Source organism: Protopterus annectens, chromosome 5.part1 (genome assembly GCF_019279795.1).
Source record: "Protopterus annectens isolate FY-2018-M chromosome 5.part1, PAN1.0, whole genome shotgun sequence".
Taxonomy (NCBI): Eukaryota; Metazoa; Chordata; order Ceratodontiformes; family Protopteridae; genus Protopterus; species Protopterus annectens.
In genome coordinates, this window is record NC_056736.1 from 622,020,507 (window position 1) to 622,308,864 (window position 288,358).

The following is a 288,358-nucleotide window of genomic DNA, read 5'->3' on the forward strand; positions in this document are numbered from 1 at the left end:
TGCACTTTATAGACATACCTTGTTATGCACGGAAGCCAATTTCAAATTTTGGATTTTAGAAATGTTACCTAGGGATAGTAGAGGGGGAGACTGGGAAAACAAGTTGTGTTACAGGGAGTTAATCTGGCAATTGCGACTGGATTCCAACACACCCCCTGGAATGAATGATTATTATCACTTTTACCAGCATTAAGACTAAGGGCCAATAAGGTAAAAAATAACAACAAAAGAAAAAGAAAAACAATCAATGTATAAAATACATACTAGAAACTGAGAATATGAACAGTATTGTTAGTTAGCAATTTTTAGTCATATAAGATGAATTGAAATTATTAACTTTTTGTATTCATTTTGCACTTTAACATTTAGAAAGCTCTAGGTACAAATATAGCATCCTGGCATCATACATTTGTTGGTTTTAACATATACATTATTTATGTTTTAATATACACATTACTTTAATAAAATTAATTTAATAGATTTAATAATATATATTTTATAAGGATAGTGAACTTAGTGAAACAGTCCATATATACACATACACACACATATAAATATATATATATATATATATATATATATATATATATATATATATATATATATATATATACATATATATATATATATATATATACACACACACACACATATATATATATATATATATATATATATATATATATATATATATATATGCATTACACATACATACATTTTAGTATTTCATATTAATTTGATTTTAAAATATTTTAAAGTTCTTATGAACTTATACTGAGAGTTTTATATACATGGAAGTGTCCTTTATGGAATGTTTTTCATGATGTTATATGTTATATGTCTTTATACATATATTTTGATGGCACTTTAACATCTTGTACCTTTTTAAAAAAAATAACAGTGATTTTTGAATTGATTACTTGATTACTTAATTGAATTTGCAGTTAATTATTATATAAAAATGTCCACACACAAGTATGATGAATTCTGATAAATTTTCCAGAGTGGAAATGAAAGCGCTTAATGTATTTTGTTGTTTTTAAGCATTAATAAACTACTATACTATCATTTGGTCGTGAACTGAACAGTTTTTCATTGTTTCTGCCATTACGTATTGTACCAGTGGGACTGCCTTTATTGGAAATCCTGTATAGCGGAGGAACTTGGTGTTATCAGTTTTTGCTATTTCTCCGTTTTTCCATTTTTGTTTTGTGTTATTGAATTTATGAGCTCCCATCCAATTATCTAGGTTGCACTTGCAACGGGTCTTTAAGGAGCTCTGCTTACCATGAATTGGGAGTTTATTTCCTTAAGAGCAGAAATCTCTGGAAGATGTAAATGTCTCTCTGGCATGTTCTCTTAATGTCACAAACTAAGTTGAGATCCCTGGAGCAACTGACTCTTGCCCCATTTGATTTGCGGAATTACAGCATTTACATTAGGGCAGGGTCACATACTGCTCTGTAAGCCATGTAAAAGTTGCCTCAGCAGCATACAAGAAACTGAGTACATTGACATAGCTTTCAGTCTTTCCATGTAGGTCATGTTTTGGAGACCCTGAATTTTCTTGGTGAGAAACTTCTGTGGACTCTCCAACTGCTGCAGGTGTGTAGTGAGATACATGCCCAAGGGAGCACTGTACTCAGTTAGTGTCTGATGAAGGTCGAGTACAGAGGCATTATAACATCCTTAGTCTTGGATGTGATGTCCTTATTATGAGATGCACAATGTGGAAGGTTTTCCTTACCACCGTGGACACATGGTGATTGAAGTTTGCAATTGCTATCAACTTTTGCTCTCAAATCTCACACCATCGGATTGAGTTTAGGAGTGTGCTGTCAATACTGTAATTTGCAGGAAATTCCTCTTTGCTGAAGGGGATCACGTCAGTCGCCCTGCTAGACAGGGGTCCAGGAAAGTAAATAATGTGGGAAGAAATATTCAGGGAATTGTTATGGCTAGGCTTGTATAGGCCCTAGGGCTGATAGCCTAGTACTAACCTATGAACCTATGAACCTATAATAATAATGCACTTTTTTGAGTTTAGTTTTAGTCTGTGGCTTTGGCACCAATCATTTGTCTGTGTTAACCCCTTTTGTAATATGTTAACATCGTTGGGGGACTCAGTAATTGCACCCAGTTTGCAATCATTGGTGAACTTGGTACGCCACAGGCCATCTACTTTCACCTAGACTTCTAAGAAATAGATTCCAGACAGTAGAGGGCCCAGCACAGATCCTTGTGGTGTACCACTGGTAACAGGTCAATTAAAAAACCTAAGTGCAATTGTTTGCAAAACCTTTTGTTTTGTATTAGTTCATTGTTTTAGGATTCTTGGATTTACTGCACACAACATTTGGCTCCTTTGTGGTAACTGGTCTAGTGGTAGAGTAACTTTGACAGTATGCGTTCTATTGGTGAACCATATGGCTACCCATCTAGTGATGTACAGGCTCCCCAGCTGGGAGAGTGTTTCAATGATACCTGAGTAGAGGATTGTGTCAGAAGCCTTGACTAAGTGAAGATAGGTGGTATGCACTGTTTTTCCTTCATCCAGGGCTTTGGTAACACATTCTCAATGAAGTCCACCAGGTTTAATAAGCATGATCTACCCATAATGAAGGCAAATTGGGTCAGGTCAAGAATCTGAAGGCCACCTATGTCCTTGATGATAAGGTCCATGATGATTCTTTCCATGGACTTGCAGATTAGCTGGTTAGACTTATGGGTCTACAGTTCCCAGAGTTAGTTGATGGGCTCCCTTTGAGCAAGGGATTGCTATCGCTGTTTTCCACTCTGTGGGAACAAAGCCAATGTTCAGGCTATTACATTCTCATACATTGCTTTTGTGTACACCTCCATATAGGCTTCAATGTTTTCTGGGTTTGGAGGAGCTTAGAAACTAGCAATGGTGTCACTTAATAAGATGTAGTTTGGCTTACAACAGTGCTAAAAGGTTTTGGGGTAAGGTGGGTGTTCTAGATACAATAAATATTTTATAAAAAAATACCTAAGATACGCTAAACACTTCAACAATGGCCACATCTTCTTAGTTGAGCTAAAATCCGGCACAGCAAAGCAAAAAGAGCAAGATACCCCTCCTGGAAACCCAGACCCCCAACCAATAAGGGAAAAAATATCAAGTTATCAATGTGAATAATACCCCATCCACAAACCAAAACACACACACAATGAAATAACTGCACACACAGAGTGCAACATACTAGTAATAGGTGACTCTATAGTCAGGCACACTGACGTCCCGCTCACTAGGCTGAATAAGGAGAAGGTTACTGTTAGCTGCCTGTCGGGTGCCAGAATCCAGCACATAACACAAGCACTCAGGTCACTCCAGAACAAGTACAAATATGACTCTTTCATTGTCCATGTTGGTGTGAATTACCTGAACCGTACCTCTCTGGACTACATGAAAAGAGACATGGAAGAGCTCTCTGATCACATAGCCCAGGCCGGTATAACCCCGACCCTGAGTAGCATCCTGCCCTCACCAAGAATGATACCACTGTATAAAGAAAGAATTCTCGATTTCAACAATTGGCTAAGTTTCTGGTGTCATTCAAAGGGGATCCAGTGTCTGTCAGCCTGGGATGACATGTTCGACAAGCCACGCTGCTTCACTAGAGATGGCTTGCACCTGTCACCCTTAGGCTTTCAAATACTGGCCAAGGCTCTTGCCACCTCCACAGTGCCTTTTTTAGGCAAGGCTCAAAAGGCAAACCCACCGCCATAAATAGCACAAGTAACAAAAAACTGAGGGTAATGCTACTCAATGCCAGAAGTCTGAACCTCAAAATGCACGCACTCGAGGCACTCCTCAGTATGGAGAAAATCAATATATGTGCAGTAACAGAAACCTGGTTTAAGGCTCCAGAGAGCACCCCAGCACTACCAGGCTACAACTCATACCATACATTTCGGCCACAGAACCAAAACCGAAATGCAAAAGGTGGGGGCGTATCCATATTCATCAAGGATACCCACACCTCCAGGTTAGTGGCACAGCATGATGCTTCAGAGATCATCCACGTGCATCTAACAATGGGCAAAACTGCAATTCAAATTGTAGCTTGCTACAGATCACCCACCATGTCCCAGCATCCCCATTCCACGTTTCTGGAAACACTGGGAAACATAAAGGTCCTACCAAACACCCTAATATTGGGTGATTTCAATTACCCAAACATTAACTGGGAGAACTATTCAAGTACTAACTCCCTTGCCCAACATTTCCTAGAATTTATAAACTCAAACACCCTGGTTCAACTGGTCAACACTCCCACCAGAGGTGACAACATATTGAACCTGGTCATCACCAACATGGGTGACCAGTGTTCCACACGGGAGGTCAACCCTTTGCTGGTTAGATCTGACCATAAACAAATCACTTTGGATCTCCACATTCAGCCCCCACCCCCGGACAAGAAAACCACTGTGAAAAACTTTTCAAAAGCAAACTTCACATTACTTAAGACTGAGGTGGAAAGTTTCAAAGCCCCCATGCTGAAGGATAACGCTGTCCAAGCTGCAAAATCCTTTACTAATGCATTCTATGGGCAGCTACAAGAATGCATGGATCATGCCATCCCAAGCAAAACCAAGACTCACTCCTCCAAGAAAAGGAAACCAGTCTGGTGGACTCCTGCCATAAACAAGCTATACAATTGAAGGAGGAAACTAGTACAGAAAACAGTAAAATCCCAAGAAGGGAAGACATCCTTGATCAATACTGGCAAGAAACTACGATCCCTCATAAAATTATCCAAGGTGAGCTTTGAAAGAAAAATTGCCAAGGACTCCAAAGATAACCACAAGACATTTTTTAGCCATGTCAAGAACCTAAGTGGCAATGCTCAGATCTGCTTGGAGTTAGTGCAGAATGGCACAAAATGCACTGAACCGACTGATATCGCCAACATCCTGGCAGACAGGTTCAGCACAAACTTCACCCCCCTCTCTCTCCCAAAAGGGCCCATAACCATGCCAGAAGAATGTAGAGTCCCTGAAATCACAGACACTCATGTTAAAACAGCCCTCTCCAAAGCCAAAAACACAGCATCAATGGGACCGGACGGTGTCCCAGACGGCGTCCTACACAAGCTCAAAGATGAACTAACCCCTCACTTAAACACACTGTTCAAACTCAGCCTCTCTACAGGTTACGTACCCATAGAGTGGCGCACAGCAATGGTTATTCCACTCCACAAAGGTGGAGCCACAACAGACCCCGGGCACTATCACCCTATAAGCCTGAATAGCTTGGTCTGCAAGGCTATGGAGCGCATCATGGAACTCATTAACAGAGACATTGAGAACCTCCAAACACTGGACCCTACCCACTTTGGCTTTGTTAAGGGCAGATCATGCCTCCTAAACCTGGTGGACTTCTTTGAGACAGTTACCAAGGCTATAGATGAGGGAAAGGTGATATACACAGCCTACCTAGACCTTGCAAAGGCCTTCGACACCATTCCCCATTCTGGTATTATAGACAAGCTCACCAACCTGAACATAAACTCCTACATCACAAGATGGGTTGCCAACTGGCTCACGGACAAAACCCACATGGTGAGAGTTGCGGGAGCTAGGTCTGACTATAAACCGGTTACAAGTGGCATTCCCCAGGGCTCAGTCCTAGGACCCCTCCTGTTCAGCATATACTTCTCAGAGGTACAGGCAAGCACAGGCGGACTATGGCTGACCAAGTTCGCAGACGACTGCAAACTAGGGGCTATAATTGACTCTCCAGCTGACACAAACATCCTCCAAAAGGGTCTCACTGAGACGGAAACCTGGTGTCAAAATCATGGCCTCAAGCTAAATGCCAAAAAGTGCATAGTCATTCCCTTTGGAAAAAACAAAGTACCCACAAACTACCACATAGGTGGTAGTCCCCTAAATACAGAAGACGTAATAAGGGATCTGGGGACCCAAGTAGATAGTAATCTCAACTTTGATAATCACATTGCCAAAGTAGTTAGAAAATCCTTCTACATGGCCCACCTAATCACAAAAGGGTTCACATCCAGAACAAAAGAGGTCATTGTGCCCCTCTACTCATCACTTATCAGACCCATCATAGAGTACAACGCACCATTTGGGATGTACCTTACAAGACACCTGCAACAGCTGGAACGACCACAGAAGTACCTCACCAAGAGGATCACTGGCCTCAGACAGATGCCCTATGCAGCTCAACTGAAGAAATTACAGCTGTACTTGGTTGCATACCACCTACTCAGATGTAATCTGTGCCTGACATACAAGGCCATGTCCAACCCAGAATTGATGGACATGCTCCACCTAAAGAGAAACTCATCCCCGTGAGCCACACGCTCTCGGGATCTAAACCTCACCACAACAATAAATAGGAAGTGCTGGAGGGATAGATTCCTGTCCCAGAGATTTCCCATGTTTTGGAACAAGATCCCAATCTACATTAGGTAGAGCTCCTCACTAACACTCTTCAAAAGAAACCTTGATGAGTGGATGGGAAACAGAAAGTTTACCTCGGGGATCACGTCAGTGGCTCTGCTGGACAGAGGCACACGGAAGTAATCTAAGGGGGCGGTGAAAGCCAACACATTCTGGCTAGGCTTATAAATGCCTTTGGGCAGACAGCCTAGTAACTACCTATGAACCTATGAACCTAAGAAAACTAGCGACCTATAAAACAAACTTAAAATACAAAGCTTTGCACTATATAAACCATAAAAAACATGGAAACAGGAAGTACTTTGTATACATAATTTCTACTTAAAATTCTCTAGTGATTACTCCATACACAAAAGATGCCATTAATAATTCACAGTTTAAATAAAACAGTCTCCCAAACATAAAATGTTCACTTACTTGTACTGTCCAAGTGTGTAGTTTAAGCAAGTCCAATTAATTCTTCTAGCAGCTAGCTCTTACAAAGCAGAATGCTTCTACAAAGGACTTGCACAGACTCTACATAACAGCTTAAACAGCAGAATATAATAACCATTATCTGTAAAATTTACTAAAAATTCATTATGACAGTAATTTATAATCCCACTGTCACCAACCACAAAAAGTAAAACTCTTAAAGTAGAAATTTATAAAAAAAAGGCTGCACTAACTTCTCATCCAACCTTCCATTATGACTGTGAATTTCACAACTGAGCTGAATTCTGTAGAAAGTGACACACACATATAATTTCATAAAACAGCATACCCACCCCAAAACAATTAAGCCAAGCCTTGTCTCTCCACAGGATGTACCTAGACAATGCCTGAATTTTACTACTTTGTGATGAATACATGAATAGATTACACTGGTTAACATATTCAAATAAATGCATACACTAAAATAAGACATTTTAAACAGCTCATCATTTAAACCTCTCATCCAGTTAAATGAAAATCACTACCAAGTGGTGATGCGGTAGCGTTGCTGCCTCACAGTAAGACATTGTCCTGTTCGATTCTCAGCTACAGTGTCTTCTGTGTGGAGACATGTGTGAATGGGCATATCTTCGTTGAAGGTTGTGCGTCAGGGCCGGCAACAAAAATCTACTGCCAATCATTAGCGGACCGGAGTTCCGCTGTGGCGACCCCTAACCGGGAAAAGCCGAAAGACACAACAACAACTACCAAGTCAGAAACCAATTTAGTTCACACCTCATTAAGTTGAACATGGTCATTTTCACCTCTGCTGGCACTCATTGTTTAATTCAGTATGTCCCAAAGATGACTGTAGCAATTTTAGAATGATTAACATGCAAACCAACTGACTCAGGTTTCTCTTATCATAAACTGAGAATTATATAACTATTTCTTGTATATTTAGTCAACCTTTTAGTTAGTGTAGAAAACTAAGAAAATGTGAATTTTCAGTGGAGATCAATATCGGCAGAAATGATCCTCTTGGTGAGGTACATCTGTGGTCGTTCCAGCAGAAAATGATTATAAAGGTAAGTATACAGTTTTAAGTGCCCTATTTATGGACCTGTAACAGACTTGGAACAGCTATGAAAAAATGTCAGTGAAACTCTGTAGAACCACAAATATCAGCTGCCCAAGAGAAGAGTTAAAGAAACAGAGGTTGGCATGAGAGGAAACACACTCATTTTAATGATGCACTTTCCCTGCAAGAACCAAAACCTCTAAACGTATGAGGTGGATTAAGCTTATAGAAACTGGCATCTCAAGATGGTCTGAAACACAAAAGCAAAAAGTACATTAAAGTATTGTGACTGATATACTTGATATTTTTGAAGTGGGCATGTAAAAACGTTATGGTCTTGCAATTCACTCACCAATGCACGCATTGTCGCTAAAAATACCTTGCATATACCTTGTGCCACAGTCTTCTAGACACATTCAAAAAGATCTCAGCATCAGCATTCGACGCAGACAAGGCAGGACATAGCCCTTCTCCACTCACACATACTGCAAATCCATAGAGGTCACCCAAGAGTCACCAGGAAAGCAGGCCTAAGCATGCAAGGCCCACTAACTCTGCTTCCATACAGGGATGTGACTTAGTCATATGTCATAGGTTCATAGGAGTTATATTTCTGCTTTGCCAGTACCCACCATTAAGCTTTTCCTTCCTTTTCAAAGAGGGCCAGGCCAGTCATGCTAGGGGTGAATTTATGAATACCCAACCGGTTATCTTTTTTAAATGCAGACAGTGTGTCACACTGTTTAACCAGGAGAGTTAGTTTGTTCCAGAGAAGTGTGTATGCACTGTATTATAGATCTATCCCACCAACATTTTTTCTTTATTGGTTGGAGTGGATTTAGATCTATGGCCTATTTGATTAATGGTTGTATAAGAGCTTTTGGACTACTGCATCTATTATAGCCAGCAAAGCCTCCATGCTTCACTTTAATAATATGTGATAACCTTGGTCCTAACTCTAACCTACATCGTCATTTCAAAAAAAAAAAAAACAGCTGTTCCCATAACACCACCACCACTACAGAAGACAGTTGGGACACGTATCAGACATGCATACACAGACACACTGAATCTATCCCCTAACCTGACCCTAAACACTCACAATCACACACATAACCTGACCCTAAACACTCACAATCACACACACACTCTTAATCTATCTTCTTAACCTAATATATCCCCTAACCTTAAACATTCACAACCATTCACACTTAATCCATCCCATTACCTAACCCTTACTCTAACCCTAACCCTTACTCTAACCCTAACCCTAACCCTAACCTTAACCCTTACTCTAACCCTAACCCTAACCCTAACCCTTACTCTAACCCTAACCCTAACCCTAACCCTTACTCTAACCCTAACCCTAACCCTAACCCTAACCTTAAACATTCGCAACCATTCACACTTAATCCATCCCATTACCTAACCCTTACTCTAACCCTAACCCTAACCCTAACCCTAACCCTAACCTTAAACATTCACAACCATTCACACTTAATCCATCCCATTACCTAACCCTTACTCTAACCCTAACCCTTACTCTAAGCCTAACCCTAACCCTAACCCTAACCCTAACCCTAACCCTAACCCTTACTCTAACCCTAACCCTTACTCTAACACTAACCCTAACCCTAACCCTAACCCTTACTCTAACCCTAACCCTAACCTTAACCCTTACTCTAACCCTAACCCTAACCCTAACCCTTACTCTAACCCTAACCCACACACATTAGCAAAGAGGCAAACAGACACATACAAACACACATATATTACACATCCCTCTTACCTGTTTCAATGAGGCATACACCCAATAAAACATGTGTGTGATAAACTGAAAGGCTGACCAAACAATACTGTACTTCTGCCTGTCAACAAAAGCAATCCTCTACAAATCAGACCTCTATGAAATACAGAGTATAAGAAGATGAAATAACTTGGGTCCAATTGACTATGTGGTCATACACGACAGGTAAGAATAGATAAATTCCTAGCTCCACTATAACCAATTATCAGTGCAGCCCCATAAGATTCTGTTCTAGGACCAGTCCTTTTTTACATCTTTTTTGTAGATGTTAACACTATTGGTATCACGAACAAAAGATGCAGATGACTACAAAATTCAGAGCATTGTTCTAAATCGCTGACACTATTTCTTCTCAAACACCACTTCAAATCTTGAGAGTGGTACAGGAGAATAACTTGGTCTTCATTGTAAAAAAAAAATATGAAGAAGTATGGCATTTGGTAATTTCCTATCTGGGGATTGTCGATCTCACACATCATTTGACCAGTTGCATATAGTTACAAAATACGGTTGATTAAACAGATGCCAACAAACAAGCATTAAGATCAAAAGCAGGACACCCATATATATATATACATATACACAAACACACACACACATAAATATGGGTTTATTTCTTTCATCGAGGGAGGGTGGCCTAATGGTTAAGGTGTTTGCCTTACAAACACAAGGTGCAGGGTTTGAGTCTCACAAGGGATAATTAGCTAGGCTTAAAATGTCTCTCACAAGGACAGTTAGCTTAGTATGAATCTGTGTGTGTGTTTACACATATCTGAAAGTCGAGAACCCAAGACGATGTCACCCGAAAACTTAAGAAATCAAAGCAGCAAATCACTGATATTCTTTACAGGGAAACTAACCACTTGGCCACGAGTGTGAACTTTGCACTTTTTCCTTGTGTAGTGCAATCTCAGAGTTGGTATACTTAGTTAAGAGGGTGTGGGGGGGGGGTGCATGCTTCCGTTGTTTTTTTTTTTTTTTTTTGTGTGTGTCCAGGTGGCCAAATGTAAATAATGTCAGTGATTCACTGCTTTGGTTTATTATGTTTTTGGTGGAGTCGTCTTGGGTTTTGGGGGTGCATGCTTCCGTTGTTTTTTTTTTTTTTTTTGTGTGTGTCCAGGTGGCCAAATGTAAATAATGTCAGTGATTCACTGCTTTGGTTTATTATGTTTTTGGTGGAGTCGTCTTGGGTTTTTGACTTTCGAATAAGTGTAAATTTGATGAAAGAAAGTAGATCCATATATATCTATACAACACAAATGGATAAATACACACGTGTACACACACACACACACACACACACACGCGCGCGCGCGCACGAACTGCCATTAAGTATACATGTGCTGTGGTCGCAGTTTCCTTCTACAAAGAGTATGCCTTTCAAATAATCCATGCAAAAGCATGCACAGTACTCATGGAACAGAACATGGCAAGTATCCATGGCACATAGCACAACAGGATCACTGGGCCTTTCAGAAAACCCACTCAGCCCAGTCTTTAAATACTGAGAAAATATATACAAATTACACTAAACTTTCATCCAAGTTTTCACTTTGGTTGTGGGTTCTCAACTGAGGAAAGATCCTATAGGAATTTTAAAACATGACTTCCCTCCTACAAAGCCATACCCTACCAGTAATGGCTTTTGTAGCTTCTGCTACACTTCTCCTACATTGAAATCTGTTTACTGTCAAATATTGATAGTATGATAACCTGTCAGATATGGAAAATTAACCTCTGGCTCCATTGCCCCAGCAAGTCAAATGAGGAACATTTTCACCTCTATTAACCACCTCATTAAGCTAAATAGGGATCCTTTCATCTCATTTCATGCCTACTGAGCAATTCTTGTTACCACGGAAAAAGACTGTTTTCAGCCCTTTCTGTAAACTGTTAACATCATTGGGGGACTCTATGATTAGGCCTAGTATACACTCTGCTGGAATAAAGCCAGGGCTCATGCTATGGTTAAAGAGAGAGTGCCAAGTGGTTCCACTAGGTCTTGTTTTAGATTGTTTTAGATTGTTTAGTAAACAGTCTGGGATGTTTTTGGCCTTGGAGAGCCCTTGCATGACCTTTTCTTAGGAGATACTTGGTAATGGACTAGTGTCAGAAATGTTTTGGGGTATGGCTGGTAGGGATAGGGGGTGAAGTTATTGCCACATCTGTCAGTTAGCGGGTCCACAATTTCCTCAGGTTCAGTATGAGTGGTACCATCCACTATAAGTTCATAACACAGCTGAGCATATCCTTTTAGGTTTTGGACATAGCTAAAGAATGTCTTATGGTTGTCTTTAGCTAGGGGTGTTTATTTAGCCTCATAACTAGCCGTTAGAGGACTTTACAAGATATCTGATTTGCTTGTTTAAGCTAGGGAGGATATTCTCCCTCTGTTGAGTAAGTTCCCTCTTATTCATGGATATTAGTTTCTTTCTTTTGTTATGTAACGTATTCATCCTTACAGTCCACCAGGGTGGCTTGGTTTTTCAAGAGGGCCTGGTTTAGGTCCTGTCAGGCACAGCAGAGTCAATACATTTGTTTCAGGGGCTATATAGGGCATTGTGTACTTCTCTGCACAGGACTCATTGTTGGCTGTGTTAGCAGGGGTTTGAAACTTTTTATACCATTGCTTAATAGGCTATAGTTTGCTTTGAATACAGTTTTCAGTTTTTTGCTCCTGTGGGGGTGTCACATCTGATCTTTACTTGAAAAGAGACAGGTTTATAGTCTGACATTACCAGATATGCCAACAGACAGTGGGTAGTGCAGTGATCCCCCCATGTTAGTGAGTACTAAGTTTAGAACATTTAAGGCCCTTGTAGGGGTGTGGACCAACTGTTCTAAGGCATTTGAATTAGCAAAGTCCACTTCAGAGTGATTGCATCTATGCTAGTATAAGTCACCTAACTGATAGAAGGATAGTTGAAATCTCCCATGACCAAGGTGTTTGGCTGTATAATGAGTGACTCCAGCATTTCCAGGTATTCAGTGTGCTTTTCCTGGTTCATGGTGAGAGACCTGTAGCTAGCAATGATATGGTAAGTTATTTTACATGTAGTTATTTGGACCTGGAGTAGCTCAAGAGAGTCATATTGTTTTACCAGTTTCAAGGTGTTTTTGGATTTAATGAAGATGGATACACCTCCACCTTTGGTTCTTTCATGCTCACTTTGGGGTGTAAACATATGAAAAGCATCGTAACCTTGTATGGCCAGGGTGATCTTTGCACCCTTAAACCAAGTCTCAGTGACTGCACAGATGTCAGCATCTTCCAAGGTGAGGAGTGCTTCCAGGGAGTGCAGTTTACAGTTTAGGATCCTAGCATTAAGCAGCATGACCTTGAGTTTGTATCTAGTGGATTTCTTTACATCAGATGTTTTGTTCGTTAGACACTGCGTAAAAAAAGGCACTATGGGGGAGGCAAGCATCTTTGCCAGTATCCAAAAGCCTTGAGGAGACAGGTGAAGGCCATCTCTGGCAAAGCAGAGTGATTTGTCGACCATGTCTTCCCAGGCTGAAAGATACTTGATCCCCCTGGGAGTGACACCAGAAGCTAAGCCAGTTGTTGAAATCAATCATTTTTGTCTGTATTGTGGCATCATCCTAGGTGAAGGTAGAATGCTGCTTAGGGCTAGGGACATACATGCCTGGGACACATAATCTAAGGGTTCTGTCATGTCTCTCTTCATATTGCCCTGAAAAGTACATCTCAAGTCATTCACTCCACCATGTACTATGACAGTCATAATGATAATTGCTGCTGAGTGACTTGACTGCATGTGTAGTCTGACAGATCCTGCACCTGACAGGCAGCTGACCATGACCTTCTTGTCCAGTCTGGTGAGGGGGACATCTGTGTGTTTCACTACTGAGTCATATATGACCAAGACATTAGGTTTTGAGGTGTTTTGCCTTAGGGGATTAATCATTGAAACAGTGAGAAAACTGCCATTCAGGAAGAAGATTGAGTTTTTAATAGGCTACTATTCCCAATAGTGTAGGGGATGGATTCCTTCCTTCTTTATAGTACTGTATGTTCTGCGGCTTTAGGATGTTACATTAATCTAATCTGTGACGGGATGGATTCCTTCCTTCTTTATAGTACTGTATGTTCTGCGGCTTTAGGATATTACATTAACCTAATCTGTGATGGGATGGATTCCTTCCTTCTTTATAGTACTGTATGTTCTGCGGCTTTAGGATATTACATTAACCTAATCTGTGACGGGATGGATTCCTTCCTTCTTTATAGTACTGTATGTTCTACGGCTTTAGGATATTACATTAACCTAATCTGTGACGGGATGGATTCCTTCCTTCTTTATAGTACTGTATGTTCTACGGCTTTAGGATGTTACATTAATCTAATCTGTGACAAGACTGCATTGCTCTTGATAATGAGTACGAAGCATACACAGTTACATATGTTATGGACATTCTTAATGTGTGTTATTGAAGACGACTGAGGGGACAGTCTGTGAAATGAGGAAGTTGCTACTAGAAAAATCGCTTTAATATTTTGTTGTGGGTATTTTAAGTGGGAAGAAGCATGATCCCAAAAAACAATGAGCTCAGCTATAATAGACTTATAGGTTCATAGGTTAGTCCTAGGATTTTGTCCCTAGAGCCTATACAAGCCCAGCCAAAAAGGTACCCTGGCTTTCGCCACTCAAGAAAATTATTTTCCTGTGCCCCTGTCAAGCAGAACCACAGAAGTGATCCCCAGGGTGAATTTCCTATTACCCATCCAATCATCAAGATTTTTCTTGAAGAGTGCTAATGAAGTGCTTTGTTTGACATAGATAGGTAATCTGTTCCAGAGTATGGGAAGTCTCTGGGACAGGAATCTATCCCTTCAGCATGTTCTGTTTATTGTGGTTATAAGGTTTAGGTCCCTAGAGCATGTAGCTCGGAGGGATTGGGATTTCTTTAAGTGGAGCATGTCCAACAGCTCTGGGTTTGACATAGCTTTGTATGTTAGGCAGAGATCAACTCTGAGTAGGCGATATGCGACGGAGTAAAGCTGGAGTTTTTTGAGTCGGTCTGCGTAAGGCATCTGTTTGAGGCCAGTAATCCTCATTGTGAGGTATTTTTGCAGCCCTTCCAGTTGTTGTACATGTCTTGTGAGGTGCATACCAAAAGGGGCGTTGTACTCTATAATGGGTCTAATGAGTGATGAGTAGAGGGGAACAATGACCTCTTTTTTCTGGATGAGAAAACTTTTGTGATGAGGTGTGCCACGTAGAAGGATTTCCTGACCACTGTGGCGATGTGATTATCAAATGAGAGACTACTGTCCACCTGTGTCCCAAGGTCTCTTATCACACTTTTGGTATTAAGTAGAGTACCGCCTATGTGGTAGTTCATGGGTACAGAGTTTTTACCAAAGGGGATGACAATGCACTTTTTGGCATTGAACTTGAGACCATGGCTTTGACACCATGCATCTATCTCAGTGAGGCCCTTTTGTAGGATGTCCACATCATTAGGAGTTTCAATTATGGCTCCTAGTTTGCAGTCATCTGCGAATTTAGTTAGCCAAAAACCTTCTGTGTTAGCCTGTACTTCAGAGAAGTAGATTCCAAACAGGGGAGGACCCAGGACTGAACCCTGTGGTATTCCACTTGTCACTGGTCTGAAGTCTGATTTGGAGTCTGCTACTTTCACAGTGTGGGTTCTGTCAGTAAGCCAGTTGGCAACCCATCTTGTGACATAGGGATTTATACCTAGTTTAGTGAGTTTATCTATAATTCCAGAGTGGGGGATGGTGTTGAATGCCTTGGCGAGATCTAGATAGGCTATGTGAACCACCTTACTCTCTTCTATGGCTTTGGTGACTTCCTCAAAGAAGTCTATCAGGTTTAGGTGACATAATCTGCCTTTTACAGACCCGAACTGTGTGGGGTCCAGAGTTTGGAGATCTCCAGTGTTTTTCTTTATGACTTCCATGATGATACGTTCCATGGCCTTGCAGACCAGGCTTGTCAGGCTAATGGGGCGGTAGTTCCCAGAGTCTGTTGTGCCCCCCCCCCTTTGTGGAGTGGGATAACCGTCGCGGTCTGCAATTCAATGAGCACAAAGCCTGAGGTGAGGCTATGATTGAACATGGTACTTAGGTGGGGTGCCAGTTCATTCTGTAGTTCGTGTAGATGGCAGCCTGGGATGTTGTCAGGTCCCATGGATGCTGTGTTCTTGGCTTTGGAGAGTAAGGTTTTTACCTGTGCAGCCATGATTGCAGGAACTTTGCATTCTTCCAGTATAAAGATGGGCCCTTTAGGGGGCGAGGGGGGGGGGGTAAAGTTAGCTCTGGGCCTATCTGCCAGGATGTTGGCAATATCAGTTGGTTCTGTATATTTAGTGTCATTGTGCTGTAACTCAGAGCAGATCTGAGTGTTGTCATTGAGATTCTTGACATAGCTATCACTTATCTAATTAGTAAGAAATACTTAAAAATAAACAGACCACTGCTACATTTAAATCCAATGGCACCAGTGGACTGAGCTGGCAAAAAAAGAGAAAAAAAAAACAACAAGACTCTAAATCCAGTGGCAGTACAGTGATGATGTAATCTGGAAAAACTTAGATGCTCATGAGAGACAGAGATTTAGACATGACCTAGCAGCTAAATACAAACCAGTATGAATACTTATTGTCGGAAAATAAAAGTTAGATATCACCATAACTGCAAATGGCAGGGAAATGTACAGTACACGTAACAAAATAAGGAAAACAATGCAATTCCAAGCTTGATTTTTTTTATAGTGTTGGAGGTATCATCCAAAGAGATGGACTAAGGAGCTTGTGCTAGTTCACACATTCTACGGGGAGGGATAGCAACTCGATCTGATTTAAATTCTTTGACATCCAATGAAGGATGAATATGGCAGAAAGTGGGAAGATGACTGTGATGCATGTCTGACAAGCAGTGTTCTCACTGTATACAGAGTCTATGTCTGTGTTAAAAAGTGTACACGGCACTAACTCTGGTATTGGGGATAAAATTTGAGATCCCTCATCAGATCCTCTAATGCTAGCTATGAAAACAGAATTTCAGCAGATAGTAAAGACAAGTACAAGGCCTTCTATAGCTATGTAAAGAATCTCCACATCAATACCCAGATTTGCTCTGAGCTACTACACAATGGTACTACCTATACTGAGCCAACAGATATAGCCAATATACTGGCTGACAGATTCACTGCTAACTTTACCCTTCCCCCCAAAAGGACCAATCACAATACCAGTAGATTGCCAGGCACCCAGTATTACTGTTGCACAGGTTAAAACAGCACTGTCCAAGGCCAAAAATACAGCTTCTATGGGACCTGACAGTATCCCTGGCTGTGTTCTACATGAACTACAGAGTGAACTGGCACCTCACCTGTGTGTCCTGTTCAATCACAGCCTCACCTCAGGCTTTGTCCCTACCAAATGGCGCACTGCTACAGTCATCCCTCTCCACAAAGGAGGAGCGTCTACAGACCCTGGGAACTATCACCCTGGAAACTATCACCCTATTAGCCTGACAAGTCTGATATGCAAAGCTATGGAACACATCATCATAAACAAGGATATAGGGAATCTCCAAACTCTGGATCCCACACAGTTTGGATTTGTGAAGGGTAGATCATGCCTGCTCAACTTGTTCGATTTCTTTGAGTCAGTCACCAGAGTTGTGGATGAAAGCAAGGTGGTTCATATAGCCTACCTTGATCTGGCCAAGGCCTTTGATACCATTCCCCACTCAGGAATCATAGAAAAACTCACTAAGCTAGGCATCAACCCCTATATCAGTAGGTGGGTTGCAAACTGGCTCACAGATAGAATGGACAGTATAAAAGTAGCTGACTCCAAGTCAGACTGCCGACTATTCATGAATGGAGTCCTACAGGGATCGGTCCTAGGTCCTCTCCTATTTGGTAGCTACTTCTCAGAAGTCCAGGCCAACAAAAAGGGACTCTGGCTGACAAAGTTCGCAGATGATTGTAAGTTGGGAGTCATTAACTCCCCAAGTGATTTTGACATCCTACAGAAAGGCCTCATTGAGACCAACAATGGCCTTAAGCTCAATGCCAAAAAATGTCATCATCCCCTCTGAGGAAAACCCAGTTCCCATGAATTGCCACATCAATAGTAGTCCAATGAACACAGAAGGTGTTATAAGAGATCTAGGAATGCAGGTTGACAGCAACCTCTCCTTTGACCACCACATTGCCACTGTGGTCAGAAAATCCTTCTATGTGGCACATCTCATTATCAAGGGTTTTTCATCCAGGAAGAAAAAGGTCATTGTCTCCCTGTACTCTTCCTTCATTAGGCCAATCATTGAGTGCAATGCCCCATTTGGCATGTACCTCATTAGACACATACAACAACTGGAGAGGCCACAAAAGTACCTCACAAAGAGGATCCTAGGCCTTAAACACTTGTCCTGTATGGACAAACTAAAAAAAACTCCAACTATTCTCTGTCTAATATCGCCTATTTAGAGGTGATCTCTGCTTGACTTACAAAGCCATGTCTGACCCAGCTCTTTCAGAAATGCTACATCAAAAGAAATTCCAATCCTTCCATACCACATGCTCCAGAGACCTCAACCTCATTACCACAATCAACATGTGCTGGAGGGACAGGTTCATAACCCAGAGACTGTCCATGCTATGGAATAGACTTCCCATACATGTCAAACAGAGCACCTCACTGGTCCTCTTCAAGAGAAATATTGATGAGTGGATGGGAAATAGAAAATTCACCCTGGGGATCACTCCAGTGGCTCTACTTGACAGAGGCACTGGGAACTAAGGTTGGGTGGCACGATGCCAGGGTAATCCTATAGGCTAAGCTTGTAAAGGCCCCAGGGCCATTAGCCTAGTACACACCTAAGAACCTATGCAGGCAAACAGAATCCAAATTGCTAAGACTAGTGAAGAGAAGTCCTCGCACCTCCTTCAGTAAAGAATCGTGGATTTATGTGCTTTTGGATAAACTATGCATTTTCTGTGACCTGCAGACAATTAGGGTCTACTGTTAGATGCGAGTGAGTCCAGTATGTGGGTTGGTCTAGACACTCTGGCCAATGTCACAAAAATGACAACAAGCATCAGTATAGTGCATATAGAAAACAGTAATGGGGATGTTGGAGAATGAACTATTTTTAAAGATCCCTGATGGCAGCCCCTCCTCTCCCCAAATGGACAGGTCCAGGACAATAGAAGAGGCAGGCATAAGGGGGGAAATATGTATAAAAAAACTGTAGTAATATGACATATGTGTAACTACAGGAACAAAGGCCATATCCAGGCAACTTTTAAATCTCTGCAAGCCTCTGGCAGCTTATCTGATGTTTATGAGACCCAATTTCAGTACTCCTAAAAAGCTTTGTGATTTATGGTGCAGCCTTTAAGGGACTATACTTCTATTTCATTTGAATGTATTTCTTTTATAAGGATGGCTGATGGTCAAAAAGAAACTTCAAGAATAAATTCCTACCTGGTTGTCATACAGACATCTAGCCAATGTCTTCCAATACTAAATACATGCCCATCTTCTCCAAACATAAAGACCAGGCTACTAATGTCCAAGGACACTGATTTAGAGTTCATAAAAAAGGCAGAATTCTACACAAATGGTTAAGTGTAGTTTTTGGACATTAATGTCATCACATTAATTTCTTGTGCATTAAAATATATGCAGAATTAAAACCAATTCTAAGTACAGAATACTGAATAAAGCAAAATGACTGTATAATAAGTAGGACATTTCAAAAGGAAACACGTTACAGTAAGTTAAAGCTCTGGCATAAAATGCCAAATTCTACGAGTAAACATATGTTTTTCTAGTACTCAGTCCAAATTCTGAATTTTTTTGGCATTTTTCTCATATTTTATTTTGGCATACCTATTAGCTGTCCATGTAGTCATTGTGTTAAACATTTTTCTATTCTTTGCAGTATTCATATTTTTAAAATATAACAGAATGGATTAAAGCATAACCAAATGTTTAAAACTACTGGCAACCTTTCTGGAAAAAAATCTCACTAGATCCTGGCAAAACACATCTTAAACTCTCATGACCTGGGATACCTGATCACTGTATTTTAAGGCCTTTCCTGGAATACTAAATCAAGATGTGGTGGTGAATCAAGCAGTAATTGCCAAAATCAAACTTAGTTGACTAGTATGTTTGTTTCAAATCAAATAAACATTAACCTAAGTTCAACAACTGATGGAAAAACAGCTCCCATTTGTGACAATAGGTGAAGGCTAGTGAAGATAGGTGAAGGCTGCCAGCTTAGCCAGATGGAATTGTTATAGATAATTCTGTTATTTGTAAATATTAATGTAAGTCACAGGCTTGTTGTCTTAAATGAAAAAAAATACTGTTCCATGTGGAACTGCAAAAATGTAACAGTGCCCTCTGCTAACCAAGTAAAAGCATGTTGTGATGCTTTGATCTAAACATGGTGCCAAAAAGTGTAGATGAAGGAATTATTGGTATTGTTTTAAGGCCAGAGTTAATTTCCAGAATTTGCATGCACAAATGTCCTTTCTGGCTTTGCTTCCTGAGCAGGTGTGAGCTTACTAAAGAATGTAGTCTGTTAACCTGGGAACCCCATGAAAGTGTGAAGAATTATGTAATGTGAATCAGGACTGGAATATCAATTTAAACAGACAAAATCAGAGAGCATTAAGCATTTTGTCTTGAGACCATCCAACTCCACTCTGCCTGTTTCTGTAAGTAAGTTTATTTTAGAACTGTATTTTCTCTTAGAACTAGATAGGAATTAGGAAGATTAGACTAAGTGTTTTTCTGTGATGTCAGAACTTTACTACTGTATTGTTTTAAATATTTCTCAGTGATCTCTAAACTCTTGACTAGCACTGTGTAGTAAGAAGTATTGTCTTGTGTTTTTATTATTTATTATTAAATATATTTAATCCCTTTCAACTGTGGCTGTTTTGTGTAGAGATAATTTAAGCTCTAGAGTACATTGCATGTATATAGTGATCCTGTACCAAGTCACTCTAATAAGCCTTGACTGTTTAGCCACACTTACCATTTGGATAATAATATTGCACAGTAATAACTGGACACCCTTTTAAGGGCTTTGAGTAGCTGATAAATATTAGTGGGTGATGGCAGCTGGTACTACCTTTTAGACTGGGCAGAAAAGGGGCACAGCTGGAGAACCTGTGCCAGCCTTCCCCAGGGGTGTCTGTCTGGTTGTATAAACTCTTATCTCAAAGTGTGTGTGTATGTGTCAGCTACTTGGGCAGAGACACAAATTACTGGTTGGACAGAGAGGGTGCTGGAGGTTTTAGCTTGCCCACTAGGCTGAGATCTGGACCCTATAGCTGTGCCAGTGGGGAGTCTGATTGGGGGGGGGGGCTGGAGTGAAAGGGAGAGACCAGCCCCAGACTGACTGTGATCTCTGTGTGCTCTTAAGGGAAATTGTACTTTACTGTGTGTGTATTTATTATCCTTTCCTCTATATGGGTGCCCCTCACTGGTGTTAGTGGTGAGGAGTTAGGCTGCTTGATTGCTGGGCCAGTGCGCAGTCGTCACATATTAATTGTATGGCAGTGGTGGGATATCAACACCACATATTAATTGGCTGGCGAATACTAATTGTAGTGTTGTGGGTAGAGTGAATTCCTGCAGCTTGTGTACAGTGATCACTGAAGGTGTTCTTGTACTCTAAATCAGCCATGCAGTGAATACTCAGAGTTCAGATCACAATTGTTTTATTTCTTTTGTTAGCTTAGTTAGTCAGGGTGAGCAGGCAGCATGTTAGCAGAGGAGTACGGAAAGTTGACAATGAGCCAGCTGGCTGAGATGTACCAGGCTAGGGGACTGTTGCATGGAAATCTGACTAAGGCAAACCTGATTGCAGCCTTGGTCACAACTGCATCAGGAAACAGCAACCACAAGGACAATCAGACTGGCAGTGGAGATGTACCACCCTCAGAGAATGGGCAGCTCAACCTTTCTGCAGAGGACTTAAAAATCCATCTGGAGCTAAAGAGACTTGAGCTGGAGGCCAGGCATTTGGAAATAGAAGCAGCTGAGAGACTGAGACATCTGCAGGCTGAGGAGAATGAGAAACTCCTATGCCTGGAAGTTGAGGACAAGGAGAGGCAGAGACAGCATGAGAAGGAGATACTGACTCTTCGCCAGAGTCATGGAGGTAATGGGGAAGGGAGTAACTGGACCCCAGAAGCACAACAGGTCAGTAATTTTCTTCCGCAGTTTAAAGAGGGGGATAATTTTGATAGTGTCATTCATATGTTTGCAAGGGTATGTAAAAAGTATGATGTTGACCAAAGGCTCTGGGTGCGGCTCCTGACCCCCTTACTCCATGGTAAAGCTGTAACTGTTTTGTCAAAAATATCTAACATTGAATATTTTGATTATACTGTAGTTAAGTCACATGTTAGAGTGTCTTAAGCTAACACGTGAAACATATAGGAAAAGGTTTCATGAGCATAGATGCAAGGCAGATGAAAGTGTGTGTGAATATGTTGCTGAACTGAGCACTTATTTTCATAGCTGTGCGAGTGGATGTCAGGTCACCACTTTTGAAGGGCTGGCAGACCTTTTGGTGGGGGAACAAGCCCTTAGCACTTTGCCTGAGGACATGAGGATGTGGTAAGCTGATAGACAATGTGCTACTTCAGATGAGTTGGGGAAGAAGGGAGACCTATACCTAGGAAGCAGGGTAGCCCTGCACAGGAACGGGACCCCCAGTACTACTCATGGGTCTAAAGGAACCCATGGTGGGCAGCACAGACTGCCCCAACAGAATCTGCCAGTAGCAGGGGAAGCCACTAGTCCAGGTACATGTCCAGGACCTAGGGTTAAATGTTTTGAATGCAACCAGTGGGGCCATGTGGCATACAGATGTCCATGGAGGCAAGGTGGGGAACAAAAGGGTGAGGTAGCCAGTAAGTGGGAAGACAAAATGCCAACAGTAGGTTGTCTTTGGACAACAAGTGTACCAAACTACCACCACAGGTTATATCATAGATATAGAGAATGGCAAAGAGGCCATTGCTAAGAGAGGCACAGCCTCTGATATAACCAGTGTGAATCCTGCAATGATTACAGAGGAGCACTACCTGCCTGGGCAGTCTACTCCAGTCAGAGCTTTAGGAGGGATCCCATTCCAAATACCTTTGGCTAGGGTTCACCTTGACTGGGAGTGTGGAAAAGGAAGCCAGCAAGTAGGTGTGTTTGAGGATATCCCTACAGATGTCCTGATTGGGAATGATTTTGGCAGTGCAGTACCATGTGCTTGTGCAGTTACATGATGTCAGGCTTGGAGACAAGCATGTAAGTCTGGTAGCCTGGGGAAGACCCAGACAGACTGCATACTTGCAGCCAGGACTGGTGAGATCGTTACTTCAAGGAGGGAGCTACTCCGTAGCAGTGAGAGACTGAAGGTGAGCCACAGCTGCTTGTGGGTACTGATGTTCCCTTGAACAGAGTGACTGCAAAGGTAGAGGTGAGTAGTAGTACCCAGGCTGACAGCGAGGCACCACTGTCAGAGGATTCCAGACTTCCTGTGGAAAGGGAGCTGGGAAGGGTTACAAAGAGAGAGTTGAGACAGGCTCAGCTCTCAGACCCTACATTGCAAGGCCTGAGGCAGGTAGCTAGGGAGACACCTAATTCTCAAGGGAAGTGGGAGTCTGTATACTGAGACAAAGGGTTACTGTATAGAGAGTGGACCCCTAAGGGAGGGCTATTTGGTGAGAGAGTACAGCAGTTGGTAGTGCCTAGAGCCTACCGTCTGATGCTTCTAGCCATAGCCATTGATATTCCCTTTGCAGGTCATATGGGCATAAAACATACAAAGAGACAGATTATGCAGAACTTCTATTGGCCTGGAATTTCCAGAGATGTAACAGGGTACTGCAGGACCTGTAAACAGTGCCAAAAGGCACACAAGACAGGAGACAAGGTGAGAGCTCCTTTGATGCCTTTGCCTGTGACTGAGGAGCAATTTCAGAGGGTAGCTATGGATATTGTGGGGCCTCTGAGTACCCCAAGTTCAACAGGGAAAAAGTATATCCTAGTGGTAATGGATTATGCTACACAATACCCTGAGGCAGTGGCTCTGTCCTCCATTGAGGCAGAAAAGGTGGCAAATGCTTTGTTAGAGATTTTCAGCAGGGAAGGTTTCCCAAAAGAAATACTGACTGACAGAGGAGTCAATTTCATATCAGACCTGCTGGCTTGTCTGTGGAAGTACTGTGGGGTGAAGTACCTAAAGACCAGCCCCTACCATCCCCAGAAAAATGGTCTTGTTGAGATATTAAACTCTACAATCAAGTCCATGCTACAGCATTTGCAGGCCAGTTTAAGAGGGAGTGGAACAATTTTGCTCCATCTGTTGTTTACGTTCAGAGAAATTCCCCAGGAATCCATAGGTTTTTCATCCTTTGAGTTGCTGTATGGGCATAGGGTGAGGGGACATCTTGATTTAATTCGAGATGAGTGGGAAGGTGAGTGCAAGTCTCAGAAGGAGTCTGTTGTGGCATATGTCCTAGACATCAGGACAAGGTTTGGGGAATGCATGGGCTTGGCCCAGGAGAACCTGGCAGAGGCCCAACAACAGATAAAGGTGTGGTATGACAGGAATGCTCGAGCTAGAGAGTATGCTGTAGGGCAGCAGGTAACGGTTCTCATTCCTGTCAGACACAACAAGCTACAAGCAGCTTGGGAGGGACCCTACAAGGTGGTAAGAAAGGTAAGTGATGTTAACTACATGGTGGAACTGCTAGGCAGAAGGCAGGGGCACAACTTGTACCATGTTAGCATGATGAAAGCTTACCATGACAGGGAGGCTATTGTGCTGAGTATTTGCAGTGGGTTGCAGGAGGAGTCTGAGGGAGATCTGGTGGCTGATCTCCTCAGTGAAGCTTGGACTGACACCTCAGTGGAAGGGGTGGCAATGTCCCAGCAGCTACCTCCTACACAGGTTCGATAAATCTGAGCAGTGTTGCAGGAGTTTGGGGACATGTTCACTGGGAAACCAGGATGTGCCCACCTGGTGCAGCACCAGGTGGATACAGGACCCCAAAGGCTTATTAGGCAGGCCCCTTATAGGGTGCCTGAGAGAGTCAAATAGACTCTGAGGGAGGCAATACAGGAGATGTTGGAACTAGAGGTGATTCAAGAGTCCATCAGTACCTGGGCCTCCCCAGTGGTGCTGGTGCCAAGGAAGGATGGCGGCACCAGGTTCTGTGTAGACTACAGGAAATTAAGTAGTCACACAGAGTCAGATGCTTACCCCATGCCTAGGACAGATGAGGCCCTAGAGCAGCTGGGTGGGGCTAAGTATCTTACAACCATTGATCTTACCAAGGGTTACTGGAAGGTGCCCTTAATTCCCAGTGCTAAACAGAAGTCAGTCTTTGTGACTCCTTTTGGCTTGTATGACTTCACAAAGATGCCCTTTGGGATGAAGAATGCCCCGGCAACTTTCCAGGGGCTGGTAGATCATATTCTAGCAGGAGCAGGAGGGTTTTCCCTTGCTTACCTAGATGATATTGCCATCTACAGCCATTCCTGGCAAGAGTACCTTCAACATGTTAGGGAGGTACTGGGCAGACTGCAGAAGGCAGGGTTGGCCATTAAGCTTGAGCACATTTTAGGTGGGTATGGCATTGGTCTCCTACCTGGGACATAGAGTGGGGAGTGGTAAGATCAGGTCAGAACCTGCCAAAATAGAAGCCATTCAGGCATGGCCTGCACCTGTTACCAAAAAGTAAGTGAGGGCATTCTTAGGGACAGCAGGGTACTACAGAAAGTCTGTACCCATTTATAGTACTTTAGCTGCTCCCCTCACAGAACTGACAAGGAAGAACAGGCCAGATAAAGTAGTGTGGACCACAGCATGTGATCAGGCATTCCAGAAGCTTAAGGAAGCTTTGGGAGGACCCCATGTGTTAGCCAGTCCAGATTACAGCAAAAAATTTGTTGTGCAGTTGGAGGCTTCAAACCATGGGGTGGGGGCTGTACTTGGCCAGATTTCTTCAGAGGGAGAAGAGAACCTAGTGGTTTATCTCAGTTGTAGGCTCCAACCCAGGGAGGAATGCTATGCAGCTGTAGAAAAGGAATGCCTAGCCATAGTGTGGGCACTGCAGAAACTTCAACCTTATCTGTATGGAAGAAAATTCACTGTAGTGACAGATCACAACCCCCTAACATGGTTAAACAGAGTCAGCCAGCACAATGCCAAGTTGCTAAGATGGAGCCTGGGGTTGCAAGCATAGGATATGTCAGTGCAGCACCGTAGTGGGATTAGCAATGCCAATGCAGATGGGCTCTCAAGACAGGGAATGGGTTAAGGTATACTCAGATAGACCTAACCCTCTCAAGCAGCATTTCTCATAGGTCACTTGAAAAACTAGCTTGAGTTCTCCAAGGGAGGAGATGTGTGACAATAGGTGAAGGCTAGTGAAGACTGGTGAAGGCTGCCTGCCTAGCCAGATAGAATTGTTATAGATAATTCTGTCATTTATAAATATTAATGTAAGCCACAGGCTTGTTGTCTTAAATGGAAAAAAATACTGTTACATGTGGAACTGCAAAAATGTAGCAGTGCACTGTTCTGACCAAGAAAAGCATATTGTGACACTTTCATCTAAACCTGATGCCAAAACGTCTAGATGAAGGAATTCTTGCTATTGTTTTAAGGCCAGAGTTAATGGCCAGAATTTGCATGCATAAATGTCCTTTATGGCTTTGCTTCCTGAGCAGGTGTGAGCTTACAAAAGAATACAGTCTGTTAGCCTGGGAACCCCAGGAAAGTGTGAAGAATGATGTAATATGAATCAGGACTGGAATATTAGTTTAAACAGATGGAATCAGAGAGCATTAAGCATTTTGTCTTGAGACCATCCAACTCACCACTATGCCTATTGCTATAAGTAAGTTTACTTTAGAACTGCATTTTCTCTTAGAACTAGCTGGGTTCATAGGTAGGTACTAGGCTATTGGCCCTAGGGCCTATATAAGACTATCCAAATAGTTACCCTGGCTTTCACCACCCAAAAAAAATTATTTTCCTGTGCCCTTGTCGAGCAGAGCCACAGAAGTGATCCCCGGGGTGAATTTCCTATTTCCCATCCAATCATCAAGATTATTTTTGAAGCGTGCTAATGAGGAGCTCTGCTTGACATTGATAGGTAGTCTGTTCCAGAGTATGGGAAGTGTCTGGGACAGGAATCTATCCCTCCAGCATGTTCTGTTTATTGTGGAGACAAGGTTTAGGTCCCTAGAGCATGTAGCTCGGAGGGATTGGGATTTCTTTAAGTGGAGCATGTCCAACAGCTCTGGGTTTAACATAGCATTGTATGTTAGGCAGAGATCGCCTCTGAGTAGGCGATATGCGACTGAGTAAAACTGGAGATTTTTGAGATGGTCTGCATATGGCATCTGCTTGAGGCCAATAATTCTCTTTGTGAGGTATTTCTGCAGTCTTTCCAGTTGATATAGATGTCTGGTGAGGTAAATACCAAAAGGGGCATTGTACTCTATAATGGGTCTAATGAGTGATGAGTAGAGGGGAACAATGACCTCTTTTTTCTTGGATGAGAAACCTTTTGTGATGAGGTGTGCCATGTAGAAGGATTTCATGACTACAGTGGAGATGTGAGTATCAAAGGAGAGACTACTGTCCACCTGTGTCCCAAGATCTCTTATCACACTTTCGGTGTTAAGTACACTACCATCTATGTGGTAGTTCATGGGTACAGAGTTTTTACCAGAATGCACTTTTTGGCATTGAGCTTGAGGCCATGGCTTTGACACCAGGCATCTGTCTCAGTGAGGCCCTTTTGTAGGATGTCCACATAGTTAGGAGTTTTGATTATGGCTCCTACTTTGCAGTCATCTGTAAACTTTGTTAGCCAAAGACCTTCTGTGTTAGCATGTACTTCAGAGAAGTAGATACCAAACAGGAGAGGACCCAGGACTGAACCCTGTGGTACTCCACTTGTCACTGGTCTGAAGTCAGATTTGGAGTCTGCCCCTTTCACAGTGTGGGTTCTGTCAGTGAGCCAGTTGTTAACCCATATTGTGACATAGGGACTTATACCTAGTTTAGTGAGTTTGTCTATAATTCCAGAGTGAGGGATAGTGTCAAATTCCTTGGTGAGATCTAGATATGCTGTGTGAACCACCTTATCCTCATCTACGGCTTTGGTGACTGCTTCAAAGAAGTCTATCAGGTTTAGGAGACATGCTCTGCCTTTTACAAACCTGAACTGGGTGGGGTCCAGAGATTGGAGATTACCATTGTCTTGGTTTATAAGTTCCATGATGATACATTCCATGGCTTTGCAGACCAGGCTTGTCAGGCTAATGGGGCAGTAGTTCCCAGGGTCCGTGATTGCTCCCCCTTTGTGGAGTGGGATAACCGTCACTGTGTGCCATTCAGTGGGCACAAAGCCTGAGGTGAGGCTATGATTGAACATGGTAATTAGGTAGGGTGCCAGTTCATTCTGTAGTTCATGTAGGACGCAGCCTGGGATGATGTCAGGTCCCATGGATGCAGTGTTCTTGGCTTTGGAGAGAGTGATTTTTACCTGTGCAGCTGTGATTACAGGAACTTTGTATTCTTTTGGTATAGAGATGGGCCTTTTAGGGGTTGAGAGGGGGTAAAGTTAGCACTGAACCTATCTGCCAGGATGTTGGCAATATCAGTTGGTTCTGTATATTTAGTGCCATTGTGCTGGAACTCAGAGCAGATCTGAGTGTTGCCAGTGAGATTCTTGACATAGCTATAGAATGCTTTGTGGTTGCATTTAGAGTCTGTGGCAATTCTGTTTTCATAACTAGCTTTGGAGGATTTTTTGAGGGATCTCAGCTTCTTACCGAGGCTGACCAGGGAGTTCCTCCAGTCATGGGATTTTAATCTTTTTTGCAGCAGTTTCTTTCTTCTGTTGTAGAGTTTATTTATGGCAGGTGACCACCAGATTGGCTTCCTTTTTTTAGAGGATAGCATCTTGGTTCTGTTAGGGACAGCACGGTCCATTCACTCGTGTAAGTGCTTATAAAGTGCATTTGTGTAGGATTCAGTAGTTGTACCTCTATTGTCCATCTGCATGGGTGTAGTGAAGTTTTCCACTTCTGTCTTAAGAAGTGTGAAGTTGGCTTTGGAGAAATGTTTTATGGTTGTTTCCCTAATGGGGGGTTTGGGCGGGATGTGAATGTCTAGGGTGATTAGCTTGTGGTCAGATTTGACCAATTAGGAATTAACCTCTGGTGTGGAACCCTGGTCACCCATGTTGATAATGACCAGGACTAGGATATTGCTGCCCCTGGTGGGGGCGTGGATAAGTTGATCCAAGGCATTGGAATTTATGAATTCCAGAAAACATTGATCAAAAGAGTTGGTACATGAGTAGTTTTTCAAGTTAATGGTGGGGTAGCTGAAATCACCCACTATTAGGGTGTTGGGTTGTACCCTAATATTTTTCAGTGTATCAAAAAATGAGGAGTGGGAATCCTGGGGCATGGTGGGGGATCTGTAACAAGCTACAATTCGGATTGCAGTCTTGCCCAGAGTTAGTTGCACTTGGATAATCTCGGATGCATTATGCTGAGCAACTAGCCTGGAGGTTCATAGATTCATAGGTTCATAGGCTGGTACTAGGCTATCAGCCCTAGGGCCTATACAAGCCTAGCCATAACAATTCCCTGGCTATTTCTTCCCACACTATTTACTTCCATGAACATCTGTCTAGCAGGGTGACTGACGTGATGCCCGGGGTGAATTTCCTTTCTCCCATCCAATCGTCAAGGTTCCTTTTGAAGAGGACCAAAGAGGCACTCTGCTTGACGTGTATGGGCAATCTATTCCAGAGTCTGGGGAGTTTCTGGGTCAGGAACCTATCCCTCCAGTATGTTTTGTTAATTGTGATGACAAGGTTTAGATTCCTGGAGCATGTGGCTCTGAGGGATTGGGATTTCTTTAAGTGTAGCATGTCCAACAGCTCTGGGTTTGACATGGCCTTGTATATTAAGCAGAGATCGCCTCTGAGTAGACGATATGCAACAGAGTATAGCTGGAGTTTTTTAAGGCGGTCAGTGTAGGGCATCTGCTTTAGGCCTGTGATTCTTTTAGTGAGGTATTTCTGCAGCCTTTCCAGTTGTTGTAGATGTCTTGAGAGGTACATACCAAACAGGGCATTGTATTCTATAATGGGTCTAATGAGGGATGAGTACAGTGGATCAATGACCTCCTTTTTTCTGGATGAAAAGCCCTTAGTGATGAGGTGTGCCACATAGAAGGATTTCCTGACTGTTGTGGCGGTGTGGTTATCGAAGGCGAGACCACTGTCCACCTGTGTCCCTAAGTCTCTTATCACACTTTCAGTGTTTAGTGTACTGCCACCTATATGGTAATTCACGGATACATGTTTTTTCCCAAAGGGGATAACTATACATTTCTTGGCATTGAGCTTGAGCCCATGGCTCTGGCACCAAGCATCTGTTTCTGTAAGGCCATTTTGTAGAGCATCCACATCATTTGGGGATTCAATAATGGCTCCCAGTTTGCAGTCATCTGCGAACTTTGTTATCCAGAGTCCCTTAGTGTTGGCCTGTACTTCAGAGAAGTAGATGCCAAACAAGAGCGGTCCCAGGACTGAACCCTGAGGTACTCCACTTGTCACTTGTCTGGAGCTGGATTTGGTGTCGGCTACTTTTACAGTGTGGTTTCTATCAGTAAGCCAGTTAGCAACCCATTGGGTGACATAGGGATTAATGCCCAGCTTAGTAAGCTTATCTATGATTCCAGAGTGGGGGATGGTGTCAAAGGCCTTGGCAAGGTCTAGATAGGTGGTGTGGACCACCTTACCCTTGTCCATGGCTCTGGAGACTGATTTGAAGTAGTCAATCAGGTTCAGGAGACAAGATCGGCCCTTCATGAGCCCAAACTGGGTGGGGTCCAGTGTTTGAAGGTTGCCAATGTCTTTGTTTATGTTCCATGATAATACGCTCCATGGCCTTGCAGATAAGGCTTGTCAGACTGATGGGACGGTAGTTTCCGGGATCCAAGGTGGATCTCCCCTTGTGGAGTGGGATAACTGTAGCTCTGCGCCACTCAGTGGGCACAAAACCTGAGGTGAGGCTATGATTAAACATGACACTTAGGTGAGGTGCCAGTTCATATTGTAGTTCATGTAGTACACAGCCAGGGATGTCATCTGGTCCCATGGATGCTGTATTCTTAGCTTTGGAGAGTGCGTTTTTTACCTGTGTGGCCGTTATTACCGGAATTTGGCAATCTTCTGATATTGAGATGGGTCATTTAGGGGGTGAGAGGGGGGTGAAGTTGGCACTGAATCGATCTGCCAGGATATTGGCAATATCCTTGGGATCAGTATATTTAATGCCATTCTGTTTTAGCTCAGAGCAGATCTGAACATTGCCATTTAGATTCTTGACATAGTTATACAATGCCTTGTGGTTGTCTTTGGAATCTTTGGCAATTTTATTTTCATAACTAGCTTTGGAGGATTTTATGAGGGATCTCAGTTTCTTACTGAGGCTGGTAAGGAAGTTTTTTGCATCTTGGGATTTTCCTCTTTTCTGCAACAGTTTCTTCCTTTTGTTGTAAAGTTTGTTTATGGCAGGGGACCACCAGATTGGCTTCCTTTTTTGGATGAGAGCATCTTGGTTCTATTTGGGATGGCACGATTCATGCATGAGTGTATGTGCTCGTACAGTGCCTTAGTGTAGGATTCAGCAGTTGAACTTTCAGTTCCAGTCTGCATGGGTGTCATGAAGTTTGTCACTTCTGACTTGAGTAGCATGAAGTTGGCTTTGGAGAAGTTATTTATGGAGGTTTCCTTACTGGGGGGGTGGGGATGGGATGTGGATCTTAAGGGTGATTAGCTTATGGTCAGACCTGACTAACGAGGGGGTGACCATAGGTGTGGAGCATCGATTTCCCATGTTGGTAATGACCAGGTCTAGGATACTGGAACCCCTGGTGGGACTATGGATTAGTTGATCTAGGGCGTTGGAATTTATGAATTCCAAGAACCGTTGGGCAAAGGTCTTTGTACATGAGTAGTTTTCCCAGTTAATGGCAAGGTAGTTAAAATCACCCTGTATTAGGGTGTTTGGTTCTATCTTAATATTTTCCAGTATGTTTAGAAAGGTGTAGTGAGAATCTTGGGGTATGGTGGGGGATCTGTAGCAAGCTACAATTTGGATTGCAGTCTTACCTAGTGTTAGTTGCACCTGGAGAATTTCAGATGCATTGTGTTGAGCAACTAGCCTGGTGGTGTGAATATCCTTGGTGAATATTGACACTCCTCCACCTTTAGTGTTTCGGTCCTGCTTTGCTGGCTGAAAAGTGTGGCAAGTGTTGCAGCCTGGTATTGCAGGGGTACTCTCTGGAGCCTTGAACCAGGTCTCAGTTACTGCACAGATAATGATGTTCTCCATTTTTAGGAGTGCCTCAAGAGAGTGCATTTTGAGGTTTAGACTTCTAGCATTGAGTAGCATAGCCTTCAGATTTTGCATGCTTGTACCTGTTACGATGGTGGTTTTGTCCTTTGAACTTTGCCTAAAAAAGGCACTATAGGGGTGGCAAGAGCCTTAGCCAGTAACCTGAATCCCAGGGGCAACAGGTGCAGACCATCTCTGGCAAAGCATCGTGGTCTGTCAGTCATGCTGTCCCAAGCAGACAGATACTGGATCCCCTTTGAATGACACCAGAAGCTTAGCCAATTGTTGAAGTCAATCATTTTGTCCTTATATTGTGGTATCATTCTGGGCGAAGGCAGGATGCTACTCAGGGCTAGGGTCATACCTGCCTGGGCCACATGATCCAAGAGCTCTTCCATGTAGTCCAGGGAGGTACATCTCAAGTCATTCACTCCAACATGGACAATGACAGAGTCATATTTGTACTTGTGGAGTGAATTGAGTGCATGCGTTATGTGGCAGATCCTGGCACCCGACAGACAGCTAACTGTAATTGTCTCCTTGTTCCACCTGGTGAGAGGGACATCAGTGTGCCAGACTATAGAGTCGCCTATGACTAAAGTGTTAGGTACATTGTCTTGCCTTAGGGGCTGTTGCTGGGTGGCGCACTGGTGTTGTGAACTATGTGACACTTTGGTTGTGATTGGTGTTTGTGTGCATTTCAACTTCAGAGGTCCTTGTTGCTTGGGCAGGTTACAGTTAAGGGCCTCTGCATATGTGGATTTAGTGTTGCTATATGTGGGTGTTGGTGGTGTGGGTTTAGAAGGGCTATGTGTTGCTTGAGGTGTAGTGTGGGTGTTAACCTTCTCCTCTTGACTGTCTAGCACAATCTTGGGTGGAGAGAGCTTTGCTTCCATTTTGGCTATGTAACTGCATCTCTCACAAGTTGTAGTGTTGGGTGGTAGGAGGAGAGGATTGTCTGTGTACATGAGGCAATTGCTGCATTGCCCCAGTATGCCCAGATTCAGCAGGTGGACAGGAGAAATCACCGGAAGCTGACCCTTGGACATGCCTGGTTTGGTGCTTTTTTTTTTTTTTAAAGTACAGGAGCTGTTTTCCCTTACCTTAACAAGGTACTTTGCAGTTATAGGCTGTTTAGTGCCTACTGTTAATTTCTCCTTATTAACAAGGAGAGTTGAGTGCTTGTATCATTTTAAGGCTTCCTAGTACTTTCCAGCAGGTATTAGAGAAAGTGCTAGTCAAAGGGTTGCTTAAAGGTAAGATGAAAAAAATGCACACTGCAGTATGCACTAGAGAAGTTAGACGTGAAAGTAGGTAACAAGTTTTAACTGTTTAAAAAGTTAAGGTTTAGTGGAGAGTTACTATTTTTAAAACAGCAAGATGGGTTGAAAGGGGTGGTCACTTTTGTATTCTGGTACTATGGAATACAGTAGGATGGCCAATAAATTTAAATAGTTGGGGGGGGTTGATTTAGTGATTACTCACACAAGCCAGTGAAAGTAGAGAGGAAATGAGATATATGGTCAGATTAACATAAGAGGCAGGCAACTAGAAAGACAGTGGTATTTAACAAGACAAATGTGACTGAGTGGGAGGGCGGGAAAAAAATTCTGCCTGACTGAGAAGAAAGAGAGAGCTGTGGTCTCTTTTGAAGTTTTAATATGCTGTTAAAGCAGAATGCAAGTAAAACACAAGGTTAAGAAAACAAACTACAGTATTTAAAATATACAAAATACAAAAAATAAAAGCAAACTAACTTTTCCTTCACAGCAAAGTGTAGCAGAGTCTGGTGTAGATATACTTGATGAATATACTTGATGAATATGGATACGTCTCTACCTTTAGTGTTTTGGTACAGGTTAGGTGGCCGAAAGGTATGGTATAACTTATAGCCTGGTAATGCAGGGGTGCTCTCTGGAGCCTTGAACCAGGTATCTGTCATTGCACAGATGTTGATGTTCTCCATTTTAGGGAGTGCTTCGAGTAAGTGCATTTTGAGGTTTAGACTTCTAGCATAACCCTCAGATTTTGCTTGCTTGCACCTATTACGGTGGTGAATTTGTCATTTAAACCTTGCCTAAAAAGGCACTATAGGGGTGGCAAGAGCCTTAGCCAGTATCCAGAATCCCAAAGGCAACAGGTGCAGACCATCTCTGGCAAAGCATCGTGGTCTGTCAATCATGTCATCCCAGGCAGACAGATACTGGATCCCCTTTGAATGACATCAGAAGCTTAGCCAATTTTTGAAGTCAATCATTTTGTCTTTGTACTGTGGTATCATTCTGGGTGATGGCAGGATGCTACCCAGGGCTAAGGTCATACCTGCCTGGGCTACAAGATCATAGAGCTCCACCATGTCTCTTTTCATGTAGTCCAGGGAGGTACGTCTCAGGTCATTCACACCAACATGGACAATGATAGAGTTATATTTGTATTTGTCGTGGAGTGACCTGAGTGCATGAGCTATGTGGCGGATCCTGGCACCTGACAGGCAGCTGACAGTAACTTTCTCCTTGTTTAGCCTGGTGAGTGAAACATCAGTGTGCCTGACTATAGTCAGCTATGACTAGAGTGTTGGGTACGTTGTTATGCCTTATGGGCTGTGGTTAAGTGGCACACTGAGTTTGTGGGCTATGTGTCATTTGGGTTGTGTTGGGGGGTTGGAGGTTTCTCGTGTTTCTGCTTTGGATGTCTCTGTTGTTTGGTCAGATTTTTATTGATAGCCTCCATGAATGTAGGTGTGTGTTTTGTGTTTCCATGTCTGTGTTTTGGTGGTGTAGATTTTGAGGGATTACGTGATGAGTGTGGCTTGGTGCAAGTGTTTACCTTCTCCTCTTGACTGTCTAGTCCAAACTTGGGTGAAAAGAGCTTTGCTTCCAGTTTGGCTGTATAAGTGCATCTCTCACAGGTTGTAGTGTTGGGTGGTAGGAGGAGAGGGTTGTCTGTGTACATGAGGCAACTGCTGCATTGCCCCAAGATGCCCAGATTCATCAGGTAGACAGGAAGAAAACACAGTGAGCTGACCCTTAGACATGCCTGGATAGGTGCTTATTTATTAAGTACTAAAAGCTGTCTTCCTCTAGACAAGTGAGGAAAGTTGAGTGCTGTAGTAATTTGTAGCTTATTTAGTGTTTACAACGAGTTCTGAACAAGTGCTGAGCTCAAGGAAACATATTTGCTAAAACTAAAAAACTGGCTAGTTTTAAGGGAAAATTTGAAGAGCAGACTTTATGACGCCAGGAATACTTTAACCCAAGCTAAGCAGCGATGCATAAAGTGCTTTTTTTTTTAATTCAACAGTAGCAAATGAGCACATTGATTTAAACAAATTAACCAATTAACCAACAAAAAAGCTAAAACCTGAACCCCGTTTCAGCAGCCTTCGATCAGACAATTCCAACTGCACACTCCTGCCACCAGGGTGCAGGGGAACTCTCTCCAAAAAAAGATGCCCTGAATTAGTGCTCATGTTATACAAACAAAGCCAGATCCAGCAGGCCTGAATCCAGTCTACAGCAAACAAGGCACATCAATTTCAGAAAAAAAAACTGTTCAATTTAATCAGGCTATTACCAAGCAGTAATAAATGCATCAAAAAAAATTCAATTGAGTACTTTTAAGAAGAAGCAAAAGCAAAATAAGGTAATAAAGTAGGAAGAAACACAATTTCAGTAAAAGCAGATGAATAAAGTGCAATTTTTTATATAACAGTAGAAAACAAGCAAACTGATCTATAAACAAATTACCCAATTAACCAGTAAAAAAGATCAAAACTGAGCCCTGTTAAAGCAGTCTTCAATCAGACAAGTTCTAATTGCACATACCTGCCGCTAGGTTGCAGGGGAACCTTCTCCAAAAAGATGGCCTGGATTAGTGCTCAAGTTATACAAACAAGGCTATATTCAGCAGGCCTGAATCTAGTCTATACTACAGCAAACAAGGTGCACCAATTTCAGAAAGAAACAGTTCAAATAAGCAGGCACAGTAAGCCTTTAACCCGAAATTCCCAGCTCAGATGGGCAGAATTAAGCATCACCTCCCACAAGAGAGCAGACCACAAACCTTCTTAATGTAAAATAACTGGCCTGAAGCCCAAGTGCTTAAACCAGAACTAATACACTTTCATAATAGACATTGAGCCTTCAGTCAGCAATTCCCAACTTAGAAGGATGTAAGCTACCTGTCCTGCCACAACAGTGCAGACCACAAACCTTCTTAATGTAAATCAACTGGCCTGAATCCAAAGTGCTTAAACCAGAACTAATGCACTTTTAGAATAACAGACACTAAGCCTTCAATCAGCAATTCCCAATTTAGAAGGATGTAAGCTACCTGTCTATGCCACAACAGTGCAGACCACAAACTTTCTTAATATAAAACAACTGGTCTGAAGCCCAAGTGTTAAACCAAAAGGTTTAGAATAACAGTTACAATTTAATCAAGCTACTACCAAGCAGTAATAAATGCAGCATAATAAATGCAATTGAGTACTTTTAAGAAGAGGCAAAAGCAAACTAAGGTAATAAAGTAGGAAGAAGCACAAATACAGTAAAAGCAGATGAATACAGTGCATTTTTTATAAGAACAGAAAACGAGCAAACTGATTTAAACATATTACCCAAGTAACCAGTAAAAAAACCCTCAAAACTGAACCTTGTTCCAGCAGTCTTCAATCAGACAAGTTCTAACTGCACACTCCTGCCACTAGGGTGCAGGAGAACTTTCTCCAAAAAAGATAGCCTGGCTTAGTGCTCAAGTTATACAAACAAAGCTAGATTCAGTAGGCCTGAATCTAGTCTATGCTGCAGCAGACAAGGTGCACAAATATCAGAAAAACAGTATAAATAATCTGGCACAATAAGCCTTTAACCAGGAATTCCCAGCTCAGAAAGACAGAATCTAGCCTCTCCTCCCACAAGAGTGCAGACCACACACATTCTTAATGTAAAATAACTGGCCTGAAGCCCAAGTGCTTAAACCAGAACTAATACACTTTTAGAATAACAGACACTGAGCCTTCAATCAGAAATTCCAAACTTAGAAGGATGTAAACTACCTGTCCTGCCACAACAGTGCAGACCACAAACCTTCTTAATGTAAAACAACTGGGCCCAAGTGCTTAAAGCAAAAGACTTAGAATAACTGTTACAATTTAATCAGGCTACTACCAAGCAGAATAAACACAACTGAGTACTTTTTAGAAAAGGCAAAAGCAAAATAAGGAAATAAAGTAGGAAGAAACAAAAATACAGTAAAAGTAGATAAATAAAGTGCAATTTTTATATAGCAATAGAAAATAAGCAAACTAATGTAAACAAATTACCCAATTAACCAGTAAAAAACCTCAGAACTGAGCCCTGTTCCAACAGTCTTCAGTCAGACAAGTTCAGGGCCTAAGTGGGTATACCTACTCAAATGTTCTCTCTGTATTAGGCAGGATGAAGCTAATGAGACTAAACTAGGATAGAGCTGGAATAGAGCTGAACAGATTGGAATGGTAGGAGTGTCCGAAATCAAAATATGATCTCACTGTACTCGGTTGAGTGAGAAAATGAGATGGCCCTAGGAGGAGTGTTCAAACACAAATTTACAGGAGGGTCGGGCAGTTCCAAAGCCACCAAGATTAATACCACATCAAGAACAGGGAGGATGGGTGGGGAATCTAACTGCAGACAGAAAGCTCACAATATTCAGTGAAACGAATAAATAAGCAGATAAATGCAGCACTATTTTAATACAATATTCAATGAAACAATAAAACATAAAAAATAAAATGCAGTACTATCTTATAGCACTGCAAGTTTGTACTTATCTCAGCTTATAACAAAGTTGATGTAGGTATCTAACAGGTAACCAAACAGCTCAAGTATGCAGCTATTCAGCAGAAATACTTTCAGAGATAAGTGACCAAGAATTAGGAAGATAAGACTGTGTTTTTCTGTGATGTCATAACTTTACTACTGTATTGTTTTAAGTATTTCTTCATGATCTCTGAACTCTTGACTAGCACTGTGTAGTAAAAAGTATTGTCTTGTGTTTTTATTATTTATTATTAAATATATTTAATCCCTTTCAACTGTGGCTGTTTTGTGTAGAGATAATTTAAGCTCTAGAGTACATTGCATGTATATAGTGATCCTGAACCAAGTCACTCTAATAAGCCTTGACTGTTTTGCTGCACTTACCATTTGGATAATAATATTGCCACAGTAATAATTGGACACCCTTTTAAGGGCCTTTGAGCAGCTGATAAATATCAGTGGGTGGCAGCAGCTGAAACTACATTTTAGACTGGGCAGAAAAGGAGCACAGCTGGAGAACCTGTGTCAGCCTTCCCCAGGGGTGTCTGTGTGGTTGTACAAACTCTTTGTGTGTGTGTGTGTGTGTGTGTGTGTGTGTGTGTGTGTGTGTGTGTGTGTGTGTGTGTGTGTGTGTGTGTGTGTGTGTGTGTGTCAGCTACTTGGGCAGGGACACGAAGCACTGGTTGAACAGAGAGGGTGCTGGAGGTTTTAGTTGCCCACTAGGCTGAGATTGGGACCCTACAGCTGTGCCACTGGGGAGTCTGATTGTGGACCTGGAGAGAAAGGAAGAGACCAGCCCCACACTGATTGTGATCTCTGTGTGCTCTTAAGGGAAATTGTACTTTACTGTGTGTGTATTTATTATCCTTTCCTCTGCATGGACGCCCCTCACTGGTGTTAGTGGTGAGAATTGAGGCTCCTTGATTGCTGGTCCAGTGCACAGGAGTCACACCATTCATATAAAGACAAACTTGTCTCTGGTGTGCACCATGCAGAAAGACTGCACTGTTTGTACTGTTATTTGAAGATTTACGCACACAATTTCAACCTGACAGTAAATCCTTGCTGTTTTGAAAAAAAAAACAGGTTTCTCCACCCTTAAAACTTCAAAATCTCCAACTGAAGACAAGGCATGAACTCAGAATAACTGTCATGCCATACTTTCTGTGAAAAGTATCCAATCAAGACATACTGCAAAGCTTAAGAAATGGACATTTGCAGTGAATCACAAACTTTCTGCCACTGAATGTCTTATACAAAAGTTCTGAAATAAGCCATTTTATACATCTAATATTAAAACACACGTCAAGCACTTCACATCTTATAAAACTACACATATATGTACATATAGATCCCCTTCTGATGCTCAAAAACCCATATAATCAAAACTCATTTTAGTGAGATGAAAATCCCAAAACCTTGAATACCCCAATGGCGAATTTTCCCAGGGTAAGTAAATATGTGCCCAACATGTCCTTTTTTCCACTGTACTATTATCCCAGAGTTGAGATATATCTATCTATATATATATATATATGTATATATATGGGTCTACTTCATTTGCCCTAAAGCTCATTTGCCCGACACTCATTTGCCTGACACCATTTGACTGAAAGCTCATTTGCCCGACAGCTCATTTGCCCGACAAGCAGTATTAGCAAGAAAATGGAATATGCCTCCCTCCCCACTGTAGTGCGACCCTGGAGTTAGAATATATAGGTAAGGGGTGTGTGGGGGGCACAGCCCCCCACAACGGGGAGTGTGTGGGGCGAAGCCCCGACTTACTTATCTATTACTAAGCAATATTACATCAAAAGGTAACAATATCATATGAAATGAAGTGGGGGGCTGTGCCCCCCACACCCCCCCACCTATATATTCTAACTCCAGGGTCGCACTACAGTGGGGAGGGGGGAATATTCCATTTTCTTGCTAAAACTGATTGTGGGCAAATGAGCTGTCGGGCAAATGAGCTGTCGGGCAAATGAGCTTTCAGTGATTTGGTCTGGGAAAAATGTTTGTCGGGCAAATGAGCTTTAGGGCAAATGAAGTAGACCCATATATATATATATATATATATATATATATATATATATATATATATATATATATATATATAGATATATATATATATATACATATATATATATATATATATATATATATATATATATATATATATATATAAATATATATATATATATATAGTTGGGGGAGTAGGGGGTGCAGCCCCCCACCTAAGTAAGTTTTATTTACTACAGTGTGTGTTTTGTTTAAGTCTGGGCAAGTGTTAACTTACCCTGAGAAAAATTCGCTGTTCAGGTGTTCAAGGTGTTGTGATTTTCATCTCATGAAAATAAGTTTCAATTATATGGGATTTTGAGGTTTAGAATTAGAGTTATAATCCATACATCTTCAGTGTACGTCATTATGAGGAATGGTCAACATTTTAAGTTTTGAAGTCCATGTTCCTTATAGTTGCACACTAAAAGGATCTGTCAGACATTCAATGTCAAGATTTTGAAAACAGATATCCATATTAAATAACACTAAATCAGTAAATCATCAAAAAGTAAGAAGTAACACATTTTAACTATAATATGAGATTATTAGTCAAGGTTGTTAGCAAGACTTTAGCATGAGTTCCACATGTTGCCCATAAGTTCCACATTTTTGAGATGTAAGGTTGAGAGCAATGTTATTATCTGCTTACAAATATAATAAGCACTCACTAGAGCAGAGAACCTCTTTTTCTGCTTCTAAGTTGAGAGGAGGTACCAGATTGGGGAACAGCTTCAAATGTTAGAATAGCTATATCTACACACATACCCATATATGTGTGCATATGTGTATGTATATATATGTGTGTGTGTGTGTGTATATATAAATATATATATATATATATATATATATATATATATATATATATATATATATATATATATATACATATATATATATATATGGTTTCCTATGAAACCATCGAAGTTACACTACATCGAAATTGAGAAGATCGGGACTTCTATATTGAAATTGCAAACCATCGAAAACGGAAATCGTCGACTTCCAAAGCGTCGAAATGGAATGTCACAGCACTGGTGTATGTTTAACGCGACCCGGTAAGTGTGCGACAGCGCGCGTGGTAGGAGTGGTCCGGCAGGTGAGTTCGGGTTAGGGTGCAGGTAGGTGAAGTGTGCGAGAGTGTCGAGGCTTGGGCTAGGGGTGGGTAAGTGAGTTAGGGTTAGGGTGCAGGTAGGTGAAGTGTGCGATAGTGTCGGAGCTTGGGCTAGGGGTGGGTAAGTGAGTTAGGGTTAGGGTGCAGGTAGGTGAAGTGTGCGATAGTGTCGGAGCTTGGGCTAGGGCGGCGTAAGTGAGTTAGGGTTAGGGTGCAGGTAGGTGAAGTGTGCGATAGTGTCGGACCTTAGGGTTAGGGTTTGGGTCAGGGCTAGTGTGTATTCTATGTAGTGTAGTGTGTTGTTTACGTTCCGTGTGTCGGTGTTATGGTGTTCGGTGTTTTAAATGTCGACGATTTCTGTTTTCGCTGTTATGTACTTTCGATGGTCTAGTCTCGATGTAGTCATTCTCGATCTAGTGTAACTGATGGTTTCATAGGGAACCATATATATATATATATATATATATATATATATATATATACATATATATATATATATATATATATATATATATATATACACACATATATACATACAAGCACACACACACACACACACACACACACACACACATACACACACACACACACACACACACACACACACACACACACACACACAGACACACACAGACACACACACACACACACACACACACACACACACACACACACACACACACACACACACACACACACATACAAAAACCCATATGTCTAGACATGCTAGACACATGATCCAACCCAAATGACCATAACATTTCCTCAAAAAGAAGACTAAGTGCCTGAGCTCACCTTCTAAGGCCTAGTTCTGTTCTTTGCCTCATACAGACTCCTCAACAGTGACCTCTGCCTAGCACACAGGACTTCAAATTACTGTTTCCAAAGTAATATCTATCATGATTTCAAAACCAGCAACATGAGGAGCACCTGCAAAAAATAGCTTAGCCTTCATTGAAACATGAATAAAACCTGCTGCCAAGCTTGATAGCTACCTCTAAGAATGCCTGTTATCTGGAATATTAACAGCTGTCTCACCCTCTTCAAATGTAACTTCAATAAATGGGTAACAGCAAATACACTGCTGGTCTTGCACCAGAATTCCTAGGTTCTGTCAGAAACTAGTTAGCTATCCATTGTACAATATAAGGATATTTATTGTATAATATAAGGAGAAGTCTATCAGTAATGCTTGCATTGGAAATAGTGTTAAAGGCTTAGCCAGGTTTAGATAAGTTGCATGCACTGCATAACCACTATCCATTGCTTCAGTTACTTTTTTTTTAGAAATTAATGAGGTTAAAGAGGCAATACCTTCCTTTAATAAAGTCAAATTATTGAGGGTCCAGGGTTGAGAGATTTTCAGTGTCCAGAATAATAAAGTCCGAGATGTGCGGATGGCACAGTTGTGCAGCGGTAGCATTGTTGCCTCACAGCAAGAGGTTCTCTGGTTCAATTCTTGGCTAGACTGCCTTCTGTGTGGAGCCTGTATGTCTTCCCTACATTTGTGTGGGTTTTTTCTGGGTACTCCAGTTTCCTCCCACATTACAAAGACATGCATCTGGAGCATTTCTCCCTGGCCTCTGCTGAAAATTGGCTTTGTTCTAAGTCGAACTTTCCCAGTAAATAAATGTTAAATAAATAAGATATTATGCTCCATAGCTTTACATATGAGGCTATGAGGCTAGTGAGACTAATGGATCTATAATTACCAGGGACCGTGATGGGGCCACCCTTGTGTAATGGCATTACAATATCTATTTTCTAAGTTTCAGGAATGTAACCATTGGAGAGGCTTAGATTAAAGAGTTTAAGTAGGGGTTCAGAAATGGTATATCAGAGCCAAATATGGCCTAAGAACAGATTCTTTGATATTCTGTAGGCTAAGCAGAGGTTCTTTTCTCAAAAGTCAATAAGACAAAGAAAAGAGCGAGAGTGTTTTAAGGCATTCAGTTTAGCTCAAGATGGAGATGTTCTTCATTGTCTTAGTAAGGAAATGCTGCCATTGCTGTGGCCTGTCAAGCTGGGTCATGTGCTTAGATAAGTACATAACAAAGTGGGGTATTATACTCTATAAAGGAACATTGAGAAGGCAAGAGTATTGGGGGATGATGGTCCAGAGCATCTTCCTGTGCCACATTCTCTTCGGTTTCATCCACTGTCATCCATTGCTCTTTCATATGGGAACTCATTGGCCTATCACTCCCGAACATTGACTGTGCCAGAGTTGCCACAGTTTCCTGTTCCTCCTCTTGCAACTCCAACTGAACTTTTGCACTGGTTTCCTATGAAAAGCTCCAAAATATCTTCATATGGAAACTGGCCATATGTTTCTTGATCCACTGGTTTCTCCTTAATTTGGGGATCCATTGCTGTAGCCTGCTGTGATATCTGACTTTCTGTACTAAATCCTACACTTTGCAGGGAATCATAACCTCCCTTTATATGTCTTTAACTTCTCCATTACTAATCCCCTTTTCTGCTTTTCTTCTTTGTATTAATATTTTTATATTGCAAATTTTTCCATATCTGGATACCTTTGCCTGTATCTCTTTTCAAATATCTTTGGTGCTTTTCTTTTTTGTATTGATTATTTTTGCTTTCTGCTTTGCATAAATATTGCACCATATTAAATCTCTTTCTCTCTCCCATGTCCATATTTCTCCTTCAGATGTCTCCTGCTCCTCTTGTTTCTCCATACTGGAGGAACTTGTTCCACCATGCTGTGTTATAACCTGTGTTAGACTTTCTACACTAAATGCTTCACTTTGCAGGTATTCCATAACTTCAGCTTCTATTTTTTTAACTTTACTTTATTAATCACTGTTCCACATTTCCTCTTCATGATCTTATTTTTTTGTTTTGTAAAATTGTCCTTATCCAATGACTTTGCACCTGTATTTCTCTTTCTCCTTTGTATGAATATTGCACCATATAAGATCTCTCTTTCTTTCCCACGTCCATATTTCTTTTTTATACCCTTCAAAAGTCTCTAGATTTTGTTCTTTATATTTTCACACTTCCTCAGTCGCTTCTTTTTCCAAATCACACAAGGTTTCTTAGTCATTAGTTATTCATAAATCTGTTGTATTAATGAACACATACCTTGTATTTGAAGCTTCTGACAGTTTTTCTGTCAAAAACATTGGGTGAGCAATGGTCATAATTAAGGAAATTATTCTTTTGTACTGGGACACCAGATTATTGTTTAAATGTAGTAAGCCTTTACTAAGTTTGATACAGTCAGATGACTGTTGCATGGATGTGAATATTCAGAACAATAAAAGCTGTAAAACTATAATGACTGGCATTAGTGATTTGACAGTAATCCTCAGTAATTTACCACAAAAAATAAAATTAGTTAAAGGACAGAGCTTAAATATGAGGCAAAATCAATGATGATCTGCAAAATCAGAGACAGATAAGAGGCAGACTATTGTAATTCACACTTAAGAAGTTAACGGAACAACATGTTTTGCACCAAAATGCATTTTCTGAACATCCAAACAACAAAAAAACATGAAACTAATAACTGGCATTAGTAACAGACTGTAAACCTAAGTGATTTTTAGGTTTGTCAGAAAATGAAAATAAGTAAAGGTCTGGCAGTTAATGCGAAAGAATGATTAAGGCTCTAAACTCTTAGTGAGCTGCTGCTTGTAGTCAAAGCAGAGGGATTGACTTCTTTCTACCTCCATTTTTCCAGACTGTGACTTTGAGTAAGTTGCTTAACCAAATATTGCATCTGGGTTACTCCTTTACCTGGTTTAAAATATAGAGAAAAAAATGGGCATATATATGTGGCTAAATACTCATGTGCGGTTTTAGAACAATAAAAGCAGTGCCAGATCATGGTCAAATTGGACCACAGGCAGAGTAATGGAGCAAACCCATCCCCCACAGCCATACTGACATTCCATTACCTGGCGTTCTCTTCACAGTCACCATGACACACTGTTGAAATTTGTTAGCATGCATACTATTTCCTGTTATACTTTTACAATGTTCACAGACATTTAGATTTAATTTAAAACTTTTATTAAAAATTTTACAGCAAAAATACTTTCAGCCATTTAAAGAACAAAACACCCTCTCTGTGAAAACCGAGAGAATGAGAAATAGTAAATTTGTCTTCCTTTGACACTCAAAGTTAGTGAAAATGCATCCGACAGAACATTAAGCTACAAGACACATGCAGGAATTCACAGTCAAATGGGCTCCTATTATGCAAGCGAACACTTAAAGTTGCGAACGCTGTTTAATCAAACGTGTTTACCCAAAATGGCAAAATTCCAAAAGCATGAAACAGCAATTTTTTTTCCTAGGGAAAAAAATCACTGTGCCGTTTTCGGGACTTTGCCATTTCCTCCACTCTGGTGTGATCTCAGAGTTGGTATATTGAAGTAGGGGGTGTGTTAGGACTTTTTTTTTTTTTTTTTTTTTTTTTTTTTTTAGGGATCAGCATTGTGGATTTTCACAGTGTTTGGGTCGATTATACAATGTTTGCAATTTCAAGCATTCACTGATATAATATAGACCCAGTCAAATAGCATATAATGATGCTTTAATGCAAATCTTGACAATGAGACTGGTACTCCTAAAGCTATCCCCATTATGACTGTTTTTCCCTGTTAGAGGCAGAAGGCACCCTATGAGGGTGGCTGTAAACAGCTTTGTATACACTCTGAGTATGCAAATGTATGCAATGGCCAACAATTTTGTTTTATTTATTATTTACTTGCTTGTTTAACATTTGTTTACTGGGAAAGTCCGACTTGGAATGAGCCAACTTTCAGCGGAGGCCTGGGGAGAAACGCTCCAGATACATGTCTTTGTAATGTGGGAAGAAACCGGAGTACCCAGAGGAAACCCACAAGAATGCAGGAGCGGCATGCAGACTCCACACAGAAGGCACCCCAGCAGAGAATCAAACTGGAGAACCTCTTGCAGTAAGGCGACAACGCTAACCACTGCGCCATGTTATCATCATAATCATAGGATATGGGCAGCCAACTCATGGCCTATTACTATGCATTCCCCTTAGCAAATGATCTCAGTTCTGAGTCAGTAGTCTCTAGTTACGTGTTACTATGACTTAGAAATGGAATCAGTTGACTATGAGACTGCTGTGAATTGTATGGCTGTGGATATTCAGAGACCGTTTTCTCTTTGCAAGTATCTTTTTTTTTAATTATGATAGGAAGCCAAATAAAACTATGGACAGTGGTAATAGCAGATGCTGATCACAGCAGAGCATACATTATTTTTAAAATGTACCACAATCAATATGGGGAATCCTATATACCGCTCAACTTGTATGCTCAAGAATTATGGACTTTGCCACAAATAATAGAGGAAGATATCTGGAGCAATTTTAAATACTACTCTAATTCACTTAAAGGGTTTATCAGAACAATAGGTTTTGCATCAGTGTGTGTTTCCAAAAAAATAAATAAATAAAAATAAAACTCTAATGTCTGCAAGTATTGACTTGTCTGTAATCCTCAGTGATCTACCAGGAAATAAGGGATAGGGGAGGAAAATACGAGCCAAAGTACAATACATCATGCAAAATCCAGGTCAAATGAGAGGTATGGCTCCTTGCATATTTCTTAACTTCATTGCTTAAGAATCATAGACATAGCCAGAACTAACAGGGATAAAATCTGGTATACTTCTAATATTACTCTATTTCAGTTAAAAAGATAATAGAACAACAAGCTTTGCACCAACATTTATTTTCTGAGCAATAAGGAAATATGAAACACTAATGGCTGACATTATTGCAGTACCTGTAATACTCCGTGATTTAGCAGAAAACTGGGTACAGGGAAAAATGTGAAGTAAATCTTACAAGAGCATCTCAAAACCGGGTACAGTTGAGCAGTATAGTTGCCTGCATACCTCTGGACTTCTTTGCTCAAGATTTCTTGAGATAGCAAAAAATAATGGGGGAGGGGCAAAATCAAGGATTTTTTTTTTAATATTACTCTGTTACTTAAAAATAATTACAGTTAATGTAACAACAGATTTTGCATAATCATGCAGTTTCTGAACAATAAGAGGTAGAAAACTCTAACGTCTTGCTCTACTGACCTTTCTGAATTCCTCAGGAATTTTATCAGAAAATCAAAAATTGTATAAGGGACAGGACAAAAATATTAGAACAAATCTGGGATGTACTGCAATATCAGAAACATCTGGGAAATGTGCTTCTGCATAACTACTGAGTTATGCAGAAATGCATGCACAAAGGTGCCCACCCATAGAGGTAGACAGACAGAAATGCACACATTTGTGTGCAGTCATATACACACTCATGCACTTGCATGGATGTACTGCTGTGCACTCATATGTACACACTTATGTGAATTGCATTAAGAATGTTGGCAAAATGTACAAAGTTGAAGCTGCACTTTGCTACAGTAAAATACATTTGCTGTTAGTAAATATTTTTGGTGTGTTTTTAAATCAAGTTAAAAATGCTAGGAAAGTAGCTTGATCAGCACAGTGTTCTTAGTTTTCCTGTCATAAGAACAGTCAACAAATAAAATACCCTAGGGAAGCCAAGAACAAATGGATGACCAGTTAGGCTGCCTTAATAAAGGTACGGTGGGATGTCGGTGATAAAGGTACGGTGGGATGTCGGTGATAAAGGTACAGTGGGATGTCGGTGTTGCCTGCATACCTCTGGACTTCTTTGCTCAAGATTTCTTGAGATAGCAAAAAATAATGGGGGAGGAAAATAGCTTGATCAGCACAGTGTTCTTAGTTTTCCTGTCATAAGAACAGTCCATGAATAAAATACCCTAGGGAAGCCAAGAACAAATGGATGACCAGGTAGGCTGCCTTAATAAAGGTACGGTGGGATGTCGGTGATAAAGGTACGGTGGGATGTCGGTGACGGGACCACCATACCTTTATTAAGGCAGCCTACCTGGTCATCCATTTGTTCTTGGCTTCCCTAGGGTATTTTATTCGTGGACATTTTTCCTCCTCTGCATAGGAGCTTAAATACCCAGGTCCCACAGACAATCATTTTCCTGCTGTCATAAGAACAGTAGTAAACTATATCTGCTCTGGGTAGAGTTAATCTGTATTCCGTTATTAGAAGAAACAGTTTGCTTCTGTGCATCCTAGGTACTTATAATCAGCTTAATACACAGTTCTGCATGCTTGTAATAACAAACAAACAAAAAAAAAGTGTTACCACAATTGCGATATCGCATTACCGGCAGTGGACTATAATGAAGTGAGAGCACAGTGACAAACATCTTACAGTTTTTTAGGGGGAATGAAAATAAGAAATAACAAGTTTTGAAGTCCGATTTATGTGCAAGTCTTACTGAAAATTATGAATACAAAGCTAAAGCTTAGCGCTTACAGGGACCTAAAAAAGACTGTAATCTCTAAATATGCAGTGTAGGTGGGAATGTTCATGACATAAGGAAAGGGGGTGTTATTTTGGCCAGTTTTAATTCATTCAGTCACTAGTTTTTAATACTGGGATTGACCCTTTAAGTTTGAAATGTCAGTCTTACTTAAACAATAGGAACGCAAATACAAAAAGCAGTTGACACTGGAAGTTAAAACAAGGCTGGAATTGAAGAGGCAGAGGATATTTAAAAGAAAAATGGCACTATGGGTGTGAATTTGAGTGACGTGCCAAGTGGGCATTTCTTTGGTTATCTGTAAACTGGACCCGAATATTAAACACTGGGATTGTCCCTTTAAAGGTAGTTCCAAGAGCCGACACATTCCCTCGGATTCTGCATGCCTTGCACGGCGTGCAGGATTAATGCAGCAGCTCTAGCAGGCAATATGTCTGCCGTGTGATCCAGGAACAGCCTGCAGGGGCGTGCACGAGTGGTCCTGCACTAGTCCTGCACAGACTAAGTCCCTGTATGCAAATCACCCCATTTGCAGGAGAAATCCATGCAAATGAGGTGAATGTGCAATCCAGGAAGCTTGAAACCGGCCGTGCAGGACTTGCGCAATCTGCAAAAATGTACTCGGTTACTAAACTGAGTACATTTCTACAAAATCCAAAACGGGGCTGTGACAGCTCCAAATAAAGGCTGCATATCAGTCTGGAAGCATCCCAATTGCCAAGAATAAGGCCATTGGCATTGCAAACAGCCTAAAAAATTAAAAAATCAACTTTTATTTTTTTTTAGCCGATCTCAGCTGTTTAAACGTAGAGCAGCAGCGCGCAAATGGGATGGGGGGGAATAATAAAATAAACCTAAAATAAGCATTCTGACTAAAATCACTATTCTGCCATGAAAGTCAATGGCAGGCAGAAGACAACATGGCCAGTGAGTAGTGGTTGCTAAGGGCGGAGGCTCAGTGTGAGACATGTAACTATGCATTAGCAGGCAATCCTATGCAAATGAGGGGAATGATAGTGAATCCCAGTTTACTCCAGCATGCTAGTCAGGTCCCCACAGTGTAAGATTAGGAATAGCTTGGTGCAAGCCTAGGAGTTAGCTGACATCTTGGGGGGGGTGTGTCAGGCATAGTGTAAGTGGATTGGAGCCCTGTGGCTTAGGTTTGCTCCTAGCTAAGCACAGCTAAGCAATGCGGTGTGTCTGACTCTGCCTAGCACTCTTTACATTGCCTAAACAGGTGTGTGCACCGCACACCGGGTTTTAAATGTTTAAAAAAAAAGTTAAACCAGGAAATAGCAGCTCTGTGCACATTAGAGCACTGTGTTTGCACAGCGCGCCCCTGGGCTTAAACAAGAAAGCAATGGGAAGGGAAAACAGCAGTAGGAAGGTAATCTAGGAGAACTAGCATAGCTGGCAGGTGAAATGTATCAAAATCAGACAATTACACAGGCAGCAGACCAGCCCAGCCCAGAACACTACTATAAACTATGCAAACACCTTCCCCTCTGGTTTTTCCCACACTGTACACCACTGGTGTAAACAAGTGGGGAACTTTTAACAATCAAAACAACAAAATGATAGGGGCTGCAATAACTATCATACAACAACTTGTGGAAGAGGCTGAGGGTGGTAAGGATGTGAATGCTGTCGACCAACCCACAGTGAGGAGACGGAGAAGAGTGTACAGACCCAGGGTAATCAACCAGGGGCTACATGAGCTGGAGATAATGGAGTACTATAGAGTGGACAGGGACCTCCTACAGCAAATTGTTGAGCTGTGCCAGCCACGCCTGACACACAGAACTAACAGAGGGGAACCCATCCCAGTGAATAACAAGGTATGTGTAGGCCTAAGAATACCAGCTACATGTGCCTTCCAAAGGCCAATTGGGGATATGATGGGGTTTTCACAGGCATCAGCACAGCATCCAGGGAACTCCACCAGTTCCTGGATGCCATCTCAGCACATGTCGGTGAGCACATATATTTCCCCAACACCCGTGAGGCGTTGGCCAGCAATATGTAACTGTTCCACCAAATAGCAGAATACCCTGAGGTAGTGGGTGTTATAGACTGCATGCACATATGCATCAAAGCACCACCCAGTGAGCGGGGTAGGGTCTACATCAACCGCAAGGGCTTCCCCTCCATCAACTGTCTGGTCATGTGCAATGCCCAGGGCATAATAATGAATGTGTGTGCTGGCTTCCCTGGAAGCTATCACGATTCCCACATCTGGCATCTGATGCAGCTGTACCAGAGATTTGCCTGATGGGGACATCCCTCACAGTCACTTAGTGGGGGATATACGCACTGGTGCCGTGGCTGATGACATCCATCAGAAATGCACACACACCCAAACAAGAACTCCATAATGAGGCACTCGCACATACCAGAATTATAGTAGAGCATGTGTTTGGGATGTTCAAGTCATGGTTCTGGTGCCTGGACACATCCAGTGGAGCCTTGCAGTACTCACCAGCTACATGTACCCAAATTGTCATTGTATGTGCCATGCTACACAATATGATCCTGCGGAAACAGCTGCAGCAGGAACAGCACGGGGCAGTGCCACACAACGCCCCACCATTGTCAAGGCCTGCACAGACACAGAGTGACTCAGAGGAGGAACAACCTGAGCCTGCCCCAGTAGGCAGAAAAAGGCATGCCCAGTATGCCCTGGCCTTGGCAAAGAGACAATGCATAGCACATACACTGACACAGGAGGGACCCAGGGAATAACACCTCTCTCTGACTCTCACATACAGTAAAAGAGATGCTAAACATGACACTACCTGTGCTCAACCATGTGTAGGGAGTGTACTATGTGCATCTGACATAGGCAGCCCTGCAGCTCCACCCCCATACTGGGACACCCACAAGGTAAGTGACTCACACATGTCAGTCAGGGGGGTTCACATACCCAACAACAGTCACAGCCAGCAGGACATGTGTAGACAAACACAAACAAAGGCTGTGCTATGGGCTCTGAATGATGCCTATGAGTAACCCCCCCCCAGGCTTACACATACAGACCACAGCAGGTCAGGCAGTGGGATGTTAGTTCTGAAGGGTAGGAAGTCAGAAACTAATATGTAGGTAAATCAAAGCTAAGATCTGTAGTACACTGGTATACCTCTAGTCAGCATGATAGCTTAGAATACAGAATGAAATGGAGTACCTGACATACCAGTACAGTCATAGCAAATGTGTACAAGTATCAAGTGTGCCCTCCCCATTCTACATAGTAATGTAATAACAGTCAGGTGTGCCCCCAATCCTGTGTAGACATGTAGACATAGTCAGGTGTGCCCCCCCCATCCTACATGGAAATTTAGCAACAGTCAGGTGTACCCCCTAATCCTGTGTAGAAATGTAGAAATAGTCAGGTGTGCCCCCCCGTCCTACGCAGAAATGTAGTAACAGTCAGGTGTGCCCCCCCGATCCTGTGTAGAAATGTAGAAATAGTCAGTTGTGCCCCCTCATCCTACGTAGAAATGTAGTAACACTTAGGTGTGCTCCCCCCCAATCCTGTGTAGAAATGTAGAAATAGTCAGGTGTTCCCCAGCCGATCCTATGTAGAAATGTAGTAACAGTCAATGCCAAATGATCAACGGATACCCTGCAGAAACAGTATGCTATCTGTAGGTGTACAACACAAAGGTCTCCACTGCAGTACAAACTACCTGGACTTGGGCCACACATTGAATACAGATGGGCATACTGGGCATGCTCACACACTTGGAGAAATAGAGAAATGAAGGCAATGTCAGTCAACAACATACTGAAAAGTCATACTGGGCATGCTCACCCAAACAAATGAAGGCCATGTCTGCAAACACCAGTGGACCAGACATATCTGGCAGTCGCAGAAATTAGTGCAGACACTCCTAAGTATGCACCACTCATGCTTTGCACACACACTGGATAGGAATACAGACATATATCTAAGGACAACACACTATAATAAGCCAAAGGTAGACATACATAGATGTGTGGAAGTGGGTGACTGCGACTAGGAGCCATCCAGGCCTGTCCCACCCAGCACACAGCCAAAGGGCTACAATCACATGAGGTTCAGATGTCACTCACTGTAGATACTAGCCACCGGTATCTGTCAGCATTACAGACTATGTGGTACAAGTGCTAGCTGTGCAACATGCCAGTACAAGGAAGTAGTCATCTAGCAGCTGTATACAAGTACCTGTGAAATATGACCCTGTGTGTGCCCACATGTGGTGTGTCAGCCTCTAGATGAATGAGTTATGGCCCATGCACACACACTGCCCTCCCCATAGCCCTACTATGACAAGCCTGCTGAGGTCATCCAATGTGAAATATACCTTTGGGAGAGTTGTAGTCCAGAAATCTCCATGGTGCGTCCTATAACTGTGTACTGCTGTAATGTGGTAAACTAGTTTGGTAGGAGTTCCAATCCCAGACATGGCAGCTGTGTGTGTGTGTGTGTGTGTGTGTGTGTGTGTGTGTGTGTGTGTGTGTGTGTGTGTGTGTGTGTGTGTGTGTGTGTGTGTGTCTGTGTAGCGAGCAATGCTTTTTAGGGTACTCACACTCCCTACAATTCAAATGCTCTACTTTGGTAAGGCTGCTGATGTCATCCACCTAGAAATACATCTCTGGGAAGACTGTCGCCCAATAATCGCAGTAGTGCGTCCCATAACTGCATACCACTGTAGTGTGATAAAATAGTTAAGCAGGAGTTCTAATCCCCGACTTGGCAAGTGTGTGTGTGTGTGTGTGTGTGTGTGTGTGTGTGTGTGTGTGTGTGTGTGTGTGTGTGTGTGTCTGTCTGTCCATGTAGAGAGCAATGCTTTTTAGGGAAGTCACACTCCCTACAATTCAAAATGCTCTAGTTTGGTAAGGCTGCTGATGTCATCCACCTAGAAATACATCTCTGGGAAGTTTGTAGCCCAGTAATCTCAGTAGCATGTCCCATAACTGTGTACTGCTATAGTGTGATAAAATAGTTAGGTAGGAGTTTTAATCCTTAACTTGGCAAGTGTGTGTCTGTCTGTCTTAGCTGTGTAGAGAGCAATGCTTTTTAGGGTAGTCACATTCCCTACAATTCAAATGCTCTACTTTGGTAAAGCGGCTGATGTCATCCACCTAGAAATACATCTCTGGGAAGGTTGTAGCCCAATATTTTCAGTAGTGTGTCCCATAACTGTGTACCGCTGTAGTGTGATAAAATAGGTAGGTGTTCTAATCCTAGACTTGGCAAGTGTGTGTGTGTGTGTGTGTGTGTGTGTGTGTGTGTGTGTGTGTGTGTGTGTGTGTATGTGTATGTATGTCTGTGTAGAGAGCAATGCTTTTTAGGGTAGTCACACTGCCTACAATTCAAATGCTCTACTTTGGTAAGGATGCTGATGTCATCCACCTAGAAATGCACTTCTGGGAAGGCTGTAACCCAGTAATCTCCATAGTGCATTCCATAACTGCATACAGCTATAGTGTAATAAAATAGTTAGATAGACGTTCTAATCCCAGACTTGGCAACTGTGTGTGTGTGTGTGTGTGTGTGTGTGTGTGTGTGTGTGTGTGTGTGTGTGTGTGTGTGTAGAAAGCAATGCATTTTAGGCCTACTTTGGCAATCCTGCTGATGTCATTCACTGTGAAATACACCTTTGGGGAAGGGGCACTCCCAGTGATCTCAGTGGTGTGTCCTATAACAGCCCCATGCTGTAGTGTGATATAGAACCGCTGGTAGGGGTTCTATTCCCACACATGGCAGTTGTGGATGTTTTGTGTGTGTTTCTATGACTGTGTAGGGAGCAATGCATGTTAGGCTAGTCACACTCAGTACAATTCAAATGCCCTACTTTGCCAATCCTGCTGATGTCATTCACTGAGGTCATCCACTGTGAAATATACCTTTGGGAGAGTTGTAGTCCAGAAATCTCCATGGTGCGTCCTATAACTGTGTACTGCTGTAATGTGATAAACTAGTTTGGTAGGAGTTCCAATCCCAGACATGGCAGGTGTGTGTGTGTGTGTGTGTGTGTGTGTGTGTGTCCAATAACAGCATCATGCTGTAGTGTGATATAGAACCCCTGATATGGGGTTCTATTTCCACACATGGCAGTTGTGGATGTTTTGTGTGTGTGTGTGTGTTTCTATGTCTGTGTAGGGAGCAATGCATTTTAGGCTAGTCACACTCAGTACAATACAGATGTCCTACTTTGGAAATCCTATTGATATAATTCACTGTGAAATACACCTTTGAGGAACGGGCACTCCAGCAATTCCTGTGGTGTGTCCTATAACAGCATCATGCTGTAGTGTGATATGGAACTCTGGTAGGGGTTATATTCCCACACATGGCAGTTGTGAATGTTTTGTGTGTGTTTCTATGTCTGTGTAGGGAGCAATGTATTTTAGGCTAATCACACTCAGTACAATTCAAATGCCCTACTTTAGCAATCCTGCTGATGTCATTCACTGTGAAATATACCTTTGGGTAAGGGGTACTCTAGCAGTCCCCATGGTGTGTCCTATAACAGCATCATGCTGTAGTGTGATATAGAACTCTGGTAGGGGTTCTATTCCCACGCATGGCAGTTGTGGATGTTTTGGGTGTGTTTCTATGTCTGTGTAGGGAGCAATGCATTTTAGGCTAGTCAGACTCAGTACAATTCAAATGCCCTACTTTGGCAATCCTGCTGATGTCATTCACTGTGAAATACACCTTTGGGGAAGGAATACTCCCATAATCTCTGTGGCGCATCCTACAATAGTGTAGTGTAATATACTAGTTAAGTAGGATTTCTAATCCCAGACATGACAGGTGTGTGTGTGTGTGTGTCATTTGTATCCTGTGTGGAGGTGGTTGTGAGTGTGTCACAACTGGACTCAATGTGGAGCGGTTTTTGCAAATTTCTTATATGGTGGGCCAAGTATATATCACAATGTCCACCATACAGGGATAACAGATATGAAATAGCCGAGAAGCTGGGGTGCAAATCCGTACCCCTAAATGTGACATCAATGCCAGCTGAACAACAATAGCAACCCTTGTATTACCCAGGGAACACTCTCAACCTATGTCTCATACACACACACACACTTGCCTAGGCAACAGCCGCTATGTTAGTAGTACCCTGCATATTGCCCACTGATAGTAACCATGGTGTGATTGCAGTGGGCTACAGAGGACATGGCATCCTGTCCATCAGTCCAATAGGCATGTACATGCCGACAGTGCACCACCCCCATGTTCCCCACTGGACACCTAAAACACCTGTGGTGCCATCAAATGTGATCCACAAAGGACATGCCATGCCTGAAACACAAGCCGTATATGGACAGATGCCACTGACACCAGGGAATACCAGTATCATGCTATCAATGTAGGTGCAGGGTCAACCTGCTAGCCATTAACAGATCCCGCCACATGAGGCCAGGACTGGCACATCTGATGATAACACTCTGTGTTCACAACATGGACCAGACACCCCAGGTACAGTTCCACATGTCACGGTACATGCAAATGGGAGGTGTGCACACCCCAGACACTGTCCATATCATGGACTAAGGAACACATACATGGCAAGCAATGCACAGCACTATCCACACAGAATAGTCACCCAGGTGACTGGATGGCGAATACAATACCCACCTGTGTGGGAAACTCCAGACAACTACACCCCTGAGCTACGTTGCAGACCATTGTCATATGGCCTGATGCCAAGGTATACCAATCACCTAGCCTTGTATAACCATCTGGCACCATCGACCACAACACACCCGTGAAGCAGTGCACCCATGCATGTCAGTACTGGCACCCATGTCTGTGAGTGTGGTGTATGATGAGTATGACCACATTCACAATCACTACAACCCCCATTGGCATACTGAAGCATGCTGTCTGTCAGACACCTCCACATACCCTTTGCACATATAACCTCCATATGACCCCTGTGGTGCATGTGATACCTGCACAGTACTGTGTTGTGGCAATCCCACTAGTGATGAGTTGTATTCCTGGCCCTGCCAAGTGTGTCAATGTGTGTGCGTCCCTGTGAGAGTGTGGCTGTGTTGATGCTGACACTTTTTCATGTGGACAGGCACGTGTACTACACCTACCACATAGCTACCATATCCCTGCTGCAGATGTCACTCACCATCACATATATGTTTTGAGGGTTCCCCGACATGTAACCTATGTGGTGCATCCACTAACTGCACAGACATGTGATAGCACTACATAGTCATCAGGGGTTTGATACCCTGCCCCAATAGGGGTGTGACACAAACATGCTTAAGTTTTACTCTCCCATCCCTCCCTGGCTTTTCTGTGCCTCTGTCTGCCTCTCTCACTCCCTGTGGTGGATGTGGAGACTTACACCTGCATTGCTTAGGCAGCAGCATGTGTCTTTTAAGTAATGCTCAGGATTAGCTGATGGCCTCTGCATGAATTGCAGCCCTCCTCTAGCTGATTGCATGTGGAATAGCTGTGGTGACATTCCCATAGCCAGTTGCATGGAAACACACACCAATATCTAGGAACATCATGTTGGTGTTGGGCCTTTCTTTCACTGTGAGCAGGAACTCGATCTCTTTTTTGGCAAACAGCATATCAGATGGATTGGAGATTTACATGCACTGTGGAAAAAGGCCAACACACAGGAGGGGGATGTGCCTCACCTTACTACAGACTGTAAGTGCTGCTATACTGCATTTGGAGTAATGTTGGTTTAACAGGGTGTGTGTGGATATGGCTGTCCTACATGTTTTCATACCTGCCATGTCAATGCTATGTTTATGAGGGAACACCCATCTGTAGGGTCATCTGCAGACTGGCCATTGTGTGGTGCCTTTTGTTTCAGGTGTTACCCACAGATCACCTATCTGTGAACTGCAGAAGGTAGTGTGAGGATTGCAGTCTGTAGATGGTGACAGCCGTGAGAGTTACTGACTTCATATCCCTCATAGGACATATGTTGCAACGAGCCCAGTTATCACAGCAACATGTCAATATTGGCCCTGTGTATGTGCCTCCAGCCACAACCCTGTCAACCTTTGTACATATGTCATGCCGTAAGGGGTGCATATGTACTGTACACCATAATTAGTGACATCATATCTGATAACAAGCCAGTGAGATATCAGACTGCTACACATTTTATGTATAGTAGGAGTTATATTTGATTACATAGCCCATACATTCTGTGGTTGAGTGTACAGTACTGAGGTCTGTGTACTTATGGTGAGTGTCGGCAGTGTGTGTATTGTTAATATGTACCTTCGCCTGTGTACAGACTGTGGTAGATGTCATTGTTCTTGGTCCAGTTCTATCTGATGTTACACACTGCTCCACTGTATGCTACCCTATCGACTGACATATTTGTAGGGCCATACACGCACATGTCCCATACCACAGACAGCCCAGTATATGTAGAGTTAGTGTGTGAGTGGCACATATGAGGTTGGTGTTGAACCGAAAGTTGATATACTGTAATAATAAGCTAGCATACCATATGTGGCTGTGGCTGTGTTCACATTGGCTGTGGTTATGCACTTTCACACAGGTGTACGTTACTCTGTGCTGTGGCATGCCTGTAGTGCCTGCTATATATGCAGGTACATGTGCATTCGCCCATAGGAAATGTAGGCCAGTGTTGAGCCAGTCTGCCTGTAGCCTGCACAGTGCTTTGTTACATGCCTAGCATCTTATTGTACTTACCCAGTGAGATGTAATGTCCAGATACTTGCCAGACGTACTGCCGCTGGGCCACCATAACAGTCATGTATGTCAGACAAAGCAGTGGGATACTGTACAGATGTATGTCAATATCTAGTGGGTAGTATGTGGCCATGGCATCTCTGTACCAGCGGTTAGTATGTGGCAGGACAGGCAGGGATGTGTGAATGCATAACCTATGGGGGCACATGTATACTAGTAGTTATGTGTTATACCCATCTACATGGCTGTTAACATCCACATTGTCAGGACTGGTCCACATGTCTTGTGCTAAGGGGTTATGTGTATACCTCTGGACTGTCCAGAGTGTGTCAGACTGTCTACAAATATTGGCCATTATCCCTGCTGTAGTTCACAGGAGCATTACGTGTTAGCAGTGGTACTGTACTATGATGTCCTTCGGATGTCTGTCAGCAGCCAATGGCATACATGTTAAAGGCAGATGTGACCTCTCACACACTCCATGTCTGTGAAGACACTCCCTGTTACAGTAGCAATAGTCTACAAATATACCTGCTATACATACCTGACATGCCCTTGCACTACAAAGTTGGAACTATAGGATCTGAGGTAGGGCTACACTCCATGTTCAGGACATATGGTGAAGATATATGTACATATGATTATCCAGATATCTATATAGAAATACACAGATACATATTGACATACATAGATGGATATGTATATGTACATAGCTATACAAATAAACACCCAGATATATACATATACTGAGCAATACATGTCTACACATATACAGATAGAGATACATATGCACATACACGTATGGATATCTACATATATATTGACAGTAGTAAGTATATCAGAATAGATATGTATGCACATATAGTTATTGATATCTGCATATATACCAACATAACTAGGCATATCTGTACACATAGGATGTGCATACATATATAGCTATATATACATATGTCTATATATACATATATCTATATGGGAGTGCTACAGAATCCTGAAAGGCCAAAGTCCTGAAGACCATCAGGGGTGAACTGCCTTAAGGTACATGGATGTACATTACCAATCAATCCACCTTGGTTAAATGCAGGCCTACTGCCACCTGCCATACAGACTGTTCTGCTTGTCAGTGTGCTTGTGATGGTGTCAGTTGTGCCTTGTTATGTAACAGTTACATCCCATTGGGTCAACTGAGGTCTTTAGCCCCTAGGGATTGTCTACAGGGTGCAGATAGAGGCTGCTGAACTATACATCTGCATTACTTACTGTTGATTGTTTGGTATCCTGTGACTCAGTCTGTCTTTACTATTGTACTACTTGATGGCCTTGGCCTGGACAGCAACATTTGTCAACTTTTCCAGATTACTGTATTAGTATAATTGTTTCACAGTTGCATTACTCAGTTATGTGGCTGTCCTTGACTACACAGCTATACCACATGGCATACACAACTATAATAGTACACAAATAAAGCTTTCCCATTTATGCAAACCTGTGTGTGGTGTTATATCATTTGATTTCTCTGTGGGTATATGTTGCAGGCAATGATTGTCATTTGTATGGGAGGTTCATACAGTCTCCAGTTGGTAAGGTGGTAACTGTAGGAATAGTGGCTGTTCCATATTGTGTGCGCCTACTACAAATGTATCTTACTATACATATCTTTGCGTATGTGTAGTTTTATATATATATATATATATATATATATATATATATATATATAGATAGATAGATAGATAGATATAAAACTGTATACCTGTATCTGCATATATGTGTCTGTGTATATGTATCCTAGGTATGCCCATGTCATGTCAGGTCCTGGTTATGGGATCTGCAACACTTAGTAGTGTATTGCAGGGTGGACATGTTTGGCTGGGGGTATACCTATTTATACAAGACATATATTGTTTGGGGCCTTTCAATCCCATTAACGGTGCATGTGAACATATATGTTTTTGTTATTTACCCATTGTTATCTACAGATGTATGTTCATATATACCTATATATATATATATATATATATATCTGCTTACTTAAATATAACTATGTCCGTATATACCTACATAGATATATATATCTGCTTATATATATATATAACTTGCTTTATATATTTAGATATATAGATGTAGACATATATATTTATAGATCTAGGCATTTGTATGTATATATGTTTATATATATATATATATATATATATATATATATATATATATATATATATATATATATATATATATATATATATTAATATATATATATATATATATACACACACACACACACACACACACACACACACACACACACACACACACACATACATCTACACGTTGAAATACATTTCCTGTACTGTTGAATGACTGGGCTGTATGATATGTTTGTGAAAACATCAGGGTTATGTGTATTTGACATGGCTTAGTTGTAAATCACTGTGGCTTTAGTGTGCAGGGTCCTGAGTTCGAGCCTTGCAAAGGCTGTTTATTTTGTTGCTGGGCAGGATAAGGGCCATTGGATACAGAGTGATTAAGGCACTTTTGAGCAGTTGTAAGCAGGTTTGCGTGGAGGTAAGCACTGCTAACTTCTGGTTACACTTTCTTATACTCAGCTTCTAAATTGCTTAACCAGTGTAGGCATTGCTTACATCCATGCAAACAGGCTGAAACCCGCTTACTACTGCTTAAAAGTGCTTATTCCCTCTTACCCCCATGCTAATTTCTTTAAAAGAATAGAAAAAAAGGTTGATATGAAAGTGGTGAAAAAGGGGCATAAAGAGGGTAAGACAGTAGGGGAAATAGCTAGGGATGTGCTGGAAGGGTCAGGGAAAGGTCCATAGCTGCCCATTTCTACTACAGCAACTGCTGTGCATATACACTGAATTTGGAGGTAGATTTGGACACTGAAACCCCCTGAGAGAGGGGTGAGGACAACAATGATAAGTTGTGATGCCAATTAGGCCAGATTACATGTGTCCAGTGGACATGTGTGTGAAATAGACAGCTATGCATGGGGTGAGATTTTTTGGGGGGAACAGATTGCCCTTTTTTCAGGTGAGACTGGGATGTTAGGGTGGGATAGTAGGTATATTTGGGGAGGTAGGTTGGGTAGGTTTACAGACAAGACAAACAAGATGCATACAGGGGCAGTATATGACACATGTGGGGGTAAACACCTTGATGGGGAGGGGAGTTGGGAAATCGGAAGCCCATGAGCCCCCTAGTGGAAACAGTGGGACTGAAGTCCCCACCCATGGGCAGTCACCACTGCACCTTCACAGGCCCAATGGTGGCTGTGCTGGGGGCTGAGTCGCAGAGCCAGACTGACACTCTAGTTGTGATACACTGCCCTTGAGCTGGTGTAGAAAATCACCAAGCTGCTAGTTGAGCTCTCTACACACCATGACCCCGACCTATCGACAGGTGACAGGTTCCTGCCAGCACCCAATCCTGGAAGGGGGTGAGCCCCATCCCCTAAGGTGGTTCCACCCGAAGGTGGTGCAGGACCAATGGACAGGGAGGTACCAGGTTGGGCCCCAGACATGCTGGTGCCTGGTGCCGCGGCCAGGTGATGTGGGACAGGTGGGTCCGCTGGGACTGGCCTTCCCAAATGTGCTATAGTGTTTAGATTTTATCATCATATGTGGGTTAGCAATAGTCAAGATATTCCAGGGTTAGGTATAACAGCATGCATAGATATTCCCATTAACCCAGGCACCAGATACGGAACAGTTACATAGCAAACAGAACACATACATATATGTGACCACAGTGGTAATAAGAACAGCATGCAAGTACATTGATGGCACCATGCCACCAGTGTTGAAATATTTCATTATAGCACATACATGGGAGCAATTAATATATTTATCAAACAATTGGACATTATCAGAACATAGGTGTCATCACATACCAGTTGAGGTGAGTATGTTGATTATTGTTGGAGATATGGAGGGGGGAGAAAAATATGTCAATTAACAACTAGTATATTCCTGTAGTCCACATTACTCTCCTAGTCAGTGCTGTCATCTGTCCCTTACAAGTCTTACTACACTACCCTATAGCCTTAGTTTGGACAGTGATATGGCTGTCATCATCATTATACATTAACTGGTTTTACCTGCAGTATACACCTATCACCTGGTATACCTGTGGAGGGAATGTTTGTTAATGCTAATTAACTGTTTTGACACATGCTCCCAGGTTCCAGGTTGATGTTGTGTACATAGCTATCCAACTCTTTCTGCACAGACTCTGGCCATGTGTTGACTACACGCAGGTGTGCTGGGACATATCTAGAATATTGCCCTCTTCAACCTTTAGTGACCTGACACACACATATACATGCTTTCCTACACAGTTATATTATGTAGCACAGTGTGGGTGACAGTGATCAGTGATACTTTATTATTCAGAGAAACTGCAACACTCACAATTCCCTATAATACCAGAGTGAACAGTACCATTACAGGTTATTATGGTCTTTATTTCTCAGCACAGTGTTTGTATCTGACGTACCCGTGGGAGCAATGTTTGTTAGCACTACCTGACTGTTGCCACACAAACTTCTAGATTACTCATTAGTATTATGCACATATATCTCACTCTGTTACTGTACACACTCTGGACACAGCTTGACAACATGGGGGTGTAGATAGGACATACTTGGCTTATTACTCTCATAACAGTTTCAGGGGTTGCTACAGTGACATGTTTGTTCTTATAGATGTTTGACAATTACTTGTATTCCCTGTTTGCTGGCTAAACATCTGGGATTATCCCACAGACTTACCAGGGGGACAGGCAGCAGACATGGGCCCATATACTGGACATTCTGGCCTCATCTGTACAGTTGTGGGGTATGATTCTGTATGAAGCCTACTTCCACTCCCAGGATTCAGACCATGGCTGTGTCTGCTACAACTTAAACACTGTCCATCAGAGTTGTGTGTGCTATATAGATATTGCTGTATATCTCCTATCTGCTTTCTGTCTTATTAATCCCCTGTGCTTTTGCATTCTGACTTTGTATTACAACACTCTTATACAGATTTCCTAGACAGTTATATGTTGTAGGACAGTGTGGGAAACAGTAATGTGTAACACCTCATTATTCAGAGCAACTGCATCAGTCGCACTGCCATACAGTACCAATGTAAACACTACCAGTACTGGGTATCATTCTTGTATTTCTGGGCACAGTGTTGATATCTGACAGACCTGTGGGAGAAATGTTTATTAGCACTACCTGAATGTTCCCACACACAGTACCAGAGTCCACATTACTATTATGCACATACATCTCACTCTGTTACTGTACGCACTCTGACCACAGCTTGATAAGTTGGGGTGTAGCTGGGACATACATGGTTTCTTAGTCTCATAAGGTATTGGGGAGTTGCTAGTGTGCCAGCTTTGTTCTCATGAATGTGTGTCTATCAGTTGTATTTCCTGTTTGCTGCCTATACGTCTGGGATCATCCCACTGATTCCCCAGGGGGACAGGTTGATAGGCAACAGATATAGGCAACTTTACTGGACATATCTGTACAGTTGTGGGGTATGATTCTGTATGCAGAGTACTACCACTGGCAGGATTCGAACCATGGCTGTGCGTGCTAAAAAAACAACAATTCACATCTCAGTTGCATGTGCTATTTGGGTTTCGTTGTTTGCATTTTCCCTGTTTACTGTCTATGTGTCTCTCAGTTGTACCAAATGGCCTCTGGGATTACACCTGTCATATACAGGGATTCCTACACATTCAATTTATGGTGCACAGTGTGGGTAACAGTGCTTAATACAACAGTACTATTACATGATTGTGAATCTACATTACCATATGATACCACAATATACACATCCAACAGTTAGACCTTTATTGTCAGGCTATTACACTTTTATTGAAATACAAATGATATGAGACTCTTCCTGCCATATTCTCTAGTGTAGGCAGTACTTGCCTTGAACAATACAGGTTTTATACAGGTAATTAATTTACTACTACTTTTAGTTTTATTTCCTATGACTGTAAATGCATGAGTATTACTGACCTGCCTCACATTGCAACCTCGCCAGGTGACTGACATGGTCCTCCTGGTTTGCGGCCCACTCCATTGCAGCTGTGGGGGACATAAGAGGAATATTTAGCCATACCTATCCACGATATACCTGAGCTGGCAATTATTACACACATAGTATAGTGATACTTACACACAACTGGAACATCCCCTGCCGCTCTAGCCTCTTGGATCCACACTTCCAAGAGGTTCCCCCTTATGCTGGTTCAGGTCAGCGTAGTGATGCCTGACCTGCTCACCAGTTCGGGGTATGCCAGTGGCACTGGTGAGGTCACGGGCAAGATGGTCCCAGGCCTCCGCATTATATTGGGAGCCCTGGTACTGGCCCTGCAGCAGTCCCTGATCATGGTCTTTGACAAGGAGTCCTGCCATGACTTTGAACTCCTGGATGCACCAGCGCTGTGCTCAAAAGTGCACACCTTCTTCCCTTACTGCCATTGTGTCTGCAAGGGGAGGCTACAACCAGTTATGAGATGTATTCCCACCTCTTGGGTTTAAGTAGGGCCAATTTCCAGCACTTTTCCATGATTGGCCAGTTTTGAAAAGGCTAGGCTATGGGCAAACCTGCTTACCTAGGGTTGGCATTGTTTAAAGGGGTATAACACTGGGCACATTGAGTTAGCGGGCCTACACATTGCTTACACCTCCTAAGCTGGCCTGTGCAATGCTTAGCGTTGCTTACATTAGACTTTGCATTATAATTCCTTTTTGGCATTGAGTTATTATTCATTACACCTTATATGTATGCCTGGTATCCATGATTCATGTGTACATACACTATATGGGGTCCTTGTGTTTTATTGGGCACTTCAACACTCTATTACAATTGCACCTGACTTCTGGCCTTACTGCTGTACTCCGGTTCACGTATTTATGTTATGTAGTTGGTTAAGGCATATATGTCTGTATACTGATTCCTTTCACAGGTTCAGTTTGGTTTTACTATGGTGAAGACTTGTTCGCTGATACCTCATTTTTCTGTACTTCTGTGTTGGCTTGGTGGTTAACTACTGTGACTATGGTGTATAGGGTCCTGGGTTCAAGACCTGTATGGCTGTTTATTTTGTTGATGGGCAGAACAAGGGCCATTGGATACAGAGTGATTAAGGCACTTTTGAGCAGCTGTAACCGGGTTTGCATGAGGGTAAGCAATGCTAACCTCTGGTTACATATGCTTACAGATAGTTAGCTTGAAAATTGGTTAACCTGTGTGCGCCTTGCTTACTCCCATGCAAACGGGGTTAAACTTGCTTACTAGTGCTTAAATATGCTTACTACTGCTTATTGGTGTTTAAACCTGCTTACTAGTGCTTTATTCATTATGACACTGACACCTCACATGTGCATTTACTGCAGTACTCCAGTTCATAAATATATGCTATTTAGTGGGTTATGGAACATAAATATTAGTCATAATATGCTTTGCCATGGAAAATGGAATGTGCTGCAGTGGGACTTGAACCAGGAATGCCTACTTGCAAGGCGAATGCTCTGCCCACTACACTATTGCTATGCTGCTTCATTTGCCTATATCTTCCTTGTTATCCTCTTCAGCCATTTAAGCTGCTTTAACCGTTACTAAGCAATGGGCACACCCGCACACCTACGGTTAGCTTTAATCAGATTTTAAAATAATAAAATTAAGGGTTTATTCATTTTATTGGTGATTACTTGCTGTTGTACACGAGGGGGAATGTTGGTGGGGATATATGGACAACTATGAGTGGTCTTGCTCATTTCTTACCCCTTTCTGCTGTTCTTCATTGTGGGGGGCGTGTATATTCTAACAGCTCTGCTCTCAGACACTCCCCCTGCACTCTTACATGCTCCATGTAAGATTAGTAGTTCAGGCAGTGCGCCTCATTACTATGCATGGCGCACTGCCGTCCTGCTCCTAAATGGCCGCCTCCGTGCAGGACTACGCTAGTCCTGCACAGAGGAATAGTAAATCCGGGGGATGGTTGTCATTTTTATTTCTGAGATGATTTATTTTCATCTAATAGAAGGTGTAATCTGTATTACACCCCCCCACCCACCCACTAGTACCATTCATTTTTTTCTGGATAGTCATATACTTGATTTAATAAATCCTTAGCTAATAACCATTGGCTCCTTTGTCTGCAGTTATTATTCTTTCTTTATTATATTTATTTTATTTTTCTTAAAAATATTACAGAAATGCAAAACAAACTGCAAGAATCTGAACATGCTGAACTGACCTGACTCATAAAGAGCAACGATTTTTATGATTCTCATCAGAGGGTGTTCCAGTGTATCTTCTACCTCAGGAGACAATCATTACCAAGTATTTTCTTCAGAAACTAAAGACTGCATTCTTCCGCGTCTGGCAGCCATTTATAGAAGTAATTCCCTGATGATTATGAAGACCTGAACATACTTTTTAGTCTTGTCTTGTGTCTGAAAACTGACTCATGAAAAAGCTAATGGCTTTGAAAGTTTTGTATTTTTGTCAGAAATTACATAGTTTAGTTGAGTTTTGTTGGTGCATGTGCAGTGTTAGTCTTTTTGCCATGATGCTTAAGAAGACAGATACAGAAATCAATTTATCTAAGCTGAAAATCAGTTCACAGGACAGCTACTTGCAGCATATGAAGTAGTCAAAACATTCTTTGCTACTTTTGCAAAATGTAACATTCTATATAGCAAGTGATCTTACAGTCAGTGAATCCCACACTACTCATAGCTCACCAGTTGCCAACTACCGTATCTCTATGTGTATTATTCAGGTAGATGAAAATGTTTACACTTAAGAAGCCACTGAAGTGCAATGCCCATTACCATATGAGTAATGTAAATCATTCACTGAATAGCCATGCCACAACTGACACTAATCTCAGTCCCTTTTGTGTCTGTGGTGAAAAAATAATTCTGTTGCTGGACTATGGATCTGTTAAAACCTTTTCTTCTATAATGGTTAAAATAATAACAGTCTTTTTTCCTTGTGATTTCTTATCTATCCACTATGTTTACAACAGGTTTTCAGCATCCCAGACAGATTTCACATTCACCAAGGTACAGCATTACAAACCAATAAAATCTTCCATCTCACATTCAAAAGGTTTTACATGGTCCACTTTATTTTACTTATTAAATTGTTGTGAGATTTATTTTTTGCAATTCTCCCCTCATCACCCCCTATTAAATCTTCAATGCTTAAATATATTAAAAGTGACACTTGGTACTCAGTAATCTAGTGACAACTTGTCTACTTTGAAATATTGGAATAAATCAATAATGCAGTTCCAAAACCTGTAAATAGGACTGTGTCCCTTATTTTAATGAGATATTATTTTCCTAATAAACATAAAATCTCTATCATAGACATTCTGGTGGCATAGAGGGATAAAACCCATTACATATATGTCCAAACCAACCCGAGTTCAATTAACAGCTTGACTGATGGAGTTTATAGGTTCATAGGTTCATAATTTAGTACTAGGCTAACTGCCCCTGTGAACCATTTTAAGCCTAGCCAGTTATCCCTTGTGAGACTCAAACCCTGCACCTTGTTTTTGTAAGGCAAACACCTTAGCCATTAAGCCACCGTCCCAACCATAGGTTAGGTTAGTACTAGGCTGACTGCTCTTGCGAGCCATTTTAGGCCTAGCCAATTATCCCTTGTGAGACTCAAACCCTGCACCTCATGTTTGTAAGGCAAACACCTTAACCATTAGGCCACCCTCCCAACAGGGCAGGGAGAGACGGGCATGTCCATCTTGGGAAGGCATGGTCTAAAGATGGAAGCTGCCCTTGGATGTAACCCACAAGCATGGAGGGTGGGGAAAGGGAAATGTGGGTAGTGCATATAAAATAAGCCTCTCTCACCAAACAGAAGCACTGATGGCCGAGCCCCCAAGACACTTTTAAGGTCCTCAACAAGCCCCAGCAACAATGGTGCAAGTTCACGGTGGGGTAGAAGGCTGTTGGTCTAAAGAGGGAAGTTGCTTTTGGACACAACCATTGAGCATGGGGGGGGGGGGCAAAAGTGGGTAGCACATATAAAATAAACTCTTGGCAAAAACAGAAACAGTGATGGTTGAGCTTGCAAGACACCTTTAAGGTCCTCAACCAGCCCCAGCAATACTGGAGCAAGTTTAAGGTGGGTTACAAGGATGCTGGTGGGCCCAGTATGGATGTGGGGCACTGGAGACCTGGCCAGTATAAAAGAGGTCTGAGAGGACTTAAAAAATCGACTTTATAATCTCTCCCACTCCTTCAGTGTCATTGAGAATGTGTTATCCAGTAGCGTCATGTATTTCCTAGTACTACAAATTGGCATATTCCCAAACTGTCAGTGTCAGTTCCTGGAGGAAGCCAATACTTGTTTACTTTTCTTACGTATTCCATAGTAAATCATCTGCTGTCATCTTCATTACCCTCTGCCAGATATAATTTTGGCATAACACCAAACTGACCAACGTGGAGGACACCAGTCATTGTTTCCACACCCCATTCCCAACAGGCTGGAACATAAATAAATTCAATACAGATGAATTAAAAGCATTTTTGCAACTCAGGTTTGCTTCTATAACCCCACAATGAAGAGGCTCTAATTCTGCACCCTGATCTAAATATATTACTTCTACAATTGCACCAACAGAGACAAAAGGGAATCAGTGCAACCTCAGACACTGTATATTTAGAGACTGGTGTTCTGGATGTAGTACAGGAAGTGCAGCTCTCCTACAAAAGTATATCTTGTAGCAGACTAATATATATATATATATATATATAGGTCTACCTGACAACACCGACACAATGAAATCACCGACACCACATAACCGACAGTTCACAAACACGAAACCTCACATGCCCGACACACCATAATCCCGACAATCAACAAACAAAACAAATCCCCTGTCCAAAAAGCACACACACAACACAAGCACACCAAAATCCTTACAAACCCACACTAAACCTAACATACACAACTATCTACAACCTTAACCCAAACCCTAACCCTAAGGTCCGTCACTATCGCACACTCACCTAACCCGCGCCCTAACCCTAACTCACTTAAACCGCCTCTAACCCAAAGACTATCACTATCGCACACTTACCTAACCCGCGCCCTAACCCTAACTCACTTAACCCACCCCTATCCCTACAGACCGTCAATATCGCACACTTACCTTTTCGCACCTAATGTCCGTCACTACCGCATACTTACACAGCCTTTTCCCATGTCGGTGTTCTCAGCGTCGGGGTTTTCATCCATCGGTCTTCTCAGTTGTCGATCTTCTGGCATCGGTGTTCTCATTGTCGGCGTTCTAAGCTGTCGACGTTGTCAGGTAGACCCATATATATATATATATATATATATATATATATATATATATATATATATATATATATGATGACAGTGAGCTGGTCTGTAGTCTGTTTTGTTCTGCATGCTGGGTGTTAGAAAATCAGACTAAACCCTAATTTTAAGTGATATTTAATTCCATAGTGTCAGTGTGCCCAGCACAGGTTACCAACATGTATTTGACACATCATTGCCAGATCCTGAAATTAAACAAACATCCTTCTATTGCTTTATAACACCTTATAAAAGTAAAAATAGACCTGCATAACCTTCCACATTGTTCAGTGTTCTCACAGCAGAGCCAACAAACAGGCCCCCATCACTGACAACAAGATGATGACAGCACCACTTCATACTCACCAATACAGAGCTCGGGGGTATTTGTTTCCTGAATTGAAGCAAGCAGGAAATGAGGTGAGCAATGCTAACAAAATTAATCAGGGCATACTGGTGCATCATTTTTTGATGGTCATTACTACAAAATATAAACCCAACTATCTGTACAATCCTGAGTGAGATTCAGAAACAACATGAAAATTATGCAGTAATAAAATACTTATTTGTGTGTTGTGTGGCCAAGGAAAATAGCAAATATGGGTCTATATTAAATCAGCGAACGCTTAAAAAAGCGAATGCTGATTTATCAACCCTATGTAAGCGAAAGCTCGCAATCCCAAATACTTAGAACAGCGATTTTTTTTCCCAGGGAAAAAAAAATCGCTGTTCCAAAAAAGAAAAAAGAAAAAAACTTTAAAAACATTGCATAAAGTGGGGGGATTTTCCCCCACACACACCCCGACATGGTGGGCTGTGCCCCCCACACACCCCCTACTTAAATATACCAACTCTGAGATCGTACTACAGTGATGAAAACAGCAAAATAATGAAGGCGGCCAAACGATTTCTTTCCCAGGGAAAGAATTCGCTTATATGCCATTTCGGAATTTTGCCATTTTGTGCTTTCAAGTTCGATCGAGGCGCATTCGAAAGAATGCGTCTTCGATCATATAATAGGGAACCGCAAATACATACTGGCATAGCATATAGTAAATATCATTGTACATAGAAGAACCTTTAGAAATCACATAAAAGCTATTCCACTTAAGCAGTGAGCAATCCTATCTAGAACTATGTAACAACAGCTACAAAACATACCTCTCAACTGTCGAGAATTTTTGCAGAATGTTCAGATTTTTACCTTATACTTTTAGTCTGCCCCCCCCATAACATTTGTGATTGCTGTCACCAAATAATGACTGACATATGGGTTTCAGACTTCTTGTCATTCAGAGAATGCTCACTAATGAAAATCCCTTATTCTATCACTGATATTGGGCCTTTGTCCCTCCATTTTCTGGACTTTATCCAGAATTCTGTTAAGGGACTGAGAAGTATGCTACAGCATCATCTATGACTTACTAACCATGTCCTAACTAACCAGCAGATTACGTCCAGGTGAATTATGAGACCATTTGGAACAAGTGCTAGCCATATAAGGCACCTCAAAGAATGATTGGCTTACTTAAACCCTTAGACAGCAAGCATTAATTTAGCTACACTGGCCATAGGGACTTCCCAGCATCTAAAAAGAATACATTTTTGGGGTATCCTAGTCATGCATCTCATGGATGCTGGGCAGGTTACTTGATGAGCTGATTCAATATCTGGAAGATTGCATTCTATTCCCAGAATTCCAGTTGAGACAGGCATTATCATAAATTGTTTCTGTGGCACCATCATCCTTGCTTCAATACTGGATGTCACTGGTTACATCTATGTTGCAGTTAAGGAGATATCTGGTTCACATACGAATATGTACCACATTGAATTTCTCATTTAGACAACTTTGCAGCTCAACTTTTCCCCAGTAGCCTATACCCATGTTAGTCATTATGTTATGCAAATGGGAATAACTTGCTTGGCTCTTGTGATATCAGTTAATAACCCCTCAGTTTTGTTCTGTGCACCTAACAGCACAGTTTATCCAGAATCAGAAAAGGGGTTAGTTAGACTCAAACTTGATATTGTCCCTCTCTTAACCTATATAATACCATTATAAGCCTTTAGACTTATACTTTATAGTCACAGTTATTGCCTAATGACTAGTTGCAAGTGTAGGGTCTGTTGTTGGATGCATAAATGAACAAATGTCAAGCATTACTGATATTGTTGCAGAGACAAATGCGCCACAAGCACACAACTTTAACCAGTCTGATTGGTGGTTCCATAGAAAGTGTGTGACGATCTTATCGAGTTCATTGTCTATACGTTTCTATACGTCTATACGTGTCTATATGTTCATTGTCATTTTTCAGATAGAACTTTTATTGATTTTCAATATAACATCTTAACAAAACACTTGCAGAATATGAGTGTCATTCAATTACAAGATAGTAGACAAATACAATATATATATATATATATATATATATATATATATATATATATATATAATCTATATAAATTTAAAGTTGTAAGCTTTCTTGTGCAACTATTATCTCACCATTATTTGTGATACAGTATGTTGTTGGTGACCCTGATACTTTGCAAATGGGTTCATAGGTTTGTACTAAGCTAACTGCCCTTGCGAGCCATTTTAAGCCTAGCCAATTATTTCTTGTGAGACTCGAACCCTGCACCGTGTGTTTGTAAGGCAAACAGCTTAACCATTAGGCCACCCTCCCAACAAGTACTTAGATTTCTTTAACTATGTTTGACATTAAGTTCATGTAGTCTTCTGTAATTTACTTTTAATGACACACATCAAGTACCACCTATTCTGTACAGGTAGTAAATGTGGCAAAATGTCCATTGGTATTGTAAACCTAGATTTTTAGATAATGTCCTCATTTATTTAAATGAAAAATGCAAAGATATAACTTGAACAACAAATATATGGTAACATAAGGAGGTAGAATCAAGCACTTTTTATGATAAATCACAGCACAAATATAAGTAGCTAGTTTTATACAATTTCCATCATAACCAATAAGGCGTTTGCACACACTTATAATTTTTAAGTATATGGCATCGCACCATAATGATATTCTTTATTAAGTAATTTGCTGATAAAGTGTATACATAACATATGTAAATACAGACTATGGATTGCATCTACAAACCCTTCAAGAACGCTACCTAAAACTGCAGCTACATCTCCTTTAGTTCTGTTTTATAATTTCCTCCTGTAGTTTCCATCAAAGAACACGTACTCTCTGGAGCTCTCTTTAGTCAAATCTTGCCATGTTAAAATCCTAGTCGTAAGTTAATGCAGCTTTTGTTTTGCAATGTATGAACACCAGAGGGTCAGTTAATCAGTACTTTTAAGGTGACTTTGCTTTGGGGTTGACATAATGGATAAAGTGTTTACTTCACAGAGACAATGTGCAGGATTCAATTCTTAACATTGAAAGAAAAATTGGCTAAGCTTAAAATGATCCACAGAGGTAGATAGCTTAGTCCTTACCTATGAATAAACTTTATGTCATCCATAATGCCTATGGCATTCTGTTAGTCCTTCTGTGTGACTGGGTTTTGTTTTCCTTCTCATAGAAAAATGCTTTGTTTGTCTTAGTTATTATGGCACTCAACAACTGCACTTCATCTCTGCTCAGAACTGTATGTGGGAAGTCAGGAAAGCTCTGAGCTGAGACAGACCTTCCAAAAACCTCTAAGAGCGAATCAGATGATTCCACTAGGAATATATGTAACTGAGAAACACACTAGCTAAACTATAGATAGTAAACAGACTCTCAACAGGATTTTGTATGAATAACAATTCCATTCTGATGGCACTTTGAATGTTTGCTGTCTGTTATATATTACTTATTGACTGATTGATTGATTGCATTTGTTTCCTGGGACAGTCCATCTGCACAAAAAACTACCCAATTTTAATGGAGGCCCAGGCAGAAAAACTCCACTAACAAGACAACAAAAGGTAAAAATAAGTTGGACAACATGCAGAAAGACACAATTGGCTTAAAAATTATTTATACATGTCATTTACAAACTATAAACAGTATACAGAAGTTACAGTTGTAAATGTTATCATAGTGGTAATATATTGTGGAGCGACAGGTCAAAAATTAGTTGTAGCTACAAGGAAGTGATGTCATAAACTATTAAATGGAGAAAGCAAGAGGAAGAGGGGAAGAGGAACAAAGAGCAGAGGAAGAGGAGCAAAAGTGCTCCTAGATAACAGAGTTATGTATGGAGGTTTGAAGAGTGGACAAGGTAGTACTGGCTAATTAGGATATTTATAGAGGTTCAGTGGGAAAAGGTGGAGAGGAAGGCAGGTTTATTTAAATGACTTGAGATAACATTTTAATTATTTTTTTCTTGTGAATTTTTTATTTGCAATGGTTGCTGCCATTGCACAAAAAACCTATAGTTTATTTCTTGCATTGTGTCACAAACTTGGAATTTGATATATAACTTACAAGGGGGTGTGTAGGTGCTGCAGCTAAGGATGAAACCTTAAAAACTGTAAATTCAGTTATGAGCATACAGAATTAGCTGTTCAGCTTTACTGATTTCAGAAAAATGACATATTTCTGTAAGAAAATACCAATTTTTAATCAGGTAGGCCCAGCGGACACACAGTTCCTTTTCATGGGTGACCCAGGAACAATGTCTGGTTAAATGACTTACTCAAGGTCACACAGTAGCAAATGAAGGTTAAGGGACTCAAACCCTGTACCACAGCTCACAGCCTTAATCCTCTGCACCAACTACCAGAACATAGGACACTGAAAGTAAATCTTGTAGGTCTTGTTTTTGGAAGAAAAGGGCCCATTTAGTCAGCCTGCTTAGAATCAATCTTTTAAAGGCTAGGTCTAAAATTCTCAGAAAAAAAATAATTTTACTAACAATCTGAGTTATGAAAGAACTCATTCCTTGCCATCTTTAATGTATAGTATATAGTGCTACTAGATGAATGCCAGTAGTTATCCTTACCCTGGTATGGATTAATTTATTCTAACTACTAACATATTTCCCTGAAATACACCCACTAAACCAGAACACCTGCATTTATTGAGCAACCCTATATGACAGATTTATTTTGTATAACAAATCTTCCACCTTAGTATCAGACAGCAGTCAGAGAGGTTTGCAAGCTTCCAGATCTTCTCTAATTTATGAGTATCTTTGCTCTTCATGGCTTTGCCTCTCCATGGGTCTATTTATTGATAGCGTTATCCAGGTCACTAATGTCTCACTGAGGAGATATTGAGAGCACATCTTGTGCTATTTATAAAACCTCAGGCAACTCCACAATTCGAGGTACTTTTTGGTAGAAGAAATTCTGAATCAGATTTCATGACTTTGGTTCTCATTTCACTTTTCTCTTTAAAGCTGAATAGTTTACTAATTTTACTTGTAAGGTAGAAAACTGTAAGAATTATGCATTTTTAAAAATTAATTTTCCAATCCAAATCTTCTACAGTAAAGGTGAATATTTTTGTTATTGTTTAATTAATTGGACAACTTTAAAAAAAGAAATATGACAGCTGAACAGTAAGTGCAACAAAATGCTTCACTTCATAGTTGTAAAGCTGTTTCTCAAGTGAATCTGTAGTATCATTTGAAAGATAAAGGAAAACATTTTGGCTTGGCTCAAAAGACTATCAGCAATCCAACTCTTTCAACGGAGAACCAGTCAACTGAGAAGAAATTATAGCACAGTAAGACTTTTTTTTTCTTATTTGCCTCCCGAGCAATCTATCCTTAGAACAAGAAGCAAATGTTAGAACCAAACACAGAACAACCGACTGGCTTAAGACTATGAAAGGAGTACAATATGGCTCCATGTTGTCCCCTGCTTATTTGGTTTATATGACGAATTGATTATTCAAAGTGCTGGATTGGATGAGTCAGACAAAACTACTACAACCTCAGATATTCAGAACATTTTACTGTATTTTATTTGTGTTTGGTTTCCAGGGTAGAGCACTGATCTACAGGGACCTTTTTCAGACATCCAGGGAGCAGTGTCTGGTTAAGTGACTCGCTCAGAGTCATACAGTTAGGCAGTGGAAGCCAACGGAATCAAACCTTGCACCACTGGACTATAGATGATACCTCAGTTATGGTAATGGAAGTGAAAAAGAACCTGTTGATGGAGATGAAAGTAGAAAGTGCAAAAACTGGATTGCTGCTCAACCTCAAAAAAATAAATAAATAAATAAATACAATTATGCCATCTAGCCCTATCAGTTTTATTTTCCTGGAGTCAAAAATATTTGAAGATGATTAATGTAGGTATGAAAATAAAAGATGCTAGCTTTTTGGAAAGAAAACTATGGCAAATCTAGATAATATTTAAAAAAATGAATACATCACATTGACAACAAAGGTCCATATAGCTAAAGCTCTGATATTCCCAGCAGTAACATATGTATGCGAGAGTTGAACTATAAGTAAGGCTGTGAGCCATAAAACTGATGCTTTTGGACTGTAGTATTGAAGAAACCTTTTATGAATTCCATGAAATGCAAGAAGTTTAAATTAGTCAATAGCTAAGGAAATAAATCCAGAGTGTTTACCAGAATACCTAGTAATAAAACTAAAACTCATATACTTTTAACTATATAATGAAAAGACAGGATTCAGAAAACAATGACGCTGGGAAAAAGGCTAAAGAAGAAGGGGAGGGCAGAAGCTAATAGACAAACAGCATTAATGACCTATGGAATATGAATCTGCAAGAGATTAAAGAAGTCAGGCCTGTTATGTTAAGTCCTTGAGGTCAGAAAGACTCGGAGTAAAAAAATGGCTAAACAACAAAGATTTGGGTGAAAAAATGGAAAACTGCCAAAGATACAACCATGTATTTTCATATTATGTGTTCATTATAACTGTAGTGGTTTGCAGTACTTCTTAAGCAGGTACTTAGATCCTTAATAAAACTATTCAGGCAAAACATGAGATGCTGCCTTTGTCATGAACATGTGGGAGGCTATGCCTTCCTTAACTGGAATATATGCATTTTTTTCCCATTCAGTTTGTGGAAATGCTTTACTTCATGTAAACAAGTCATGTCCAGAAAACGTAATTTCAAATAATTGCATTCCAGCTGTTTTAATTGGGGTAGTTTCTTGAAAAAGGGATGTTGAATACTGTTCTAAAAACATCAGGAATCACCAACAGCAAGAGTTTGGATTTAATTTATAGCCACAACAAACATTTTAATCCAAAACTTCCAATTTTCTCTTATTTATGCCTCTTAAAAGCATTGATTTTAGGGCTTACCCTACCTGCAATGGCCATCTTCTGAAAGCATTGAACACCTCCCAGGCACTCCTGCTGCCCAGTGCACATGTTGTATTGTTTTTGTTTCTGCTGTAAAACTTTCACATTTTTATCTATTTCTTTATTGTATTTATTTTCAGCATCTTATTTTGATTTCTATTTTCAGTATTTTTAAATTATTATTAATCTTCCTTCTGTAAACTATAATTCTTGTGGTACAAGCCTGAGTATCGAAATTTCGTGCAGTGACACACACTATTTCCTCTGTGTTGATCTGTATGACAATAAAGTTTACTTTGATTTTGACATGGAGCCGTCTTATAAAAGGCAGCAGGAGCAACACAGCTTTTTTTGCTGCAATAGCAAGCTCTTTTCAGCAGTCCACCTGTCAGTCAGCTGTGATCTACAAACTGGACAGATAAAGCCCTGTTAGGGAAAGTCTGATTTTCTAAACTGAAATGTATGTGGAATTTTGTGTTTACTGGCAGGAAGTATACGAGTGCGTGCTTAGGAAATAAAGAGAAAGTGATGAGCATATTTATTTTATGTGTTGTGTATTCCTAGTGCTTTTGTGAGGAAAAGTTTTACTTCTGTCTAAAAACTATGCTTGTTTAGTAGAGTGTTGGGTAAGGATATTGTGCTTGTGAGGTACTGTCAGTTTAATATTTACCTCAGGACTGCTACTTCCTTCTCCCACAATCCCACATACTTACCAGTGTTTCAGGGTTACACTACCCACTTGTAGTTTTTTTGTTACTGCTCACTTACGGAGCACCAGATGGTCTCCTCAGTATTGTTTTCCCCAACACACAAAAAGAGAGGTATTTAAGAGCCTTGTAGTATGTTCCTGGGTCCTTTGTTGCCTAACCTGCTAGAAAGAGACTCTACAGTGGCCAATTGCTGTACCTCAGACTACCCATCTTCTTCCCCCGGTCTTCTTGGTGTGCAATTAACAGCCAGCAGCCACCAAAGACAAGAGGATAGCAGACCAGACAGAGTCTCTTTTGTCATTGACTGTGAAAGAGGCCAGTAAAGGGCTTTCACTTGGCTGGGAGGAGAGTGTGTAAGCTGGAACCAGTGTGCCTAAGGGGCCTATCAGACTGGGGCCACTGTATATGGTCAGAACAACTGTTAGCCTGTCTTAATTACTATGGATGTTTTTATTTTAACACAGTCATGGGGATTTTGTTGGGGTTTTTTTGTTTTTGTTTTAACTTTCCTAGGCTCACTGAATGTGGATAGATACTTATGTAAACAAAGTGTAAATACGTTGATCTGAGGATTCATTAACAGGCCAAGCATGAGCTGTACATGCTAAAAAGTCTGCACTCCCACAATGCGTTATTTTGTGATTCAGAGACATGTTAGCTGTGATGAGGAAAAACCTCAAACTTGTTTATCTCTGAATCACAGTTAACTAAAGAAAAGTGCAGGAAACACTGTCCATGGTAGTTAACTGTAGTGGCTATATCATGAAGGTAAAGGCATCCCTCTCTCAGTCAGTCTCCTACACACACAAGCGCACATTCAAACACACACACACACACCACAATCCCCATACCTGCCCCCAAGTTAACTGCACATCCCTAATATCTTCTTTTCCAGACCGAGGCCATCACAGAATATTTCACTCCTACATTGCATGTCATATCCCTTGTGTTTAGTGGTTCCACCACCCTGATCTTCATGGTGGTTTAAGTGCCTTTAAGGCACATGTCTTATTATGTACAATTATCCCTAGTAGCTAGTGGTAACCCTACCAAGTGTAGTAGATTCTTCTCATTAGTCTAGAGGGTGTGTAGAGGTGTGAAGGTCACCCCAATTCACACTCACACACACACACACACACATCAAAGTGTGTACACGTGCACACACACACACACACACACACACACACACACACACACACACACACACACACACACACACACACACACCCCTGCTTCATTACCACACTATCACTCTTATGCTATCTCCCAGGCACTCACACACACACACACACACACACACACACACACACACACACACACACACACACACACACTCTAACATACACTCATCACATGCACATGCAGTCTATCATCTCCTGACCCTACCTTACTACTAAAAATTCACAGCATTTACCTCTTCTGTGATGGCTGAACATGGCCGTTTGGATGTGTTCACTACCACTACATGGTAGGGTTGACTGTACTAATCCACACAGTCATGTGAGTGTATGAATCACTCAGTATGTAGATGCCTTTCTGTAGGTGGTTATGGGGGATGCGCACATGGGTAATTAGCATATGCCTCTCCCCTGGACTGGCTCATTTGCATGTAGCCTGACCTCAGAATTCCAGTCATGGCAACCTTTATGAATTCTCTCCTTAGTTTAGATGCATATCTAGCCATTCTGAGAAACTTTGAACATTTAAAACAAAACCCAATGAAATTATGTAGCACATCACATAGCACTACTCATTTTTTTTTCATAATAAAAATTTATTGTTATATTATTTTCAAACACAAGTAAGATCAAAATAACATATATTCACAAATCAAACATTAACTAATATCACTAATAACCACACTCTATATACAATATTTACAAGAATGCTTCCATGTAATACATTTAAATATAAAAAAGCATAAGAGTAAATGCAAGTAATAGACAGTTGATTACTAAATTCTCTCCACACACGTAAATAATTATTAATATTTCCAAGTTGAAAATACTATGCTTGTATAATATTAAAAATCTGTTCCCAAATTTTTGGATTATTAACATTTTTATTTTGTGGGTTTAATAGTAATTTATGAGCCAATATATGTTTTATTGCTAGAACTCTAAAGTTCTGCCATGAAGTTTTAGATGGGTCTAACCAATTTGAAGCTATATAAAGCTTCATTAATAGAAAAATATTAATATATATAATAATTTGTGATTTAGGGATCTCTTTCGGGGGAATATACAGAATCATAAATTTCCATGATAACGTTGTACTTTGGTAACCCACCTTCTGAAGCTGACTCTTAAGGGAATTCCAAACTTTGAAAATACATTTACAACTCCAGAACATATGAAGAAGATCAGCTGGTTGATTCTTACAATATGGACAAGTTGGTGAATTTTTGGGATTAAAAACACTACTCATTTTTGAATGCCTCCCAGCTTACACATTTATCATCAGGTCCAGTTTGCCAGCAATGCACTTTGATAACTAGCTATTTGCCACCTGAGTTTCATTTAATTTGATTTTAGTTCATTTTTTATTGTTTAATATTCTCTTTAATACTATAAAATTTGGTTTCTGTGGTTTGATCTGACATTTCATTTTTTGAGGGTATACACATGTATTTTCTGTGTTCATTAAGTAAAATTTCTATTTTTTTTTTTTTTTTTTGTGAATTTTCATTTTTCTTCTTATTGCTATGAATGGTGCTGAATTTATTTAATTGATAAGGCAGGCACACTTACTCGATATTTCATTTTGTTGACTATGTGCCAAATATTCATTTTATTGAGCAACTGGTTTTCGGAATGTGTGTGCTTCCAAAACATAGAAGTAGATGTGCATGTGCATGTTTGCTGGTTAGCATTGGGTAAGGGAGTGCATTTGTATTATATGAGTGTTTGGTGGCCAGTGTGTGTTTGTGCAAGTGTTTGCTTTCAGGGTTAGGGTGAAGTGAATGGCTAGTTTTAGTGCAAGTTTGTGTGTGAGTGTAGGTGTAGGTTTGTGTGTGTTGTGGGGGGCTCTATGCCCGAGTCTCTAGATTAGTGGCATTGTTAGGGAAATGGCTTTCTTAAGGTAATGTACAGGGCTAGAGTTGGGAAATGGACAGGTTAGGGTTACAGCTAGAGTTAGGGTTAGAGTCTGTACATGAATAAGGTGATGCTGGGCATGCTGGGCAAAGCAGCCATTGCACCAGAGCCATCCTTACATCCAATAGCACATCATCACTGTGCCAGGAGGCACTCTCAGCTGTGGCTCCTGTACACTGATTTTACTACAGTAGAACAGTTGGATGGTTTCTGCATGGCAAACCAAACACTGTACAAGCTATGCCATTTGTGTGAGGCAATGGAGGTGACAGGTACAAAAGGTAACCAAAGCCTTTGAAAATTAGGGATGTGACTACAATGAACATCCTGGCCACAGGCACCTTCCAAAGACCAACAGGGGTTACTATAGGCATGTCTCAGGTATCAGACAGTCATACACTGCAGTAGTTTCCAGACTGCTTGCTGGTACATGCATTCTAGTACATGAGGATCTCAATCACACAAGAAGAAGAAATCACTTACATTATTTATTTATTTATTTATTTATTTGCATTTGTTAACCGTGTGGTGTCCAACTGGGTTGGAAACCCATTCTCAACAGAGACCCAGGGAGACAAGCTCCAGTACAGTACAAATTAATTAAAGTACAAGTAGTTAAAAACAAATATAACAAAAAATGCATTTTACAAGTTCACACAAGGAATATAAGGTCATAACAAACTTTTACATAGTATGCCAGATAAGTGAGGTACATAAATTATGACGTTATACAAAGGTATACAACATCCAAAAGAAAAATTAGAGAGATAATATGCAAGTCATGCAAGAGATGAGCAGTAATAGGGGCACAACTAGCCAGGAGCAATACAGGGACAAAGCCAGTTAATATTTAGATAATCTTTCAGGGTAGTTTTAAATGAAGACAGGTTGAGATTTCTTAGGATGTGCTGAGGAAGATTGTTCCAGTCCTTGGCTATTTTATAGGAGTAGAGGGAGTTGCCATGATAGTTGTGACACTGGGTCACTTTTAGCATTAGTTTGTTGGATGACCTAAGGGGCCTACAGTTAGAGTTAGGTTGGATCAGGTTTGAAAGAGCTGGGCAGTCAGTGGGGTTGTATATGATTTTATGGGCAAGTGAAAGTTGCTTTAGCACTAACAGGTAGGGAAGTTCCAGCCAGTTGAGTTGTCAGAGAACTGTGCAGTGGCGTGTTTTATGGGGTTGATTAGTGGCAAACTCAGCTATTTTGTTATGGCAGGATTCTAGCTCATTAAGTTCAGCTTTGGATAGGTTGGTAAAGATCTGAGAGCAGTAGAGGAGGGTTGATAGCAAGTGAGATCTTGCAGTGGCAAGTGCAGCTTGTTCTGTAAGGTAAGGTTTAACCCTGTAGAGAGCTCCAAGTTTGGAGTGGACTTTTTGATTGTAAGACAGATGTGTTTATCAAATTTTAGTGTATCATCTATGCTAACTCCAAGCAGCTTGGTCTGATTGGTGGGTTTCATTATTGTACCATTGGAAGAGTGTATGGAGAGGGGTGGTGTGCTGAGTTTGGATGATTTGTTAGAGAAGATTATGAGCTTGGTCTTATTTGGGTTGAGGATGAGTTAATGGCTGGTGAGAAAATTTACAATGTTCTGGAATGATATTTGCATTTTGTGTTGAAGTTCTTGAGGGGAGTGGGCTGAGCAGATAAGAGAGGAATCGTCAGCATGTTGGATGATGGTGGCATGTTGGGTGGCAGTATTAAGGCTACTTGTAAATATGACAAAGAGGAGGGGCCCAAGTATGGAGCCTTGGGGGTAACCCCGTGGTGGCTGGTAATAGTGGGGAGAGGTTGTTTTCCCATTATTAGCCTGTTGACAGTTAGATAGATAACTGTGGAACCATGTTAGAGGTGAGGTAGTGAGATTATAATTGGTAAGTTTGTTGAGTAGTAGCTTGGGGGATACTGTGTCAAAAGCTTTTGACATGTCATGAAAATAGCTGAGACTAGCTGTCCTTCATTTTTGAGGTGGCAAATGGTATCTGTAAAGGATAAGAGGGCTGTGTTTGTATTATGTTTAGGTCTGAAACTGTGCTGAGAGCTGGACAGCAGGTTGTTAGTAGTGAGGTGATTCATGAGTTGTTGGTGAATATATCTCTGTAGGATTTTGGCTATGGGAGAGAGGATGACAATGGGCTTTTAGTTTGTAATATCTCTAGATGGGCCGCCCTTATCTAGTGGTATGAGATGAGAAATTTTCCATAGGTTGGGAATGTACTATTCTGAGATAGAGCGATTTCTTAGTATGGACCTGGGGTAGACGTTAGATGGAGCAGCTATTTTTAGATACTCATTAAGAAGCTGGTTGGTTGCCAGACAGCAGGGTTTTAGTTTATATAGAAGCTTTTTTATGTAGGTAGTTTAAATGGGTTTAAAGGAGAAAGGGTTACTGTCATCAGAGGTTGGGGAGGGGACAGTGAATGGTAGGTTTAATTTGCTGTCTGAGAGAGAAATGATAGAGTTGATGAAGTGAGAGTTGAACTGTAAGGCTATGGGCTCAGTGGTATTACTAGTGAGGGGAGCAGGGGTGGAGGTTTTACCAGGATTAAGTAGGTGGTTGATGTTATGACAGAACATTTGCAGGTTGTGCTGGTATTTTTGTTGGCAGGTAAGAAAGTAGTTTTTTAATCGCTGATGACTGTTTTCTTAGCTTGCTTTGTAAGTTGCTGATAAAGGGTGAGATCGTTTTTGTTTTTGGTTGTATGCTATAGTGTCCAGGCTCTATCCCTTTCTTTCATTAGTGGTTTAGTTTCATTAGATAGCCATGGGAGCTGTTTGGATTTTTGGCAAATTGTCCTGGCGGGAGCAAGGTTATTTAATATTTCAAATAATTTGTTACTGAAACATTCTACAGCAAGGTCTAGTTGTGAGGTGTTTGATGGGGATCAATCACATTGTTGTAGTAGTATATTGAAAGTGTCAGAGGAGAGGTTCTTTTTGCTACAGGTGTATTTGTAAGCGATACAGGTTTGGATATGAATTCTTTTCCTAACTAGAAATGTAATGGCATGGTCACTTAGTATGACTGATAGGCAGCCTGTCTGGTACCCCAGGTTTGACGTGTTGGTTAAGATCCAGTCACAAGTGATTTTTTGACTGTTTGTTGGTGTGGGTGGGATAGTTTATAGTTTGAGTGAAGTTGTATAAGTTTATGAAGTTGGTTGGGGAGTTGAAGGAGCAGGAGAACCAGTCAAGGTTGAAATCACCTAGGATGATGGTTTCTTGGGTTAGAGAAACAGATGACCAGGACAGGGGGGATTTTATGCTATGAAGGTTGTTACCTGGTGGTAGGTAGATGGTAGTTATATTAATGGCTTTGTGAGGATTAACATGTAGGCGAGTGATTAGAATTTCAGCTGTTGGGATGTCTGGAGTGGAACAATTTAGTTTTTCAAAATTAAGAGTCTTTAAACATGATTGCTATGCCCCCACCATGTTTATTTAGCCTATCTTGTCTTATAATATTGTAACCATTTGTTGTTATTTCAGAATCCTTGATGTAGGGCTTTAACCAGGTTTCAGTTATGACTGCAATGTCTGGAGAGTAGATGGTCAAAGTAGCATGGAATTCAGGGATTATATCTGCAAAGCTTCTGAGATTGAAGTTTGTTATAAGAAGATCAGAGTTACAGGTAATAGGTAATGAGGTATATGTATTAGTGTTAGTGGGGTTTTGGATTGATGTAGAAGAACAGGAGACTGAAGGTAATTGATCAGTTGGATGGGAGTTACAGTTGGAGCCTGGGTTGGGATGGATACCTGACTGGAGTTTTATCTGTGTTAAAGAGTACAATATTAGTTTTTTTAGTTTGGTTGTCAGTTGGTTATACCTGTAGTAGGACAACTGAGGGTTGGGATGTTGTAGATGTCTTAAAGGGAAGAGAATAGTATTGTAGCTTTGGTTAATATTGGTGATGATATATTGATAAGGTTTGCATGGGAGATGAGGAGAGGTGTATGTGAGTGTTGGGGAGAGATAGCTTTTGAGTTTATAACCATGGAGCTCAGTGAAATAGTAAGCTAGGAAGAGAAAGAATGATAGCAGAGTGTAGTAGTGTAAATACTGGCAAAATTTCATTCTGAGAGGAGATTTGTGTGGAACCATGAAAGTGAAATTGAGGGCATATAGAGTAAGAGTAGTAGTGGGAGGGGGTTGTGCCTAGGTGGTGCTAGTGGAGAAGGTGACTAAGATTATTCAGTGGGAGGGGTGCGGATTGTTGTAGTAGGAGGGATTGGCTGGAGAAAAGATCAGGGGTGTGTTTTACTTAGGTATAAAGGAAATTAAAGTGGGGAGGGTGGAATGGGGGTCGGGTAGAGGACCGGAGCAAGGGGGAGCAGATTGGAGCGGGCCAGCCTCAGGTAGGAGTGAGCAGAAAAAGCAATCAATCAATCCACTAATTGGCTAAAGATATGTCCTTTTAGATTGGTACCTTGTTTTACTCTGGAAGTGTGAAGGTCCTGAATTATAGCCTTATCTCCTATAATTTGCCAGTTGCCAATTCTGAGCTTACTTTGCATGGATTAGATGAGTTTTATGTAGTTTCCTAAATTATTTATAGTGATTAACTGGTTGAGATATGAACTAGCGAATGGGGATGGGGGAGCAGCTGCCGACCCTGGCCTGGACTTCACAAGGTACAAGTAGTTAGATTTACACTATGCACTTGCTACTGGGACAAGCTGAAATTGTAAGATTTCAAACACCTAAAATATTTCTGTTCTTTAATTTTCTTTGAGTTTCTTGTAGCTGTGTTCAGTCAGTAATTATTCTGGTGATGGCTGTGGAGCAGCAGGAAGGGAGGGGCAGAGTGAACCCATTCATTGGGGCTGAGATATCTAAATAAAAGATATCGAGAGCAAAATACAGTTGTAGTTAGTTAGGGTCACTGAAGGAACAAGAGGGAAAAAAACAACAATAAACATATTATAACACATATTATGTGAGGGTTCCATGCAGTTTGTCATGTACCATGCATTCTTAGTGTAGTGAATGGCACGCATGCAGCCTTACATGATTCACCTACAGATGCTGCACCTTCATGCCTCAGTAGACTCTTGTACTGTGAAGTACCAAGTGGTATTTGAATACATGAATCTCATGCACAGACTGTCCTGACTACTGATGCAACAATTCAACTGCTGCTGTGTGGTGTGATTGTCAATAATCTAAATAGATCATCATGCTGCACAGGCTATAAGAGGTAGGGAGCAGTCCCCAGCATGCAATGTGGTTGCAGAGTGGGACTGTGTCCACAGGCTGTATAACAATAGTTCATCACAGGGTTCTCGGGATGCAGCAAATGTGAGCACCTCTGTTCCAGCCCATTGCACTGTACAGCAGTACTGCTGCTGCTGTTGTAGTGCTCCTCAAAACAGGTCCATCCTTAGGGATATGTATGGCTGCTGGAATACGTACCATCTATCTACCAGCAAACTTGGGCACAAGTGCATAACTAGTGAGTAGTGGAGACCATTTTGCTGATGTGTCCCAATTATGACCTGCATGTGTTACATCTCTCCAGATTGGACATTATTGTCTGGTAAGTATAGCCCGTGGAACCCTCTTGGAATGTCCCCCACAAGCCCTACCACAATCTGTTTAATGCGGACAGTAAAAGTGCCTTCTTCTCTACTATATCTAGAGATGTGCATAGCAGCAGTACAAACAACAGGGTGGGGCACCCAATCCTGTGCCTGCTCCAGTGTGGCATCAGCAGTATTTGAGGCTGTTGTAGATACTGAATTCCCTGTCTGGTACCCTCAGCCTCCATATCATGGGAATTATGTGCAGATGCAGAGACAGAGCTAGGAGGTAGCTAGTAGGACCTTAAAGAGAGAACTACATGTTCAGTGTCGAATTAATAATACCCCCACACCCTAGGTTTGATATGTTAAATAATCACTTACTTGATTTGCTGGTCTGTTGGCCCACTGTGTGTGCATGGTGGTTATTGTCTGTGGATTGACAAAGGTTCACTAGTAATATATAATACCTATATGGTGACTTGTGGCAGTACGAAATATACAAATGAAACTGTTGCTTAATTCATTTCCTGTATGAGGCCTAAGCCTCAAGCCCATCTGAGATATCCATGATGGATACCTCTAGAATGGAAGCCAACAGCAGTTTCTCATCCTCTTTTAGCAGTACGTCACAGTGACTTGCTGCAGTGCTGCCTTCTACTTAGCTGGAAGCCATAGATCTGTGATTCTCCAGTGGCACTAAATCCTAACCCTGACATGGCTACCCACCACCACATTGTCATCTGATATCCACCCACCACCTTTGTCTCTACTCATGGTTCTATTCCCAATCCATGAAAAATGGAACATTTCTCCACACCAAATTTGGTGATACCTGCATTATCTGTGCATTTTTAAATCTAACTTGTGCTTCTTAACATCTATTCCAACAACAAAAAAAAAAGATGTCATGCAATAAAGGTATATATTGTGCAGGAATAACAGATAAGCAAACACAAGGGAAGGTACACCTTGATGGTGACACACAGCCATACAAATCAGACACCTATGTGATAAGATTCCAAGCAACCCTGACTACAATGCTACATTGTAGTAAGATGTGAATGTCCTACATGGAAGTAGAACAACATGCAAATGTTATTCCAATAGAATGTTGTATGCATGCAAAAGGATCAAAGCTTTCACTCCAAAAGCATTATGAATTGCTATATGTTTACATCATGGAAGTGTATGCTGTGTACTGTGGTAGGGTGCACAAGGAGATGGCTGCATGCAGATGCCAGCTCCACATATCATGCTGGCAATACTTGTGCATTACAGAGTGGCAAGTGGTTCACTACCAATGGAATGGTGCCCCACCAGGGCAAAAGGGTCATCCAATCAACACACATACATAGGTACATATGTACATAGCATGGCATGGTATGCCGGGAAGTAAGGTGGTAGAGAGGGCATCCAGAGCTGCAACATGGACAGACCAGGAGGTATGACCTTTTAAATGCTATGTCCTTACACTGCCTGATATGCTATTACAGGAAGATGACACTACCTGAAGATCAGTTCAAGTCAGATGTGTGGGTGTGCACCTGGCAGCAATTGTTGGCAATGGCTGTACTCCCACATAGCAGTGGGCAATGGAAACATTTCTGGAACAATATACAGTGAAGGGAGCAGAAGAGACTTAGGGTAGTCATGAAACATGAGCATAGGAACCCCAGTGCAGCACCAGGTCAGCATATTGCACATCCAGCCTGGGACATCTGCTACTACTATTATTATTATTACTGCCACTATTACTACTACTACTACTACTAGTAGCGCTAGTATTACTAATGCTAATGCTACTATTACTGCTACTACTATTACTACTACTGCTATTACTACTTATACTACTACTACTGCCACTACAATTACTATTATTGCTACCACTACTGTTACTACCAATACTATTGATATTACTACTGCTATTACTACTACTGCTGCCACTACATGTTCTGTTCTCTACCATGCATGCTGGCATATGAATGTGGTCGTATAGTATGAGTAAGTGCAGTGACTTGTAAATACAGTGCAAATAACTAGTGTATGGTTGTGTCTAACGGCCTCAAACAGTTCTGCCTACACTGCATGACTGTTTTATGTGGCTATGTCTTTGGTGTTGCATGTGCACCACATTGCATGACATGCCTGTGCAATATTGCAGTGGGTCTTTTCGGGGGTTGGTACTACTATGGCGTTTTACCATCACCATTTTGTGCAGCTGTGCCTCCATCTTTGTGATGCTTACTGTCTATTTTTATACTTCCCCCTACTGCTTCATATTCTGTGCCACATTACTCAATCCTGGCTGTTAGCATACAGCTGTAGTATGTGGCCAGGTAGTTTAGTCTCTGTAGTCTAACTGGTAATGACAGGTACCATTGTACTGTGATTGTTGTACACCATTATATTTTTTCTTTGATGTTTTCTGCTTTGTGTACTGGGGTGTGTTTTCACAGTAACCCTAGCAATTCCAGGATTCAATCACATGAGTGTGTGATAGGCAATCCAGACACTTCTCTAATGTGGAACCTTCTGTTTGGTACATGTGCAGGAGTGCTCAGAGTTCAACATCTGTCGTGGGCATGGCAAAAGGATGTCCATTAAGTAACTGATGTCATAGGAGTGTAATGCTGAAGGATGGCAGTGGGGCTCCCAAAACATCCATGTCAATGTAATATTGGACCTGTCTAATATCCATGGCTGGCCACCTCTTCTCATGGTGGCCAGTGGCAGTAGATGATCAGCACAAGCACAAACACCCTCCTCTCCATATAAGGTCTACATCTAGAAACACATCCCGGGTACATGGCCTTGCAGGATCACCTTTTCCACCATCACAGATAGCAACTGACTTTGTTGCAGAGGTCCTTACAGTCTGTTGTTCCACCAACACATTTCACTTATTGATTTATTGATTAATTAATTGATTGATTTCCATTTTGGAAAGTTTGGGTCATTAAAAAAAACACTTTTCAGTATAGACCCTGGGAGAAAAGCTCCATTGGTATTATATGTATTAATAACTGAAGAAGGTTTACATAATTTTTCACATTAGAGAAAAGCTCCAATAGCAATAGGCTGTGTGCTACACGAGCTAAATGAGGAATTAAACCCGCACATAAGGCAGCTGTTTAATCTCAGCCTTACCACAGGATACGTGCCCAAGGAGTGGCGTACGGCAACTGTGGTCCCACTCCACAAAGGCGGTGCCTCTACAGACCCTGGTAATTACCGCCCCATAAGCTTAACAAGTCTAGTCTGCAAAGCTATGGAGAGGATCATAATGGAGCTCATAAACAAAGATATAGGGGACTTGCAGACATTGGACCCGACCCAGTTTGGCTTTTACAAGGGAAGATCATGCCTTTTGAACTTGGTCAACTTCTTCGAAACAGTCACCAAGGCCATTGATGAGGAAAAAGCAGTCCATACAGCCTACCTTGACCTTGCAAAGGCTTTCGACACAATACCCCACTCGGGTATTGTAGAAAAACTTACCAGCTTAAATGTAAACCCATATGTCACAAGATGGGTTGCAAACTGGCTTAAGGACAGAACCCACAGGGTTAGAGTTGCTGGCGCTATGTCAGACTCCAAGCCGGTCACAAGTGGTGTCCCACAGGGCTCGGTCCTTGGCCCCCTATTGTTCGGCATCTACTTCTCAGAAGTACAAGCCAACATGGGAGGACTTTGGCTGACAAAGTTTGCAGATGACTGCAAACTGGGCCATAGTGGAAAGTGCATCGGACACGGATATCCTTCAGAAGGGACTCACGGAAACAGATAGCTGGTGCCAGAGCCATGGCCTGAAGTTAAACGCCAAAAATGTATAGTTATACCCTTCAGGAAAAACAAGGTAACCCCAAGCTACCATATAGGTGGCAATCCACTAAGCACAGAAGAGGTTATCAGGGACCTGGGGACCCAGGTTGACAGTGGCCTTTCTTTTGACACTCACGTTGCTAAAGTGGTTAGGAAGACCTTCTACATTGCCCACCTGATCATGAAGGATTTCACATCCAGATCTAGTGAGGTCATTGTTCCCCTGTACTCTTCACTTATCAGACCAATGATCGAGTACAATGCCCCATTCGGGATGTATCTCACCCGACATCTGCAGCAATTGGAGAGACCCCAAAAGTTCCTCACCAAAAGGATAAAGGGACTCCAAAATCTGTCATATGCTGCCAGATTGAAGAAACTCCAGCTCTATTCAGTCGCATACCGTCTGCTCAGAGGTGACATGTGCCTGACATACAAGGCCATGTCCAACCCGGAATTAATGGACATGCTCCACCTCAAAAAATCCAAATCCACCAAAACCACTAGAGCAAGCGACTTAAACCTTAGCATGGATATAAATAGGATGTGCTGGAGGGATAGATTTATCACTCAGAGACTCCCTATGCTGTGGAATAAAATCCTGGTCCATGTGAGGCAGAGCACCTCGCTGGCTCTGTTCAAGAGAAATCTTGACCTGTGGATGGGAGATCGTAGGTTTACCCCGGGAATCATCTCTGTGTCACTGCTGGACAGAGGAACAACAAACTAATGGGCACAGTATTTTTTCATATAAGGGGTGGCGTAAGCCACAAAAATTTGGGCTAGGCTTATAAATGCCTTAGGGCAGATAGCCTAGTATAAACCTATGAACCTATGAACCTATAATAGGTTAACAAGCATTAACAGTAAATAAGTAGATTTACAAAAGCTCCAGCAGTTATATGTCCATTAATACTCAACATTGTAGAGTTACATAAACTTTGCACTGAAAATGGAGAAAGACAATAACCAGTAATACTAATTCAATTGCAACAATGACAACAGAGAAAAGCATAACACTTATTCAGTTTCAAAGTAAACAATGACTTGTTCTGAGAACAGGCAAACATATTTACAAGCATTTAAAAAACATTGTTTTGGTAATAATACATAAATTATTCTTAAACAGATGTATTTAGAAAAGGAATGAACTATACACACCTTGTAATGAGAAGGAGGAGTGAAACAGAAGAAAATTCAAGTTGAGAATAGCAGGAGAATAAAGCAGAATTGTGTTTAGTATAAAGTTTCATAGCTAACAACATGATTATATAAGTAATAGTGATTAAGTAACATTTATAAATGACAGCAGTGAGGATGAGAGACTATGAGGAGTTATGATTAGTTGATATAAAGTATGTAATAATATAATGTAATCAACTTGGTGTGCTTGGCAGTGAGATACTAAATGCTGAATTGGTTAGAAAAGGAGTCAGAGACGGTAGAGACAGGTATTTTGGAGTTAAATGGAGTTTCTCCAGAAAGAGATGAGCAATGACACATTCATGTGGAAAAAGAGTATGATTTTAATTGAGATATATTAGTGTCTCCTAATATTTCGGGCTGGCAACTCGGCACCATAAAAAAAATCGACTGTCAATCATTAGCAGACTAGAGTTCCGCTGTGGCGACCCCTAACCGGGAAAAGCCAAAAAGACAAACAAGTGTCTCCTAATATTATAGTTTCATAGGGTAGATTGGAAGAAACCCAAAATAAGATATTTTTAATTATAGGAATATTAATTCTAAGGTTTGAGTTTATATACAGAGCGACTATACATATGTTTTTTGTCTGTTAACATGTAGAAGAGATATTATTACTTTTGCATTGGCAAATTTTTGTGCCTTTTTTTGAGCATGAGCATATAGGAAATTTATTAGAGAAAGAATGTCCACACCAGCTCCACACCTGGATTGTCAGTCTTGTTGATGGATGCCGTAACCAAGTGGCAAGATTTCATTGTTAGAGGTAGTTGGTTTTAGCCATATTTCTGTTAGTATGAGGATATCCGGTATATGCTGAGGCATCCAAACATGTAGGGGAGTGATTTTATTACATATACTTTGTACATTAAGGCTAAAAATCTTTAGATTTGAGGGTGACTGTGTATTTGGAGATGTTTAGGGTTAAGGGAGATGACCATGGTAATGTATTGACTGAGTTCTGGGTTTGGGTGGATATCGTCACTTATGTGAAGTGAAGTGTGGTTGATTGTGCATGATGAGGAATGAAAAAAGGTTGAGTTTTTTTTGAAGAGGCATTGTATTGCAAGGGGGTGAAAAAGCAAGAGTGTAGGTATTTAAGAGACGTTAAGCTTTCTTCACATTCTATTTGCATTGCCATAGCAACAGTAAACAATTACTGCAGTTTCTAAGGACACTGTGAATCTGCAAAGTGCATTTAGCCTCACAGATAACAAACAATAAGAAAATGTAATGTTATTTAGTTATTAAAATGAAAAACAACCTAAACAAGGTAAAATAAATACATAATAGGATTATTTGTAAATATTGTATGATTTAACCTCATAGGATTACATATTCCTGAAAACACAACTGAAATGTTCCCAAACTACATGTGCACTGAAATGTAGCTGCTTAATTAATAAGTATTACTCACTTTAACATGCTGATTTCACAAGATGTCTGCACTGTAAAAGTTACATTCTATATGTTACTTGAAATTGTCAGTCTCTAGAGCATATGAAAAGATACATATTACTTTTTGCAACATGTTATCTTTGCAGTTAACTCACACTCTGTACAAACTCACTTGGTAACTGATAGCTATTCATTTAAAATATCAGTTTAAATATTAAATGTGCCCTTGAAATGCTATTGACATTTTGACAAAATATAATCTGAACTGTAAAATGAATGACTTGAAATAAGTGAAGTAATGCATAGATTTCAAAGACAGTTATTTACACTACAGTAAAAGTAAAAATATATATTCACAAGGAAGTATTGAAATGTTTTAGTCTTCCAGTTAAAATAGCTTACTGTCAGCATTTTGCGATATCAGAAAGTTTGAAGAGCTAGGAAATTACTATTCTTTATCTTTATAATGATTATTAGACAGTTGAAAAAATAGAAGCAAAAAGTTTCTTCCAACAATAACTTGAAATGGATTTAACATTCTTATCATTAAATACTAATGGTTTAAATAATGCAAATAAAATATCAAACTTACTAAAATATTTAAATTTAAATAAGGTACAAGTAATATTTCTCCAGGAAACGCATTTTAAGACTAATGATAGCTTTATTTGGAACCCTAAGGACTATACAGTCTTAGCTCAATCCTCCTATAGAACAAAGACAAAAGGAGTACCAATTCTCTAGAAGAAAAACATAATCACTCCAAAAGTTATTTATAAATATAAAGACAAAGAAGGTCTACTAGCATTTGTTATAATTAAATTTAATAACAGAATATGGACCTTAGCTAATCTATATTGGTTCCCAGGAATTGGAGCAGGCACGGTTAAAAAACACCTAGATTTTATTTCCAACAATTATAAAGGAAATCTTATACTGGGAGGAGACTTTAATTGTACCTTAGAAGCTTCTGAAACCACAAAGAAGTCTTTTCACATAGCAACTATTTCAAAATCCTTAAAAAAATAGATTGATTAATTTCATTTACTAGACACTTTTAAAGTAAAAGATGATAAATCCTTATTATTTTCCCATAAAGACCATAGATTTGGAACACAAACCAGAATAGACAAATTATTCGTAGTTCAAGATTTACAAATACAAATCCTCAACTTCTCAGTGGTTCCATGCCCCTTCTCAGATCATGACTCTCTGATAATGAAGCTCCAAATAGAGTTTAAACCTTTAATCCTCTCAACTAGAATTCCATCATATATCACAAAAATTAAAGAATTCAGACCCTGGATGTTGTCAGAACTATAATTATTTCTTGAAATTAATAATATAACAGAAATCAGTAGAGTCATGATGTGGGACTCATTAAAGGATTTGTTTGGTAAGACCCTTAGCTGGTACAAAAACAAAGTTAGACAGTGGGAATCTGAATTGTTAGATTTGCAAACCAGACTCTTGACAGCAAAATCTGAAAAAAATCAGAATTGTCAAGAAGTCAAAAAAGAAATAGAGGAATTAAATAAAAAAGATAATGAAATTCTAACACACAAAACTTGTCTAGCCTTGGAAAACTTAAAAATAAACTCATTAGCCACCTCCCCCAGATATAACTTATCTACAATAATTAAAATACAATCTAAAGCAAATAACATTAGTAGTATATATCATGAAAAGAAAGGGAAAAAAGTATCAGATATAGGAGACATCCTTGAAGCATTCCGGTTCCATTATATGGAACACCTCAAAAAAGAAGATTTAGATACCAACCAAATAAACTTAGATACAAACCTTATCAATATAAAAAAAAATTCCCGAAAACTTAAAACTAGACCTACAAAAAACCTATATCCCACAAAGAAATTGTTAGGATAAAAGAAAGTAAATCTAACAAAGCTGCAGGGATAGATGGTATAATTACGGAAATTTGCAAACTCTTCCCTTCAACAGTAATCTCCCTTTTTCATAAAACTTTGCTAGAAGTCCAGTCAGAAGCAAAAATACCACCCTCATGGAAATATTCTCTCATAACAGCAATTCTAAAAGATAATAAACCATCAGACCTTTGCACCTAATACAGACCTATATCATTACTGAATAATGATTATAAAATATTCATGTCAATCCTAGCTAACAAAATGAAAATCCCACTTTCAAAGATAATTAATAATGATCAAACTGGATTTTTATATAACAAGCACACACATGATAATATTAAAAGGATACATACTCTTACAGATTATGTGAATAAAGAAGATAAACACTTGTAATCGGATTAGACACAGAAAAAGCCTTTGATTCCTTCAACTGGGAACATCTATTTAAAACTTTAGCATTATTTGAATTTCCTCCTCCCTTCATCTTATTACTAAAAGACATATATATTAATAACTTAGCCTACATTAAATTAGGTCATTTCACCTCAGAATCTATCCATATAACGAAAGGTATTAAACAAGGATGTTCCCTTTCTCCTATTTTATTTGCTTTGGCTATAGAAATACTTGCAGAAATAATACACAATAATCCAAGAATAAAAGGAATAGAAGTCTATGACCAGTACATATCTAAAATAATGCTTTTTGCTGATGATACTTTATTAACCCTATCAAACTCCAGAGAGTCATTAGGAGAGCTAGAAGAAGGAATGGAGAAATTTTATAAGATTTCAGGTCTACACTTTAATAGATCAAAATCAAAATTTCTATTTTTAAATAAGAAAAAAGAACTACAAGTTACAGATAAATCCATCATAGGAAAACAAGAACTTACGCTAAATTATTTAGGAATAGTATTATGCAAAAATATAAACAAAACAATATTAATAAATTATAAAAACATTATTGAAACAATAAAAATATATATAGAAAAGTGAAACATTATATTAACTTTTGAAGACAGATTGCAATTAATAAAAATGGTCTTATTGCCAAAAATACTATATGTAGCATTAGCAATACAGTTAATTCCTGAAAGATGCATTCTTAAAGAAATAAACTCATGTTTAATAAAATTTTTATGGTATCCCAAAAAGAATAGAGTAGCTCTAACTCATCACATTAGACCCTGGAAACAAGGAGGACTGAACTTCCCAGAAATAGAAACATATATAAAAGCATCTGTGCTTAAAACTACAATAGACTGGATAAACCAAAATTATTTTGCCAACTGGAAAGAGTTAACAATAGCTATATTAACAAATGAATTTAATCTGTTAAAAAAAATTTAATAGTAGACAAATCAAACAAACCCTGGTACATACTATGCATAAGTACACAATATAATATAATAAAACCTTCTAAAACAACACTGATTAATCATTACATCAATTCCTTTAGGAAACTTATCAATGCAAACATAGATCTAAAACGTTGGTTTGACCTTTTAACCCCATTTACCATCACTAAGAACTTTCCTCTCAAAATATATAGGGAAACAATAACCTCCTGGGAAGAAAATGGATTCTTATGCTGGTTTCAATGTGCAAATAAATTAAATGTTTTAGATGTACATATGATAAAAACTGCTTACAATATTCCAACACAGGACTGGTTAACCAAAGCATTCTAATGTACACTCAAGATTTATGCAGCTTAATTAATAATTCCTCATTTAAAGATATTCAAAATCTAATAAGTTTTCTGTATGAATGTATATACAATAGTTGTGAAAATAAAAATTCCATTTCAAATCTATATAAAGAGTTAATAACATATAAAACAATTCCCAAACCATCATACTGGCAGTTCTTAACAAAAGGTCAGTCATTGCAGTTAACAGAAGAAATTAAAAGTAACATCTTACTATCAGTTAATTACACCTCTAACACACAGTACTGGAAAATATTTAACTGGAAATACTTACATAGAGCATTTTAACACCAGATAGAATTAAAAAGATCAGTACTACTACAAATGGTTTTTGCTGGAGGTGTGAAAAGTCAAATAAAGCAGACTGGATTCATATTTTTTATGAATGTAATAAAATTAAATCATATTGGAATGGAATCAATCATTTTTACAAGCTTTATTTAATGAATCCTTTACCTTAACTAAAGTATTGATAATGCCAAATGTAAATGAAGGTCCCTACCTGAATAAGACAAATATGTATTTGTTATGGACAATACTTGCTATATCTAGGAAATGTGTAACCAGAAGGTGGAATTCAAATACACCCCCGACCTTGGAAGAATTCTACACTTTACTGAAGACAACTGCATTGATGGAAATAAAAATCAAAGAACTACGAATCTATCCCAGGCCATTGGTAAATAATCCTTGGAAGAAAGTTGTATCTTTGTTGGACACTCTGCAATAATCAATATTGTATCTCTGATAACTGATCTGTTAATTCTATATTTAATAACATACAGTGTATATAATTGAAAGTCAGGCTATTGTAAATATTGTATATAGTTGTTTAAAATGATATTTAAAAATATTATGTAAATGTTATTTTCATTGAAAATAAAAAAAATATTTCAGGAAAAAGGTTAAGTTTTTTTGAAGAGGCATTGTATTGCAAGGGAGGTGAAAAAGCAGGACTGTATGTGTCATGGTGAGATCATATGATGAAAAGTGATATTGTGGACATTAGTTGAACTGCATGAGAAGTGAAGAAGAGTAGGGTAGGTATGAGATGATTTAGAGTAATGATAAACAGGAACTGATGTATGGTAAGAGGATTGATGGGATAATTGTAGCAGGAATATGGTAAGAAGGATGCGATGTGTAATTAGAAGTTGGGAGCTGAATGTTAAGTTACTGGAGCTCGATATGCTAAGAGTGGTATGATCTAAATCTGTGATACTTTTAAAACTGAAGATAAAAGGAGAGGAACAGGGAGAACAGAGTATATTTTGTTTGTGTAGCTTTATAAAATGACTTGGATATAATATATAATACATGATAGTAGTGCTTTGTCTTTTTAATAGGGAGGAGCTTGTGGGTGGAGACTGGATAGAGATGGGTAGGTATAAAAGTGCTGATACATGGAGTTGCTGGGAAATTGGGTGCTGGATTGAAGCAGGTAAAGACTTGTGTCATTAAGAGTTAATGTCCCTGCACATGCACAGAGTAAAGACATGGCAGAGTGTGCATTATATTAGATAACAGTGCAGGTGGACACCTGGTTGCAGACCATATCAGCCGGAGTTTCAATATTCTTGCACATATGTATATATTTATGCAAATAGTGTACATAGCTGATGAGCTTTTACTGTTTGACTCAAATGTTTTTTAATATATAAGATATACACCCTTTATATGGCAGACACTGTACCCTATATGTTCAACATTCACAAATATACAGTTGTGTAGAGGTATGATTACTTATGGTGTGTGTGTTTTGACTGTATCATGCAAAATGTATGGCACCATTCCATACTGGATATTTTCTGGCTTTTCACCAAGTCAGTTAACAATGAGCAAAGCTTAAATCTTTGACTCCAAAGTTTCCAGTCTTCTAACAGTTTTCCATGCATTTTTTCTATGAGGCTTCAAAGTTGATGGTGGTTTTAATGAAGACGTTGTAATCAAATATCAAACATATACAGATGAAGGGTTGGAAGTTCAGTGAGAACTGAAAAAAAATGTTTGTATTCATTCTAAATGGGTAAATAAAATGGTCCTCATGGACTCTTTTCAGCCATGACCCAGATCACAAAAGGAAAGATAAATTCAAGAGAAATGGACAATTTAGAATAGGCAGTTAATTGGCATGTTTTATATCTGAAAAACCTCATGCAGACATGGAGAGAACATGAAAATGACAAACAGACAATGAGCAGTCAGGACTGAACCCTGACCCCTACAACTGGGAGGCAGTGATCTTTAATTACCAAGCCACCAAACCAGAATTATACTCAGCTGATCTGATAGGTTTGTGGACAGACGGAAGTTTTTGGTCATTGAATCATAATGAACAACTGGGAACATTGTTATGTAGAATGTTATTTAGTGCTGGAAAAGTAGATGGATTATGGATAATTTTATAGGTGGCAAGACGCTGTGTATATGTTTGTTAATGGGGTAGTTCTAACCAATTTACGATTTTAGTGCTATACAGTGGCAGATTCTGAAAGGGGTATTTGCTGCAAATTTAGTGAGTTTGTTAATGCATTGTTCAAGTACTGATTTTTGTGAAGCCTGAAGGTTAGTAAGGATGGGAGTGCCATAATAAGTGTAGGGAGGAGATAAGTAGTGGCAAGTGTAGTTTTAGTTATGTCAATGAGAATGTTTTTGGCTCTAAAAAGCATTCCTAGTTTTTGATGAGTTTTTCTTACTTGATTTTATTTATGCAGGTTGAATTTAAAATTATCATCCACTGTCATCCTTAATAATTTTCTATGAGAAGTGACTTCAGTGGTTGTATTATTGAGAGATGACTTTAAATTTTGTTTTTTTCATGGGAGAGGGTTTTGGGTCAATTGCTGTTAAAGCTTTCTGAGTATTCTTTTTTGGAGGTGTGCCATGTTGTCAGATGTGCAAATGAGTGTGGAGTCATCTCTGTACTGCATTAGGGAGGCATGCTGTGCGGATGTGTGTAGGGTATTAGTGAAAATGTTAAAGAGGAGGGGACCAAGGATAGAGCCTTGTGGTACACAAGTGGTGACTGAGAGGTATAGAGAGAGGTGGAGTGCCATTTTACTGATTGTTACCTATTGGGCAGGTAACTTTTGAACCATAGAAGGGTGGGCAGAGAAAGATCTAATGAGGACATTTTACTGATTGTTACCTATTGGGCAGGTAACTTTTGAACCATAGAAGGGTGGGCAGAGAAAGATCTAATGACATTTAAAGTAGAAGTTTGCTGTGATAATCTAGGCTGAATGCTTTGGACAAAGACAGTTATAAAGACATGCATCTCTTGCATTTCTCCCTGGCCTCCACTGAAAATTGGCTTCATTCCAAGTCGGACTTTCCAGGTTAACAAATGTTAAATAAAATAAATAAATAAAAAGTCTAGAAATAAGAAGGAAACTAGTTTGCCGTTATCTCTAGCTTTATTGTCAGTATCTATATAGGTTGGAAGTGCAGTGTTAGTACTAACGGAAGGATGGAAGCCATGTTGTGTGTGGGATAAGAGTTCTTCCTGCAGGAGATAGTTTAGCAATTGTGTTTGAATACATTATTCAAGTATTTTGGAGAGGGGAGAAAGATTGCTATAGGTCTAAAGTTAGTAATGTCTGTGAATTTCTTCCTTTGTGCAGAGGGATAATGTGTGGCTTTTTCCAGAGAGAGGGAACATGGGATTCCTGGACTGACCTACTTATAAGGGTTGAGGCAATCCTATCTACTGCTATTTTTAGGTATTTGCTTGGAAGATCATCAGCTGAAGTAGAGCACGGTTTAAATTTGTTTAATAATAGTTTTATATAGGATATGCTCACAGATTTGAAGTTGAAAATGGATGTGGTGCTACATGGCTAATTGGCAGGGTTAGGATTAAATGTTGGGAAATCCTTGGTTAGAGATGCTATACTATCTATGAAATAAGAGTTGAATTGTATTGTGATTTCAATGGATGAATTATTGGGAGAGGTGTTAGGGTTGAAGTTATATCCAGGATGCAAGATTTCTTTAATGGCTGTTCAGATTTTTTAGGGTGGTGATTACTAAAATTCTGAAAGTTGTTATAGCTTTTTTTTGTCTTTATTAATTTGCTTTTTAGTATAATTGCAAAGCATTTTAAAGTTTTCAAGACATTGTAGTGTTTTATATTTCTGCCATTCTTTCCATGCTTTTTCTCTATCCTGCATTGGATCCATAGAGTCATAGACTGTTACTAGGAATGAATAATGATGTTCTGTATCAGAACAGGACATTGAGGTCCAGGCATTTATTAGCTAATTCTGTCCACAAGGGACATGGATGCCAAGACCCATGTAAACTTCCAGAATTAGAATTAGCATTCTACTCTTTTTGGATAAAATTGCATAATTTGTTTTTAGTCTCTTCCTTCTAAGAGGTGCAAGAATATTTAGGATATTCAATAAAGTTATACTGAATTCATTTACAGCATCATCTAGGGGGGATTTGTAGGAAGTTCCAGTTACTAGATGGTAGGTTAGTAATAAACATTTTGGGGTTAAACTTGGAAAGGTTGCCTTTTGCTTTATAAACATGTTGTTTAAGTGGATGTGTGAGATGTCTGGTTGTATAGATTGGGAGATGATCACTGAGACAATTAGACATTGGACCTGAGATGGTATATTTGCTAGGATCTGACACTATGATCCAGTCTAATAGGGAATTTAATGTCCTGCTATAATGTGTGAGGCTATTAATTAGTTGCGAGAAACCAAATAAGTTCACGCTAGATGTAGGGGATTTAAGAGTTTATCTCCAACCAATTGACATTCACATCACCTAGAAGTATTATTTCTTCTGGTACCGTTATGGATATCCAGTGTAGGATATATTCCACTATAGCTGTATTGTCAAAAAGTGGGATGTAAAGAACAGTTATACATATTTGTTTATAATTGTTTAATTTCAAGAAAGTAATAAGAAGTTCTACTGAAATTAATTCTGGTATCGGTTTGTTGTAAGGGGAAATGTGGTAGTTGATGGGAAATATTAAAGCAATGCCATCGCCTTTCCTCTTTATACTGTCAATACAGATGATATTATAACTGGGAGGTGTCATTTCAGATTAATTTATGCTGGGTTTAAGCCAAGTTTCAGTTACAGCAAGAATATCAGGCATATGTTGGGTAATTCAGGCATGTAGTTTGGCAATTTTAACATTTATGGCAGCAAACGTTAGACTACTTGGGTTGGGGGTTGACTCTTGGATGGTTAGAGTGATGTGTGGAAGAGAGCTGTCTTCATGTTCATTGTGAAAGGTGTGGCTAGGATTAAGGTAAATGTCCCCTCCTAGAAGGATTTCAGTATTTTGGGGAATTATTGATACTTGTGTTTTGGAGAGTATTTTTCCATTTAATTTTGTTTGGCGTTGAGTTGAAATGGAGTTAATCCATATATATTTAGAGTAAAGATGAGGGGAATCTTTAAATAGGTTTGGTGCAATGTGTGGAGAGTGTAGGGAGGAAGTATGGATCTGTGGTTGGGACAGTGTTAGAGAGATGTTGAGACCTATTATAGTGTCACGGTAGGATGAGAGATGATTCAGTAGCAGGAGAAAAATAGAGGATAAGCTAAGGACTAGCATGGTTAAGTAAAGGGATCTGTATGTTATAGTTCTCAGGTAGCAGGGAAGTAGGGATCAAGAAGGAAAAAATAAGTTACAAGACAGAAAGATATTTAGTGGTGGTGGAGTTTCAAAGCTGATAGAGGGTAGATAGGAAAGAAGTATTTTCTATGAAGGAAGAGAGTTAGGTTGTCCTAGTATCTTCTCTTGAATGTAAGGAAATGAGGGGTTTAAAATGGTAAACCACAAACAAGAGCAAAACCATGAAAAAACAGCTAAATAGCTCAAGCAGGATACAAGCCGGAACCACGTTTATTAATCCAACCAGTGTAAGTGCTTTCGTTCCAAATTACGTTTAACCAGGAACTTCATCAGACTATACAAAAAACTAACTACCTGAATAAATACTCGAATAGCATGACATCACTTCCTAGTACAAAGTTAAAGGAAAAGTACTTCTTAAATCATTAATGACATTCATGACTTAAGTAATACATTTTAAAACTACATTGTTAAAAAGAGAATGTGCAGGAAAGACAGAAAAACACATAGATTTTACATTAACACCTAACCATTAAAAAACATGTTAACACCAATCTTCCACCAGATATAAAAGTCTATAAAAATCTAATAAAATAACAATACACTGAGTAAGAGTTATACTCGAAAGCTTTGTACTACCATTAAAACATTGTGGTGAACATCTTTGGGTTTTGTTCTTTTGTTTTCTAAAGAAAGTATTAATTATTTGGATATTTTAATTAGTAAAGGTTATGAACAGCATGTAATTATTTCAAATATATATATATATATATATATATATATATGAATGAAACAAACATTTTCTAATAATTAATTGCATTTAGAGAGTAAATACCCTTATAAGCAGGAAAAAAAGCTTGGTGAAAGGACAAATGGCCCATCTAGCTGGGTTTATTGCAGAGAATGAGGACCGTAAAACTGAATTTGAGGTATTAATTAAAATTCTGATTGAGCTGGGGGTTGTTACCCTGAGATGTTGTGCAGTGAAGTGGAGATAAAATTCTTAGGGTTAGAAAAGATAGATTTACCTTTTTATTGGATAAGGGTTAGTTACTGCAGATTGTAACAAAAATAAATCTGATGAAGAGAATTTTGTACAAACTATAGTTTTATAATTTGGGTTTGAAAGCCATTCAGTCAAATCCCTTATTATACACAATTGGAAAATGCTGAATGTTCTAAAAGATTTGAGAAAGGTATCAGATGAGCAAATTGCAATTTGTACACAAAAGGCATCCGTATATTAAATAATATATGGAAACAGATAACAACAATTTAACAAGCTATGCTGATAAAAAAAAAAATTAGGTTCCAGGAAGTACAGTTCTTGCACACATTGTAAATACATATGTGAATGGGGAAACCTTAAGTCTGAAATCCTGTTCTTATGATTTTAAGTTTTCCCATAGTAATGATTGTCATTCTAAGGGACTGGTTTATTTTGTCTTTTGTGATCATTGTTGTTGTTATTATATAGGAAAAACTGAGCATACATTGAAAAAGAGAATTTATGAACACTAATCTGATATTAGTGTTTCAGACTTAATATACTTTTTAAACATAAAAAGGAACTTAATAATAATAAAATATTTTATTTTTTGGTGTTGAAACTAGTACCATTTAATCCAAGAGGGGATTTCATGGGCCCACAAATTAGAACACTGTGAGCTTCTATGGCAGGTTAGGTTAAATGCCTGAGAGGTTCCTGGGTCGACTGACACTATGTTGTTAAGTAGCTTGTTCAAGTACAAGCAGCAGAATTGCAATTTTTTATGATGGTTTCATTTTTAGGGTTTTTAACATTTTACACGATTCATTTAAAACTATTATTAATATCTTTCAAGATATCTGGAGTTGTGCTTAAATTGCCAAATAAAGAAATATAAGTAACTATTTTTAATGATTTTAATATTGTGTTTTAATGATTTAATATGGTGGAGTTAGGTCATGTGACAGTCGACCTTTATAAAATGAAGTCCATAGTAGTTTTGTTAGTTCTAATGAAGTCCTAATGTATAACACATGAAAGTGCTTAACTTTTCTATTAAAACTTTTTATCAACATTCAGCAGTGACCCCATCTATCATTCCTGTGGACTTGGTGATCCAATCGTATTTTATTGTATGCTGTCTAAGCTAGATGGAGATCACCTCTCAAGAGTTTTTGGGAATCAGAAAAGACAGAAAGCACTATAAGGCAGTCTGAGAAGCTCAGGAAAGACATGCCTTCTAGAGTATGAATGGCTGACAGCTAATATCATTTGCAATGTAATAAATGGTTGAGTTAAGCAGGCAGAGTGTTGTGCATGGAGAATTCTTCCATCTGTCTTTCTCTCTCAAGCTGGGTCATATGCTTAGGCAGGTATATATCAAACAAGTCATTATATTCTTATACTGGTCTGATGAGAGAGCAGGATGATAACTTCCTTAGATCTGAAAGAGACCCTCCCGGGGATTAATCTGACAACGTAAAATGATTTCCTAAAAGTAGTGGACACATGGTAATTAAAGGATAGTTCATTGTTGAAAGTGCTTGGGTCCATAACAGCTGAGTCAATTTAGTGTCATTTATATGGTAATTGCATGGGTACCTAGTTTTGCCTAAGGATACAACACTGCATTTCTTGGTATTTAGCTTCTGGCTGTGGTCCAAATAATACTTATCGGTGTTAGTCCCTCCTAACAACACATGGCAACACTCAGATCTGCTCTGAGTTACAGCACAATGGCACTAAATATACAGACCCAACTGATTTTGTTAACATCCTGTCAGATAGGTTCAGTGCTAACTTTACCCCCCTCTCACCCCCTAAATAGCCCATCTCTATACTGGAAGAATGCAAAGTTCCTGTAATCACGGCTGCACAGGTAAAAACCACACTCTTCATAGCCAAGAACGCAGCATCCATGGGACCTGACAACATCCCAGGCTGCGTTCTACACGAACTACAGAACAAACTGGCACCCTACCTAAGTATCATGTTCAATCATAGCCTCACCTCAGGCTTTGTGCCTGCTGAATGGCGCACAGCGATGGTTATCCCACTCCACAAGGGGGGAGCCACCACAGACCCCGGGAACTACCGCCCCATTAGCCTGATGAGCCTGGTCTGCAAGGCCATAGAACGTATCATCATGGAACTTATAAACAAAGACATTGGTAATCTCCAAACTCTGGACCCCTCCCAGTTCGGGTTTGCAAAAGGCAGATCATGTCTCCCAAACCTGATAGACTTCTTTGAAGCAGTCACCAAAGCAGTAGACAAGGGTAAGGTGGTTCACACAGCCTATCTAGATCTTGCCAAGGCTTTTGACACCATCCCCCACTCTGGAATTATAGATATACTCACTAAACTAGGTATAAATCCCTATGTCACAAGATGGGTTGCCAACTGGCTCACTGGCAGAACCCACACTGTGAAAGTAGCAGACTCCAAATCCAACTTCATTCCAGTGACAAGTGGAGTACCACAGGGTTGAGTCCTGGGTCCTCTCCTGTTTGGTATCTACTTCTCTAAAGTACAGGGTAACACAGAAGGTCTTTGGCTAATGAAGTTCGCAGATGACTGCAAACTAGGAGCCATAATTGAAACTCCTAATGATGTGGACATCCTACAAAAGGGCCTCACTGAGACAGATGCCTGGTTTCAAAGCCATGGCCTCAAGCACAGTGCCAAAAAGTGCATTGTCATCCCCTTTGGTAAAAACTATGTACCCATGAACTACAACATAGGCAGTAGTATACTTAACACCGAAAGTGTGATAAGAGACCTTGGGACACAGGTGGACAGTAGTCTCTCCTTTGATAATCATATTGCCACAGTAGTCAGGAAATCCTTCTACATGGCACACCTCATCACAAAAGGTTTCTCATCCAGAAAAAAAGAGGTCATTGTTCCCCTCTACTCATCACTCATTGTCTAATTGCCATTATAGAGTACAATGCCCCTTTTGGTATGTACCTCACAAGTCATCTACAACAACTGGAAAGGCTGCAGAAATACCTCACAAAGAGGACTACTGGCCTCAAACAGATGCCCTATGCAGACCATCTCAAAAAAATTCCAGTTTTACTCCGTCACATATCGCCTACTCAGAGGTGATCTCTGCCTAACATACAAAGCTATGTCAAACCCAGAGCTGTTGGACATGCTCCACTTAAAGAAATCCCAATCCCTCTGAGCTACACACTGTAGGGACCTAAACCTTGTCACCACAATAAACAGAACATGCCGGAGGGATAGATTCCTGTCCCAGAGACTTCCCATACTCTGGAATAAACTACCTATCTATATCAAACAAAGCTCCTCATTAGCACTCTTCAAGAAAAATCTTGATGATTGGATGGGAAATAGGAAATTCACCCCGGGGATCACCTCTGTGGCTCTGCTCAACAGTGGCACAGGAAAATAATTTTCTTGGGTGGCAAAAGCCAGGGTACCTTTTTGGCTCGGCTTGTATAGGCACCAGGGCCAATAGCCTAGTACCTACCTATGAACCTATGAACCTAACGAATTTGGAAGTCAAATGGGAAGTTAATGACAGCTCCAAGTTTGTAGTCATCTGCAAACTTTGTCTGCCATAGTTCCTTGATGTTAGCCTCAACATCAGAGAAGTAAGTATCAAACAGTAGTGATGCTAGGACTGATCCCTGGGGGGCATGGCTAGTAACTATGCTTTTCAAACAAAGTGTGTCCCATACTAACAGATTGATTCTGTGAGTTAGCCAGTTTACTATCCAGTGGGTAACAACATCAGAGCCATGTTCAAAGAAGCTCACCATGTTCAGGAGGTAGGATCTGCCTTTAACAAACTCAAGCTGGTTGGGTCCGGAGTGTCCTTATTAATAAATTCATTAATGATGCATTACACTGATTTACAGAGAATTAAAGCTTATAGGTATATAGTTTCCTGGATCAGTAGTGGATCCTCCACTGTGGAGCAGGATAGCTGCCACATTTCTCCATTCATCTCTCATGAATCCACTAGAGAGGCTGAGTTTGAATACACTTAGTAGTGAGTGTACTAAACACTGTCCTGGTACATTATCAGGAGAGAGCATTCAGGACCTGCTCAGAGGTGATCAGAGAGGGTGATGTGTGGGGAAGGCTAGGAGAAGATAGGAGACTAAAGTTAGCCATCCATACTCATTTCATTTACAGTGAAGTCACTGTGATGGATAAGAATGAGAGATCATTTCCTGTCAGCTTGCTCTTTGCTGTTTGTAGATCTGGCTGCCAGACTGGATATGGGCTATTTGAGGCTGTAGTATGAATGGCTGACAGCTAATATAATGTGCAATGTGATTATTATTATTATAATTATTATTGTTATTAAACCTGCAAATAGCAAACCTGCATGACATCCTGGCCATCTGCTGCTGTCCCATCCCTTAGCTAAACAGTGGAACTCTCTCCCCACACACCTACACAACCTACCTAACCATACAAATTTCAAATCTCAGCTACTCTCTCATCTTTCTTCCAAATTGGAATGCCCTTGCCACGCTCCAACTTAACCACTCCCTCATTCCACCTTGCAGACTCATCCAACTACCTCTACTATTACTTCATCCCACCCAAAACAATCCCTCCCCTACCAAAAATAATTTTCTCTCTAATATCTATTGTACTATACTCTCCGATCTCAAATATACTATTACCCTCTCCATGCATAATATTTTCCTAACCTACTAATGACTAGTAGATATATATTTTGAAATGTTAAACCTACAATTGAGTTTATAATAAAAATATTTATTTTATGTAACTGTTGAAATTTCTCTATTGAATTATGTCTTTTATTTTTGTAACATTGTGACAACCCAATTGCAAATATCATGGAGCTTATCTGTGAATGTTTAATTAGCTGTATGAACTATGTCCTTTTCTAACATGTGAAATGTAACTTGCAATTATTGTGGAGCTTTTCTCCCCAGGCCTCCTCTGAAAATGGGCTCTTCTTGGTCCAGTGGACTTCCCTGGTCATCAAACATAAATAATAATAATAATAATAATAATAATAATAATAATAATAATAATGTTGCACAGTCAATGTCATATATGCTAGTATGTATCTTGTATAATAAGAAACAGCACTAGGCATATGTAACTGGGTTAAACATATTATATTTTCATGGTAATTGGATATATTATCACCCTGTAAGTGACATATATGTATATACATGTATGTGTGTGTGTGTGTGTGTGTGTGTGTGTGTGTGTGTGTGTATATATATATATATATATATATATATATATATATATATGTGGGTCCACTTTGTAATTTCGAAATACTGAAATCTTGATATTCAGTATTTCGAAACCACAAAGCCAAAAACCCAACCACAACTCACAACTTCGAAAACACACAACCGCGAAATTCAAAATCCCGTAATTACGCTACACATACAGTACACACATAAACATACTCACAAACCCCCCCCCACAACCAAACAAACTCATCTAAACTACATATAAGCAAGGAGGCAAGCCCCCCTGCACCCCCCACACCCCCCCTACTTATATATTCTAACTCCAAGATCGCACAAACAGAAACACAAACGGAACTCACACACACATATCTTACAGTCCCTCAAACACACACATAACAGTCACAACACACACTTATACACACTAAACCCCTAACCAACATACTTACACACACAAACTTACCAAAATTAAACCCAAACATCCATACACCATACTGCCAGAAGCAGAAATTCAAAATATCCGTGCTTCAGTATTTTGAATTTCGTGCTTCTGCCGGTTTCGAAAATGTGAGTCTCCGGCTTTGTAGGTACGAAATACTGAATTTCAAGGATTTCAGTATTTCGAAATTACAAAGTGGATCCATATATATATATATATATATATATATATATATATATATATATATATATATATATATTTATAGGTCTACTTCTAATTTGAAGTTTCAAAACTTTGAATTTCATATGTTCGAGACCATAAGATTGAAGTTTTGAAACTTCAAACCATTTAAATGCAGCTTGTCATACAGTGTGGAATGGTATATTTACCATTTTCCTTGCTATAGTAGGATCTCAGAGTTGGTATATTTAATTAGCACGGGGTGGGCAGGGTGCAATGGGGCTTGCTTCCCTGCAAAAATGTAAAAAAATGTTTTTTTTAATTTTTTAAAAAAATTTTTTTAATTATTTTGAATTTCGTGCTTCTGCCGGTTTCGAAAATGTGAGTCTGCGGCTTTGTAGGTACGAAATACTGAATTTCAAGGATTTCAGTATTTCAAAATTTCAAAGTGGACCCATATATATATATATATATATATATATATATATATATATATATATATATATATATATATATATTTATAGGTCTACTTCTAATTTGAAGTTTCAAAACTTTGAATTTCTTATGTTCGAGACTATAAGATTGAAGTTTTGAAGCTTCAAACCATTTAAATGGAGCTTGCCATACAGTGTGGAATGGTATATTTACCATTTTCCTTGCTATAGTAGGATCTCAGAGTTGGTATATTTAATTAGCACGGTGTGGGCAGGGTGCAGTGGGGCTTGCTTCCCTGCAAAAATGTAAAAAAAATATTTTTTTTAATTTTTTTTTTATTTACATTTCAAAGTTTCAAAACTTCAATCTTATGGTCTCGTCCATAAGAAATTCAAAGTCTTTAAACTTTGAAATTTAGAATTAGACCTCTTTCTCTCTCTCTCTCTCTCTCTCTATATATATATATATATATATATATATATACATATGGGTCTACTTCATATGATCGACAGCTCATTTGATCGACAAACTTTTCACAGAGACCAAACACCAAAAGCTCAAAACACCAAAAACTCATTTGATCAAAACTCATAAAACTGACACATGAAATTCAAAGCATTATGCCCTTTTCCCAACTGTAGTGCGATCTAACTGGAGTTAGAATATATAGTTAGGGGGGTGTGAGGGCGTATACACATGGATAATAATAACTGCAATGACTAACTGTTTGCAGACAACAATATTTATCTACACAATGTGGGGGGCTCTGCCCCCACACCCCCTAATGTGTGGGACTGTGCCCCCCACACACACCCTAACTATATATTCTAACTCGATCAAATGAGTTTTCGGTGTTTTGAGCTTTCACTGTTTTGGTGTTGGTGAAATGAGTGTCGATCATATGAGCTTTAGGTCATATGAAGTAGACCCATATATATATATATATATATATATATATATATATATATGTATAAAACAAGCTTTCATTAAGAAATGAAGGCCAGCACCAGAGGTATATATGTTGAGTGCTTTTGTTCCTTTTAATAATTAACCAAGAACTTCATCAGAACTTCTAATACAGAGAAGACATATCCTTTATATACAACCTATAAGTCATGTGACAAAACAGCTGACATAAACTCTCCAAAAAGTCACTTATTTGTTGGATACAATTTACAGTGCAAAACTCTCATGGAAAAATAAAATCAATTTTTTTGCAGGGGGCAAGCGCTGAACACCCCCTGCAAATTTTATATACTTCAAGATCATACTACAGTGGGAAAAAGGGTTAATTACCCAGTCACCACTGTACCATGATCTACATAGAAATGATTCCATGGAGAATTTATCCTTTTGTCCACTGGGTTGCAATTATATAATTTCAGGCTCCACATCATGGGTAACTACCCCTGTAAAAATTTAGATTTTTGCATTTGACTTTTCGGAAACTCGAATATATGGTCTGACCATATGAATTTTGAATTTCACAGACTTGATACTATGACATAAACCACCTTTTTCCGCGAATCAAACCTACTTAGTTTACATGCGAGACAAATTTGAAAAGTAGAAGGAAATAATGAAGGATTTAATAAAAGTCTAAATGATATAGAAATGTACATTTGTAGGAGTGGTATGCATCATTATGAATTAGAGGTAATTTAGAAAAACACATCTGATTTCCTAATGAGGGTTCTATAGACTGATATCCATTTATGTGACAGCTACAAACACAAAGTATTTCATTAATTGCTTTCTAATGGTTGCCTCATGCATAATTGTTAAGAAACAGAGTAATCTGATTCTCCTCTCTATGTCTGTTTTGTATCTCACTTATTTACTCCAAAGTAATTGTACTGAGTATAAGTACAACTGAATTTGATAATTTTGATAAAAATAGACTAGTTGATTTATATTTATTTAGCATTAGGAATTAGACACCTAGTTAACATACATGTTTTCTGCATTTGCAACTAAGGTACATAAATAGGCTAGAGTAAAGATTGATTGTTTGTGGTATTTTAAAGTCTGTTTGTGTTTTCTTATTCAAACTAGAAATCACAGTTTTCCATAACAGGAGAATATTTAACATTCACTCTAATTTTACATTTTTCAGCTATTGATCCTATATTAACAAAGGTGATTGATTTCTATTTCTGTATAGCTGTATAAGTAATTCCACATTGAGGTTATCACAAACATGAGCACGCGCATGCACGCACACACACACACACACACACACACACACACACACACACACACACACACACACACACACACACACACACACACACACACACACATACACACAAACACACACACACACACACACACACACACACACACACACACATATACATACACACGTATATATATATAGATATATCGCATAATGGGTGTCTATGGTTCTTTTTCAGTGACATACATGTCAGTTTTAAATCTTACTTCACTAAATAATAATAGACTCAACAGTGGACATAAAACAAAAGGCATGTCTTAAATTGAACACAGTCCATGTTATATTCTGGCAAGAAGTGTACCTTGTGGAACAGATGTACATAAGCCTAAACTGTATGAATATTCATTGCAGTGCAAGAAATTAAACTGCATTTTATTCTGCCATGCTTCCGGTGTATGTGTAGGTTGGCTACTAAATCCCAAATTATGTCAGAAAACAATCAAATATTAGGTATAGGTGTCCCAAGCACTAATAGGAAGTTAACAAATATAAATGATATTTTTAGTGCTTTCAAAAATAATTTCACAGTTTACATAAGCTTGGTCGTGATGTACTAGATGAAGCATGATTAGAATAATTTTAAATGAAAAAAATAACATTTGAATTGACTAAAAATAAAGCTGCTCTCCTTGATGTAAGTAAAGGAGCATATCAAGAAACTGAAACATAATAAACTTCTGAATTAGACAGGGTTATACATGAAATATACAAAATGCTCCCACAGACATTATTTTAATTAAGAAAGTTTTTATGTGAATACAAAATACTAACTCTATTTCTCCACAATGGAAATATTCCCTAGGCATGCAGCATAAAAATAGGGCAAAAATCCAACCAAATCTCCTTCAAAACAACCATGTCTATTATGTCAAGCAAGCTAAAAGTAATAGTACTATTTCTAATAGATGACAACTGCTTTTATCATAAATAGGCAAACCTAATAGATGTGATGATGCTACCATTAATAAATTAAAACTGTCAGTCAAAAGCCTAGATTATGAAAAAAACTTTGATGCAATTAATTGGATTTATTCATTTAAAACCTTGAATGGATTTGGTTTTCTGTGAAGATCTGTACATTTATTAAAGCAATTATATCAGAACTTAATTTCAGAATCAATGAAAATCACAAAAAATATATATACAAGGATGTCCTCTATCTCCTTTACTTCTTACATTTTGTACAAGCTGTACAACAACTAGCAACATTTATCAGAATCAATAAAATTATTGATAGTTATAAAATTAATAACAATTGCCACTCTAAAGTTCAATTATTGATAGCATTTATTACCTATAAGTGACATTAATATCCTATACCTTCTTTACATAGCACATTAACTCAGGTTAAAGAGATGTTTAGCTTAAAATGCAACCTATGTGGTATTATATTAATTAATCAAAACATCAAGCTATCTTTAAAGCCATTATATGATTTTAATTTAGGCAACACAAAATTTAAATATTTGAGATTAACACTTACCAAATAATTGCACAAGTTAATTATGATATCACAATTAATGAGCTAAAATCAATAACTGCAAACTAGAATAAAACATTTCATTTAATATAGATTTACATTAATTAAAATTATTTAAATTCCAAAGACTGCGTTCATGATACAAGCCACCACATTAACCTGTAGCAAGGGACAATTAAAATATATAAGCAAACTCTTTAGTAAATTTCTGTGGTACCCAAATAGATCATTACATTTAATCGTCTTACAAGGTCTTGGGCAGAAGTAGCAATCGCTTTTCCAGATACAAAATCTTACTCCCTAACTTCTATCTTTAAACAGTCACTTATTGGTTAGATACAATTTACAGTGCAAAATGGAAGGAACTACATGTTAGTGTCTGCGAGGGTGCAAAGTTGAGAATTCCAATTCACGCTATCATTTTTATATAGTAAGTGGCTACTGCTAGTAAATGATTACATGCATTTTTATAATTAAAAGCATACAAGATCAAATTATATAAATATACTCTTGAAATGTTTGATCAGTTTTACCTATAAAGATACAAATATAAACGTTTCTTTTCTCTTTCCTTATTTTATTTACTCTAGACATTTTGAACATTTAATCTAAATATTAAGTTTAAAGGAAAGTGGTGTGATACTCTTGTCTTAATGCTTGAAAGTCCCAACTATAGTATATAGTGATTATATAATGCATAAATATGAAAATCACACAAATGAAGGGTGAAGTCTTCAGAGCCACAAAAAAAGTAAAATGTATTCAGCACTTTCATCTTATAATAACAGACTTCTTCAGAAGACAAAAGCGCTTAATAAATTTTACTTTTTTGTGGCTCCAAAGACTTCACTCTGCATTTGTGTGATTTCTCTGGTTTGTGCTGCTGTTTTGAATGCATAAATATGACTTAGACATTAATGATGCAATAGTTCAAAGGATCAGATAGTTTATATAATCAGAGATACAGCATATCATAGAATTATTGTATTGCCAGGCTCTGGATTGCATTGCATAAGTGGAAATTCCTTAATATTCCAAGAGCAGGCTAAGTTATTTCTTACACTTATTTCACTGAATTGCACTTCTGAAATGCTTATAATTGTGCTATACAGTTGATCTACTATATTTTTGTACTGTTATAAAGCTTTCTTTATTGTTTCACTGCATTTATGTACTGTTTAAACTGTTTTAACATTACTTAACTGTAAACTGCTTTTTCATACTGAGAGTTGTATTTTCTGTTTGTGATTGCTCTATCCGAACTTTTATGTGCATTTTTGTCTGTTAAAAGCATTCCCTAGTCTGCTCCTTGATCTGTTTAAAACTTTCATTTAGTGGCTACAGCTAGGAACTGTAATAGTGTGCATTAATATAATTGTTTTTTTTATTTAAATGACTAAATTGTAAACTGCTTTTTCATACTGAGACTTGGATTTTCTCTTTGTGGGTGTTCTTTCTATGCTTTTAAAGTGAGGTTTCTGTGTTCTGCTCAGGTGGCATAATCTTGATAGAGGCCTGTTGTGTAGGCTGGAAGTTTTGTTTGTGTTTCTGGCAGCCATTTTCTGCTGATTGTCTTCATTATTGAGAGTAACAAGGCCTCCTGACCTTCTGTAGTACGAGTGATTGGGTAATAGCAGGGGTTGAGGAGTAATCTGATCTTCCCAACTCCTCCATTCTTACTGCTCTATAAACCATGTCTTATAAAGGCTCTGCTTGTATTGTCAGGCTCTGGATTGCATTGCATAAGTGGAAATTCCTTAAGATTCCATGAGCAGGCTAAGTTATTTCTTACACTTATTTCACTGAATTGCACTTCTGAAATGTTTATAATTGTGCTATACAGTTGATCTACTATATTTTTGCACTGTTATAAAGCTTTTTTTATTGTTTCACTGCATTTATGTACTGTTTTAAACTGTTTTAACATTACTTAACTGTAAACTGCTTTTTCATACTGAGAGTTGTATTTTCTGTTTGTGATTGCTCTATCCGAACTTTTATGTGCATTTTTGTCTGTTAAAAGCATTCTCTAGTCTGCTCCTTGATCTGTTTAAAACTTTCATTTAGTGGCTACAGCTAGGAACTGTAATAGTGTGCATTACTATAATTGTTTTTTTTTTTTAATTACTAAATTGTAAACTGCTTTTTCATACTGAGACTTGGATTTTCTCTTTGTGGGTGTTCTTTCTATGCTTTTACAGTGAGGTTTCTGTGTTCTGCTCAGGTGGCATAATCTTGATAGAGGCCTGTTGTGTAGGCTGGAAGTTTTGTTTGTGTTTCTGGCAGCCATTTTCTGCTGATTGTCTTCATTATTGAGAGTAACAAGGCCTCCTGACCTTCTGTAGTACAAGTGATTGGGTAATAGCAGGGGCTGAGGAGTAATCTGATCTTCCCAACTCTTCCATTCTTACTGCTATATAAACCATGTGTCTTATAAAGGCTCTGCTTGTATTGTCAGGCTCTGGATTGCATTGCATAAGTGGAAATTCCTTAAGATTCCTAGAGCAGGCTAAGTTATTTCTTACACTTATTTCACTGAATTGCACTTCTGAAATGCTTATAATTGTGCTATACAGTTGATCTATTATATTTCTGCACTGTTATAAAGCTTTTTTTTATTGTTTCACTGCATTTATGTACTGTCTTAAAATGTTTTAACATTACTTAACTGTAAACTGCTTTTTCATACTGAGAGTTGTATTTTCTGTTTGTGATTTCTCTAGCCGAACTTTTATGTGCATTTTTGTCTGTTAAAAGCATTCTCTAGTCTGCTCCTTGATCTGTTTAAAACTTTCATTTAGTGGCTACAGCTAGGAACTGTAATTTTTTCCCACCTAGCCTCCCTAGTGTTGTGTGTTTTTATACTTGGTGGCTTTGCAGTTGCCCGCCCATACTGTATATTTGATCTGTAACACTCATCCCAGTCTAGTGTCATTAGTTCACTCAATCTAATAGAGAACATTTGTGAAGGCCAACCCACTCAGATTCTTAATGTTGAATTAACTTCTGTTCCAGCTTTCTCCATTTCCACTTTACTGGAAAAAAAAATCTAAGCTTGCTTCCCCCCTTTCCTGTGGCAGGTCAGATATGGATTTGCTGTGTCCAGGACTGTTTGTGAGCTCCTAAGCCCCCCCCCCACTTAACTGGGGTTAAACTATTCCTGGCACCATAAAGTCTGTTTTTCAAAATTTCCCTTGCAACTAGCCAGCTTTTTAGTTTTAGCACTCATCTGTTTCTTTGATCTCAGCACTTGTTCAGAACTCATTGTAAGCACTAAATAAGTTACAAATTACTACAGCACTCAACTTTCCTCACTTGTCTAGAGGAAAACAGTTTTTAGTACTTAATAAATAAGCACCTATTCGTGCATGTCTAAAGGTCAGTTCCCGGTGTTTTCTCCTGTCTACCTGATGAATCTGGGCATCTTGGGACAATGCAGCAATTGCCTCATGTACACAGACAAACCTCTCCTCCTACCACCCAACACTATGACCTGTGAGAGATGCACTTATATAGCCAAACTGGAAGCAAAGCTCTCTTTACCAAAGACAGGCTTGACAGTCAAGAGGAGAAGGTAAACACTTGCACCGCACCACACTCATCACATAGTCCCCCAAAGCCTACACCACCAAAACACACACATAGAACCACAAAACACACACCTACATTCACAGAGGCTCTCTGTACTAATCTGCCCAAACAACAGAGACCTCCAAAGCAGAAATGCAAGCAACCTCCACCCCCCCAACACAACCCAAATGACACATAGTCCACATACTCAGGGTGCCACTCAACTACAGCCCATAAGGCATAACATACCCAACACTCTAGTCATAGGTGACTCTATAGTCAGGCACACTGATGTTCCACTCACCAGGCTAAACAAGGAAAAAGTTACTGTCAGCTGCCTGTCAGGTGCCAGGATCCACCACATAACGCATGTACTCAGGTCACTCCACAACAAGTACAAATATGACTCTGTCATTGTCCATGTTGGTGTGAATGACCTGAGACATACCTCCCTGGACTATATGAAAAGAGACATGGAGGAGCGCTCTGATCTTGTAGCCCAGGCCGGTATGACCCTAGCCCTGAGTAACATCCTGCCATCACCTAGAATGACACCACAGTACAAGGACAAAATGATTGACTTTAACAATTGGCTAAGCTTCTGGTGTCATTCTAAGGGAATCCAGTATCTGTCTGCCTGGGATGACATGATCGACAGACCACGCTGCTTTGCCAGGGATGGCCTGCACCTGTCGCCCTTGGGATTCCGGATACTGGCAAAGGCTCTTGCCACCCCTATAGTGCCTTTTTTAGCAAGGTTCAAATGACAAATTCACCACCTTAACAGGTACAAGCAAGCAAAATCTGAGGCTAATGCTACTCAATGCTGGAAGTCTAAACCTCAAAATGCACTCACTCGAGGCACTCCTTAATATGGAGAACATTGACATCTGTGCAGTGACAGAGACCTGGTTCAAATCTCCAGAGAGCACCCCTGCATTACCAGGCTATAATTCATACCACACCTTTCGGCCACCAAACCCGGACCGAAACACTAAAGGTGGAGGCGTGTCCATATTCATTAAGGATATCCACACCTCCAAGCTAGTTTCTCAGCGTAATGCATCCGAAATTATCCAAGTTCAACTAACTCTGGGCAAAACCGCAATCCAGATTGTAGCTTGCTACAGACCCCCCACCATGCCCCAGGATTCCCACTCCTCTTTTCTTGATACACTGGAAAATATTAAGGTACAACCCAACACTCTAATAATGGGTGATTTCAACTACCCTACCATTAACTGGGAAAACTACTCATGTACCAACTCTTTTGCTCAACGTTTTCTGGAAATCATCAATTCCAATGCTTTGGATCAACTTATCCACACCCCCACCAGAGGCAGCAATATCCTAGACCTGGTCATCACCAACATGGGTGGCCAGTGTTCCACACCAGAGGTCAGCTCCTCTTTGGTCAGATCCGACCACAAGCTAATCACCCTAGACATCCACATCCTGCTCTCACCCTCCATTAGGAAAACAACCATAAAAAATTTCTCCAAAGCCAACTTCACACTTCTTAAGACAGAAGTGGCAAACTTCATGACACCCATGCAGATGGACACTAGAGGTACGACTGCTGAATCCTAGACAAATGCACTTTATAAGCACTTACACGAGTGCATGGATCGTGCTATCCCTAACAGAACCAAGATGCTATCCTCCTAAAAAAGGAAGCCAATCTGGAGGTCTTCTGCCATAAATAAACTCTACAACAGAAGAAAGAAACTATTGCAAAAAAGAGTAAAATCCCATGATTGGAGGAACTCCCTGGTCAGCCTCAGTAAGAAGCTGAGACCCTCATAAAATCCTCCAAAGCTAGTTATGAAAACAAAATTGCCACTGATTCTAAAGACAACCACAAAGCATTCTATAGCTATGTCAAAAATCTCAATGGCAACACTCAGATCTGCTCTGAGTTACAGCACAATGACACTAAATATACAGAACCAACTGATATTGCCAACATTCTGGCAGATAGGTTCAGTGCTAACTTTACCCCCCTCTCATCCCCTAAAGGGCCCTTCTTTATACCAGAAGAATGCAAAGTTCCTGTAATCACGGCTGCACAGGTAAAAACTTCACTCTCCAAGGCCAAGAACACAGCATCCATGGGACCTGACAACATCCCAGGCTGCCTTCTACATGAACTACAGAATGAACTGGCACCCCACCTAAGTACCATGTTCAATCATAGCCTCACCTCAGGCTTTGTGCCCATTGAATGGCGCACCGTGACAGTTATCTCACTCCAGAAAGGAGGGGCCACAACAGACCCCAGGAACTACCGCCCCATTAGCCTGACGAGCCTCGTCTGCAAGGCCATGGAACGTATCATCATGGAACTCATAAACAAAGACATTGGAGATGTCCAAACCCTGGACCCCACACAGTTTGTGTTTGTAAAAAGCAGATCATGTCTCCTAAACCTGATAGACTTCTTTGAAGTAGTCATCAAGGCCATGGATGAGGGTAAGGTGGTTCACACAGCTTATCGCCAAGGCATTCAACACCATCCCCCACTCTGGAATTATAGATAAACTCACTAAACTAGGTATAAATCCCTATGTCACAAGATGGGTTGCCAACTGGCTTACTGAAAGAACCCACACTGTGAAAGTAGCAGACTCCAAATCAGACTTCAGACCAGTGGCAAGTGGAGTACCACAGGGTTCAGTCCTGGGTCCTCTCCTGTTTGGTATCAACTTCTCTGAAGTACAGGCTAATACAGAAGGTCTTTGGCTAACTAAATTCGCCGATGACTGCAAACTAGGAGCCATAATTGAAACTCCTAATGATGTGGACATCCTACAAAAGGGCCTCACTAAGACAGATGCCTGGTGTCAAAGACATGGTCTCAAGCTCAATGCCAAAAAGTGTATTGTCATCCCCTTTGGTAAAAATTCTGTGCCCATGAACTACCACATAGGGGGTAGTCTACTTAACTACTAAGTTAAGTGTGATAAGAGATCTTGGGACACAGTGGACAGTAGTCTCTCCTTTGATAATCACATCGCCAAAGTGATCAGGAAATCCTTCTACGTGGCATACCTCATCACAAAAGGTTTCTCATCCAGAAAAAAAGAGGTCATTGTTTCCCTCTACTCATCACTCATTAGACCCATTATAGAGTACAACGCCCCTTTTAGTATGTACCTCACAAGACATCTACAACAACTGGAAAGGCCGCAAAAATACCTCACAAAGAGGATTACTGGCCTCAAACAGATGCCTTACACAGGACATCTCAAAAAACTCCAGCTTTACTCCGTCGCATATCGCCTACTCAGAGGTGATCTCTGCCTAACATACAAAGCTATGTCAAACCCAGAGCTGTTGGACATGCTCCAATTAAAGAAATCCCAATCCCTCCGAGCTACATGCTCTAAGGACCTAAACCTTGTCACCACAATAAACAGAACATGCTGGAGAGATAGATTCCTGTCCCAGAGACTCCCCATACTCTGGAACAGACTACCTATCTATGTCAAACAGAGCTCCTCATTAGCACTCTTCAAGAAAAATCTTCATGATTGGATGGGTAATAGGAAATTCACCCCGGGGATCACTTCTGTGGTTCTGCTTGACAGGGGCACAAGAAAATTATTTTCTTGGGTGGCGAAAGACAGGGTACATTTTTGGCTAGGCTTGTATAGGCCCTAGGGCCAATAGCCTAGGACCTACCTATGAACCTATGAACCTAAAAGCAAACAGTTTATTCACCTGTATTACCTTATTTAAATTCTACCATATCTCATAACATAAACTTTAAAGTATCATCTCTTCAAATTATTCTTCAAGGTATACATAAGTATAACTTCTCAGAAGATTAGTAATCTTAATTCATATTAAAATTTTGCACACAGAAAATTACCCCAACGTTTCAGAGAAAATGGAGGAGCCAGGCAAAAAATGATGGGAGTCTGCAGCTAATCCTGGCCATCTTCCATCCAAACAGCATGTGGTCAAAGTTTTAGTCCTTCTATGTGACTCAGTAACCCTCACTGTACCTAATGGCTGTGGTTAGGTCATGGAGTTGAACTTAGAAAGACCTTACAAGGTGCTGCCTCAGTGTTTGTGATGTACTAAAAGAAGAGGTTCAGGCAACCCCAAACAGTAAAAGGCAGGAAGCTGTCATTTGTCACTGTACAGTATATTTTGTTATTTCAAGTAATCCAATATTCTGTTGTTATTAGGTGTTACTTCACTATTTAGCTTGTTGCCTTTTCTTGAAAGAGTTACAAGGAACAAGACATGCGGAAGCAATATATATATATATCTATATATCTATATATATTATATATATATATATATATATATATATATATATATATATATATATATATATATATATATCATGTGCATGGACATATATAAACCTCCAAGAAAATCTTGTTAAAAAGGTAATAAAAAAATTTCGATACAAGCAAGGACTGCCTAAACATATTTTTTTCAGTGTGGCAGGAAATTCAGATATGAACTAGTGTAATAAACTTTACAAGGCATGTACTTATTCAAAACTGTAATCATAGCATGTCAAAATAAGAATACATATATTATACCTTGCAGTTCCTATAATTTAGTCATAGAACCATATATTTTCCTCAGATTTGGCTTTGCTTTTTCTAGATTTAGTTATTTTCTTCACAATGTTAGACCAACTAATGGATAGACAGACAAACAGGCAGATATATATGTTTGTGTGTGTATTATAAAATAAATGAATTAATGATTTATACCTATGCAAATATTCCTTATCACTAACTTTGTGGTGAATGGTTTCTGTTTTTTAAAGTAAGAAAGTATTCCCTTTTCCTCACCAATTTTAAAAACTATTTGTATGATTTGACAGGTGTACATACTATAGATTATGTAAATGCAAGGTATTCCTATAATCTTACAGTTAAATGCAAATGTCCTGATTCAGTACTAGGTTTCCTAATGCTAAAGAGAAAGGAAGTTCTTGTTTTGCAATAATAATTCTTACTGCTTGTTTTTCCTGTCAGGCCCCTATAATAAGAACAGCAATGTAAATTACTGGGCTCCATAGCATAAGAAAACATAGTTATCTTCTGTGACCTGTCAGTTAGCAGTGTGTTTTACAGTGAAACCTTTGTTTCTGGAGTAAAAAATGCATAATTCACATATAAGACATTCTAAGCCAGTAAGCCAAAATGTATTGGTTCAGCTGTAATTTGTTAAGGTTTGGACAGTAACAAATGTCAAAGAAAGGATTATTCAAAGCTGTTTAAAAATAATAGGAAAAGGCATATATCTGAATGTGAATATTTCTGTTAAATGTATAACCAGCCTCAAGAGAAAGCTATACTAAAAAATTACGATCTGCTCATGAGGAAAGTTGTACAAGAAATACAGTCCATTCAAACTTAAATGTAATTTTTGGAGGCAGTCCTGAGTGCAAAGAACACATGTAACAGGGCTCAACACCTGCATCTTTATACTCCTTTTTAGTATTTTTTTTAACTGATAAAAAATATTTTGGTTGTGAAAGGGATATCATTATATGGTTCCAAGGTATTTAGACATAGTAGTTTTATTTCCTATGTTAATGTAAAAAACAGAAGAGCTTATTTTAATATTTTATTCATTATTAACCAGGTAAACCCATTAGCTGCAACTATCCTTTGGAAGCATGGATCTAGTTATGTGACTTGTTCAGTCAAACAGTATGCAGCTGGAAACAGAGGGAATTGAACTCGGGAATAGAAATAAACCTTAACTGTCAGACAAATTGATTACCTTGAAATGCTGAACAAAGAATAAAGAAAAAGAAAAAAAAAATCACCAGGATGAATTTTAAGCAATACTTCAAGAAGTGATATGTTTATTAAAGTCATTACTAACTCAAAAAGCTGCTATCCACACTATGTCATTTAGCCAAATGGGGTTTGAATCACACCATTACCAACAGAATATGCAACAGAAAGGTGGTCAGTACCATCAAAATGTGACAACAGGTGGCACTTACTGCCACCCAACTTTGAAAAAGGTCCTAGTTGACACCCAAGTGATACCTACCTAGTCATACCAATGACATCCAGCAGGTTAAAATGCTGAAGTCATTCAATTCTCAATTATCTGCTGGCTCATAATTTATATATGATGCATACAAATGTTGCTCTGGAGTTTATGTTCTGTTGTTTTTCAGATGCTTAAGATATGGGTCTATATTAGATGAAGGAACACTTAAAATGTTGAGTACGACATGCTCGATAGCTTATAAGCGAGAGTTCATCTAAGCAAAACCCCATAATGTTGAAACAAAGAGTTTCGAAAACTTATAGTTGGCCAGCCCTCAGGAAGCTAACAGCCGACGGCTAAAATGTACTGTACACCATTAAACCCCCCCCAAAACAAAAACAAATCAACAAACAAAATAAAGTGGGGGCTGTGCCCTACCCCCCCACTTATATATACCTACTCCGAGATCGCACCACAGTGGAGGACTGTCATAACATTACACAGGGTGAACAATGAGACCGCACCACAGTGGAGGACTGTAAGAACAGCTAGAGAAGGCGAACATTCTGACATCAGCCGTTGGCTTCCTTACAGTTGGCCAGCTATAACTTTTCAGAACTCCGTGTTTCGACATTCATAGGTTTCGCTTAGATGAACGTTCACTTAAAAGCTGTCGAGCATGTCGTACTTGACATTTTAAGCGTTCTTTCATCTAATAGGGAACCGAAGATTTAACCTCTGATTTACATTTAGTGTGCAATATCTGAAAACAAATATGACTTTTAAGTCATTCAGATTCATATTTACATTTATTTGACATGCTTAAGATTCAAGGAAATGCAAAAATGAAGACATTGATAATTCATTTAAGTACACAAAAACAAGTCTGTATTAATAAAACTCTTGAATGTGTAAATGGTTACTACAAATCAGAAGCTAGTTATTAAAACAGGTTTTAAGGGACTTCTTAAAGATGACTGAAATGGGAGATACCTCTCACTACTAAATTATAATAGATGACATTCTCAAATATGACCACCATATACTGCACACCATTAAATCTACTCATCAGAAGCTATGATCCCTTTATAGGATCAATGGATTCCTTACAGATACTGCAAGAAAAACTCTAGCCACTGCCTTCTCACTGCCAACACTCTTGTACTCCACTCCTATCTTAACAAACTTAAACAATATTAAAAGAAAGAAACTTGCCTCCTGCTACAAAGAAATAGCTACATTTTCCACCAATCTCCCTCATAGGAACCACCATAGTCTTAACTTAAAGCAATTAAATTGACTTGAATTGCATCTGTCTAACATATTCACAGCTTAATGCAGCACACAAACTCATTCATCATCCAGAAGAATGCTCTGCACTACAAAATGTATTACTACCCTACTTTACAGCAAGGGACCTCCGCTCTAGTAACAAATTCTTACTACTTAGAAATGAGTTAAAATAATGTTGCAGGAGACTCGCTCCACTCCCAGTGCATTGCTAAACTCTGGAATAGTATCCCCACACAAATAAAACTCTTTAACAAACTCTACAGTAGTTTTAAACCACTGCTTAAACAACATCTTAACCAATCCTGGTCCTGTACATGCTCACCACAGGGTTAAAACTCTGTGTTCACTGCAAGATACATAATATTCTCAACCTCTTGCTGAAATGACAAAACAGTTTTTTACATATAACTGCTGCTTGTACAATCCATTAAGTTGCATGTGTGCTTTCTCTTTAGTAAATTCCACCTCTGTAAAATCTTACAATGCATATGTATAAATATACCTGTTTGTGTATAAATGTAAATAGAAATGTAACTACTGTTTGTGTATAAATGTAAATAGAAATGTAACTACTGTTTGTGTATAAATGTAGATAGAAACGTAACTACTGTTTATGTATAAATGTAGATAGAAATGTAACTACTGTTTGTGTATAAATGTAGATAGAAATGTAACTACTGTTTTTGTATAAATGTAGATAGAAATGTAACTACTGTTTTTGTATAAATGTAGATAGAAATGTAACTACTGTTTGTGTATAAATGTAAATAGAAATGTCATTGACTGGAACTTAGTATGATGCAATGTAAGCAAATGGAAGTTTTTCTCCCCAGGCCTCTGCTGAAAATGGGTATTACCCAGTCGGACTTTCCCAGTAAACAAAGACAAATAAAATAAATAATAAAATAAAGCAGTAGGTTTCAGATACATAGCACTAAAAAACAAAAATCACAAAGGTTTGAGGAATCCAGGTGCATTCTAGAAACATCTGGTTACAATATGGAGTTTGTTCATCTTCGGGCAATTGGCATACATCCACGTTCAGATGGAACCTGGGTCATTTACTTGTATCTACTCACGAGGAAGGAGGGGTATGTGTGAGCTTAATCTGTTGAACACTGATAACATAAAACACCTGCTTTGAATAAGGTCTCTCAGTGAAAGGATGTACTGAAAGATAACAATGGTTCTACTAAGGACCAGAAACCATGGGGAGTAATAATTAATCCCAGGCATGACTTCTTGGTTAACACTGAGAGGTAGGTGGCAAGCCAACTGAGGACAGTAACAGAAGTTCCACAGTTTGTTCAAATATGTTCCAGTGGGATATAAAGGTCAGTTGTGTCACATGCTGAAGAGTTATCTATTAAGACCACACCAATATAGAACTCTTGATCTCTGACCATCTAAAGATTATGCATGACCTTGGTAAGGGTTATCTCAGTGCTATATCATGATCAAACCCAGGATGGAAATAATAATTTATTCCATATTAATAATGCGCCTGAGTTTCATGCACACTAATTTTGTATAACCTCACCAATAAATGGAAGGTTAAACATGTGACTGCAATTAACAAAGTCACTGAGACAAAGAGAAGATTGCTTCAAAACTGGCGACACTAGTGCCTCTTAACAAAACTGGAAAATCCCACAACTCCAAAAAAAATAAAAAATACTGATGATCATATAAGCAGCTGGTCTTAGTTCATCTAGATTGGCCAGAACCATTTGGGTTGGCTAAGGGCCTATCCAGCACCTGACCAGATATGTTCTTAAAATTATTCCCTGAGCTCATTAAGAAGGGAACCCAACCTCAGATTAATTACAAAAATAAATAAAATGAAAACAAAGAAATAAATCAGCCAGTTGGGATTCCTTAATTGTAAAGTCTGTAATATGTGTAGTCAGATTATACAGCCTGTTGACCACCTCCAAAAGGGCATGAGTGAGTCATTAATTGCAGCAGAGATCTCTCTATAGTGGAATCCTGACTTTCTTGAGAGATCTCTGCGTGATGGAGGCCATAGCTATCATTAAGTATATGCCTAACATCCATAGGGCAGTCACAACCGTTTAAGTTTAACCCTTCTTCTTGCTCTGCTGTGTCCACAAAGATCAGCATCAAAGCGTGATTCAATTCAGGTACCGTGAATAGGGTGTGCATGAACCAATGACAGTAAGGCACACTTATATGCTATGAGAAGTTCATAGAAAGTATTCAAAAAGGAAACAGTGGAATGCAAGAATAAATTAATGAAGGGTTACAGTATTACAATTCAGGATCAGTAGGCTGTACCTTAAATAAATTAGGTCTGAAATGAACCAAATGGTGCTCAGTCTAAAAGACTATCTCTACCATGGAATCAGAGGTCACAAGAGAGAGTAGGAAAGCCAAGCTCATAATACGTTTTAAATGACAGGCCATAGAGGTAAGAACTTGAGAGAAGATGAGTCCATGAGTCCATTTGTAATGCAAATAACCTCATGAGCCAACCCTACATACTCCTCAATGAATAAAATTTAGAAGTCAAAACCAACTAGTTCAGGTACTTTGACCTAGACTGGACAAGGAAGTCTGCAAACTCCTGAAGTAATATCCTCATACAACTGGGAGGAAAGAAGACAAGAAAGAATCCATATCATACTCCTGTACCAAGAGCATTCTGAAAGGAGATTGTGCTACCAAAATGCATGTGGGTTATTTTCAAAGGTTATCAAAAACACTGCCACTCCATCACTGATCTTATTTCTTCTCAAAAACTGACTCATAAAGAATGTGGGGCACAGAACAGCCATCAAGTACAGACCAAAATTAGTATTCATCTGTATGTCCAGTGTAAATGCCAGGCCAAATAAATACAAAATAATATGAAGTCATTAAGAAAAATAAGACTACTTATCTTCTGGGTTTTATATGAACTGGGGCTCTAATAAGGAGCAGCAAGCAGAATATCCCTTGGAGACCACCAATAACTGAGAAGTGCATAAAAAACAAAAATCTTTGTGTTTGTTTTTCAGATGTGGAGCTTTTCACACCTAAAAAGCAGCTATAGCAATAGTCAGATGCCCAGTATGAATTATCTGCGTCTCTACTTAAAATGATAAACCTCAGCTCATCCTGATCTCTGATGGCTGCAGAATAGCCACTATGACTGATTTGCGCAAGGGTGTCTCCTCTGTATACCCAGGTAAAAGCAGGCTCATCAGCCTCCCCAGCTTTATATGCACAGGCATACAACATATCATACAATCATTTATTAATGCAGACAAAAGCAGCTTAACTGGTCTAGATCCCACAGCTTTTGGATTTGTGAAGGGCAAATCCTGCCTCCTTCTGCCTCCTGAACCTGGTATACTTCTTTGAAAAGAGGCTGTGCACAGTGCATATCTTGACCTTGCCAAGACTTTTGGCACTATTTCCCATGCTAGCATTATTGAAAAGTTAGACAAACAATATAAACCCCTGTGTTGTCTGCTAGACTGCAAATAGGCTATTCAAAATATCCCCATGTAGTAAAATTGGTTGGTACTCTCTTTGAATGTAAAACTGTAAATAGTGGGGTAGCACAGGGATCTTTATTGGAGCCTGTCCTGTTTGTTATTTATTTTGTGAACATCCAAGCTGAAATGTGGTTGACCACATTTGCTGATGCCTGCAAGCTGGGCACTGTTATCCAGTCATCCACTGATACTAAAGTGCCTCAGAAAGGGCTGGAATGTGTACATTCCTAGAGTACTGAACACAGTGTCAAAATAAATGCAAAAACTGCTGTATACCAGTATTTGACAAAAATAATACATCATTCACGTCTCAAATGTTATAAGTAGCACTGTTCCTCAAAAAGGTATGGTCGTAAGAGACCTGTGTACTTATGTGGACAATTCTCTCTCTTATTCAATCATCATGTTTTCACCAAAGGTTATTTTATATTATACCATGATCCCCCCAAAACGTGCATGCTGATTGGCCAGCGTGCCCGTTGTAAATCGAGTTATACTAATGGAAAAAGGTCCGGTCTCCCGGACTTTTTTCCATTAGTATAACTCGTTTTTTTTAAACACTGTCTCGCTATGTTAAATGGGTTTAACATAGCGAGACAGCTTTAAAATAAGCAACGGAGATCTCCGTTGCTTATTTTAAAACTGACTCGCTATGTTAAACTCATTTAACATAGCGAGACACTAAAAAAAAGCAACGGAGATCTTTCTTTCTCCGTTGCTTTTGCCCACAGCTCTGATGTACTGCGCAGGCGCGCAGTACATCAGTACTGCCGCGGATGCCAGACATCTGCGGAAGGGCAGTAAACAGGCATTATACTATGCCATTATTTAAGAAAAGTAATAGTTTCTTTTCTTAAATAATGTCATATAATAATAACCACTTCTGGGTGTGGGTAATGCTAAATTTACCACGGTTGGCTTTTTGGTCCTCGGGCCGCCTCGGGACCAAACCACGCCAACCGTGGGTAAATTTAGCATTACCCACACCCAGGCGTGGGTTATTGCTATAAAAAACACCTTTATTGAATTATCACTTCTGACATAGGCAAACTTACATTTATATAAAAGTAATCAAACCATATTAACAAGTTCACACTTACAAACATCATACATCACATATGTTATTCTATGCAATATAATCAAATGAAAATTACATAAATCGTTAAATTCCTGTTTTCTTTTAAACCTCATTCCTCCTCCTCCAAAACATTTTTCTGCATGTATTATTCCCACAATTTCCATTTGTTTATGTAATTTACTCCTACCCTTTACTAAAGATCCAACTTCCTGTTCTTTTATCTCTGTTACAATATTCACTGCTTCAAGTATGGTTGGTTTAGACTCTGATTTCCATTTAGTAATTGCTTTTTTGGCAGCCACCAGAATTAAACTTAATAAAACCTTAATATGTTTAGGCAATATAGATCCTGTGACCCAGTTAAAAAAAATAATTTCTTGAGTTACACTCATTGGCTCTTCCAGTATTCCTGACAGAGTACTCTGCAGGGATTATTTTTTTTTAAGTCTGACAGCTTATTACACTCCGAGAATACATGGTCTCCTGTACCTCTTTCTTCCCCATTACACCTCCAACACTCAACATCTACTTGAAGAAAAATTCTATGGAGTCTCGTTGGGGTATAAAACTACCTATGCAAACACTTCCAGGTAAAAATCTTAAATATTCTAGATTTTGTTGCATATTTGTGGCCATACATATGTCCTCCTATTGCTTCTTTCTAAATAGGCTATCGAATCTCTCTTCCCAGACTTTTCCAACTGAGTCTAATTGATTCATAGGTTCATATTCTCATAGATAAGTACAAGGCTAGCTGCCCTTGCAGGCCATTTTAAGCCTAACCAATTTCCCTTATTTGTGCTCAAAATAACCTATAATTATCATGCAATAATTTATATTGCCTACTAATTATCTTTTTTTAACAGCAGCTTCTGTTCTAGATTCAACTAAAAACTCAACCAGTGCAAATCTATCATTTAGGATTCCCCTATCCTTTTCTCTTTGCCTCTACTCTGAAATCGATTTCTGATAGAGAAGGATATCTCTAGCCTGCAGTCCAAATGTCTTCTTGGCCTATCCATTCTATTACCTTTCCCTCTCTAATTATTTACTCCCAATACCTGGTTCCTTTGCCAGCTTCTTCCATTAAATTCTAGCCAATGTTTGCCTGATCTCTGTACCTCTAACTGCAGAATCTCCTTTCTCCATTCATGTGTTAGCTCAGTTCTTAGTATATTTTCTGCTACTTTTTGAATATAATATTCTGAATGACTGCTATTATTCTCCTTAAGAATCTCCAAATAAAATCCCACTGTTTTCGCATTTCTGGAATCACCCCCCCCCCTCCACACACACACACACACACACACACACACACACACACACACACATACACACTTCATCATCATCCCTTTCCATTTTGAATTTCAGCTTTCTGTTGGTGTTACATACAAGAACCTTAACTATGTAGCTCTAAAATATCAATTAAAATCAGGTAATTCTAAACTTCTTGATCTACTGAAAGGATCAAATTATTCCATTGACTCTTGCCCTCTACCCCTTCCAGATAAAATCATTCAACTCTTTCTAATTACTATCCACAACTTATCTTCTGGTTGATAAAAATATACTGACGTGTGTCAAGCTAAAGGGGCCAAAAACATTTTTACTGTTTGCATCTTGCTAAACATATCCATAGGAAAGAACTTCCAGTTCCTCAATTTTTGTATTATTTTTTGTTTAGTCTCTTCCCACACATCCTTAGCTGTCATAACAGAATCCATTTTAACTCATACTACTAAATGCTTAATTTTATCATGTCCCCATAAATATGGTTATTGTTGAATCAAATCATGTGTGATACATACTTTACAGCTATAGCCTTTGTTTTATCATCATTAATTTTATATGCCAAAAAAAAAAAGGAAATGACTCATAATGTTTCAAAACACTGAGATGTCCTTTTCAGGTTATATGCGACACAAAATATATCATCTGCAAATAAAGTCAACTTTTTTTGAATACCATACCAATATATCATTGAATTTCTGAGTGCCTTATTTTTCTTTGCCAAGAGTTCTAAATATAATGCAAATAACAAGGGGAAAGTGGACATCCCTGCCTTGTTCTTCTCTTCAGACACAACTTATCAGAGAAGAATCCTTCAACTTTGATTTTTGCCTCCAATCCTTTATATGTCCTCCTAATTAACCTTATTATTGTATCAGGAAATGCAAATACTTCCATTGCCCTACTCATAAAATCCCAGCTTACTCTATTGAATGCTTTCTTTGCATCAAGACCAACCAACAAGAGCAGTATTTTCTTACATTCTGCTTCCATCTGGATCACCACTGTTCTATTAATATTGTCACACGTTGCCTCCCCTCTACAAAATCACATTGAGCCATATCTATCAATTTTGGCACAACCTTTGATATAATTTTTGCCATTATAGACATAAACACCTTATAATCATGGCTTAAAATTGAAATGGGCCTGTATGAAGCTGGATGTGATGTATATTTACTGTGTTTAGGTATTAGAGCCACCACAGCTTTTTTCCAAGATGTTAGTGCTTCCCCTTCTTTTTAAAATGCTGTTAAACAGAACCTTCCAGATATTTTTCACATTCTTACCTCTTAGCTTCCAAACTTCTACCAGAATACCATATATTCATGGAGACTTTCCTGCAGATTGCTTATACATCACCATTTTTATCTTATCTCTTCATATCCTAATTGTTAATTGTTGAGCCTCATCTACATCTAACCTTGGCATAATTAAGTCTTCCATAAAAATATCCATCTGAACTTATTCTTAATTTCCCTACTTTTCTGCTTTATGCAAATTTTCATAAAATTTCTGAAATAGCTCTAATACCGCTACAGTTTCTCTGGTTATTTTTCTTGTTATAAGCTCCTTAAGTGTGGCAACAACCCCTTCTACTTTTTGTTGCCTATATTTTTGTGCTCTGGAGTTATTATAAAAAAAATCAGTTGCTTAACAGCAATTTTTCTAAATGTATGCATATTATCCAGTTTCTCCCTTATTTCCTCTTTAGCACTCTATAGTTGTACCTCTTCTTGTTCTGCGAGATTACCCTTATTCTGTAATATTTTAACCTTTGTCAGACCCTCTAAATAATTTTTGCTACTTCTTAACCAGATCTTTTTTGTTTTATTTCTACTCTATATTTAAACTCCACTTTCATTTTATCCCATTCACCAGCTATAACTTTTGGAGTACTTTCTATTTTTCCTAATAAATCCTGTATAACTTCCACTACCCCTTCTTTAAATTCCTCTCTTTTTAACAGGTAGGTGTGGAAGAGTCAGTGTCTCACACTTACTTTATTACCCTGCATTTTTATCTTACTAATTATTGGTGCATGATCTGAAATAGTTGTTGAATGTGTATCAAAGTTCTCAATTAAATGCACATGTTCCTTTGAAATATAATTTCTGTCTAGTATAACCCAGTTAAGATGTTGTCCCGTTCGATTCTCAGCTAGAGCGTCTTCTGTGTGGAGGCATATGTGAATGGAGCATGCCTTCGTTGAAGGTTGTGCATCAGGGCTGGTAACCCAGTATGTAAAAATCCACTACCAATCATTAGTGGACCGGAGTTCCGCTGTTGCAACCCCTAACCGGGAAAAGCCGAAAGACACAAACAAATATCCCAGTTATTGTCCCTTGGGGTATAACATGTAAATTCTCTCCAAGTTCCTACCACTGAATTTATATCTTACATACTAAACATTTTCATAAATTTCTTCAGAAATCTAGCCTCTTTTGCTATATTTTCCATTCTAGGCACCCCAGCTATATCCTTACTGATGTAAATCAAGTTCCAGTCTCCACCTATAAGAAATATTCCCTGCTGAAAGCTGATTATTTCTCCCTAATTTTTTAAGCTCCATAATAGCAGTTTTAGGTGGAATATAAATACTTGCCAGCATAATCCTCATCCCTCACCAGTAGCCCCTTACTATCACAAATCTGTCATTATTATCTTTTTTCCCCTCTTCTATCACTATTGGAGATCTGCTAGCAATTAATATAAGGATTCCTCTTTTTCTCTGCCACTGATATTTTGATGGCTATCACCCTGAAATCATTTCTTTATCAAATTCACATGCTCAACTCTTTCCAAATGTGTCTCCTATAGCATTTCTATTTGCACTCTGTATTTCTTTATATAAGTAAATATTCTTTCCTTTTTGTCTATACCTCTAAAATAATTCATATTCCAAGATAATGTGAAAACTGTTGCCATTATAAGACATCATTATTCCCACCTCTCATATCTGACAACTTTTTAAAATGACTATTTCCAGCTTTTCTGACAAATGCACCATCTAATGATTTTTTTTTTTGTTTTCATGAAAACCCTAAAAAAAACACATCCTCAGAACAACCCCATAACCTATTAACTTAACACAAACACACAAAACTATGTCCATCTTCAAATAATGAAGTTTAACCCTCCTAATAGGAACAATTGTCCCAAGCAGACAGCTGTAAACACAGGCCTTAATTAACCTAAAATTGACTTTGTCCACCATGATAAGATGCATGTTGTTGCCGGTGCATCTACTTACACTGTTTGGTGTCTGTTCTTTTTTATCTTTATTCCACTCCCAGATGTGAAAAACAGATTGCATTCTTTCAGAAAACATTCGCTTTCAGCCCTGAAGAAACCAATGTTCTGTCTTTTTATCACCCTATTATCAGCATTATCTCCATCGAAACATAAGAGCTGAAACATTTATTAGAAAAGGGAAACTTTTCATTATATTCAGTGTTCTCTTATTTACTTGTTTCCACTTAAAATGTGTTATTAGATTAAGCCAATGGTCTTAATTGAGATAGTCACATATGCAAAAGTAAAAGAAAACATATCACTTCTACATATATTATGATCTGTGTACTTTTGCACCTCACCCCACCTTACAGCATATTAACTTACACATGCTTTTTTCTAGCCTTTTTCTCTCTTTATGGATTGTAATGCCTACATTTCTTAATACTAAAAAGAAGAAAGAAAGAAAGAAAGAAAGAAAGAAAGAAAGAAAGAAAGAAAAAGATCACAAACAAGAACAGTTAAAAATGCTTTACTATAAAACATGCAATTTCTATCATGAAAAGTTTCATAGAAATGCTAAGAACTGAAATTGTTTTACTTACAGTTATCTTTTTCCTTCCTCTTCCCCTCCCTTCAGTGTACTTCCAAACATTAATGACATGAAGTGCGGCAAATGCCTTTCAATTCCCCACAATTTAACAAAGTCAACATAAGTCCAGTCTTTCCACTTTTTCTTATACAGCCATATTTCACAAATGTGACTGATACTTTGCAGTCCCATATTTATTTACTAATTCTGTGTTTCTGGTCTTTTTCTTTTTCACCTATATCTCCCATCTCCACATTTCAGTTCAGTTTCAAGCTACTCCCGATTCTTCTAGTCAACTCCTGTGCTTTTCTGTCTCTGTCTCTCAAACATTTTCCTTTGGAACAGTGGAAAATGTTCCACTGGCAAAGTCTCTCTATGTGCTTTAGCATCAGAACAATGATAAGCAGAGTCCCCTTCGGTTTGATAGCTCACTTTTTGTTAGATAGACGTTTTGTATTTGATGCCTGTTCTGCATCAAAAAATGACTTTGATCCTCCAGGAAAAAAAATATTCTGAAGACAGCTGGATGCAGCAGTTTAAATCTCATACCTGCCTCTTGACATACCCTGATTGCTGTAATAAATATGTTTCTCTTCTTCCTGATGTACAGTGAATAATCATTTTCCATAAATACTTTAATGTCTCAAATTTTGAATACTTTGCCCTTTGTTCCACAGTTTTATCAGGATCACCTCTTTCTGAATGTAGGATTGTATCTTTACTGATACAGCTCTTGGCTGCTTTCACATGGCCAGATTTGGAGCATACACAGTTTCTGCTGTGGAACACCTGTCCAGTTATTTACTTGTCCCTTCATCAAAATGAATACAGTCTATTCCTTCTACTTTCCCTGGTACAGCAGAAAATCTCAGATTTTCCCTACAAGCTCTGTTTTCTAATTCTACAATTTTTGAAAGATCTCTTCTTGAAAAGTTTCATACTCAGCCAGCCTTTTCTTCATTTCAACCACTGTTTTATGCAGTTTTGTCAGCTCACCTGAATCTCTGTTTAGAGGTTCTTATTTTATTTATTTATTTATTTATTTATTTATTTATGTATTATTTTATTTATTTTATTTATTTACATTTGTTTACCGGGAAATTCCGACTGGACGCAGGTCCTTTTTCAGCAGATGTCCGGGGAAAAAAGCTCCACATCATGTACATGATAAATAGAGATACAACGTTGCAGCAATAGTAAACAACATTACAGGTTGTTGGCTTTAATACAATAACAAGATATTGATTATCAACAGTATATGCAGTAAATGTTGCAAGTTGATAGTTTCTTGTCGTTAAAGTATGTAAAGTAAGTAAAGATAACTAGCTTATTTATCTATTTATTTATTTATGTATTTATTTATTGCATTTGTTGACCAGGAAAGTCCACTGGGCCTAGAGAAGCCCATTTTCAGTGGAGGCCCAGGGAGAAAAACTCCACATTGTTGCATACAATTAACTAATTAAAACATTGTTGATACATGAATAAAATGGACACATTACTACATGCAATTAATTAAACAATGTTGATAATAAAATGGGCAGACAGTAGGAAGGATAAGACAACTGGCCGAGATGACATTTCAATAATTACATACAAAGGACAAAAATTTTATAAGTGAGAGCATAAATGGAAACAGTAGTATGAAAGTCAGCTTTGAAGAAGAAAGTAACTTTGCAGTGTATGTGAGTTGAAAATGAAAATAGTATATACATGTGAGTTTGTAGGATTCAAAGCAGAGATGTGCAGGATTCAAAGCAGAGGGGTGCAGGATTCAAAGCAGAGAGGTGTAGCATTCAGGGTGTAAATCAGGCAAACAGAATGTATTAGGATGAAAAAGCAGGAGAGAGAAAGTGTAAAAAGGTACAGAGAAAAGAGTGGGAAAGTTTTGAGAAGTGAAACAGAAAGAGGTTCTATAGTGGGAAATTAGGTGCTGGGATTTTTTGTGGTCTACAGGAGCATAGCCAATTAGAGATTACATTTTATTTTAGGGATTTTTTTAAAAGAAGCAGACTTACTGGTTGATCTGAGTGAAGGAGGAAGATTATTCCATAACTTAGAGACAGCACAGGAGTACATCATTTGGCCATCTGACAGTTTGGGTTTCTTTATAGACAGCAACATTTTGTTTTCTGACCAGAGGTGGCAATTGGACTGGTACATGGTCAGTATATATGAGATGGAAGGGCAACGTTCAGGTTGGTAGATTATTTTGTGGGCTGTGGTTAGTTGAAGGTAAGTAAGATGGTGTTGGGATTCAAGCCAATTTAATTGATGCAAAGAGGAGCAGTGGTGGGTAGAGTATTTAGAGTTTGTAGCAAATTTGGCAACTTTATTGTAGCAGAAATCAAGCTTACTTTTTTGGGAAGATTGTAGGTTGGTGAGGATGGGAGCACAATAAATCACAGTTGGAAGTAGGAAGGATTTGACAGTGAGACCGAGGAAATAGATATGATGATATAGGGCACCTAGCTTTTGATGTTTTTTTTATATTGCTGTGGATGTGAAGGTCAACGGTTAGTTTGTCATCAGTGATGACACCTGGTTATTTGGTACTAGGAACAACTTCTGAGATAGCATTGTTTTTGGAAGTAACCATAAAAAGAGATTTGTCAATGGGTCTAGTTTTTGTGGGATCAAATAATAAAAGTTTTGTTTTGTTGGGGTTAAGGGCGAGGTGATTCTGGGACATCCAACGCTCAGTAGAGGTGAATGCTTCTTGGGTAAGTTGCTGTAATTTGGTGAGAGATTTTGAGGAAGAGATGATAGTTGAATCATCAGCATATTTGATGACAGTACTATGAGTAAGGGTTTGATGAAAGTTGTTGACAAATATACTAAAGAGGAGGAGACCCAGAATTGATCCTTGGCGGACACTTGTGTTGGCAGTAATGAAAGGGGAGGAGGAGTTCTGCCATTTAGAGGATTGCTGCCTGTTTTGAGATAGGTTGTAAACCATTGTAAGGTGGGGGGAGATAGATTAAGGTTGGAGAGTTTGTTGAGCAATAGAAAGTGAGAAATGGTGTCAAATGCCTTTGATAGATTGAGAAAGAGAGCTGAAACTATGGAGCCAGTGTCACATGTTCTATTTACTGTGTCTAAGAAGGAGATAATGGTGGTGTTGGTGCTATGTCCAGGCCTAAAGGCATGCTGAGTGGGAGAAAGCAGTTGGTGTTTAACTAAATGATTTATGAGTTGTGTGTGGATGCACTTCTCTAGTATTTTAGAGATGGGGAAAAATGGCAATAGGATGGAAGTTTGAGATGTCAAAGTTGTTGACACCTTTATGTAGATGAATGACAAATTATTTTTTCCAGATACCTGCTATGAAGGATTCTCGAATGGACCTGTTAAGGAGTATGCTGATAGGGTAGGCTATGAAAGGGGCTGTTAGTTGTAGGTATTCTGCAGGTAGATTGTCAGGAGCATTTGTACAACGCTTTAGTTTATAAAGTAGTTTTTGTATGGTAAATGTGGTAATGGGTGATAATGAGAAGATGGGTGGGGGATTTGAGGTATTATGGGCTGATGGTGGGCTCAATGTGTTAGGGTTGATGGGTGGGAAGGTAGTAGTTACATTGGTGATGGTGTCAATAAAGTATGTATTGAATAGTGTGGCTAACTCAGAGGGAGTTTTATCTGGGTTTGGGCATGGAGTATTGTTAGTACCTGGGTGGAGTAAGGAATTAATTGCTCCCCAGTATTTTTGGGGATTTTGTTTCTGCTGATCTTGAATAGATTGCATATACTCTTTTTTGTTTTTGACCACTAAACATTTAGCCTGATTATGAAGTTGTTTGTATTGCATTAAGTTGGAAGGAGTTTTTGTTTTTTTAGCCAGGTTTTCCATGCTTTGTCCCTAGAGGACATGACTTGCTTTGCAGCCTTTGCCAGCCAGCAGGCATGTTTTGATTTGACTCTCTTTAGTCTTAAGAGGGCAAGAGAGTTTAGAATTATGTGGAATGTGGAATTAAAGAATTCATCAGCTTCATTGACTGGAAGAAATTGCAGTGGGTTCCAATTTGTTTTCCACAGGATGTCACTGAGGGTGTTTTGGGAGAAATGAGATAGATCCCTGGTATATCTATATTGGTGAGGGTTAGTTGTAGAGGTGGGCTTACGTATGTATAATGAATGCTGGAGAGTGATCACTGATACTATCAGAGAGAATGCCTGAGGAAGAGATTTTATCAGGGTCTGAAACTAGGACCCAATCTAAGGTTGCACCTTTGTTTGTGTTCTTGTTAGGTCTGGTGATATCAGAAAGTAGTTGAGAATATATGTGTAGGTTGATATTTGCAGAGGGATTATTATTGGAGATGTCTAACCAGTTGATATTAACATCATCTAAAATGATAGTTTCATTTTGTATGTTAAGGCTTGTCCAGGCTAGAATTTATTCTAGAACAGGACTATTGTTTCCTGGGGGAATGTATATTACTATGATGCAAAGGCCTTTGCAGTTGTTAAGTTTGGGAAAAGTAACTAGTAGCTCAGCAGATGAGAAAGGGGGAATTGGTTTAGAGTATGGAATGACTTTGTAGGTACTTGGGAATAACAAGGTGACACCTCCACCTTTTTTATGGAGTCTGTCATTCCTAAGACAGGAGTAGTTTGAGGGTAGAATTTCAAAATCCTTGATATATGGCTTGAGCCATGTTTCAGTGATGGCAGTAAAGTCTGGTTTGTGTTGACTTAGCCATGCATGCAGGTGGAGAATTTTATTCTTAATACTCCAAAGATTAACAGTGTTAAATCTTATTTTTTTTGTGGAGTTGTGGGAATTGTGAGAAGGGGGAGAAGGGCCTGGGTTGGGCTGTATATCACCACAGAGAGCCAAGTTACAAAGAGTTAAGAAGTTACTTGGGAGAGACTTCTTTTTTGCGTTGCTAAAGTATTTGTGGCCATGGTGATAAGAAGAGTTATGATGTGTGTAGAGCAGAATTGTTTTCTTTTGTAGGATAAGATTGGTTTGATGCAGACTGGAGGATATAGCAGTATAGCTTGGGAAGGTGTGGAAAAGGACAGGTATGGTGAGGGAGGGTGGGAGAGGGAGATGGGTTGTGTGAAATGATAGTTTTAGAAGGAGAGAGAGGTGGAGAGTGAGTATAAGGAGAAAAATGTTGAGTGCGAGAGACATGGCTGGGTAATGTTAATTGTAAGAGGCTATGATGAATATAGATGAGAGTGGGTGAGATGAATGTATAGTAAGTTCTACAGGAGCTAGAGGTAATGCAGCATGTATGCTAGCAGGAAGAAGTGATATGAAATAGTAGTGTAGTGGAATAGTAGTAATTATGTGTGGAGAGAGGTAGGGTAAAAAGGAGGGGAGTGGAATTAGGAAGTGAGGTAAGATGACTAGGGCAGCTGGAGAAGGGAGGAGTCAGGTTGAGAGGTAATATAGCTAATAAGGGAATGAGGGGTGGAGTGTGAGGTGGTAATTAAGAGGGCTATGGATTGATATATATTTGAGTAGTGTGGGAGGAGTCAGGAGGTGGAGGGGTGTTATTGGTGGTTGTGTGAGTGGGTGTGGTAAGGTTAGGTATAAATGTAATAGATATGGGGTGGGTGGAAATGGGGGTAGGGTAAAGAAATGGAGTGAGCCCAAGCATAGCGAGGGCAAATGGAGCAAGTTTGCCCCACTGTTGGAGGCTAGAGTGCTGCAAAAAACAATCAGGTAGGAAGGATACCACAATTAGTAGTATTATAACCCCACTGGAGGAGGCGAGAGTACTGCAAAAAGCAATCAGGTAGGAAGGATACCGCAATTAGCAGTAGTATAGCAGGTAGGCTGGTAGTGTTCTTTCAAAGAAAACACGTTACCCTTTATATGGAATGGAAGGACTGTTGGGGGAGATTCCAGTCCCCTAAGGTTAGGGTATAAGAGTTTGTAAGGTTTGAATCACTTTCCTTAGGATGGTGAGTCAGTAGTTTTACGACTTGCCATTTATGTAAAAAGGGATAGGATGTGGCTATGTTTAATAAAAAATAAAAATAGAGAATCCCTTTATGTCAGAGGAGTACGATGTGGCTATGTTTAATAAAAAGAGGGAAGCCAATATACGGTGAATTAAGGTAGGCTTATGCTGAAATCTAGTGGAGTTAGAGGAGAACAGCAGCAGTGGGTACAGTTATGGGGATAGAATGCACGGAGAAATATAGCGAGAAAAGTGAAAAAAGACTATGGAGAAGGAGATGTCCTCGGGGCAGTCAGTCCGCAAGTGTGCTAGCCCTTACAATGAACAACACAGCATAAATATTTCTTAGTACAACAGCTTAAAGCTGTAAGCAATCACCTACACTGCAGACAAATGAGTGCCTTGTATTTTCACTGGGATGGTGGGACTTCAGGGTAACTTTGTAGTCCAAAAAATGGAGGAATAATTTGCAGTACAGTGGGAGGATAGCTCGATTAGAAGCAGTGAAATTCAAGCTGTAAAACAGGACAAAAACTACAGTAAATACGAAGATGGACTGTCAAAACCAAGAGAGAGTAGCAGATTACCAGAGAAAGAACTGAACAGTTAGGTGAGGATGGAGGTATAGGTTGAGGGGTAATAGGTAAGAGAGAGTGATGGCAGAGAGATTGGGGTGGATAGTACTTTGCAGTGATGGAAAAAGAAAACAGTACAATTCAAGAGTACAGGAGGGAAAGCAAAAGGCTAACTTAATAACTCTAATTCAAGTAATAGCTTAACACATGGAACAAACTAATAAGGCTTGCACTGTAAAAAAATCGATTCAGGCAGTACAAATACTCATGAAACCAACATCTTTCATTGCGACTATCATGCACAGCAAATGCATGTAGCAACAGTGTAATTGAGTGAGACTACTTCAGGAAGAGCAGTTCAATTAACAGTATAACCAAGTACAATTACGGGAAGCAAACATCAACCCCAGCTGTGTATTACTTGGAGCGCATTGTTAATGCAGACAGCATACTAAGAAAGAGGTACGATACAGCCGTATCTCAGATGTTATCGCATTTGGATAGACCTCACACTACAATATGAGTTAGCAACAAAAGGACGCTATAGCTTTCTATGTTAATCACTAAATTCAGTTACAATTGATATAAAGCTTATCATCTCCTAGGTATATATATTTCACAGTGGTATAAGGCTTAACATCCCCCTACGTGTGTTAACTACAGAGTGGTAAAATACAGCAGATATTAAGTGTATATGTTCCACAGGGCATGTGCAGCAGTTAAAAAAAAACAGAACAACACCAGTGTAGGCATACAAATATATACTTGTGGGCATCAGTAATATGCAGCAAGGGCACTGAAAATCATAAGCTTACATTCCGCAATGTAGATGCAGTAAAATTCAAGAACAATAACAAAATAACAGTAGTACAGCAGTACAAAACCTTACAGGCAGGCACACTTCAGCGAAGGGGCAACGGAGGCATCTGAGCAGGAAAAAGGTGTATTTAAAAATGGTGCCGCGTGAGCGGGCTACTACATATAGTGTCAGGTAAGGTAAAAAGGGGGAGGGTCAGCACATGTTCATGGAGGGGGGTGACCCAGTAGACTACTGTAGTACCTCTTACCCCACTGGAGGAGGCTAGAGTGCTGCAAAAAACAATCAGGTAGGAAGGATATCGCAATTAGTAGTAGTATAGCAAGTAGGCTGGTAGTGTTCTTTCATAGAAAACATGTTATCCTTTATGCAAAATGGAAGGACTGTTGGGGGAGATTCCAGTCCCCTAAGGTTAGGGTATAAGAGGTTGTAAGGTTTAAATTACTTTCCTTAGGACAGTGAGTCAGTAGTTTTACGACTTACCATTTATGTAAAAAGGGATAGGATGTGGCTATGTTTAAGAAAAAGAGGGAAGCCAATATATGGTGAATTAAGGTAGGTTTATGCTGCCATCTTGTTGAGTTAGTGGAGAACAGCAGCAGTGGGGTACAGTTATGGGGATAGAATGCACAAAGAAATATAGCGAGAAAAGTGAAAAAAGACTATGGGGAAGGAGACGTCCTCGAGAAAAGTCAGTCCGCAAGTGTGCTAGCCCTTACAATGAACAACACAGCATAAATATTTCTTAGTACAACAGCTGAAAGCTGTAAGCAATCGCCTACACTGCAGACAAATGAGTGTCTTGTATTTTCACTCAGATGGTGGGACTTCAGGGTGACTTTGTAGCTTCTTCTATGTTTTCCAGCCTTTTGTTATCTGAGATGATGTACTCCTTCAGTGTTTCATATATTTTAATCAGTTCTAAGCATGTTTGACATATTTTTCTAAAAGATTACTAGAAGCCATGTATTGCACCAAAGCTGGAGCTTGAATTTTCACTTTTTCTAGTTAATATTCTTTCAGACTCTCTTAGTTTCTTCTTTGCTGACATCCAGGCAGTGTACTTACTAGCCAGTATCCAAATTTACTAAAAGTGACAGAGTTCCTGGCCTTATCTTTCAGTTTCTTTTTTTTTTTTTTTCACACTGGGGGAGCTGAAGTTAAGCTGTTAATCAGCGTGAAGCCATTATGATGTTTCCACCAAAGTTAAGAAATCTTTCTGTCTGGTCCAGTTAATTTCCTAGAAAATATCTTCAAGATCCATAGTCATCATCTTATCACTGTACTCTTCTCTTTAACAGACTCATCATCAAATATAATCCTTCCTTTGGTATGTACAAATCTAAGCATATTGTTCAACTGGCAAGACACCAGTGATTTTTAACTAGAGATATTAAAGGCCTTAAAGCCTTCAATAATCCTAATATATTAGCACATCTGTCCTTATGTTCAGCATTGTACCAGTTGATCCAAGCTGACCTGCATCTCATTTTTACAGACATGAAATACCCAGTCCTATTCGACTTTCTATTTAGTCACAAAACCAGTGGCTCTATAAACACCCAGACTAGAGACCTACATTTATTCCAAGAAATAAGCAGACTGGTTTGAGGGATAGGTTCCTAACTCAATGTATTCAAAGCCTGTGCATAAACTTACCACTTCAGGTCAAGCAAAGTACTACTTTTTCTGCCTTTAAGGTCGGTCTGCATGATTGGATCGATCTGCAGAAATTTACACTTGGATTATCAGCTTGATATGGGAGGTTGACTCTCTTAAGTATGCATAACAGGTGATATGAACTTTTTAATGTGTCTACTTAAAGGAGTATATGGTTTAGGTATTTTTATGGTTTCTATGATTGCATGTTTACATATTGTTACTAGGTTCTATGATCTATAGCCTGATAGGGCTTTTGTGGGGCATCATATATACCCAACACAGAGTTATTTATTGAAAACTTTCTGTGCATTGGTAAAAACAGCATATCAATAATGAATTTTCACTTGGACAGTAAATGCAATAAATGATAAAATAAAATAGAAATGTTACTGTATATTCTGTAACATAAATGGTAAACTACACAGTTTTACATAAAAAAGATGTCGGGAGGGTGGCCTAGGGTCGGGAGGGTGGCCTAGTGGTTAAGGTGTTTGCCATAGAAACACAAGGTGCAGAGTTTGAGTCTCACAAGGGATAATTGGCTAGGCTTAAAATGACTCGGAAGGGCAGTTAGCCTAGTACTAATCTATGAACCTATGAACCTATGTAAATCACATCAAAACAACAAAAGGAAATAATCAGCAAGTTTAATATATGCAGTAATGTACCTTAACAACAAACAGTAAGTCCTTTGCAAAGCTTTGAAAGCTGTCAAAATCTGAATGATGTAAGCAGTGTCCAAGGAACAGTGCATTTAAGTCAAGAAATTATACCAGCACAACAAATGAAAAATTCAAATAAGGATTGTGGGACACTGTCAATATGAAAAGTATGAAAAGGCTGCTTTGAACCCTGATGCAACTGTACTGGATGGAGAGGCAGATGGTAGTGTCCAGCACTAGTTCCAAAACTCTGACAATAGAGACTTCCTGATAGCATGGAAGTGCACTGCAAACAGAAAAAAAGTTTGATAAGACTGCATCCAATAGCAACAAGTCAGGATCAAAGTTCAGCTACAGTCCACCACCAGAATGAAAACTGAAGGGGGCGGAGCCTAGATGGCCAACTGAGAGCAGTGAATTTTGAGAGCTCCATAAACTAGTATAATAATATAGGAAAAGTTTTATTATTTTCAAGTTTAAAACATCAGAAATCTATAGATAAACTACTAAACTACATAAATATCAATTTTGGTGGAGATATGCAAACATTTTCCTGTCAGGTAACTTGGAGATATATTGAGTCACTGAATATGAACAACTCAAGGAATTCTCATCCAGATGCTGCTTTGAAAAAAGAACTGCAATTGATGACATCTACCTTACAGGTACTACCTTTGAAGATAGATGGCTTTAAAAATTACTTGGAAAACCTCAAATTAAATTCTCAAAAACAGACTGATACTCTTAAGGAACTATTATAGCAACGCCATACAAAAATAACAAATATAGAGACTTCTCTAAATAACATTGAAGGGAAACTCAAAGAGGAAGAATTCCAAAAAGAATTTATGATTAAACAGAATACATGGCTGCTTAACAAAATAGATGACTTAGAAAACAGGGAAAGGAGAAACAACATAAAGATCTTTGGTCTGCCTGAAAACACTGAAGGAGAATACATTATTTAATTTTTAACAACCTGGATTCCTGAATTTTTAGACTTTAAAGATGGACTTTCATTTCAATTGAAAGGGCGCATAGAGCACACAGGAAACTTGCTTCTAACTCAACACATACTCCATCTAGATCCATAGTTATAAAATTTCTTTCACTTCTGGACAAGGAACTAATATTAAAATCTGCTTGGTGAAAATCACCCTTAAAATACAATCAAAGCCTGATAATGTTTGACAATGATTATTCTTCCAAAATACTAGAACAAAGGAAAAAGGTCTGGTCAATAATAAAACTGTTGAAACAAAACAACATTAAAGCACAGCTGGCCTTAACAGCCAAGATAAAAAATACTTTCTGCCAATGAGATGAGAACCTTTAATGACTTAGACAAAGCTACTATATTCATCAAAAACAACAACATAGTGTCTGTCTCAGAAGAAATGGAATGGATGGCCCTTACTCTTACAAGAATAAAATAAATAAATCCTTGCACTGATGCTAGAAAGACAAAACAAAAAACTGATTCCAAGATAGCTGTCCCAAAATAAATAACTCTTACAACTACATCTCTTAAAGTACCAACTGATATGGGACATCACTTGTCATCTGTTTTTATTAAAAAGAGGAGGGATTCTTAAACAACTGAGAAACAGTAATGATTTATTCAGAATGTTCAAAGAGTCCAATAATTCTTCACAAACAAAGGTAGGTCAGGATGGGTTACTAGTCGCATTATATATAAGCCAAACAATGCAACATATAATACAAACATAGAAGTTTCTATTCCCCCACTTGAACTCAATGAATACTTATCTTGTTCATTTTTCATTTTTTTTACTTATAATAATTTAAGTAATTAATTAACTAATTCAACAAGGTACCATCCATCAGAGTTCAGACTCAAATGTAACAAATGAATATCATATATAATAGCATAACAGTAGAGTGTTTTGAAAAAAAAATGCTGTCATGGAGACTAATGCCTTCTTCAGTTAAAGTATGATTTAGAAATGTCATGTATATCCTGGTTAAATAATAATAGCAAGCTCTTAGTACAAATGTCATCATTATTCTGCCTAAATATAGTTAATATCAATTATGACAGGTATCACAGCTATGAGTGCTGTTTGATCAATCCTGATATGGTGTGCGTGGATGCAGCTGTGTCTGGCAGCTAGTACAAATGTCATTATTATTCTGTTTAAACATAGTTAATATCAATTATGGCAGGTATAATAGCTTCGAGTGCTGTTTGATCAATCCTGATATGGTGTGCATGGATGCAGGCGTGTCTGGCAGCTAGTACAAATGTCATTATTATTCTGTCTTAAACATAGTTAATATCAATTATGGCAGGTATCATAGCTTCAAGTGCTGTTTAATTAAGCTTGACATGGTGTGTGTGGATGTAGCTGTGTCTGGCAGCTATTGTGTGTTGCCATTTTCATCTCCGGGAAGCTGTAGGTTGTGGCTTGTGATTGAGGTTTACTGATGCTTGTGTATTAGGAAGAGACATTTAGTGTTTTAGCCTGAATCCAAGGGAAGGGTTTGATAAAACTGTGATTTGGGATATTTTGGCAGAGAATAGTTTGTTTATGCATCTGCTAAGTGAGAAGTGGGAAGGCTGGAAGAATGTGTTATCTCTTGTGGTGGCTTGTTGGGAGTTTTTTTTTTTTTTTTTATCTGTTTGCTCTCCGTTCTTTCCTTGGCTGCTGCCTCGCTGAAAGGAAGGGAATTTAGGCTTGAAGTTGCAGTGAAGTGAAGCTTTGCTTCAGGTGCATTGCGAGCCTCTGGTATGCAGTACACAGACACACTAACAGAAACAGACCCTCCCAGGTTGCTATGATAACGAGGACAGTGACGATAATGCTTAACGGCTCTGAGGAGCCTCCAAGATGATTCTCGGCAATGAAGTTTTTGGTTTTTAAAATATATATATATATATATATATATATATATATATATATATGTATGGGTCTAGGACTCTTGTACGAATGCACTTTTCACCGAATCACGAATGGGCAGGCATACTTACGTGAAAATGCTTTTCACCGAAGCAGCATTTTCACATATGTATGCCTGTTGTGCCAGTCTTACTACAGTGTGGATAAGGGAAAATTCCCTTTTCCCCCTGTAGTGCGATCTCAGAATGAGAATATTAAAGTAGGGGGTGTGTGGGTGCAGCCCCCCACATGGGGGATTCAGGGGGACTTCCCCCCTGTGTAAAAGTAGATTTATTTTTTTAACACACTTTAGTGAAAGCACTTTTTCGGTGAAAGCACTTTCATTAAAGTATGTTCTGTGATAGTGGATTCGGACTGTTGAACTTTCGTTCAACAGTCCTAGATCTATATCTCTCTCTCTCTCTCTCTGTGTATATATATATATATATATATATATATATATATATATATATATATATAGATATATATATATATAGATATATATACAAAATAAAAGGGCTGTTTTAAACCACATGGACACATATTGATGGTCTCCCAACCCTTCGTTTAGCTCATTAAGTTGATTCTTGATAAAATAAATAAATAAATAAATAACAAAAACAATTTTATATTTAAAATGTATTTTGGTCCAAACACATTAAAGACTTACATAAGAGTGGAAGTCTGAGTTACTGTGAAAGACTAAGAGCACTTGGTCTTGTGCAGTACCCTTTGCAGTGGTCTGGGAGGTGAGCTTGCTCAGACGGGCATATGGGGATAGCTGATTCTATTTTTTGTTTGGGGTTGCCAGGAAGTGCTAGAGAGTCTTCAGATTTCCTTTGTGGAAATATCTGTGGGAATGAAAGGTGTGTTGAGTGGTTCACTGGCAGAGTGGCCACTGCATGGAACAGGCTGGTAAAATGGAAAAGGACAAATATTGGTTTGGATATTTTAAGAACAGTCTGGAAACACACCACATGAACTAGTGAATGGTATTCTGGAAAAACTGGATGGGCATTGTTGCCCATGCATGAAGTACTGATATGTGTGTATGTAAGGATGGAAATATATTTATAACAAATAAGAAACTAGAAGGCTCTCATAATTTAAAGTATATGGACTGTATAAACATGCTTGGAATGAGCTAATAATAAGAATAAGCATTACAGCTTGTGATCTCTCAAATAACTAAGCAACAGGCAAAAAATGCGCAATAGTTATGTAATGTATGATTTTAGCAAGTCTAGACATAAAATATATAATCATCATATAAGATGAAGCAGTCTGCTGAATTTAGATAATAAATACAGGATTTAATAACATGGGCTTGTGCATAATAACACTACTGTTTTAACTTGTCATAAACGACATACATTACATTGAACATCAAGGGGAAGCATGATGATTTTCTCATATAAGTAAATGTGCATAACAAGTCATATAATTCCTTTAACTTGAATTGTGGTTTTGTAACCCATCTTGACCATACATAATGCTTAAGCTGTTACAAAGGTAACTAATGTTTTATACATGACATCAAACTGACAAAATTGTTCAAGGGAAACAATAGAAGCCTGAACTAGGAATGTCACAGAATGCAACAATCATATTCTGAACAAATAGTATTAAATTGACAATAATCACTCAGTTTAACCTTTGCTGATTATACAAAATAGAATGTTGCCATTTATATCTAAAATCTTTTAGTATATGCCATAAAATGGCAGTTTATGAATATGGAAAGGGAACTTGTAATCATTAATCACAATAAGTGAATTTGTTTTTTTAACCTATAATTTCACTACTTTTATAATAAGAAATGACAGATGTGAAAATCCTTATGTGTAGGAAATGTAGAGGGATGCACTGATAATTAAAATGCACTAACTTTCATCAATGTTCACATAAAATAAACTTGATGCTTTAAGTTAGCAACAAACAAAATGATAACTTAAATGCTGGCAAACAATGAAATATAACTTTGGATATATCCAGTAAAATACATTGTATTATTACTATTTATATTAAGTAATAAATTTTGAAAGACTTCATCAATAATGGTGAATATGTTAAATAACTGTGTGCTATAATCTTTTACTGAGGTTTTATATATGATACATCTTACTTTACTATGATTGAATTGCTTGTCATCTATCTTTCATGTAAATATTAATCGCTTATACAAGAAGTACACATTTATATTGCATTAGAATTCTGTCTAATCTACAATAGTACGATATCAGTTCAAAATAATATAAATATTGCTTATTCCTATTACAAATATTCTCCATATGATAAATCAATTTATGGAGCTCAGATGTTCTGGATTGTCAAGGTATGAGTGATAATCTGATGGATTTAGGTTTATCCATCAGTTTAGGAATGATTTTCATTCCATGGCTAGTGCGGATCTTAGTTTTGTTAACATTTATTAATTTAAATTTATTTAAAAAAAAATTTAGTATGCCTAGCCAAAATATTACCTTATTGATAAACACTCAAAATAAAAAAACTGATAATTTCCTTTAAAAGCTCAAACATATACTTTATAGTTATCAGAGGAAAATGTTTAATAGTTACAATAAAACAAAAAATACATAACCTAAATAACCTAAGATGGATTTAACTTTGTTATCTTTAAATACCAATGGCTTAAACAATCCTAGCAAGCGAACAAATCTACTGAAATATTTAAAACTGAACAAAGCACAAATTGTCTTCCTTCAAGAAACTCATTTCAAAACAAATGACAATTACAAATGGAATCCTAAAGAATATATGATATTGGCGCAATCCACTTATAAGACAAAAACAAAAGGGGAAACAATTTTATGGAAAACAAATGTGATTAACCCAAAAATCATTTATAAGTATGAAGATAAAGAAGGCATTATGGCATTAGTAATAGTTAAATATAATAACAGAATACGGACCCTAGCCAATCTATACTGGTTCCCAGGCATTGGAACAGGAACTATTAAAAACACTTGGATTTCATTTCCAATAATTATAAAGGCAACTGAATATTTGGAGGAGATTTTAACTGTATATTTGATATTTCTGAAACTACAAATAAAAGACCACTGGGTACATCTGCTGTATCAAAAGCTTTATACAAGTGGGTAGAATAATTTCATCTTGTAGATACTTTCAAATTTAAAGAAGATAAATCTTTGTTGTTTTTCTGTCAAGATCACAGATTTAGTACCCAAGCTAGAATAGATAAAATATTGGCCTCCCTTGACTTACAGTCTAAAATCATTAATTTCTCAATCACTCCCTGCCCCTTTTCAGACCACAATTCATTGATACTAACACTTCAACATGAGTACAAACCATTAATCTTTAACTCCAGAATTCCAGCATATATAACTAAAATTAAAGAGTTCAAACCCCAGATATTATCTGAATTACAGTTCTTCTTAGATATTAATTACATCACAGAGATAAATAAAATAATGATATGGGACTCATTAAAAGCTTACATATATGGTAAAACCCTAACTTGGTATAAAACAAATCAGATAATGGGATTCTGAATTATTAGATCTACAATCAAAACTTTTGTCAGTAAAAGCTGAAAAACAAAACAAAATAATTTGAGGATGATAAAGAAAGTAGAAGTATTAAACAATAAATACAATGAAATTCTAACACCTACAACTAGTTTAGCTTTAGAAAAATTAAAAATTAATACCTTGGTCACTTCTCCCAAATAGCTACATAATTTATCCACAAGAATCAAAATACAATCAAAAGCTAATAACATTAAAAGTATCTTCCATGAAAAGAAAGGGAAAATATATTGGGTATAGGTGACATTCTTGATGCTTATAGAAATCACTATATGGAACATTTCCAAAAAGAAAATATACATATTGATCAATTAAATCTAGATGAAAAATGTTCTAATATAAAAAATACCAAAAAAAATTAAAACTAGATCTGCAAGCACCCATATCCTACAAAGAAATTGCAGATAGAATAAAAGAGGGTAAAGATAATAAATCTCCAGGTATACATAGCATACTTATGGACATATATAAACTTTTTCCTTCAAAGATACTATCCCTCTTCCATAAAACCCTATTAGAAATTCAGTCTCAAGCTTTAATACCACTCTCTTAGAGATATTCCTTAATCATACCAATCCTAAAGGAAAACAAATCCCCAAACCTCTGAACCTCATATAGACCTATATAATTATTAAATAATGACTATAAGATATTTATGACAATATTAACTAACAGAATGCAAATGCCACTATTCAAAACAATAAATAATGATCAAGCTGGATTTATATATCATAGACACACACATGACAATATCAGAAGGATAATTTCACTTATAGATTATGTTAATAAAGAAAATAAAGAAACACTCATAATTGGCTTAAATATAGAGAAAGCCTTTGATTCCCTAAATTGGGACTATTTATTCAAAATGCTAATGCTATTTGAATTTCCTGCATCCTTTGTTCATCTCCTAAAGAATATATATATATATATATATATATATATATATATATATATATATATATATATATATATATAATTTAGCGTACGTCAAGTTAGGTCTTTTTACCTCTGAATCTATACATATAACAAAAGGCACTAAACAAGGATGTCCCATGTCACCGATTCTATTTGCTCTGGCTCTTGAAATATTGGCAGATTCAATCTGCAACAATATAAAAATCAAAGGAATAGATGTTTATGAACAATACAATTCTAAAGTAATTCTATTTGCTGATGACATATTACTAACATTATCTAATACGAAAGAGACATTGGAAGAATTAGATATATTAATTGACAAATTTCACATGACTTCAGGACTCCATTTCAATAAATCAAAATCAAAATTTTTATTTTTAAATAAAAAAAAAAGAACTGCAGTCTAAGGGGGATCACATCATAGGGAAACAAGAATCTACTTAAAATATCTAAGAATTGAGTTATACAAGGATATTAATGAATTAGTCTCAAAAAACTACAATAATATCATCAATACAATTAAAATCTCTGTGGAAAAATGGAACAAAATAATATTAACATTTGAAGATAGACTACAGTTAAAAATGGTTATACTGACCAATATCCTATATAAAGCATTGGCAATACAACTGTTACCAGAAAGGAATATATTTAAAGAAATAAATTCATGCCTAATAACATTTTTATGGTTTCCCAAAAGAAACAGAATAGCTTTAATACATCATATCAGACCATGGAAATGGGGAGGATTAAACTTTCCTGATAGAGAAACATATATAAAAGCATCAATATCTAAAACAATCTCAGATTGGATAAGTCCAAATTACTCTGCAAACTGGAAATAATTACTAACTATAATATCAATAAATTAAATTGCATTTACAAAAAAAAAATCAAATAACAGATAAAAACAATTTGCCATGGCACATATGTATTAGTATGCAATATAACATAACTAAACTCATTAAACCTCATATAATTAATTATTACATTGACTTATTTAGGAAAATTTGGTTTGATCTTTTAACACCATTTATAGTCACAAAGAACTTTCCACATAAAATATATTGAGAAATTATTAATTCCTGGGAAAAGAAAGGATTTGTTTGTTGGCTCCAATGTATCAAAGAACTAAAACCTTTAGATATGCAAGTAATAAAAACAACATACAAAATTCCACAACAGGACTGGATAACTTTATAGAGTATTATGTCATATTCACAAGATTTAAGTAGAATAATTAACAATTCTTCATTTAAAGAAATACCTAAATTTATGAAATACATATATGAAATCATATATAATGACTTTGACATGGGAAACAGTATTTCAAAATTTTACAAAATATTGATAAACTATAAAACAACACCCAAAACCTCATACTGGAAATATATAACAAAAGGACACTCAATACATTTAAATGAAGATATTAAAACAAATATCTTATTATCAATAAAATATACATCCTTTATACAATGCTGGAAAGTTTTTAATTTGAAATGCTTGCAGAGAGCATTCATAACCCCAGATAGAATAAGTAAAATTAGTTCTTCCATAAAAGGAATATGTTGGAGATGTGAGCAAGTACACAATGCAGATTGGAACCACATTTTCTTTGACTGTGTTAAAATTAAGCCATTTTGGGATGGTATTAATAACTTTCTACAAGCTTTATTTAATGAATCACTTTATTTAACTAAAGGTCTTGTATTATTAAATGTGAATGAAGGTCCTCATTTGAATAGGTCAAATATGTATCTAGTATGGACTATGTGCAATTTCAAGGAAGTGTATAACAAGAAGATGGAATACAAACACAATACCAACTTTGGAAGACTTCTACAGCCTACTGAAGACCACAGCATTATTGGAAATTAAAATTAAAGAACTAAGAATTTATCCAAAGCCATTTATCAACAACCCTTGGGGAAAAGTCTTATCGTTGATTGATACTATACAATAATTGATCAGACACTCTGATAATTGATTGGACATACTTATAAAGTAACTGTATACATTAAAATCTATTATAGTGTCAGGCTACTGTAAATAGTGTACATAGTTATTTGAGATGTTATGTATAAATATTATGGAATTCATTCAAATGTATTTGAAAAAAATTGAGAGAAAAAAAAAGAAAAGCAACGTAACTTAAATATGGTTAATCAAAAAAAAAATTAAGTACAAAAAAAATAATGTAAACTGAAGAAGCCACACAGAACAACATTATGATATTTAAAATTAATGTAGCACAGCAGGGTGTAGGTCAATGAGCTGACAAGCAAAATCAAAACTGGGTTATGGCACACCTAAACAACACTGGACTAAGTCACTAAATAGCATCTTGCCTGTAAGACATAACGTTTGAGTTTATCATTTTAGTTTCTACTTCTTTAACTTTCTGGCTAATTACTTACAAATCTGGTTGTTTTCATCTTAAATGTGTTGATTTATAGTTATACAGCTGCATTTTGTATTCTAAAGTTTTGCAGACTATTTGATTTACAGCTTTGTAATATTTTGCAGGTTTAAAATTCTGATTTATGCTTAGCATACCACATTTGAAATCTGTTTAAGGTATAATGTTTTAGAACCAATGTTTCAGTTTTTGCTCTAACATCTAAAATAGCCCACGCCTATAGCCTGACTCTATGGAGCAGAGAGACAGTGCCCTAAGCACAACCCTGATAATCATGGTTCAATTAGCAACTCCAGGACTTGAACAGTCAGGCAAGGAAGGGGGAAGTGAAAGGGCATGACAAGTTCCCCACTCTCGGTGGGGCAGGGAGGGTTGCACATGTTTAGGAGTTCTCAAATTAGTGAAATTTCCATGGCGGAGATCATTAAACTACTGCCAGGTGTTTTATGGAGAGGGACAGGGATGCTTAGAGGGAAAGCCCCTTTCAGGAGTGTGGGGGCATCCTTTGTGATCAGCTCATAGAACATACCTACCCAGCATTTCACAGAGTACACACAGAAAAATATGGAAAAACAAAAAAAGATCAAAGCACCTCAATGGCTGTCTAAATGATGCCCCCTTCCAATTCATCCTTACCTCAGTGATTAGACCAATAGGCAGTGGGGACAACATCTAAAAAAATTACCCAAACCTATTATTTTACCCTTTATGCCTTTATATTTTAAAGTGATAATTTTAAAGGAAGAAGCAACATAAACTTTCATCAGTAGAGCATGATATTACATATATTCACATTTACCTGTCTCTGTTCAATTTTAAATTCACGTCTTAATTTTTGAAGTTGGGTTCAAGACAAACAGCAACCATATTTTTATGTGAATCTAGTATCTGAACTGAGAAGAATTAAGAGTTAAATTGCTTAGCTGCAGTTGAAAAAGCTGCAAATTTGGACAGCACTGTATGTAAATTATGGGCCAATTGAATACAGAACAGCAGTGCAATTTTTTATTGTTTTGGAATCAAATGCTGTTTTATTGTTTTGGAATCAAATGCTGTTAAAGTAGGTTATGTGGTAATTGTCTGCCTACTACTCAAGAAATGCACTTGTGTAGTGCTTACCAGTGCAAGCCAGTGAAAACACCTGTGACAGAAAGCTTGGTCAGGCACTAATAAACATATAAAATGGAAAGAGATAAGATCTAAGCATAAGAAAGGATGAAGGGTCCCTGCAGCATGACGAGGAATGGACAGGTGGGTGAGGTCACAGGATATAGGGGAGTGTATTATACTAGGGAGCCTGAGACTGACAAGTGGTGTAGGTGTGCTGGAAAATGAGGTATATTCAGAAGAGAATGTGGGAGCTGTAAACTGCACTATGTTGACTACTTAGGTGAGAAGAATCAGAGGGGGACTATAGAGAAGAGGCAACAAGAAACCATGAGTCAGAATGAAGTTGGAAAAAATAGGAAATACACAGGCAGAGGATAAGACATAGGTGGTAGTTGTCAGAGCAGCATATCTCTCAAATTCTTTGCTCAAGACCCAGGAACAAAGCCAAAAATAACGGGGAATATCCCCAAGATCAATGACATTTTTAAGTATTACCACACTCAACCTAAAAGGGGGTTGGGGTTGGCACATGGGATGGTCTAATGGTTAAGGTGGTTACTTCACAGACACAAGGTACAGGGCTTGATTCTCACCTTTGAAAGGAAAATTGGCTAGGTTTAGAATAGCCTGCAAGGGCCACTAGCCCAGTACTTACATATAAAAAGTTAATAGAACAGCACATTTTGCATCAACTTGCATTTTTTGAACAATAACAAGTATGTATCTCTAATATCTGTCATTAGTTACAGACTGTAATCCTTGGTGATTTACCTGAAAATGAAAACTTTACAAAGGACAGGTCAAATTATAAGACTTAATCAGAAGCAGTTGAGAAGTGTACACGGGGGTACAAACAACTGGAGAATCAAACAGGAAGGAAAAGACTACAGGTGAGACAGGCAGCCAGAGAGGAAATAAGAAGGAATCCAAGGTGAAGAGACAGGTACAGACATCAGAGACAAGTCATGAAGTGGAGGCAGAGCTAGAGGTGGCCACAAAGGAGTGAAGGTAAAGGTATGCAACCATATACAGTTTATTTATTGTTTGTTCATTTATGTACCTCAGCTATACCCCTGCTGCTCATTGTGTTTTAATAATCATGTGATTCAGTTTACACATTGCTGCCACCCCTGCCCCACCCTATTGTTCCATGTTTTGAAGTGAAAATATTTGCTTATATATTTAATGTACCCACATCTATAAGATCTGTCATGTATAAAATTGCTTAAATATGTACTGTACCTGTATCTGTTGAAAACTGTTATTTTATATAAATTTTACTGTGTTTTTGTGGAGTTTTTCTCCCCGGGCCTCTGCTGAAAATGAACATATATGCAGCTGGACTAGCCCAGTCAACAAATGTAAAATAAAAATAAATAAATAAAATATTCCTGTATCCAGACAGGTCAACACCTCCTCTTATCAAACTGCTGTACCCCGGTCCCCACAACATCAAGAAGATGTAAAAATTATGGGACATGCATGCAATGCAATGGTAGATTTGAGAATTTGGGAAGGTCACGTTAAAAGTGCAGTACCTGCAGCCGGGACACCTAGCTACAGTGCTGTCTTCATGCACATGTATTTCTTCTTCCTTGTACATGACTGTCTGACAACATTCATTTCTTATTTACTCTTTTTTTTTTCTTTTGCTGATTGGGTTAGTCCCACTAGACCTGCAACCTCTTTTTGTTTTGGTGGGGATATGAAGCAACATTCAAAATGACCAAGGAAATTCCACTACTCATTTCAGTAAGTGCCACTGTCTTTTTTTATAGCTACCTGAGCTACCATCAACTCAGGCAGGCGAGGCCTCAGTTTAATATCTTATCCAAAGGATGGCACATTCAGGGTTGCAGCAACCTGCCCTCCTCCATCCTGCAATAGACTACACTGCAGTGTCACTACTGGAAAACAAACCTGTGTAACTGACGTGGGAATAAGAACCCACAGCCTTTTTATCTTCCCCCATCAAAGGTAAGTACACTACTTGTTAAGCTCTTATTGCACATAGATAGGTTACTACTTCCCATCTGCTTTGCATGACATACAGTATGTTTAAACAGGAAAGCAGCAACTTGCTCCTGCAAGTTATCTTTTTTCTGACTTGTATTCAGAGTTGAAGTTTACGAATCATGGTAGTGTAGAAAATCAGACTGGAAGGCAGGAAATGTGAATACTCCAGTGTTATACAAAAAATGTAAAATCCAATGTTCTGAGTCCGTTTATCCGTGGAAAACACACCTTATTTAATCAAAACATATACAATTAGTGCTTTCTTTTCTACCATAAGAAACTTCTTCAGACAGTGTAAAAGACAGTTTAAAAGAAAGACACATGGACTGCTTTCTTTTAAACTGTCTTTTCAACTGTCTGGCCCTTTATCTCCCACATTTAATGTTGTACTACAGTTGTAGTGGGGTTATTTTCTATTCTTTGAAGCCATGTAATTTAACATAAGGCAAACAAATCATTACGGAGTTAGTACACTTTTATACTTTCATACATAACCAGTTCAGTTCTTGCATTAAATTTTATTTTTCATATTATAAGAGAAGTTAACTACAAAGCAGCAAATGTTATTAGTGAAATAGCCTCCAGAACAACCACGCATACCTCTCAACTGTACAGATTTCTGCAGCATGCCCAGATTTTTGCCTCATATTATTGATCCATTTTTTCATAAAATTTTAGTTTTCTGGTGGCAAATCATTGAAGATTGAGGTTAGAAAATAATGACAGACATTTGAGTTTCAGAATTCATACCCTTCAGAAAATTCATGCTAATCCAAAACCTGTTATTCTACCAACTTTCCAAGTTTGTAAGAGCAATATTTAAAAGCTGTTGCTATTTGTGGGCCTTTGACACACTTTTATTAATGGCTTTGTCCAGATTTCTTGCTCTAAGAGGTTGACAGATACACTTCCATGGGACATGGTTTTATTGCTAACCGATGCAACTCTAAATGTCTAAGTCCTGTGCTTGTATATTTTTCATTACACTTTGAATATATACTTTTATTTTATTTTATATAACGGTATGCCTTTTGTGGGTTGTTTATTCAATACTTTCTGCCTTAAGTGCTGTGCTGTCTGTGACTACTCCAATATTCACTTAACATTCTTAAACAGTGCTTGCATTGAGGTTTTCTACCTAAAGTGTGCTGATGGAAGGAATGCTTGGCAGGCAGAAGCATTGCTGTTAAGTATTACATGTAAAGGATTTGAGAATGTCAGTGCCTGTAGTGCACATGCACTCTACCTGCTCTGCAGGGAAAAGACTGAAAGCAGACCCCCAGATGAGGTTGCTCAATTTAGGCCTGTACTTAATGGTAGTCTATATCTTGCACGTGTGCTCATACACTTTAACATACACCATGTCATGAGGTATCTGTTTACAACGAATGAAAATGTAAAAAAAAATGCAGTTGTGTAAATATATACTAATTAGATCATGCAGCCCATTCATTTTCGACAGTGTGAAAGTTTTCCAATCTGTTATATTTACAAAAATAACAGTTAAAGTCTACAACAGGAAAATGTTGCCCTTGAACTAGTCGCAAATATTCATTGCAACTAAATTCTGCATACATGTGCATCACCGGGGCAGGAGACAGATGGAGTTGGATACAGTCCAGAAGGTGTACAATTCCCAGAATCCCCCTACATCACTGTGTAGGAGACAACAGAAGGACAACAGGAGGGAAGTGGCAGCAGGAGGAGATAATGAAGAAGGAGTTGTGGAAGAGGGAGATGAATGAGGGGATTAAGATAAGAGAAAACTAGAAGTACAGAATTGTAGATAGTGCTTATAGAAAGAGGATAAGAATAAAGGAAAATATATTGGTTGCAGCACAAGATGGAGGCAACCAACAAGGGCTGTTGGGAAGACTGGGGGTAGTGTAACTTGAGGAAGAAAGGTTAACGGTAGGATGAGTGATGATATGCGGAAAGGAGAAAGTAAATAAAATTAAAAAAGAAGCTGTATAGAGACAGAGAAAATGTTTTGGTGACAAAAGATCAGTCTCGTTTTGCCTTCCTGTGCAGGTCCTGAACAGCCATGGGCACCTCATCTGTATTCCTCCACCCCAGCAAGAGAGAGAGACAAACTCCCTCTACCAGCACATCCCTGGTCTGCTTCCTCAGGGAAAAGCAGTGTTTTTCCCTGTGGACAATTAGATGCTGTATTTACTATAATCTGTGAATATGAGGCTGTTAGGATATGAATCATATCTAAAGCAATGTTACTATAAACAGCTGAGGTAGCTGAAGGGTTGTGTATTGCTGCACAAAAAATGGTCGTGTGGATGCACAATGTAGATGCATATGTGCACGTGCCTGTCAATGCTCATTCATACTTCTGTGAACTTGCTCATGATAATGCAACATTTGCACGTGTCATACTACAGCTTATACAGTAGTGTGCCTAAAAGTCTCATGTTCATAAGAACTTTGTAAACTCACCAGACTTTGATGGCATGTCATACTTATCACCACTTTGTGTACCACTAGTTGCCACATATCTGCAAGGAATACCAGGGAGCCAAACCAAAAAATGTCTTAAAAAAAATGAAGTTAAAGGTGTTAAAGGGAGAACATACTCAAAAGATTTCATTAAGGTAAGGAGAGGACATGTTGTAATTCTTCAGTACTGGGAAGACAGCTGTGCAAAGACATGACTGAATACAATAATACACAATATAGGATCATAGGTCATAGGAGGTTACTAGGCTATTGATCTGGAGATCATTTCATGCCTAGCCATTTCATCCCACTTTAATACCATAGATACTGTGGTTATTACCAAGGGCTGTATTTATTAATGACTGTCAATGTCCAGGAGGGTTGTGGGCACTATCCCCAGTAAGAATTTATGGTGCCCCATCCACTCATCCAGGTTCCTTTTGAACAGTGTAATAGAGGTGTTCTGCATCACATGAATTGGCAGCCTATTCCAAAGGCAGGGCAGTCACTGGGAGACAAATCTTCCCCTCTAGCATGTTCTAGTCAAGTTGCAGGCCATATTTAGGTCCCTGGAACATGTACCTCTAGTCCTGTTTGATTTACAGATGTGCAGCAAATTCATTAGGTTTGCATCAGTGATTGCTCTGTAAGCCAGGGTTAAGTCTCCCGTAAGAAGTCTGTACAATACTGAGTATAGTAACAGGGACCTTTTTCGGTCTGTTGAAGACATGTGCTGGAGTCCAATGATCTTCTTAGTTAGAAACCTCTGAGGTCTCTATAACTGCTGCAGGCGCTTTCAACGGTACATGCCGAAAGTGATATTATACTCAATTATGGGCCTGATTAGTGAAGAGTATAGAGGGGTTATAACCTCCTTTGCTCTAGAGGTGATGCCTTTGCTAATCAAGTGTGCTACGTAGAAAGCCTTCCTTACTACAGTAGACACATGGTGGTCAAAGTTAAGGTCGTAATCTGCTTGTGATCCCAGATCTCTTACCAGTTCTTAGGTACATAGAGTATTGTTGTTAATTTGATAGTGTGAAGGGACATTGTTTTTACTGAAGAGAATGAAAATGCATTTTTTTGCATTCAGTGTGAGACCATGACTAAGACACCAGTTATTGGTCTGCACAAGATCCCCCCTGAGCCCCCTGAAGTATACTGACATCATTTGGGGATTCAAAAATTGCACACAGTTTGCAGTCATCTGCAAACTTGGTCAGCCACAGCCCCTTAGTTTTGGCCTGAACTTCTGAGAAGTATATACCAAACAGTAGGGGGCCCAGCACTGACCCTTGTGGTACCCCGCTGGTGACAGGTCTGTTGGTTGATGTGGAGTCACCCACTTAGATAGTGTGTGACCAGTTTATTAGCCAGATGGCAACACATCTTACAACAAAAGGGTTTACATTCAGTTTTCTAAGATTATTGGTAATGCCTGAGTGCGGGATTGTGTCAAAGGCCTTTGGCAAATTGAGGTATACTGTGTGCACAGATTTGCCCTTGTCAATGGCCTTGGTCACATTTTTGAAGAAATCCACCAGGTTTAACAGACAGGATCTGCCCTTGATGAACCCGAATTGGGTCAGATTCAGGGTTTGGGGATCACCTATGTCTTTATTTATGAGGTACATAATGATACATTCCATGGCTTTACAGATGAGGCTGGTCAGGCTTATGGGTCTATAATTCCCTGGGTCTGTTGCTAAGCAACTTTTGTGGTGGGCAATAACTGTTGCTGTTCTCCATTCCACAGGAAAAAAGCCAATGGTTAAGCTGTGTTTGAATAGGGTACTTAATGTTGATGCTAGTTCATGTTTTAGTTTGTTTAGAAGACAGCCTGGAATGCCATCTGATCCCATGGAGGCTGTGTTTTTTGCTTTAGACAAGGCTTTAATGACCTGCTCTTTTAATATGTAGGGTGGCAGGGAAGTTGGGGGCAAGGTTTGGATAGATAAGGGAGTGAATTTTTGTCAAATCTGTCCTCTAGCAGGTTTGCTATCTCTGTGGAGTCAGTGTGTGTGTGATACCGTTAGTGACTAGTTCAGCACTTGCTTAGGTCCAACCTTTTAAGCTACATATATATGTATAAACAAAGTAAAGCTGTGCCACCACAGTGAAGGTTAAAAGCTAGTGTAATAAACTCAAACAATAAAATCTATAAAAACTGTAAAAACTCTGAGTGAAAATAAATACAAGTGGATAAGTGCTTTCAGCAGCTGCCTTCTTCAGATCCTGTTTTGTTAGCAGAACTTCCTGTTTTTTAAAAAAATGATATGTCAATATCACAGTCATCTCAGAAGTCTTACTTTGTTTATACACAGCAATTTATATTGGTATAAGCTGCCTTTAGAGCTCCAAGGTGTGTTTTACTTTATTTTAAGCTACATACATATCTGTAAAAGGCCTTATGATTATCCTTGGTTGTAATTGCTAAGTTTTTCTAAGTTAACCTTAGAGGATTTGACATTTTATCTTATTTGCCTGTTAAGGCTGAGGAGGGAGCTTTTCCATTGTTGGGGCCTTGCCTTATTTTTCTTAGAAAGCAACTTTTTGCATCTGTTGTAAAGTTTGTTGATGACGGATGTCTACCAAGGTGGCCTTTTTTTACTTTGGGGTCTGGCTTTGATTCTCTCTGGAACAGCTGATTCTGCACACTTATACAAGTGATTGTACAGGGCTTTAGTGTAAGCGTTGGTGTAGTTACCACTTTCAGCTGGGGGGCTTGGAATTCAGTTATACTTTCCCCTAGGAGGATATAGTTTGCTTTGGTGAAGTTTTTTTAGTCTGACTTCGCCCTTTATGAGTTCTGGTGTTAGTGCCAGTTCGAAGGCAACTGATTTGTGGTCATATTTAACTAATGAGGATCCGACAGTTGCAGTGGTGCATCTGTTTGTCATGTTAGTAAGGATCAGATCTAGTATGTTTGTTCCTCCTGTTGGGTTTTGAATAATTTGTTCCAGGGTATTTGAGTCAACAAAGTCAAGGAACTTTTGCGCTAGTGAGTTAGGGCTAGAGTAGGTTTTCCAGTTGATTGTGGGATAACTGAAATCCCCCATGACCAGAGTATTTGGCAATATTTAGATTGACTCCAGTTTGGTCAAGTAGGCCTTGAACGCATCATGCTCCATGGAGGGGGATCTACAACTAACTATGACTTGAATGGGAGTCTTACCCACAGTAATCTGAACATGAAGTAACTCCATGGAGTTGTCCAATGTAACTAGTCAGGAGGTGAATTTATCTCTAATATAGATACAAACACTGCCTCCTTTGGTTCTCACACATTCATTTTGCAGTCTGAAGGTGTGGAAAGCATTGTAACCTTGCAAGACTGGGGTACTCTTTGAGGCCTTGAGCCAAGTTTCTGTGAACTGCACAGACATCTAAATCCTCCAGTCATAGAAGTGCCTCCAGGGTGTGAAGTTTTTGGTTTAAGCTCATAGCATTTTGCAGCATAACCCTTATTTTGTTATGGTTGGCAATTTTCACATCTGCAATTTTGTTCTTGAGACCTTGCCAAAAAAAGGCACTATGGGGGAGACAAGAGCCTCTGTACTAGAGTAAGTTATTAGTAGAGGGTTGTCAGTATACATGAGGCATTTGCTACACTGCCTCAGGAGACCCAAGTCAACAAGGCTGGCAGAAGAAACAAGGGTAGTCCAACTGTCCACAATACTAGGTTTGAAGAATGGTTATTACAAAGGGGATGCTTTCAGGACTGACCTAGAAAGTGCTCTGTAGATTGGTATTTCTGACAGGGTTTTTGGCTGGTGGTTTAAAGGTCGCAGCTTATTAGCAATATTTCTTAGACTGGAGATGTACTAAAGATGAGGATTACACTAATGTACTACAGCTGTATCTAAGGGAAAAATTGCAGAAATTATGTATGGCTGACAATTGTGTCATGCTGTGTGACACACAAACAAGCAGAAACTGGCTCAAATGCAGAACTTAAATACCAGAAATTAAAAACTTAAAAAAAATGTTTAAAAAATCAAAAGAACCAATGATGGTGTTTACTCCAAGCCCTAGAAAGTCCTTGCATTCACTTCCAGGTGAAGCAAGATGGTAGCATTCCTGCTGCGAGTACTGCAACTAGTTCATAGGTTCATATGTAGGTACTAGGCTATTGACCCTAGGGCCTATATAAGCCTAGCCAAACGGTACCCTGGCTTTTGCCACCCAAAAAAATTATCCTGTGCCGCTGTCAAGCAGAGCCACAGAAGTGATCCCCAGGGTGAATTTCTTATCTCCCATCCAGTCATCAAGATTTTTCTTGAAGAGTGCTAATGAGGAGCTCTGTTTGACATAGATAGGTAGTTTGTTCCAGAGTATGGAAAGTCTCTGAGACAGGAATCTATCCCTCCAGCATGTTCGGTTTATTGTGATGACAAGGTTTAGGTCCCTAGAGCGTGTAGCTTGAAGGGATTGGGATTTCTTTACATGGAGCATTTCCAACAGCTCTGGGTTTGACATAGCTTTGTATGTTAGGCAGAGATCTCCTCTGAGTAGGCGATATGCGACAGAGTAAAGCTGGAGTTTTTTGAGACGATCTGCATAGGGCATCTGTTTGAGGCCAGTAATCCTCTTTGTGAGGTATTTCTGCGGCCTTTCCAGTTGTTGTAGATGTCTTGTGAGGTATATTCCACAAGGGGCATTGTACTCTATAATGGGTCTAATGAGTGATGAGTAGAGGGAAACAATGACCTCTTTTTTTCTGGATGGGAAACCTTTTCTGATGGGGTGTGCCACGTAGAAGGATTTCCTGACTACTGTGGCAATGTGATTATCAAAGCAGAGACTACTGTCCACCTGTGTCCCAAAGTCTCTTATCACAGTTTCGGTGTTAAGTAGACTACCACCTATGTAGTAGTTCATGGGTATAGAGTTTTTACCAAAAGGGATGACAATGCACTTTTTGGCATTGAGCTTGAGGCCATGGCTTTGACACCAGGCATCTGTCTCAGTGAAGGCTTTTGTAGGGTGTCCACATCATTCGGAGATTTGATTATGGCTCCTAGTTTGCAGTCATCTGCGAACTTTGTTAGCCAAAGACCTTCTGTGTTAGCCTGTACTTCAGAGAAGTAGATACCAAACAGGAGAGGACCTAGGACTGAACCTTGTGGTAATCCACTTGTCACTGGTCTGAAGTTAGATTTAGAGTCTGCTACTTTCACAGCGTGGGTTCGGTCAGTGAGCCAGTTGGCAACCCATCATGTGACATAGGGATTTATACCTAGTTTAGTGAGTTTGTCTATAATTCCAGAGTGGGGGATGGTGTCGAAAGCCTTGGAGAGATCTAGATAGACTGTGTGTACCACCTTACCCTCATCTACAGCTTTGGTGACCGCTTTAAAGAAGTCTATCAGGTTTAGGAGACATGATCTGCCTTTTACAAACCCAAACTGGGTAGGGTCCAAAGTTTGGAGATTACCAATGTCATTGTTTATAAGTTCCATGATGATACGCTCCATAGCCTTGCAGACCAGGCTCATCAGGCTAATGAGGCGGTAGTTCCCGGGGTCCGTGGTGGCTCCCCCTTTGTGGAGTGGGATAACCGTTGCTATGTGCCATTCAGTGGGCACAAAGCCTGAGGTGAGGCTATGATTGAACATGGTACTTAGGTGGGGTGCCAGTTCATTCTGTAGTTCATATAGAATGCAGCCTGGGATGTTGTCAGGTCTCATGGATGCTGTGTTCTTGGCTTTGGAGAGTGTGATTTTTACCTGTGTTTCCGTGATTGCAGGTACTTTGCTTTCTTCCGGTATAGAGATGGGCCCTTTAGGGGATGAGAGAGGGGGTAAAGTTAGCACTGAACCTATCTGCCAGGATGTTGGCAATATCAGTTGGTTCTGTATATTTAGAGCCATTGTGCTGTAACTCAGAGCAGATCTGAGTGTTGCCATTGAGATTCTTGACATAGCTATAGAATGCTTTGTGGTTGTCTGTTTCTCATGTTGTTTCTTCTATTTTGCTTTCTATTTCTGATTCACAGTCTTCTTTTCATTTAACAACTTTATCTGTGTTTCACACTTCTTCACAGGCTTCAGCTGTGTTGCATGACTGGTAATTTTTCTGTGCTTGATTGGGGTGATCAAATGGAGCTTAAGGGTGCATCATTGGCTTCTTCTGTTTCTGTTTCTGCTGTTTTGGTTCCCCTACTGTTCTGCCAGTTACTTCTGCTAGTGCTGTGTCTTCTGTTGCTTCTGCAGTTGCTTCTCAGGCCAAGTCTTATGCTGCTGCAGTGAAATTGGCAGTTTCTGCTTCTGGGAATCAGCCTAGGTCTATGAGGCAGTCCAGGATTGTTTCTAAGCCTTTGGTTCTGCTTCAAGGCAGTAATAGTATGTATTGTTCATCTTTACATTAGTTTTTGTCACTGCTACCATTGGTTAAATTGCCAAAGTTGCTTTTCTCATTGGTTATCAGAAGTATCATGGTCATTGGTTATATTACTGCCAGTAGATTTTTAATAGGGTGTATGTACTCCTTATTTGAATATTAGCTTTGATTGGTTATTTTTGAGGGGTGTGTGTTTTGGGAAATCCTATTTTAAGGTTACTGTGTTAGTAGCTAGAGGTTCTGAAGATGTCAAATTAACAGATGAAAGCACTCAACCATTTAGCTTTTATTTTGTGGTATTTTTTAGTGCTTTATCAAGTTTTTCAACAGGATTAAAGGGACTTGTGTACTGAGTTTATTTGGATTGTGGATTTGTATTTGGTATCTGAGTTTGGTTCTTTCTTCATAAGTTTGTTTCCTGTTATTCTTGGTTTGCCCACCCTTATTATTTCCCTTTTAAGGGTTTCAACTCCCTTTCTGCTGCTTTCCAGTCTGCTGTGCATCATCTGCCTGCCAGTGCCCTTTGACACCACGTGAGTTACATTTCCATAATCTTGCTAGGGTGAGAGTGGTTCTTTGGAATTTAGCCCTTTCTTTAAAAGGGAGAGGTGAGGAGTTTCTGTCGTATGTTGGTAAATGTACAGTTAGGAAGGAGACCTTAATTTGACAGTTTGTTGTCCTCTTCAGGTGACGTTGTTATCACTAAGGAAAGCATTCTGCAGGACATTAATTCTTATTTGTCTACTTTGTATGGTTGTAAATATCCTTCTTTGGAATCTTAGCATATATCTGTGATGCCTGCTGTTTTTAGGGTGGCTCTTGATGCCCCTATTACATTGAAGTTTTAAGGCCTATTGCTTCTTTCAAGGTTGATACTGCACCTGGGTTGGATGGTCTTTCTTACCATATTTACCACTCTCTCTCTGATGCTCAGTTTTCTGTACTAGTGCAATTATTTAATGAGTGGTGTTCTCATGTTTTTTTTCCCATCCAGATTTGTTACGGCTAGCCCTTAAGGTCCTTTGGAAAAAGGGTGACCTTAGGGTCTTGTCTAAATGGCAACTGATTTGTCTTTCCAATACCGATTATAAAGTGTTTTGTAAGATCTTGCAATTACATCTGCAGTCAAAGATGCAATATATGTTGGACCCTGGAGTCTATGGCATTTCTGGGAGGTCTATGCAAGATTTGTTGCTTTTGTTGAAGTCTTTTGCCTCTTGTGTTCATGCTTCTGATTCTGCTCTGCTGCTCTCTTGTGACTTGACCAAAGCATTTGACAATGTTAGTCATCCAGCCTTGTTGGCCATTTTAAAGTATTTTTTCCATTCATTCAGCTTCTGTTATTGTTCCTGTGGTTAATGGCTAGATGGTAGCTGAAGTTGCCATGAAGAATGGGGTGCATCAAGGTTGTCCCTTGAACAGTTATATTTTTACTCTGGTGGTGTTTTTAAGGTGAGGGTGCATTTTTTCTTGTTTCCTTTTTCTTTTTTATGTTCAGAAGTTTTGGTTCCTCTTTTTCTGACTTACACAATTTTACTATTGTTGCAGAGTTTTCTCCTGTTCTTTTGTTTTATTTGCAGTACATTTCTTTTGTTTTTTTTCATTAGAGGGCCCTTCTCTTAATTTTGCCAAATCCTGTGGTTTTGGTGCAGTTCTCCATGTTAGGGATGTTTCTTTTGCTAGCAATGGTATCCGTATCTTGGGTGAGCCTTTTGGTTCTCCCTCTTATGTCTCTGAGTCTTGTGAAGCCCTTCTTGGTAAAGGTGTTCAGCGCTTAGCTTTCTGGCATTCTTTTCCTTTGTCTTTCCAAAAAAAAGTTTTATTTGTTAAATGGTGCCTTTTTGGACACTTTAGAGTATACATTTTCTATTTATTTCCACGTTCCTGGTCCACCAAACTATTATCTAAGGTCTTTCCTTTTTTTTGTGGGGCACTTCCTATACACCTGTTAGGAGGGGTATTTTGTATTCTCCTCCTGGTTCTGGTGTTGTTGGTTTACTGCATCCTGACCTTTTTTGTACATTTTGTGTTTTTTCCTGTATTGCAGCATTATTTACATGCTGCAGATCTTTCTTTGCTTGGTCGATTGCTCCCAGCATTGTCTGGTCAGTTTCGGCAGACTTGTTTGATTGGGAGGTGTGCATGGAGGGTCCCTTCATTGGAGCTGTGGGAAGTGCAGTCTTTGCTGCTTGCTTGGCATGTGTCTTTAGACTACCTCCCTTCCCCTAGGAAAAAATGATATTCTTCTCTTTTGGCCCATTTCTATGACATTAATGGGTATCAACATTATTTCCCTGGGAGATAGCTGGGTTTGAGTCAACATAGGCAGCACTATGCTTTATTTCCTCATTGGCATGATTTTTTGTGGCATTGCTCTTTTGATAAGCTGCCTGTTAGATCTTCTTATGTTGTTCACCATGTGGGGTTACGATTGTGCCCACATGATGGGAGTCAGGTTTTAGAGATAGCAGGGTATGTTTTTCTTCAGTGTCCCAGGGTGGCTGGCTTTTGGGAGGGTGTACAGCATCCATTATTCAGTGCCTCATGTTTTCCTTCTCACTATTGAGAAATGTTTATATAGGAAATATGGTTGTGCCTGGATGCCAGCTGTTGCTAGGGCAGAATTCCTTTTGTGTCAGCTTTACATCTTCTGTGGCTGCCCATTGTAGTAAGGTACTTACTGGGAAGATTGTTTCAGTCCCTGATTTGCTGCAACAGTTGTGAATGTGGTTATTGCATAAATTAGCATAAAGGGTGGGGGGGGGGGCTGACTAATTTGCCTATCCCTGCTTGTTTCTTCTTCTTTTTTTTTCACAACAGGAAGTTTACTTTTTTTTTAAAGACTGTGTTGCACTGCTGTTTCTATCGGGGGGGGGGGGTTTGTGTTTTAGGTGTGCATCTCTCCTGTTTTGCATTATGAAATATATTCCACCATTTATTGCACTCCTTTTTGTTATGGACTTCCCCAGCAGTTTACCTCCCTGTGGCCTTTTCTCTTTTTTCGTTCTCCTTTCACAGTATTACAAGACACTCTGCATTTAATTTAGTGTTTCCTTCTTACTTTTATCCATTTGGTTTCTTTGGGGTGTGTATTTGGGTATTAGTAAGATGCTGCTCTTTGTCAGTTTTTTTTGTCCTGTAGTTAGGGTTGCCAGATTTCCTTGTGGCTAAAACCGGACTAATGTCACGCCCCTCGCATCACCCATAACCCCACCCATCCCCACCCACTCTCCCATCAATGACACGCCCATTTTTGTGACACCACTGTGACATCAGCTGATGGGAACGCCCTCTTTTTCTGTTCCGGATGCCTGATTTCAGCTAATTTGCTATGCTTTTCTGTAAAAAAAGCATAGTAAATCAGCCAATTGTAACAAGCACTGATAGTCTGTTTCTTTTTGTGAAACAGAAAAATGGAGTTTGTACAGTGTTTTCCCAATTTCCTGACTACCAGTCCAGTCAGAGCAGAGAATTGATTTGATTTGTGTGGATAGTCCAGAAAAAAACAGATAAGTGGCATTGGTTGCACATTGGCAGTGGCAACAGGGTGATTTCCAATTTCCCACCTATTGGTCAAAGACTTAAAGTTATGCTTAAATAGGGCTAGCCTAGGGATGGACTCTGCTTCACATGGATGGGAAGCTTGTTCCAGTGCATGGCGACCCTCTCTGAGACACAATTGTGTCTCATCAACATCACATAGCCTATTTATGTCACAAGCAACATTTAAATCCTTGGATCTAATGGTTCTGATACTGTTCATTTTGTGGATGTCTAAAAGGTCCATCAATCAGTGCTGGATCCAAGGATGCCTTGTATGCCAGACATTCTCTCTCAGTAACCTGTAGGAGACCCGGTATAGTGATAGGGCTTTAAGGTGATCTGTTTAAGACAATGTGTTTAGACACTGGATTCTTCTAGTAAGGAAGCTTTAAATATGTTCCAGCTGTTTTGTGTGTCTGGTCAAGTACATGCCAAAGAGATAGGTGCAGCTCACATCCAGTTATTTTGTCAACTTCTCAGATTAACATCGCTAATATTTTAAAAAGTGTTCCTTGTACATGAGCAATGTCCTATAAAAAATGTAAATAAGCAACTCAAACATGGGCTTCTTACGAGTTGTTCATTCACATTAATCAGTGTCTAAAGCATCTCCCCAGATTCCACTGGTGGTCAAGTGCCATGTAACATGTTAGATGTCTTTTTTTTCATTTTCACTCCTTAACTCCTCCTCTTGCTCCCTAGTAACCTCTTCCATCCTTCTACTTCTTCCTCATTGTACCTCCTCCTTCCTTCACACAGGTCAGTTTGCCGAATTTTCATTCAGAAACTGAATCGTGTTGGGCAAAGACATTTGGCCATTCATAAAATGGCCAGTTGTCCTTTGCAAACTTGTAGGAAAACCTATTCAGAGCTAGTCTTGACAACAAATCTATTAGACTCGGTTCAGTTTGGCCTGCTTTGCTGTGTTTGCTGCTTCCTGATGTAAATAAATGTTGTTAGAAATCTGTCAATTATGCAGCCTAATATTTGCGTTGGAGTAGGCTAACGTCTGTGCAATATTCATTTGCTGAGCAAATGAACTGGTGCTTTGACCCTTTTCAGCCATGACCCAGGCCACAAGAGCAAGGACAATTAAATATATACAGAGACTAAAATAGTCAATCAGCTAATTTATTTTTGGAAGGCAGGAACAGACTTAAGTAGACAAAAAAAAGCTCACTCAGAACATTCAAACTTTATACAGTAACCAATGGATGGGACTGAACTGTGTAGACCTGAGGGTTTGAAACAGTCTTAACCTCTGTCACTCTGTGCCACTGTGCCTGTGGAATTTTTTTTTATCATAACTTTCAAACTTTGTGACTTGAGAGCATCCCTCACCTATATGGACTGAGAGGGTGGACAACAGATTATGCTCCCAAAGACCTGTTCTTTCATTCTGTCTGAACTCTTGTGGAGCAGCTCTGGTCTGTGGTGATGGTCAGGGCATTGTACAGCCATACTTTAAATGCACTTGTACTGCACATTCATAGTTGGAATGTGGTCACAGTTTGGGCACTGTGTGTAGAGTGTCCATTTTAGAGTCTGTTAGGAATAGTGCATAGTTCAGTTGAAGTTCCACATTTGTGGTATTTGGAGTTCGACTGAGCAGCCCTGATCAGGCGCTTGTTCTGTGAAATAACAGACTTAAACTCGGTGCAGGAATATGGCAGGTTAAAGAAAACTGACAGTTCACTTTTAACTGATTCTGGCGTAAGTCTGTTTCGTTCATCCGTCCAAATGTTATTCATAACGCTAAACACACGCTCAACGGATGCATTTGAGACTGGAACAGACAGAATGTGCTGAACAAGTTTCAACATATTTGGTGCAGACTCGTGCTCGAAAAACTTACACCAAGCCTCAGCTGTGCTTGCACAGCTATGGATAACGTCAAACACTTCACTAAGAGCGCGCACTTCATCGTGCAGGCTGTCGGATGGACGGTGGGTGGATAGAGATGTTTGCATCCAAATGTCAATCACTTCATCAAGCGAAGGCGATCTTGTGACACTAGTCAAAGACAGTGACTTGAAGTGACGATATGGGGAATGTTCAAATGCAAACCATTTGTTCAAATATGTCATTGCTCGCTTGTACACATTCAGAGCTTCAGTTATGAACTTCTCAATGAACTGCTGTGGTAGATAACTTTTGCGCAGAGCAAATGCTACCTTCATATATGGTTGCCACCCGTCCCGTTGTCAGCGGGACACTCACGGTTTGAGTGCTCTCATCCCGCTTCAGCGCTCACTGCGTGGGACTTTAAAAGTCCCGTTTTTTCCCCTTTGCGCTTGCAGCGCTTCGCATTTTAAAATTGCCGTGGAAAAGCCGAAAATACTTCCGGTTTTTCCACGGCAATCTTACGTCACCACCCGGACCTGCAGTTAGAGGGATTCTCTGCTAGGTCCGGGTGGTAATGCAGCACAGTAATTGGCTGCAGCCATTGTAGGGGGCGGGAACTTCTTCTGAAGTGCCCCATAAAGGTCGCAGCTGTAGAGCACTAAGCTCTATAGCTGCGACAAAAGATCTGATTTTTTTCACCAGCATTGAAACCAGCCCAGCCAGCAAGGGAGCCAGCCCAGCCTGCCAGCAAGGGAGCCAGCCCAGCCCAGCCAGCCAGCCCAGCCAGCAAGGGAGCCAGCCCAGCCAGCAAGGGAGCCAGCCCAGCCAGCCAGCCCAGCCAGCAAGGGAGCCAGCCCAGCCAGCCAGCCCAGTCAGCAAGGGAGCCAGCCCAGCCAGCCAGCCCAGTCAGCAAGGGAGCCAGCCCAGCCAGCCAGCCCAGTCAGCAAGGGAGCCAGCCCAGCCAGCAAGGGAGCCAGCCCAGCCCAGCCAGCAAGGGAGCCAGCCAGCCCAGCCAGCAAGGGAGCCAGCAAGGGAGCCAGCCCAGCCAGCCCAGCCAGCAAGGGAGCCAGCCCAGCCAGCAAGGGAGCCAGCCCAGCCCAGCAATAACTGTGAGTGGTAAGTAGATAATTGCATTTTGTGGCTTTAGTTATTTAAAATGGGAATAGTGTGCTTTATTTAAGTTTTTAATGTTTAGAGGTAGATGGGGATGTAGTATGTAGTATTTAAATCTGTGCAGTGGTTATTTTGAGACTTTTGTACTAGTTTAAAATGGGAATATATTGTGGTTTAATTTTTTTAATGTTTAAAGGCAGATGGTGGGTGCAGTATGCAATATTTAAATCTGTAGTAGTTAGTTTGATATTTTTGAGTAGTAGTTTTTAAAGATATAAAACCTGAATGTATATGTAATTGTTATTATGCTTGGGTGTATGATTTGGAAGCATTACTTTTAAAAGGCTGAACTGTGTATAGAAGTTGTTTGTTTCTGTTGGGGGGCAGTGAAATATAGTGTGATGCATTTCTATTGTCATAGCTTTTTCTGGGTATTGTTTGAGCATAGTTTGTACTTTTTTGTATGGAAATATGCACTATAATGCTGTTTTCAGGAAGTTACGATATACTGTTTAGGTAATTTTTCCTGTTCCTGCAAGTCCATGTCTATGTGGTACAAGTCTACCTTTTGAGGGAATGTTAACAGTTAATGTAATTCATTTATTATTCTAGTAGGTACACGTTGCCAATTTGCCAAAGCTGTTTCAAGATTGTTTTCATTTATACTTGTAAATGTGTGCATTTAATTTATTATGCATTTTTAATAAGGTTAAAATGTACTGTTTTGCTTGTAATGTGAATATGGGTGTGTTACTTTTACTTGGGCCTGTTTATTCTGTGCTGGATTAATTGCTATGTTTTGAGGTAAAAGGAGCCCATGGAGTCTGCTGTACATTGTAGTTTGTTACTTCTCTTGCAAGAAGTATTTTTAAAAGTTAAAATGTTTGGACTTTTTTCCCATTTATTTTTTTTTTGTGGATGGATGCTCTGAAGTTAATGCAATGTATTTGAGATTGTGCTAAACCATGTTACAGGGTAGTTTGCGTCTAAGTAGCAAAGTTTTTATTTTGTGTTTTAGTGATGTCTTCAACATACTTATTTACTGTTTTCATTATAATCAGATTATGACCAGTGCTGCTGTTGGGCATGTTTATTAATAGATCATTGCGCTGTGTAAATTAGTGCCATACATTTCTCAACTGCTGTGGTCAAAAGCTAAATTAGGTCTATGGTATCCACTGTGCATTCTCATTCATTTTACTGTTTTTGGTTCAGTGAATATGGTTAACTTTTTTGTCTTGTGGGGTGTGGTGGGCATGTTCAGTGGTAAAAATAATGCATTTCATTTTCTACAAGCTGTGTTAATGTTAGTCTTCAATGGCCAAAATGCCCCCTACATTACCTCATTTACTATTTGACCTTTTTCAAACTGTTTGTAAACTCTTTTTTGCTCCATTCCTCTATAATACTGCATCTCCTTTAACAACTCTGGTGATGTCATGGTGGGGGGTGTGGCCAGTGTCATGTTGGCCACACCCCTATCATGTTGACCACACCCCCATGTCCCACTTTGCCCTTGTTAAAAGGTGGCAACCCTGCCTTCATACCAAAAAATTTATCATCAGTCCTATTCTGCAGAGACAGCTTAAACTGTTCCATTATACCGTACAGTTCACAAGCTGTTGTTGATTTGTTCTCAAGCTTTAAAATTGTCTCTTGAAAGGATGACATAAAGAAGTGTGTAAAATATAGATACAGCTCCGACTTTGTTGGGCTGTCATCTGGTGCCAGTTCGTTTTCCTGGTCCTTCAACATTTTCCATATCACTTTCGGACAATCAGCTTCTCCTTGAGACAAGAAATACGTTTTCAAAGGCATCCAGCACAGCAAAATTCGGTCAAGAGCCTTGAACAAACTCAACCAGCGTTGGAACATGTCTGATTATCTCGTGGTATTCAGACTCATAGAAATCAAAGCAGCTTTTCAGTTCTGCTCGCCTCAAGGCAGAGTTACTGAATTCAGCAAACACTTTCATGACGAAATTTTCAACATCAAATGACATGACCTTTAAAGCATTTTTCGCACAGTTATGCATAATGTGGTCATTGCAGTGTGCTGCAATAATGTTAGGATTCTCCTCTGAAACTAACTTCTGATAAACGGAGTTGTTTATGCCATAGTTTACCGATGCATTATCTGCGGCATAAGCGGTAACATTTTGCCAAGACAATTTACATTCTGATAAAACACGACAGAGTTGATTCTTAACGGACTTGGAGTCTTCAAATGCATCCTCGTAAAAGTCAATAACACAGAAAGAAATTCCGTTCTGCGGGGTGAAGAACTGAACACCAACTGGATAGAATTTACGGTTCCCTTTGTTAGATGCATCAGTAGCAATAGAAAATGGCAAACCAGCATGTAGCTTATCAGGGCGAATTCTAGTGAAAATGGGTACAAAACATTGTTGACTATGGCAGAAACTTTTGTTCGGCCGCAGGTCATCTTTTAACGATTTCGAAGTCATCAATTATAGACTTCATAACTTTGATACCACAGTCCTGTGCATTATATGAAATATGATGTCTAATTCCATGATACACTTCAGCAATTTCCGCTAGGGATACTTTGTGAGATGCCATACTGTTTGGCGATGTGAAAAATGTCTTCAGTCGTTGAGATGACGCACTAGCTTGGGAACAAGTAGTATGCTTTTTAGTGCTTTGGTGTGCTGTAACTGCTTTTTTCCATCATATGCAACAGTGAATGATGTTGCACAAAGCTTGCATCTAGCTTTTGTATCTTCTGTGCATTTTTGTATCCATGAAAATTCCCTTTCCCACTCTGCATTATAATAACAGATGTTTCGTTTTCGCTTCTTTGGTGGGGTAGACCTGTCTGACCGTGTAGTTGGGCTGCCAAAACTCTCATTATCGTTGACACGGACACCGTTATTCCTGTCTTCCATAATAACAGTATTAATAAAGTACCTGTAGACAGTGACAGCAGACATATAATGAGTTAGTTAAACTTAAAGACAAAAAGCTGCATTAATAAAGAGTCTACAGAAATACTGTGCAACTACTTTTGCATCACTGAAGTATCTGTTTTTTATGAAAGGAACATCTGCTTGTTAGTGTCTGTCCCCGGACTGGTGCAAGGCTATACTGGCAGAGTCTACTGTCTAGTAGCATCGGGTATTCCCACACTATGGTGTCCCACAGTCCCACTGATAAGCTAGAAGGTTATGTATGTTATATGGGTTGGAGACAGTGGCATTGCCAAAAAGGCAGGAGTCCGAGCTGGACGTGGCAGAGTTAAAGATGTTAAAATTTGCACTGGGTGTGACAAGGTTGGACAGGATTATAAATAAGTATATTAGAGGGTCAGCCCAGGTTGGAAGGTTTAGAGACAAAGCCAGAGAGGCAAGATTACATTGGTTTGGACATGTGCTGAGGATGGATGCATATTGGGAAAAAGATGCTAAAGATGAAGCTGCCAGGTAACAGGAAAGAGGAAGTGGCAGCACCGTTCTGTGCTTTATTGTTTTGCCTTCTGGGTCATCATATTGTTTTATTCTGAGGAAAAGAGAGGAAGGCATAAGATAAGGTTTATGGATGTGGTGATGAGAGAGGACATGCAGGTGGTTGGTGTGACAGAGCAAGATGCAGAGGACAGGAAGAAATGGAAACAGATGATCCGCTGTGTGGCGATCCCTAATGGGAGCAGCTGAAAGAAGAATGTGAGTAGTTGCGTTGGCTGCCCTAAACACCAAAATCTAATCTGATGCCCTACATTATTATTATTGTTTCCCTCTATCTCTCACACACACTTAATACTCAATATATGCCATACAAAAATTATACTGACCCCTGCCCTGGGCCCTGACTCTCAAACTCTTATCATCTCCTTGCTAAGTTCTAAATGTTTACTTGCAGTGTCAGTGTTCAACAGGTAACACACATGCCTTTGGTTCTTGAAGATGAGAAGATTGTGAGTTCTAGTCCCACTTCAGGTGACTGGACTAATTTATTTTTCCATTACTGACACTGTAGTGCAGTATTAAGGGATGCTGCACTCCTCTGAATGTGCTGTTCTTCAGATGAGACATTACACTGAGTTGGCAGTACCCAGGTAGATGCACAAATACATCATAGTATTTCTCAAAAAGACTAGGGGCAAACGGACAGCTGGCAACCCTACATAATCCCTATTATAAGCAATTGGAGGGGGTACCAAAAAGATCATCTGTTTTGTCCTGGTAAAATACCATCTTAACAGCTGCAGAACTCACCTTTGGATACTCCAGCCACTGTCCTGCTTAAATTGCCATGTGCGTTACATATTCGCATGCCTTTGGACTACTGTTATTGGTATCCAGAAAGAACTCTTAACAAGCAAGCAAGAAAATACTACCGGCTGCTCAGGAGTAAAGAAAATCCTTATAATGTTAATGTGAAACTGGCAATGTAAGCATTATACAAAAATGTTGATAGTAGATGTGACGATAGGAGGTACTGCCAGCCATGCCTGGTGAAGTAGGGCAGTGGATGTGCAACATTATGCCAACACAGCTAGCTGGAGTTTTGTGAAGAATTATATGTCATTTGTATATCAAACTGATTTGTACAGAATTTACTATTTTTTTAATTTATTTGTGGTGCTTGAATTCACATTTACCATTAGCAGCCTATAAATACACTAAACCCACACATACTTGTTGTATTTTATACATGTATTTCTCTCTCTCTCATATAGATTTTATAAATATATATAAAATACACACACAATATATATATATATATATATATATATATATATATATATATATATATATATATATACATATATATATATATATACAGTACAGAGAAACTAGAAAGCAAACTCAATGAGTTGGAATACTGCTGCTGTAGAAACAAGTTAAAGGTTACTGGCTTGCCTAAGGGAAAGGAGGACAGTAGCACTTTATATTTCTGCAGAAAGTACTGGCATTCTGGCAATGTTTCTGAGGAATACCGTTATGTGTGTACTGACAGAGCTCACTGAATTACACACCCAAAGTTAAATCATGCCTGTCTGGTCATTTTACACTAAAACTTTTACATTAGTCTGTTCTAAACTAAAACTTGGAATAAATCAAAACTGCCTTTGATTAGTGCGATCTTGGAGTTGATATATTTAAGTAGGGGGGTGTGGGAGGCAAAGCCCCCCACTTTATGTATTCTTTAAATTATTTTTTCTTTTTCTTTCTTTTTTGGAACAGCGATTTTCTTCCCTTGGTAAGAAATCCCTGTTCTGAGCTTTTGAGATTGTAGCTTTTGCTTACATGGGGTCAATTATTCATCATTCACTTTTTAAGCATTCGATGCTATAATATAGACCGAGATATCAATATAAATGAGGTTGAATGTATGTGGTTAGGGGTCTGCTAACATAGCAGGATAGGTATGAGAAAGGAAGGGTAGTAAGACAAAAATTACTTTTTTAAATGGGAATGTATATAGAGAGATTGAGGTTAGAGGAGTTTAAGCAAATTAGTAACATGATACTATTGATTAGAGATAAATATCAATCTGATTGTAGACTAGTATATAAGAGAAGATTGCAGGGATGAATGGTAAAGGGAGTTTTGGTAATGAATGTCTTATTTACTGGGAAAGGGGATCTGACGGAGTGTATATAGAGCAAGGCACTATTGGAGGAGAAAGGCTGTTGGGAATGATGCAAAATGTTAGATGGAAGATGAGAGCAGGTAGACAATATTGAGAGTGATTCTGTAATATTATAAAGTTGTTTAGGGAGGTATAGTTATAGGGTGTCCTGGGTGACAGGTGTACATGTAAAGTATAATAGCAGAGTTAGGTGTACTGAATGGGAATTACACTAGAGTAGTATAGTGGGCTTCTCACACTCAGGCCAATTATTACATGGAATATATTACATGTTTGTAAAGAACTATGCTACTGATATTCAAGCCATGTCTTGAGGTGTCAGATTGCAGCCAGAAGAGACAACTACATTGTAGCTATGAATCACAGTAAATTTTAATGTGAGAAAAAATATTTCAGTTTGCCTTACTTTTTCAGTATAAATTATTTCTGACATCTAAAGAAAAAGAAAGAAGATACAACAAAAGATAACCAGATAAAATACATACATAAATACATAAAAAAACAGACAAATGAATAATTCAAATAAAGCTTTAACAAAAATAGTTAAACCATTGTTTTTTTTTCCATACATAATCAGAAAGAGAAGAAAGAAACATTAAACCTGACATATAGTATAGATAGATAAAGCCTTGACTATAGTCCAAGTGTCCCAGGTTTGATTAGTAGCTTCGGCATCTGAGATGCTGGCAAGGGGAGATTGGGTGGACCCTTACTTGTATGATTGGAGTTCCATTGGGTGGTGGTGGTATTGGACATTTGCTGAACTGCTGCAGATGTGGAACCATATGCCAGCAGCCACCATTTCATGGCTGGATAAGGACTGAAGAGTGCACACAAAAGAGAAAGAGGACGTAGGGGATTTAAAAATGCTCCTTGGCAACAGTACGTTGCTTCCCCAACTGCTTCAATTTCTTCACTGGCCTTGATGAATGAGGCAGAGTGTAGTCTATGGGAAGGAGGGTTCTGTAGAACTGGTGGACAAGAAAAGGTGCTAGGGACAGTTTATGGATAGCTGAGAAAAGCTATGCTGCTGATAAGCTTCATCCTGTAGTTCAGAGTTTGATTCTTTCAGCCTCTGTTTGTTTGCTGTCTGACTCTAAGCAAGTCTCTTAACTCGCCAGTGTTCCCTGGTCAGTGGTCACCCCTAAAACAGACTAGTAGAGTTAATTGTTTAACAGATGAATAAAATACTATATCAATAAATAATAAATTATGTATTTATATCACTATATTCATTATTACTTGTCACTTCACATTATTATTATTTTGTTTAAAATAAAATAAATTTAACTTTATCTGTCATTATTCCCAAAATCCCAGTCTGGGTTACCTTTACCACCATCCACTAATTTTATCATTGAGGACAGGCTGCAGTGCTAGCCTATATGGTGAATTGGTGATGTCTTACTTTACTTATTAAAACAAAAGAGAGAATAATCTGAGTGAGTCTGATGTCTGACTGACCTGTCACCTGACCTAGCAGTCCGTGCGTGGTTGTGGTGGTGGTGATGACACACACCCCCTAGTCTTGGGCAAGTTGGGCCGGCTCTTGCTCTTCAATCACACCTCACACGCTGGCTGCTTAAAATTTTCGCGCGATTTATTTCCATTCCACCACACTGACTGGTGAATGGAATAAGCACGCACGCATGAGCTGAACAGCTGTGCCTGTCAGCTGAGAAGCATTGGGTGCAAGTTTGCAACTTCAGGCAGTCCGATGGTTAGCAGCAATTCCGGCAAACAAGGGACATCCCTGAAAGGAATGCTGTCAGAACAGTAAAATCTCAGCTTCACACACATACAAGACTGGAAACCATGAAGATTGTGGGTGAAAATGTCCACTGGGGACTGGGAGGACACTGTGCAAGGAAGCAAGTCCAGCAGCACAAAGGGTCACCTTAGCTCAGCTGATGTCTGATGATGACAACTGACAAGCCAGCCCGTACATACAGTACTTGGTTGGAGTGATGATCGTGATTGTGAAGATTGATTCAAGTCAAGTGAGTGATGTTGTTGGTTCGTGTCTGTGAACAAAGCAGATTGTGATCTGTTTATTCGGTTATATATTATTTAGCTAGTTATATCACGGAACAGCAAGACTTGAGCAGCAAGTCATTTTCCACTGTGGGGATGTTGTTGCCCTTTAAATAATGCTATTAGGATGTAAGTAAGGATGGAATGTACGTACTTACTGGTCTGATCGATCGTCCCTAAGAAAAGGTTTATTTAAGGCTAAATCACTTAAAGCATAACAGACACAGTGCCAAACATGGCTACCGTTTCAGTATTTGTCTTTTTTGTTAACGATGTGTAATTTTGTATATTTAATCACTGGGTAGCTAATTTTATATTCTTTCAATACAAATACAATCTAAAGTTATTTTTGCTATGGTCCTAAATCTGCATATATCGGTGGCTATTGCTAATACTTGGATTTGTGCTTGTGTAACTTTGGCTACAGACAGTCAGCAAGCGTTGTGGGTTATGTATGGGTATTGCCTTTTTGCTAGCCTAGCTTGGAGTAGTCAACTTAAAGGGAAAAGAAGAGAGAACACGGGCGGCGGCAGTAATTTGCACTGTGTGTGTCTGTGACAGTGTCTGCTAACTGAATTTGCGTTACGTTTCAGTTTTCTTTTACTTTTCAGTCCTCCTTGACTCGGATGACTCCTGACTGCACAAAAAAAAAAAACCGGACTTCAATAGTCCGGTTTTGATGTTTTTTTTTCACCGGACATTTTCACTTAAAACCGGATAGTCCGGTCAAAAACCGGACACCTGGCAACCCTACCTGTAGTACTGTTTGGTGTTTTTTTTTTATTCTCTTCTTTTTGTCAGACTTTTTGCCAGGCCATCTTTACTGTTTTCTTTCTCATTATTAACCTTGTAGGATTTGTAATGCTTACTGTTAGGTTGTTTTTTTTTTTCCTTGGTCCTTCTTTTTGGCCTACGAATCATGTTTTGACAGGGTTTTCTGGTCCTACATAGCTGTTGTATCTTTCTTTGTCAGTTTTGCAAGGTCTTTTGCTTATTCTTTCTTTTCTTTTCCTGGTCGGTATGACTCCAAGCCTTAGACCAATCACCCTTCACCAGACACATTCCATTCAGCATACTTCTCTCGCAAGGGTGCAGAAAAGCCCCTTCCAATCAAAGATGGTGCGGAAAATATACTCACAATACAACAGCCACTACGAACAGACGCACATGCAGCAAACCTCTATCTGGACTATGCTACAGCTACTAGCTACACTCATTTAGGCAAGAAACTCTAAAGAAAGTTTTAAACAGCAGAAAAGCAGTGAGACACTGAAAATGTTTTAAACAGCAGAAAAACAGCAAGGGGACGCTAAAGAATGTTTTAAACAGCAAACAAATCAGCTATTTAAAACACTGCTTGGTGGGAAACCAGAACAAAGAGAACACATGCTTTGCAAATAGTGAAAAGTAGCAAAAAATCCTTTGAAAACCGTGAAAATGGCAAAAAAAGCTTTGCAACAATGAAAGCAGCAACAAAAAAAGATTTAACAGGCACATTAAGGCAGACAGATGCAGTACAAACAGTGCAGTTTAGTTTACAACATTAAAGTACAGTGATGAATAAGCAGAACTCAATAAAATGTGTAGTAGATAGTATAATCAAACAAATAAAAAAAAAATAGGCAACTTATGTTTTTAGGAAGCTCAGAAACCATTAGATGTCTGGTATCTCAGCTCAGAGTTGTGGCTGGTGGCCCACCTCAGTTCAGCTTGGTTCAAACAAGCCTGAAGTTTCATAGCTACACAGTCTCATATCCACCCCACCCCACACCCCCCACATATTGTGCAGCTATAAATTCATTCATGCCATACAATTGTTCAGGCACTGTAATGTATAGCTTAGTGCTCAGTGTACACAGAGAAGCACACACATAAACACACATGCACGCACGTACACACACACACACACACACACACACACACACACACACACACACACACACACACAAACGCATGAACACGCGCGCGCATTCACACACACACACACACACACACACACACACACACACACGCGCACACACACACACACACACACACACACACACACACACACACACATAAACATGTTCATAGAGGTAATTAACGGTTAATAATCAAAACTAAACAGACATAGCACTATTAGACAAGTCAGAATGAGAGGGATATTGTTTAACTTGGTGCAGGATAGTCTCAGAGCCAGTAATATGTTAATCCTAGGTCATACGAACAACATGTTACAATACCAAGGAGCAAGACACAGAAGGGATAACTTTACTCCTGAGGAGAACCTTATCCTCATAGATGCACCCCCACAGGGAAAACACTTATTTGGAAAAAGAAGTCCCAGACAGACAGAGTGAGCTAAAGTATAGAGCTAAGTGCTGGCAGATATAGATGTGACTGGAGGATGAAATCATGTTATGCCACAATGTAGGAAGAGAGCTGATGGTATTGTGTATTGGGCCAGGAGTAAAGGACAGCAGAATACATTTGCTACTAACACCATGGTGGGGCTCCTGACAGCTGATGAGGACTATTTCATGTCCCTGCACTGAGATTACTGTGATGGTGAGGATGATGGAATAGGTAGTATTAAGGTGGCATGGATACTAATACCATGTTCACACAGATGTCAGAGGAGGCCGGTATTATCGTGTGGCATTTTAAATAGTGTGAAAGTTATTTGTTCATACAAAGCATTATAAAATACCAGCTTCAGTTTTTCAATACCAGAAACAAACTAGACCAGGTAAGCGCACTATTCCCCCTAACAAACCCATATAATGTAGCTGTAACCGAATTTCAGATTAAAAAGGACAACCTACACTTACAGCACTTTTCCCCATAATGTAACTAGTACATAGATGCTAGACCCGACTTAGGAAATGGTGACGGTAACCTCCTTCTATGTACTGCACTTCTAACATTATAGCCCAAGCCAACACATAGTCAGACACCCTCCAAAGCTGGCTTTTGATAAAAATGTTCACCAATAAAAAGAAATCCCTTTACTTCTCAGTAGCCTATTTCCCTTCCCTATTTACTCAAGAAAAGTACCAAAACATTGACCACAATATGACCTTCTGCATAGTTAGCAAAACCAAGCTTGTCAACTTACATTTGCTTCATACTATCCAACATAAACTTACAGGCATCTTAACTGACCACAGCCTCAAACAGCTAGTATAGCATCCTACCTGGTCTAACCTCATAACCAATATCCACACCCTCATAGATCTAATCATCACTGACAAATTTTATCTAGTCTATCACACTAATATCCACCCATCATCCATCAATGATCACTGCCCATTTAGTTTCTTCATACAAGACCCCCTGCCTAAAAATTCCTCCCAAATTCATCTGCTTTGACTGAAAAACAGTCTCCATCAACAAACTCAAAGAAACACTTTGCAAAACAGAACGGTCACTCATCTTAAAAATAAATTCCCTTAACCTAGCAGTCACATTATCGCTCACTAATTTACTCATAAACCACCAAGATTCCTTCAGGAAAAAATAATTGGGTAACCTGTGAACTCAAATCACAACTTAAACTCTTGAGATGACACCTGGCATACATGGAAATAAGCCAGCTGTCACCAGTTGACAAAGACACACTCAACTCAGAAACCTCTCAAAACAAGCTATACGGAGACATAAAAAATAACTCATGAAGAATAATCAAAACTCCCTAATTAACTCCCCTAAACAATTCTGGAAGGAACTCAATCAGTTAATCGGAAGGAAACCTCAGACAAGTAAAACATGGCAGCAACATTCTCACCATATACGTTTCTCCCAGAGTTTGCCAGTCAATCCGGATCTCCACCCCTACCACTGACAAGAATCCCACAAGCCCACATGAGCATCTACTCAATATTCTACCATGATATTTTAAACATATCAAAACTAAAGTATAGAGCCTCTCCTTGAAATAAGAACTGTCAGTCTGCCAGTTTCAGACAGACTTCATCACTGATTCATTTACCACTGTAAGGACTCCTTAAGAATCCTTCTACTAAGATATATTTAATCTATACCTTACACAAAATGCAATGCCAAACATCGAGAAAGAAGATATAATAAACCCTATGCCTAAGCCACGAAACCTCACCAAACCTTCTCATTATAATCAAACCTCTATATTCCTCACAATAGAAAAGAATCTAGAGAAAGTCATCTAGTCACAGATAACCAAATACATTAGTACCTGCAATCTCCTCTTTCAAAAAGAACATGGTTTCTGGTTAAGTGGCAGTACACAAACAGCTTAATGAACCCTCACTAATGAAATACTGTTATGGCATGGCTAAACGACTACTTACTGTTGCCATCTTTATTGACTTCACTACAACTTGATTTCATGGATCACAACATCCTCCTTTCACACCTTGTTGAAATAGGCATCAGCCCAGATGCCATTCCATGGTTTCAAAACTATAGGCATCAGCCCAGACACCATTCCATAGTTTCAAAACTATCTATTCAACTTCTATATCAAAGACTTTCTCTAAGTCATCTAACCTTCAAAAATGGGTTCCACAAGGGTCATACTTGTCCCCTCCTATTCTCTATCTATATAACAGACTGCTCATTGACCTACCTCACTTCCCCATAATATCTGTGTAGATGAAGTGGTCATATTCCACTTAAATCACTCTTTTGCTAATTTCCAAAATATCTCCAGTCAGACTTTTTTTTTAGTCCCTTGAATCAGTAATAAAAACCTCCTACTCGATTCCAGCAAAACTAAAACCATGATTTTTGGGATCAAGTTAAAGCTTAACAGGGTCATAGATTCATAGATGTTTACTAGGCTAATGACCAGTAGGACCTTTTTAAGCCTAGCCATGCATCCCAAATCTCTGACAAGTTCTGATACCATTGATAAGTGTAAGCATGGGCCTGGGAAATAAACCATTACAGGTTACCTGTGTCCATTAAAGTCATAGGTGCCAAACCAGGGATGAATTTCCAGTTTCCCATTCAATTGTCCAAGTTGCACTTCAATTGGGCTAGGGAGGAGCTCTGCTTTACATGGATGGGGAGCCTGTTCCATAGAAGGGGTAGTCTCTGGGATACATACCTATCTGTCCAGCAGGTCCTATTTATATCGCAGGCAAGGTTTAAGTCTTTAGAATGTGTAATTCTGCTACTGTTTGTTTTGTGGATATGCAGGAGGTCCATCAGAGTGGGGTCTGAAAATGCCCTGTATATCAGGCATAGATCTCCCCTCAAAAGCCTGTAGGAGACAGAATACAGGGATAGGGCCTTGAGGTGGTCTGCATAGGACATTTTCTTGCACCCTATATTATTTTAGTGAGGAACCTCTGTAGATGTTCCAGTTGTTGGATATGCCTGGTTAACTACATATCAAAGGGGGCATTGTACTCAATGATAGGTCTCTTGAATGCCAAATACAGTGGAACAAGGACTTCATTGAACTTAAATGCCATACCTTTGTTTGTAAGTTGCACAACATAGAATGATGTTGTCACCACTGTAAGCACATGATGGTCAAAGGCTAGATTACTATCTATGTGTGTCCCTAAGTCCCTTACTACTGGGTCATCTCGAAGGGGTGTGTTGTCAATATGATGATGTTTCTGTAGCATTGGAAATAAAAGTGCTTACATTTGGTTTATTAAAATAATGTTTTGTGGCTTTGGAGCAGTGTTTCTTCTTTTTGTCAATATGATAGTTACCAGGGATGGATGACTTCCAAAAGGATACTATTATGCATTTCTTGGCATTTAGTTTTAGTCCATGGCTCTGACACCAGTTGTTTGTCTGTGTCAGCCCCTCCTGGAGAACATTTATGTCAGTGTGAGATTCAATCATCTGCACATTTAGTCAGCCAGAGACCACTGATGTTGGCCTTAACGTCTGATAAGTAAATGCCAAAAAGGAGCAGTCCAAGGACTGATCCCTGAGGAACTCAACTTGTGACTGGCCTCTTTATAGAGGTGGACTCCCCAATTCTAACTTTGTGGGTCCTGTCTGCAAGCCAGACAGTTCCACATCCTTTATGAATCCATGATCTCAACAAAACGCCCACTGAAAATACTACCTCATTTAAATGCCTAGGCCTTTGGTTTGACCCATCTCTAGACTTCTCTCTCTACCTTGACAATACAAGGAAAAGTATTGCTCCTCTACTATTTTGAGCCAATAAAACTGGCCCCTTTCTGGTCAATATGGCCAGAAAAGCATTTTTCTATTACAAGTGGAATATGGCATTTCTCTTTTGCATCTAAATCAAAAGGAAACTCCACATAAATCCAATCATCAGTAAAATACATAGATTTATCACACTCTCACATAAGCAAGAACGTCACTGCAAAACATTAGAATGGGTCAAATTGCCACCCAGTAAAAGAGATTTGACCTTCTCTTGGCATCACAACTATTCAAGCAGCTAAGTAATCAAACATTTTTCCCTAAGTAGCCAAACTGATTAGACAAACACACACTCCTAAAGATTTAGAAGCAAGAACTCCACTGCACCTGTATTAAAAACCCTTTAAAACTCCACTGCACCTGTATTATAAACCCCTCAAAACTCCACTGCACATGTCATTGTTTCTCCACACTCGGCTTTAGACTATGGGATCTATCCACTCCCATATCAAAGACCTTCACCATACCCAATACTCTGAGCCAGCTAAAGGTCCATCTCCAGAGACTGTCCAGATAACAGTGCCAGTCTTATAACCACATCACCTAATTTCTCCTTTCTTTCTACCATTATATTTATAAACTATACTCAAAACTCCTTTACATTTCTCACACCACATCATGTCTATCATTATTTGTAACCTGCTGTTGAATCTATGCTTTTCTAATCCTTTTGCGCTTTGAATGTCATATTACCTTGTTTTCACCCTATTCTAAAATACTGTACACTACTTCAATCCTGCATTGCTATTAATAATTGTATATAATTGCCTATATCTCTTCAAAGTCTTGTTATTTTTTGCCGAAATGTACATTCTCTTCTCACTGCAATTAGACAGTTTTTAATCACTTCTCTAACCTAGTTAAATAAATAAATGTCTCTCCATCGGGTACTTTAGGATTGACAATAAAATCTTTGCAAACAGAAACATCACATGGTATCTGTAGATTTCCTGCCTTTTAACCTGTTGCAAGACATGTTCATGGATTTACTGAAAAGTGTGTAATGAAGCGCACTGTAATAAAATGCTTGTCATTTGTTCACAGGTATGGTACCAGTAAAACATCGAGGATAGGCTGTGCTGCAGTGCAGTTGGCTAATATTGATAGTCATATGCCACTGATGATGTCATTAGTCTCACACTCATTACACAGCCTGAGGACATTGGCACACAGTCACAAAGTGTACTGGCAGGACTCCCACACAAGTAGGTACGGGAAGGGCCCCCCCAACAGGTGCTTATGTGTCTCTGGATACATGCCATTATCAGCAGGGGTTGAATCCCAATGAAGTCCCATCTCTTTATCAGATGCGCATGTGAAAACTCCGGAAGAAGACAGGACAATGTCTAAGGTTTGAGTAACCACTGTGCAGGCTGAAAGATGAAAGAATTAATCACACCTGGCTCTCAAAGCATGTGAGCATTGTCTGCACAGCAAGAAATGTATCAGCACATTGTTCAGGTACAAGGTACTACCACTCAGAGTCAGGCAGACATGGTTAGAGTGTTGCAAGAAATACATGAGGAAATAGATCAATACATGGATATGGTGGAGGCCGGGGACACTGCCATGATGATCCTCCTCCACAGCATGGCTAGTCACACAGCATCCATGTCAGCCTGTGTCCAAACACTTTTGAGAACTTATAGGATACAGATGGCTGAGTAAGTCAGAGGTCAGTTCCTCATGCAGAGGCCATGTTGGCTCTGCATCAAGGGTGGCCCAGACAGGTTGAGCATCCATGGGTGTGGATTCCACCACAAGTTAGCAAGCTGATTATCTTTGGATTTCAACGTTATGTGGAAGGACTTTACAGTCAAGCTCACAGTCTCATAACACTGGCCAGTCATTTTCAAGATCCTCTGCAGCACCAGCTAGGTCATGCTATTGTAGCAACTCAGTATCAAACTCTCATGGAAACACTAATTTCCATTCAAGCATTCCCTCCCCAGTGCTATCATTAGGGAACATTATGTATGACACAGTCCACAATTCGCTCATTCCCATTCGAGTGCTCCCCCCTCCCCAGTGCTATTATTAGGGGACATTGTGTATGACACAGTCCACAATTCACTCATTCTCATCTGAGTGCCTATGCCTAGCACGTGTGTGTTTCTCAAGTGACCAGTGCATGAACAATGATGGCCATGACTATATGAAGTATATGTTTTTGTATGGTGAGTGCATGAACAATGATGGCCATGACTATATGAAGTATATGTTTTTGTATGGTGAGTGCATGAACAATGATGGCCATGACTATATGAAGTATATGTTTTTGTATGGTGAGTGCATGAACAATGATGGCCATGACTATATGAAGTATATGTTTTTGTATGGTGAGTGCATGAACAATGATGGCCATGACTATATGAAGTATGTGTTTTGTATGGTGAGTGCATGAACAATGATGGCCATGACTATATGAAGTATATGTTTTTGTATGGTGAGTGCATGAACAATGATGGCCATGACTATATGAAGTATATGTTTTTGTATGGTGAGTGCATGAACAATGATGGCCATGACTATATGAAGTATATGCTTTTGTATGGTGAGTAGAGCAATGTCTAATGTAGTGTGAATTGACTAGGCACTAAACAGCACAGCTGATAAACATGATCAACCAATTTTATATTTGTGACTTTACATTGATGTGGGTCTATATTATATTCTTGAAAGCCAACAATGTCGAATCTGACAAAAACTGCAGAACAACGAACAAGTAAACGGAAATCTCCGTAAGGGGAGATTTCTGTTTACTTCAATGTAGTGCGGTCTCGGAGTTGGTATATTTAAGTAGTGGGGGGTGGGGGGTGCAGGGGGGCTTGCCCCCTGCCTACACTGTTTAGTTTTTTTTTTGTTGTTGTTGTTTTTATTTTTTTTCTGAACATTCAATGTTTTAACAGTTCGATCACTAAAGGTCGACCTTTACTGATTCGAACTGTTAAATATTCGATGGTCTAATATAGACCCCATTGATGTAATGACTGTTGGATTCATGATTACATGTCAAATGACATCTGTCTAATGGACGACAACTTGAAAAATTATTACTGAAAGCCACTTTCAGTTAATAACACAATAGGCTTTTTTTCCCCTGGGAGGGGGAAGTAATCTCCCATACACTTCCTATTTAGGAGCAGATCCCCAGACTTCACCAACTCCATGGCCTCAAAGCTGTGGAGGAAGGACAACAGTTATTCTTAACTGAAAGCAGCTTTCAGCTATATTCCTTCACAGTGTTGCCATCAAACAAATTATCATCAAAACTTCTCATATTCCCTGATTGTCAAGGCCCATAGTTGTGGATTAGGTGCCACAATTTTTCCCATCCTGACATCTACTGTGCATGAACCTGTCTGTAGTGGAGCCATTTTGCTACTGTCAACATGTCATTGGTGTAATAGAGGGATCAGCACAACTTCTAGGGATTTGAGCTGATCATGATTATGACAGTGGAGCACCAGACCAATGCAAGATCGTATTGTGCAGAATGCAACAAGCAGCAAATATTCTGTATGCAGTAGCAGGGTCATACTGAAGAGCCCCCAGTCCCATCCAGGTAGTGGAAATGGGCTTTAAGCAAGATGAACACTCACTCAATGACTATCTGTCTGGGACAGAGCAGAGTTGTAGCACTCTTCTGTAGTTCCCAGTGGATTACAGACTGGTGTCATTAGCCAAGGTTCAAGGGGGTAGCCTGCATCACCTGAAAAAAACATAATGGAGAGGGGGCAAATGAAGATGGGTGGTTACTCAATACAAATGAAGAAAAAGAAAACCCTTAGACCAATAATACTGGTGCCAAAATACTATAAGCAAAAAAATAATAAACCACAACAACATATTTGAACGTTTTCATTCTTTTACTTTGAGTAAAAGAATAAAAGAATGAAAGCGCTAAAATATTTTGTTGTAGTTTATTTTTTATTTATAGTATTTTGGCACCAGTATTATTGGTCTAAGGGTTTTTTCATATAAGTTTTGTTTGTGCCTTTTGCTCTGGGAATTTATTTGGTTGCTCACTACATCTGGAGAATACTATGCAGGTACTTGATGACTTAGGGTGCACTTACCAACAAGGCATCCATGCAGTATGTTACCATGCAGGAAGTGGCAGTGCAGTGAACTTGCATGCCATATGTGGGAATTATGGATACTGCCAGGATGCTGGGTCAAAACATTGTTGTTACAGCCATGTGTATTGCACACTACCTGGCAGCTGATGTAATGATAACCCTTTCTGGTATGGTACTGCACCTCTCACCATTGTTTACATTTAAACATAGTACCAAAGGGACTCAGGGTGTGTAAATACCCTAACAATGTGAACGACGGATCTGACTTTCACAAAGCGCTCATTGATGCATTTGAAAGATGTGGTTTTGATATAATGAGGGCTATTGTAACGAACAATGAGCTTGAGATGGAAAAATTGTATGTATTGATTGAGCATGCTAACACCAACATTATCAATGATTTAATGTTTACCATAGAAAATGAAAAAGTAAAATACTATGGGTTGTTAAAGAAAATTGAGAACAAATGTAATGAAGTAAAGGACAGGAAAGTAAAAACGATTGAGAGGGATATAAATGATTATAAGACACACACACATTACCCGAAACCCAAGCGACTGACTAGGTATGGCTACAACATGGAAGAACACAATATGGATTGGGGAAACAGAGAAAGGGATAACTATAATTTTAATGAAAATGACCAGGAAACTACTGATTTCCCCATTCTCCGTAGGTCCAAAAGGTTACTGCAAAAAGAGCCTGTCAGTTATGGCTCAAAAAACTACAAATGGAGGGGGTGGGTGCCACAGGGGAGGAAACAACAACCTTGGAATTAGTTGAAAATATCACCAATGAAGGTTTTAAATTTCCTTACAATGGTTTTAGTATTTTTAATTATTCTAGTGTAACAGTGACGCAGTCTTTTTTTGATTTATTTTCTAAAGGTCTTACTTTTGTTCCTAGAGTCAAAACGGACATATTTAAACTACTGGTGGTCTTAAAACTTTTAGTCAGAAAAAAGAATTTGGAATTGTTCTTTAACGGTAGGGGGACTAACACTAACGGTTGAAAATTAACACGGTGGAGTATTTTCAATCCACCTTTACACCCGCAGTTAAGGAACTTCGAGTTAGTAGTTGAAAACAAATTTAGGAGAGTTTTAAAGCACCACAGAATTCAACCCAATATGACCCCTGCTGAAAGAGAAACTTTAAGGCTATGTACAGGCAATAAAACTTTAAGGGTCATGAAACCTGACAAAGGTGGGGGAGTGGTGCTTATGGACTATATCACTTATGAAGGTAAGATGCTGGAAGTGTTAAGTGATTCAAATAAGTATGCCAGGATATCAATCAACGAAGTCAACATAGCATACAAAAAAATATATGTGACTTTGAATGAACTGTTAATGGAAGGACTAATAGGGCAACTTATGAATTTTTTAAAGTAGAAAAGCCGAGGGTACCATCAATATTTGGTATACCAAAGGTTCATAAAGACGTTCACGACCCCCCCCCCTTTAAGGCCTATTGTCTCCGCTGAAGGATCAGTGACGGCTCCTTTGGCAAAATATGTTGACAATAACATTAAGAAATTGGTCAAGGACAATAAGAATATATTAAATGACTCATGGGACTTTTTGAGAAGGTTGGACCGTACTTTATACACAGAAGAATTATGTTTTGCTACTTTGGACATCATTGATTTATTCACCTGTATACCTCATGACACAGGTTTAAGATGGTTTGAGGAAATGTTGATTGATTATAAGGAAATTTCTTTTAATTAATTTAGAACCATTCTACTGTTAATGGAGATAATTTTAAAAAATAATTTTATATATTTTTAAGGCGAATACTACAAGCAATTAAGTGGGGTAGCAATGGGTGCACACTGTGCCCCCACTTATGCAAACATAATTATGTCACATTGGTAAAACAATTTTGTATTTAACTCTGATTATAAATGTCACTGGAATTTTTATTGGAGATTCTTGGATGACATTTGTATTTTATGGATTAATACAGAAAGTACATTCAAAACATTTATGGAATATATCAACAGGACTACCACATTTTTAAGGTTCACATATGAGCTCAATAGGGAACAAATGAACTATTTAGATGTGAACATACAAAAAATTGATGGACACTTTACATCCAGATTATTTTGTAGACACCTTTTCGAATTCATATTTGCACTACATCAGTACCCACCCATACCACCAAAAGAAGGGGGTGGTGAAGGGTCAGCTGGTGCGTGCTAGTAGGATGACCTCTGAAGACAAGACTTTCAACAAAGAATGTGAATATATGAGGAAGTTGTTTGTTGACAGGGGTTACCCTATTGATTTATTGGAACAGATATACAAGGAAGTGCTGTTAGGAAGGAAAACTAGGTTTGCCCCTATATTAGGGAAAAGTGAAATGCTTAACTCAAATAAAAACATGGAAGAGGAAAACAAAAAAGACATTTATAGTTCAGGTATGACAATTTCATATGCTGGAGAGGCAGGCTTAGTTAGGAAAATCGTAGAAAAAGAATGGAAACATTTCGCAAAGGTATCTGATTTGAATCACATTTTTGATAATGAGTTGAAATTTACATATCGGAAAGGTAACAAAATAAAGAACCTTTTAGAGAAAGGTAGTTATAGAGGAAGCTGGGATGGAAATATGAGAGGCAAAAAGGGTATGTTTAAATGTGGGAGCTGTAACTACTGTTCCCATATTATAACAGGGGAAATCTTGTTTTTGAAGTCAAGGAATAGGAAAATTAATTTAAATACATTTGTAAATTTTAACACAAAAGGAATTATTTACTTGACTTTATGTAAAAATTGTGATTTGTTTTATGTAGGTAAAAGTGAAAGAAAGCTTAAGCAGAGATTATATGAGCATCTTTATGACATAAGGAGGAAGCAGGAGAACAATGCTCTTTACAAGCATTCTTGTGTATGCTCAGGGGCGCAGTTTGTTTTTTTTGTGCTTGAAACAGATGGTATGGACCCAAGGGGTGGACCATGGGAAACAAGAGCGGAGTACAGAGAACTCTACTGGCAAATAGTGTTGGAAGCCTGTAGGTTCCCTGGTCTAAATGCTATGATTTCCCTTGTGCCTGTTTTAAAGCTCAGAGCTGCTAAATTATAGACTGAGTTTTTAATGACAAAGAAATTGATATGATTTTTATATCAACACAAAAATACATCAATTTTAGATTCAGTTTTTTATGTATATTTAGTATTTGCTAAACATATTATTTTTGAATTATCAAATGGCATTGCCATTGTCCACTAGATGGCGTTATGATACAAAAAAATCACTATTTTATATATTTTTTATTATTTAATTAAACTTATATGGTTTATGTGTAAATTATGAAATAAAATAAAAGTTTTTAACTGTTTTTAATAATGTACAATAGTTACATGTGATATTCATGAATTTAAAATGAATGAACTGTTTTTACAAACATTTTAAACAAAAGGGTTACGAAAATTATATGTTTTAGTATTAATTGAGTGTTGTTTCTTATTGGTCATTATTTGATTGTTAGCTATTTAAATATGTTGGTTAGGTCACATTAGCATACTCATCTGAAAAAGTTGTTCGGATGAAAACGCATTTGTAACACTGTCAGCATAAATGTGTGTTTGTTTTCCTTGGCTATTAAAGTGTTTCGAGTTTTGGGACCGGTTGGACCATTGTGCTTTTTTAACTTGTTATTAGTATACTCTTGGCACTTTCCGTTTTTTGGGTTTTTATTTATAGTATTTTGGCACCAATATTATTGGTCTAAGGGTTTTTTTTCATATGAGTTTTGTTTGTGCCTTTTGCTCTGGGAATTTATTTGGTTACTCACTACATCTGGAGAATACTATGCAGGTACTTGATGACTTAGGGTGCACTTACCAACAAGGCATCCATGCAGTATGTTACCATGCAGGAAATGGCAGTGCAGTGAACTTGCATGCCATATGTGGGAATTATGGATACTGCCAGGATGCTGGGTCAAAACATTGTTGTTACAGCCATGTGCATTGCACACTACCTGGCAGCTGATGTAATGATAACCCTTTCTGGTATGGTACCTCACTCCTGTGGTCCAGTAAAACCTTGATAGCCACAAGAGTGCAATGCATTACACCAACCACCTTTGGGAAGCATTACAGTCCATAGAAGATATACTTAGTGGTATTAAAGTCCTATGGTGACTGTGGGAAATAGATATTCTCATTCACATGGGCTAGGATAACATCCAGAAACTGCTGTAATATTCCTGAGGCAGAAGCCTAAGCGATACCCGAAGGGTCACCAGTATGTTTCTGAATGGTCCTCGTGATAAGTATAGTGAGGGCTATGCATATATTGGTAGGTGCAGAAATAGGAAGGCCACGTATTCCCCTTGTTCCAATTTGTGGGCCATACAAGTTCACCAAAGCACTGATATTGTCCATGCCCATGTGAAAGTGGTCAAGGCCCCTGCTCTATAAGATTGTAATGTCTTACCTGTTATCTGTAATGCTTCCATTTTGAGCACCAAGCACCACTCCATGGACAGTACCACAAAAAACAAGTATCTCAAAGTACAAAACAACAAAACTTTCAGTCGTAACAAATATATTCAATGATTGTAAAGTGACTAGAAATAGTGGTGCTTACCTTTTTATAACCTTGTGTAGTAAAATGCAACCCTGAATAGGGAATAGTGTCCCATTACTGTACCACCAAGGGAACATTTATATACATTTCTTCATTTAAATGTCTTAATAAGCTCATTTGCACATGCCTTTCTCTGTGACTTATAGGGTCATAGATATGTACTTGGCGTGTGATCCAGGAGACCACTAAGGAGCCTAGCCCACATTCTCCAAAGTAAATCATGTTAAATCACTTGTTGAAGCTCTCATAGTAAGTAAATGCAGGCTGAGAGAATCAAACCCTGTACCACAGGAAGCAGTTCATTGCTTTAATACTCTGCATTAACTGCCAGGCTCTGCCCTACTTGTACTTTTGGAGGCTTACAGATAGCAATGCTCCATCACTTGCACTTTGTTTGCAAATATCTGCAACTTGCAAAAGTGCATAATGAATACATGTCTGACTAGGAATAATGCCCTTATTTTTACAGTACTGCACTATTATTTATGGACTTGCTTTTATTATTTATTTCTGAAAAACAACCACTCTCTGTGCACAAATGGTGGTTCTGGGGATTTCAGTACATCTGTTTTTCCTAAACATTCTTTGCCTCAGTCTTCACAAGAGGATCCAAGTTACAATTTAGAGTAGTATTTGCAAAGATGATGAAATTGTTAACATTTTCTGAAAAATCAGATTTAGCAGGATTTCCTGTTTCATATTTTTTCAGTTCTACATTTACAGCATCATAAGATGCGTAGGTGCATTTGATAAGCAGAATGAAGATTTCTGCAATCAGAACAAAGAGGTAAGATTTATGCTGGGTCTTGTATGCCAGATTAAATGACTTGTCTCATTAAGATGTTCAGACGTAAATTTATGGTTCTGTAATACTCATTTCTTTCTGTAATTACTGCTTTTTAATTTTTCTCACATCTGTGAGCATGGGTTATAGCAAGGTTTATAGTTCCCAGTGGAAATGCAGGGAATTGAATTAGTTCAAGCCATTCAAGTTATTTTGTGTGAATGAAAACCTTATCTGGAAAAAAGATGCAATGAGGTGGAAGCAATAGCATCTTCACATCTGCCTTGCAAGTCATTCAGTATATGAGTATATATATCTATCTATCAAGAGATAGACAGATGGATAAATATAGATGTAGATATCTGTCTATCTGTGTACACACACAGACACACACACACACATACACACACACGCATACATGCATGAATACCAGTGCAAATTACCAAGCCATCATCTCTAGTAAAAGAAACAATACTACCTGCAGAGATTTCATGCTGTGGTATCTATGGACAGAGAATATAAGGAAAAGACCCTTATCAGTAGTGGTCTATTCCTCTAGGGCTGCTAGTCTGCCATTGATTAAGTCAGCTGACATGCAGAACTGCTATAATTTGCATAATAATCCATGTCATACTTAAGCCTCTTACAATATCCTCTAGCAACACATTTTACGCTCTCTTAACAAAAGAGGTGTTTCATTTTGAAGACTGCAGTTACAGTCACCACCACCACTTAATATAGTCTTTATATATCTGTGAAAAATATTTCAAATTGCTGGAAGTAAGGGTGTAGACAGGACATTTGGAACTGTACGCTAACATACAGACTGTTGCTCCATTTCCACTTTGTGCTGTTGCTGCTATTTAACAAGTTTAATATTGTTAGAGTTGGCTTTCAGCCAGAACATGGGCACAGTTGAGTGTTCACAGTTAACTAAGTACTGCATTGCAGAGGTATGATAATAAATTCAAAAAAAAAAAAAACAACAAACAACTCCATTGCCCAGGCCTACAACCCACTACTAAGGCTCTTTGTAGTTCTGCGTGCTGCACTCCTGCTGTGGTCACTTATGATAATTGTTTTGGTCAGATTCAAACACAAGAAGAATGGTGTGTAAAAACATTGAAGGCAATCCAATGTGAGGCAAAACGGGCGATGTAATGTACATCCATGAGTGCAGAAGACTTCGATGAAATAAATAAAAGTAAGCATTTTTCAGTGCCAAATATTGCCTTGTATTCATGAACCACAGCTATATGGTGGAGACAGGGCAATTAAAACAATTCAGACTGATGAGTGTGATAGATTACCATGCAATGTATTTATATTTATTATCAATGCACATAACTATTTAGCCTTTACAAAAGCTTGCATAATTACAATGCTAATGTATTTATATTTATTATCAATGTGCATAACTATTTAGCCTTTACAAAAGCTTGTATAATTACAATGCAATGTATTTATATTTATTATCAATGCGCATAACTATTTAGCCTTTACAAAAGCTTGTTTAATTACAATGCAATGTATTTATATTTATTATCAATGCGCGTAACTATTTAGCCTTTACAAAAGCATGTTTAAATCCCTCACAATGTTTTCACAAGTGAGATGCTTGTACAGTATAAATGTCACTTTCGGTCTCCCCTGAAAAGAGGCTAGCAGCATAGTGAGGCTAACTCAGTTAACAAAGGATGAATACATAAAATAAATACTTTGCCAAGAAGATTTGTGATTTCCAGATGCACTGCTGATGTGTATGGTCATAAGTATTGAATGCCAACACATAGTTTTATCAGCTCATAGTATGGTTAGCCTAGCATTATGCAATGAATACATCTATCTAAAACTGGAGAGGATGAAAAATGGACACATTAATCATTAGCTCAGAGGAGCAATTTAAGAAATTAATGGATAATGGACAAATGGTTCCAGAACTTGGGTATGGATGGGAGACAAGATGAGAAGTCATTAACATGAAAGTGAATGAATATGTTTCTGTTATAAAGAATGGAAAAAAACCCAATGATGCAAAGCAAAATTCAGGTCTTATAGTAGGAGATATATGAAAAGGAAAAGAAATGCAAGGCTGCAGAATTTAAGTATAAAGTGACTTTTCCACAGCTATAAAGATATATGTGGTTTAAACGAGCTTATCAGATTCATACTTAGCAAATATCCTACTACCTCAGTTTAAGGAACAGACAGAAACTTGTTAGATCAATTTTTATTTCAATTTCTGTTTGGAAAAGGAGATCTAAAAGGTCAGTCATATATATCTCTGTTTTTCATTAGTAGAGAGGGCCAGTGAGTGTTATTAATTCTGACATGTGCAACTTCAAATAAAAAATTGTTGTAAGAATCCTTGCAATGACTAATGGTCTTAGTGACACCATCCTTATCATTTTGTGAGTGTAACATTAATGTATCTAGTCATAAATTCACCAAGCCAAGCATGAGGGATTTTTCAGCATGGTCTGTTTTTAAGAGTATATTTAGCAGTTCAGTTACTAACTCATTTCCTTGTTACTGCTGCCTGGTAACTCTGTGCATGCGATGTGTTTTTCAAGCATCACTTGCATTTTCTTCTATTAAAATCCTGTCTATCATTCCAAATCTTGCATACTTGCACAAGCAGATCCACAAAAATAAAGCCAAACCTAATCTTCTCGTATACATTTTTACTTCTCCAGTCTTTAAAACCATACAGTAATTCAGATTAGTTCCTCCCCTTTTTTTAATTTTCAATCCAATTTCTAAAGAAAGCAAAATTACAGCTACAGCATAATCATAGTATGAACTTTTGACCTTGAGTACTTTTTTCACAGCCTAATGTGTATGAATCCAGCACATGTACACTCTAAGAATTATTTATTATTTGTTGACCAAGAAAGCCAGACTAGGACAGAGCCTATTTTCAGCAGAGGCCTGAGGAGAAATGCTCTAGACACATGTCCTTTGAATGTGGGAGGAAACCCATGCAAACACAGGGAGGACATGCAGACTCCACACAGAAGGCACCACAGCTGAGAATTGAACCAGACAACATCTTGTTGTAAGGTGACAATGTAAACCAGTGCACCACCTTTACACCTTGCTACTTATCTGTTTAGTTGCTGCTTTGAAAAAATTATTTTTATTTAGGATTCTCTTTTTTAAGTACTTTATAATTCCCTTAAAAGGATTGTATTAATTTTCCAAATAGCTGGTGCAATATGTAGTGAAAGGGAAATATGTAGTGCATGATGCTTTAATATATTTCTTGATAGCAACATTGTTTCCTACATTTTGGTATATCTTTGAATTCGACTGTTCACTTTTCACTTATCTATTTCAGATTATGCCATCATGGTTACATAGTATGAAGAACAACCACTTTCTTCATAAAGTAATCAAAAATCTGCCAGGAATGTGTTTTTTAAGAAACCTGGGTTGAAAGTTTTGTGTTTATTCAGAGACTTTTATTTTCTACTTCCCACATAACATAATTGATCCGGCCATTCGAGCAGAATTTACATTTCTCTCTCTTACCCTGCACGTGCCACCACATTGCTTCAACTGTATTCTGTTTTCAGGTTTCTAAAGAGTTCCTATTTCCCTGTCTGTTGCCCTGTCTCAGTGTGTCTCTCTCTTGTTCAGCTCTGTGAGACCGTCATGTTCTTTCTCATTGGCCTTCATTAGATAATGCTCAGGTTCCATATCGCATTGATTACTGACCTCAGAATAGATTTGTCCTGCAGTGTACAACTTATGACTTAAATAATGTTAACTTCGGCTCAATAGATGAGTCTGTACTCTTTTTGTAAACTACTGTATGCATACACATTCTGAAACAGGGTCTTCCAGTGCAACAGTTAATAAATCTTGTTCAAATCCAAGCAATAAAGAGAAATTGTTATGATTTTTCTTCATCTATGTTTCGAAATAAAACACTGGTGGAGACTGTCTCTGTCAGTCAGCAGGTTTCCTAAGTCAGTGACAACCTTTTCTTGTGATGTAGTTTAACCATATAACACACATTACATTTCTTCCTTGTTTATCTATCTCTTCCTTTAATAAAGTGTAGGACAGACGTATAGCAAAGAGAGCACAGCTACTGCAAAATAGCTATGTAGCTCTATATTTCTTAAAATGTTTCATGACCATTATAATCCATTTTAATCATAGGTTCATAGGTTCATAGGTAGGTACTAGGCTATTGGTCCTAGGGCCGATACAAGCCTAGCCAAAAAGGTATCCTGGCTTTCGCCACCCAAAAAAATTATTTTCCTGTGGCCCTGTCAAGCAGAACCACAGAAGTGATCCCCGGGATGAATTTCCTATTACCCATCCAATCATCAAGATTTTTCTTGAATAGTGTTAATGAGGAGCTCTGTTTGACAAAGATAGGTAGTCTGTTCCAGAGTATGGGAAGTCTCTGGGACAGGAATCTATCCCTCCAGCATGTTTTGTTTATTGTGGTGACAAGGTTTAGGTCCCTAGAGCATATAGCTCAGAGCGATTGGGATTTCTTTAAGTGGATCATGTCCAACAGCTCTGGGTTTGACATAGCTTTCTATGTTAGGCAGAGATCACCTCTAAGTAGGCGATATGCAACGGAGTAAAGCTGGAGTTTTTTGAGATGGTCTGCGTAAGGCATCTGTTTGAGGCCAATAATCCTCTTTGTGAGGTATTTTTGCGGCCTTTCCAGTTGTTGTAGATGTCTTGTGAGGTACATACCAAAAGGGGCGTTGTACTCTATAATGGGTCTAATGAGTGATGAGTAGAGGGGAATAATGACCTCTTTTTTTCTGGATGAGAAACCTTTTGTGAGGAGGTGTGCCATGTAGAAGGATTTCCTGACCACTGTGGCAATGTGATTATCAAAGGAGAGACTACTGTCCACCTGTGTCCCAAGGTCTCTTATCAAACTTTCGGTGTTAAGTAGACTACCGCCTATGTGGTAGTTCATGGGTACAGAGTTTTTACCAAAGGGGATGACAATGCAATTTTTGGCATTGAGCTTGAGACCATGTCTTTGACACCAGGCATCTGTCTCAGTGAGGCCCTTTTGTACGATGTCCACATCGTTAGGAGTTTCAATTATGGCTCCTAGTTTGCAGGCATCTGTGAATTTAGTTAGCCAAAGACCTCCTGTGTTAGCCTGTACTTCAGAGAAGTAGATACCAAACAGGAGAGGACCCAGGACTGAACCCTGTGGTACTCCACTTGTCACTGGTCTGAAGTCTGATTTGGAGTCTGCTACTTTCATGGTGTGGGCTCTGTCAGTAAGCCAGTTGGCAACCCATCTTGTGACATAGGGATTTATACCTAGTTTAGTGAGTTTATCTATAATTCCAGAGAGGGGGATGGTGTTGAACACCTTGGCGAGATCTAGATAGGCTGTGTGAACCACCTTACCCTCATCTATGGCTTTGGTGACTACTTCAAAGAAGTCTATCAGGTTTAGGAGACATGATCTGCCTTTTACAAACCCAAACTGTGTGGGGTCCAGAGTTTGGAGATCTCCAATGTCTTTGTTTATGAGTTCCATGATGATACGTTCCATGGCCTTGCAGACGAGGCTCGTCAGGCTAATGGGGCGGTAGTTCCCAGAGTCTGTTGTGGCCCCCCCCCTTTGTGAAGTGAGATAACTGTCATGGTGCGCCATTCAATGGGCACAAAGCCTGAGGCGAGGCTATGATTGAACATGGTACTTAGGTGGGGTGCTAGTTCATTCTGTAATTCATGTAGAAGGCAGCATGGGATGTTGTCGGGTCCCATGGATGCTGTGTTCTTGGCGTTGGAGAGTGAAGATTTTACCTGTGCAGCCTTGATTACAGGAACTTTGCATTCTTCTGGTATAAAGATGGGCCCTTTAGGGGGTGAGAGGGGGGTAAAGTTAGCACTGAACCTATCTGCCAGGATGTTGGCAATATCAGTTGGTTCTGTATATTTAGTGTCATTGTGCTGCAACTCAGAGCAGATCTGAGTGTTACCATTGAGATTTTTGACATAGCTATAGAATGCTTTGTGGTTGTCTTTAGAATCAGTGGCAATTTTGTTTTCATAACTAACTTTGGAGGATTTTATGAGGGATCTCAGCTTCTTACTGAGGCTGACCAGGGAGTTCCTCAAATTGTGGGATTTTACTCTTTTTTGCAACAGTTTCTTTCTTCTGTTGTAGAATTTGTTTATGGCAGAAGACCACCAGATTGACTTCCTTTTTTTGGAGGATAGCATCTTGGTTCTGTTAGGGATAGCACGATCCGTGCACTTGTGTAAGTGCTTATAAAGTGCATTTGTGTAGGATTCAGCCACTGTACCTCTATCGTCCATCTGCATGGGTGTCGTGAAGTTTGCCACTTCTGTCTTAAGAAGCGTGAAGTTGACTTTGGAGAACTTTTTTACGGTTGTTTTCCTAATGGGGGGAGGGAGCGGGATGTGGATGTCTAGGGTGATTAGCTTGTGGTCGGATCTGACCAATGAGGAGTTGACCTCTGGTGTGGAACACCGGTCACCCATGTTGATGATGACCAGGTCTAGGATATTGCTGTCCCTGGTGGGGGTGTGGATAAGTTGATCCAAAGCGTTGGAATTGATGATTTCCAGAAGACGTTGAGCAAAAGAGCTGGTACATGAGTAGTTTTCCCGGTTAATGGTAGGGTAGTTGAAATCACCCATTATTAGAGTGTTGGGTTGTACCTTAATATTTTCCAGTGTATCAAGAAAAGAGGAGTGGGAATCCTGAGGCATGGTGGGGGGTCTGTAGCAAGCTACAATCTGGATTACGGTTTTGCCCAGAGTTAGTTGAACTACTTGGATAATCTCGGATGCATTATGCTGAGCAACTAGCTTGGAGGTGTGGATATCCTTAAAGAATATGGACATGCCTCCACTTTTAGTGTTTCGGTCCGGGTTCGGTGGCCGAAAGGTGTGGTATGAATTATAGCCTGATAATGCAGGGGTGCTCTCTGAAGCTTTGAATCAGGTCTCTGTCACTGCACAGATGTCAATGTTCTCCATTTTAAGGAGTGCCTCTAGTGAGTGCATTTTGAGGTTTAGACTTCTAGCATTGAGTAGCATTACCCTCAGATTTTGCTTGCTTGTACCTGTTACAGTGGTGAATTTGTCATTTGAACCTTGCCTAAAAAAGGCACTAAAGGGGTGGCAAGAGTCTTTGCCAGTATCCAGAATCCCAAGGGCGACAGGTGCAGGCCATCTCTGGCAAAGCAACGTGGTCTGTTGATCATGTCATTCCAGGCAGACAGATACTGGATTCCCTTAGAATGACACCAGAAGCTTAGCCAATTGTTAAAGTCAATCATTTTGTCCTTGTACTGTGATGTCATTTTGGGTGATGGCAGGATGCTACTCAGGGCTAGGGTCATACCGGCCTGGGCTACAAGATCAGAGAGCTCCTCCATGTCTCTTTTCATGTAGTCCAGGGAGGTACGTCTCAGGGTCATTCACACCAACATGGACAATGACAGAGTCATATTTGTACTTGTTGTGGAGTAACCTGAGTGCGTGCATTATGTGGCGGATCCTGGCACCTGACAGGCAGCTGACAGTAACTTTTTCCTTGTTTAGCCTGGTGAGTGGAACATCAGTGTGCCTGACTATAGAGTCACTTATGACTAGAGTGTTGGGTACATTATGCCTTATGGGCTGTAGTTGAGTGGCACAATGAGTATGTGGGCTATGTGTTATTTGAGTTGTGTTGGTGGGTGGAGGTTGCTTGCATTTCTGCTTTGGAGGTCTCTGTTGTTTGGGCAGATTTGTACTGAGAGTCTCCGCGAATGTAGGTGTGTGTTTTGTGATTCTGTGTGTGTGTTTTGGTGGTGTAGGTTTTGAGGGACTATGTAATGAGTGTGGTGCGGTGCAAGTGTTACCTTCTCCTCTTGACTGTCTAGGCCAGTCTTTGGTGAAGAGAGCTTTGCTTCCAGTTTGGCTATATAAGTGCATCTCTCACAGGTCGTAGTGTTGGGTGGTAGGAGGAGAGGGTTGTCTGTGTACATGAGGCAATTGCTGCATTGTCCCAAGATGCCCAGATTCATCAGGTAGACAGGAGAAAACACCAGGAGCTGATCTTTAGACATGCCTGAATAGGTGCTTATTTAAGTACTAAAAACTGTTTTCCTCTAGACAAGTGAGGAAAGTTGAGTGCTGTAGTAATTTGTAACTTATTTAGTGCTTACAATCTGAACAAGTGCTGAGATCAAAGAAGCAGATGAGTGCTAAAACTAAAAAGCTGGATAGTTGCAAGGGAAATTTTGAAGAGCAGACTTTATGGTGCCAGGAATAGTTTAACCCCAGTTAAGTGGGGGGGGGGGCTTAGGAGTTCACAAACAGTCCTCGAAACAGCAAATCCATATCTGACCTGCCACAGGAAAGGAGGAAAGCAAGCTTAGAATTTTTTCCAGTAAAGTGGAAATGGAGAAAGCTGGAACAGAAGGTAATTCAACGTTAAGAATCTGAGTGGGTTGGCCTTCACAAATGTTCTGTATTAGATTGAGTGAACTAATGACACTAGACTGGGAGGAGTGTCACAGATCAAATATACAGTATGGGCGGGCAACTGAAAAGCCACCAAGTATAAGAACGCACAACACTAGGGTGAAAAAATTACAGTTCCTAGCTGTAGCCACTAAATGAAAGTTTTAAACAGATCAAGGAGCAGACTCGAGAATGCTTTTAACTGTAACAGACAAAAATGCACAGAAAAGGTCGGATAGAGCACTCACAAACAGAAAATACATCTCTCAGTATGAAAAAGCAGTTTACAGTTAAGTAATGTTAAAACAGTATAAACAGTACATAGATGCAGTGAAACAATTAAAAAAAGCTTTATAACAGTGCAAAAATATAGTAGATCAACTGTATAGCTCAATTATAAGCATTTCAGAAGTGCAGTTCAGTGAAATAAGTGTAAGAAATAACTTAGCCTGCTCTTGGAATCTTAAGGAATTTCCACTTAAGCAATGCATTCCAGAGCCTGACAATACAAGCAGAACCTTTATAAGACACAGGGTTTATATAGCAGTAAGAATGGAAGAGTTGAGAAGATCAGATTACTACTCAGCCCCTGCTATTACCCAATCACTCGTACTACAGAAGGTCAGGAGGCCTTGTTACTCTCAATAATAATGAAGACAATCAGCAGAAAATGGCTGCCAGAAACACAGGAAACTCAAACAAAACTACCAGCCTAGACAACAGGCCTCTATCAAGATTATGCCACCTGAGCAGAACACAGAAACCTCACTTTAAAAGCATAGAAAGAACACCCACAAAGAGAAAATACAAGTCTCAGTATGAAAATGCAGTTTACAATTCAGTAATTTAAATTAAAAAAGCAATTATAGTAATGCACACTATTACAGTTCCTAGCTGTAGCCACTAAATGAAAGCTTTAAACAGATCAAGGCGCAGACTCGAGAATGCTTTTAACTGTAACAGACAAAAATGCACAGAAAAGCTCGGATAGAGCACTCACAAACAGAAAATACAACTCTCAGTATGAAAAAGCAGTTTACAGTTAAGTAATGTTAAAACAGTATAAAACAGTGCATAAATGCAGTGAAACAATAAAAAAAGCTTTATAATAGTGCAAAAATATAGTAGATCAACTGTATAGCACAATTATAAGCATTTCAGAAGTGCAGTTCAGTGAAATAAGTGTAAGAAATAACTTAGCCTGCTCTTTTAGCCTGCTCTTGGAATCTTAAGGAATTTCCACTTATGCAATGCAATCCAGAGCCTGACAATACAAGCAATCAACCAAATGCTTCCAAGCTGAATGTACTGAAAATCACATTGCACTAAAACAGTGTGCATTACTTTGCAGTGTATTACCATACCAGAATTGTACATGTTCAGTATCTTCAGAAAAGTTGCTTATGACATTTGAAAGGTACCATTAAAGCTAAAGAGCGTTTACATCACAAAATAGATTTAAATATTTTTTGTTGGTTACCACTCAAAGGTTTATTGCTTCAGTTTACTTCATTATTATTATTTTTTTTGCTTATACAAAGTCTCATGACAATAATAATGATAAAACCATAATTTGCACTCAGTTACCAATCTTCACTTTAATTGTTTGTCATTTTCTGGGCTAAGACCCTAATGGCTGAGACTTCCCCAAATGACAAGATCTCCCAGAATATTTTACTTCTCACACACTGAAATCTGAACAGCCTGAACTTTTTTTTCTTTTCTCTGGCTTCTTACTCTGCATTAAACATTTGAATCATGTCATTCTTCTATACACAGCCCTTTATTCTCATTTTGAGAGGTCTGAGTGACATCCAAGGCAAGTAACAAAGTCGGCAACACATAACACATAACACTTTGTTGTATAACTAGAGTTGATTACAACCTTCACCCCTTCAGTATGTAAAAGCCACATTGTGGCATGTGTTTGCAGTATTACAACTTTCTTGTGATACAATACATGATATAGTCACAGCTGTTGCAGTAACTTGCATATGTCAATTGTATGTTATCCAGAGGGAATGTGTCATGCACTGCATGTGAACCCATAACATATAAATTATAATGCGCAATGTAATGCATATCTGTTAAATACCACATTCAAGTTTATATAGTGCTGCTTGTTATAACACTACACCCCCAGAAAAATAGAAATTGTCTAACAGTATCCTTCTGCAACATTTCAGGGGTGCTATGTCTACACACCAATTAGAACCATAATCTGTACTAGATTCTAGAATACATCTAAGGGACACATGTACAATCAATGGGCAGGATTCACGAAGCCTCCGTGTAAGAGTTACAAGGCTTACATGGAGGCTGCAGTTAAACAGTGTGAAGTCAGCATGCCATGCATATGCATGAGGGCATGCTGAATCACACCTAAGGTTAACGCGGTCCGTGTAAGACAGTAGGGGGCATGTCTGTAGGGCAAGCCCTGCAAACAGACACGCCCCCAGAAGAGTAAAAGTCCCGAAAGTAAACCCCCACGACAGAGTCCGTGTAAATGTGAATAAACACAAGACAACACATGCCCCCACAGACTATGAACATAAAATGTAAAAATGAACATCTTATATTTTTTTTTTTATAAGTTTTAAAGATGTTTGCCCATGAGTGCGCTCGTTTGCGCAGGCGTGCCCGTCGCTTAGCCACAGTTAGCAGTAAGTGGAAAAGCATATAAGAACTAAATATGCAAAGTAAGCCAAGAAGTAATAGTGTAGCGGTAGAGACGTCAGCTGAAGAGGAGGCAGTCATGGTTCGAGCCCCCACAACATCATTTTTTTATTTTTAGTGAAATAAGCACGAAACAATTCCCTGACATATATGTACATGTATAAAATTATTTGTATGTAAAATGTAATGAAATGGGCCATGTATTATGAAGAAATGTGTGAAAAAAAAAACAAATTTCAGAGGTGCCCATAGCTGAGCTACACTCTAACAAGCTGAGTATACCTGCCCGTACGTGAGCAGTGGTTTAACAGGTGTAAAATGAGTGCCCGTAGTTGAGCAGTGGTTTAACATGTGTAAAATGAGTGCCCGTAGGTGAGCAGTGGTTTAACAGGTGTAAAATGAGTGCCCGTAGGTGAGCAGTGGTTTAACAGGTGTAAAATGAGTGCCCGGGGTTGAGCAGAGTTCTAACACGCTGAAACTGTGTGCCTGTAGCTGAGCTGAGTGTAATATGCATGCTGACAGCAAAATGACACGTAAACCAGCGTGACCCATTTGCGTGGAGCTGCGCACCGCGCCAACAAGCTAACCGACGGGCAACGTTGAACAAGCTGTATCAAAACTGCCTTTACACAGACACATCTCCTAGCCTGTGTAGACAGTCATAAAATATAAAAAGCAACGGCCAGGCTCGAACTCAGGATACCATGCACCATAGTCAAAGTACTGAACCACTAAGCCATGACAGTTGCTCTTAGAAATGCAGTAATAGCATATATATAGGAATGAATGGAAAGAGGAGCATGACAAAGCAGGTTTTGTAAAGCTGATACAATTCCAAAATGGCCAATCACAGATAAGTTCGGGAAAAACGGCATATATAAGCCCCATAGGCGGGAATACACAGCATAACCGACTGTGGAACTGACTTGCAGTCAGGATGGCAGGTGTAGGAGAGGGTAGTTGCTTCCGAGCACAGAGGTGAGGCATTGAGGAGTCCAAATATATGGTTTGGCTCCTCGTCCATGATCATGAGGCCCAACTCATGCAGGGCCAGGTCCTGTGGGGAGCATATAGGGCTGAGGCATGGGACCGGTTGGCACATGATCTCACCAGTGCCAAAGGAATACCAAGGACTGGTGAACAGGTCCATCACCACCATGTGGACCTGAAGAGACGGAAGCAGGACCAACTTTACCGTTGGATCCAGGAGGCCCGGCAAATGCCCAACGCCCCACTACTAAGTAAGTTACATGTAATTATTTATGTAAGAAATTAACCTAGCTGATATTATGGAGATGTGTATTCCAATATTGCTTCATTTATATTGCAGCTGCAGGTGTCCGTTCTGTGAACCGTCGAGCCTATGCCGATAGACTGGTGTGGTTGCGCCACCAGGCAGGTCAGTAATTCTGTCCCTGTAACTGTAAAAAAATATAAGTATGACAGCTTGCAAAAGAGTGCAGTGTAGTCACTTATTAATAAAATGTGCAAGTAACAGTGTAAGAGAGTTTGCAAGTATTGTTTGATTACAAAAGTGTGATGCAGCCTGTAATCCAAAAATAAAAATGAAACAAGTCTGAAATAAAGATGTCCCACCTGTAATATAATAGTACATAACCTGCAGCAGGCTGAAAAGTACAGCTACAGAAGCTGAGTAAAACACATGTGTGAAATATATCCCTGTTTAAATTCTGAAACATGACACAAGTGAGACTGTTGGAAAGGATTGTTATAACTAAAAGTAAAACATGTCAATAAAGCCTAGAATTAAGTACCATCCTGAATTGTAAAAATAAAACAAGTGAGAGAGTGTGAGAAAGAGGTATGAATCCACCAATAAAGTAGTAATAACTCCTGAATAAAGTATACTGCAGTCAGTACAGAATGAAATGAATGTGACAGGCAAAACCAAACAGCAACATGTGTTGAAAAACGTACTGAAGCTGGAATGTGTGTCCCAAAATCTGGATATGTTGCTCTCAGTTTGCAATATTCAGATAGTATGGTTGTATGAAATACCAAACATCCACAGTTGTCTATAGCCATATAAAGCAAATGTAGCAGGATGATGATAGCTGAACAGAGCCAGATATGAATGTGTATGTATAAATATGAAATGTATATTGATGTAGCAGTAACATTCCTATCACCAACCTGAATAAGTTGTCACATAGGAAACTGTAGTCAGACGTGTAGTGTGTATATATCTTCAGCTGGTAGAAATGTACAGCATATGTATAGGTATTTGAAGTTGTTAATGAAATATTTCTTTACCCTACCCTATAACCACAAATAATCCATTCCACATGAAATGGGTATGTGTATTCACAATTAACACCCCTGGACAATTGTCCTGTTGGTTCATACATATTTGCATGTACGTTGATGCATGTGCCCTGTTCATACATCCAAACCTGATGGCCTGTTGCCATCACTCAACCCTGCATGTTGTTGGAATGTGTACTGTTGTTCAAATTATGCATGTGTTATGCTTGCTGTTCAACGGCTTGAATTTATGGGTGTTTGGTGAATGGGAATACTAATGCATGCTGTTACAATTAATTGTGAATGGTATTGCACGTTACTAACTCAAACTGTCACTAAATAATGCAAAACATAGGACGACAGGGAAGGCGGGTTCCAGCGGACACACATCTCCCACCTCAGCTGGCGAGTACACCTGGCAGTAGTGCCCAGGCCGGACCCTCCTCCGGTGGCCCTGTGCCACCTGCGGGTGGAAGCACTGCAGGGGATGGGGCTCGTCCCCCCTCTGCAAGCGTGGCCGGAGGGGAACATCCACTCACCATCCGTAGTGTCCGGACTGTGGTGCGTAGGGAGATCCGGCACTCTGTGCTTGGACCCCTACGCCAGCTTGAGGCATGGGTGGCACAACTCATGGGCATGCCTGCTGCCCAGCCTACACAGCCACCAGCACAGCCCCGTCCTGGGCAATGAAGGCACAGTGGCAACTGCCCATGGGTGGGGATCTCAGTTCCACTGTTGCCATCTGTGGGCTCATGGGCTCGAAATATCCAAACATCCATCCCCGTCAATTGTGTAACCCCCCACATGTGTCATACACCACCCCTGTATGCGTCTTGTTTGTCTTGTCTGTTAACCTCCCCTACCTACCTCCCCAGCTATACCGACTTCCTGTACCTGACATACCACTCTCACCTGAAAAAAAAAAAAGGGCACTCTGTACCCACAAAAAAATGACGCCCCATACATAGCTGCCCATTTCGCACACATGTCTGCTGGACATGTAAACTGGCAATTACAATTGGCTGTACAACAAATATTATAGTTGTCCTCACACCTCTCTCAGGGGTGGAAGGTTTCAAATTTCACACCAAATTACAAACATATGCACAGCTGTTGCTGACGAAGAAATGGGCAGCTATGGGCCTTTCCTACATCCCTCCTGCAAAACCCGAGCTTGTTTTCCTACTGTCCTACCCTCTTTGTGCCCCCTTTTTCACCACTTTCCTATCTCCCCATTTTCTTTTCTTTAAAAGAAAATAGCGCGGGTGTGCGCGAGAGTAAGCACTTTTAAGCAGTAGTAAGTGGGAGTGTGCTTCTGTGCACTTAGCTAAGCATGTGTGTGTGAAGCTAAGCAGCATGCGTGACCTCCACAAGAAACCAGCGCTAACCCGCTTACAACTGCTTAAAAGTGCCTTAGTCACTCTGAATGACAAGGCCTGTAGTTTTCTTAGCAGCTAAACAAAATACCTCCGTTAGTCTCGAACCCAGGACCTTGGAAACACTAGTCTGTATGACTTACCACTAAGCCATGACTCCTATACAAGAACATTGTGCTGAAAGAAATATATCATAAAATAGTAGGAATTAATGTAAAGGGAATATAGCAAGTGTAGTACACAAAGCATGTCATGTATATTTACTGTCAAATCTAGTGGATTTGTAAAATAGTACTGTGTACTGAGAAACAGTCATGCTAGTTGGTAGCTACTAGGTAATAATGTCACAGTAGCATTTGGCAAGCCACACACATACTCAGAGCAGGATAAACACTGCCATAGCTGAATAGTTAAGAGATCAGACATAGCAACTGTGACTGAGTTACAGGGATGTCCCTAATGTGAAAACAAATGTCAACTGTGCCCCACTGACACCCTTTCAAATGTACTAACAGTAGGCAGAAAGGTGTAACTACACATGCAATGGTAACTATGACTGACTGAAGGTATGCACCACATGCACGTCACAAATGGTGTACTAATACATATGCTTGAAATAACCCACAGTCACAACTGCAGAATATCAGAATATGTCATTGGAGTAACCCACTGCTATGTACCATTCCATGAGGCTGATAAAAGATGCACCGGAGAGTATCTGAGGCCTGCTCAGCAGCATGATCAAATACCCTTGTAAGTGTCAAGGCCCACACCATGGCCAGACCACACTGCATGCAGTAACACCCTACCACAACAAACACATAGGGAACTGCTGCCCAAACAGATTTAGCAAGCATTACAAGCTGTGAATGTAAATGGAAAATAGGAAAGCCATAGCAACACACTACAGGAAAGACACCTAGCAGGCATACAACGAGTGAATGTAAAGGCCAAATATTGAAGCCATAGCAACAGATTGCAAGAGCCACTGCTATATACCAGTTACACCACAATCCCCACAGGAAAGCACACACACCCATATACACAGTATTACTAGTCGTAGGTGTCAGTTTATATACACACGGAGAAGAGGACACTGGAGGAAGGAATACTCAGCTTACAGAACAACATGCATTACAGTGTCTACAACACAGCCTGAAATATGAGAGACATACCAACCCTTACACTCACAGAACAGTGTCCACAGCAAACCAGCATGGTCCCCACCCTGATAATCTGAAAGGGATACGCCTACCTAACAGACCTTTTTATAGCACAGTCCTGTAATCACAGTGAGAACTGCAATCACTACACAACAGGCTGCATGCAATTAGTAAATGCTGGCTAACAATTGGTGCAGAGGCCATCACATGGACATGTGCAGATACCTACAAAAGCATCCTGTACTCCCAGTCCACACATGCAATACTTTCATTGCACCCGCTGGAGGTAGAGAGAGAGAGAGAAAAAGAAAGAAAGAAAGAAAGAAAGAAAGAAAGAAAGAAAGAAAGAAAGAAAGAAAGAAACAAAAGAAAGAAAGAAAAAAAAAAAACCTGTAACAACAAAACAAAGAGGCTGACAGCAGGCCAAGTAACTGCAAGCCTACGCAAACAGCTGCAACAAACACAGGTAATGTAAAGTACTACTATAATACTCTACATACTGTGAACCCTCCAGATGTGTTATTGGTCTGTATCTATGTATATGAAGATGTGCATAGAGCCGGGGACATACTGCAACTGTCACTGAAGGCTCCACATACATATGTATGTGACAGTAGCTATGTGCACATAGCAATGTAGGTTATAGTGCAATGTACAAGTAGGTTGTACAGTAATGAGTGTTCAGCAGTACGTTACTGTGTGTATACATATGTGGAACTAAAAAGGAGTATGTATATATATATATATATATATATATATATATATATATATAAAAACATGTATATACGTATGTATATCGAGATATATATGTATATATATATATATATATATATATATATATATATATATATATATCTATCTATATACGGATCACCTTCAGATGCCCGAAATCGCGTTTCGCCGACACACAAATCACCGACACCAACAGACCGACAACAAAAAATACCGACAACGCAAAACACCGAAAACCATTACACCAACACACTACACGTAAACAACACAGTACACTACATAACATATCCACTATCCCTAACCCAAACCCTAACCCTAAGGTCCGACACTACCGCACACTCACCCTACCTGCACCCTAACCCTAACTCACTTACCCACCCCTAACCCCAAGGTCCGACACTACCGACACTCACCCTACTTGCACCCCTAACCCTAACTCACTTACCCACCCCTAACCCCAAGGTCCGACACTACCGACACTCACCCTACCTGCACCCTAACCCTAACTCACTTAACCCACCCCTAAACCCACAGTCCCTCACTATCGCACACACACCCTACCTGCACCCTAACCCTAACTCACTTAACCCACCCCTAAACCCACAGTCCCTCACTATCGCACACTTACCTGTCCGCTCCCTAACACTAAATCCCTCACTCTATCGCACACTTACCGAGTCCGTCGGATTCTCACCTTGTCGGTCATCTGAGTTGTCGGTGTTTTCGTCCCGTCGGATTCCGTGTCGGCGAAACGTGTTGTCGGGCATCTGAAGGTGACCCATATATATATATATATATATATATATATATATATATATATAATATGCATATGTGTATACATAGATAGAGAGGGATGTAGAAATACATAGACATATATAGTTTCACAGTGTCATAGTTTAGTACTAGGCTATCTGCAGACAGTGTATAGAATAGATTTATAAACATGCGGCTCTGTATAGTAGTGACACAGTGAAGACCCCCCTACATAATAGCATTAGTTTACTGTGCCTCTGTCTAGTAGTGACACAGAGATGACCCCTGCTGTAAACCTATGATCTCCCATCCACTCGTCAAGAATGCACATGAAGAGTGTCAGTGAGGGTCTCTGCCTAACATGAACTGGGATTTTGTTTCACAGTATGGGAAGCCTCTTAGTGATGGATCTGTCCCTACAGTGTGTCTTATTCATATGTGTGCTGAGGTTTAAATCCATAGCTGTTGTGGTTCTGATGGATTTGGATTGTATGAGGTGGAACATGTCCATCAATACCTGATTGGACATGGCCTACTTCATCAGGCACAGATCACCCCTACGTAGGTAGTATGCCATGGAATAGAGCATGAGTTACGTTAGTCTGGCAGCATATGAAAGTTGTTGGAGACCCTTGATCCTCCTGGTGATGTACTTATGGGGTCCCCCTAGCTGTTGCAAGTGCCAGGTGAGGTACATACCAAATGGGGCATAGTACACAGTCATGGGCCTGATAAGGGAGGAGTATAGGGGTACAATGACACCTTTTGATCTGGATGTGAATCCCTTCATGATAAGGTGGGCAAGGTAGGAAGTCTATCCAACCACTTTGGCAACGTGGGTGTCAAATGAGAGGTCAGCATCGATCAGTGTCACCAGGTCTCTGATTACTTTGTCTGTACTCAGTGGGTTACTGTCTATGTGATAATATGTGGGTACCTTGTCCGTCCAAAAGGGTATGAGTATACATTATGTGGCATGCAGTTTAAGGCCATGACTCCGGCACCAGTTGTCAGTGTCCATGAGGCCTGTCAGTAGGATGTATGTGTCAGCTGGTGTATCGACTATGGCGCCTAGTATGCAGTCATCTTTGAACATTGTCAGCCACTACCCTCCCATGTCTGCTTCCACATCTGAGAATTATATGCCGAACATGAGCGGTCCCAGGACAGAGCCCTGTGGGACACCACTTGTGACTGGCTCTGAGTCTGACATGGCACCAGTGAGTTTGACTGTAGGGTTTCTATCCATTAGCCAGTTTGCAACCCATCTTGTGACATATGGATTTACATTTCAGCTGTTGATCATGTCTATGATGCCAGAGTGTGGTATTGTGTCGAAAGCCATAGGCAAGTCCAGGTAGGCTGTACGGACCACTGTGCTCTCGTCAATGGCTCTAGTGACTGATTTGAAAAGGTCAACCAGGTTCATAAGGCAGGATCTGCCCTCTACAAAGCCAAACCAGGTGGGATCACGTGTCTAAGTCCCCAATGTCTCTATGTATGAGTTCCATAATGATCCTTTCCATAGCGTTGCAGACCAGGCTGGTTAAGCTTATGGGGCGGTAGTTACCAGGGTCTGTAGAGGTGCCTCCTTTGTGGAGTGGGACTACTGTTGCTGTATGCCAGTGTCCAGGCGCATATGCTGTAGTAAGGCTATGGTTGAATAGCATTTAATGTGCATGTGTAGCTCCTCTTGGAGTTCACGTAGCATGCAACCTGCAATACCGTCGGATCCCATTGATGCTGTGTTTACAGCTTTGCTGAGGGTGGTTCCCAGCTGGACATCTGAGATGACAGGGAGGTTACAGTCAGCTGGGATAAGTAATTCTTCATGTGTGGGTGAGGGAGGGGAGAAATCTGCACTGAATGTGTCTGCCAGAATGTTGGCATTATCTGTGTGTTCAGTGTAGCGTTTGTCACTGTGAACTAACTGTGAACATATCTGAGGGCTCCCACCCAGGTGTGTAACATAGCAGAAGAAGGCCTTGTGGTTATCTGTAGTGTCCATAGCGATGTCCCTCACATTGTTGGCCTTGCATGTTTGTACGACAAAACAGATCTTTCTACTACTGCTGATCAGAGATGCCGTAGCTCTATGGAATTATGCTCTGCCGTGCAGTAGCTACCTTCTGTTGTTATGCAATTTGTTAAATGCTGGGGTCCACCAGACAGGACACCTGCCCTTGGTGGAGAGGTTCATGGTTTTGTTTGTGATTGCATGATCCATGCATTCTTGGAGATGTCCGTAGAAAGCATATGTGAAGGTGTCTGCATTGTGGGAAGTGGTTTCCACTGGCCCAGTGGGCATTAAGGATACCAACTCAGTTATAAGAAGTGTAAAGTCAGCATGTGAGAGGTTTCCCACTGTAGTCTTTTGTGTTGTGGGGGAGGTGGGATATGTATATCCAGGGGGATTAGTCTGTTTTCAGATGTGACTAGTGAGGGGTATACTTCTGGTGTGTAGCACATTGTCCCCATGTTTTGTGATGATCAGGTCTAGTATATTATCTCCTGTTGTGGGAGAGGTGACTAGCTGTTCCATTGTATTTGACTTAGTGAATTCCAGGAACCTTTGGGCTAGGGTGTTTGGAAGAGAATAATGCACCCAGTGTATGTTAGGGTAGTTGAAGTCTCCCAATATGATGGTGTGTGATGGGACATTCATATCCTCCAATGTCTTCAGGAAGGCTGACTGTGGTTCCTGAGATTGGGAGGGTGGTCTGTAACATGCTACCAGTTGTATAGCAGGTTTGCCTATGGTTATTTGCACCTGGATGGTCTGTGATGCTTCATGTGTTGCCACTAACCTGGAGTGTGGGTGTCCTTCATGAATATGGACACACCTCCTCCCTTTTTGTTTTGTCCCGAGTCCTGGGGCCAAAAAGCATGATACGGGGTATAGCCTGGTACCGCTGGTGTGCTCTCAGGAGCCTTGAACCAGGTTCTCACTTACTGCACAGACATCGAGATTGGTAGAATATGTACGTACAGATATATGTAATGCACACATACATATACAGATATATGTAGAGACATATACATATACAGATAGATCTGACTGACAACAGATATGTCTGTATATGACTATCTCTCTCTCTCTCTCTGTCCCACCCCCTCACACTCTCACTCTCCCTGTGTCGCTCACTCTCCCCCCTCTCTCCCCACATCTATATGTATATATCTACATCTATATATACATATTTTATATACATATATACAAACATATATATATCTATATACAGATATAAATATATCAATATATATATACATATATATATATATATATATATATATATATATATATATACTGTGTGAGGCACATGTGTGCAGATGTCTTGCAACAGGTGCCTGGCGTCAAAGGCATGGAGTGAACACCAGTGTGGATACTGGAGTACCATACCCCATTCAAAAACACTTACACCAGTAACCACCACATATGTGCATGCCTGCCCACCACTGCATGTGTCAGGGGGGAACAGGGGCAACAAGTGTACAATAGGCTGCACATTGATATACACAGTGGCACACTAGTCCTGTACTACCTGTACATGGAATGTGTCAGCGGACATGGTGTGTCAGCTATGGACATGTAGGTCACTGTACCCCTCCACAACCCACAATGTCCTACACGGTATGTACCTCCCATGACAGCTACAGATATGGAGAAGAGCACAGACATATTCAAGTAACTGTGTCAATGCACTCAAACACCACAGAGTGCACACAGACTACCTACATAGTGGTTACCACTGCTGGATATACATAGTTCGGTCACACCCATGACAGTTGTCTAACAACCATGGTAATACCTCCAACATCCACAACACAAATTACTTATGTCTGTTGTCCTTGTCACTGCAGTATAGAGCACATGGTGGAGGTACAGGACCTTACCCACAGATACGACATACCCTGTAGTAGTCCACACAGAATTAAGAAGCAAGGCTCCCCATGAGTAGATGTCAGACATACCCCTGCTGAATGTTATGCAGATAGGTAATATGCCATATGAGTCACCCTGTGTAACTGTTTGTAAGGAGCAGGTACGATCATAACACATGTGTCACAAGGGGCAGGGTAGCATAACAGTATGCTGCTGTAGGCCCAGGGCCAAAAGCACACTACCTACCTAAGGCACAATGCACACCCATGAACACATTGCAAATGAAATATGTGAGGTGGAATGAGTGTGCTAGTGACTGGGTGCATGTTGTGTACTGGTGTGATTGCTCACCATGACTGTCTGTCTGTCATGGTAGTGTGTGTCCTTGGTGTGAGGCCAGAGACAGGTGTGTGAGGTATTGCAATCAACACATACTACATTGCCATATGTTGTGCTGTGTTACCCTGTATGTCACTGTGGTGTAGGTAGGGTTATGGCAAGTAAGAGTAGTGTGCATTACCCGTGAAATATGTAACGTGCATTGTGTGCAGTGCATGGGCTGATAATGTTCCCCATACAGTACCTTGATACAAACCCCCAGTGTGAGGTTGTGTATTGCACCTGAAACAGTGTGTTGACTGCTGCAGTATACTAGTCTGTCGTATGGAGTGTGCCAGGTACTGTTGCACAGCTGTCGGATGAGCACTGATATCTGGTCATTTACATGTGTATCCCCCAATAGACAGACAGATGCTATATATGGTGTTTAAGTTATATCACTGCAGTCGAGTATTATGTGTATTATGTGTGCCGTAGTTTGCTGACAGATATTACTGACATATTTTCCTTCTCCTTTTCAGGTCTATGGTTCACCAGCAGAACCCTGTCTACTCCGCTGCAGAAGAGGAGGAGATACACCAGAGCCTGGTGCGGGATTTCACTGTACTCTTTTCCCGCTCCAGCCAGAACCAGCAGGAGAGGGCTGCACTATGACAAGACCTGGTCCGTCGGGTAAATGACATAGGCAGACATAACCGGGCATATGAGCAGGTAAGCCATCACTGCAGTGATTTAATTAGAAATGTCCGTCAGTGTGCATCGGATATCCACAGGCAGCAGCTTGCCACAGGTGGTGGGGTGGCTAGACATCCCCCCTCACCAGACTGGAGTGACTACTCCTAAGTGTTGTGACTCCAGCACAACAGCAACGGCAGCAGCATACATGTGTAATGATGGAGGCTGAAGCCACACCGCAGCAGGACACGGAGCATGCAGGTAACATGCCATGTGTATAGTTGACCATTCTGTACACTGTTAGGTTATGCATGTGTGAGGTGTGTCCTCGTTTTGTAGCTGTAATCTTGGTAATTATTGTGCAAGAGTGATATCCTCAATATCTGCAGTACACCTGTGGAAGCTAACTGTTGCACTGCTGAACTGTATCATGCCCACAGTATCAATGGCACAGTTGTGCCCACTGACAATAAATGTCTCTTTTCTTCAGGTCCCTCTGGTGTAACAGCAAGGCAGCCTATCCATGCTGGTGAGTGTGTAATACCATTACCTTCAATACTCTTGATACTAATAGTAATAATAGGCTGAAGCAGTAGTGCTATGTGTTTGATTGCAGGTGTGTTTGTGTCTGTGAGTTGATATCTCATATACTGAGGTGTGTGCATGTGTGCATGTGTCCATGTGTGCATGTGTGCATGTGTGCATGTGCCATTGTGCCCATGTGTGCATGTGTGCATGTGCCCATGTGCCCATGTGTGCATGTGTGCATGTGTGCATGTGTGCATGTGCCCATGTGTGCATGTGTGCATGTGTGTATCAGTGGTGACATTGTGTACACATTGTAAACTGTGTTTCCTGTCTTACTCCCACATGTTCTGGTGCTGCTCTGGTGTCATGCAGCAGGGAACCTGAATCAGCTGCTGTGGATAGTGATAATGATGATACCTGTGTAATGGCACAGGTAGGTGTGCCATGGTCCGTCATTGGTCAGCCAATTGACACTACACAGCTGTCGACCCCATCAATGTGCACAGTCATCCTGCCAATACATCCTTTGTCACCAATGTCCCTAGGTGATGGACAGGATACAGTGGGCATTGACCAGGGTAATGTGGTACCGGTGGCACATGCATCCCCACACAGCAGCCATGGCCAGGGTCCTGACACAGTACCACACAGGCAGACGTCCAGGGGTTCTCGTGGGAGCATCCGTGGGCATACCGCCCCTGTCAGACATGCCCACAGAGGTCTTTCAAACTCAGCTTTGTTTCGGGCTGTAATGCAGGCACAGTCACGTATGGAACGGTACACCAGACAGGGTCTGAGGGAGCTGTGAGCATGTTGCACAGCCATGAGTGACAGTATGCGTGATGTTGCGGCTGCCATCCGTAACTTCACCAAGGTCATTGACAGACATTGGGGGGACACATTAGATCTGTTACACAACTACATGTCCATGAGCCAGCGCAATGGTGGACGGTTGAGGCATCGATGTGGCTGTATGCCAGCAACAGCAGCAGCTGGCAGCCATCGTGGATGACAACAGGCCCACAGCCACTCACATAGTGCCAGCAGCAGCCCCAGCAATGCTGGGTCTGTGCTGTCATCAGACCGCCCCAGGAGACCATGTGCACGTGGCGCTGGACAGTCCCAACAGGGACCTGTCTCCAGTCACCAACCACCTGCTTCTGATGACAGTACCCAGTCTGGCTTAGTACCTGATACGGTCCGTAGCACCCCTGCCAGGCACAGGTACCGTGTCCGTGGCCACAGACAGTGATCTGTATGACCTGGCAGGTACAGTCTGTGGCTGTCCACAAACACCTGTATATGGCAGCCATGATGTGGGACTGTGTGCATTCATACACACATGCAAAGTGATAACACCTAGGGCTACCGCATACATGCACACACTGCATCAACATTGCCCCATCTTGTACTGCTGTCCCTCACCAACACACACACAGACATGTCAATTGGTTGTATCAGTGGCAGACTCAGGCATACCAGGTACACACCCTGTGCATATGATGAAACTGTGCCACCTCCTGCAATCTGAAAAATCGGTGCAGGAACAGGTTAACATGGTGCTGATGCACAGGGTGACTACATAGACGTATTGTAATAGTATGATGTTGACAGCAGTACAGTGTAATGATATCATTGTGGGTATATACCAGCATGCCTGCTGCAGTTACAGTATGAATGTCATTGTATTGATTTGTACACCCATAGTAATTACCACAGTGTTCTGTCTGCACATCTTTGCATACTGGTGGTGAGGCTGTCAAGGGATGGCCACCTACATAGGTAGCACAGGGGATACAACAATGTACATATTGATACTCAATGATGGTCATGTCAACTGTGAGTTGCATGCTGTCCACACACGACTCTGCAATGCGGATGTTTCAGGATGTTGTATCTGTGCAGTGCTACACAACAGGTTCAAGGCTCACAGGAGCACACTAGCACTACAAGGTCACACCTCATACCATGCATGACAGCACCAAAACACAGGACTAACTATGACAGGAGGGAGAGTGTCCATACATGTCAAGGATACTGTGGTGCCAGGACAGGTAGCATACATCATACTAAGTCTGGAACTGCTGAGTGAGGGCTCAGTGTCTGTTATTTGACATGTGTATTATTAGAGGTATGAGCACTTGGGTATCAGGCCAGTTATTCAGCATTACGAAGGTACATGGTCTATACACTTGTGTGGGATGTGGCTGGACCCAGCCCGTCTGACCTGTGAATGTCTGGGTACTGGCTTATAGTGCCTGCATATATGCACTGTTACCTACTGGAAGTCGTACACCTTGTTTGTTGTAGCATAGTCTACATACAGGCCTGCTGACTGTAGCTTTGTTTGTATGCATGTTTGCCTGTTATGTTCCATGAAATACTGATTCCACCTGCAGTGCATATATACAGTGCCTCTGTGGATCCCTAGTGACATCTGTATTGCTTACTGTATGTCCATGTGTCACTTGACAGAACGTCACTGTTTGTCCTGTTTGCATGTAGCTTGCCTGTAACACATTGCATATGACTTATCTCACATTTGCTCAAGACAGCATTCATATATGCCAGCACTAACAAATCAGGAGCACTACACCCTCACATAGTCACCTTGAGTACCTTGTTCCCCATTGGCCCTATGTGTCGTTACTTAGTATGGGAGTCACAATGCTATGGTAGCATGTGCAAAGGTCACCTGTTGATCTACTCTCAGGTCCAGTTGGTGAATCTGTGAGTCATGTGGCAATGTTACAGCTGCCTCATGTACACAGACAACCCTCTCCCCTTCCCATACATGTACAACACATGTGAGAGATGCAACCACATAGCCAAACTGGGGGCTAAGCTCTGTTAATACAGCACTGGCATTCCCTGTCAGGTGGAGTGGGATACTACAGTGAATACAGTACCAGTCTCCCATAGACCTGCCACAACCACCATCCAAACACAGAAACACACAGGTACATTATTGGACTCTCAGAATAGCATCCTGCCTGAGCAGCTGACACCTGCAAAGCAGACACACAAGCAAACGTTAAGCCAGAACAGAGCACATGCAACACATAGCTCACAAAGCCTGTGTGCCAAACAGTCACAGGCCATATGGCTTGACAACACACCTGCTACAGTTGTATGAGATACCTCTATCGTCACGTACACTGGGGTCCTGCTCCCAGGCTGAACAAGGTGACGGTCACGCTGAGCTGCCCGTCGAGCACTATGATCCACCACATAGCACACGCATACCGGTCACTCCAAGGCATGTAGAAGTATGACTCAGTCATTGTCTGTGCCAGTGTGTATGACCTCTGACGCACCTCCCTTGATTACATGTTAGGGGACATAGAGGGGCTCTCTGAGCTTGTGGCACAAGCTGGTATGACCCTGGCCTTGAGTAGCATCTCACCCTCACCAAGAATGCTGCCACAATATGTAGACAGGATCATCAGTTTCTGCAATTAACGTATGTTTCAGTGACATTCAAAGGGGATCCAATCCCTGTCAGTGTTGGATTACATGCTGGACAAGCCACATTGCTTTGCTTGGGACAGCTTGCACCTGTCACCCATGGGCCGTTGTATATTGGCAGAGGCTGTTGCTACACACATAGTGCCTTTGTATGCAATGCTGACATTACATAGCCACCTACACAGGTATCACACGGGATAGGACATTAATAGAAATGCTACTCAACAGCAGCAGTGTAAACCTCAAAATGCATGCAGTGGAAACTGTCCTTAGCATGGCGTACAGCAATATCCATGCAGTAACAGACTCCTGGTACAAGGCTCCCAGGTGCACACCATCAGTGCCAGGTCATTCCTGATACCATGCCTGTCATCCCCTACACATGCACCAAACCAGAACAGGGGGGATGTATCCAAAGGCACCTCAGATACACACACCCCCAGGTTGGTGGCACTGCACAAAGCATCAGAGCCTCTCCATGTGCAACTCACAGTGGGTTAGACTGCCTTCAGGTTCATAGCCTGGCACACACCACACTCCCATACCCAGGAAACCCACTTGGCCTTCCTGACAACACTGGGAATATGACGGTCTCTACACACACCATTATATGGTTGTACTGCGACTACCCAAACATAGAGTGTGAGCTTTACTCTAGCTGCAAGACCCTATCTGAAGGGTTCTTATCATTCATTCCCTGCATTGCTATGGAACAACTTGTTACCACTCCCAAAGTGGTGACAACATGCTGCACCTGTTCATCACCAACATGTGGACTCTATGCTCCAGACCAGTCATGTATCCCTCGCTGTTGGGATGACACCATCTACAACCCACGCTGTATAGTCACATACCACATGCAGCCCCTGCACAGGACACCACAGTCATACAGTTGTTTGATGCATATTCCATGTATTCACATGAGGCAGGCTTCGGACATGTGAACTCTTGCAGTTCACAGGTACATATGTGTAGGTGACACACACATACATCATGTGTGCATTGACATTACTGATATAATGTATGTCGTGCAATATTGGGAACAACACCCCACACACATGGACGAACTGTGTGACAAAAATACACATGGCGTTTATAGGATACAAACCCCTACCTAACTATGTTAGATCGCTTGTGAGAGTCGCAGTAGCAGAGTGTGTTATTTGCATTACTGGGAGAATTGCTTTCTCCTGCTGTACTTATAGGGTGCTGATATCATCAGTGTTTAGACAGTGGAATATGCAGCATGTGTTGTGTAGTAATACTTGCCAAAAGGGACATTTTTCTTACACATGGAATTGCACACACTACACACTTGCAGGATTCAAACCCCTACCTACCTATGTTATGACACTTGTGAGAGACGCATTAGCAGAGTGCGCTATTTGCATTATTGGGGGATTGCTTTCTCCTGCTGTACTTATAGGGTGCTGACATCATCAGTGTTTAGACAGTGGAATATGCAGCATGTGTTGTGTAGTAATAGTTGCCAAAAGGGACATTTCTTTTACAGATGGAATTGCACCCACTACTCCCCCACACACTGTGCACTTGCAGGATTCAAACCCCTACCTACCTATGTTATGACACTTGTGAGAGATGCATTAGCAGAGCGTGCTCTTTGCATTACTAGGTGGATTGCTTTCTCCTGCTGTATATATAGGGTGCTGATATCATCAGTGTTTAGACAGTGGAATATGCAGCATGTGTTGTGTAGTAATAGTTGCCAAAAGGGACATTTCTTGTACACATGGAATTACACACACTACTCCCCCACACACATTGTGCACTTGCAGGATTCAAACCCCTACCTACCTATGTTATGACAGGCGCATTAGCAGAACGCGCTGTTTGCATTACTAGAGGGATTGCTTTCTCTTGCTGTACTTATAGGGTGCTGATATCATCAGTGTTTAGACGGTGGAATATGCAGCATGTGTTGTGTAGTAATAGTTGCCAAAAGGGACATCTCTCTTACACATGGAATTGCACACACTACTCCCCCACAGACATTCACACACACACTGTGCACTTGCAGGATTCAAACCCCTACCTACCTATGTTATGACACTTGTGAGAGACACATTAGCAGAGCACGCTATTTGCATTACTGGGGGGGGGTGGGGGATTGCTTTCTCCTGCTGTACTTATAGGGTGCTGACATCATCAGTGTTTAGACAGTGGAATATGCAGCATGTGTTGTGTAGTAATAGTTGCCAAAAGGGACAGTTTTCTTACACATGTAATTGCACACACTACTCCCCCACACACATTCATACACACATTATGCACTTGCAGGATTCAAACCTCTCTCTATCTATGTTATGATACTTGTGAGAGACGCATTAGCAGAGCACGCTATTTGCATTACCGGGGGGACTGCTTTCTCCTGCTGTACTTATAGGGTGCTGACATCATCAGTGTTTAGACAGTGGAATATGCAGCATGTGTTGTGTAGTAATAGTTGCCAAAAGGGCCATTTTTCTTACACATGGAATTGCACACACTACTCCCCCACACACATACTGTGCACTTGCAGGATTGCAAACCCCTATCTACCTATGTTATGAGACTTGTGAGAGATGCATTAGCAGAGCGCGCTATTTGCATTACTGGGGGGATTGCTTTCTCCTGCTGTACTTATAGGGTGCTGACATCATCAGTGTTTAGACAGTGGAATATGCAGCATGTGTTGTGTAGTAATAGTTGCTAAAAGGGACATTTTTCTTACACATGGAATTGCACATACTACTCCCCCACACACATTCACAGACACACTGTGCACTTGCAGGATTCAAACCCCTACCTACCTATGTTATGACACTTGTGAGAGACGCATTAGCAGAGCGCGCTATTTGCATTACTGTGGGGATTGCTTTCTCCTGCTGTACTTATAAGGTGCTGACATACTCAGTGTTTAGACAGTGGAATATGCAGCATGTGTTGTGTAGTAATAGTTACCAAAAGGGACATTTCTCATACACATGGAATTTCACACACTACTCCCCCACACACATACTGAGCACTTCCAGGATTCAAACCCCTACCTCACTATGTTATGACACTTGTTAGAGATGCAGTAGCGGAGCGCGTTATTCACATTATGGGGTAGGATTTCTGCTCCTGACATATGTATAGTGTGCTGACATCATTATGGATGAAGATGTATGTACATCTGTTACTATCCATCAGTACAGGGGAGAGCATATCTATGCATTAACTTTGCACAGGCACAGTGGCCTACTGTACTGTGGAGGCAGATGCCAAATACACTGTGGATAGCCTTCTGTATTCCCTAGGGACAACAGTCAGGTATTGCACTCTACGGCCATATGTTTATCTGTCAGATGCAAGTATCTGTTGCTCATATACTATTTGTGGGTCTTTATTGCCATAGCCTTCCCTATCTCTATAAACAATGTGTGTACTGTGGGAGATGTTTGCATATGAGTGGGATCCAGTACTTTACTTATGTCTCTGTTGTAACTTCATTGTGTGCACTGGGCAGATGTCTGTATTGTGGGAGGTTCCTGTGTTAACACATAGGAATGCCAGATATGTGTGTGCATCTGCTGAACTGTGACATGGCCTAAGTGTGTGAGCATGCCCAGTTCGCAGCTTGTATGGCTTCTTGACTGCCACGTCTCATTTATCTAAGTGTGCGAGCATGCCCAGTGTGACCTTTCCTTATGTTGGGATCTGTGGACCACCACATTTCTGTTTGTGTGTGAACGCCATCTATATATCACATATACAGTTGAGTGTTGGACATCAGGTTGTGTTCTTACTGCCCAACTCCTTTGTGTCTGAACCTAACAGGCATTATGCTGTGCCTGCAGGGTCACGATGGGATAGTTTGCATACAGTTGTCATCATCCTTTCCTGCTGACCAAACAGTTGTATTGTCGTATAGTGTACTGGTGCAGAACTTTCACTGTGGTGGACAGTATAATCGGTTTCAGTCCTATCACTGCTTGTAATATTTATAGTGAGCACACCAGACTGGTTGAGGGCCAGTTGTGCAAATATGACCATGTTGCATTTTGTTCAGATATGGACAGCATAGTACATGATTGTCCGACATTGTTAATGTATTCCACAACTTGTGTGGACAGTGACAAACAATGGCCATGTGCCCTAGTCCATTTGTAATGCTAGTCAGAGAGTGTTTGTCCTTCAACACACATTTACTGGTGTTTGCCATGACATATGTCACGGTTAGTGTACTGTGCCTCTGTCTACCCGTGACATACAGGTGATATCCAGGGTACACCTACCATCTCCCATCCAGTCATCATGATTACTCTGGATGACAGTCACTGAGGGACTCCCTGGATATCGTGTAGTGGGAGTTTAGACGTGAGTGGAGTGAGCTTCTGGGTTATGGACCAATCAGTACAGCATGTCCTGTTTATGTCTGTGCTGGGGTTCAGGCCTGTCAGCTGCAGAGGTCACCAGCATTCAGTGTTTACATGGTGCCAAATGTCCATTGATACCAGGTTGGTCATGGCTCTATACATCAGGCACAGTTCACCTCCAGCCAGGCAGTATGGCATTGTGTGGAGCTGCAGTTTCTTTACTCAGGTGACACATGGCATTTGTTACAGCTCTGCAATCCTCCTGGTGGGGTATTTGTGTGGTCTTTCCAGTTGCTGCAGGTGTCTGCTACGGTACATCCCTGAAGGGCCATTGTACACAATTGTGAGGCTGCTGATGGATGACTGGAGAGGCACATTGACCTACCCTAACCAAGCTGTGCTTACCTTCATGATTAGGTGGGTATATGGTATGTTTCTGTAACCACTACAGACACATGGTTGTCACATGCAGGATATCTATCACCTTGTGTCCCCAGGTCTCTTATTGCTCCTGATGTACTTACTGGGTTAACACCTATGTGATAATTTCTGGCCATGTACTGTGTTTCCACAGGGTTTGACTATACACTATTCTGCATTTAGCTTGTTGACATGGCTGTGGCACCACTTGTCTGCTTCTATGTGTGCCTTTTGTAGGTTGCTTGTGTCAGCTGGAGGGTCCGATGTGGTGGCCAGTTTGTAGTCCTCTGCGAACCTGTTCAGACAGAGTCCTTCCATGTTGGCCTGTACCTATGTGACATATATAGCATACAAGAGAGGTCCCAGGACCATGCCTTGTGGGATGCCAGTTGTACCTGGTTTGCAGTCTGCCATGGCTGCAGCATGTCTGCCAGGTCAGTTCTGTCCTTGAGCTGGTTTGCAACCCATCTACTTGAATAGGGGTTTATAGTTAGGCTGGTGAGCTTATCTATACCGCCAGCTAGGGTATTGTATGGAAGGGTTTAGCAAGGTCCAGATAGGCTGTGTGATCAACATTCCCCACATCAATGGCCTTGGTGCATGTTTCACATGAGTCAGACATGTATAAGGGGCAGGATCTGCCCTATGACAGCCACACTGGGTAGGGTCCAATGTCTGTAGGTACCCAATCTCGTTATTCATGGGATCCATGATCATCCTCTCCATTACTTTGCCAACCTAGATAGTCGGGGTTGAGGGGTGATAGTTTGCAGTATCCATTCAGGCACCCCCTTTGTGGTGTGGGACCACTGTTGCTGTAAACTGCTCTTTGGGTACATATCCTGTGGTAGGACTGATAGTGTGCAGTACTGCTATTTGCTGTTCCATTCTTCTTACAGTACTTGTTGGACACAACCCAGGACACCATCTGGTACCATTGATGCTGTGTGCTGTGCTTTGTGGATGCTGGCTGTTACCTCAGCATCTGCAATGTCAGGGGGCCAGCACTCTCCTGGGATAGATATTTGGCAGTTAGGTGCTGGTGGGGAGTTTGGAAGGAATCTGTTTGGTAGGCTGTTGGCAATGTGTGTGTGTTTGGTGTATTGTTTGTGATATTAGAGTGCTGCAGAGCATATCTGTGAATTATCACCATGGTTCCTACCATCAGGTAGGACAGCTGTGTGATAATCCTTTGTGTCCTGCACAATTTGTATCATCATAGGTTCATAGGTTCATACTAGGCTATCTGCCCTGGCCTTGTCTGAGCACGGACTGACTGTGTGTGGGTCTCGATACCCCTTGCAATGTGCATATTATGCCCACGTAGGGTTTACTTTCCTAGATGTGACACAGGGATGGCCCCCAGTGTACACCTACTATCTCCCATGCACTTCACCAGATTTCTCTTGTTGAGTTGGTGTGTGGAGCTCAGCCTATCATGGACTGGGATTCTGTTCCAAAGTGTCAGCAGCCTCTGGGTTATGGATCTGTCCCTCCAGCACATCCTATTAATCTAAGTGTGGAGGTTCAGATATCTCACTGTGATGTGTCTGCTGGATTTGGGGTTTCTGCAGTGGAGCATGTCCATTCATTCTGGATTGAACATGGCCTTGTACATCAGACATACATCACCTCTGACTGTGCAGTATGCTTCTGAATTGGGCTGTGGTTTCTTCAGCCAGGCTGCAGATGTCCAATGTTTGGACCCTTTATCCTGTTGGTGAGGTACATTTGGGGTCTTCCTGACTGCTGCAGGTGTAAGGTAAGGTACATCCGAACTGGGGCATTGTTGTCACATATGGGCCTGATAAGGGAAGTGTATGGGGGCACAGTGACCTCTCTAGCACTACATGTGCATCCTTTCATATTAAGGTGGGTAATATAGCAGGTCTTCCTGGCCACCTTGGCAATCTGAGTGTCACATGACAGGTTACCGTCCACTTGTGTCCCTAGGTCCCTGATTACTTCTTCCATACATAATGGATTGCCACCTATGTCATACTTTGTGTGTGCCTTGTTTGGTATTTGTTGAGACATTCCTACTCTGCAGTGTCTTCAGGAAGGCTGGCTGGGGTACCTGGGTTTGTGTGTGTGGTCTGTAGCAGGCTTCAAACAGGTACACAGTTTGAGCCAGTGTTACTTGCCCATGGATAGTCCATGCTGCTTCTTGCTGTGGTACCAACCTGGGGGTGTGGTTATCCTTGATAATTACTGGTAGCCACACTCCTAGTGTGTGTTCCATGTTTTGGAGCTGTAGAGCATGGTATGAGGCATAACCTGGTAGTATTTGGGTGCTCTTCTGGGCCTTGCCCAGGTTTCTGTTACAGAACACATATTACCATTCTCCATGCTGTGGTGGGTTTGGTCTGCATGCACCTTGCAGGTTAGACTTCTGGCGTTGGGTAGCATTACGTCCAGGTTATTATCCCTTGTGCTACCTATGGTGGTGGGTTTGTGTTTCCAGACTTACCTATTCCAGGCACAGTGGGGGTGACAACAGCCTTTGCCAGTATCCACACAGCCAGTTGTGCTGGGTGTGTGCCATCCCTAGCAGGTGGGGCATCATGTCTTGCTCAGCATGTCAGCCCAGGCTGTCAGCCATGTGTACCCCCTTGCTGACAGCAATACCTCAGCCAATTATTGTACTTGATCTTGTTGTCTTCATAGTGTGGCATCATGCTTTCATGAGGGTGAGATGTTAGGTAGGGTCTTCATGTTTGCATATACTAGATGGTGTCACATTGCTTATCACATGGCAATCATGCAGGTGGTGCTGCAGGGCTGCCTCTGTCGGATGCACATACCACACTCCCTGTACATGTTTGAGAGCAGGTAGTGTCCTGTTAGGTGCCCCTGTTACTATATGAGTGAGTCAGAGAGGGGTATCATTCCCAGGGTTCCTACTGAGCCAGTGTATGTGCTATGCGTTGCCTCTTTGCCAAGGCCATGGCATACTGGGCATGCCTCCTTCTGCCTACTGGGGCAGGCTCAGGTTGTTCCTCCTCTGAGTCACGCTCTGCCTGTGATGGCCTTGGCAATGGTGGGGAGCTGTTTGTCCCGGCCCTATGCTGGTCCTGTTGCAGCTGTTTTTGCAGAATCATATTATGTAGCATAGCACATACCATGACAATTTGGGTACATGTAGTTGGTGAGTACTGCAAGGCTCCACCAGATGTGTCCAGGCACCAGAACCGTGACTTGAGCAGCCCAAACACACGCTCTATTAGATTACGTGTTTCTGCGTGTGCCTCATTATGGCGTTCCTGTTCAGGTGTGTGTGCATTTCTGATGGGTGTCATCAGCCACGGCTCCAGTGCATAACCTGCATCCCCACTAGGTGACCATGTGGGATGTCCCCATTGGCAAATGTCTGGTACAGCTGCGTCAAATGCCAGATATGGGAATCATGGTAGCTCTCAGGGCAGCCAGCACACACATTCATTATTATGCCCTGGGCATCACACATGACCTGGCAGTTGATGGAGGGGAAGCCCTTGCGGTTAATGTAGGCCCTACCCCACTCACCGGCTGGTGCTTTGATGCGTATGTGCGTGCAGTCTATTGCACCCACTACCTCAGGGTATTCCGCTATTTGCTGGAAGAGATGCATATTGCTGGCAAATACCTCAAGGGCATTGGGGAAATATACATGCTCACCGACATGTGCTGACATGGCATCCAGGAACTGGTGCAGTACCCTGGAGGCTGATGCCTGTGATATCCCCATCATATCACTAGTTGGTCTCTGGAAGTTACCTGTTGCTAGTATTCTTAGGCCAACACATACCTTGGTTTCCACTGGGATGGGTTCCCCTCTGTTGGTTCTGTGTGTGAGGCGTGGCCTGCACAGCTCAACAATTTGCTGCAGGAGGTCTCTGTCCACTCTATAGCTCTCCACTATCTCCAGCTCATGTAACTCCTGGTAGGTGACCCTGGGCCTGTACAGTCTTCTCCGTCTCCTCACTGTGGGTTGTCTGGCAGCATTTCCATTGTCACCACCCTCAGCAAGTGTCCTATGTCTCCTTATGACAGCTATGGCAGCCCCTAGCATGTTTGGTCTGAGTGCAGCTTTTTCATTTTTCACTTCTACTAGCTTACTCCTGTCTTGCAGTGTCTCTTGAGAGAAACATACTGCAATGCTGTTTGCAGTGTTTTAAGTGCTGGGCTGGGCTTGTATTCTGCCTGTGTAATTGCCTGCTTCTAATTGTTTTCACCTGCTACCTCTACAAGTATTCCCTGTTAGTTTCCTACTATTTCTTCTGCTTCCTTTTTCCTCTCTGTTTCCTCAGGGGGAGCAGCGTGCATAACAGCGAAAACACGTTCACAGTGGCTACCACACGCACACACATGCTTACACGGACCAGAATCTGCTTATTCGGATTAAAACATGTGCACACCAGTGCAAACAGGTTTACAAACCTTTAAACAGGCTCCTACATGCTTACTCTGCTTTACACACGCGCACTCACGCTTACATGCGCGCACTCTGTCTTACTCACGCCTCCCAGTGCGCGCACGCGCGCATGCACGTACAGCATGAAACTTTGGTGTTGGCCACAGTGTACACCTTCCATTTCTTGACTTTCCCATGCTTATCTGTTGACACTCCTCTTTTTATGCTGTGTGATTGATATCTTTCACATACCACTTTGCTCCAATGAGCTTGATTTCTTCCTGACATTCCCCCCTGTGATGTCACCTATCTCCTACTCTGTTACTCCCCCTTATCTAATTCTTACACTACACGGAATGTGCTCATTTGCTATGTGACAGTGTGATTCACTATCCTACCACTCATTTACATAGGATTGCCTACTAATGCTTAGTTACATGTCTTACACTCAGTTTCCCCCCTTAGCAACCACTAGACGGTGGCCATGTTGTTTTTGGTGTCCTAGTCCCTGCATTGCAAATCCATGCATTACATAAAACCCACATTTGTGGGTTTAAAACCTTTATTTTTCTGTTTTATATAGCGCAGCCTGTTTGCGCGGGGCTGCGCTGTGTTTAAACCTCGCCGATCTCCAAAAAAAAAATTGTTTTATTTCATGTTTGCATCGGGTTACCATGCCAATGGCCACATATTTGGCCATTGACATGCTGACTGCAACATTTGCACACTTTATTTGGAGCTGTCATGGCTCTGTTGTGTTATTTGCAGTAACGTACTCAGTTGTCAACTGAGTACATTTCTGCACCTAACACGACTCTTACACGGGCTGGTTTCAGCTTCGTGGATCGCTAATCTACCTCATTTGCATACCTATCGGCTGCAAGTGAGGTGATTAGCATATCCACGCCCTGCCCGTGTAAGAGTCGTTTTAGCTGGTCTCTTACACGGGATTTTGAGCTGTTCCTGGATCGCGATGGCTGCATGGAGTCTTACATGGCTCTTAGACTCCGTGCAAGCCATCGTGAATCCTGCCCAATCTGTTACACATAGTTTGACATCACAAAGTTTCAGGCACACCCAAGTTGCCCAAAACCATGGTACAACCTGCACAATTGCATATAGCATCACAGCACTTCCTACTGCAAGGGGTCACAGAACAACATAGCCACAAACTACGTTAGCAGAATACATCGTGGCTATGTGGTACTGTGTTATTCCTCACCAAAGCATAGTAGTGTTGTTAACCATCATGGCATCCATTCCCTACCCCATGTAAAAAGCTGCACGACACAAACAATGCCTCCCAAGAGGCACGTGAGGTCACATTTTAAAACACACACATCCAAAATAAAGAAATCCTTTATTTTTATTTCAAACTCCTCTTGGACTAAAGATTTTATATGAATATGCATCACACCCATACCTCTCAACCTCTTAGCACAAGAAATCTGGACAATGCAACAAGCAATGGGGGGAGGGGCAAAGGCCTGAAAATGTGGACACATTTTAAATATTACTCCTATAAATGTAGACATTTTTTGAATAATGGGTTTTATATTATTATGTATTTTTGAAGGATATGAAGTCTGAAACTCAAATGTCTGTCATTATTTTGTATTATTTAGTGACTTCAGTCCTCAATGATTTGACAGAAAACCTCAAATTTTATCAGGAACAGATCAAAACTATGAAGCAAAAATCTGGACATTCTGCAAAAATCTTTACAGTTCAGAGGTATGACACACCTGCTCCACACACGATGAGGTGGCAGTAACTAAATCGGTGTCCTAGCAGCTATGATAATTTTCCGCCAATGTGTCTAACATCAGGCCCACACTGCATTACGGACATGCTTACCACTCAGAACTGTGTACGATACCAGCTGGGCTCAGCAATAAAACTTAACTACACTAAAAAAGAACCAAAAATGACACATATTCATGATTATGATGTTCTTTTTAAATGTATGAAAAGATCTGACATATTGTCCATGTCACACATTTTTATGAGCATGTGGTTGCTAAAAAATGTAAATGTTATTGTCTCAGATGCACCTGAGAAAAGTTACCAACTACTGTTAAACAGCAGAGAGTATGCATCAGTTGAGACACAGTTGCCAGAGACTGTCAGTCTACTGTATATGCATCATGTAAGGCTTTTAATGTACAAAGTGGCCACCTAAGGAACTGTGTACCAAAAACAAAGCAGAAATGCCATGATCAAATCTGGCAAAGGGGAGCCCACAGTTAAAACTCCCTTGCTTGTGTCATGACATGCTCATTTTGGTGTTATTTCCCTTATTTTTGCAATCATCTTTATTTATTTATTTATTTATTTATTTATTTTTATATTATGGAAAACTTTCTCCCTGGGATTCAGTAAGGTTCAGAAATTACCATAGAGCAGCACGGCAGTGTGCCATGCATAGTAATGAAGGCGCACTGCCTCTGCTTCTAAATGGACATGAAGCATGGATGTGTGCAGGGGGTGTGTCTGACAGCAGAGCTCTCACAATACATACACCCCTGCACTCAAGAATTGCTGTTCAGCAATTACAATGAGCGAGAATGCTCATAGGGGGTTGCATACCTCCCAACTCTACAGATCTTTGCAGAATGTCCATATTTTTCACCCATAGAGTTGGCCTGTACCCCATTTGTCCCAGGAAACACTAGGATGATGTCAGGATTGACGTCATTAAATAATGGCATACATTTCAGTTTCAGATACCAAATCCGTCAGAAACATTATATTAAAACAAATCCTGTTACTTGAGCAACTTACCTAAGTTTATAAGAGCAATATTTAAAATATGTCCCTAGTTCTACCTCATTTTGTCAAGCTTTGTCCAGATATGTTGCATGAAGAGGTTGAGAGGTATGGGGAGTTGCTAGGATGTCTGCCAAATGTGCAGATGCATGCAGGAGTCCACAACAATAAGTGTAATCTGTCCCTTCCTAGAGAAAATAACAGTAGGGACATTTTTTTTTTATCAAACAGATTAAATTTAACTGCAGGTGTGCGGTTTTGCCCATTGCTTAGCTATGCATACTGTAGCTTAAATAGCACAAGAAGATAAATAGCAAGATACATTCAGTTGAAGCAGTACTGCAATAGTATACTGGTCAGAGTGCTCACTTTGCGAGCAGTTATTCCCGGTTCGGTTCTAGTAAATTCCATTTTCAATGTGAAAGCAATATATGAACTTTTTTTGCCACATAACCTACTAAATAACATATATTTGTGAACTGGAGTACTGCAGTAAGTGCAGATGTGAGGTGTCATTGTAATAATGTAAAATCTACAGATAAACACAAATGCCCCATACAGTATATGTACACATGAATCAGGGATACTAAGCAAAGTTATAATGTGTAATGAATGATAAATCCATAGAGTGTCCAAATCTACCACTTTCCCAAGACCCATGTTTCATTTCTTTCTAAATTAGTGTGGGGGTAAGCAGGAGTAAGCACTTTTAAGCAGTAGTAAGCGGGTTTAAGCCTGTCTGTGTGGGGGTAACCAATGCACACACAGGTTAAACAATTTTGAAGCTAACTGTAAGCATATTTAACTGGAAGTTAGCATTGCTTACCATTGTGCAAACCCATGCAAAAACACTTACAACTGCTTAAAAGTACCTTAATCACTCTGTATCCAACAGCCGCTGTTCTGCCCATCAACAAAACAAACAGGCCTTGCAGGTCTTGAACCCCATACACTATAGTCACAGCAGTTAACCAGTAAGCCATCACAGCTGTACATAAAATTAAGGTATACCCAAACAGATCCTCACTATAGCAAAATCACAATTTACATGTGAAAGGAATCTATAAACAGTTTTATGTTGTATAACCTACTACATAACATATATATGTGAACTGGAGTACTGCATTAAGTCCAGAGTGAGGTGTCATTGTAATAAATTGATGAAATCCCCCAATAAACACAAGTACCTCATACAGTGTACATACACATGAATCACGGATACCAAACAAATATATAACATGTAATGAATGAATGATATACTGCAGTGGTGGTGCTGTGGTAGTGTTGTTGCCTCACAGTTAGACATTGCCCGTTCGATTCTCAGTTAGAGCGTCTTCTGTTTGGCGACATGCGTGAATGGGCATTCCTTCGTTGAAGGTTGTGCGTTAGGCCCAGCAAGCCAGCACATAAAAATCTACTGCCATTCATTAGTGGACTGGAGTTCCGCTGTGGCGACCCCTAACCGGGAAAAGCCGAAAGATACAAACAATGAATGAATGATATATCAATGCCAAACAGCAAATAGTATGCAAATTTAAAAATAAGCAACGCTAAGCATTGCACACCTCTGCTTACTAGGTGTAAGCAATGCGTACCCCAGCTAAATCGATGTGTCCATTGGTACACCCCTTTAAGCAATGCCAGCCTTAGGTAAGCAGGTTTGCCCATAGATTACCATTTTCAAAACCATCCAATCACGGCAAAGTGTGGAAAATCGGGCCTATTTAAACCCCACAGGTGGGAATACATGTCATAACTGGTTGCATCTTCCTCCTGTAGGCACTATGGCTGGTGTCGGAGAAGGATTGCACTTCCGAGTGCAGTGCTTGAGGATCCAGGAGTCCAAAGTCATGGCAGGACTCCTCATAAAAGACCATGAAGAGAGATTGCTGCAGGGCCATTACCAGGGTTCCCAATATAAAGCGGAAGCCTGGAACCATCACGCCCATGACCTCTCCAGTGCCAGTGGCATCCCTCGAACTGGTGAGCAGGTCAGGCATCACTATGCCAACCTGAAACGGAGGAAGAGGGAGCTCTTGGATCAGTGGATCCGAGAAGCTAGGCAGAGGGGTGATGTCCCTTCAGTGTGTAAGTACTCATTCTACTACCAGTTTAATAATTGCTAGTTCATGTATATTATGGATAGGTATGGTTAAATATTCCTCTTATGTCTTTGACAGTGGCAGCAGAGTGGGCTGTGAATCAAGAAGCCCATGCCTGTAGGCTGCAAAGGCTGCATCGCGAGGCAGGTTAGTAATAATCTTGCATGTACTGTCATAAGAAATAAATCTAAAAGTAGTAGAAAGTTAATTGCCAGTATAAAGCATGTATTGTGTATGGAATGTACTGAATAAACCAGACAATATGGCAGGAAGAGTTTCATATAGGTTGTATGTAAATAAAAGGGTAACAGCCTGGCAATAAAGGTCTAACTCCTGGACTGCTTGTGTTTACTCTGGTATCATATGGTAATGTAGTGTCGCATTCTCTTAATAGTACTGTTGTATTAAGCACTGTTACCCACACTGTGCTACATAAATAAAATGTGTAGGAATGTCTGTATAAGACTGCTGTAATCACAAGGTCATATTGTACAACTGAGGGAGACTTAGACAGAAAACAGTGAAAAGATACGCAACCTAATCCAAACAGCACACACAACTGAGACATAAACTGTTGTATTTTTAGCACACACAGCCATGGTTCGAATCCTGGGAGTGGTAGTAAGCTGTATGCAGAATCATACCCCTCAACTGTACAGACATTGTCAGAAAGTTCAAATAATTGGTTTAATTTTCCTGCCTGTCACTCTGTCCCCCTGGCAAATCAGTGGTATGATCCCAGAAGTTTAGGCAGCAAATAATGACATACAACTGATTGTCAGACATCGTAACTGTCAGAAATATATCTATAAGAACAAACCTGTCACTCTAGCAACTCACCAAAATGTTATGAGAGTAATATGAAAAGTATGTCCCATCTCTACCTCCATGTTGTGAAGCTATGACCAGAGTGTGTGCAGTAACAGAGTGAGACCTATGTGCATAATAATAACAACGTCAAATCTGGTAATATGTGTGGCAACATTCAGGTAGTGTTAACAAACATTCCCTCCACAGGTGTGTCAGATAAGAAAACTGTGTCTGGAAATAAAAGATTGAAATCCTGGACTGATACTGTTTAGTCTGGTATTGTTAGTGTTGCAGTTGCTCTGAATAATAATGTATTAGTCATCACTGTCATCTACACTGTGCTACATAATAAAACTGTCTAGGAATCCCTGTATAAGAGAGTTGTAATTACAAGGTCAGATTGTAAAACCATGGGATAATTAGAGACAGAAATCAGAGAAGAGATACACAGCAATATCTATATAGCACACTCAACTGTGATGTACACTGTTTTATTTTAAGCAGACACAGCCATGGTTCAAATCTGGGGAGTGGTAGTAAGCTGTATGCAGAATCATACCCCTCAACTGTACAGATTTGTCCAGAATGTCCAGATAATTGGCTCATATCCACTGCCTGTTACCCTGTCCCCCTGGCAAATCAATGTGATGATCTCTGACATTTAGGCAGCATTTAATGACATATAACTGACTGTCAGACCTGTAAATATTCAGAAAATGTATATGAAAACAAACCTGTCATTGTAGCAACTCACCAAAGATTTATGAGGGCAATTGTCAAATATGTCCCAGTTTCACCTGCATGTTGTCAAGACTTGCCCAGAGTGTGTGCAATAAGAGATTGAGAGATATTTTATATTTTAGATTTATTGATGATCTTATTTTTTATGCCAATGAAGCCAGACAGAGGCCCTTGGGTTTGTTAATGACTTACAAGCTAATACTATGGGCTTAAGCTTTAATGGCATACAGCTTGGCCCATAAGTGAATTTTTGGTATATAAGCCTAGATGGATGGTACTACTAGTCTCCATAGGAAATTTGAACATAGAAATGTATTTTTTATATGGGAATAGTAGTCACCCCAAACATTTGGTCAAGGTACTGCCCTACAATGAATTCTTATGAATTCATAAGCTATGTAGCCTTGATATGAGCTTTGATTTAGAGAGAACTGAAGCAGAAAAATGTTTATTAGAAGAGGCTATGATGTCCAGCTGGTCAGGGAAGCTAAACAAAACAATTATGGGCATGAGGTATTCTGTTAACTCTCAGGGAGATTCTCATTATTTCCATGCTAGTGGAAAATATAATGCTTGTATTGGTGGAAATAAATCTACTAATACAGCTGTGAACAATGGAGAGCAGAAGAAAGTTTTCTTAGTGACAACTTATAATGTTATAACTGAGGAAATAGTTAGACAAGCATGCAGCTTGTGGCCTATGCTCTTAAGGGTTACAATTCTGAACTCTAAACTACCTGATTTTGTAAGTATTGCATATAAAAGAGCTAGGGATGTGTCTGACATTCTGGTACATAACCAATTTTGTTTACCAGATGTTAATGTCAGTCAGAGCTTAAGCATAAATAAAGGCACTGTTCCATTTGATGGCTGTTCCATCTGTCAATATGTAGTAAGCTCTTTTCCCTATTTTAATGGCATCAAGTTTACAGCTAGGCATGAATATAGTTGTAATACGGAGGGGTTAGTGTATGTGCTGAGATGTGGATGTAAGAAGTTTTACATAGGGGAAACTTATAGGAGTTTAGGGTCCGGCTGCAGGAACATATTAGTGACATAAAAAATAAAAAATTAGAGAGTCCCCTTGGGAGTCATTTTTTGATAGCACACAACTCTAACCCTGATTCTCTTAGGGGCTGTGTCTTGGAAAAAAATGCAAGTTGGCATAGGTGAATGTGTGTCTTAAAAAACAAACTCTTAAAAAAAGAAACCCTGTTGATTTTAAAGTATGGTACTTTGGAGCCTCAGGGACTCAACAAAGAATGGAATTGGAAGTATGACATTTGAATTGTATGCTTAATTGATTAATTGTTTGGTGCAATATACAGTATATAAGCAAACAGTATTTTGTAGTGTTTTTACTCTTGGAAGGCTGTGTAAGCTGAGGAGCTAAGTGTTTCATTAAATTCACTTACTTCTTGGATCGGTGGTCTTGGTGTTATTTTATTATTATGTGCATAACATCAACCTGGAATCTCGGAATATCCGTAGAAACAGTCAAGTAGTGTTAACAAGCAATACCTCCACAGGTATGCCAGATAAGGGGTGTATACTACAGTTAAAACACAGTTCACATATATAGCTGTCTACAAACATACCACTGTCCAAACTAAGAACATAGGGTAGTGTAATAATACCTGTAAGGTACAGATTACAGCAGTTACTAAGAAAGTATTGAGAACTGCAGGGATATACAAGTTGTTAATTGACATCTTCCCCACCCCCCCCCCCCCACCATATCTGCAACAATAATCTAAATACACAACTCATTGGGTATGTGTACAATTAAATCTACTGTTGGGACATATATCCTATTGTTTGATAAATATTGAAATTTGTTTCTATGCATGTGCAATGTTGAAATACTCCTACATTGGTGGCATGCTGCCATCAATGTACTTGCATGCTGTTGTAATGGCCACAGTGGTTCCATATATGCATGTGTTCTGTTTGATATGCAACTGTTCCATATCTGGTGTTTTGGGTTAATGGGAATATCTAGGCATGCTGTTATACCTAATCCTGGAATGTGTTGACTATTACAAACCCACATATGTTTTAAAATTGAAACACCATAGCACGTTTGGGAAGGCCGTTCCCAGCAGACGCACCTCTCCCACCTCATGGCTATGGCACCGGGCAACAGCATGTCTGGGGACAACCCTGGTCCTGCACCACCTTCAGATGGAACCACCTTCCCTGGGAGTGGGCACGGACAGGAAACTGTCAACCATTGTCAGGTCCATGGTCTGGTACATACCAAGCTCCGCAGGGAGTTCAGAGATCAGCTACTTCAGCTTGAGGGCCGCATGGTGCATATAGAGGGTCAGTCTGCCCCTCCTACCTAGCCCAAAGCACAGCCACCTTCAGGGCCATGAAGGTGCAGTGGTGACTGCCCATGAGTGAGGACCTCAGTTCCACTGTTTCCATTTGGGGTCTCATGGGCTTCTGACTTCCAAACAACCCTCCTCATCCAAGGTGTTTACCCCCACATGTCTTATACCACCCCTGTATGCTGTCTTGTCTATCTTGTCTGTCATCCTTCCCAACCTACCTCCCCAAATATACCTACTATCCCTCCCAAGCATCCCACTCTCACCTTAAAATAACAGGCAATCTGTTCCCAAAAAAAAATCTCGTCCCATACATAGCTATCCATTTCATACATGTGTCCACTGGACACATGTAATCTGGTCTAACTGGCTTCATGACATATTATTGTTGTCCTCACCCCTCTCACAGGGGTATGAGTGTCCAAATCTACCTCCAATCAGTGTATATGTACAGCTGTTGTTGTAGAAGAAATGGGCAGCTATGGACCTTCCCTACACCCATCCTGCACATCCCTAGCTATTTTCCCTACTGTCTTTCCCTCTTTGTGTCCCTTTTTCACCACTTTCCTATCAACCCCTCTTCTTTTCTTTTAAAGAAATTAGCATGGGGTAAGTGGCTGTAAGCACTTTTAAGCAGCAATAAGCATGTTTCATCCTGTTTGCACTGGGGTAAGCAATGCCTACACAGGATAAGCAATTTAGAGGCTAACTGAGTGTAAAAATATTTATCTAGAAGTTAGCATTGCTTACCATCACGCAAACCCGTGCAAACCCACTTACAACTGCTTAAAAGTGCCTTAATCACTCTGCGTCCAACAGCCCTTGTTCTGTCCAGCAACAAAATAATCAGTCTTTGCTAGTCTCAAACCCAGGACCCTGCACACCATAGCCCAAGTGATTTACCTCTAAGCCATGTCATATATACATAACACTGATGTTTTCAGAAACATATCATCCAGCACAGTCATTAAACAGTACAGGAAATGTATTTATATATGTAGATGCATGTGTATCTATAGATATATATGTCTACATATATATGTCTCTCTCTCTTTATATATATATATATATATATATATATATATATATATATATATATATATATATAACAATATATATATGTAAACAGATATATAACACTTCTTTGAAGATGTATTGAGACTTTTACAAGATACAACCTCATATAAGAAGATCAGTAGAAAGGAATTTGAAGATATTACTATGAGAGTGAACTTTTAGTTATGTACTCACCATAACTTCAGATGTTTGGGATCCATCTCGCCTACATTCTGACTGATGGGACATTCTGACTGATGGGTTCGGAGCCGATCCCTCGGCTCCGACTCGGCACGCTTATGCCAAAGAGCGAAGTCTCTTATTGGCTGAGCTTACTATATCCCAGGATGCACCACTACCAGTCCCCCAGATCTAGTTTGTCCGCATACATGCACACATGCACGCCCTGCTTATATAACATCGTCAGATGAAACAAGATAAAACAGTAGAACTCAAAACCGTTCAATCTCTTCTGATCTCCAAGGCAGGGGGAAGGAGGGTGGGTATTAGGAATGTAGGCGAGATGGATCCCAAACATCTGAAGTTATGGTGAGTGCATAACTAAAAGATGTTATGTGATCCTATCTCGCCTACATTCTGACTGATGGGACAGCGTCCCTAGCACCTGAATCCTGGGTGGCTCACTGGAAAACACTCCTGAGTACCGTGGAACCAAATGATGCTCGTCCTTTAGATGCCACATCCAATTTGTAGTGGGAAATGAAAGTGTGCGGATTGGACCAAGTAGCCGCAGCACAAATCTCCGATATAGCGAGCTTGGAATGAAAAGCTATAGAAGTAGCCATAGCTCTGGTAGAGTGAGCTTTGATAGATGTTGTAAGTTACTTATTCGAAGAAGAATAAGCCTGAGTTATGCAATCTCTAATCCATTTGGAAATAGTAGCTTTTGTGATGGTTTTACCCAATTTATTATCTGAGAAGGACACAAACAACTGGTTTGACTTACGAAGTTGTTGAGTCCTGTCTAAATAGAAGCGTAATTGCCTGTGAACATCCAATTTATGGAGAGTGTATTCTGCTTCATTGGAGAAATTTGGGAAGAAAACTGGTAGCTCTAGAGACTGTTGGAGACAAAGATTAGAACAGACCTTTGGGACAAAGGATGGATTAGGCCTAAGAGATACTCTGTCCTTGTGGAAAATCAAGTACGGTGGTTTAATGGACAGGGCTTGAAGCTCTGAAACTCTTCTTGCAGAAGTAATTGCAACTAAGAAGGCAGTTTTCCAAGACAGATATTTTAAGTCACATGTAGCAGCCGGTTCGAAAGGTGAAGATGTCAATGCACGAAGCACTAAATCTAGATCCCACGGAGGCGCTGGATGAAAAACTGGGGGTCTCAACAGACCCGCACCTTTAATGAAAGTTTTGCATAATCTGCTGCTCATCAATGGAGGATCCATGGACTCGTGAAATTTAGAGATTGCCGCTAGTTGGACTTTAATAGTAGAGACAGAAGATCCTTGATTAAATAGGGATGTTAAAAATTTCAAAACCTCTGGGATAGGAGCAGTGATAGGGTCTAAGCCCCTGAGTTGAGCCCAGATAGCAAACCTTTTCCACTTACTGAGGTACAATTTCTTAGTGGTGGGTCTGTGGGCCGAAGATAAAATGTGAATAACTTCCGGGTCTAATTTGTGACTCCTGACTAAAGTCGGAAGTGGAGGAGCCAAGCTGTCAACTTCAAAGATCGAAGGGACTGATGCTGTTGTCCCGACTGATGAATTAGCAGGTCCGGAATTAGGTCTAAAGTCCATGGATCGTCCACTGCATGTTTCTTCAGGTAAGGAAACCATACCTGACGAGGCCAGTATGGGGCAATCAGTATCATTGTGGACCCCAATTGAGAAGCTTTTTGAATGACTTTGGAGAGAAGTGGGATCGGAGGAAAGGCATAAAGTAGCCCTGTTGGCCAAGGTTGTGCTAGAGCATCCATAGCTGGTACTCCCTGATGTGGAGTCAAGGAGAAGAACCTTTTGCACTTGGTGTTTAGTGGAGTTGCAAATAGGTCGCAGCACGGCCCCCATCTCCGAAAACCTGATCTGCTACTGTTTTGTTTAGGGACCACTCGTGAGGAGAGAGAATTGTCCTGCTTAATCTGTCTGCCAGTATATTTGATTTCCCCGGAATGTGGGTCGCTACCAAGAAACGGCTGGTAGCTACCGCCCATTCCCACACCCTCATGGCCTCTCTGCAAAGGGGGTAAGATCTGGTCCCTCCTTGCTTGTTTAGGTACCAAACCACTGACATGTTGTCTGTGTGGATGGCGATTATGCCCTGAGGGAGAAACCTGTGTAAGGCCTGTAGGGAAAGAAGAACTGCCCTCATCTCCAATACATTGATGTGGAGAAGAGTTTCGTCCGGAAGCCAGGATCCCTGAACTAACCTGCCCAGACAATGCCCCCCCCACCCTGTCTGGGAGGCATCTGTCGTCAGGGTGACCACTGGAGAGGGAAGAACAAAAGGACTTCCTTGATTTAGATTGGATGTCTGAAGCCACCAGCGAAGGTCCCGTTTGCATGTTTCTGTAATCATGATGGGATGATTGAGGGGAAGGTCCTGAAAGGACCATTGAGTCGACAATAGCCACTGAAGAATCCTCATGTGCAATCTTGCGAGAGGAACTAAAAGAACCGTGGCAGACATTGAACCTAAAACTTGTAGAACCATCCTGGCTGGGGCTTTGGATCTTGAAATCAGAGCTTGGACTTGGCCCTGTAAAGTTTGGATCCTTTCGCAGGAAGAAAAACGCGCATCAATTTTGAGTCTATCTCTGCTCCTATGAACCTTATGCGCTGAGAGGGCAGCAAGACAGACTTTGACCAATTGAATGTAATCCCCAGGGTGGCACCCAGGGAGATGGTGGCTTTGAGGTTGTCCATTAGTAGATGCCTGGTGGTGGCAGTCAGGAGCCAGTCGTCCAGATAGGGAAACACTTGGAATCCAAGACTCCTCAGGTGAGCCGTCACTACTGCCAAACACTTGGTGAACACCCTGGGGGCTGTGGTGAGACCAAAGGGCAGTGCACAAAATTGGTAATGACTGACTCCCAGGCTGAAGCGCAGATACCTCCTGGACGCCTGATGTATCGGTATGTGATAATAGGCGTCCTTGAGGTCTATGGAGCACATCCAAACATCCTTCTCCAACAATGGGAGAATGGATTGTAACGTGACCATTCGAATTTGGATTTCGTGACGGATTGGTTCAGTCTGCTGAGATCCAATATTGGTCTCAGGTCCCCTGTCTTTTGGCACTAAAAGAACCTGGAGTAATTTCGGATCCGATCTGGTCTGTGGGGACCGGTTGGATGACTCCTTTTCTAGCAGCTTTAAAGCTTCTGCGGCTGCTATTTCCCTTTGACTGGGTGGTGGGTCCGGGATTTTTGGACGGTGGAGGTGAGTATGTGAATGGGATGGTGTAACCTCCGGCAATGATCCGAAGCACCCATCTGTCCTGAGTGATTGACTCCCAGGCTTTTAGGTGCTTGGCAAAACGACACCCGACTGGCTCCGGAGCAGCACAGCCGGGCAATCCCTCATGATGTGTGGGAGGCTGAAGAGCCACGAAAGGACTCACGGTCTCCAGAATTGCGGGGCCCTCTGCCGCCTCTGGGACGGCGTCTCCCAGAAAAATTTCCCGTCCTCTGCCTCTGGAAGGGAATCTTCCTGCTGTTGGGGGAAAAACTTACGAGATTTACGGAACCACATCTTCCCCCCTCCTTTAGCCTTGGGGTAAGGCCGAAAGGGAGTGGAATAACGGGCACCTACGGCAGATAAAGTTTTTCCCTCTTGCTCACAGCGGTAAGGGTGTCTTTAACCTTAGGTCCAAACAAAGAGGACCCATCAAAGGGAGCCGCCGAAGGAAGACTTGAAGGCCTCCAAGAACTGACACAAGCGGAGCCAGGCTTGTCTCCGTGAGAGCCACGCCTGTGCCTGCCGCTCTACCCGCCTTCGGCCGCATAGGAAATGAGCCTCATGGACGAGTTAGGAATTGACGTAAGGATAGCCAACTGAGAGCTAACCGACTGGGCTAGCTGCTCAGGTAGGTTACCCGAGAGGGAATCTGACAACTCCTTGACCAGATCCCTCTGAAGCCTGGTAAAATGTGCCAAATAATTCAGAGACCTTAAAGTAAAGGCCGCTGAAGTCAGGGTGCGCTTCCGCACCTGTCCATGCTCCTAGACTCCTTATTAGGAGGATGGACGGACGTTGAAGCCTCTGCCACGTCCTGTTGTGTAGCAGATGCCACCACCATGGCATCTACAGCCACGCCTTTAGTGAGGAACTCCTTCTCGGGTGGGGCAGACAAAAATTTATTAGGACAAGAAGGGACTGGTTCCACGGTATCTGGATGTTCCCACGGCCTCCGACAAACTAAATCCAGAAGCTCGTAGGGCGGAGACACCCAGGAGGCGGAGGGCTGAGCCCCAAAGGCCTTGAGGAGCACTGACTCATCAGCAGAGGGGGGTTTGGATATCCAGCCGCCTCGTTGTTTGAGGATCTCTAAGATGTCTGCAAATGAGACATCATCCGAGGACGACTTCGGGGACCCCTCTGCATCATCAAGATCAGTGTCCGATGTAATAGACTCGGGGGAGTCCACGTGCTTCCTCTTGCACGATCTCTTCCTTGGGGGTTCCTCCGAAGACAACTCCGAAGAACCCTCAGGAGGAGGGGAACCCCCAATGGGGGTAACCTCAGGCCCAGGGACTCTGCTGCCTACGGACAGGGGAACTGCCAAAGACCCAGTCTCCACGCCCAGGGAAGGTGCCGGTAAAGCCGGAGAGATGGCCGAAGAAGACTTGGCCAAGGCACTCCTCATGGCTCTGAAAGCTGGACCCCCAGAATCCTGGGAGTGTCCGGTCCCCGGAGCCATGATAGCCGACGGAAGTCCCGCAGCCAAAGCACCGAGAGGGAGGCTCGGAACCCAAAGCATAGGTCCCGAAACATCACCCCCGGGTCCAGCCGAAGAAGTCCGTGTACCAAACTCGGACCCGAAGGCCCGGGTTGGAGTAAGGGTCGGAACCGACCCTAAGATCTCCACCGGCTCCAACAGCACCTGCTCCGACGGAGCCGAAGCAGTCGGAGGAGGAATGGCAATGGGGTGGGCCTGGGCTATCGGCTCCGAAGCCAACTGGGTCGGAACCGAAACAAATTTTTGGAAGACTGGGGACTGGAACAGTCTTTGGAGCACCCTGTCTATATCTGAATCCGACATCCTCGAAGACCGAGAGGAAACTGAACGGGTTCGAGATGGCCTCTCCAACGGCCCCAAAGGGCTAGGGGACCGGCTCCGAGGCGACTCGATGACTATCGGCGCCGAAGGAATACACACACTAGATTCCATCGGTGCCGAGGTGGACTTCGGCGCCGAGGAGGAAGTGTCTGAGCGGGCGACCCTTGTCGGCTCCGAGACCAGTGGAGCCGACGAAGGTGACCCGCCTCTCGATGCCCCAGCCATCGGCTCCGAAGCCAGAGGAGTCGAGACTGGTGGCATCGAGGCAGACCGTTCCGCCCTCGGCCCCGAAGTCCTTGGAGCCAAAGGAGAGGCCTGCCTATGTCTTTTGGCGGTCGGATCCGATGGACTGGTCGGAACCGACGCCCTTTTCTTTTTAGCCGGAGAAGGAGAGGATGCCAAGGCTTCTTCAAAAGAAGGTTTTATTAACCCCTTAAGAATCAGTTTATTTTTCCTCTCCTGGAGGACCCTTGAGGAAAAAGCGTGACACACGCTGCATGACTCCTGTAAGTGTTTTGCACCCAAACAATACACACAGAGCGAGTGATCGTCTGTGATAGACATTTTGAAATTGCATTTGGTGCATTTTTTAAAGCCCGAAGGCCTAGGATTTTGAGATATTATGGCAAAACAATTTCAGTAATCTTTGACAGAAAAAAACAATTACTGACTTTCTGTTTGACAACTACCTAATAATAGGCTTACAGTTATCGCTAAAAGCGTTGCAAATAACAAGGGTACTTTGAAACCCTGTAAGGTTTTAGGAGGGTTGACTGACCGGGAAGGCCCTAAGATGAAGGAGGCCTAAACCAAACTCAACCCAATCACACAACAAGTCTTTAACAAACTCCAAACACACACAAAAGAGAAGAATAGCCGTTAAAACAGCTTTTTCTGACAAGAACAGCAAAATACTGACAGAAAAAGTTAGTAAATTTACTACTCAGCTCAGCCAGCTCGAGACCACGTCTTCGCAGGTTTAGCGGCAAACGAGATCTGGGGGACTGGTAGTGGTGCATCCTGGGATATAGTAAGCTCAGCCAATAAGAGACTTCGCTCTTTGGCATAAGCGTGCCGAGTCGGAGCCGAGGGATCGGCTCCGAACCCATCAGTCAGAATGTCCCATCAGTCAGAATGTAGGCGAGATAGGATCACATAACATGCTATGTTTAGAAGGCTATGAACAACGAGGGCTGATTACTAAAGAAATATGCAGCTATTTGCTAGTGGACAATCCTGTTATCCCCGCCTTTAAGTGCTTGCCCAAAATACACAAGAATCCATCCAATCCACCCATGTGACCAATTGTAGCAGGTGCGGGTTGGATTATGGAGCCTGCCTCGATATATGTGGAACACCGCATCAAGGAAGCCTTGGCAAGGACCCCGGCAGTATTAAGGGATACAAAACAATTCATTGAGAGGTTGTATCAACATGTTAATAATAGAACAGATGAGAAAAAAATACTTAATGGCTAGTATGGACATTAAAAATCTATTCACTAGCATTCCTAATGACTATGGTCTAACAGCGTTAAGAAATTTTCTACTAAGTGAGAATATATATGATGAAAGACAAGTAATGGTCATCTGTGGTTTGATGGAAATTATTCTTAAAAATAATGTATTCACCTTTGATGGGAATCTGTACATCCAGTTATGTGGGGTAGTTATGGGGACACATGCGCCAACAGCTATGCCAATATAGTATTGGCACATTGGTAAGAAAGAGTGATACAATATGAGAATCCATGGAACAACCATCTAAAGCTATATCAAAGGTTTGTATATGGCATATACATTTTATGGGAAGGTGATATGATAGAGCTGAACAATTTTAATATCTATTTGGAAAACAGCTCAACCTTCTTGAATTTCACTATGGTACATAGCTACAACCACATAGATTTTCTGGATGTAAGAATTCTACAAGATGACCATGGGAATATAGACACAAGTCTATTTAGGAAGGAATGTTGGAAAAACAGCATCTTACCAAGAAATAGCATGCATCCTGGTTATACCTATAATAACATAATGCAGGAACAATTCTTGAGAATGTCAAGGTTACATTCCAATGATATGGCCTGTGAAGTAGCAATGGATGATATGTCTAGCCACCTTATGTAAAGAGGTTATCGAAAGAAAGAGGTAAAGCTGATGGAACAGCGTGTGAGAAGTGAGAGAGATGGTGAGGGTAAGCCGTATCTCAAAAGGAGACAAGAGTTGACCCATCATGTGAGATACAAGGATCAAGAGCGAGAGTTAAGAGTGACTCTGACACACACGGTCGATACTGGTAATATATGTGATATTATAAAGGAGAATTGGAAAATACTTACTTCTTTTTTTTTTTCAATAATAATTCTTTATTGTTTTTCCTTTTCATTACACATCATATCACAAGAGTGAACACAGGTGATATACAACTGGTAGAACAACAATACACTTAGTAGATCTTGTAGTGTTATATTAATTATAAGTGGGAATTTTTTCAGGTCTAATAGTTGGTTATTAATTTTCAGGTTTGGGTTTTTGTGTATAGGTTGTAGGATCATCATGGTCTGAAGGAGATTTACTGACTTAAAAAAATTTTGTGTTAATGTTACAGAATTTTTAAGGGGTTCCATTAGATTATATGCTTTAATGCTTTTACTGCTTAAGAAAGGTAGTGATTTGGGATTTATATTCAGGCTTTCAATATGTTTAAAACATATTCTTACCCCAATGTGGGGACCAACTATTTCCTAGTGTATTGTAGTTTTCAATTCTTAAAGTTATATTGGCGTTTATGATTAAGTAGTAGTTTTCAAAATTTGGTAGATGTAATCCACCTTTGTTTTTCGGGGTCATCAGTTTATCATATGAGATTCTACTTTTTTTTGGTTCCCATATAAATTCAGCAAATTCAGTGTGAATTTGCTTAAAAAATTTCTTGGGTATTAATAGCTGGGAAGACATAAAGATGTATAATAATCTGGGCAAGATATTCATTTTGATAATCGAGACTTTGGCTAATGGTGGTAGCTTCAGATTTTTCCATCTCTTTAGGTCAAATAGAATGTGGTCCTACTTTTGTTTAATATTATTAAGATAAAAATGTTTGTTATCTGTAGAGAATGTAATTCCTAAATATTTAATCTTTTCTTCAGATTTTATTTGACCTATTAATGGTAGCAGTGAGAAAGATTTTGGAGTTTTTAAAGGGAAGATGTTGTTTTTTTTTAAAGTTTATTTTATAGTTTGATATTGATGTGAAGTTTTCAATAGCAGATAGTATTTTCTTGGTGTCTGTGGTTGGTGTTGTACAGTATATGTTAAGGTCATCAGCAAAGGCTGACAGGGAAATTTTTGTGTTACTGGGGCATTGTGATAAACATTGTGTTTGATGTTTAAAAATAGGGGTTCTAGATATAGGTTAAACAATAAGGGAGATAAAGGACATCCTTGATGAGTGCCATTTCTGATTTGGATACTATTAGACCACATTTTATTTATATATAATGTTGTATAAGGATTATTGTATAGTGTTTGTAGGGTTAGAATACATTCTTGGGGTATATTAAAGTAGGGTAAGATTTGGAATAAAAATTTTATGTTAACTCTATCAAAGGCCTTATGAGCATCTATAATGAGTGCATATATGTTTAGGTTATTATGGTTAGCATATGAAATTAACATGAGGAAGTGTTAGTGCATTGTCACTGGTTTGCCTAGATGTTAAAAAAACAGATTGTTCACTCGAAATAATTATGTCCATTATTTTTTTCAGTCTATTAGCCAGAATATATGTTAAAATTTTGGTATCAATATTGAGTAATGATATGGGTCTGTAACTATCCGGATTCTGAGGATCTGCCTTTTCTTTGGGTATGAAAATTGTTTTGGATGCATTAAAGTGTATATCATTAATTTTATTGTTTATTATATAGTTTAATATGTGAGATAAAATTTGTGCAATGATATGGTAAAATGTTTTGTAAAATTCCGCTGTGAGGCCATCTGGGCCAGGAGATTTGTGTGATTTCAATTTTTGATTGTTGTTATTATTTCTTCAATGGTTATTGGTTCTATTAATTCTTTTTGTTGATTCACGTCAATTTTCGGAAAATTAAGTTTTTGTAGGAAGTCTCTACTATTTTCATTTATGAGTAGGTGTTTTTGTTCTCCATCGATTTGTGAATATATAACTTCAAAGGTGTTAATAATATCTTCGGTTTTCGTATAAATCTTGTTCTTATAGATTATTTCAGAAATTTGAGAGGGTGTTTTAGACTGATTAATAATCCTTGCTAGTGATAGTGACTGTGTTTGTATATGGTTAGCATATTTTGCAAGTATTTTTGTTTCATGAAATGATAGATTATTATTGTGAACCAAGAAAAGGTCTTTCTGACATTTCAATAGTTTAGTTTCAGTTTGCATGTTGTCATTTTTAACTAAATCCTGTTCTAATGATTTAATTTTAGCCTCTAGTTGCTGTTCCTCTCTGAGTTGAGTTCTCTTATAATAAGAAGCTTTTTGGATAAAGATACCTCTTATCTGAGCTTTAGTTGTCGCCCATTCAATATCAGGAGGGTGTTTTTGTTTTGCTAAATTGACTAGAGACATTTTAAGAATGTCCTGAACTTCCTGAACTATTTCCTTTTTATTTAAAAGATTGGGGTTTAGGGACCAATTGTATCCCCGATATAGTGTGTTATTTTTGGTGGTTTTAGTAATGTTTAGGGCAATTTTAGAGTGGTCAGACAAGTAACGAGCATGAACGGATACTGTGGGGTCAAGGTTAATTAGTGCTTCTGAAATTAGGAAAAAGTCAATTCTCGACCACATTTTATGACAGTTGGAGTAAAACATAAAATTATTTGAGGTATTTGGGTTATTACCATATTTGAAGGGATCATATAGATTAAAGTCATATTTAAGTTCGCTTAATGTTAAAACTGCTTGTTTGTTGCATGATCTCTGTGGGCTTGATTTATCCTTTTTTGGGTTTTGATATGCATTCCAGTCACCTCCTATGATCATGTAGTGATTATTGTATTGATTTAAGATAGGATACAATGAAGCGAAGAAGGAGTGCTGGTTATTACAGGGTGCATATATACTGAGAAGTAAAATGGGCTTATAAGCGGGAGTTGAAAGGATTACATAACACCATCTACCTTCTTTATCTGTTTTGGTTTCTATAATTTTATCTTGGTATTGGTTCTTAATGACTATAGCTACTCCTGCACTGTTGGTTTTGCCTTCATAGGCTATAATTTCTCTTATCCATTTTTTCCCTTTTAATTCTGTCCATTGCTCAATAGATAAACGTGTTTCTTGAATTAGTATGAAGATTGCCTTAGCCTTCAAAGGGCAGCCACGGTGGTGCAGTGGTTAGCGCTGCTACCTCACAGCAAGAGGTTCTCTGGTTCGATCCTCGGCTGGGGTGCCTTCTGTGCAGAGTCTGCATGTCCTCCCTGTGGTTGTGTGGGTTTCCTCCAGCTGCTCCGGGTTCCTCCCACATCCCAGGTGGATTGGACACTCTAAATTGGCCCCAGGTGTGAGTGTGTGCATGTGTGTGCCTTCTGTGGAAGGTTGGGTGCTGGGCTGGCAACTCGACAGTGTAAAACTCCACTGCCAATCATGAGCGGACAGGTTATCCGCTGTGGTGACCCCTAACCGGGAAAAGCTGAAAGAAGAAGAAGATTGCCTTAGCCTGTAAAACTAGGTGAAGAAACAATTTTCTTTTTTTAATGTTCTGGAGCCCCTTAATGTTCCATGAATCTATTTCCCACATTTATAAAGCTTTTATTTTGTGTAAGTAGTCTTGTAAATTTGTGTAAATATATTGGGTTGTGTTTATTTCTTATCAAAAATATGTTATGAAAGCATTCTTTTATTCCCGTCCCTTCCCTGTGCCTACCCACTAATCTCCTGGACCAGGAATTTAACAGGACCTGGCAAGATTTGTTTTTTGTATTTTTTTGTATTATTAGTATATATATACCTTGTGTGTTAGTGTTTAAGAGGTAAAAGAATCTTAATGGCCCTGTATGACCTAGAACTATTTGTACAAAGCCTATCCCACTCATTCCCTAACAAACACTGCTTTTGTAACCCAAGTCTCTTCTTAAGAGATTTATTATGGGGTGTCCAAGTTTGAAAAATCTATTTTAACCAGACTGGTTTTGACTAAAAGCAGGGAACATCAATTTAAGAAACTTATCCCTAACAGTATGTGAAAGTTTATCAACTATAAATTGTTGTCACAAGCTTAGTTTATTAACCATATTCATAGATTATATTAATTCCTCATTTAGTCTTAGTTTGTATATGATTCTTCCTCTCCTTGGCAGGAGACTGATGTCTCTGATTGTTTCTTTCCTTGCTTTGGGTGAATATTCAATTTTGAAGTTCAAATGATCCAAGAGTCATTGATCCCACCAGTTTTGTTACCCCTGCCCTGCATTGTTTAAATCTTGAATGGCCTTCTGTTAAAAAAGGTCTTAACGCGACTTCTCTCTACCACCAATTCAACCTTCATCAGATATTATACTTTACACATTCTTACTCTGATGGGCCCTGGAGAAAACCATATAACTATATATGAATTTCAGACTTATGTACATACATGAATATAGTCACAAGTAATTAGGTAGACATTTAGAAGTCAATCTGAGTAGGTTTGAACAACCAGTGATTAATAATCAGTGGTAATCAAAAGTATAAGCCCTTCTATTAGGCTTTGTTGGCTCTTTAGTATAAGATTTAAGAAGGGTGGGGTGTATAGATGTTTCCTCAAGCTACAGACCCATGAAACTTTAAGGCTGTGTACACGTAGATTAGAGGCTTGGGATCGTAGTCTATCTAAGTGTATCATTCTTGGTATTATTATAGCATTGTGCAAGATAGGGTAGAAACAAGAAAGAAAACAAATGTTCTACTACCCTAATGAGTCACCTATTATATATAACAGGAGAGAGCCTGGTTCTATTCCAGACTCTGTAATAGTCTTAATACATTAACAAATCTATTTTCTTTATCACCAAAGTTATGCAAACTCATTCTATGTTGGTTTCAGATCCAAAATGTATTGAGAACCAAATGCACTTAAGTGAACTGAAACTATGTACAGTGTGTCATAATAACATTTACTCAATAGAATAACTTGTGAGATGTACAGCAGAGAGCATTGATTATTTGTATGATTATTGATTATTAGTATGTGTAGACTTCATTTGCAGTTCTATGTAGCTGAAGTTGCCTGGGTCTACAATATGATATAACAGGTAGCGTGTTTTAAAGCTGAACTTTCAGATGTTATTTATAAGCTTCTGTTGGTATCAGCTTATTACAGTATTATGTTTTTATTCCGTATTAAATTACCTAATTCGCTACCTTCGGAATATTGTCTGACCAGCAAAATTCAAGTCCTGACATACTAGAGACATAATAGTGCTTTTATGTAGATTAGAGATCTCAGCACTAATGTGTGTGTTAATTCTAGGATAGGGGTTATCCAGTTTTGCAGTTTAGAACAAATTTGTTTTCATATAAGGGACCATATTTACTATAGGCTCTCTTATTAAGTCTGAGCAAAAATTTAAAAAGGGCACAACTAACTGTGTTAGGTTTAACATGAGTGAAATTAAACCCTGTGTTTATAAAATCAAGAGTGTAGTCACTTAGGTATATGTAATTTGTTGTATTAAAACCTAGAACTTTCATGTCTGTTAGCAGTGCAATATGTTTTTGCAACTCCATTATGCTATGTGAAGCTAGAAACTTTAATTAACTTTGATGACATTTAAAAGTAGGATTTAATAGCTATGGGGGCAAGAGAATATGTGGTTTAACCATAGTATTTACATTTTTTAGTGCTTTCCTCATCAGAAATTTATTATTATTTTTTTTTAATTACAGTTCCTTTGACCTTCTCTCCAAGCTGCTAGACAGCTAAGCCGATTACTTAGCTTCTCAAAGGGGGATTCTGCATGCAGACGGACTTCCGGAAGTGCCACCTCTCAAAAACGACCTCTAGAGCAGTAAAGCAACATTCAGTTCCTCCCGTGGGAAAGCCAGCGTGACGCGGATGTTGTGTACTTCCTGTTGGGGCTCTCGTGGCTTGCAGAACGAGAAATGAGGTCGCACCACTCCAAAAATGCGGACTAGGGCAAGGCAGGAGCAAACTATGGAAAAAGTAAGTCCTCAGCTGTTGTTATTTCGTGAATCTGGTCTCAAGGGCTCAATAAGCCACATCACGGAGTGAAACTAGTTGTCTAAGGTGGGAATTCTTTTAAAAACAGTCATGAAGGTAGATTTTGCTTCTCTATTGTTGGCGACTGAGTATTTGACCCCATCCACAGAAAATAATAATGTATTTGGATATTTCATTTGGAATTTTAGTTTTTTGTCAATCAAAAATTTGCAATAAGGAGATAAGAGCTGTCTGGCTTGTCTGATTTGTAGAGGCAGATCCTGGGCTAGAGAGATTCTGTTGTTGTTCCACATTAAAGATCCCCCATTTTTCTTTGCAGATAATAATATTTTATTAACATCTTGAAAGTTAAGTAGTTTGGCATAGACAGGTCTTGGCATATTTGAAGTTTGAGATTCTCTCAGGGCTCTGTGTGCTCTCTCTATTGTTATTTGATGGGCTGTTTTTTGGTCTTTGAGTACTGTTGCAAATATATGAATGATAGAAGGAATCAGTTCATTGTGCTGTATATTTTCCAGCATGCCTCTGATGATTATGTTATTCCTTCTGGATCTTGCCTCAAGATCAATAATTTTTGCTTGCATGGTTTGTGTGTCTGCTTCATGTGAGTCAGATTTTTTGGATAGGAGGGCTATTTTTTCCTCATTCTCCGTGATTTTGGCTTCAGATTTGTCCATTCTTTCCAATATTTGATTGAAGGAAGTTCCAAATGATTGCAGTTGAGTAGACAGCTCTTTTATTGCCTCTTGGATAGGTAGCAAGGCTGCTTTTATATCACCCAGGTTTGCTAGTTGATCTGCTTTATTTTTATTCCCTGTTTTTGCAGTGTCTTGTTGCTTTGTTATTTTCTTCCTTTTAGAGTTCAAATCTTTCTCAGGTGATAATAATTCTGAGAGTTTGGTTTTTGTTGTTGTAGTGTCCATATTTTTATCTCCTTTTGACATTTTGTAAAAGTAAGGCGTCTTGTTTTATAGATAAAGATGAGTGTGTAAAGTGCCCTGAGCACATGGCTTCTTTTCCTTGTCTCTTTCCTCAGATCCAGTTAATCTGTTGTAATCTTGATAGATTTGTTAATTCTTCAGGTTTATTTTCCCTTTTTTGGGTTTCTGGATATTGATTAGAGTTGTTAGCTCAGAGTATTGCTTTAAATAGGTCCTGGTATTATCTCTGGGTTAAGTTTATTCCATAAGTATTGAAGAGCTGAAGATTAGCAGTGTTTACAGAACAGCGGTCATCTTTGAATCGGAAAATACTTACTTCTAATGAGGAACTCAACGGGATCGTTGGAGATGGCCCGAAGTTTGGTTTTAGAAATGCCAAGAACCTTAAACAGATAATGTGCAAAGATAAAACCTCTATTCCATGTGCCAAATCCCAAAGAAGAGGAACTTTCCATTGTAGAAGGTGCACTATGTGCAAATATATATGCATAGCAAAAAGTTTTATTCATCCAGTAACCAGAATTGAATATGTGAGTGATTTTTATGCCGATTGTACCACAAAGAATGTCATCTATTTGGTGACATGCTCAATGTGTGACCATTATTATGTAGGCAAAATGGTGAGGCAAATGAAGGAGAGATTATCTAAACATATCAGCGACATTAGGTTAAGTGACTATAAAAATCCCTTAGGAAACATATAAGGGAGAATGTCGGGCACAGCTTCACTTTTACAGTTCTACAGATCATATAGGTTCATAGATTAGCACTAGGCTAACTGCCCTTGTGAGCCATTTCAAGCCTAGCCAATTATCCTTTGTGAGATTCAAACCCTGCATGTTGTATTTGTAAGGCAAACACCTTAACCATTAGGCCACCCTCCCAACCCTATATATGCATCTGAAAGAGGTGGAGATCTAAATAACAAATTGGAGCAAGAAGAAATGCATTGGATTGGTAGATTGCGAGCTCATAGACTACCAGGTCTGAATACTACGTTTCCCATGAAGCCGGCATTGAAGGGGCAGAGGCTGAGGTGACGCATATGATCAAACCAACCATGGGAGTTGGCTTTGAAGTCCTCGTTTCATTGGTTGCAAATACTTTTTAAATAGAAGTGATGGTAGATAGAAGGATCTGAGGAAGGGTTACTAACGAAACCCGAAAGCGCTTATCCACTTTATTGCTCCACCAGGAGTTTTACCATTTTTATCATCCTTGATTGCTTTTAGTTTAAATAAATATTTTTATGCAAAGCTGCAACTGCGTATTTTTCATGTGAAGGTACAACTGAAGAGTTTTGGATTATCGTTGTTGTTGAGTGAAGAATTCATTCACCCTGGCCATAGTTTATGTGCTGCTTTCTGTTGGATTATATATATATATATATATCTATCTCTCTCTCTCTCTATATATATATATATATATATATATATATATATATATATATATATATATAGATCATATATGCATATATCTATATTTATGTCTATATATATATATATAGATATCTATAAATATATGTATTTATATATATATATATATATATATATATATATATATATATATATATATATACATATATATATATATATATATATATATATATATATATATATATGTGTGTGTGTGTGTGTGTGTGTGTAGACATATATATATGTCTCACATATGTCCAGAACATGTAGTGGAGTTATACCTCAGCACCAGTAGTTGCAACCACTTAGTGCAAGGGGATGTCATGTAAGTATTGCAGGTATAAATGTAGACTGTTGCTACTGTATCAGGGGTTGTCTTAACAGAAATGTTGTGTGTGGGAAGTCACATCTGATATTGACATGCACGCCATCAGTTACTGACGGACATCCTAAGATCATCATAGTACAGTACCACATATATCACAGTAATGGTCCTGTGGAATACAGCAGAGATATGACCAATAAATCTGGACAGTCTGACACATTCTGGTCAGTCCAGAGGTATACACAGAACCCCTTAGTGCAAGACGTGTGGACCAAGCCTGACAAAGTGGATGTCAACAGCCATGTAAATGGGTATATCACGTAAATACTGGAATACATATGCTCACACAGTTTATGCAGTCACACACTCCTGTCTGTCCTGACACATAATAACCAGAGGAGCAGAGGTCACAAGCCCACATACTACCCACTAGTTAGTGACATACATCAGTACAGCATCCCACTACTTTGTCAGAAATACACAACAGTTATGGTGGCCCGGCAGCAGTACATCTAACAAATATCTGGACATAAAATCATGCTGGTAAGTACACTGAGCTGCTAGGCATGCCACAAAGAATTGTGCAAACTACAGGCATACTGCCACAATGCTGGCCTACATGTCTTATGGGGGAATACACATGTACCTGCAAATATAGCAGGCTCTACAGGCATGTAACAGCATGGAGTAACAGACGCCTGTGTGAAAGCGCATACCCACAACCAGTCTAAACATAGCTGCATATGGTAAGCATGCTTGATATTATAGTATATGGACTGTCTGATCAACACATCCTCATATGTGCCACTCACACACTAACCCGACATATACTTGGCTAATACACAGTGTATTCCGATGCCTGACTGTGGTATGGGACATGTGTGGGCTTGGGCCTACAAACATGTATGTCGATAGGGTACCATATACTGGAGCAAGATGCAACATCAGATAGAACAGGACCAAGACCAATGACATCTACCACAGTCTGTACACAGGCCAAGGTACATATACGCAATACACACTCTGTCGACAATCATCATAAGTACACAGACCTCACAACTGTACATACTACAACAGAATGTCCAGGTTTTGTGCTCAAATATAACCCCTACTATACATAACATGTCTAGCAGTCTGATATATCACTGGCTTGTTATCAGGTATGATGTCAATAAATAATGGTGTACTGAACATATGCACCTCTTACTGCATGACATATGTACAAAGTTTGACTGAGTTGTGGCTGGAGGCACAAACACAGGCCCAATATTAACATGTTGCTGTGGTAACCTCATACATTTACTGGTGTAACAGGGTTTGTTGTGACATATGTCTTCTGAGGGATATGAAGGCAGTAACTCTCATGGCTGTCACCATGTACTGACTGCAATCCGCAGAGTATGCTACTGCATTTCTAAAGATAGGTCATCTGTGAGTAACACAACACATGTAAGACTCCAAACACTGGCCATTCTGCAGATAGCCCTACAGCTGGGGGTTTCCTCAATCACATAACACTGCCATGACAGGTATTAAATCATGTAGACCAGCCATATCCACACAAACCCTGTTAAACAAACATTACTTCAAATGTAGAAGAGCAAGACTTACATTCTGTACTCATGTCTGGAACATCCACCTCCTGTTTGTTGGCTTGTATCCACTGTGTATGTTGTAAGAGGTATATCCCACTACCCTCTGTGCTGCTGTTTGCCAAACACTGACATGGAGTCCTGCTCACAGTGAATGAAAAAGGCCAACACCCACATGATGTTCCTAGTTATAGGAGTGTGTTCCCATGCAATTGGCTATGGGAATGTTACCACAGCTATTCCACATACAATCAGCTAGTGGGGGACTGCAATTTGTGCACAGGTCATCAGCTGATCATGAGCACCACTTACAAAACACAAACTGCTACCTAAGCAAAGCAGGTATACTTCTCCACATCCATCAGAGTGGGAGTGAGAGAGACAGACATTGACAAAGTAAGAAAGGAAGAGGGTAGGATAGTAAAAGCTAGGCATGTTTGTGTCACACACTTACCAGTATGGGAGTTCAAACTCATGCCTGACTATATATTGCTATTACATTTTGATGTAATTATTACATGCGCCACAGAGTTTACATGTAGGAGAGTTGTCCAAGGGTATATTTGAAGGTGAGTGACATCAGCAACAGTGATAAAGGAGGGATAAGGTAGGTGTAGTACATGTGCCTGCCTACAAAAGCAGGTGTCGAGGATGACACAGCCACACTCTCTCAGGGACTCACACACATTATCACAGCTGGCAGGGTCAGCATTAGACTTCCTAAATAACTTGTTTGCTACACTACAGTATTACTCAGGCATCACATGCACCACAGAGGTTATCAGGGTAATATATGGGTAAAGGGTATGCCAAGGTGACTGACATCAGAAGGCATGCTTCAGTAGGGCAATGGGAGGTGTAGTGAGCATGAATGGCTTCCAAAGCATTAATCTCCAAACACACACAGAGACACAGGTTTGCCAGTACTGACATGCATGGGTTCATTGCTTCACAGGTGTGTAGTGGTTGACTGTTCCAGAAGGCTGTACAAGGCTAGGCAAAGGGTATTCCTTGGCATCAGACCACATGACAATGGTCTGCAGTGTGGCTCAGGTGTATTGTCTCTGGACTGGCCCACACAGGTGGATATTGTATTCACCATCCAGTCATCTGAATTACTATTGTGGGTGGTCAGTGCTGTGCAATGCTTGCCATGTATGTGTTCTATATTCAATAACATGGGCAGTGTCTGGGATGTGCATGTGTCCCACATGCATGTTCTGTGACATGTGGAAGTGTACCTGGGGTGTCTGGGGCATGTTGTGTGGACAGAGTGTTATAATCTGATGTGTCATTCCTGACCTCATGTGGTGAGAACTGGCAACGGAACTCAGGTTGATCCTGCACGTACATTGACAGCATGATACAAGTATTCACTGGTGTTAGTGGCATCTGCCCATACAGGGCATGTGCATAAGGCATGGTATTCCCTTTTTGGGTTACAATTACTAACTCTACAGTCGTTACAGGTGTCCAGTGGGGAACATAGCAAAGGACCACTGTATGCAATTATTTGACTATTGTAGGGATGGAACAGGGTGCCATGTCCTCTGTAGTCCACTGCAATCACATCATGGTTACTATCTGTGAGAAATATGCAGGAAACTACCAACATAGTGGCTGTTGCCTAGCCAAGTGTGTTTGTGTATGAGACATGGGTGGAGAGTTTTCTGTGGGTAATACAAGGGTTGCCTATATTGTTCCCCAATCCATAATGTCACATGTAGGGGTATGGATTGTCTACACCAGCCTCTGCTGTTTGACATCTGTTGTCCTTGTAAGGTGGACATTGTGACATATAATAGGTCCTCCATATAAGAAATATGCAAAACCCATCCCACAATGAGTCCTGTTATTATACAATCACAGCTACCTCCAAACTCATGTCAAACACACACACACACACACACACACACACACACACACACACACACACACACACACACACACACAGAGGTTCACAGTTGCCATGTCTGGGATTAGAACTCCTACCAAGCTAGTATAGCACACTACAGCATTATGCAGTTATAGCACACACCACAGAGCTTACAGGGCTATTCCTTCACCAAAGGTGTATTTCAAGGTGAATGACATCAGCAGGCTTGCCAAAATAGGGCAATGGAATGTGTAGTGACTGTGAATGGCCTCAAAAGCATTGATCCCTACACAGACAAACAAACACACATACAGAAATTCACACTTGCCATGTTCGGGATTAGAACCCCTACCTAACTAGTACATCATACTACAGCATTACTCAGTTTTAGCACGTGCCATGGAGCTTACAAGGGTACTCTTTCACCAAAGGTGTATTTCAAGGTGAATGACATTAGCAGGCTTGCCAAAGTAGGGCAATGGGGAGTGCAGTGTGTGTAAATGGGCCATAAACCATCCATGTGGAAGCACACACATATAACACTCAGTTACACACAGGTTTACATTTAACAGGAACGTGTATACAACTGCTAGATGAATATTGACTTGTACAGTCATGTTACACAGTTATCACAAGCACCATAGACACTATAGTGCTGAGGGATACCAGAAGCAATTGTCTACAGTGATTGACATTTTCACATCATGTGGTTGTAGCCATTTGGATGTGTGCTGGGTGGGACAGGCTTCATGATGGGAAGCTCTTTGTCATTCTCTGTCACTCTCTTCCACACATCTATGTATGTGTAAGTTTGGCCTATTATAGTGTGTTGTCCTTGGACATATGTGTGCATTCCTATTCGATGTGTGTGCAAAGCATGACTGGTGTGCAATGTGGAGTGTGTGCACAAACATCTGCAACTGTCAGATATGTATAGTCCACTGTTTTTGCCAGACACGGATTCATTTCTGTAAGTGTGGGAGCATGCCCAGTATGACTTTCTGTATTGAATATGTGAATCCATTCCAGGTAGGATGTACTCCAGTGCAGGCTTTTGTGGTCTACACCTACAGCTAGCAACCTGTTTCTGCAGGATATCTGTAGATTGGTGCAGTAACATGTACATGTAGGTTTAATAACAGTGGAGCACAGTTTACCTGAGCTGGCCCAATTTACAGGATAGATTGTTACATGTGTACAATATGCAGGGCTCTGTGTGTTAGGTTGTTGTGTGTTGTATATTGTGTGGAAGTGGTCAGCATGTAGGCATGGAGGGTTGTGTCCTGGTGGCTTATGACCTGTACTGTCAGTGACAGGGTCATGTTCTGAAAACTGCAATGCCAACCACAATGCACCCCAGCAAGACCCAATTCAGCAGTCATCCATACTCATTGTTCAGATATCTAAAAGATGGACATGCCATGAATGTGGGCCCAGACATACACACAGTACACAGGTGGAAGTACCCTAGACAGATTACATAAAATGTAACTGTCAACTACATACACCTTTGGAATTGTACATACAGGTTAGCAGCACATTAGTTGTCTGTGTAGTATGGAATACTGATGCAGTCTGGCCAATCACTGGCAGACCACAAAAGGCACAATTATGAAGTAATGAGAGACTGCCTATGTCCCCGCACAAAGCAGCATAAGGGGAATGTCCCAGGTATATCTGTGAGTCAGCTGCAAGAAGCTTCCATATCACACATGCATTCAGCTCACCTCACCATCAGACACAGGTTTATCTCAGGTCATTTCCCTGCTGTTGGGAATGAGTACAGTATGACCCCTACTTCTGTATGGGAATAACCAGAGAATGCAGCATGCTGAAGATGTGTCCCATGCAGGTGTGTCCCTCACTGTAAGCAGCACCCTGCCAGCATCCAGAGCAATGGATTAATATGGACAGGAACTATTGCCATTAACACCTCGCACTTACCCTATCACCCCAGGGGAATCCAGTGGCTTGCAACCTGGGACTGTAGGAGTGACAGAAGGCATTGGCCTGCTACAGATGGGCTGCATCACTACCAAATACCCTACAGTCCTCTGTCAAAGGCCTGTGCCTGACCCATACTGCCAATGTATGTTGTCTCATGGGGTCCCAACTAACAACATAACACAGTCCACAGAACACAAATGCAAGGCCATGTTGACAAATCACAGTAACATGCCCACCATGTCCTACTGCATGAAATGTGGACCAACTCCTAAATACCACTGGGATGAAGGGACAACTAAAGGGATACTTCTCAGATATCACTCGCATAATGTTAAGAAGAGGATAGAATAACAGAGTGCAGGGTGTAGAAGCATGGACGCCATGGAGTGTGTGAAGTCTGAAACTCTGATGATTGCCCATACTACCCCTGCTTGCAAACCCAGTAATGGGTGGCTACAAACCTGCTTGTAAGCCACAATGTGAAGGGGAACTGACCTGCCTCTGGGTAACCTGGATGAATCTGTACAGCTGAGAGGTATAGCCAGAGCAGGATATGGCCATTCTGTTATGTCGATAGATGTACAAGCAGGGGATCCTCAGCCACCACAGCACCATGGTGCTGGACCATTTACACAGACCCATCAGTAAGTGTCTGCAGCTACCCCTCCAGAATGGCATGAGTGTGCAAGAATATTTTAGCTGCAGACCACAGTGCTGGACACAGCTTCATTCATCTTGTATTTCCCAGGAAATAACTGCGAGCAAATACGTATATCTGTCAGTAGTTGATGACATAATACATCACAGTTTAAAACAGTACATATGTATGAATATCTCTGCTAACACCAACCATGTAACACAAGCAGCACAGACACAACAGTTACAGTATACTACTATTTTTCACCCATTGTGACTCCATATTGTCAACCTATCTACAGATATCCTGCAGAAACAGGTTGCTAGCTGTAAGTGTAGAACACAAAATCCTGCACTGGAGTACAACCTACCTGGAATGGATTCACATACTCAATACAGAAGGTCATACTGGGCATGCTCCTACACTTAGAGAAATGAAGCTATTGTCTGACAACAAAATACAGAAGGTCATACTGGGCATGCTCCAACACTTAGAGAAATGAAGCCCATGTCTGAAGTCCATGTCTGACAACAACAGTGGACTATACATATCTGTCAGTCGCAGATGTTTGTCCACACACACCACATTGCACGCCATTCATGCTGTGCACACACATTGGATAGGAATACTCACACATATCCAAGGCCAACACTCTATAATAGGTCAAACATACACACAGAGAGATGTGGGGAAGAGAGAGGCAGACAGTGATAAAGAGATTGCCATCATGAGGCCTGTCCCACCCACCACACATCCAATTGGCCAATATTACATGATGTGCCGATGTCAATCACTGTAGACATTTGCTTTTGGTAGCCCTCAACCCTATAGTGTCTGTGGAGCTTGTGATAACTGTGTAACATGATAGTACAAATCAATATTCATCTAGCATTTGTATACACAGTCCTGTCAAATGTAGAGTTGTGTGTGACTGAGTGTTATGTGTGAGTTCCAGAGGAATGGTTTATGGCCCATTCACACACACTGCACTTCCCATTGCCCATGTTAGCACTCGTGCTGATATCAGTCACCTTGAAATAACCCTCTGGCCAACTCTCAGTCCCATAAGCTCCATGGCACGTGTAATAACTGTGTAATGCTATAGTGTAATATGCTATTTAGTTAGGAATTCTAATCTCAAACATGGCACCTGTGCAACTGTGTGTGTGTGTGTGTGTGTGTGTGTGTGTGTGTGTGTGTGTGTGTGTGTGTGTGTGTGTGTGTGTGTGTGTGTGTGTGCAAAGATTAATGATTTTAAGGCCATTCACAGTCACTACACCTCCCATTGCCCTACTTTAGCAAGCCTGCTAATGTCAGTCACCTTGAAATACCGCTTTGGAAAAGGGTCAGTTCTATAAGCTCTGTGACTTGAGTGATAACTGCGTAATGCTGTAGTGTAACATGCTAGTTAGGTAGGAGTTCTAATCCCAGACATGACAACTGTGAAACGCTGTGTGTGTAGAGATTAATGATTTTGAGACCATTCATAGTCACTGCACCTCCCATTGTCCTACTTTAGTAAGCCTGCTAATGTCAGTCACCTTGAAATACCTCTTTAGACAAAGGTAATTTCTATAAGCTCTGTGGTGCATGCGATAACTGCGTAATGCTGTAGTGCAACCTACTAGTTAGCTCGGAGTTCTAATCCTCGATATGGCAACCATGAAACTCTGTATGTAGAGATGAATGATTTTGAGGCCATTCATAGTCACTACACCTCCCATTGCCCTACTTTAGCAAGCCTCCTGATGTCAGTCACCTTGAAATACCCCTTTGGATAAAGACCAGCCCTATAAGCTCTGTGGTGCGTGTGATAACTGTGTGATGCTGTAGTGTAGCATGCCCGTTAGATAGGGGTTCTAATTCCAGAAATGGCAACTGTGAAACTGTGTGTGTCTTTGTGTGTATGTAGAGATTAATGATTTCAAAGCCATTCACAGTCACTGCACCTCCCATTGCCCTACTTTAGCAAGCCTGCTGTAAGTCACCTTGGAATACCCCTTTGGAGAAGGGCTAGCCCTATAAGCTCTGTGTTGTGTCTCATAAATGTGGAACAATGTGGTAGCAGTAACTACACAGGTATGAGTTTGAAGTTCATCTATGGCAAGTGTTTATGTGTGCACCTCAAAGATTTTGGCCCCATTTACACCCAGTACACATGTCAGAGCCTGACTTTACCAGTCCTGCAAATATCATCCACCTTAGAAGTACCTGTTGCCAACCCTAAACCATGTCAGGTCAGTGGTGCATGTGATAAATGCGTAACCATAATGGTACGTAAAGATTGCTCGATAGAGGTTTGAACCTCACCCCTGGTAAATGTAAATGTGTGTTTAGGGTAAAATTATTTTTTGGGATCTCTCACCCACTACATCACCAAATGCCAGTATTTACAAGGGCTGGTGATGTTCCTCACCTTATAAGTACCTTGGGGACAACATCCATCCTATAAGCTCCATGCCACGTGTGATAAATACAGTACACTGTAGTAGCAATGCATAACTAGGTAAGAGTTTGAATCTCAGTACTGGCAAGTGTGTGTGTTATCAGTATCCTGTGTGGAGGTTGCTGTGATTTTGTAAATAACAGGTTGCATTGTGGGGGGGGGGTTGATAAATTATGTTGAGGATCTAGCATATGTCCCAATGTCCACCTTATAAGGACAACAGATGTCAAACACCAGAGAGGCTGGTGTAGACAATATATAGCCTTACATGTGACATTATGGATTGATGAACAATATAGGCAACCCTTGTATTACTCAGAGAACACTCTCCACCCACATCTCATACACAAACACACGTGGCTAGGCAACAACCACTATATTGGTAGTTCCCTGCATATTGACTCACAGATAGTAACCATGGTGTGCTTGCAGTGGTCTACATGCCTGTTGACCACAACAGTGATGCTGACATCAGAAAGTACTGTGATGTGTTACATCTCCTGACTGAGTGTATGTTATCCAGCAAGTAAAAGGACATGGCACCCTGTTCCATCCCTACAGTAGGTAAATAAATGCTTACAGTCATCCTTTTGCTATGTTCCCCACTGGACACCTACAACAACTGTAGAGTCTGCAAATGTAACCCACAAAGACAATGCCATGCCTTATACACATGCCCTGCATGGACAGATGCTACTAGCTCTACTGAATACCTGTATCATGCTGTCAATGTAGGTGCAAACATGACCTCAGTTCCATAGCCAGGTCTCACCAAATGAGGTCAGGAATGCTACATTAGAAGATAGCAAGCTGTCCGTACAACATGCCCCAGAGACCTCAAGTACACTTCCACATGTCACAGAACATGCATGTGGGACATGTGCACAACCCAGACACTGCCCATGTTATGGAATATAGATCACATACATGGGAAGCAGTGCACATCACTGGTCACCCACAATAGTAACCCAGATGAGTGGCTGGTGAATACAATACCCACCTGATCCACCTGTTACCGGAAAAAGAAAATGGCATTTCTGATATGTTACTATGGAGTTTCCCATCGATAACATAATGATAATGGTTAGAAATAGAAGCTGGGATTTTTCATTGGTGTAACAGTTTGCTGCATCTGACTGGTGCTTGTCCATTTGAGAAGGCTGCAGAACACACAGTGGCTAGGCTTATAAATGCCTTTGGGCAGATAGACTAGTACCTACCTATGAACCTATGAACCTGTGGGGACCACTCCAGGGACTACACCCCTGAGCCACACTGGAGACCATTGTCATGTGGCCTGATGCCAAAGTATTCCCTTTGCCTAGCCGTGTACAGCCTTCAGGCCCATTCACCTACTACATACCTGTGAAGCAATGAACCTATGCATTTCAGTACTAGCAAGTGTGTGTGTGTGTGTGTGTGTGTGTGTGTGTGTGTGTGTGTGTGTGTGTGTGTGTGTGTGTATGTGGAGATTAATGATTTTGAAGCCATTCACAAGCACTACACCTCCCATTGCCCTACTTTAGCACACCTGATGATGTCATTCACCTTGAAATAACCCTTTGGCCATGTGTCAGACATATTAGCTCTGTGGCACTTGTAATAACTGCATAATACTGTAGTGTAACAAACTAGTTAGGTAGGAGTTCTAATCCTAATCCTGCCAAGTCTGATAATGTGCATGTTTCCCTGAGAGAGAGAGTGTTTTGTATCTTCCTTGACACCTGCTTTTGTGGACATTCACACTTACTACATTTCTCTTATCCCTCCTTTAGCACTGTTGCTGATGTCACTCACCTTCAAAGATTCCTTTGGACAGCTCTCCAACACATAAGCTTAGTGGCACGTGCATTAACTACATAACACTATAATAGCAATACATAGTCAAGTAGGGGTTTGAAACGCAGTACAGGTAAGTTTGTGTGTGTGTCATCAGTATCCTGTGGGGGTGATTGTGTAATGACAGGATCCATTACAGTGCGAGTTTTGCTACATCATTGTATTGGGGACCTATATGTCCCATTGTCCACATTACAAGGCCAACATTTTTCAAACAGTGTAGAGGTTGTTGTAGACAATCCATAGCCATAAATGTGTACAGCCATGTGCAATTACTTTGTGACAGTATGGATTAGTAAACAATATAGGCAACCGTTATAATATCCAGATACCACTCTCCACCCACGGATCATACACAAACACACTTGGCTCTTACTCTCTTACTCCCTTCCTTTCTTACTTTGTCTCTGTCTCTGTCTCTGTCTCTGTCTCTGTCTCTCTCTCTCTCTCTCTCTCTCTCTCCCTCTCTGGTGGATGTGGAAAAGTACATCTGTTTTGTATAGGCAGTAGCTTGAGTTTTTTAAGTAATGCTCATGATCAGATGATGGCCTGTGAACGAATTGCAGTCCCCCACTTGCTAATTGCATGTGGAACAGCTGTGGTATCATTCCTATAGCCAATTGCATGGAAACACACTCCTATAACTAAGCACTTCATGTGGGTGTTGGCCCTTTTCCTTCACTGTGAGCAGGACTTTATGTGGGTGTTTGACAAACAGCATCATAGAGGGTAGTTGGAAATACCACTTACAATATACACTGTGGAGAAAGGCCAACAAACAAGAGGGGGATGTTCCAGACATGGGGACAGAATGTAAATATTGTTGTTCTACATTTGAAGTAATGCTGGTTTAACAGGGTTTGTGTGGATATGGCTGTTCTGTTCTCATTGATTTAAAGTCTGGCATGACAGTGTTATGTGGTTGAGGAAACTCTCTACAAGCTACTACAAGATAGAGCAAAATCCTTAAAAGGTAAGACACCTCTGATCACTACAAGTAAAAAACTAAGAGCTCTCATAAAATCATCCAAAGCAAACTTTGAGAGAAAAATAGCTAAAGACTCAAAAGACAATCATAAGGCCTTCTTTAGCTATGTTAGAAACCTGGGAGGAAACTCCCAGATATGCTCAGAACTAGTTCAAAATGATGTGAAGATTACTGATCCCACAGACATTGCCAACATACTGGCTGACAGGTTCAGTGCAAACTTCTCCCCCCCATCCCCCCCAAAAGGAGAGATATCTATACCAAATGATTGCAGCCCCCCAAACCATCTCTAACCCCCAAGTGAGAACTGCTCTCTCCGAAGCAAAAAACACAGCATCCATGGGACCTGATGGTGTCCCCGGCTGTGTGCTCCACGAACTCAATGAGGAATTAAACCCACAGCTAGGACAGCTGTTTAATCTCACCTCTGGATCGCATTGCCAGGAGTGGCACTGCGACGGTGGTCCCACTTTACAAAGGCGGTGCCTCCACCGACCCTGGAAATTACCGGCCCATTAGCTTGACAAGCCTTATCTGCAAAGCCATGGAGAGGATCATAATGGATCTCATAAATAAAGACATAGGGAATTTGCAGACTTTGGATCCAACCCAGTTTGGCTTTGTCAAAGGCAGATCATGCCATTTTAAACTTGGTTGACTTTTTTGAAACAGTCACCAAAGCCATTGATGAGGGAAAGGCAGTCCATACAGCCTACCTCGATCTGGCGAAAGCCTTCGATACAATACCCCACTCGGGTATCATTGAAAAACTCATCAGCTTAAATGTTAACCCATACATCACAAGATGGGTTGCAAACTGGCTGAGTGACAGAACCCACAGGGTCAGAGTTGCTGGCGCCATGTCAGACTCAAAGCCTGTCACAAGTGGTGTCCCACAGGGCTCAGTCCTGGGCCCACTCTTGTTTGGCATCTACTTTTCGAAGTACAAGCAAACACAGGAGGGTTATGGCTGACAAAGTTTGCAGATGACTGCAAACTGGGCGCCGTGAGTCGAAAAACACATCTGACACAGATATCCTTCAGAAGGGTCTCACAGAAGCGGATAACTGGTGCCAGAGCCATGGCCTAAAGTTAAATGCCAAAAATGCATAGTCATACCCTTGGGAAAAACAAGGTTACCCCTAGCTACCATATAGGTGGCAATCCACTGAGCACAGAAGAAGTTATCAGGGACCTGGGGACCCAGGTTGACAGTAGCCTGTCATTCGACATCCATGTAGCTAAAGTAGTTAGGAAGACCTTCTACATTGCCCACCTTATCATGAAGGGATTCACATCTAGATCAAGGGAGGTCATAGTTTCCCTATACTCATCACTCATCAGACCAATGATTGAGTACAATGCCCCATTCGGAATGTATCTGACCCGACACTTGCAGCAGCTGGAGAGGCCACAAAAGTTCCTCACCAAAAGGATAAAGGGTCTCAAAATCTGTCCTATGCTGCCCGACTGAAAGAACTTCAGCTCTATTCAGTCGCCACCGCTTGCTCAGAGGTGACCTGTGCCTGACATACAAGGCCATGTCAAACCCAGATTTGATGAATATGCTTCACCTCAAAAAATCTAGATCCGTCAGAGCCACAAGGGCGGGAGACTTAAACCTCGACACGGCTATTAATAGGACGTGCTGGAGGGATAGATTCATCACCCAAAGACTCCCTATGCTGTGGAACAAAATCCCGGTATATGTGAGGCAGAGCACCTCGCTGGCCTTGTTCAAGAGAAATCTTGACCAATGGATGGGAGATCACAGATATACCCCAGGGATTACCTCAGTGTCACTGCTCGACAGAGGCACAGCAAAATAATGGGCATAGTTCCCCATACTAAAGAGGTGGTGTAAGCCACAAAACTATGGGCTACCCTCGGGCAGATAGCCTAGTATGAACCTATGAACCTATGAACCTGTAGGGCTATCTGCAGACTGGCCAGAGTTTAGAGTCTTAGATGTGGTGTGTTACTCACACATTTTCTGCCTTTAGAAATGCAGTAGCATACTCTGATGATTGCAGTTAGTACATGGTGACATCCATGTGAGTTACTGACTTCATATCCCTCAGAAGAGATATGTCACAGCAAACCCTGTTACACCAGGACATTTCTCAGTTTATCACAGCAATATGTCAATATTGGCCCTGTGTTTGTGCCTCCGTCCCCCAAGTCTGTTACCCTTTGTCCATATGTTATGCAGTAAGTGGTGCATATGTACAGTACATCATTATTTACTGACATCATACCTGATAAAAAGCCAGTGAGATATCAGACTGCTAGACATGTTATGTATAGTAGGCCTTATATTTGAGGACAAAACCTGGACATTCAGTTGTAGTGTGTACAATAGTGAGGTCTGTGTAATTATGGTGATTGTTGACAGAGTGTGCATTGCGAATATGTTACTTGGCCTGTGTACAGACTGTGGTAAATGTCATTGTTCTTGGTCCTGTTCTATCTGATGTTGCATGCTGCTCCAGTTTATGGTACCCTATCAGTGTACATGTTTGTAGGGCCAGACTGACACATATCCCATAACATTGTCAGGCATCAGACTACACTGTGTATTGGCCCAGTATATGTAGGGTTAGTGTGTGAGTGGCACATATGAGGATGGTTTTGTTCACACAGTTGATATACTGTAATATTAATTAGGCTTACCATAATGTGACTGTGACTGTGTTCAGATTGGTTGTGGGTATGCACTTTCATACTGGTGTCTGTTACTCCATGCTATTGCATGCCTGTAGTGACTGCTATATTTGCAAGTACATGTGAATTCCCCCATAGAAAACTTGGGTCAGTGTTGTGGCAGTCTGCCTATAGTTTGCACAGTGCTTTGTGACATGCCTAGCAGCTTAATGTATTTACCTAGTGAGATATTATGTCCAGATATTTGTCAGATGAACTGTTGCCTGGCCACCACAACTGTTGTGTATTTCTGACAAAGCAGTGGGATGCTGTAAAGATGTATGTCACTAACTAGTGGGAAGTATGTGGGCTTGGAACCTCTGTTCCTCTGGTTAATATGTGTTAGGACAGACAGGAGGGTGTGAATGCATCAACTGTGTGAGCTTATCTATTCCAGTATTTTTGTGATATCCCCATTTACATGGCTGTAAACATCCACTTTGTCAGGCTTGTTCCACACGTCTTGCACTAAGGAGTTCTGTGTATACCTCTGGACTGACCAGATTGTGACTGACTGTCCAAGTTTATTGGTCATATCTCTGCTGTATTCTATAGGAACCTTACTGTGATTTGTGTGGTACTTCACTATGATGATCTTATGATGTCTATCAGTAACTGATGGCACACATGTCAGTATCAGAAGTGACTTCCCACACATGTCTGTTAACACAACCCCTGTTACTGTAGCAACATTCTACATTTATACCTGCAATACTTACATGACATCCCCTTGCACTAAGCGCCTGTGACTATTGGTGCTGAGGTATAACTCCACTACATGTTATGGGCATATGTTTGACATATTATATATATATATATATATATATATATATATATATATATATATATATATATATATGGATTCACTTTAGAAGCTCAAAATACTGAAATGTTGAAATTCAATATTTCGAGACCATAAAGTGGAATCCTGAAAAGAGCGAAAGCTCAGAAGCGCGAATTTCAAAACCTCGAATACCGGTGGTTTTGAATTTCGTGCTTCTGAGGTTCCGCTGTGGTTACGGATTCAGGTAAGTGCGCGCGTGTGTGTGTGTGTGTGTGTGTGTGTGTGTGTGTGTGTGTGTGTGTGCGTGTGTGTGTGTGTGTGTGTGTGTGTGTGTGTTTGTTTGTAGTGTGATCTCAGAGTTAGAATATTAAAGTAAGGGGGTGAGGGGGCACAGCCCCCCTCATGGGGGGTGCAGGGGTGCAGCCCCCCTGCTTTTATGTAGTAGAGAGCTTGTGTTTGTGTGTGGGGAGGAGGGTGTGTGTGTGAACACACACACACACACACACACACACACACACACACACGCACACACACATGCACTTACCTGAATCCATAACCACAGCGGAACCTCAGAAGCACGAAATTCAAAACCACCGGTATTCGAGGTTTTGAAATTCGCGCTTCTGAAAGGCCAATGGTACAGTTTTTAAGGTATATGCCTTTCAAGCACAAGGTGCAGGGTTTGATTCTCATCACTGGAGAAAGCTTAACAGATTGAAAATGTATATTTTTGGGGTTGGGAGGGTGGCCTAATGGTTAAGGTGTTTGACTTACAAACACAAGGTGCAGGGTTTGAGTCTCACAAGGGATAATTGGCTAAGCTTAAAATGGCTCACAAGGGCAGTTAGCTTAACACTAACCTATGAACCTATGAACCTAGTAGCGTGAAATTCAAAATCTCTGGTGTGTAGTTCCCCAGGTTATATGCAGTCACACTTGCATGTATTGTATCATTACGTTACTACTGTTAAGAGTGCTTTCCTAAGTAAGAGTAGATTGCAGATTGTATTACTGGAACCATACACCCCTGCATGCAAAGCTGGACTCTGAGTACTGACTATCGTGTTCTTGGTGTGTGAGCTGTGTGTTATTAAGTATTTGCTACTGGATATTGATCTGATATGTGGATATTAACTGTAGACTATTATGTGTATAGGACATGTCATTGAGGGCTGCTGTCATGTAGTAATGGCATACCTATCAGTGTCAGACGTCTGTCTGTCAAAACATTCATCCTAATGCATAACCTGTTGTCTAGTTGATTTATGTCTGTCCTCTGTACAGATGCGCAAATGTCAGGTATCCATCTTGGCTGCTTACAGACAATCTATGCTTGACTGACACTGACATGTCTACCCAGATGTGTTATGAATGCTACAGCTAGGAAACCCCACTCTGTATGCACAGCACCACATGCCATGGATACCTCAACTAGACTAACACAGTTAACAGAATATGCTTGGGTACAAGTCTTCAACCCAGACACTGGCCATGTTATGTAATATATGTTGCATTCATGTCAGTTGGAGCAACTCACTGGCCCTCTGCAAGAGACAACCAGATGACTGGATGTTGCATTTAACTGTCACCCTGAGGATCACTCACGTGGCATCAGTTGATAGATGGCCTGCTGACAAATTCCAGGTGGCATGATACCACTGTACCCATACCCCCTACTCTTCTCATCTCTCCATGGACAATATCCTGGTACACACCTATGAACACCTGCACCTATGGACCCCAGTACTGACAAATGTGTCAGTGTGCATTACTGAGAATAACAGTGTCTGTAAACTTGTAGTTGATAATACCCTGAGGGCCTTCTCACCCACTACACCTCCCATTGCCATAGTTAGAAATGGCTGCTGCTGTAATAGACATTAAATGTACCTTGTTACACTCTTCATCCTATGGGCTACCTGGAGCTTGCAGTACCAGCACAACACTGTTGTACAAATGGGTAGATAGGCATGGATTACCCTCTGAGTTCTGGAAAGTATATGTATGTGTGCAAGTGTCTATATTTCTAGGATACAGCATTCTGAGGCCACATTCTCCAAATACAATATACCTTGCCATACAGTATAAGGGATAGTGATGTTGCTAACATTAGGAGAGCCATGACAAACCATCACCCTACTATTCCTGTGATATGTGCAATAAATGCATATCCCTGTAGTAGCACTGATGAGATTTGATGGGGTTGTATTGCATTCCTGGTCAATGTGTGATTGTGGGTATGTCAGAGTATTGTCAGGAATGCCACTGAATGGCACACAGCAACAGTTATCCTGCTCCACAAAGGGGGAGACACCACTGATCCAGGGAACTATTGACCTATTAGCCTGACAAGCCTGGTCTGCAAGGCCATGGAACATATCATTATGGAACTCATAAACAAAGACATTGGTAACCTCTAAACTCTGGATCCCACCCAGTTCGGGTTTGTGAAAGGCAGATCATGCCTTCTGAACCTGATTGACTTCTTTGAGGCAGTCACCAAAGCTGTAGATGAGGGTAAGGTGGTTCACACAGCCTATCTTGACCTTGCCAAGGCTTTCAACACCATCCCCCATTCTGGAATTATAGCTAAACTCACTAAACTAGATATAAATCCCTATGTCACAAGATGGGTTGCCAACTGGCTCACTGACAGAACCCACACTGTAAATGTTGCAGCCTCCAAATCTGACCTCAAAGCAGTGACTAGTGGAGTACCACAGGGTTCCATCCTGGAACCTCTCCTGTTTGGTATCTACTTCTCTGAAGTACAGGCTAACACAGAAGGCCTCTGGCTAATGAAGTTTGCAGATGACTGCAAACTAGGAGCCATAGTCAAGTCCTCAAATGATGTGGACATCCTACAGAAGGGCCTCGCTGAGACAGATGCCTGGTGTCAGAGCCATGGCCTCAAGCTCAATGCCAAAAAGTGCAGTGTCATCCCCTTTGGTAAAAACTCTGTACCCATGAACTACCACATAGGCAGCAATTTACTTAACACTGAATGTGTGATAAGAGACCTTGTGACCCAGGTGGACAGTAGTATCTCCTTTGATAGTCACTTCGCCACAGTAGTCAGGAAGTCCTTCTACATGGCACACCTCATCATAAAAGGGTTCTCATCCAGGAAAAAAAAGGTCATTGTTCCCCTCTACTCGACACTCATTAGACCCATTATAGAGTACAACGCCCCTTTTGGAATGTACCTCACAAGACATCTGCAGCAGCTGGAAAGGCCACAGAAGTACCTCACAAAGAGGATTACTGGCCTCAAACAAATGCCCTACACTGACCGCCTCCAAAACCTCCAGCTTTACTCCATAGCATATCGCCTACTCCAAGGTGATCTCTGCCTAACATATAAAGCTATGTCAAACCCAGAGCTGTTGGACATGCTACACCTAAAGAAATCCCAATCCCTACAAGCTACATGCTCTAGGGATGTAAACCTTGTCACCACAATAAACAGGACATGCTGGAGGGATAGATTCCTGTCCCAGAGACTTCCCATACTCTGGAACAGGCTTCCCATCTATGTCAAGCAATGTTCTTCATTAGCACTCTTCAAGAAAAATCTTGATGAGTGGATGGGAAATAGGAAATACACCCCGAGGATCACTTCTGTGTCTTTGCTCGACAGTGGCACAGGAAAATAACTTTCTCGGGTGGCATAAGCCAGGAAACCTTGTTGGCTAGGCTTACGCAGGCCCTTGGGCTGATAGCCTAGTATCTACCTATGAGCCTATGGGTTTCATTGAGTAAAATATCCAATGTGGGGTGTGGGTGCTGGGTATACTGTCTTTACACCATGGTACCCCCAGTATATATCTCAAGGACCACTGTCACCATCAACCATACAGGTAACTGATTACACTATCCAGCCCAATGATGCTTGTGCTGTGTGCAAATTATCTGTAACAGAATGGACTCACTGACAAGGTAGTTAGCACTGATAAACCCAGGTCTCTTAGATGTGTCTATGACTGTTATGTGTTTGTCAATGTGTATATGACAGTATGTCACATTATGTATTGTTCATTAACACCCAGTACATCTCCCATTACCATACTGTACAAGGCCTGGTGATGTTCTTCACTTAACAAGAAACTCAGGGCACACCTCATCCTAAAAGCTGTGTAGTGTGTGCAATTAAGGCCAAACACATTAGTAGCAATACGTATCTAGGTAGGGGTTCTTCTCTCAGTGTTGCCAAATAAGTGTGTATGTATGTGAAAGGATCTACTTCAGTTTGCAGAAAATACATGTCCCAGGAGGTCATCTGTCTGAGAACTAACTGGCAAATGCTAACATTTCAAAGGAATCATCTTGTGGAAATTCATTCCATCAAAATTAATAGTAGATGTGTAAATGCCCTCTTCCCCACTGTATAGCTGTACAGCGATACTGGAGTTGGTATATATAGTTGGGTGTGGATGTTGTGTGCACAGCCACCCTCATTGGGGTTATTGTTGTGTGTGTATCCCCCCGCTTAATCTGCTGTAATACTGTACAGTGTATGTTAACAGGTTAAGTAGTTGTCAATCACACTATGTGCGGTTCTACACCACCCCACACCCTCCAAAGTGGAGGACTGTGCCACCCACACCAGTACACCTATGTTTACCAACTTCAGGATTGCACTACATTGGGGAAGAGGACATATACCCTGCCAGTAACATCATCAATGACATTAAACTAGCAGACTGATTATTTACTGATGTGATGTTTTCCCTATTTTGTCTTGGTGGAATTACATAGGCCAAAATGGGTTCACTGCAAAATTAAGTACATCCACGTGTACAGTATTCTCTGTGTATTGCATCAACACCAAAGCCTGTGTGTGTGTATATGTATGTGTGTTATATACAGACTTGTGGTGTGTGCCACCCAGTACACTTATTATTGTCCACTGTAGAAGGGCTGCTGATATCAGCCACCATTCACTTACCTGTATACACACTTCAGACCCATTAGCCATGTGGCACATGCAGTAACTGTTATACAGACCTGTTACTTGTGTTCAGCTGTACCCAGGATATGACACAGTCAATGTGCCACCACAGTGCCACACCCTTTGTAGGAAACTACAGCAGACCAACATCCTGCTGATACAAAGACACCTACAACACAAACTGAATACATTATCCACTGTAGAAGGAGTGACACTCCCAGTCAACAAATATAAATAAATAAATAAATTATGGAGACCACAGTCCCTCAGTGTTAATAACAGCTATAATGCATCATGGCTGGACAACTGCACATCCTGACATGTAAGCATTAAACTTTCCAGCTGAAAACATGTTACACAGCATTACATTGCTACACCTTAGTACATTCACGCTGTTCATCAGAACCATATTAGCCTGTCCCTGCATCAATGGTATGGATGACAGGAATGTGGCACAGGTATCATCATATGCACAAGGTGTGTTGTGGGTTTGCCAGAGACCTAGGATGAGCTGTTTGGTTGTCATCATGTATGTGTGTTAGGGAGTTTCATTATCAATTGGGGTGCCCTAGCTGTGTGTGTGTGTGTGTGTGTGTGTGTGTGTGTGTGTGTGTGTGTGTGTGTGTGTGTGTGTGTGTGTGTGTGTGTGTACAGTTCTGCCATGTGGCTGCCCTATACAGGGGTTTGTTGGACAGCTGCAGACCATACATGGCAGGGTGTGCAGTTCACCATCTCTGGCCATGGACACGAGAACTGTGCCCACCAAGGGTTCCACGAGCACTACCAGATACAAGCCCAGATATGGTACTCTCCCCTAATGATGACAAATGTCCGCTGGATTCAGGTCCCCGTTGGGACCAGCCAAGACCACGTGCACATGGCCTGCTGTGTTGTGGTGTGGACAGTAACCCCCCTGCATTGCTGGTGCTGGTACTGCCACTATGAGAGTGGCTGTGACTTGTTGCACATCCACGTAGACCTCCACCTGTTGGTGTTGCTAACCTATGTCCATGTGGCTGTCACCCTACTCACACCATATGCTGTAACACAGACATTGCATGGTCGAGGATTACCACCATTTCACCCAACTGTCTATCCAGGACGTCTGCAAAATAACTGTGTGCACCTGCAAGATCACAGATGCTGTCAAAAACAGTAGAAGAAGTAGCCCTCTGGAGCCTCACACTCTGTCTGGTATAGTGTTCCATACTTGCCTGTGCCTCCATAATGGCCCGAAACATGTATCTGGTGACACCTGCTGTGGCACTTCTGCCAGGGGCATGATGGTCAGCAGCCCTCCTACAAGCACCCCCGTACATCTGCCTGTGTGGTACCTCACCGGTCATCTGGCTATGGCTGCTGTGTACAGTCACACTTGCCATAGTCACCACACTCTCCTGCCCCATGTCACCACCCACCAACTGTCCCTCATCTATGGCCACTGGTGATGAGGTATATAGGCAATCTGACTGTGTGTGGGGATGGGGTGGATAACAGTGGGATGTTAACCGATGGTACAGCTTCAGCCCCTGACAACCCCGCCTGTGCCTCACCATACCTATCATCATTATCAGAGTCTGTATGGACACTAACATCAGTTTGCCTGCAGGAGGGACCCTGACCTACCTCGCCACCTGTGAGGGGAAAACAAAAAACATAATTTAAGACCTATACGTCATTGCTTACCTCTACACACACTCACACACACACACACACACACACACACACACACACACACACACACACACACACACACACTCACACACACACACACACACACACACACACACACACACACTTACAGGTGAGGTGGCACAAAGATATTACACAGACCTCTCATTACCCACCTGTCAACATGCATGACATATGGCACTCAATAGCATGCACTGCAGCTATACTCAATCCCTGTTACCAATATATCTCTGTGATGCATGAGCTGTGTTAGTAGGTGATGCCCCTTCCCCTGGAACACACTGCACCCATGTACACAGTATTGCTGTGCACCTGTTCAGCACCCTGGCATGTACTGTGCACCATACCTCACGTGTATACACACCATTGCTGAAGTGTATATGTGTGGCCGTTATGTTTGCTCTGTTGCTCACAGCCCCAATGTGTTTGTCTGACACATAGCTGGGATGATATGAGGACAGATGTCAATAGTGAATTCCTAACCACTAATTTGCAGATCTCATCATCAGCAGTGCATGTATGAGCAATAAAATCCAATTACTGACAACCTTCAAAGCTTACTGTGGCTAAGAGGAGTGTACACACCCTTACTGACATGCCACACTCTTCCCTGATATGCAATGGGGCCACAGTACTGCATATGTTAACATTACACACACACCTAATATGTGACATGTGACCTGTCCAATCAAATGCAGTATCAAATAAATGTGTTAGTTGTGCAGATGTTGATTGAGATGCATACAATATGTGGGTTTCATAAGTGTGCACACCCTTAACATGATGGTTTGTTGCAGCACCTGTTAAGTGAACTACAGCAGTCACTGTTCCTGAAAGGGGTATACTAGCATGATCCATATTCATTTGCCATTATCTGGTCACTCTGCCCTACAAATGTCCCCCAACTCTACCAGATTGCAAGGCCAGCTCATGTGCACAGCCCATGGAGGTCACACAGTGCCTTCACTATTGCTGTGAAGTAGGGGTTATATCTGGCACAATTCATGACCTTGACTGTGTTCTGGCTCATGGACAGAACCCACATGGTAAGAGTTGCCGGAGCTAGGTCCGACTCTAAACCAGTTACAAGTGGCATTCATCAGGGCTCAGTCCTAGGACCCCTCCTGTTTGGCATATACTTCTCAGAGGTACAGGCAAGTACTGGAGGACTATGACTGACCAAGTTCACAGACGACTGCAAACTAGGGGCTATAATTGACTCTCCGGCTGACACACACATCCTCCAAAAGGGTCTCACTGAGACAGATACCTGGTGTCAAAGCCATGGCCTCAAGCTAAATGCCAAAAATTGCATAGTCACCCCCTTTGGAAAAAACAAAGTACCCACAAACTACCACATAGGTGGTATCCCCCTAAATATGGAAGACGTAATACGGGATCTGGGGACCCAAGTAGATCGTAACCTCTCCTTTGATAATCACATTGCCAAAGTGGTTAGAAAATCCTTCTATGTGGCCCACCTAATCACAAAAGGGTTTGCACCCAGATCGAAAGAGGTCATTGGGCCCCTCTATGCATCACTCATCAGACCCATCATAGAGTACAATGCCCCATTTGGGATGTACCTTACAAGACACCTGCAACAACTGGAAAGACCACAGAAGTACCTCACCAACAGGAACACTGGACTCAAGCAGATGCCCTAGGCAGCTCGATTGAAGAAACTCCAGCTGTACTCAGCTGCATACCGCCTACTCAGAGGTGATCTCTGCCTGACATACAAGGCCATGTCCAACCCAGAACTGATGGACATGTTCCACCTAAAGAAAACCATATCCCCTCGAGCCACACACTCCAGATATCTAAACCTCACCACAACAATAAATAGGATGTGCTGAAGGGATAGATTCTTGTCCCAGAGACTTCCCATGCTCTGGAACAAAATTCCAATCTACATTAGGAAGAGCTCCTCACTAACCCTCTTCAAGAGAAACCTTGACGAGTGGATGGGAAACAGAAGGTTTACACCAGGGATCACTTCAATGGCTCTGCTGGACAGAAGCACATGGAACTAATCAAAGGGGGCAGCAAAAGCCAACATATTCCAGCTAGGCTTATAAATGCCTTCAGGCAGATAGCCTAGTACCTACCTATGAACCTATGAACCTATACAGCCATTCTTAGTGAGCTTTGGATGTATGCTTCAGATCACTGTTGCGTTTCAGGATGACACCCCTCCCCATCCTCAGCCTTTTGCAGATGCTTGACAACTATGGGCCACACATGAGTGTCATTTTGCAGTGTCCCAAATTCAGAACACCATGTCTACCAGCCTAGTTCCTGCTAATGAACAGCAAACCCAAGGTGTACACTGACACCAGCAAGGTACAGATGGGAACGGTGGGCCTGAGGTGGAGTGAGGTGTTGCTTGTGCAGCACATGTATCTCTATTAATACTGTCTGTAGGTTTCAGCCTTGGTCTCATTACACCATTGCACATTGCAACACATGCCTTTGGGAGACTTGATGTTATGCATATGCTACCGGTAGAGAGCTCTGGGTGATGTTTCCTGTGGAACAACTCTTCCATCTGATTACCCAAACCCATAGGCCACACTTATGCAGAGTCCAGGCAATTGTTGACACAGGTACTGCACATGAAGTACTTGCTAGACATTCCTGCAAGTCCCGTCAGTGTTGCTGCATGTTTTTGGGCAGCCACCATGACCAGTTAGCAACATGTGTTGTCATCTGTCTTGGATGGGCATCTGTTTTGTTTTCTACATTAATGATGTCCCATACTTCATAGTCACATATATGACTGTCTGCACTGTTTGCCATGGTATTTGCAATGGTGAGGTAAGGCTATGTCTCCCACTCCTGAGTGCTACCTTTTGGATATGGGATCCATTCCATGGTTTGTAAGATGTGTGCAAGCCACGGCTGCCTCTGTTGCAGGTGAGTGGGCAAATGTCATGGACATACTTCTTGGACAGCAGACCATTACTTGGTGTGACATTGAGGACCTGTACTTGATGGAAGGTGCATACTCAAGAAGAGTGAATGCTGTCAGTACCTCAAAAGCTGCTTCCACAATATGTTATTTGGAGTGTGTGCACACATATGCTTCCAGTGTTTGTTAAGGTATGTATTCCCCATATTTGTTGTCCTAACATAGGATTCCATATTACACATTCATTGCTCATGTTAGGATCATATTACAGGTTGTAAACGGTGTGGAATGTGGTATTATGATATGCCGTTGTGTAGATCTGTAACAGTTGCCATTGTAATAGTGGCATATACACTGTTGTAGCCACTGTATAAGGGTAATGTTTTAGACTTGTCCCTACTGTAGACCATTTGTCCCACCATTATGTTCATCTCTGTCCACACATCTTGCACTGACAGGTTGTTAGTTATACTGCAGAACTCTTACATACCCTTCAGATATGCCACCATGGTGACCACTGTGATGCAGTGCAGTTAACAGCAACAATAAGTGAACATGTACAGCATGCATTATGGATAGATGTGTTAAATGTGTGCATGGCAAATACCATGGACATAACATGGCCGGTGTATTGGCAAACCTGAACAAAAAAACTCCATGCTCACCAGCTACAGCCTGCTGCCCCAGAGGTATACCAGAGGGACCTACATAGTTGTGTGAGAGATGTAATGTCAGTAGCCACATCTGTGGCATTGGGACAGGGTGGGAGCAGCATTTCAATACATCAACAGTACACACCAACAATACTAGAGATTATGTACATCTGTTCATTACTACACTGCAGCAACAGACTATCTTATCTGACATATGCATGAAGATACTTTACAGATGAAGATGGATAAGCAACAGTGGTCTTCTAATGTACCCTGGGGCCTTACCTGCACGCTCTTCATCTATTGTGTGGGTAGCACCCACCTCCACAATGCTATCATCAGGTTCTTGGCTTGGGTGGTGGGCAGGGGTCCCAAGGCTGGCAAGGAGCTCCTCAGCATGTGTCAGTGGGTGCTGGATGGCATCACACCCACCTGTGGCTAGCTGGTCCCTCCTAACTGCAGTAGCACATTGACAGGCATGGCTGATGAGGTCAGTGCAACGATGTCGCACCTGCTCATAACTGCGGTTATGCAGGCTGACATTGTTTACCCTGTGGACAAGCTCGTTCCACAGGGAAGTCCTCTCCTGCAGATCATAGGCCATATGCCCAAAGAGGGTTCTGTGGTGATGCATGAGGTAGTTGATTAGTATTTCATTCTACTGTGGAGTATAAGCAGGGAGACGCTCCCGTGACATGGTACCCTTAAAGACATAAACAGGTAAAAAGGGTCTAAGGACCTCATACTGCAAGGATATAATAGTTGTTAATTGACATCCCCTCCACCACCATATCTGCAACAATAATCTGAACAGACAAATCAATGGGTATGTTTACACCAAACCTACTGTTGGGACATTTATCCTATTGTGCAACAAATATTGAAATGTGTTTCTATTCATGTTCCATGTTGAAACACTATCATTGATGGCCTGTTGCTAACAATGTAACCTGTATGCCATTGTAATGGCCACTGTGGTTCTATATATGCATGTGTTCTGTCTACTATGCAACTGTTCCAAATATGGTGTTTTTGAGTTAATGGGAATATCTATGCATGCTATTATAACTAATCCTGGATTGTGATGACTATTACTACCAACATATGTTCTAAAACTGCAACACAATAGCATGTTGGGAAGGCTGTTCCCAGCAGAACCACCTCTCCCACCTCATCTGGCCATGGCACCATGCCACAGCACGTCTGGGACCCAACCCAGGACCTCTTCATCTGCTGGTCCTGCACTACATTCAGGTGGAACCACCTCAGGGGATGATGCTCATCCGCCACTGGGAGCATGCACAGACAGGATCCTGTCACCTGAAGTCAGGTCCAGGGTCTGGTGCATAGGGAGCTCCGCAGAGAATTTGGGGATCTGCTATACCACCTTGAGGCCCTCATGACACAATTACAGGGTCAGCTTATCCCTCCTGCTCAGCCCCCTGCACAGCCACCTTCAGGGCTGTGAAGGTGCAGTGGTGACTGCTCATGGGTGGGAACCTCAGTCCCACTGTTTCCATTTGGGGGCTCATGGGTTTCCAATTTCCAAACATCCCTCCCCCATCCAAGGTGTTTACCCACCACATGTGTCATATACCAGCCCTGTATGCTGTCTTGTCTGTCTACTGACCCAACCTACCTCCTCAAATATACCTACTATCCTTCCCCAACATTCCATCTCACCTTAACAAAAAAGGGCAATCTGTTCCCAACACAAATTTCACACCATACATAACTGTCCATTTTGCACCTGCTTACAACTGCTTACAGGTGCATTAATCACTCTGTATCCAACAGCCCTTGTTCTGGCCAGCAAATAAATGATCAGCCCTTGCAAGTGTCTAACCCAGGACCCTGCACACCATAGCCACATCAATTTACCTGTAAGCCATCTGAGCTGCAGATATGTGTGATGCTTTCTCAAACATATCATGCAGCACAGTCATTCAACAGTAGGGAAAATGTATGTATATATATATATATGTGTGTGTGTGTGTGTGTGTGTGTGTGTGTTTGTATATATGTAGGCATACACGTATATATATATATATATATATATATATATATATATATATATATATATATATATATATATATATATATATATATATATATATATATAGACATGGATTCAGATATTGGGTCCACACTCTGAATCTCTTTCCTCCACAGCTGCACTTTTCTGCCTTGCTACGAAACAGAGCATCACATGTAGACACAGCCTAACATTAGGGGGGGATATATAGGGACAGATCGTAGACAAAGTCCAAGTAATATAGCAAAGAGGCAACCACACCGCAGCAACAGATCCAGCATTAAAAAATGTAAATGAAGATACTCCAATTGAATACGTTTGCATAAAATACGTTCAGGTTTTATTCACATGCATCAGGGTAAGCACTTTCACATACTGCTTCATCAGACCGTTAAATTTTAAAACTTCAAACTCACTTCATTATATAGGTATCACATGTTAAAACTTATTAATCAATTAAGTACTTTAAAGGTACATGCTCAACATTAATACATTGCTAAAAATAACCTACTATAAAATTAATATAGTGCTTGATAACACTCTTAAATAACTATTATACAAATACGCTAAATACCTATACCTATAAACTAAGGATACTACTACCTTCATACATGCATATTCAACATATAGACTTTGATAGAAATAACCTAGTATAATAATAAATAATTAGTTATACAATATGTATATTGATAAATAAATACACAATGTATAATTCCTAATATACTCTATTAAACTATTGTACAAATGGGCTAAATACCTATACCTATAAACAATAAAACCTACTACCTTTATACAAGCATTCTACCATCCAAAAACTTTCAAGCAACTATTATTAATATGCTTTATAGATTAATGCAATACATAGTATGAAAGCATATAAAAGTATACATTTTCTATTTCTAAATATTAAATAAACCTTCATGCTGAAAATACTTGAGAAACCAGAAAATATACATATTTCCTATCTGAACCTAGTTCAATACTACTACATTTGAATGATGAAATTTTAGTGATAAGTGCTATCTACGTAAAAGACACATACTAAGTAACACAGAGATGGGAATCATTATACAGCCATCCTAACTGGTATGGCTATCTGGTGACCAAACGTCTAGCCCTTAGAATGGGTTTAAGTGAGGCTCTCTCATTGAGGCCTCTCCCTTTATCTGTCCTCATTCTCATAATCCAGTTAATTTCCTTATTTTCTGTGTTGTTTCATATGTTACCCTCTCTCACTAAGGGGATAGTGTAATCTATTACCATGAAACGAAAAACATATTCCTGTCCATGTGCCATCGTGTGCTTGGCTAAAGCATTGGTGACATAGCCTATCCTGATGGCATAGAGATGCTCTCTAACTCTAGTTCAGAAAGCCCTATCGGTTTTACCGACATAGAATGAGAGACATCTCTGGCATACAGCCAAGTACACCACATGATTGGTACTACAATCAGCGGATACGTAAAACCTATAGTGCTGTCCTGTGTCTGGATTTATAAAACTATCACCTATTTCAATATATGCACAAAAGTTGCATTTTCCAAAGGAACGGGTGCCTGTATGATTATGATGGCTAGAATTGGATGTTGGGTGGCAAAGTAATCTTTTGAGGTTAGGTTTATTCTTATATTGGAACTTCGGTTTATCCCCGACTATATTCCTTAATTCCGCACCAATAGTAAGGATACGCCAATGGGTACTAATAAGCTCCATTAAATCTTTATTATTACTAGTATAATACATGGGTATTTTTAAAAGAGGTGTGCTGTTGTTTTGCTGGTTGGGCACATATACTTGAGCAGAATATTATGGTGCTGCTCTATTTTCCCTCAACTGATTCATATTCTGTAACCCTACTTCAATCTCTGATTCCTTATACCCACGTTTGAGGAGTCTATTTTTAAAGACATTAATTTCTTGTCGGTATCCTTCTTCTGTTGCATTTAGGTGTGATTTTATCATGCTTTGTTCCTTAATGATGTTATTAAATATATATGAGGGGTGCATGCTACGCCGATGAAGGAGGGTATTCCTATAACATTTTTTTCTATAAACACCTGTATTAATGTAGGTGTTCATTACTCTCTCAACATAAACATCCCAAAATTCTATTCTAGTATCTGAATAGTTAGATGTAAATTTAAGGTATGAGGTCATGTTGTTCATGATCCCAATATACCTTTCTAAATCTTCAGCATTACCTTCATATAAAAAAAAAGACATTGTCGACAAAACGTCGATAAAAATAAATTTGTTCGTGATACCATACATTTGTGAAAAGTTCTTCTTCTTCCCACATGGCTAAAAACATGTTGGGGTAGCTATTGGCACAAGATGTGCCCATAGCTATGCCATCACGCTGAATATACATGTTGTTATCATAAACAAAGACAATGTTCTCTAGTATAATTTCCAAGAACATACTTATAAGGTCTACTTTTTGCTCTGTATATTCACTATGTTTAACTAAGGTCTACTTTTTGCTCTGTATATTCTCTATGTTTAACTAGGTATTTCTTAATAGAAATAATACCTAAACCATTGGGTATGATGGTAAACAGCGATTGCACCTCTAAAGTTACAAATAACATATGGGGTTTCATTTCAGTTTGATTGAAAAAAATCATATAAATCTGATAAAAATTGTTTTGTATCCTTAAGTATATGTTTATTCCCATCTATTATAGGTCTAAGATGTTTTTCTACATATAAGGAAAAAGGTTCAGTACACCATCCCCTACCAGAGACTATAGGTCTCATAGGGGGGGTTGTGCCATCTTTATGTATCTTGGATAACCCTTGTATAGTTGGAATCATTGGATAGTCTACTTCCAAAAATTTTGCTAATTCTGTATTAATAATACAGCTATTCACCAATTCAACTATTGTTCTGTATATATTAGACTTAATATTCTCTAGTCTTACTTTATCAGTAATACCGTAATAGTCATCATTACTAAGCATATCCATCATAGTTTTATGATATTTCATCTTATCCATAATTACCAAAGGTCCACCCTTGTCAGCAGGTCTAAACACCACTGTGTCATCCTGCTGTAGTCTCTGTAACACTTTCCTTTCATTTTGATTCAAGTTACTTTTACTACCATAAGCATAATTCACTCGGTCTTTACCATACATTTTATAAACATCCTCTTCTACCAAATTGTAAAATTCTTCCACTAAGGGATGATTATGCAGTATATATATTCACTAGGTCTTTTAAAAATCTGATTATAATTGCTTTCGCTATTTCCATACTGATATCTTAACATAACATTTCTAACAAACATCTTAACATCAGTTAGTACATCTGTAAGTTGACTGTATGTTGTAGGAATAAAGTTCAAACCCTTATTTAATACATTAATTTCATCAATGTCCAGTCTCCTATGTGATATATTCCAGACTAGGCAGTCTTCGTTTGGTTCCACATCTTTTTGAGTTTGATTGGGCTCCCTCACCACTGAGAGTTTCCGCTTCTGTCGTCCTCAACTCACTGAGTGGTCTCTCCTGACCCCCTTCTCCATAGCTATGGGAAGGGGGAATTGTTGAAAAACCATAACATTGTTTTTGTTCATTATTTACTCTCTGTGTGAAACCTACTACATTATTGTTTTTGGGATGCACAGCAGGTGGATGTGGAACATTATCGGGTTAACAATTAAGTGGTTCCTTCTGAGTGGTAACCAAAGACAAGTTTCTTTCAACTTGTGGATTAGAAATATTAGGTACATTAACCATATTAATGTTTGAATCAGTGCCGATAATAAAATTGGGATTAATGTAATTAATTCCTGGATCTTTCCTGCTGTTGTCATTGGTATTGTTGTCATTACTTATTTCACTGTTTGAAAAAGTTTGAGTGGTGACTACATTCCCAGCAGTTGCCAGCATCCGTCTAGATGCCTGGCCCAGCCTCAGCCAAGTAAAGACTTGGCCTTGCCGAAAATCTTGGTTATCTCTATCTATTTTGTTCCCTTTTGCTGTAGCAACCCCCTCTCATATACTAGGACTCTGTCTAGCACGTTGGATAATGCATTATCATCTAAAGTATTTGGATAGTTGGAATATAACTTTTGTTGCTGTTCCATTATAGATTTAATTAAATCTTCTTCTATAGGCTTAAAGAACTCTAACAGTAATTGAGCATAGTTCATGCTCACCTCTATATTAAGTTTTTGCCACTTGGTGAGTAATTCTAGATATTGCTCTCCATAGGTGGGCATCTTCAAGACCTGCAAACCTCTTGGTATGATGCCTCTACTGAGGCAAACCTCAAAATGCTGTCATTGAGTAGATAAGCGTTTCAGCTTTAAGAAATCGATTTCTATCTTGTCAACTGCTGTCCACATTTGCTCCATGAGTTTTGAGGTAGCAGAAGTTGTGGTTTTGCTTCTGCTGGCTTCATACAAAAGTAATAAATCGACGTCGCTCCTCATGCACATTATAAGTTTAGTCTTTAGGCATTAGGCCTCCATTGTGCATTACATTTGATCTAATTTCCATTGTATTAACACCATTTCCATATCCATTAAGGTCGGTGACACCAGCACCAGTAGTAACAGTCTCTTCTCCTCTCACAGACCCGACTGGTCTGTAATCTAGCTCAATATTTTCATTTATTTCTGCCATGTCTCCGTGGAATGTGTTGAGTAAAAAACGGATAATGCTAATATATATTAGCGCACCCACCAGAGCAAATGCCTCTTGGCCAACGAATACAATAATAAGATTAAGTCCAAGTAATATAGCAAAGAGGCAACCACACCGCAGCAACAAATCCAGTATTAAAAAAATGTAAATGAAGATACTCCAATTGAATGCATTTACATAAAATATGTTCAGGTTTTATTCACATGCATCAGGGTAAGCGCTTTCACATACTGCTTCATCAGACCGTTAAATTTTAAAACTTCAAATTCACTTCATTATATTCATTATATGTTAAAACTTATTAATCAATTAAGTACTTTAAAGGTACATGCTCAACATTAATACATTGCTAAAAATAACCTACTATAATACTGAATATAGTGCTCTTAAAAAACTATTATACGAATACGCTAAATACCTATACCTATACACTAAGGATACTACTACCTTCATACATGCATACTCAACATATAGACGTTGTTAGAAATAACCTAGTATAATAATAAATAATTAGTTGTACAATATGTAGCGTATTCATATAATAGTTTTTTAAGAGTGTTATCAAGCACTATATTAGTTTTATAGTAGGTTATTTTAGCAA